The 288358-nt window shown below is 40.1% G+C and overlaps 4 protein-coding genes, 1 long non-coding RNA gene and 1 other non-coding gene across 12 annotated transcripts; 3 read left to right on the top strand and 3 right to left on the bottom strand.

Annotated features, from left to right (window-relative positions):
* Nucleotides 1–4890: 4890 nt before the first annotated feature.
* FAM181B (family with sequence similarity 181 member B) lies at nucleotides 4891–6682 on the bottom strand. Its single transcript, XM_042958511.1, has one exon. It carries the CDS (start codon nucleotides 6567–6569, stop codon nucleotides 5289–5291), a length of 1281 nt encoding a protein of 426 aa, XP_042814445.1. The 5' UTR covers nucleotides 6570–6682; the 3' UTR covers nucleotides 4891–5288.
* A 66528-nt stretch (nucleotides 6683–73210) lies between these two features.
* Nucleotides 73211–151137, bottom strand: LOC102970112 (prolylcarboxypeptidase). Of its 5 annotated transcripts, none has more exons than XM_015536119.2 (10): nucleotides 151096–151137; nucleotides 149865–150046; nucleotides 106660–106800; nucleotides 103331–103432; nucleotides 96959–97140; nucleotides 95751–95908; nucleotides 95009–95181; nucleotides 84250–84414; nucleotides 83372–83559; nucleotides 73211–75422 (listed from the first exon to the last, which is right to left on the bottom strand). In XM_015536119.2, the coding sequence occupies exons 2-10, from the start codon at nucleotides 150030–150032 to the stop codon at nucleotides 75206–75208; spliced, it is 1494 nt and encodes a 497-aa protein (XP_015391605.1). In that variant the 5' UTR covers nucleotides 150033–150046; nucleotides 151096–151137; the 3' UTR covers nucleotides 73211–75205. The 5 variants fall into 5 exon arrangements, with proteins under 5 accessions (XP_015391605.1, XP_007079027.1, XP_042814175.1 ...); XM_007078965.3 differs by lacking the exon at nucleotides 151096–151137 and adding an exon at nucleotides 150517–151079; XM_042958241.1 differs by lacking the exon at nucleotides 151096–151137 and adding an exon at nucleotides 150317–150417.
* On the top strand, nucleotides 81805–81911 carry LOC122231656. The gene has a single exon (XR_006208900.1). It is a non-coding gene; the product is annotated as a U6 spliceosomal RNA (small nuclear RNA).
* Nucleotides 151138–151204: 67 nt separating the features above from the next.
* Nucleotides 151205–173155, top strand: DDIAS (DNA damage induced apoptosis suppressor). 2 transcript variants are annotated; one of them, XM_007078966.3, is made up of 5 exons: nucleotides 151205–151297; nucleotides 161973–162101; nucleotides 167824–167985; nucleotides 168880–168997; nucleotides 170330–173155. In XM_007078966.3, exons 2-5 carry the CDS (start codon nucleotides 161989–161991, stop codon nucleotides 172907–172909), a joined length of 2973 nt encoding a protein of 990 aa, XP_007079028.2. In that variant the 5' UTR covers nucleotides 151205–151297; nucleotides 161973–161988; the 3' UTR covers nucleotides 172910–173155. The 2 variants fall into 2 exon arrangements, with proteins under 2 accessions (XP_007079028.2, XP_042814174.1); XM_042958240.1 differs by lacking the exon at nucleotides 151205–151297 and adding an exon at nucleotides 160155–160394.
* Nucleotides 173156–186691: 13536 nt separating this feature from the next.
* On the bottom strand, nucleotides 186692–262954 carry RAB30 (RAB30, member RAS oncogene family). 2 transcript variants are annotated; one of them, XM_007078967.3, is made up of 5 exons: nucleotides 262661–262954; nucleotides 203949–204049; nucleotides 200531–200614; nucleotides 193136–193319; nucleotides 186692–188689 (listed from the first exon to the last, which is right to left on the bottom strand). In XM_007078967.3, the coding sequence occupies exons 2-5, from the start codon at nucleotides 204039–204041 to the stop codon at nucleotides 188439–188441; spliced, it is 612 nt and encodes a 203-aa protein (XP_007079029.1). In that variant the 5' UTR covers nucleotides 204042–204049; nucleotides 262661–262954; the 3' UTR covers nucleotides 186692–188438. The 2 variants fall into 2 exon arrangements, with proteins under 2 accessions (XP_007079029.1, XP_042813968.1); XM_042958034.1 differs by lacking the exon at nucleotides 262661–262954 and adding an exon at nucleotides 217004–217177.
* On the top strand, nucleotides 198695–204932 carry LOC122231067. The gene is made up of 3 exons (XR_006208185.1): nucleotides 198695–198811; nucleotides 199356–199567; nucleotides 204367–204932. It is a non-coding gene; the product is annotated as an uncharacterized LOC122231067 (long non-coding RNA).
* Nucleotides 262955–288358: the final 25404 nt, after the last annotated feature.

Here is a 288358-nt window from a genome sequence, read left to right as displayed (position 1 = left end):
GAGAGAGATGGTTAAGATGGATTAAATGATCATGACTTCATAGACAGGAAAGCCATTAGGAGATCATCACACTAGGTTAGGTGAGGGGTGATGAGTGCCCAAACTAGGGAAGTGACATTGGCAAAGGAGTGCCAAGGAGATACACAAGAGTACCTTAGAAGAGCATCTTTCAAACAGCAGGCCCAACTCATTAATGAGTCATAAAAGCCATAGAGTGGATAATAGACAGGTTTTAGTAAATAGAAAAGAAAGTATCAGTGTTTCACATAGCTCCTAAGAAGAATCTTGGCTTTGCAAAAAAAAAAAAAACAAAAAACAAAACGATTGTCTGTTGAATAGACAATAGACATTGAATATTAATATAGATTATAATCTAATAATATTTAAATTATCAAATATGAGTATGTTTATAAGGCTGTGAATTCACACGAATAGGGATATCGATATATTGTGACATAACATAAAATGAGGTTTTTCTGAAGGTCATGAATAAAAATATTTGAGACATACTGACTTAGAAGCTAGTATGGAATAGGCCAAGGTAACTGTTGGGTCAGGATACTACGAGAAAAGTGTGGCCAGGCTGACTGTGGGCTACTCCAGTTGTGTGTGTGTTTGATTTTGGACATAAAGCTTGAAAGCTTATGAGCCCACCCCTCCAAGAGAAGTCTAGGAAATAGGTGGGGAAATGAGTCTAAGAAGGAAGAAAGCCGAGCAGGCCTAAATTTGGGGGTCATCAGCACATTAAGTGATGGCTGAAGCCTCGGGAACAGCTACCATCACCAGGAAAGAATGTATAGAGTATGAAGAGCAAAGGACAGAAGTGAGAGGAGCCAGGGTCACACCAGTGTATGGGAGTTCCAGCAAGAAGTAGGCATGGCCAGAAAGTTAGGAGAAAACCAAAAGAAAATGAGATTCCACAAAACCCAAGGAGGAGAGCTTCAGGAAGGTGGAGCCCAGTTGTTCAAATGCAGCACAGAAGCCAAAAAAGGTGAAGGCTGAAGACCTCATGGTTGGTGACCACGGTTTCAGTGAGAGCAATTTTGGGGAAACAGTGGGCAGAAGTAGAGTGGTCATCTGTCCCAGTTTGCCCAGGACTGAGGGGCTTCTTGGAACTTTCAGTGCTAAAACTGAGATGCTCTCATGCAAACTGGGTGGTTAAGACCCCAGATAGGCAAGGTTTAAATAGTAGGTGAGGGGTGCCTGGGTGGCTCAGCTGGTTAAGCTACTGACTTTGGCTCAGGTCATGATCTCGCAGTTTGTGAGTTCGAGCCCCGCGTCGGGCTCTGTACTGACAGCTCAGAGCCTGGAGCCTACTTCAGATTCTATGTCTCCCCCTTTCTCTATGCCTCCCCTGCTCACACTCTGTGTCTCTCTGTCTCTCAATAATAAATAAACATTTAAAAACAAAAATAAATAAATAAATAAATAAATAGTAGGTGAGGTGGAGGCAAAAAAAACGTGGATTCTTTCCTTGAGAGACTCAACTCTAAAGAGAAGATAGATTAATATCTAGGAAAGAGTTTTTCACTTCTTTATTCTCCTTATTTCTTGTTTTTAATCCATACTAAAAGTTTATATCTAGGATGAGAGGAACCAATGAGGGTGAAGCTAAAGATATAAAAGACTAAAGATAATTGATGGAGAAACATCTTGTTCTCATGAGGTAGAAAGGGCAGGATGCTGAGCCTGGAGGGCAGGAGAAGTTCCTGCCTGCTGGAGAGAAACACTCCTGTGTGAAAGAGGGGATGAGAAATGGAGGGAGACTTACAACAGATGTTCTCCATCTTGTCAGGATGTGAGAGTGAGGTAAAGGGTAGGGCAGAGGCTTGAATGGAGATGAGCAATGGCTTGGGACAGCCACTTATAGGATGTAGGAAGACACTAAAACACATTCCAGGCACCAAGGCTGAGATGGGGAATCACGAATATGCAGCATACAGTGCAATTATTGTTACCAACTAGTTTAGAATCCCCAGCCTGTCCAAAGTCATACAACTACATATTATATTTCTGATCTTGAAAAATATCTACCATTGTACCTAAAAAGAAAACTCTACAAACAATTATGTGGCTAAACAAGAGACAAAAATACTTTCTGACACAGGCTGCAGTAGAAAATGACATGTGAGAGGAAGTAACAATACATTCAGCCCTTTGCAGGAGTATTATTAATGGCTGCTACTTACAGCAGGTGGCATGGTCAGACACACACGTGCTCAGACTGGAAGGCAATGTGGGGAGAAAAGGAATTAGACATGGGGCAATCTGGAGGCTACATAGTGACCCAGCACACATTCTTGGCATCCTGGATAACAGAATGGTTTGAAACCTTGATATAATGCCAAGCCTGCTAAGGACTACCTCTCTCTTGGTGGGTATGCATATAGTCCCTAAGCCAAATCCCCACGATAACTCTTTGTGAAGATTGTTGTCCACTTCTGCCAACAGGAAGACTGTGTCTCAATACAGCTAAGTAACTGGTCCATGACTCTTAAATTAGCACAGATAAGATACAGCTAAGTTAATTGATTTAACCCCCTCCCTTCAGCCTTTTCACCTGTAACAAATAACAAAGTACAGGCCTTTGTAAGAATTAAATGAGGTCACGTCTGTGAAAGTGCCAGGCACCCCATAGACACTATATATTTGTCTAGCATAATAGTTCTCAACTGGCAGCCATCTTGTCCCTCAGGGGACATGGGGTAATGGAGATATTTTCGACTGTCGCTACTAGAGGAGTTATATAGTGAGTGGAGGCCAGGGATGCCGCTAAACATTCTACTATGCACAGAACAACCTGCACAGCAATGAATTACCTCCTGCAAAATGTCAATAGTGGTTGAGGTTGAGAAACCCTGCTGGTAGCATAATGTAGGGGACTGGGAGCCATATAGACTAACAAAGCACAGCAGAGCCTTGCAAGTGGCGGGCAGGTCGTGGTGTTAGGACACTTATAGATCTGGATATTGGACTCATTGCTTGCTTTCAACAAGTTACTTAACCTGTCTGAGACTCTCTTTTCAAATGGGGATAATAAGAGCACCTACCTCATGCACTGTTCAGAAGCTCAGTGCTGACACATGGAAACACAGTGTTGGTATTATCGTTATTAATGAAAGGCATGGCAAAATACTGGGAGTCAGCCTGTTTCATTGAACTGGGTAAGAAGAAAGAAGAAATTAAGAAAGAAACATTGCAGTGACTACTATAGCCTTAGTCAGTGTCATGGGGTTAATGTTTTCCTATTATGCTATTCTGTCCTGGATTGTACTCATAGTACAGGTAGTTTAGATAAATTAAATGACAGTTGGAATATTACTCTGCTTACACAATGGAATTAATCCCTTTTTATCCCTTTGAAAGAAATCCAGCAGACAAGCTCTCTTGGTTAAGCTTGGTCAAGCTCTCTTGGAAAAGCTCTCTTCGTCATTAACAAGACTCATTGCTGTATTTCCTGTGGTGCTATCTAAAGAAAGATTTTAATCATAATAAAGAGACTTAGTAACAGCATTTAAAGTTGTCTGCCATGGCTTGATACCCATTTGTTTCTTGACAAATTCCTTTCTGAAAGTATCACAGCACTTTTGATTTGTACAAACATTAATCTGGATTTTAACATCTTTCTCAGTAACACTGGGGTTTCTACTTTCTCACATGTAGATATTCCTAGAATCTATCTTGGCTGCCTGGAACCGAGGCAGCTCTCTTTGCAATGTCATTAATCAGTAAATGACATCTCCTTACACTTCCTGAGTGTTGGTCTTCATGCATTTTCATGGCAGGTCTGCAGAACTAAAGGGCTCCCTCTTTTCTGCCCAGCTGCTTATTCCCCACCCAGTCTTTCGTCCTTTGCCCCTCAAAGAGGCATTACCGTCCTGGTAATGCCATGTGTCCTCTCTGCCACATCATGGCTGGTTAAAACATTCATCTGACTTTGCCCTAAATCTCAGTTAACAGATCTGACTCTTTGGGGTCCCTTCAGATTCCAATCATCAAATCTGCTATTCAGGGAATAGAGACTCCTTTGGAAACATCACACCTTCACCATTCGGTTCCATGGAGGGATGTGAGTACAGGAAATGAGGAAGCACAGGGAGGTAGAAACCAACCTAGGCGGGTGGGCTGGGCAATGAAACAGGAGGAGAAAGGGTAGAGAGCATGTACAGCTTGTAAGGGAAAGGGCAATCACCAGGCAGAGGCCAAAAAAGAGCATGGGACTCACAATCCTAATGGCTTCCATATGTATAAACCATGAATATATGTATATAAAATATGTATACCTGCAGAACCAATCAAGTAGCCCCAAGGAGTTTTATGTATTTCCCCTCTGCACTACCCACCAAGCTATGAAGAAGTGGTCAGTGAAGGCATATTATCCCCTGCCTGTCAGATAAGGAAACTTAAATAAGGTGCCTAGTGCCATCCTCGCAAAGTGGCTGAAGAATGGGAAAGGGAGAGAAATTGACCCCCTGTTTTGCCAAATTTAAGCCTCCTACGTCAGAGATTTTCGTGAAAAGCTGACAGAAATATATATATATGTATATTTCTGTGTATGTATATATGTATATATATGTATATATATATATACACATATATATATTTCTATTTATATATCTCGAAAGAGAGCAACAAGAGAGCAGAGAAAGAGAAGGAAGAGAAGCAACGGCACCGTTAAGAGTGGAAAAGAAATGGAAGACGAAGGGAGCAGAAAACACTGAGGGGCAGAGAGGAGTCCCACACACAGGCGGTCAGCAGTGGGCCACTGGCCTCCTGTCTTCAATAACACTCTCACCTAGCAAGGCCAAGAGACCGTAATGAGAACCATCCTCTAAGAAAACACCCAAATCAATAACATATCTTCGCTCCATTCTTTTCAATATAGGCTTTAATTCATAATGCACTCAAAGGAGAAGGAAAGGGAGGGACCAGCGCACCGCTTGGAAGGCGCAAGCACACTACACACACTGACCTTTTGCTGAAAAGTTGGAGAAGGGCTACAGGGGCCACCCTTGCCCCTTCCGCCAGCCCCACCCCAGTTCCCAAAGCCCGTCTCGTCTGGTCCAGTAAGAACCTACCAACGTTTTTTGTTTCTGTTTAAACACTTGAGGCTGTGATTAAAACCACCCCCAACTCCTCTTCAATTCTTTTTCGTAAGTTTATTAAGTGAATATTTTTAGATCGTTTCATCTCCACGTGCACTTTCCCAGCGTTCTTAGGCTTAGGAGAGACCCAGGGGCGGGAGCTCCCCACATTGGTCTCCAAGTGGAGGCTACGGTACCCCTCCATCAGTCCCGGTGCGCCCCCTCCTCCCCGGGCGCCCCTTCCCAAACCCCGTCCGGTCTCCAGAGGCTGGAGTAAGCCGTGCGGCTGTAGCCCGCGCTGTAATCGTAGGACACCTGGTGCGGCGGCGGTGGCGCGGGCAGGGCGCAGTCTGAAAAGAAGGGGGCGAAAGACGCCAAAAGGCCGGGCCCATCCTCCGCTCCCGGAGAGTCCGCGGCGGAGGGGTACAGGGGGCGCAAGGGCTCGTTCAAGGTCAAGCCGCCGCGGGGGGCAGCCAGGGGCGGCTTCTTGGTCTGGGGGCAGCCCGGGGCGCTCCAGGACTCGGAGTACAGTAGGCTCCCCACCATCGCAGGTGGCGGCTCAAAGAGACCGGGCTCCAACTCCGGGGGGCCCCGCAGGACGGCGGCTCCCGTAGGGAACACATCGAGAGGCTCTGCGGCGAGCAAGACGCTCGCCTCGGTGCCGGCGCCGTAGTCGGGCCCCAGCAGCTCGAAGAACTCCAGGGCCTCGGCGCCCTTCTCCAAGTCGCCCAGGCTCACGCCGGGCCCCGACGGGCCGCAGCCGCCGCCGCCCGCCCGGGACGGCTCGGTGAAGAAGGACGGGGGCAGGTTGCGGGCCCGCAGCGGGACCTTCCTGGCGCCGGGGACCGCCGTACCTCCCGCGGTGCCGGCCGCCTCCCCTCCCGAGCCCCCGGCGCCCGCTCCGCCGAGCCCGGCGGCGGGCGCAGCCAGCGAACCCCCGGCCCGCTCGGTGTCCCCAGGGACGTGGCGCAGCGAGTCGAAGAGCGCGGCCAGGCTCCGGCTCTGTAGGCTGGCGGCCGCCGCGGCCTGCGATGCCTCCCGCCGGGGGACAGCCTTGCCGTGGGGCGGGACCGCGACGGCCTGGGCGCTGGGGGCGGCGAGCGGCCGTTTGGCGGGCGTGTCGGCGGCGCCCGGAGAGGGCGGGCCGGGGGGCGCGGCGCCCATCAGGCCGCTGCAGCGCTTGATCTGCTTCTGCAGGTACTTGCGGTGGTTCACCTTCCGCTTCGACTTGCCTGGCTTGTCCAGTGCCAGCTTGATGTTGCTGGACGCCGAGTCGATGAAGCTGAGCAGGTCGCGGGTGGCCTCGCGCATGTCCCCGCCCTCGTTGCCCGCCAGCAGCTCGCCCGCTGGCGTCCCGGTCTCATCATCCTCGAAACAGCAGCCCTTGTCCAGGGCTCCGAAGGCGCCCCCCAGCCCGTCCGGGGAGCCCCCGAAGCCGAAGGGGACGAAGGGGTGCGTGCTAAGGAGGGCCGCCTGCACCGCCATCGCCGCGACTCCCAGGAGACCCGCAGCGCGGCGGGTGCGTCCCCGGCCGGTTCCCGCCCGCGACCCAGGCCCGGCTCCCGCCCTCGCGCGGCGCGCGCGGCGCAGCCTCCTCGCTCCGGGCCCGGCTCGCGGCTCGGCCTTGCGGGGGAGCTCATTAGGTCTTGTAAGCAAGGGGCGGAGGGAGGGAGAGCGCGGCTACCGCCCCGGTGGTGGAGGGGAGGGGCTTACTTAGCCTGGGTGGTGAGGTGGGGGGGGGGGGGGGGGTGCCGTTTTTCTAGCTTTCTGGGCTTTCTCAAGCTCGTCACTTTAACCCCTTCGTTTCCCTTCGCTCTGGGGCGCTTTTCTTGCCAAGCTGCAGCTGCACGAGGCGAGGATTAGATGGCCCGTCCACAAATTCTAGCTCCTCTACAACCACGCCCTGGCGCGTGAGACTCTCTGAGGTCGAGAAGGCAGGAGTCCAGAGAAGTGTGTTTCAGCCCAGCTTTGGTAACAATAATAGCCACCAGCTACTGGGCGCTCGCTTATTCCAGGCGCTATCCGTACATTATCTCATTTAATCTGTGAACAGTATCCCTGTGAAGTGCATATTGTAACCATATATTCATCTAACAAATGAAAAAACAGCCTCAGAGAGGTTCGTTGAGTTGGCCGCGTAAACTATATCCCCTCCAGTTCAACACCAAAGCCATTCCTAAGTTCTTGACAGACCTTGTGCTCCCTCTTGGCCTCCTCTTCTTCATCTATAAGATGGGAAAAGGAAACCAGGGTCTCTTTAAGATGTAGCCCCAGTCCTAAGACTCTAACTGGAGTGTCTGTAGAACTCTTAAGACCAATGCTCTTTCTTCTACCCTATTTCTATTATACCCTTGTTTCTATTGGTAAAAGTAACAACTAGCTTATAGTAAATTGAGGCAAGCGCTTGGTCCATCTTTTAGTATTGTAGATGGACGGCAGGAGGCAAAGGAGAAAGGAGTTGCTCCACTAAGCCAGCAGGTGCTTGAGAGAGAACCCTGTGTGTGTATAAAACTCTCAGCACCTTAGGACAAAATCTGGATCAGAACCTCTCCCCTACTTGTCATGCCATTTAAGTTGTCCAGCTGGAACTTCTGTTCAGGATCACTCTGAAGTTCACTTCGACCCAGTTTCACCTGGGCAATCCTCTTCAGATAGAGAAAATGAGCAATATGGTAGAGCATAGAAGATGATTCAGAAAAGACTGGTCTTTCCCCCATTCTGTCTTAGCTCCACCACTCAATAGCTCTGTGGTTTGGGTTAAAATCCAGATTCTGATGAGTACATGGCTTTGGTCAAACCAGTTAACCTCTTCCTGTCTTTTATTCACATTAAATGGAGGTAAGGTTGCCCACCTCATGCGTGTCTGTCATATTTAAAGGAAACATCCTGTGGAAAATCCTTATTTGTTGACTCCTGCATAGCCTGTGATGGGTATTTGCCCTTACTTTTCTAACACGCTACAAAGGTGGCTATATTCCCTTATGTGTCTTTTCTGTCACAGGGTGTTCCTGAGGATTCAATGAGATCACATATATGAAGACAGCATGATAGAAAAGACACATAAGATGTGTGATAAAGAGTTCTCTAAGTAAGTTATGATAATTTAGGTGCAGAGTCTGCCCCAGGGAAATGCAGACCATCTCTTGTAAAACTCTTTCCTTTGAGGGGCACCTGCGTGGCTCAGTTGGTTGAGCATCTTGATTTCAGCTCAGGTCACGATCCCAGGGTCCTGGGCCCTGCATCAGCCTCCCTGAGCACGGAGCCTGCTTGGGATTCTCTCTCTTTCAATCCCTCTGCCCTTCCCCCACTCACATGTTTGTGCTCTCTCTCTGTCTCTAAAATAAAAAAAAAAAATTAAAAAATTATTCTCTTTAAGCCTCCATTTTCCAGGATGTAGCAAAATTTTTGAGCACCCTGAAGGTACAGACTTAGCAAAGAAGAGAAGCCAGAGAGCATTCCCCATTGAAGTAGACACTATCCAAGCAAACATGGCTGAATCAAACTTTTTATTTTTTTAATTAAGGTGGCTCAGTTATAATATTCCTTTTATTAGAGTAACACAGGATTTTGTTCTTCATGATCGGACTGTTTTACTCTTGGTGACATTTGCATTGAGAAAATTGTGTGAGCCTGTTACCAATTTGTGTTTTTCACCTGTCAGATGTGGCTGTCAGCACTTACCTTCTCCTTTCTGACATGACCATTCCATAGGCCTTCAGGTCTGACAGCTAAGAACATCTTTTTTTCACCTTCTTTTAACTGAGCAACTCTTACAAATCCCCAGACACAGATTGCATATGGCTTTACATTTAATTGATATCTTTAGTCTGAAAAATCTCTTGTAATCTGCAGAGAGTTAACTAAGCCCTAACACAATCATATTCAAAATAAATGGAATGTGAAAAGTTTCATATGTAAAATCCCTTCACTTCCTTATCTTGGGAGTTTTAAGCTCAGAGATTGTTTGGAGTTAATAAGGCCGGGTTCAAATTCTGGCCTGCCACTTGCCAGGTGAATGTCCTTGGACAAGTCAGTTCATCTTCTAAGGCTCAGTTTCCTTATCTGAAAATTCGGATGGTCATAACTGTTCTCAGAGTATTTGTGAGAATTACACGACATAGCAGGCAAATAATACCTCTGAGTCTTACTTTTTTCTCTCTGTACAACAGAGATCATCTCAACTCCTCAAGGTTTTTGTGAGTTGGGGCATATGAAAGCTCCTGGCATGAAACAGCAGCTCCACAAATTTCCATGTTCTTGATTCCTTAGGTCTCACCAGTTTCTTAACAACACATCACTCTATAAAATCAGCATCATTTGTTCTTTCCCCCAACAAAGTGATTATTTTCAAATGCAAGAGAGCAGCTATACTTGCCGGCTATAGAAACTTACAATGTCGCAGAGGAAGAGCTGAAATTAGAGCCTGAGATTGGAGTCCAATCTTGCCTTTTATTATCCAACTGGTTATATAAAAGTCACTTAGCCATCTGAACCCCCAATATTCCCATGTATAAAATGGGAATAATAATGTGAACCAATTTGATAAGGCTATTGTGAAAATCCATGTGAGCAAGAGGAAGTTCTTTGTCAACATAAAGCTATATCAAGACATATAAGATACTCATGGCTTGGAAGTTCTATAGCCTGATTCACAAAATTGATCCTTAGACATAAAATATCCATCCAGTCACTTATTCATTCAGATATTATTGACACCAACAATGTTGGTATTAGTACTGGGGAATACAGATACCAGAAGCCATGATCTCTACCCTTTCTGATGGAAAGACATGCAAACAAGTCATTGTAATATAACGTAATACATGTCTCAATGGAAGTAAATTAAAGGTGTAATAGTTGATGGGATCAAAGGACCCACCAGTCGACTCAGAAAAGTCAGGGAAGCCTGCATAGACAGGTAGCATTTGAGCTAAGACTTAAATGATGCATTTGAGCATACCGAGAAAACAAGCAATATCTCTGGGAACAGCCCGAACAGAGATATGGTTATGTGAAAGTAAGGGTGTTTATGGAAAACTATAGAAAATAAGGCAATAAAGAATAACTTCTACTTGAAATAACTAACACCTGACGCCAAAATAAATCCTTAGAGCTTCCAATATCCAACTAAATTGCTCATGTAGACCCTACCTCATGGTCTCAGTTTCTTTCCCCCTTGATCTACGTTCCTTTGGGGAAGAGCTCTATCTGGGATGAAATTAGTTTCAGCAGTCAGTGGCCAGATCCTGCCAAGCCCATCAGCCCCTCCTCCTACACCCTGAGTGAGCACACTCACTTGAATGGCTTTGACATCAATACACTTCACTTCCTATGGGGCAAAGGGACCCAGCTCCAGCCTGCGCAAGGGCCTCACTGCAGAGCTCCAGACTAGAGCTCTTTTGCCCTAGTGATACCTAATGCTAAGCAAGTGGGATTAGTCTCCTTGGGAACCAAGCCCCCCAGGGGCTCAAGGGCTGAACTGCCCCAAACAGTTTGGGAGAATTGAGATTTCATATTGTTCTTTTACACTTGGATTTCAGGACATTACTTAAACAAAAGCCCACCTGAGAGCTGCCTCCTTTCTTGTGGGTAAATATAGCAGCAGGATCAAGAGCTGATTTACTTATTTTGTTTTCCTCTTTGTAACTTTAATCATACTCCCTGCAGGACGATCTTAGTCCTCAGAGATGTCAGGAATGCACATTCATAAAGGGAAAAATAATTATGCATCTTTTCTCCCCTCCCCCCAAACCAATTTCTCATAGCTATTTTTGAAACCTCAAATAAAATAAATCAATTCCTCAATTTCACCACACAATTTATTATCATTTTCATCATGAAATAACATTACCTCACAAATTGAACATACCCAAAAACATATCTCTTGGTTTGTTTTTGGTTTTTTTGTCATCCTTTCCTCCTGCAAACCACGTTCTACTAACACCACATCTTAATTTCCATCTTAAAATATTAGATGTTATTCTGTTTGTCTATAGTTGTATAGCAAACTACTCCAAAACTGAGTAGCTAAAAACAAACAACATTTTATTATATCTCACAGTATTATGGATTACTAATTGAGCAATGCTTGGCTGAGTCATCCTTCTGGTCCACTCCACATCGACTATAGCTGGTGTGGAGGATCCAAGATGGCATCATTCACATGACTGCACCTGTGCCTACAATGCTGGCCTCTCCAACATACTGGTCTAAGAGTACTCAGACTTCTTAGGCTCAGGTATCCCAGAGACAGTGCTGCAAGTGGCCTCATGTGGCACCTCCCAGGCTTCTTACAAACTAGCCCCAGAATTCCCAGAATGTCATTTTCACTACATCCTGTTGATTGAGCAAGTCACTAAGTCCAGATCAAATTCAAGGGGAGGGAAATTAGAATCCAACCCTCAATGGAAGAAATAGCAAAGAATTGTTTTGGTATGTCTCTTAAATCTCTGTTAATCTATATTGCCTCCACTTTCTATTTTCTTTGCAATTGGTTTATTGAAGAAACTGGTCTTTGCCTTGTCATCTTTCCCACATTCTAAACTTGGTTAGTTGCATCCAATCTGCATGGTGTCATTTCACATGTTTCTTTGGTCCCTGTTTCCTGTAAATGGGAAACAGAAGAAGAGGCTTGATCAGATTCATGTTCTTTTTTATGCTATAGTATACACACATGCACACACACACACACACACACACACTATAGAATATATGCTACAATATGTGTAATACTTTCATAATAACAATGCCAATGTTCTTAATAATATAATTACTACAAACAATTCTTTTTCTTTCCTTCTTTTTCCCCCATCCTTTTGTCCTTCAAACATATCCCACTGGTGAGGAACAGTCTAATTAGTATGTTTTAAATTTCACTTCAAAAAATCCTAGTGGTTATGTCACAAATTCAATAGACAGGTGGGTTCACTTGTTCTACTTTGTTTTATATAAAATTTGCTTTATACATGTTTAATTTTGTTTTATAATTTTTAAACATTTACATCATTTCAAACTCAAAACTACACCATAAGACATAGTCAGGAAGGGCTAGCTTTCATTGTAGCCCCTCTACCCTATTTTGTCCCCTCTTCCAATAGGTTATCATCGTTGTTGTTTTGTTTGGGTTCAGGCTTATTCTTTGCTAGATAATCATATATATGCTTCCCTCTATCTTTTTTTTTTTTACTTCACAATAACATATCTTCATTCCTTTTCTTTTATAGTTGTATAGTATTCCACTGGGTGGATCTACCACAGTTTATTCAACCAGTCCTGTTATGATTAACTTAGCTGGGTTTTTTTCCCAGACCTTTTGTATCACAAATAGTGCTGCAATTAATAGCTTCAATGTAAAACCAAGGTTTACTACCTACTCGTCTGGTTCTCCTTTCATGGTATCAGTGTAGTTATGAATTGCTTAGGATAAAAAGAAGAATCCTTGCTACTAGACCCAGTCAGATATTTCTTTCAAGGGTTCCCATCAAGAGGAAAGTATAAAATGGAGTGACCAATCTTCATAAATAACAGCTGTGGCTGATCATTATAAAAATGGCCCCAATAAATCACTGATCCCTGGGTCCAAGCCCCTTTACAATGTGACATTGAAACTTCCCATGCGGTTTATTTCTCCACACTTTTAAGTCTGTGTTGGAGATAGTACACAAGTTTCAAACCTTTGCAACTTCCAACTCAAGAGATTGTGCAGCTTCCACTTTCATATTGAGATCCCCACACTATGAACAATCCCAGGAGAATCCTGATGATGGGCAGCACCACTGCCAGGCATGCCAGTGAAGCCACTCAGCATCTTCCAAACCCACTCAACTCATCAGATAACTGAAGCCACATGAGTGGTTCCAGGAAAGACCTGCGAAATAACCACTCACATTGCCAACCTATACAACCATATGAGGTAATAAATTTAATTCTAAGCCAGTAAGTATTGTGATGGTTTGTCATGAAATAACTTTCATGGGCTATTTGTTAAATAATAGCCTTCTCTGCAGAAGAATATCCCCACACTTCAATAAATCTATCAAAAGCAACTAAACAGAAAGCTTTCATTCTAATGGAATACCTTGGAAATATCTCTTGAGCAAGATAACCCTTGCCCTACACAGGAAACAGGAGATGTTGGCGAGGATGCAAATAAAGGGGAACTCTTACACTGTTGGTGGGAATGCAAACTGGTGCAGCCACTCTGGAAAACAGTGTGGAGGTTCCTGAAAAAATTAAAAATAGAACTACCCAACCACCCAGCAATTGCACCACTAGGTATTTACCCAAAGGACACAAAAATACTGATTCAAAGGAGTACATACACCCCAAAGTTTATAGCAGCATTATCATCAATAGCCAAGTTATGGAAAGATCTCAGATGGCCACTGACTGATAAATGGCCCAAATGGCCATTACTCAGCCATCAAAAAGAATGAAATAAAAGAATGAAATCACTAAATTCTAAATTCTACACGTGAAACCAATTTTACCATATATGTTAACTAACCAGAATTTAAATAAAAACTTGAAATAAAAAAATAAAAGATGATCCCTTAATTTAAAAAAAAAAAAAAAAAAAGGCTAATCCCTGCCCTGCCTATTTCAACTGAGATAATGGATGTGAAAGCACTTTGCAAAGTGTAACGCATCCTACCAGTGTCTGTCCAATTTTTTTAAGGTTTATTTATTTTTGAGAGAGAAAGAGCACAAGTGGGGGAGGGGCAAAAAGAGAGGAGGATGGAGGATCCCAAGCAGTCTCTGCAGCAAGCCTGATGCAGGCTCAAACCCACGAACTCACGAACCATGGGAACTACCTGAGCCAAACCACCTGAGTCGAAGTTGGACGCTCAACAGACTGAGCCACCCAGGAGCCCTGTCCAATTTTTTTTTTAATGCTATGAGCTTTCCAGAATATTGCTAAACCAGGGCAGCAAGCAGTACCATAAAAGCAACATTAGACTCTCCTACCCTAGACAATCACTAAGTCAGTGTTTCCTATACTATGCCCTCCATCCCCTGCTTGTTATCAATGATTGATTGCTCAGGTGATCCCTAGTGATTTCAAAAGAAAAGAGAGCTGAAACAATTTTGTGGGAATATATTCCATAAATTTTAAATTAAAAATTAATTATGACTTTCACAGAAATCACAATTTAGTCTTTTTTTTGACAAAGGGATAGAGAGTGAGCACAAACAGGGGTGCAAGTGGGGGTGGGGAGGAGGGGGAGAGAGAGAATATTAAGTAGGCTCCATGTGGGGATTGGTCTCATGACCCTGAGATCATGACCTGAGCTGAAATCAAGAGTTGGCAGCTTAACTGACTGAGTCACCCAGGCACCCCTCAATTTATTCTTTATTATCACATCCTAGTTATTACACATGTATTATAATATGTTTGTTCTGAATATGTTTGTTCTAATTAAATTATGTGACCATTCAGTTAAGAGAGGTGCTTTTCACCTCATTTTTATATAATTTACACATTACAGTTTTTGTTGGTAACATTTTCACTCTCTTCATTATTAATACAGTACATCTGGATGTTAAATCTATGAAAGCAGATCAATAGCTTCAAAGCAGTTTTTGTAGTACTAAATTAGTGAGGAAATGTAAAAAACATTATAAATGTATGTTATATATAGTGAATAAGACAAATGAAAATATAAAATGTATATGCTGGCATAAATGTATATTTATGTATATGCTGTATATAAATGTATATGCTGGCATAAATCTATAAGCATAATAATTTATAAAAGCATGGCAAAAGAAAAGAAAAAGGAAGAAGAAATTTGGAAACTAGCTGATTTGGAAACTAGCTGACCAGGAAAGCTTCAGTATTTAAGAAAGCAAGAGTGAGGAGAGGTACTGAAAATAGGAGAATTGGTTGAAAGCCTGTGTAAGAAGCAGTTAGGTTCTAAGATCCCTTCCCCAACCCATGCAGCCACATAACAACATCTCTCCTAATTGGATTTGAAAACAAGATTTTTATTTCTATGAAACTGAACCATAATGGTTCTAGTCTAGGAGATTCCATGTGCAATGGAGAGGGAGCAATGAGACATTGTACTGAAAACAGAGGATTAAATGAGGTTCTGCATTATGAATTATGACCTTTAACCTTTTCAGTCAGTTTCTAGAATGTTTGCAGCAGGTTACCTGCTCCTCAATCAGGAAATTGGAGTTGTCTTCTCTGTGCAGTTACTAGCACAAGAGAAAAAATTGGGTGGCCTCCCAGTAAGCTTTTTAGTTATCCACTCTTGAACATAAATTGTCATGCAAGGTTCATCAAATATTTGGGAAATGTCCTCAACATGGATGGCAAAGACAAACAAAAACAAAACAAAACAAAAGCGAAAACATTGGGAGATGAGAACCCCAGAGGAAACTGACAATGCAAAAAACAAAAGAAAACTCCCATAAATTATAATTTAAAGAGATAAAATAAGATTAAAAAGATAAGAGAAAATATCGCCGTCATGAAACAAGAATTAGATGCTACCAAAAGAGGAAACGGTATCAAAAAAAAAAAAAAAAAGAGCTCTTAGAAACTTGTGGTAATACATTTTAAAAAGTCAAGAGAAGAATTGGAAGATAAAGTTGAGGAAATATCCTAGAAAAAACAAAAAGTCAAAGAGATGTTCAATATTTAGCCTAAAGAAATTTCAGAAAAGAGAATAGATAAATCAGAGAAGAAAATATTATGAAAGAAATTAAAGAAGGAAATTTTGTAGAATTATAAGATATGCATTTCCAGAATAAAACAACCCCCTAAATGCCTGGCAGACAATGAAAAAAGACTCACACCAAAGCATATTATAAATTTTTAGAATATCAAGGAATAAAGGACTCTGGAGAAAAATTACCATCATGAACAAAAAATGAAAATAAAAATGGAATCAGAATAACATCAGATTTCTCATTAACAATAGTTGGAAAACAATGGAGCAATGAACTTAAAAATCTGAAAGAAAATTATTTCCTACTTAGAATTCTATACCAAACCCAATGGCCACTCAAGCATAAGCAGAGCATACCCACATTTTCAGATACAATATCTTATAAAATTATCTCTCAAGAAACTTTTCTCAGGGAACCAAGAATAATGTACTCCATTAAGAAGTAGAAGAAAAGAGTATCCAGAAAACAGGAGATCCATCATGAGATAGAATCAAATAGAATTCCCTGGATGATGACCAAGAAAAATACCACAACAATAACCATATAGAGACTGAGGGATGACAATTAATCCAAATCTAAGCAGGAAAATGGAGAATTCCTGGAGAAGGAGGGGATGTCTCAAGACAAATAAATGGAAATGATAGATATACTTATGTGTTTGACCATAATGGTAGGAGGTGGCAGATACCCTTGCTGCTCTCAATATCCTACCCTTATTCTTATCCTTACCTGACAGGGCCCACCTACTTCTGTGGAGGCTGAATATGACAGACAATTGCACTTCCCTTTTAACTACAGCATGGGCTGGTGATCCAATCTTGGCCAATGAGACATTAAGAGAAATCTATTCTTGGTATTCAAGGAAAGTACCCCCTTACCTACATATCAAAAGAGAGATAAAAGGAGAGAAAAGAAAGAGGAGAAGAAATGTTCTCCTTCCTGCCTTTGTTCATATGTAAATGATATTTGGAGCTGTGGCAGCCATCTTATAACCATGAAGGGGCAAGCCAAAAAAACAAAAAAATCAACATGCTGAGGTTGGCAGACCAGAAATGTGAAAAGCACCTGAATCCTCAATGATATTATAATGTCACTGCATTAACTAACCCCAGAACTCTCTATCTGCAGACTTCTTGAAGGATGAAATAATAAACCTCTTTTGTTTAGGCTACTTTTAGCTGGGCATAATGCTACTTGCAATCAAAAGCATTCTAAATTCTATAAGAAGGTGTTACCATTTGAAAGGGTGGGCCTACGCCGGCCGACTCCATCTTGTTCTGTGTCCTTCACCTTGACCACACCTCCTCCCCTTGAGTAACCCCCCCTCACCTGCCTAACAGGACTCGGACCCTTCCCCAGGACCCTTCCCCAGCCAATCGGCTGAGGCCATAGCCATTACCTCACCAACTGCCCCTAGGCCCCAATAAAACCTTTGTCCTTTTGAAACTCGCTCTCTTTCCCTGGTATCTCACCGCTGCGTCGGTGCAGGTAGGGGATTGAGCTCGAGCTAGCTCGAATAAAGGCTCTTTGCTTTTGCATCGGACTCGGCTCCCTAGTGGTCTTTGGGGATCACGAATTCTGGGCATAACACATTCTGTTAACCTGTTTAGGGAAGAATTAGTGAAATGTATATAGAAAACTAAGTCCCCCTCCACCAAAATAAGGCAGTTATTAACATAGGGTAAAACAAAAGCTGTACAAGAAATTTCAATAAAATGTAAATGAGCTGTGAAGAATATTTACTAAGAATAATCATTGAATATTAATTAAACTAAACTTTGTGCTAGAACTATATCAAGGGAGGACTGGAAAACAGATGGAAAAGATATTAAGTGTTCTATAACCAATAGTTTCAGGGAAGGCAGCCTTTTGAGGGATAACACGGAAGATAAAAGGGAGAGAAATCAGAATTGGACAAGGAGAGCCTTCAGATTCCAATGCATATCTGAGACTTCTGAAAGGAAAGGAAAGAAGAGGCCAAATCCAGCAGGGAGGGCCTCAGACAGTTCCGTAGATCTGACAGAAGTCTCTGCAAGCCCAGAGATGTCTGCTGCAAAGAGGACTCATTAAAGGAGCACTGCACTAGGCAGAAGTAGCTAGGTTTTTGCATCACCACTTCAAGCAGTTGTCTGAAGGGGTCGCCTCAATGAGAGCATGATCTCAGCTTAGAAGAAGAAGCTTGGGGTGCCTGGGTGGCTCAGTCGGTTAAGTGGCCGGTCGACTTTGGCTCAGGTCTCATGGTTTGTGAGTTCAAGCCCAGTGTCAGGTTCTGTGCTGACAGCTCAGAGCCTGGAGCCTGCTTCAGATTCTGTGTGTCCCTCTCTCTCTGCCCTCCCCTGCTCACACTCTGTCTCTGTCTCTCTCAAAAAATAAAAATAAACATTAAAAAAAAAAAAAAGAACAAATGAGAAAAATTACACGTCCCTGCATGTGGAATCTTCTTTGGTTCAGACTTCATTCAAATACCTGATTGCATACCCTCTTAGAGACTTAAGTTGAATCAATGTGGAGCAATATCCATCAGGGCAGAGCATAAGGCTGCTCTGAGCCCACGGAGGTTTACACCAGAACGTGACAAGTGCCAACACTGGAGACACGCAGGGTCTCAGCAAGGCCGGGTAACTTGAGCAGCCCTCAGCCTAATATCCGGTACGCCAGACAGAAATGCTTAAAGACCTAGATCCTATTATATGAGGTTGAATTCATTCAATTAAACAGCTTAAGCAGCTCGGATCAGCCGCTGGAACCCTTCTCTGCGGAGTGCTAAAACAATGGCCTAAGGGGCAGCTGAAGTTTGTTTTCTCTTGTGTGAGGCCAGCTGGAGTTGCCTAGCACATGGCCAAACTGGGGAGGGCCAACACGACATAATTGCATTAAACCTGCCTGTTCTTTCCGGAAAGCATTTCCTGACAGCACCAAGGAGGAAATGAATAAAGGGGGAGGTTTTAAGTCTTAGGATACCACCCTATCTTTCAATCTCCCTCCCCCAACCCCTCAAAATCACTTTTATGAAAAGATAACCTGAATTTAGACTCCCCTACCTAAATACTTGTTTTGCTATATTATGCTTGGTCTTTCCTCATTATTATTACAGTGACTTTTGTTGGGCATAGCATTAGGGGCAGCTGAAAATAAACTAGGGTATAGGTCTATAAGGTAGAATAAGGTATCACTAATTCCACTGCACTTTCTGAGAATCCTATTCTGCTTTCAAATCCATATTAAATGTTAACCTTTCTCTCAAAAAGCCCTCCCAGGTCTTTGTTACCACCAACTCAGGCTGCCATATCTCCCTCCCTCCTGCTTTCCTGATGCTTTACCTCAATCTCTTTAATGACACTTTTTTATTCATCCACCCATTCACTCAACAAGCATTTACTGAGTTCCCACTGTACATCTGAAGTATACTGGGCACCTTCATTATTCATTTAACCCTCACAATAACGCTTTCAGGTAGTTAATATCATCCCCATTGTACTGAAGATACCTAAACTCACAGAGCTTAGGCACCTTGTTGATGGTCAAGGAGCTGGTACGGACAGCATTTAGCTTCAAATATAAGTCCAGTGTCTCCATGCCCAGTCTGCTGTATATCAGCTATTTGTGTACTTGTCTATCTCTGTCCCTTAAGAAATATCTATTGGGGGGCATGTGGGTGGCGCAGTCAGTGAAGCATCTGACGATTCATGGGTTCAAGCCCTGCATCAGGCTCCTTGCTGACAGTGCAGAGCCTACTTGGGATTTTCTGTCTCTTCCTCTCTCTCTCTCAAAATAAGTAAACTTAAAAAAAAAAAAAAGAAATATCTATTGGGACCTACTATGTGGTAGGCACCATCCTAAGCACCAAAGATACACATGTAATTAAGTCCTGGTCCTAAGAAGACAGATATATTCCCAATGATTTATTTTAGTCCAACAGTCATGTCAATTTATTCATTCAGCAGACATTTGCTGAGCACCTGCAATATCCTAGGTACACCATGCTCTAGACATGGAGAAATGCCAGACATGTTTTCTGTCCTCAGGACAGTGTTCGAATAGAGGCACATGGAGCACGGAAGGGGGAGAAGCCTTCATAAAGAACATGCCGTTGAGTTGTGCTGTAAAAGATAAGGAGAGTTTTGGTAAATAAAAGTTTTTAAAAAGGTGGTGGGAAGGGCATCCTACAGAGAGCCTCGTGAGCCAGGACACAGAGGTATAAAAGTGCAGGGCAGTGTCAGGGTAATTGCGGGAGTACCATGTCATTGGAATATAGGGTGTGAGACAGGGAGTAGAGAAAGACAAGACCAGAAAGGGTGCCTCAAATGCTATGCAGAGGAGCTTAGATTTGATCTTAGGAAAATGGAGAGAACCACCGGAGATTTCTGAGCAGAGGAGGTTATTTATCTTTGTGTTCCATGGCATGTGGCAAACCGCCTCATCCGTGGTAGCAGTTTTTAGCCTCTGTCACTTTCCTGGCACCAGAGAAGACTTTGGCCCCCAACCTGATGCCATGCTCTGTTTACAGAAGAAAAATAATGCCCATGCTCTTGCGTATAGCAATTTCCTTGCCAGCGCCTCTGCCAAGTCATCCCAGGTCTGAGAGCAATCTTTTTCTTTTATCCAAGGCCAAATTGCTGACTCCATGTTGTTGTCACTGCTACAGACTCTGCTAATTTCTCCTTGGCGAACTGAAGCTGGTCCAGTAGAAGCTCTAGACTGGGAGATTTAAGGAACCAGTGTCCTGATCCCTGCTTCACAACTACCTAGAGTGTTACCTTGGCCTGTCTCCCATCTATAAAATGGATAGATGATTTCGACATTCTCTTCCAGACTTGAGAATCTTGCCAACATACCTTCAGTGGGGCCAGATGGTAGCTATATCTACAACATTCTGCTTTACCATGCGGCAGAATAATTTTCTGTGGTTGTAATTTGTTTTATTCTCTCTGTACTTTGCCTTACATCTCCAACCACCACGAACTAACTCTGTGCCCTTTCTAGAAAGGTTGCTAGGGACATTTGCACCTATGCCTCAGGAGAGTTTTGTGTTGCCAAGCTAGAAGCAGAAGTCGCTAAAGAAAACCCTCTGCGTCAGTCTTTTTTTTTTTTTCTCTTTATTTGAGAGAGAGAGAGAGCATGAGTGGGGTAGAGGGGCAGAGGGAGAGAAAGAAAGAGAGAGACTCTTAAGCAGGACCCATGCTCAGCACAGAGCCCAATCTGGGGCTCGATCCCATGACTCTGGGATCATGACCCAACCAAGAGTTGGCTGCTCAACCAAATGAGCCACCCAGGCGTCCCTCTACCAGTCTGTTTTGAAAGCCTAAATGCACTGAGGATATTAGGTTATTTGTCCAAAATAGGGCCCAGACAGAAAGGAGCACTTTTCAGATGAGAGAGGCAGGAATGGCAAGGTTGAGAATTTCTGTCTTAGTATGACTGATTTTCCAAGGGAGTACATTTTTGAAAATAACTTTTTAAAATGTTTATTTTTGACAGAGAGACAGAGCATGAGTGGGGGAGGGGCAGAGCAAGAGGGAGACACAGAATCCGAAGCAGGCTCCAGGCCCTGAGCTGTCAGCAGCACAGAGCCCAACTCAGGGCTCGAACTCACAAACCACGAGATCATGACCTGAGCCAAAGTCGGAAGCTCAACCGACTGAGCCACCCAAGAGCCCCCACATTTTTGAGAATAAAAGGTAAAATTGCTTATCAGTAATTACACTGGAAGCAAGACATAAACCAGGATGGTCATAGGCAAACTTCATGGTGCAGTCACTCTATACCATCATTCAATCCAAGAATTGTGGCATCAAGACTCACTGTTCGAAAGACATCACTAATCAATCATTACATTCTTTCTACCTAGCCCAGATGAGCTTAGAACCCTTCTCAAAATAGTACTCCTGACACTACTAATCTATCAGTTTTGGCCCTTGAGTTGAAATCTTTTTATCACAGGTAACTTTGTAATAAAAATCATACCATGTGGAAATCATGGTACCCTGCCCAGATCCCTTCTGGGAGCTGATGAACCCATCCCCCAGCAGCTGACTCTATTGTCTACTAATGGCTGACAGCCCTAGCCCTTATCAAGCATTGCCCACTGCTGAGGGAATTGCCTTGCTCAAGGTCATATCCTTCCCCAGGTGCACCAGAGACCAATGACCGGCAGATGGAGGGCTACAAAGGCCACAAGCCCCACCTTGCTTCAATTTGAGTCAAGTGTGAAAGGCCATCCTAGGTCCAGAGCTTTCCACAAGATCAGCTGAGGCTGATAGCAGGTCACCTTCTTCTGCACAATCTTGACTTTCTCACTTCCTACAGGTGTATCTACTGAGAGCCCCCTCAATCAACCTTCTGAGCACAACTCTCCATCTCAAGGTCTGTTTCTAGGGATCCTTATCTGAGGAACCAAACTACCTTCTGTGCTGTTAGTGAGAAGTAAACCCCAAGGTTAACTTTTTAATTTGTATCTTAGTAAAATGGGTCAGTTAGCATTTATTTCTTATTTCCATATTTCATTGATCTTAATTTAAAAGCTGCCCTAGAAAATACATGCCCCTTCACTCTCTACAATCAGAAAAGTGTGAGTTCTCCTCTTCTCTGGTCTCTAGAGGAGGAAATAGGGTTGCTATGTGGTTCTATAACAAAGTGGAACAAACACTTTTAGGAAGACAGGAGACCAGGATTTTAGTTCTGGCTTTGCCAATAACTCACTATGATGTGGGAAAATCATTTCCTCTCTCTAGGTGCTTCCAAATTTACTTGTCGATAAAATATAAGGCTTGTCATAAAAGTTACACAAAACTTGGAAATGAAGTAGAAATGTGAGTCCTACATTCTTTCACTGTTATGCAGGCACAAAGACCACCCAGAGATTGTCTAGAATAATGAATTTAATTTTTCTCACAATTTGTTATTAGTTGAAGTTTCCAGATTTAGTAAAACTACTTATCACCTGGTAGAATTTTGCCCAGTAGATATGCAAATTTCTATCCATGGAACCACAGAGACCTATAGTCAGCTTTTATGCAAACTCACCCTAATATTGTAATAATATATACCTGGCTTTTTAAATGTTCTTTGAACCAACCATAACATCTTAATGGCTTCTTTACTAATTCATAAATTAAATAGACTCTCTTACCTGTGGTTCATTGATATTTGCCTGAGAATCATGATTTTACCTTTTTAAAAATTATACTTCAACAGGCTTGATCTGCTCCACGATGCTGAAAGAAAACGAATCTACTCACCATTTTGAGAATCAGGGGATCTCATAGTATCTACACAAAAGCATCCAGGACTTCTTTCTGCAGAAATCCTCTGGACTGTGTTACCCTTAGGAGAGTAGTCAGTAGCACCAGAGCCACCATCAGTTGACTACTGTGCAGCTAGGGTAGAGGCTGGGAAAAGAGCAGCCCAGCCAAGGCTTAGTGACAGGGACTTTCCCAAGGTTTCCCAAGGTCTGAAAGGTATGCAGGTTATATACACTCAGAGTTAGGACTTAAACCCAGGCCTGTCTAGCAGTATGGGAAGCCCATTACTACCACTGCTCATAATTTTCATGCCATAGCTCATCTGCCTGCAATCCCAATGTATACCACATATGCCTAGCACAAAGTAGGCAATCAATGTATATCCCATGCAATTAAAAATTTTTAACTCTTCCTAGTGACTAGAACTTGGATATTTCCAAAGGACAAAATCTATTGATGAGCCTCACTTCAGACCACTAGAAAAGACAGACACTTGGGAGCCAGACAGGCCTACATTCCACCTCCTCATTGCCACTTAGTGGCTAATTAGTACTGCCACCTTGAACCAGAAATAAAGCACCATGAGCCTTTGTTTCCTCTCTTGTTACATGTAAATAATTCTCATAGGCTTCTTATGAAGATTAAAGTAGAAAAAGGAATATGAGTGCACTTAGCACAAGACCTAGCCCAAAGGTGCCTCCACCCACAATGATCATCCCCTCTCAGAAGACCCTGGAAGGCTTTGAGGCCTTGGCTGGGCTGCCGTTTCTACCAGCCCCCACTCCAGGCACACAGTGATCAAGGGATGGGAAAATCTCTCTGTTCAAACAGGTGTCACTGTTCTAAACCTACAGTCTCATTTCCTGATCGTGTCTTAATCTGCTCGTCGGTGGTGAAAGTTGATTTCTTGCACATTCTTATATCAGTGGGAATTTCTGCCCTTGGCTGACAGGCATTATGGGCTGGCTTTGACATACAGCCCTACAGGGCCTGAACAGCCTCTATTCTTTCCCAGTCCTGAAAGGGAGCTTTGTGCCAAGGATTCATTAAACTGCACTGCACAGCCCCTTCATAAATGGGGCTCAATAATGAACAGTCGATTTAACTGGAAAAGCTGCTGGAGCTGTTAAATTAAAGGGAAATAAAGTGCATTTTAGACTCAGTCTGCCAGAAGAAATGGTGACCTAAAAGGAAAATCTTCATTTTTATTGAATTGAAGTTTTTAAAAGTTTAAAATGTCCAGGAAGCTTCCTTGTGACAGGCAATGAGACATAAAAGCTCAGAATGCAGGCTTGAGATAGTGGTGCTTTTTATTCACCATCCCTAAGTGAGTCTCAGGCTCTTAAATGGTGCAAAGGAATGATCTCATTTTGAGAAGAAAATATGAAAAGGCTCTGTAATATGCCACAAGAAGTGTTTTTGTTTTTGTTTTTAACTTTAAAAAGTATTTTAAGACCAGGCTGTCTCTTTCATTCTTGGAACATTCAAAGGACCAGGAGCCATTCTTTTCAATTTTTCTGCTCTCTTTCAGGGATAAGAAATTTCTCTGGGAGGAATCCAATTGTTTCTCCTCACACTACACCTCAGAGTTTTGTTTGGTTTAAGTATTGTGCTCTGACGTCTGACTGAGTAGTCTCTCTTTTAAATCTGAGATTTTCACAAGTATGCATAAGTGCTCCGAAGAACTTTCTTCTCTATTTATTTTTCTGAGTTATATAACTTCCTGGCATGGTGACAGAGAACATCTACTAACATACGCTGGAATGTTGTTTCCAATAACTCTCAGGTGCAAGAAGCAAAAGCCACTGTGCTTTGGCAGATAGAATAACCATATGGTGATCTTAGCTTTTCTCTGCCACGCTGTCGTGAGCTGGGAATTCTTCTTAACATGCTTCCCTATGCTTCGTGTTTTCAAATCTTTACATAGAATCTGCTCCTGGGCATGTTACAGGCTTCAGTACCCTAGTCAAGGCCTTTTCTGGTTTTCATCGTTAAGCATCATTTGACCATCAAAAACAACAGTCAGTCATCACAGGGAATTTAAAGAGAAATCTGAAAGGCAATGTGAAATAAATAAAGGCCAACTTCCAGCCTTACTGTTCAGGGTCACAGGAATCAAAACACAGATTTTCAGTTGCAAAGCTGTATAGAAAGGGCAAAACTTCCTTTTTAAGAAGTTATCTGCTCTTTTTCTGAAACCTACTTTTTCATTTAAATTCTAAGCCATAGATTTAATTTTTTAGGATTCTGCAATAGGCAATTCAAAGCCACCTTGAGAGAATATCCTGAAGTTGAAAAAATATATCTGCGCATGTTTTTATTTTAAATGGTAACTATGGTGACCCAATAAGTAGTATTTTTTTATTCTTTGTTCATCTACCACTAATGAGTCACAATCAACCAGTGTAAATCATAGGCTTTCCACACCATGAAATTCTGGATTCATAATAAAACTGCTGTTATTTTAACAAATTCTAGGATGAACTTTGTCCATTATGAGCCCTGATGGTTATTAGGGTCTACACCTGCATCAGGACAATTTCATTCACCTTCCACTAAAGATTACCGCACTCCAAAATGGCTATGCCATCCTGTGTGGATTGTGTGGCTTGATTGCATTTTGACAATTAGCATTGGGATAAATATTCATTATAAAATTCATATTAGACCAGTCCATATTTTACATATGGCATCAGTCATTCAAACACACTCTGCCAGTCATGACTTATTCCTACACAAGCAATCATTAACCTATTCAAAACATATTTAGCTTGAAGATGGGAGATAAGAGGATTTTCTGAATCTGCACAGATTTGACTACAGCCAGATTGCAAGTTAAGGAGAATGTTAATATATTACAGCTTATCTAAAGGAAAATGACTGGGAAGGCAATGGTGATCAAAACCAAAGCACAGGAGGAAGTATGCTTTTATAGGATTCAGAACACTTATTAATTCATTACTCTATTCATTTTAATGAATAAAATCTTACGTGTTTTTTTTTTTTCCTGCCAGTGCATACTTTTTCTGAGGAAAGGAAAGAAGTTATTTTCAGTGCCTAACAGAAAATGTGTTAGGTAGGGGTTTAATAAATATTTGACAAGGGAATAAAAGAAAGAGGAAAAGGAAGGGAAAGGAAGGTAAGAAAAGAGAAAAAAGGGAATGTAAGACAAGGAAAGGAGGATGTTAGTCCAGGGAAAACTAGAAACAACATGATAGCTTTCTTCACATATTTAAAGTACATCATTTGGGAAAAGGATTAGATTTATTCTTTTAGAAACCAAATAATTTAACCAAGAGCTATAAGTAGAAAGTTGGAGACTTCTGGGTCCTGGGTGTAAAGAGTCACTATTCCATTCAAACAACCAAAAAGCTGAAAAAACTGAGAAATCAACAACTCTTTTTAGATCCATAAGAGAAATAAGGCCACAAGGCAAACCCCCAGCCCCCAAATTGGAGGGAGAGAAAAATACAGAAAACCACATTTACTGGCACAGAAACATCCATGGGACAAGTGCTGGGGTAAGATAACCTGAACTGTTAATGCAAAATGCTGGGGGCTCAGTGTAGAAAATCCTGAGAAATAAAAACTTCAGAGGGACCCCGTCATCATGGGATTCCCCCAAATTTTATAAGTTCCTGGAGCTCCCCCAGTTCTCACAGTAAATAACTGAGGAAAAAATCCCCTTGTGCTTCTAGGAGAGGCAGAAGAAAAGAAACCACCTTGAATTATGCCAGACCATTCTGTCCTGAAGAAGGTCTGCCCTCAGGAAAAAATATTTAACTAGAGCCTGACCTACCTGGAAAAAAGGAAATACCTAATTCCAGCTCACACTTGCCATCCTGTCCCACCTAAGAGGAGGAAAACACACACACACACACACACACACACACACACACCTGCCAGGCACTTGTGAAATTCGTAGTTTGGGGCACAGACTCATAGAAAGACTGAGCCCTATTCATAGGTCTATAAAATGCTTCCCCTCCCCCCATACCTCACTATCACATTACTAAAGTCTTATTTACTTCCTTTTACCTAGTACACAATGTTCAACTATCAAGAAAAATTACAAGGCATACTAAAAGGCAAAAACACAGTTTGAAGAGACAGAGCAAGCATTAGAACCAGACTCATATTTGGCAGGGATATTGGAATTATCAGACCAGGAATTTAACTATGATTAATATGCTAAGAGATCTAATGAATGAAGTGGACAGCATGCAAGAAGAGATGGGTGATGCAAGCAGAGAGATGGAAATTCTAAGAACCAGAAAAAAATGCTAGAGATCCAAACACTGTAACAGAAATAAAGGATGTTTTTGATAGACTTATTAGTAGACTGGACAGGCTAAGGGAAGAATCTCTAAGTTTGAGAATATATCAACAGCAGCAACCAGAACTAAGACACAAAGAGAAAAAAGACTGGGGAAAAAACAGAACAGAATATCTAAGAACTGGGACAATCACCAAAGGTATAACACAATAATATGGAAAATACCAAGGAGAATAGAGAAAAAGGGACAGAAAAAATGTCGGAAACAATGCTGCTTGAAAATTTCTCTCAAATTAATGTTACACACCAAATCAGAGATCCAGGAAGAGCAGAGAACAGCAAGCAGGATAAATGCCAAAAAACAAACAAACCAAACACTCATTTTGGGATATCCTTTCCAAACTACAGAAAAGCAAAGATAAAGAAAAAGTCCAAAGAAGCCAGAGGAAAAAACACCTTACCTTTAGAGGAGCAATGATAAAAATACATCCAACTTCTCCTTATAAACAATGCAAGCAAGAAGACAGTAGAGGGAAATATTTAAAATGTTTGAGAAAAAAAACACCAACCTAAAATTCTGTACCCTATAAACTTATCCTTCAAGTGAGGAAGAAATATAAAGACTTCCTCATACAAACATTGAGGGAATTTGTTGCCAGTAGACCTACCCTGCAAAAAATGTTAAAAGAAGTTCTTTAAAGAGAAAGAAAATAGTATAGGTCAGAAACTTGGATCTGCATAAAGGAAGAGCATAAGAGAAAGAATAAATAAAGGTTTATAAATAAATAAAGGAAAAAAATATTTTCCTTTTTGTTTTTAAATTTTTATTTTTTATTATTCTTTTTTTAAATTTTAATGTTTATTTATTTTTGAGAGAGAGGCAGAGTGTGAGTAGGGAAGGAGCAGAGAGAAAGGGATACACAGAATCTGAAGCAGGCTCCAGGCTCTGGGCTGTCAGCGCAGGGCTCGAACTCATGCAGTGCGAGATCATGACCTGAGCCGAAGTTGGACACTCAACTGACTGAGCCACCAAGGTGCCCCTATTTTTTCTTATTCTTAACTGAACTAACAGACAACAATTTGTTCAAAATAATAATAGCAATAATGTATTTGATTATGTATGCTTATGTATATGTGTGTATATGTATATGTATGTATATATACACATATATATGTATATGTGTATATATATGTATATATACACACATATATACACATATACATATGTATATATAAACACACACACACACATATATATATATATATATATATATATGCTTATGTATAAATGGAATGAAGGGCAGCAATGACATAAGGGACAGGAAAGGGGAGCTAGGATTAGTTTGTTATTAGAAGGTATTTGCACTATGCACAATGCAGTGTAGTGTTATGTGGAAGCAGACTTGGATTAGTTGTAAATTTATGTTTCATACTCCAGGGAACCACTAAAAAAAAGTAAAAAAAAAAGTATAACTGATGAGCTAAGAAAAGAGAGAAAATGGAATCATATAAAACACTCAGTTAAAACCACAAAAAGGCAGAAAAAGAGTGGACCACAATAAAAAGGCCGGGGGGGGGGGGGGGGACAAAGACTAAGGGCAACAATTAGTAAACAGCAATAAATATGGTAGATAATCCAACTATATTAATAATCGTCAGAGTGGATTAAAAAACAAGACCCAACTATGTTTTGTCTACATAAAGCCCACTTTAAATATAAAGCACATATAGACTGGGGTGCTTGGGTGGTTCATTTGGTTGAGTGCCTGACTCTTGATTTCAGCTCAAGACATGATCCCAGGGTCATGGGATCCAGCCCTGCATCAGACTCCACGCTGAGTGTGGAGCCTGCTTGGGATTCTCTCCTCTCTCCCTCTGCTCCCACCCTGTTTGTGCTCTCTCTCTCAATCTCAAAATAATAAAATAAAATAAAATAAAATAAAATAAAATAAAATAAAATATTAAAGCACATATAGATTAAAAGTAAGCGGATGGAGAAAAATATATCATGCTAACACTAACATAAAAAAATGAAATTAGCTATATTAATTTCACACAGAGAAGACTGACAGGAAAGTTATGACAGGAAAGTTATCAGAGATAAATAGGGACAGTATATAATGATAAAGGGGTCAATACTCCAAGAATGCGTAAGTCCTTAACACATATGCACCTAACAACAGAGTGTCAAAATACATGAAGCAAAAACTGATAGAACTGCAAGGAGAAATGGATAAATCCCTTATTAAGTTTGGGACTTCAATACTCCATATCCAGCAGGCAGAAAATTAGTAAGAACATAGTTGAACTCAGCACCATCCATCAGTTGAATATAAATGGACATCTATAGACTACTTCATCCAACAACAGCAGAAAGTGCATTCTTCTCAAGTTTACATGGAACATTCACCAAAATAAGCTACATTCTGGGCCAAAAACAAACCTTAACAAATTTACAATAGAAATCATACAGTGTCTTCTCTCAGACCATAATGAAATTAAACTAGAAATCAGTAACAGAAAGAGAACTGGAAAATCCCTAAATCCCTGGAGGTTAAGCAATGCATTTCTAAATAATACATAGGCCAAAAAAGAAACCTCAAGAGAAATTAAAGGATATTTTGAACTGAAAATTAAAGCACAATCTTTCAAAATTTGTGGGAGGCAGCAAACCAATGCTACAAGGAAATCTATAGCATTGAATGTACTTATTAGAAAACAAGAAACAGCTTTTTAAAAATGTTTTTAATAAAAAGAAATAACAAGAAGACAAGGGACATCTAATATCAATCATCTAAGCTTCCACCTTAGGAAACTAGGGAAAGAAGAGGAAATTAAATCCAAATTCAGGGAACCACAGTGCAAGAAGAATATGAACATCAGCAGAAAGAGCTGGAGGAAGTCTACAACTCCATCACTACCAAACTGTACCAGAATGCAGGTGTGCGGGGAGGAATGCTTGAGGGCTCGCCCCATGGTGGAGCTCCTCCATCTGGCATTGCTTCCTCTGGGCCTACCACTGAAGAGGTTGATTAAGCCAACATGAGCATAGATTTAGCATTGCTACACACAGAACATCAAAGGACCCAAATCTGTAGTAAATTCCATGGAAGTTTTAAAGTTGAGCTGCTATAGTAAATAACTGGGCATTCTTGATACTTGAACATGGAATATGTGTATAGAGAAAGGAAATAACATTACACTTTATAAGTACTGTATGGTAAGTGGAAAATGCAATTTAAAATTGGCACCGGATAAAACAAACAAACAAAAAATCTACAATTCAACCACAAATTTTTACTGTATTCAGATGTAGTTGTCTTTTGTTTTAAGGATACAAGACAAAAATATGAAGGTGTGTTTCCCTGGGACCTGAATGGTGTTAATTATGAGAGCAGATGTTTGAGAGTACAAGCACCAATGACCAAATTACAGTGCTATCTACATGATTTAAGATATATATTTTTTTAACATTTTATTTATTTTTGTGAGACAGAGAGAGAGAGAGACAGAGCATAAGCAGGGGAGGAGGAGAGAGAGAAGACACAAAATCCAAAGCAGGCTCCAGGCTCTGAGCTGTCAGCACAGAGCCCGATGAGGGGCTCAAACCCACAAACCGTGAGATCATGACCTGAGCTGAAGACAGACACTTAACTGACTGAGCCACCCATGTGCCCCTACAGGATCTTTAATAAATGCATTTTTGTATGTGTTTGTGATATGTGAGGTCTCTAAAGTGTGGGACCCGGGCAAGGACCCATCTTTTCCAAATACAGTAGATCTTATACTCATTTAACAACTGAGAAAACTGGACTTCAATGTATCGGTCAGCATAAAATGCTATTTGAAATAGAAACATCTATAGACAGTTCAAACAGAAATTTCATACACAAATTATGAGTTTGCAAAATGATAGGAAGGGCTAGGGCATGGAAATAGAAGACTACTTTCTCTTACAACAAGAAGGGGAAAACTAGAAGCAGATACAGTTGGGCCTTGTTTTGGGGAGAGTGGGTATAGATATGTAGATTTGATGCACAGAAGATGAAAAAATCCCCAACCAATGGCTTCTTTTGGTCAATGGAAGGAGGAGGAGACAAGCTGAGGAGACAAGCAGAGTGAGGTAGGAGGTTTGAGGAGAGAGAAAAAGGTATGAAAAGCCATTATGGAAAGTGGGTAAAGGAGCACATTCCAGGAACCTGGTATGATTGCCAGACAGTGTTTCAGGTTCACCTGGGGCTGTTAATCATTAATTTATAGAAAATCTGTCTAATTACATGCTCTATTTTCACAACCTTTGCCAAGTTCCTTCTCTGGTTTCAGTTCCACATTCTAAAATAGTGATGATAAAAAGCTTATCTAGTAATATCATTTTGTGGAACTTAGAACTTGTTTTCCACCCTAAATATGTCACATATACAGTCCCAGCCCAAGCCCATAGCCCATCAGAAAATACCTCATTCTCCCAAAGTTCCCCTTCACTACCTCTTGACATCCCTCTTCTAAACCAGACTCCCTCAGAGCTCCCAGCCCCAAGGTCTAACCAGAGCTACCACAAGCCATGAGACCCAGGCCCACAGCAGAGGCAAAGGTAAGTCTCTCCTGCAGGCCCACCCATAAAGGAGGTCATCCCAAAGTTGAAAGAAGAGGACGTTTAAAGAAAGGGCCTGAGTCAGTGTCACATTAAAGGTTCTACCTCACAGAGGTGTGGATGGAGAGAGCTTGCTTCTTGACAGGAAGAAGGATAAGGAGGATGGGAGGAAAAAGGGAGTACAACAGTACAGGTTAAGTAAAGAAATTATGGTCATTAAAAGGTCTGGAGGCCTTTTTGTCAGGATTCTGAGGTGGGGAATGTCTTCCTAGGCATTTCCATTCCATTTAATGTGACCTCCTGCATCAATGTTCTTTAACTAGAGTGTATATACACCTGAGGGTATAAAAAGACTCTTCAAAACACTTGGATAGGGGTCTCATATGTACTCTTTCTTAAAATTGATTGGAGACGTTTATTTCCCATCCTGTCTCTCACAACTGTCTTTATCTTAAAAAGAGGAGGGAGGGGCACCTAGGTGGCTCAGTTGGTTAAGCAACTGACTTCAGGTCAGGTCATGACCTCCCGATTCACTCACGAGTTCAAGCCCTTCATCGGGCTCTGTGCTGACAGCTCAGAGCCTGGGCCTGCTTCAGATTCTGTGTCTACCTCTCTCTCCCCCCACCCCCCACTCACTCTCTCTCTCTCTTTCTCTCTCTCTGTCAAAAGTAAATGAACATTTAAAATAATTGAAAAGAAATTAAAAAGAGGAGAGAAAGTCATAACCATTCCTTTCTCTCCCATTCCTTTTCCCTTTTCCTTTCTTGCTCTACCTTTCTCTTCCTGAACAATCCAGTCCTAAAGCATTCAGGAAAGGCAGAGCAAAGCTAATCTCTGTGCTAGCAGTGAGATGGGTGGGGTGTAGGAGAACTGAAGTGGCCCACCGTAAGGTGTCAGAGCCCGAGCAACGAAGGGATATCAACCCATGTGCTAGTCTAATGTTGGGAAGGAGAGAATCCATGGAGGAGAGCTCCTTGTTCAGTGTCAGAGCCAAAGCACAGTGAGGAATGGGGTATGACATCTCAGAGCCCAAACAAGGGAAGGAGGCATCCTTGTGGAGGAAAGGCCCGGCACAGAATATTGGAGAGAGTTAAGGAGGGCATTTATGTGGAACAAGGGGTAGAGACAGATGAGAAATTGGCTTTATACAGGAGAATTGATCAAAAATTAAATATATTAAAGATCAAGAGCCAGGATTCTCCCTTTTAGAGAAGAGAGGTACAAATATTCAAAGAGCAGGGGGTCTAAAATAAGCCCTGGGGTATTTGATTAGAATTGGCAGCTTTGCTGTGAACTTATGATCTTTAATATATGTAGATAAATGTAGAAATAAATACAGGCATAAACGTGTGTTCCCTAGTCTTGTCTACTGGGAGAACCTAGGAGCAGCAACAGTCCAACAGCAATAAACATACTTTGCACTCAGATCTTGATTCCTTGAGTAATTAGCTGGTTCCAATCCTGAGGAGGGAAAGTATGAGGTGAGTCTGGAATATCTCTTTGTGTTGGAAGGGAAATGCTCAAATAAAGATGGAGATCTGCCAAAAGGACTCAGACACCAGCCTGAAGGGGTTCCCACTGACCAAATAGAAAACAATTTGAGCATCAGATAAATAATGATCATAACAGATTATAAACTATTGAATAAAACTGAAAAGTATGAGTCAAAACACATATACTTAGATAAATGAATAAATTAAAAGTTTGGTAAGAAACTATTTACATAGTTTTAAAGAATCTCCTAACAAAATATGTATTATATATAAAGTAGAAAAGAGTAGCTTCATATAGTAAAGAAGCCTGGAAGTTACCACATTAGTCAAGTGATCAAAGTAAATATTATTAGTAATGGGTCAAATTAAAATCACACACCACTGAGATAGAATACATCGAGAAGAATACAGAATTATTTCTGAGATACTCCTGCCTAAAATACATAATCTGAATCTAACATGAGAAAATATAAACCAAACCCAAGATAATGTGTGTTAGAACTGCCTCTGCCATGGAGTGGGAGCATAAAAGCCCATTTTAGGGGACACAGTGAGGGGAAAGAGAAAATTGACCTCCTGTGGACAATTGTTCTTCCTTTTCCTGATTCAGTACTAGGTTCCAGATAAAATATATTAGATTCTTCTGAGAAGTTTCTCTGAGTAGCAGTGATGTTGTTACATGGAACAGAGCACTTTTGTCCTGGGTCTGAGGCTTGGACACAGCTGGTATTTCCCCTCCATGCGAGTCTATTCACTAGACCTTTGGCTGAAGGAACCAGCCTACTGACTTAACATTCCAATTGGATTTCCCTGGACTTAGTGACCTCCAGATGGAAGCAAGGATCTAGGCCAAGCTGGGAAGAGGAAGATAAAGATGTCAGGTTCTAAGCTCATTTTCCTACACACATATTCCTGCCCTCCTCCTAAAGAGTTATTGCTATGGACTTGACGCCAATGTATGGATTAGGAAACTGGGGCTCTGACGAAGTCTTGGCAACAAAGGATAGGGATCTAGGGGCACCTGGATGGCTCAGTCAGTGGAGCGTCTGACTCGATTTTAGTTCAGGTCACGATTCCAGGGTGGTGGGATTGAGCCCCACATCAGGCTTTGCACTGAGCATGGAGCCTGCTTAAAATTCTCTCTCTCTCTCTCTCTCTCTCTCTCTCTCTCTCACTCTCTCTCCTCTCTCTCTCTCTCTCTCTCTCTTATTCTCTGCCTCTCTCCCCTGCTCATGCTCTCTCACTCTCTAAAACAAACAAACAAACAAACAAAGGCTAGGGATCTAGACTCCCAGGCTACATAGGAGCCTAACACAGTCCAGCACAAATAGTCTCTACCCATTTCTAATAGTCTCTACCATAAGTCTCTTTATGATTTATTATTTAGCCCCACATACTCCTTCATGGCTTCCTTAGGCTGGTCCCTTCCACATTTGTGGGAATACAGGGAGTAGGATCTGCTCACCTGCATGTTGGTAGTACTTTGGGCAAAAAGAAGCAGAGCAGATCTGCTTTACCACCAGGTTCATAGGGCTCTTGGATTTGGATGCTTCTGAAAAGAGAAAGAGAACAGAGATGGAATCTGGGAAGACTCAAGGTAAGTTTGGGCAGATAGAGGAGGCTTGACTACATATACATGGTTGGCTGTTTCTACCCTCCCAGAGCCCTGAGACAAGGTCTGAGAGGGGATAGCTACTGGATTCTGGGGGGTCTATTTTCTGACCTGAACATAGAACTAGGAAGGAGTTGGAGACGTTGGAGGTGGGAAGGGTAGGCCTGGACATGGGTGAGATAAGCAAGGCATTCAGGGCACTCACCCTGAGGTCATGAAAGTAATGGTGCGAGTGAGTGCCTCTTTAAATTTGTGTTCTAGGTGATTCACTTAGCTCACTGCAGATGAAAGGAGGAAGGCACATGAGAAAGTGTGACTGCAGAATCAGAGGAACAGAGGTTTATCTCCCTTAGGCCAGAATCTGCCTTTGTCTGTGGGAGGGTAGATTTCTATAGCAACTCTAATTGTGTTCTACCTTTGGATGGAAGATAGTTTACCCTTGCTGCTTATAATAAAATGGAAGAGGAAAGGATAAATTGAAAAAATAAACTTTTAAACACAAAGGAACCAGTACTTGATGATTTGGAAAATTTCCTGGCTATCAAGATAGCATGCTCTAGAAACAAGACTAGGGATATGGCCAGAAAACCATTTCCTAGAGATGGTTAAAGATGCTTATGGATACATGAATATGCATGTTAAACAACCATCTCAGCAGAAGCAAGGAGGAGAGATGTGGTTATCCAGAAAGACTGTGGAGGACCCTCTGATGGGATGGTTTGGACTCCCCATGTATTTCACAGATACTTGTTTTGTTTTTGAGAATGTCATACCAGCAGAAACACTGGACTGAAAGGGACAGAGATGTGACAGAATGAAGAAAGAATTATTCCTGTGGCTGAACCAAAAATGCAGAGTCCAGAAAGGGTAGGGCTGCCACCCCAGCATGCCCAGAGGACAGAGCACTGAGCCACAAAGGATTATTCTTAGGCATGGAATCCAGTGGAATTTCCTCTACTAAGTTTTGGTTTGCTTGGGATCTGTGACCCTTTTTGTCCTTCCAATTTCTCCTTGTTGGAATGCAATGTGCATTCCATCCTCTTCTATTTTTGAAGCAGGTAACTTGTTTTTTAGATTTTGTAAGTCCACAGGTGGAGAGGAATTTTCTCCTTAGATGGATCATGGTTGGAGTCTCACCCATACCTGATAGAAATGATTTAGAAGATGGAATTCAAGACTCTGAGTTAATTATAGTTAGACAAGATTTTAGATTTAGAGTTGATGCTGGAATAAGTTAAAAGTTTGGGTAACATTTAGACTGGGTGAATGTATTTTATATATGGGAAGGACATGTATTTGAGGGGGCAGTCAGAGGGCAGAATGATATGGATAGAATTCCATCCTCCAAAAAGATAGACTGAAGTCCTAATCCCCAGTACCTGCAAATGTGAATTTATTGGGAAATAGGGTCTTTACAGATGTCAATTAAGGCGAGGTCATACTGAATTAGGGAGAGTCCTAATCTAACAGGACTGGTGTCCTTATAAGGAGAGGAAAAGAGACACAGAGAAGAAAATGGCATTGGAGACCTGGAGAGAAAGAAGGAGAAAACAGCCATGTGAAGATAGAAGCAGACATTAAAGTTACACTACTCCAAGCCAAGAAATGTTTGAGGGGACCAGAAGCTAGGAGAATCTGTGGTACATCCAGGCAATGGAATATTATTCAGCACTAAAAGAAATTAGCTATCATGTCATGAAAAGACATGGAGGAATTTTAAATGAATGTTACTAAATAAAAGAAGTCAATCTGAAAGGCTACAGACTGCATGATTCCAGATATACAACATTCTCAAAAAGGCAAAATGATAGATGGTAAAAAGATCAGTGGTTGCCAGGGGTAGAGGAAAGGGAAGGATGAATAGGTGGGGCACAGATCATTTTTAAAGGGGTGAAACTACTCCAAATAGTACCATAATGGTGGAGACATATCATTACGCATTAGTTAAAAACCACTGAATGAACATCACCAAGAATGAACACTAATATCAACTATGGACTTTGGCTGATAATGAGGTATAAATGTAGATTCATCAGTTATAACAAATGTACTGCTCTGGTGTAGGATGTTAATAGTAAGAAGGCTAGGGAGAGAGGGAGTATATGGGAATGTCCTGTATTTTTTTAATGCTTATTTATTTATTTTGACATTTATTTATTTTGAGCATGTGAGTGGGGAAGTGCAGAGAGTGAGAATCCTAAGCAAGCTCCACACTGTCAGCACAGAACCCAACACGGGGCTCGATCCCACAAACCGTGAGATCATGACCTGAGCCAAAATCAAGAGTCAGACGCTTACCTGACTGAGCCATTCAGGTGCCCCTGTATTTTTTTTAATAAGCAAAGGATTTAAATAAACATTTCCCCAAAGAACATATGCAAATGGCCAATAATCATATAAAAAAATCTAAACATCATTAACCATTAAGGAAATACAAATCAAAACTATAATGAAATACTACTTCACACTCACAGAATGGCTATAATCCAAAAGACAGAAAATAAGTATTTTTGGTGATGATGTGGAAGTCCTGATATATAGCTGGTGGGAATGTTAAAAAGTGCAGCTACTTTGGAAAACAGTGTGTCAATTCCTCAAATTATTAACCTTAGAGTTACCATACATTCCAAAAAATCCAGCAGCTTTTTGGGTCACTTGGCAAACAGGCTGGAGTAGCACACCCAAATGAGAAATAGGCAGCCTCCAAAATCAAAAAAAGATCTACGAGGCATTGTGGCTCTATTTTTGTTATAGGAGTGGCCAGATGAAGCACTTAATCCTTCTTAGAAGGAATAGGCCAACATGCCCCACATCCCTGGACTCCTAGAAATTTCACTGAGGTAGAAGGCCTCTGAATTTTTGTTGGATTAATTTCCCACTCTCTGACACACAAATATCTGACCAGTAAGTCTAGAGTCATCACTACTTGGCTCACTATCAGCATAATGTCATCTCAATATAATGGACTCAGTGTGATATACTGCGGAAGGGAAAGATGATCAGAGTCCTTGCAAACTAAATTATGATATAGAGCTGGAGAGTTGATATACCCCTGAGGTAGGATAGTGAAGGTGTTGAAAGAAAACTGCTTCTTATTGTCTTAATTTGGAGATTAAGTATGGTTAAGAGATACATATGGGTGCCAAGATGACAAGGGGTGGCTGTTGATGGTTATAATATTATGTGTCAATTGGACTAGGTTATAGTACCCAGTTGCATGGTGAAAGTCCAGATGTTGCTGTGAAGGCATTTTTAAGATATGTTTAAAATTTAAATCAGTAGACTTTGATTAAAGCAGCTTACCCTCTTTAATGTAGGTGGGCCTCATCCAATCAACTGAAATTCCTAAGAGAAAACACTAAAGTCCCTTTCAAGGAACCCTGCCTACAGATTGCCTTTGAACTCAAGACTGCAACATTAGCTCCTGCAGAAATTTTCAGCTTGCAGCTCATCCCATCAAACTTCATCCCTCACAACTATGTGAGCCAATTTATTAAAATACACACACACACACACACACACACACACACACACACAGAGAGAGAGAGAGAGAGAGAGAGAGAGAAACCTTCTATTCATTCTGTTTATCTGGAGAAACCTTACTAATACAAGGCTAAGGCATGTGGGGTTTCTTTTTAAAGTAATGAAAAGATTCAAATTGATATGATTATATTTACTCTGTGAATATACTAAAAACCATTTAATTACACACTTTAAATGGATGAATTCTATGGTATGTGAATTATATCTCAATAAATCTGTTAAAAATATCTATAACCACAAAATGTTTTAAGCATATTAGCTAAAAATGTAAAGGCAACATCCAAGGAGATGTGGCTGTAAGAGTTGATGAACTTTTGATGAAGTCTTGATGTTACTTGATGAACAGAACTTAGAGGTGGAAATTTCTCAACCATTATCTCTTCAAATATTTCTTCTTGCCTAATTTCTTTCTCTCTCTCTTTTCCTTCTTGGACTCTAGTTACAAATATGTTAGACTTGTTTTTTATTGCCCCATATCTCCAGATGCTCTGTTTTGTTTTTGTCCCCTCTATTTAATTTGTGTTTCACTGTTGGTTTCTATTGATTTATGGTCAGGTTTAAGGATTTTATACTCTAGTGATTCCAGTGTACTATGAGTTAAATGTTTTATAAATCATTAAAGGGATTGAAGGGATGGCAGTCAAGGAGCCAGCACTACACGTTCAAGTCACATCACCACCAGGTTTCAAGGTCAGGAAATTATTTCTGCTACTGCAAGTTCAGAAAACTAGGAAACCACTGCAGTTGACACAACTGCCCAATATTCACAAAGCTGCTGGCTTAAGTTCACAATAGAATGTGGAATCTGGCCACTGCAAAAACTCTTGACAGCTGATGTCCATACATCAGCTGCCATCACCCCAATAAAAATGACTTCTACCTTCCTTCCATCTTCCAAATCTAACACAAATGTACCTCATTGGAGGAACCTAAATTGCACTTGGAATTCTAGTAACAAGTGAGTCTTGGAAATGAAGTTTTTACCTTTCCAAAATCTGTAATACAGGGAGAGGTTGAGAACACAGAAGAGGTAGAAACAACTACTAAGTGACAATAGATAATATATAGTACATTCCACCCCTTTGCTGACATAATACATAAGTTTCTATCTTATGTAAACTTCCAATCAACAAAGTAGAAAATATAATAATATAGTAATATAATATAATATAATACAATATAATATAATTACCCCTCATTTAAATGAAAATGCACTTACCCTCTGCCCAAAAGAGGGGCTTAACACCTAAAGCCCTATTACTCTCAGTTTTTGTCTATTGGTGATGTTCTTTTCTCTTCCAGCTCAGCCACAATCCCATCTTGATATCCTATAATCTAATGAACCAAATTATAAAGTTAAGCACCAACAACATACCTTATATAAAATAGGTATGGTAAGGGAAAGGAAGAGTGGAATAAAGGAAATCAGTTAATAAATACAAATATATACATGACAAAGCAAGAAAATATGCATAACTACCACAATTCTCATTTCTCTAAGGTTCACAACCTTGTCCAGATCTTCATTTTTAAAGGGTCTGAAGCTTTAGCAGTCCTACCTTTATTTGGTCACTGTAGTGCACCTGGAGAATCCCCTGGTTTCTAAACACAGATCTCTTTGCCCCATTGTGCAAACCCTGTTTTCTCTTGGAAATTAGAATCAATCACCTCAGCCACTGCAGTCACATCTTTCTTTGTATGTTCGATCAGTGACACGAGGAGCCCAACATTCCCAGGTGACAGTTCCAACTGCTAATTTGATGGAACTATTGCATGTCTCCTCATGAAAACATTCTTTCTTTGTGCATTAAGCCCTCTAAAATCAGCAGTGACCAAATATTTAAAGATGGAAAGAAAAAAATTTGCAATTGTGGGGGCAGTAAAAGGAGAAATTCCCACTTTAACTCCTAAATTTCTAGCTCTGTGCATTCTAGCTATGAGATAAACAGCATTGTATATTGGTTGTTAGATTAGCACATGTTTCACACTGTAGAATAGCATCCAACCTCCAAAAGTGTGGTTTCCCAGCTGGTGGAGCAGGACCATTCTACTGTCCTATAAAGCCAGCTGCTTATGGATAGTAGGAAACATGATTGCACAAGGAAAACAGTGAATACCATGAGCTAGAACCCATAGTTTCTTCCTTCTGCTGCCAATAATTATTTCCTTGAATAAAAGCAATGAAACGTGAGAGCTGTGAGGGTGAATAAGGCATTCTAAAAGTCTATAGATGATGGAGCTGGCAAAGCATCTGAGGAGGAAAGTTAATACATACCCAGAATGACTATTCTAGTGAGAAAATTTGTTCTGTCAGTAATTGAAAGGACATTGAAATCAATTTGTTATCAGGTGGCTGGTTGGTACTCTCAGGGTATAGCATTCATCTTTGATGTTGGCAAGTTGGGCTTCCAACTGTGATGATAGTTCAGTCATGGAGAGGGAGAGTCCCATGTTGTGAAACCCATGCACAACTTTGAGCAAGCATCAGAATGGCTGAATAAAAAGACAGATTGACTTCTACAAACCTTGGCTTTTCTGCTCCTCAAGAACACTTCTGGGGGCACCTGGGTGGCTCCATCAGTTAAGCGTCTCTTGATATTGGCTCAGATTTTGATTTCACGGTTGTGAGACTGAGCCCCACATTGGGATCCATTCAGAGATTCTCTCTTTTTCTCTCCCTCTGCCCTCCTCCTTTCATGCTCTCTCTCTCTAAAATAAAAATAAAATTTTTTAAAGTACATTTCTTTGTGTATATAAACCACAGTTTCTTCATCCATTCATCAGTTGATGGACATGGGGGATTTTTTTAAGAGTCTATTATGGTTATGGGGGGGAGGGAGGGGAAAGTGGGTGATGGGCATTGAGGAGGGCACCTTTTGGGATGAGCACTGGGTGTTGTATGGAAACCAATTTGACAATAAATTTCATATTAAAAAAATGAAAATAAATAAAAACATACAAAAGTTCCTATCAAAAAAAAAGTATATTTCTTGCTAGAAATACGTGGAACCGTATATAGACCAGGCTAGAATTTTCTTCCTTTGTCAAAGGATTACAGAGACTTCCCCATGAGGCCATGGGCTTAGGGAAAGTTTGCAAAACAACAGTAGATGGATGAAAGTCTGAATTATACACCTTATGTGTGCCATCAAGTCCTGCTCTCCATCTAAGTCACTTTTAATTGGTGGAATGTTTTTTCCAGTTTGCTTAGGGCAGTCTCAGTTTTAGCACTGAAAATCCCAAATCCTAGGAACTTTCTCAGTGCAGGTAAACTGGGAAAGCTAGTCACCTTGGTTACTGCACACACCCAACATCATGGCTTGGATTAAATGACATCCAGTTTATAATATGCATCTCCAGCAGCATGTTCTATTAGAGTCCCATGATCAGGTATTAAGTTTCTACCCACCCACCGAGGCCTAATAGCATTTCAGAAGTTTTCCCAAAAGGAAAGAGTAATTTTCTAGAGAAAATATAGCTTTGCTCCAAAATCCTAAGGGCCTACATTGTAAGTTCCTTCAGGAGCTTGCCAGAGCCTCTGTAGTATCCAAATATATATGTATATTATGTACAAAGAAAGTACAGGAAGCTCTGATATATCTCTTCCCTCTTCCCCTACACAATTTCTCCAATTTTTAATATGTTGCATTTGTGTGGTACATTTGTCACAACTGATGAACCAATATTTATACAAAAGTTCAAAGTTTACATTATACAGTTCTGTGAGATTCACTGCAGATCTGGATAGATGCATAATCCTACAGTCTGCCATCAGAATATCACACAGAATAGTTTCACTCTCCTAAAATGTCCTGTCCTCCATCCATTCATCTTTATTCCCTTCCCCTGGACCACTAGCAACCACTGATCTTTTTTACTGTTTTCATGTTTTACCTTTTCCAGAATGTCATATAGTTTGAATTATGCAGTATGCAGCTTTTTTCAGACTGGCTTCTTTCACTTAGCAATATACATTTAAGGTTCCTCCATGGTTTTTTTTTGCGTGTGTTTTTTTGGGTTTTTTTTGGTTTTTTTTTTTTTACAGCTTGATAGCTCATTTCTCTTCTTGCTGAATAATACTCAATAGTAATGAATGTACCACACTTTGTTTATCCATTCACCTATTAAAGGACAACTTAGTTGTTTCCAAGTCCTGGCAGATATGAAGAAAGCTTTTATAAACATTCCTATGCAGGTTTTTGTGTAAACATACATTTTTAACTCATTTGGGCAACTACCTAGTTGTGCAATCTTGACTCATATGCCAAGCCTATGTTTAGCTTTCTAAGCTGACACACTCTTCCAAAATGGCTGTACTATTTTGCATTCCCACCAGCAATGAATGAGAGTTCCTATTTCTCACATCTACTACACCTGCATTGCTTTACAACAAATTGATGATAACCATGTGAATCTCTTCCTCTCAAACTTCACTGTTGCAAACTGAGGTTTCTTTTAGGTCTAGCTCTTTGAAAGGCCCTAGGCTGAGGAAAGACCTATAAAAAGGTAAATGTTTATGAACATCAGAACCAATTTCACTATAGAATGTAAGCTTCCTAAAAGTTTCTCTTACACAGGCTGCAACCTGATTAACCCCAGATGAAGATCTTCTATATCATGAGAGGAAATTTTTGAAGGTCAGTTTGGGAAGTGGATGGCTTAGCTGAACATTTGCGCCTTTAAACCTCTTTAAAGCAAGCTCACTTACACATGGACTTGGGACTTTTTTCCAAAGCTGCTATATGTGATGATTCTCCCAAGATATATCCCAGTAAGAAATTAAGCCTTGTTAATGGGAAAGGAATATCGCCCACTTCTATTTTCATGCAAATGGTCCCAGCAGGATAAAAAGGGGGACAGTGAAAGTGATGACACTGATCTAATTATCTGCAGGCCAATATCACCAAGTTCTTGAAAGGAACCCACAGAATGGCCTGACACAGACACACAAAACACAGCCAGGAAACAATTGGGACCTTAGCAACAAGGCAAAAACTGGCTTCTCTGTGCATAAAGAGCTGTTTTATGAGCATTTCTTGTTACTTTCCATTAAGTCCCACTACCTCTTCCAAACAAGGGTGCAGTCTATTTTTAATTGATGCCCCCTTGCCTAGAATCACTGACATGTACCTTTCCAACCTCTGCTTTCCAGGACTATTGTCCACTCACACAGCTTCAAGCCCTGGTTTCATGGGAAATGTAACACAGAAGAATAGGACTTCAGTGGATACAAACCCTCAGCATCTAAACACAACCTCTCACATCATCCTATTAACCACAAAATGAAATTAGGTTAAAAATGTCACATTTTAAAATAAGGAAAATGAGGGGCGCCTGGGTGGGTCAGTCGGTTAAGCGTCCGACTTCGGCTCAGGTCATGATCTCACGGTCCGTAAGTTCGAGCCCCGCGTCGGGCTCTGTGCTGACAGCTCAGAGCCTGGAGCCTGTTTCAGATTCTGTGTCTCCCTCTCTCTGACCCTCCCCCATTCATGCTTTATCTCTCTCTGTCTCAAAAATAAACGTTAAAAAAATAAAATAAGGAAAATGAAATCCGAGGAGATGAGGCCACTTGACAAAACATTCAAAGCTAGCTAGCAAGTAGAAAGAGAGGAGTCCCAAGTCTCAGACTCTTTATACTGCACCACATTGCAGTTGTGTTAAGATGTCAACAAAATGAAGAAATGAGAGGTATGCTCCAAACAGCAACATTCAGTGCAATTCAGCAAACAGTTTCCTGGTTTGTGCTTTAGTTGCCTGCATCCAGCCTGCTTTACCTGGGTTCCAGAGCCCTCCCAACCTTTCCTGAGGAGCCTCTTCTCTGCCTGGGATGGGCTCTGGCGCACCTGGGTGGCTCAGTGAGTTCAAGCCCCTCATTGGGCTCACTGCTGTCAAGCCTGTCAGCACAGAGCCCACTTCAGATCCTCTGTCCGCCTCGCTCTTCCCCTCCCTTGCTTGCTCTGTCCCTAAAATAAAATAAAATAAAATAAAATAGGATGGGCTTCATCTCATCTCTCTCACCCATCTCTCTCTCAGTTAATCTGCTGTTAACTATGGTCCTATATCAAATCCTGGCTGCCTTATCCCCACCTTGTAGTTACCTAAGTACCATCACTGCCTGGGGCCAAGTCATGCCCTGTCCTGTTCCCAGATAAGTCTTTGCCTCCTAATACCAGCTCAGATAAAATCAAGTTCATTACAACCCCTTAGGGTCCTGGCCATCCCCCTTAGGGATCGGATTTACAGTTTACTTCCCCTGGCCCTACCTAAATCCAGCCCATCCACTTCTCTAGGGCCTCAGAGTAAGGTTCCACACACTCTAGCAGAGGCAGTGTTTAGTAGGCAATTATCAAAGACTTTGGAGTCAGGCATTCAGGCCTGGGTTTGAATCCCATTAAATGAGCTGGGCAAGGTATTTCAGAAGTTCTATAAACTTCTATTTTCTTACTTGTCTATGGAGAATGATACAATGTACCTTGTGAGGAATCAGCACACAGTGATTGTTCAGTAAAGGCTAGATGTGTCCAAGATCATTATCTTCATTTATATTTAGTCAAAATTCTTTTACTGTTATTGAAGAATAACTTTACATTCAAATTAAATGGTAATAAATTGCCTTACTACTTAAAAATAGCTAACATTATTTAAGGAGTGGATAAATGATTCAATGAATGATTAAATAATTGAATGAATCAATCAGACTATTGGATATACCTGGTACAAATGAATCAGTTCACTTAAACAAATGAATATTAAATACCATCATGTTCCAGCTACTATGCTGAGTTCTAGGTAAATAGCAGTGAATAAGACAGATGGGATCTTTGCTCTCAAAGAACTTATGGTCCAACAATTACTCTCTCCTTCCTTTGGTTTTTGATACAAAATCTACAATAACATTGCACAAAATGTATTGGAATTATTTGCTTTGGAAGCTGAGTCCCTTGTTGGCCTGTGAGAACCATGAAGGTAAAAGCTGGGTCTTCATTACTGCCTCAGGGCCTGGTAATGATTCACGACCTTAGGTACTAGCCTAACTTCCCATCCTTAACAGAGATTTTGCTCTGGATTTATGGATCCAGAGAGTGAATTTTAACTATATATATCTTAAAGGAAAGTGCCAATGTTGTAAAATGAGTCCAAGATAGTATGTAAACTGAAGAGAGCAAGGGGTCAGTGAGAGCCAGACTGCGCACAAAGGAGTAAGCCCATGGCAATGCCCAAATTAATTCTGGAGACCAGCATTGCCTGCTGCTCCCTGATGCTCCTGCTATGCATTTGGGTAAGCAGCCCAGCTTAAAGAAACAGAACTACATGGACACTGTTAACCTGTGGAGCTTTAAACCTACCCCAGTCCCAAACAAAATTTGGACCAAGACTGAGGAAATTTGAGAGTGGTCACCCTTTCCCTTGTCAGGAAAACCAGCTGTGCCTGTAGAGGCTCAGGCCTGATGAGAAAAATGAATTCAGTCAGCAACTGGACACTTGTACCAACAAGATGGGCCAAGGTTTCTTCACCTGCTTTCTGGTGCCACAGATATGGGGGAGGACAGAAAATATGGACGAACAATAATTCGCCTCACTTATACAACGGATGAAGAACGGGAAGCCTCAATGCAACTACCTCACTCCCGTCAGAGCTTGTAGCTGGACATCATGAACATCGGACAGCATGTGGTTTTCAACTGTCTCACAGAGGAACCCTTTGGAGTAAATGGTATCCAGGAAGTCATTTCATAAGGCAGATGATGGCAGAGTTCTTGTGGTTGGAGTGAGGACACGAGGATACAAGGCCTGCTCAGCCTCCTCCTTGTCCGCCGCAGTTGGCAGGGGTGGGAGGAAGACAGCAGGAAGGGAGAGAGCTGGGGAGAGGATGAGGAGGTTGTGGTTCATAAAAAGAAACCACCACACTGCAGAGCGTTGGGATTTCATATTCTTTCAGGGTATTATATACCAAAACAATGGTGAACGGGAATGGTCAGGAATGAGTAATAATGGGCTGCCAGGATCCTTGTTAACCATGGTGATTATCTCCCAGCTAAAGTCAACAGGCAGCAGACCGATAAAAGACACATCAGTTCTTCTGTTCACAATTCAATTAAACCTTTTTTAAAAAAAAATATGGAAGCCAATTTATTCAGATATGCAAGCTAGGTCTCTACTCAGCAGAGGGGCATTTGTTCCTTATCCCTCATCTTCTCTGACTCTTCAAAACCAGAGAGGAAAAGGTGCCAAACCAGCTGATCAGAAAGGTCTGCACTCATGCAGGACCTTCTTTCAAAGGCCCTATGGAACCAGAAGCCTGCATCCCTGCATCCGCCTGTGGCCAAGCATCTTCGGACTTCCCCTCGCCCACCACACCCCAGCTTTGGGCAGCTGCTCCCCAGCTGCAGCGGCTGCCAGCCCACAGACTGGAGAAAGAGGAATAAACTGTTGCCATTTATCACCTGTCAAAAATTCAGACTCTGCTTGTCCTGAACAGCATAGCCAGACACAAAAAGGAGACCACCAGTCAGAGGATAAGAAGGAGGGGTGAGAGGCCTGTATCCCACTTGCAGGGAAGAAGAAAGAAAGGTAACAATGGTTTGCCAATGTCCTTCTTCTTTTTTTTTTTTAATTTTTATTTATTTATTTTCAGAGAGAGAAGGGGAGGGGAAGAGAGAGAGGGAGAGAGAGAATCCCAAACAGGCTTTGTGCTGTCAGCAATGGCACCCCATTTCTATTGTCTTTCTGTCTAAGTAGGAAGGCAGAGTCTTCCAATGTGTGTCTCTTTAGAAATAAAAAGATCAGGCTGAGGGTCTCTATTCTACCCCTTAACTGTGTGCCTTCCAGGGGCACCTGGGTGGTTAAGTTGGTTAAATGTCCAACTTTGGCTCAGGCCATGATCTCACAGTTTGTGGGTTCAAGCTTCACATTATGCTCTGTGCTGGAGCCTGCCTCGGATTCTGTGTCTCCTTCTCTCTCTCTCTCTCTCTCTCTCTCTCTCTCTCTCTCTCTCAAAAATAAATGAACATTAAAAAAAAAAAACAAAAAACTGTGTGCCTTTCAGAAACTTACTTGATCTAAGACCTGGTTCCTTCATCTGTAGAAGGAGGACAATATGAACACCTGCTTCAAGGTTTTTGCAGAGATCAGCTAAAAAATATGATGAGGCTTATGAACTGTAAAGCACCGTATGTGTGATTATTGAGTATCTAAAGACTCCCTGGAAGCCATCTGGGTCTGAGTGTTACCGTCCCCTTGTTTCTGTTTTTTCCTGTGTAGAACTGTGTGCCCAGAGGGACTGAAGGAATTAGCGACTTCAGCGCTGCCTGGGACAGCAGTCTAATTATACCACCACAGCAGCTGCAAGGTAACACAAGGCTTTGAACACTGACAGGCTGGGGATCCAGTGTTGCTTCTTACCACTTATGTGACATCTGACACAATATTTTCTCTGTGTCCCATAGGGCTAATAGCATACACCTTCAAGGTTAAGTTTAAGTGTCATACTGTCTAAAGTGCCCATGGGCGTCTGGGTGGCTCAATCGGTTAAGCGACCAACTGTGGCTCAGGTCATGATCTCAGGGTTTGTGGATTCAAGCCCCACATTGGGCTCTGTGCTGACAGCTCAGAGCCTGGAGCCTGCTTTGGATTCTGTGTCTCCCTCTGTCTTTGTCCCTCCTCTGCTCACACGCTGTCTCTCTCTCTCAAAAATAAATAAACAATTAAAAAAAATTTTTAAGTGCCCAGATCATTAAGACAAAACAACTGGAAATTGGTACTTTTGTAATGGAGATGTGAATTTCACAAACTACCATTTCATATTTTCTTTAATTTTTCCAATCTTCCTCAAAAGTTGCAGGAGCAAGAGGATTGAAAATTTTCAATTAAATGGTATCTCTTTCTCTTCTGGTTTAACAGTCTCTTTTCTGTATCCTGGTATCTCGGAATAAACGCTGAGGATTTATGTTTTTCCTCCTTCCTCTGATCCACCCCAGGAATGGCATTTGGATCTGTGAGGAGGAGTAAGATAGGTTACCAACATAGGTTGGTGGCAGCTGGGGAGGAGGTCCTCACATCTCTTCAGGAAACTCCTTATACCTGGTCCCTAGACTGGTACACACGGAGGTGTTACTGATCCTACCAGATCTCTGGGGATGTCCTACACCAGTCTTCTCAGCACATTGGAGCCCCAGCACCGAGCTGAGCAGAAACTTCTGAACACCTTGTGTGTTCTTCACACATCAGGGGAAGAGGCACTACCTATGCCACCTAGCTAGACTGCTTCTTGGCCACAGCTCCCTAGTCTGGCTGGACTCAGTGCTAACCCACAGGCACAACTTCCTCTAGAGGTGGACAGCATCCCTGGGCCCTGGGCCCAGGCCACTAGTTTCAGTGCTTTCACTTTCCTCACACTCATCTCAGGACTTCCATGGTACAGACACACAGACAGGCAGACAGACACACACACACACACACAACTCAAGGTCATACCCTCAAAGGGGACTGAGGGGCCGGGGGAATGAGGACTCCAGTGTCTATCTTATCCTACTTCTTCCATGCTCTGTCTTCTCCTCCCAACATTAACCATGCTAGGAGAGGTGGGATGTCTTCCTGAAGGGCAATACTATTTCTTGAAATTTTTGTTTCACTTTTACATGAATATATGTGTATGTGTGCATGTGCGTGTGCGTGTGTGTGTGTGTGTGTGTGTGTTAGGTGAGGATAAAAAAATGTATTTCTTACCAGTAATTGTGGTCAAAAGGTATGAAAATCGCTGGCTAAATTTAAATTCTTGTTAAAAATTTAAGCTTTGCTTTTGATATATAAGGGTAGCTTAAGACCTCTAGAAATCCATCTTTTTTGTCAAAAATGCCTGACTCTGAAAACTATTGTCTTTCTAAGGATTCGGCAAAGAATTCAGGTCTGAAACTGAAAGCTGAATGATGAATACTTTGCTCTAGGTGGTATCTGCCCTTCCAGTGAAAGATAATGACATTGAGTCATTGAATAAGAAGCCACAGGGCGCCTGGGTGGCTCAGTTGGTTGGGCGTCCAACTTCAGTTCAGGTCATGATCTCAAAACTCATGAGTTCAAGCCCCGCATTGGGCTCTCTGCTGTCAGTGAGGATCCTCTGTCTCCTTCTCTCTGCCCCTCCCCTGCTCATTCTCTCTCTCTCAAAAATAAATAAACATTAAAAAAAAAAAAGGTGCCAAAGATAATAAAATTTATATTAAGATTCATCTGACTAGTCTAAAATGTATGATCCTCAATATAGCTTGTAGAAAAGCATGTATGCCCCTGGCAGCCATGGCCCAAGGAACACAATTTATTACCCCCTGATGTCTTGCCAGACATCTCAGAACCAAAGACATTCTGACTGACTTATATCCTATTACAAACAGTCCATTAATAATCCAGTGATTATCTTCAGCAAAATTGGGTTATTCATTATTCCTAGAGTCAAATTTAGGGGTAGGCCACCCAGGCCATTTCCCAAGATCCCAATTTATAAGGAGAGTGAAAGCAGGTCTGGATCATATCATATCCACACTTTTAAACAGTGACAGCTGCCCAGTTTCACTAGGAAAAAAAATCCACCAACAGAGTCAGGAGAAAGCCTCAGAGTACCTTGCGTGATATGAGAAGAATGCCTTGGAGTTTGGGTTAATCAATGTAAGACCACCTCCCTCAGAATTCCATGCTCCTGATGGGGCCCTCACCTCTCTCTCCTTCCCTGGCTCAACACCCATAGCCTCACACTACTACCGTCTGCCTCAAGACCATCAGAATTAATCTCATATGCCCTTTATGCTAAAGTCGGACATCAAAAGGAGTCTGGACATCCTCATCCTCTGGGCTTTCATCCCCAGTTGGTTCTCTATATCCTCTTTTCTGATGCCACTGACCTCAGGAGATACCTTAGGAAACCCTTCCACTGTATCCACCTGGAAATCAAAGCCAGTCATCAGTAAACCCTTATATCCTCAATCTTTACTTTGCCTTCTTGTTCTAATGGAAACCTGATCCTTCTGGGAGGACACTGCTTCCCCAGAAACCCTCTCAAGTGGTTGTTTTTTAATCTCCAAACTCCCTGGTCTATGGAGTCCAGGTGGAGTAAATGTTCTCCTTGCCCATTATAATGCCTCTGCGTGTCCCCAAAACTCCTAGTTTTTATTTTTTAATGTTTATTTTTTGAGAGAGAGAGAGACAGAGTGCCAGCAGGAGGAGGGGCAGCTCTGAGCTGTCAGCACAGAGCCAGATGTGGGATCGAACTCGTGAACAGTGAGATCGTGATCATGAAGTCAGTACTTAACCAACTGAGACACGCAGGCACCCCTAAACCTCCTAGTTTTAAATCATGTCACCAGACCATACTGCCCACTACCCTCTCTTGGTTGCTGTCATCTACTGACCTCTAGGTCATGCCTCCTCATTTCTTGGAAACTGTATTTCACTTTTATTCTTACTTAGTTATAATGTAATAATTTCATTGAGACATAATTTCAGTAATCATATAGATGTTCCCTCCTGTATCCTGGTTTCTGTTTTCCTTGCTCTCATCTCCTCCGATGATATTACCCTACAGCTCAACCCAGCCACTCATTCCCATAGTCTTATCCAACACCTTACTGTGAATCAATAATAGCGTTTATCTCATCTCAGTTTCAAACATGCCACATTCTGATCAACACCATCTCGTATCTTTCCAGTCTTAGTATCCCAGTTCCAACAAATCTTGGACCACACAGTAACCTGCAATCCATGGACTCCACTCCTTTTCACTACCACCCACTCAGGCACCCTGCTGCAGTTTCACTTCTCACTTGACCCAGCTTACAGTCCACGCTCTGTCATTATAATTTCTCCGCTACATGCACCTTCAACTTTCTTTTCCCTTTCTTGCTTCACTGTACTCATCTTGAAAAACCCCAGCCTCAGTGCGATGCACCTCTTCACTTCTCCCAGCCTGCTTCTGAGCAGCTGAACCTGGCTGGAGGTAAATACACAGCCGTGCTGACTGGTCTGACTTTGGGTTCCTGACTCCTAAACTAGAGCAGGCTCTTGGAGCTGCTCAGGAATCAGGTCCATGGTCTAGTCTCTCTCCTGCTTTCTTAAGGAAGTAGTTCACCCATTTTCCTCTCTTTAAACCTCCATCTTTTCTTCCATCATTGCTTCTTCTTTCTCAGAGAAAGTAGAAACAGTCTACAGAACTTCCTGCAGCTGCATCAGCCCATTTTCCCTTAGACATGTGTCTGTGCCCACATTCTCTACGTTCTCCCCTGTTCCTGTGAATGAAAAGGCTTTGCTCCTACCTAGGGCCAGTTCTGTTGGTTGTATTTTGAAAGCATCTAAAATCCAACCTCTTCTCCTTACCCATATCATTACCTCTTTGGTCCAAGATACTAAACCTGGTTTACTGCAATAAATCTCCTGACCAATGTCCCTACTTCCTCCCTTGATTCCTAAATCTATCTTCTCAACTTTTTAAAATGTGTCAGTTTGTGTCACTCCTCTGCTCAAAACCCTTCAGTGGTTCCTATCTCCTTCAGAATAAGAGCCAAGAAGCTCCATAGAGTAAACCATTCTCTATTCTCTGAGTCCTGTATGTACCACGGTGATAACACTTCTCACACTGAATACTAATGAGCTTATTCACTGGTCTGTTATTGCCTACTCTATTAATTCCTTGAGGACATGGGGTGGGGGCATTTTCTTTTTCTTTTCAATTTTGGTATTCTCAGCTTCTAACACAGTGCTTAATACCTAGAAGGAGATCTATAAATATTCATTGAATTTTAATTGCACATAACCACAGTGAGTCTGCCTAAACTTAATTTTTCTTGCAGGAAAGTCCCGGTATATTCCCAACTAGACTATAAACTCCATGAGGATTAAGATTGCATCTGCTTCATTCACAGCGTCTAGCATGACATTTACTACGTAGTGGGTGCTGGGAAAATGGCTACTGAATGAATGAGTGATGAATAAGTAATGAAATAAAGGTCCTACACCTCAGGCTGACCCAACCCCCCCTCCCGCCCCCTGCCATGAAATGCCACTGTCATGTCCAGAACAGCAACTTGTACTTTTCTGAGAGAAGGCTTAGAGCTGTTAACTTCTTTCAGCAGTGCCGAGCTGGCAAAGGGGAACTGCTAGCCTCGTTTCCCGGGCTCAGCTGGCTGGGCTCCGAGCTCCATGCCTGGCTCTGGGGTAGGGGGAGAAAGGGAAGGCAACTATAGATCACTGCTTTGGTGAAGTGAGCAACACTTGCTTCCGTAAAGAAAATATCTTCTCTATTTACCTTCACCTCAAGTCAGAAGAGCTCCTGACCAGCCAGCTTTGTCCCCAAACTCTTTCTTCTCAGTCTCAGGAAGCTAGGAGCCAGAGCTCACTCCTTCTGTTCTGGTGTGTGGTCTGAGTTTCAATTCTGTCTGGCAGACAGTATGGAGGACCCCAGGTCAGCAGGGTCATCAGAATGCTAAGAGGAAATCTGATTGATGAGCAAGTGTCAGCAGGAATGAATGGGAGCCTTAATTAATGACTTCTGCCCTATTTCAAAGAAAGGTTCCCTTACACCCAGTTCTCTCTTTTCTCTGAAAAAAAAAAAAAATTGGGGTGGGTGAGGAACTGAGGAAGAAAAGGAGGAAAAAACACCCCTATAATCCAAAGTTTTCTAAACGACATAAAGGAGACTTCAAAGACAGACATGGTCAGTTTTTTATGTGCAAGACTGGTTCAGTGATTCTCTCCTCTCTTTGTTTCCATGGACAGCTAGGCTCCATTCCAAAGCTAAAAAATAAAAGGCCACATTGTTCTGAGGGGAGCTTGCTTTTACAAGAAATTTCCTCCTCACCACTGGGGCAAATTAACTGCCTCGAGCCCTGGGTGCTCTGGGAGTATTTCTTCCAGAGCTGGCTCAGCAGGCCAGCCCTCCATTCCTGCCCTGCTTACTCCCACCAGAGGAGAAGTATAATCCGCCTAGTCCATTCAACAGACTTTGCAAACTGACCAGCCTGGTGAAAGATCACAAGTCAGAGATAAGCCTGGTAACAGATCTGATACGGGTTCGTGTGCAACAGGGGCAACATTAGATTCCAGGATTCCTAGAATGGGTAGTGTCTAAACTGAGGCTTACGTTCAGGAATTTTAGTTGATAACCCAGTATTGAACATCTGCCACATGCCTGGCCATGTAGATGGATGACGTAACAGAAGGTAAAGAGGAAAGTTCCAAATCACAGCTCAGGAAACCACTTAAACTCTCTGTTCTTGGAATCCTCACCTCTAATGTAGATTTCATCAATATCTATTTCCAGAGGTTGCTGAGGGAGTGATGAAATGAGACAATATAGGTAAAATTCTTATGTGGTATGTGCTTGGGACATAGAAGCTAATCAATCCATGATAGTTTAGAAAGGGGAAGGGGAACCCTCCCAGTCTAGTGAGAACAACATGAAACATAAGTAGTCACATTGTGTCCTAGTAAGTTCTAGCTGCTGTAACAAATTAACATAGACCTGTGGCTTATAAACAACAGAAATTTATTTCTCACAGCTCTACAGGCTGGAAGTCCAAAACCTGGGGGTCCCACAGTCAGATTCTGGTGAGACCCCTCTTCTGGGTTGCAGACTGCCTCCTTCTTGCTGTGTTCCCATTCACGAGGGCTTCATTCTCATGACAAAATTACCTCCCAAAGCCCCCCCACTACTCCTAATACCATAGCATTGGAGGTTAGGGTTTCGTTAATTTGGTGAGGGGGGGCACATTCAGTCCATTGTGCTTTGTGATATTACGAAGGCTACAAAAGGTGTACACAAATATAAGTATGAAGTAGAGTGTACACAGAATAGTAACCGTGAAGGTAAAGTTTCATCATAGATTTAACAAAGAGCCAAACTCGGTCTGAGTGTTGAAAATCAAGTAATTCACCAAGTTAAGGAAACTGGGAGACCATCTGAAGAGGAGGACCAGTAAAACTACATCAAGCGTCATACTCATCAAGGATGAGGGGAGATTCAGTAACAGATGGCACAGTGGGATGACAGAAGCCACCAAACCTATCAATGGATTGGACATGGGTTGAGGGCAGTGGGAGAAGTCAAAGATGGCTGAGGATGGGCTTGGTGGCAGGAAGATGGTGATGCCCCAAATTAATCTCCCAAGAAACGAGGCAGAGTTGCTCATTCAGGGCAAAGAGGAAAGAGCAGATTGAGTGGATCCACCAATCCCAACCAGTGGGGAAAATTCAGATGCTTTTATGCTTCTGGAAGCGGTGAGCAGGAGAGAGGACACTTAGCTAACTTTGGCCCAACATCCTCAAATTGTAACAGACCCCACTTCTGCAACTCCATCACCTCTATGAATTACTGCTGAAACCCTCATCAGATATTCCTCTGGCAGCCCTGTCAAGCAAGTGAGGACACTTGTCCTCACTTTAAAGAGATGAAAAAGCTGGACCAATGAGTAGCCCTTACCTGAAAAAACTGTAGGTCTGTTAATGAATTATCTTAAGTGATGTCGCTGATTGTGTTTGAGTTAAAATCCAGGGATCCAGTTTGCTGAGTTTTGTAAAAACACCTGAAACTAGTAAGTCAAATTGTTTTCCAATGAAAAACTAGGTCTATATGAAGTTAATATACAAACATTACTTTTTACAGATAGTTTTTTTTTCTTACCACTGTACATTTTTTTTTTTTTTGCTAGAAAATACATGCACGTGGTAAAGAAATTCTAAAGGTAGGAAAGGTTACAATGAAAAGGAAATCGACCTGTCTCTAGCCACTTCCATTTATCCCTTCCAAAGATAACTTACCAATTTCCTGTGTATCTATATTCTTCTTATATAAATAAAAATATATTCTACATTAATAAAACCTTGTTTATAGTATACTTCCTTTTATTTACACAAATGCTATTATACTATGCTAACAGTTCGGTACCTGTATTTTTCCACTTAGCAATTCATCTTGGACATTGTTCCACCTCATTATAGATACAATTGTTCTGACTTTTTCACGATTTTCGCATTACCAAAAGAAAAAAAAAAGCCTTTATTAAATATTCTGGTATTTATTTATATAAATATTTTGGTACCTTAATTTACAGTTTTTAGAATAAAGTCCAAGAAGTAGATTGCAGAAAAAGAGGATATGTTAATTTTAACTTTTTTTACTTATTGCCAAGTTGCTCTCTTGTTAACATTTCCATTAGCAAACTATGAAAATGTCTGATTTCCTTTACCCCCACCAATGCAATGTGTTATTAAACATTTCCATTTTTGCCAACCTGGTAGGAAAAAAGTGGTTTTATTGTGAATGAAGTTGACTATTTTTTCACATACTTAGCAGCAACTTGTATTTCCTTATTTATAAATTGTATATCCTAATTGTTGAGCTTTCTCTTAGTGAGTTATGGATATTTTTGATACACTACGTGTCAGGCACTGACATAAATCAACTCTTTGGGTCCTCATAATAACACCATAAACTAAGTTCTATGCCGCATCCCCATTTTCTTAAATGAGGAAACGGAAGCTCAGAGAGACTTCATAATTTGCCCAATGTCACGCAACCACAAAGTGGCGGAGTCTGTATTTGAACAGAGCCATTCTGGCTCCAGAACCCAAGAGTTAGCTAACTGTTATACAAGATAGCTTCTTAGCATTGTAACCCTCTTCTTCATCTCCTGTCCTCCATGTACTGTATGGCACTGGATGAAGCAGGGCACAAATGAATACTTGACCCAGTAAGAACACCAAAGGCGGAAGAATAAGGCTATTCAGAACAAAAAAGGGCCTCCCCTCCGTGCTCTGTCAAAAAGGGAAAGAAAGTGGGAAACTGGTTTTGAGGAGATCAACTTGTGGCCACCTCACGGTCAGTGAGCCCTTAGGACCAGGGTAATATGCATGAGTCTTAGGGCCCCTTGAAGAATGCTAATACAAGGTGCTTCATTTATCCAGATATTTCAATAGAGGTCTGGAGGCAACTTGAGCTGCTGTCCTTCAGAGAATGTGCTCCCGTAGACTGCTCTTGCTCTGGTCCTTCCCCTCCCCCACTCCCCCTAAACCACTGTCACCAACGCATTTCATAAAAAAAGAATTGAGAAATTTTATTTCCAGAGGATGTAGAATTTGAAGAAATCACTGGAATCCCAAGTGAAAACAGCCTTCCACTTGCACATCAAGATTGGGAAACCAAGTTCCCAAACAGGAAGTGATTCATGCAGCTCTTTCTATAGGGGCCAGATCTCAAACTTCTGACCCTGGTTCCCACCTCAGTACTTTTTATACTGTTGGGGAAATGCAATTATAAACAAACTCTCTTCCCGATCCAGAAAACTTCTCCACAAAGGTTGCAGAGAAAGAAAATAATTTTATTATTAAATAAGCATTAAACCAGAATATGATGCATATCATGGGCAATCAATCCACAGAGATTACAAAGACAGAAAGAAACCTCACCCTTTTATATGGTTTCCATGAGCTGAATTTTTTTCCCTTTAAAATTCATATGTTGGAGCATCTGGGTGGCTCAGTCGGTTAAGTGTCCGACTTCGGCTCAGGTCGTGATCTAGCGGTCCGTGAGTTCGAGCCCCGTGTCAGGCTCTGTGCCGACAGCTCAGAGCCTGGAGCCTGCTTTGGATTCTGTGTCTCCCTCTCTCTCTGCCCTCCCCAGCCCACACTCTCTCTGTCTCTTAAAAATAAATAGACATTAAAAAAATTAAAAAAAAAATCATATAGTGAAGTCATAACCCCCAGCCCCTCAGAATATAACTATATTTGGAGATAAGGCCTTTAAAGAGGTAGTTAAAGGGAAGGCCCTAATGCAATCTGACTGGTATCCTTCTAAGAAGACTAAATTGGGACACACAAAAAGCCACCAGGGGTGTGCGCGCAGTGGAAAAGTCATGTAAGGACACAGTGAGAAGGCAGCCATCTGCAAGCCAAGGAGATGCCTCAGAAGAAAGTAAACCTGCGGACACCTCCAGTCTCCAGAAGTGTGAGAAAATCAATTTCTGTTGTTTAAGCCACTCCCCCACCCCATCTGTAGTACTTTCTTATGGCAGCCCAAGCAAATCAAGAGCCAAGCAGATGCAACCAATTTTGTTCATGTTCTCAAGATAAATGATAATATGGGGTGCCTGGGTGGCTCAGTTAAGTGTCCGACTTTGGCTCAGGTCATGATCTCATGGTTCATGAGTTTGAGCCCTGCGTCCGGCTTTGTGGTGACAGCTCAGTCTGGAGCCTGCTTTGGATTCTGTGTCTCCCTCTCTGCCCCTCCTCCACTCATGCTCTGTCTCTCAAAAATAAGAAAAGGTTGAAAAAAATTTTTAAAAAAGATAAACTAGTCCTCAGTTAAGAGGACATGGCAGCACCATTTGTCACACTCAATACATCCTAGATTCACCTGGTAATTGAGGTGGCCAATTGTGTTGGCTAATTGGCTTTATAAAAAATATTAAAATTGGGGCACGTGGGTGGCTCAGTTGGTTAGGCATCTGATTTCGGCCCATGTCATGATCTCGCAGTTTGTGAGTTTGAGCCCCACATCAGGCTCTGTGCTGTCGGCATGGAACAGCCTCTCTCTGCTCCTCCCCTGCCTGCTCTCTTCTCTCTCAAAAATAAATGAACATTTAAAATATATTTTCTGTATCTTTATGAAAGGAAGTATTTTCACAAGTTGAAGCTGGGCACCCACAGAAGTTAGGCTCCTACCTTTCCACAGAACTGGGAGATGGGGGTACCATCTGTTGCAAGATCAATTGTGGTGTCATTGCACAACAATGTGAGCGTACTTAACTCCACTGAACCATTTGCTTTAAAATGGCCAACACGTGGGGCGCCTGGGTGGCTCAGTTGGTTAAGCATCCGACTTCAGCTCAGGTCATGATCTCGTGGTTTGTGAGTTCAAGCCCTACACTGGGCTCTGTGCTGACAGCTCAGAGCCTGGAGCCTGCTTCAGATTCTGTGTCTCCCTCTCTCTCTGCCCCTCCCTGCTCTTGCTCTGTCTCTCTCTGTCTCTTAAAAATCAATAAATAATTAAAAAAAATAAAATGGCCAACATGATAAATTTTATGTTATATATATTTTACCACAATACAAAAAGGAGAAATGGTTCCCAAGTCCTTGAGAAAGACATTCCTGGGTTGTAAAACTGGCGGGATGCTTTTAAAAGGATTTATATACGTCTCAAAGGGACGGAGAAAGAATTTATAAGTTACCTAAAGAAAATACTCCAAGAAAAAAGAGAAGTCTTTTCCTTACTCTCAACAGGGAGAATTAAGTCTTTTATTTTTAGCTTGTATTTACCCTTATATTCTAAATCTTACCCCCTAATCACACTTAAGGAAAGTATGGCCCAGAACTATCAAAGAGCTTGCCCAAGGTCACATAGCTGGTGAATGTCAAAGCTTGGCCTTGAATTCAGGTGTCCTTACACCCAGGCTAGTGCTCATTCCTGAAATCCCCCCAGAGACAATAAAGTCACTCTACCTGTTTGTGGAGAAGCCACATCTTATCTTGCAGCTCACTGCGGGGCTATCATGCATATTAAGCAGGCAATGTCCTTTGGCAGCATCTGTGTGGCTACAGCCAACATGATGTCTCCTCTCAGCTTGGGCCAAACAAACTACCAAGAAGCCTCCCTAGGGTCCTCACTCCCTGCTGCAAGGGGAAGGAGAATGAGACCATGAACAGTACCTCTGCCACAGTGCTTAGGGAAGTTCTTCTGCCTCCCTTTCTAATCTGTCTTGACTTGGACAAGTGGTATAATTTCTGTATTTCTAAACCACGAAAAGCCCTGTGAAGGCAGTAAAGAGGAAACAAAGAGGAGAAAATCCTGGTGCTTGGCCCAATGTGGTGCCATCACCAAGAGCCTGGATTATATGTTCCAAGCACTAACAATAACAGCAACCACATTTCAACAGCGCTTAATGGTTTCCAAAGTATGGTAAAACCATTATTATCATCACAACAACACTCTGAGTAAAAAGGAAATCTTTTATACACACCCACCACCTTCCTCTTCCCCTTCCCCTAACACACACACACACACACACACACACACACACACACCCCACTTCACCTTCCAGTCAAAATACATACATACATACATCTTTCCTCTCATATCCTATCCAGTTTTTTTAAACTGTTAAGACATGCAGGAGATTGACCAAGATGGCAACACAGGGGCCTCTGAACTCCCCTCCTTTCACGGACACACTGAATAAACAGCTACAGTCAGAGCAATTTCCTCTGAAAGAAACCCAGAAACTAGCTGAGCAACTCTTACACATCAGGCAAATGAGAAAATGCCCACATTGAAACAGGTAGGAAAGGCTGAGACACCCTCTTATTAGAGAGTCTACCTCCTGGGCAGTGCCATGCATTTGGGAAGAACTCAAGTCCTGAAGTGCACAGAGTTTGGACCCCATTTTTAGTGCTCTACCTTTTTTTTTGAAGTATATTAATATATTTTAAGAGAGAGAGAGTGAGCGAATGGGGGAGGGGCAGAGAGTGGAAGAGACTATCCCAAACAGGCTCTGCACTGACAGAATAGGGCTCAAACTCACGAAACCATGAGATCATGACCTGAGCCGATATCAAGAGTCAAGAGGCTTAACCAACTGAGCCACCCACGTGCCCCAAGTGCTCTAATTTTGAATACCCCTAAGTGATGGACCCCCCAAAGCACCCAGCTCTGAAAGCCAACAGGGATGGCATTCATGAGTCCCACAGAACTATAGTAAACAAAGAAGCAGTTCTTAATGGGTGCACAAACACTCTCTCCCAGGGCTCAGTGCAGAAGGAGCAGGCAAAAATGACCATTTTCCAGTCTTTCCCTGAAAGGACTCTCCATCTGTATACTTTTGAAAGCTGCTGTCTGTGGGTCAGGTTTCTAATTTACTACAATGGATACCTTCCCTACTTTCTCCCTCTAGTCTGTTTCAATTCACCAGTATCAACCTGGAAGGAGATGTACACATTTCTGCACCCAGTTTTTGCAGCCACCACCCAAGAGATGGGTCCCTGTATTATCTGGCTTTGATAGCCAACAGGGCTTGCGTCCACAAGTCCCATGGGACGGTAGCAAATAAAGACGCAGTTCTTAACAAGAGCAGCAGTGCACCCACCCTGTGGCTATACACTTGGGCCAAGCACAGAGGAAACAATCAAAAACATGAAAGGGGTTAATTACATACTTTTCTAACAGCTGCCTGAGGGTCCAGCTTCCAATCAGCCTTCATCTAAGTGCTGAATTTGATCTTCCCCTTTGGGACACTGCTGGGTCTTGGCACACCTACAACCAGGTAGTACTTCAGAATCGAAGGAAGCATCGATTTTTCAAGAAAAGCAGAAGCCGAAGGAATTCATCACCACTAGACCTGAAACAGTAAAACTCCTAGAAGAAAATACTGGGAAAAAATTCCTTGAGACTGGCCTTGGCAATGAGTTTTTGGATATGACACCAACAGCATAAGCAATAAAAGCAAAATGGAACTCTATCAAACAAAAAATGCTTCTGCACAACAATAGAAACAATCAACAAATGAAAAAGTAACCTATGGAATGGGAGAAGATATTTGCAAACCATATATTTGATTAGGGGTTAATATCCAAAATATACAAGAAATTCTCACAAATCAGTAGGAAAAAACCAAATAACCTGATTAACAATGGACAAAAAACAAAAACAAACCAACCAACAAACCCAATCTAGACATTTCTCCAAAGAAAAAACTATTTAAAGAACATGAGACTAAGAGTTCAATTAAAACACAAGCCAGAGAGACATGATGCTTGGCAAACTTTCTCAGTGAAAATCCCCTGAGAAAATTAAATCTTACAGAAAATATTTTGAATAAATTCTCTTAAAGATGGTGCATAGCTAGAGTCATTTCCAGATGCAATGGAGAAAAGTGAGTTCATTACCCACAATGGATACTTTAAATAGTGGGGCATAATTCGTTCATGAAATACATGAGAAAGACTTTAATAGCCTGAGGAAGAGGGAAAGGTCAAGAAGGAAGCCTGGGTTTCAGGCTTGGGACTTGAGAAGGTGGGAGTTCTATTTACTGAAACAAGAAAAAATACCCCACATCCACCCCTCTGGTTGTAGAACATTCTGCTCCATCTACATTAATAGTGCCTGTCCTTTCTCCCTGATTTCCCTAGATGTCTCACAAGCAGTAGCTTCATGTCCCAAAACCAAGTTGTCATTTTCTATTTGCCTACATCCTCTCTCTAGCCTCAGTTGATTGGACTGTATCCTGGAGATGACACAAAGTCAGTGTTTTGGAATCATCAATTCAAGAGCAGGGTCTCTACAGATGTGTGTTTGCTGCCTCACACAGTGCCTGACACACAACAGAACTCCACGCGTACTGAGTGAATAATTAGGAAAGCGTGTATGATGACTAAACCGTTTGGGACTTCTTAAGCAAGAAAGTGACTTAAGATTCGTGTTTAAAAGGATTACTCTGGCTACAGTGTGCAGAATCTCCTAAAACAGGTTTTCTCAACCTTGGCACTGCTGGTATTTGAACTAGATAATTCTTTGCTGTGGGAGGCTGTCCAGGGCATTGTAGATATTTAACAACGTCCCTAGCCTCTAGCCACTAAGTAGCATTCAATTCAATTATGAAAGCCAAAAATGTCTCTCCAGACATTGGCAATTTCTCTGGGAAGCAAAATGACCCCTGATGAGAACCACTGTCCTAAAGGGAAAAGATAAACGATCCTTCAGGTGACCGTTCACCAAATAATGTTATAGAAGGAAGAAGGAAGTGCAGTCACGTTGGTTGAGAATGTCTACTAAGTGCTGGGCACTTTACATGTTATATGTTAAAGAAGGGTATGGGACATGAGAGCCCTACCCCACACCACCTGCTCCCTGAAATCCCTTCAGGATTACCTGACATCAAGCTCCCAAATGATTAAGTCCTAGGACAGATGCCATCACTTTCCCTAGCCCCACTTGAGCACAGTGAAGACTAATTCCCACGCCATGTCAAAGAGGACTATTTGACATTGCTCCATGGGTATTAATTTGTTATTCTGGGGAGGACTCAAGATCACTTTTCAGCCAGCTCCAAGGGGAAACAGAGCAGAATTTCTTTGGCACAAGTTGGTCAAATTTCAGGACTTGGTTATCTTCTTCCTTTGCCCAAGCCCTCATCCAAACTTGGGGAGCCGATCCTGGGGACCACGCAACAGCTGAGCTAAGAGCTAAATGCTGGAGCTGGCCAGCATTCTTGGGGAGGTCCAGCTCAGAGGGTCCTGACAGGTGACTGTGTTCACTTAGCAGCCTGGGGGCTCAGTTCGCTCCTCTCTGCTCCCACCATCACCCGCTGGCTGCTGCTGGTATTAATAACCTAAGCAGCAGGAGGCTTTGCACCAGAATCGGGGCTGTCTGGATAATTATCTAGTGGCCTAGGACCAGTCAGTAAATTACTCTGTGACCTGGGAATTCAGCAGGTTACCACCATCACTCAGGCCTACTCACTTTATTGCTCTCCCCTCCTGCTGCCCTGGCATTTATTTGTCTAGTTTACATTCTGAGCATCGATTTCATGCCTTTTGTTTTCCATCTTAGAGGTAAGAAGTAGACCCCTTGGAGAGACTAGTTCTCAGGTCAGTGTAGTGACACAGGGAGGGAGAATATTGGAGGTTTTGTTTTGTGCAATCACTTAGTATGCGCCCAGCACACCAGCACCTGCTCTCTGTGGCACCCCCAAACGTATTTCAATCTTTTTTGTCAGAGCCATGACACATTCCGGTAAATTACCTGTTTATGTAATCTTGCTTATTGGGGGAAGGAAAGTCAGAGAAAAAACATCTCGTGTCACTCCCACCTCACACACTACACTTCAGCTATACCAAACGGGAACAGCACATTTGAGCTACAGTTCCCAAATGCAGGAGTCTCTCCTTGGAGCATTTGTTCCCTTTATCTAGAGCACACATTGCCCTCACCTTCACCACAGGCTTACTCACCTTCCAGGTCTTTCTTAAATGTCACTTCCTCCACCCAGAAAGCTTTTCCCCACCCATCTGTAACACTGTCCGGTTACTCGTACCCCTTTGGGACTGCATAGCCATCCTAAGCCGCCTTATAGGACTAACTCCAGCTGGTTGCAATTACCTGTTTTCTTGCCTAGCCTGTCTTTCAGACTGTGAGCTCGGTAAGAACAAGAAGTGTCCTACATCGCTTCCAGGCCCCCATTTAAAGTAGCCAAAGAAAATTCATAAATAGACATAGGAAGATATCCCCCTAACTCTACCTTCCCGGCAAACCTGATTCCCAGCTTCAGTTCAGCCAAGACACTCATTTATGCGACACCATTCTCTAAAGACGGCTGTTTCCCAGTGGAGAAACTATAGCTCCAGCTAAGGACCTTATTCCCATTCCCTGGAATTATCTACTACAAATCTCTCCCTCTTTTCAACGTACCAATTTCTATAGATGCACCTGAAGATACTCCTGTAACTCTCATTAAATGTTTACTTTCACCTCATAATCCATCTAAAAAACACAGATATTCCTGGATCAGCTGATTAAACTGCTTTATGGCCTCGATGAAGACATTTGTATGCAGTCACTCTTGATTTCTTCTTGCACAGAAGGAGTTCATGATCTCTTATGTGCCCTCTTTTCTGAAAGTTTTCTCATCCTAAAATTTGAAGTGTACTTTGTACTTCTGCAGCATAAAGGGGGCAACAGTTCCCATTTTGCTGCAAACCCCTGACAGACAGAATAGAAATCAAGAAATTAATTAAAATAAAGAATTTACCTACTTTCTTCACAAAGGTGCAGTGTGAGAGATCATAACCTGGCTCCTATGTACTCCTCCAACCTGTCACACTCCACTGCTGATCACAGTTCCTCTCTGCACAAATGCTTTTCTAGCCAATGTACCTTTATACCTATGCTATTCCAACTGCTTAGAATGCCCTGTTCCTCTGTACACCTGGAAAACTTCTAAATATGTTTGGAAGCCCAGCTATGGTTAACGCCTCTGGGAAGTCTTTCTTGATCTCAAGTGTAGCCCACCCAGCACAATGAGTAAGAGTTTAGACTGTAAAGTCAGACAGATCTGGGACTTTAATTTGGCCCACCACTTACCACTGTGGAAAAGTAACTTAGCTGATCTGACCAAGCCTCAGCCTCATGATAGTTTCTACCTCACAGGGCTATAAGGATTGAATGAAGTAACTTAGGTGAAGCAGTTGGCTAAGCTCCTGGCAAATAATAAGCACTGTATAAGAGTTAGCTATTATTATTGATCTCAAGTTAGAATTAAGCAATTCTGATGCACACTTATCAAGCTGAATTTACATGCCTGCCTCCCCTACCAGACTGCGACTTCCTTAAAGGCTACACTTATTCAGAACTAGGCATAATGCCCAGCATATAGTAAGTAGTCAACAAATGTTCTGCTGAGTTAAAATGAATTAAACACTTAGAAGAGAATTCTTAAAAGAACAAATATTAAAAATAATACTTTAGGGGCGCTTGGGTGGCTCAGTTGGTTAAGTGTCTGACTTTGGCTCAGGTCATGATCTCACTGTTGGTGAATTCAAGCCCCGTATCAGGCTCTGTGCTGACAACTCAGAGGCTGGAGCCTGCTTCGTGCTCTGTGTCTCCCTCTCTCTCTGCCCCTCTCCTACTTGCACTCTCTCTCTCTTTCTTTCAAAAATAAATAAACATAAAAAATTTAAAAAAATACTTTAAACAAAGTAAGGTAAAATAAAAGTGAGCATGTTATTTGAAAATGTTCTAGATTGGCTGTGACACTTTCATATTTATGTTCACATTTTCAGTATGGTTCTCACAGTGGCTTTAAGTGGCAGGCTTTATTATCCTGAGCTCACGAATTAGAGAAACAGACTCCGAGGGATCTAATTTTGGCCCAAAGTCAACAGAGCAATTTGCAGAATACAAACGTATATCACTTTTCTCCCCTCTTATGCTTCTCTTTCCTGCCCATCCCTTGCCCCGCCCCAAAAAGGAGTAGTGAAGCCACGCTTTAACTCAGGTGTAAGATGTTAAGCTTCCACAAGTGATCCTTCAGCCAGCACTCAACGAAAGCGAGCGCTGATGAGACCTGGGCCCTTCTCAGAGAAACCATTCCCACTGGTGACCATGGCCCCGGGTGTCTCCACACGCTGTGGGGAAAGCAGGCATGTGCTGTACATTTTGCCCTCAGCATTCAGAGGAAACACTTGCTTTCTGCCAGTCCTTTGGGTTCCTCCAGACTTTTCCTGTGCTTTTTGTGCAGCTGAGAAGGTGAAGCGTACGGGTATCAAAAGTGGCAAACAGTCCCTACCTCTGGAGACAGGCATTTACTAGAAGAAAGAACGGACCAATGGCTTCCCAGAGCATTGTTCAGCCACATTAGAGAAAGGATTAAGCAGATACATTCAGCTATTCTAACAGATTTTCTTTAAGCCTTGAATACGCCTCTCACACTCACTCAGATAATCACATTAGTTTTGTCATTAAAAGCTCCCTTTTATAGAAAGTACCTAAACCGCTTAAACCACCCAGAGAGGTTGCATACATTATCAAACACCAAGACAAACAAAAGGGATTTTCTGTTCCACATCTCAGTTTTCCTTATTCCACAAAAAAAAAAAAAAAAAAGGCGGGTGGGCGGGGAATAGAGGTAGCGATGATTTTTCAAATAGGCAGTGGTTGGACAGCAATTCTCATTCCCCCCTTCCCTTGGCAGTTGCAACTGGGAGGACTGGAAAACCCCTTCAGCACTGAGGCCAGCAGAAAACAAAAGTTAAAACAGACATGGAGACAGCAGGGCAAGGAGAGGGTAGAAAGGAGAGGGTAGAAAGAAGTGTGCTTGCTTCTCTGCACAGGAAATTGCGTTTGGAACCAAGGGAGGATAGAAAAGCACAGGATCTGGGATCAGAGAATTCAAGAAGAGAGGGGGGATGGAAGGGAGTCACTTCATTTCTCTTGGCTTCATGATCTTCCTGTATAAAATGGAGGTAATATCTGCCAGGCATGTTGAGGAGCTCACATGAGCAAAGGCAGGTGGCAGCGTTCTGCGATCTATAAAGTATGATACCAGCCTTACAGGGGAGGTTTCCCTTGGCTTTCTTTTTAGGAACCCTAGGAAAATGGAAACTATGTCCTTCCGTCTTTTTTTCACAGTAACATGATCGGTGCCTAACCCTTGGTACATAATGTGTACTTAATAATTTTCCTTTAAAGCCTTCCTCAAACCTTCAGGGCTAATCCATCACTTCTGTTTTCATGCTCCCACAGCATCCTGAGTGCAACACAAATTCTTAGCCCCATCATCGGACATTGTGACCATCTCTCCCTATTAATTAACACTGAGCTTCTTGAAAACAACTGGGCTTTGCCTTTGAATTCTTACTACCTAACACTATACTGCATAGTCAATTAATGTTTGAATGAACAAATGATAAACAAAGGGACAATCCAAAGAATTACAGTTATTTGGTCCAGGAAAAGTAAATTCAAGGACTAACTTGAGAATCCGTCTCCAAAATACATACAGGTTATTAAATTTTAGAGAGGAGTGTGTCTGTATTAAACATTGTGCTATTGCATGGTTTACAGCATAAGGCTATTGGATGAATTGAATTAACAATAAGTTTTTCATCTTCTTTGTAGGGTAAAACTTGAGGAAAGGGCCTTAGATTACAACAGCGATTTAGGTTGGACTAGAGTTTTTCAACATCAGCATTATTGGCATTTTGAGTCAGATGACTCTGCTGTGGCAGGCTGTCCTCTGCATTGTAGGATGTCAAATCACACTAGACACCAGCCCACCTCAAATTGTGACAACCAATAATAACCCCAGACATTGCCAAATGTCCCCTGGGGGGCAAAACTGACACCAGTTGAAAACCAGTTGCTTAGGTCTAAAGACTAAATTCCTGCCCGTGAGGGTTATGTGGCATCAGAAAAAGAGACAAGGGTTGCTTGGGTGGCTCAGTCAGTTAAGCATCTCACTCTTGATGTTGGTTCAGGTCATGATCTTGCAGTTCATGAGATGGAGCCCAGCATGGGGCTCTGCACTGACAGCATGGAGCCTGCTTGAGATTCTCTTTCACCCTCTATCTCTTTGCCCCTCCCCTGCTCTCTCTCAAAATAAATAAATAAGCATTTAATATGAGACAAAGAAGATGGTGGAACTCTGACCATGAGTTTCTTTAAGACATAGCAGATGGTTTGTTTTACTGATTTACATTGTACCTTCCATTCTGAAGGCAGGTATTAAACAAATGAACTGATATCATGGTAACATATAAAACGTCTTCTGTCAGCTGCAAGGGATATTTCTGAAACAGGAAAAATCCGACAGCCTTTGCTGATGAGAGAAGGAAGCCATTTATCATCTAGTTACTTCCACTGTATTGCACTTATTCAAGGTCACTGATTTTACACCCTCAGTGTCATAGCTCTTTACATATCACCTGAGCAAAAAGTTTTCATTTAGAGTTTAATATCTTAGAGTTACTGACTGGATGGTTTTCTGTAAATCTTTATTTGGCTATTTACCTCTGGGCTTCAGGAGCTACAAAATAGAAAGAACAGTTAAAATCATCCCCCAAAGCCACAGAGGAAGTTTGATGACAGATGCGAACATCTCTGCAGTGGAAGAAGCACGTGATTCCTTGTCTCGCTCTGCATCCACATGGCTGGTGAGCTACCGTTGGTCCCATAGTAAGTTAACAGTATATTCAGGTGTCCGAGCTTGTTTTTTTTTTCAAACTACTTCATTTGTGTTATAAAACAGCATTCCTTCTCCCTGTTCAACTACCTACTGAGGCATTCAAACTGGCCAAGACACATCTATCTGGTGAAATTTTGGCTGAGAGTGTTCCTCCAAACACTGTAAAATCTATTTTCAGATGAAGCCAGATCAGCAAAATATATACACACCAGTAGTAAATTTCATTAGCTCATTATAGAATAATTGCTGTACTTTGGTGTTAAGACTTTCCTCTGTACTAAAGGATCACATATGGATGAATACAATGAAACCTAGCCATATATGTAAAGAAGTTGAAGATCTCATTACATTTTTCCCTTTTCTGAGGCTCCTTTAGAACATTCCTGCCTGGGCTTCTCCAAGTTGATTGGTCTGGTTTATCTTACACACTGTGTGAACTGTTTAACTGACTTTGTTGTCTTCTTTGAAGATGGCTGCTAGAAAAGTTAGCCAACTTTTCTTGGCCCCTGTCTTCTGAAAATATATAGAATTCTGTAACAGTATTTCTCAATGGCTTCCTCAAATGCTGTTGAAAAGGGGATTCTGGATCAAACAAGTTTGGAAAATGTTGCATTCTTGGTGATTCACAATGCACATGGCATATCAAAGTTTTGAGAGATTCTGTAATAAAGATAAGCTGTTTACATTTATTTCAAGCATTTGCATCACGTATAGCTTTTTAATGACCTACCCACTAACATCTGGCAATATTAGCATTCTGTGGAACCTAGCTGATAAATGCCACTTTATGGTTTGCATACTTAGATCCATTTTACATCTCTTTCCCTTTTAAATCTCTTCTGTCCCATATGCTGTGTTTAATCTATATCTTTAGAACATCTGAAATCCTTTCAGAATGAGGTGTGACAAAAATTTAAAAACAATAAACTGTCAGCTATATGACCTTGGGCAAGTAACTTTCACACTCCAGGCCTGAATTTATTAAAGGTGTTAGCCATGTTAAACACACATGCAGAACTAAGACTGAATTTACACTTTGCTACTGTAAGCATCCATCCTCCGATCTTCATTAGTAGGTAACAAAATCTATTGAAACCAGCCTCTTCTTTCACTCTTTGCATTGAAAAATGGCTTCAGAGAAATCCATCCACCTGCATGTCTCCGTTTCTAGTGTTCTAGTTCCCATCTAACCTCAAGAGAGGTTCATCCCCTTGATAAAGACTGCCAGGCTGATAGAGTGGGAGAGGGAGCCAGGAACACACTCAGTTGAAGAGAGGGTAAATCGGGAAGTCTGTGTTCTAGAGGTATTGAGTACTAGGAGATCCCCTTTCCAAAATCTAGGGAAGCCTGGGGCAGGAGGTCACATGATCACATCAGAGCTGTGAAAGGTACTTGGCTATAGAGACAGAGGGATAGAAAGTTTGGCTTTTCCACCCCGCAATGTATCTATTCATATAAATTTACAGAGGGCCTACCAAGACCTGGCTGCCAGGCTCCATCCTAGATGCTGGTTATGAGAAAGAAGGAGGCATAGTTCCTGTTCTCAGAGAGCTTGGTCTTCCTAAGAGGGTGAGAACACTTAGCAAAACATTACAATTTGGGATATGTGTGTTAAATTAGAGGAAGTCGGGCACTGTTTAAGGTACTAGAGATGCAGAGATGAATAAAACAGATAATCCTTACCTTGGTGGAGCCTACATTAGAGCTGACATACTAGGTGTGAACCTTGTTCTTTGAGAGCGTAAATAAGGAAACCATTCCCTTTAGGAAAGCTGAGAAAGAACTTCACACTGCAAGTAATCAAGTTGATCTGGGCTTTGAAAGATGCACACAAGTTTGCCAGTGAACACATATTGGAAAAACATATTGGGAGGTAATGCTAGGAAAGGAATTTCAGAGGAATTTTAGTGTGACTGAATGGCAGGGCATAAGGAAAGTAATAGGAGGCAAGTAAGAATGGGAAATGAGTGCAGAGAGGTAGATCCCAATTTAAGCCATGGTTGTACCACAGCACAAGTGGTGGGTTGGCTAAGTGGGGTCATATGTCCTACAGTTGTAGTACAAGATGTTTGGGGCTTACTTAATGTATCATGGTAAGTACAATACATTAGTGGCTCCTTAAGTTTCCTGAACACTAGTTCGGTGAACTAACATCCCAGGCTTTGATTACTATCCATTCACCATGGCTTTCCAGCCCAGACTGGATTCCAGACCTTTACATCCAACAGCCCTACTTGACCGCTAGCTCTACTTGGTTATTTCAAAAGTACATAAAACTCAGCCTGACAAAACTGAACTGAACCCATAATCTTCCTGCCAAACCTGGTCACCCTCTGTCCTCTGATGCTCCTTGCCAGTGCATGGCACCACAATCTATCCAAGTGCATAAGCCAGAATTCATCATCCTTGACACCTGCCCAACTCATATCTCATAGAACACGTCACCAAATCCCATTGACATTCCTTACTAAAACTCTCAAATTCCTCCACTTCTCGCTGTCACCTCTACCACCCTAGTCAGTGCCACCCTCTTCTCTAACATGCACAAATGCAACAGTGGTCTCTACACCACATGCTTGCCTCCTACAATGCATATTCCACTCTATAGCCAGCATGACCTATTTATTTATTTATTTTTTAATATATGAAATTTATTGTCAAATTGGTTTCCATACAACACCCAGTGCTCATCCCAAAAGATGCCCTCTTCAATACCCATCACCCACCCTCCCCTCACTCCCACCCCCCATCAACGCTCAGTTTGTTCTGTTTTTAAGAGTCTCTTATGCTTTGGCTCTCTCCCACTCTAACCTCTTTTTTTTTTTTCCTTCCCCTCCCCCATGGGTTTCTGTTAAGTTTCTCAGGATCCACATGACAGTGAAAACATATGGTTATTTATTTATTTTTTAAATGTTTGTTTATTTTTGAGAGAGAGACAGAGAGGCAGAGTGTGAGTGGGGGAGGGGCAGAGAGAGAGGGAGACACAGAATCTGAAGCAGCCTCCAGGCTCCGAGCTGTCAGCACAGAGCCTGACACAGTGCTCAAACTCATGGACTGCAAGATCATAACCTGACCAAAGTAAGACGCTTAGCCGACTGAGCCATCCAGGCACTCCCAGGATGACCTTTTGAAATGAAAATCTGTTCATGTCATTCCCAACTAAGGACTGTCAATGATTTCTCATTCCCTGTAATGATTCCTTATCATGGTCTACTTGAATGAGCTTTCTCCCTGCCCAAGCCTGAAGATTTATCTTATATCATTTCCCCTATGGTCTGCTATCCTACTACAGTGGCCTTCTTTCAGTTCCTGGAATATGCAACACTCAGGACTTTCACACATGCCATTTTCTCCACTCCGCTTCCTATACAGCTCCCATTCATCATTTAGATCACAGCTAAAACATCACATCTCAAAAAAGCATTCTCATATTCCTGTAGACTAGCTCAGATTCCCTGCCAAAATAGCCCCCACTCTTCATGGCACTTATACCAACTCATTATAGACTTGACATTTCGTGTCTTTCTTCCACTAGACCATAAACCTTATTAGAACAGATACTATATTTTCTTTTCACCATCGTTTTCTCCAGGTCCCAGAATGCCTTAAGCCTTGTAGATGGCCTTAAGCCATCATTTTCCAAACTTGCGTAACTATGGATCTTTCTCGTACCTAAGCATTGGCATTTTGTTGGACATTTATGTTCTGAAAAACACTGTGTGATAGATAGATGATAGATAGATAGAGTTGTCTGAACTGCTCTCTCTCCATCCTAAATAGTGTATCTCTGAAGCCACGGTTTTATAACCTCATCCCTTTCTAAACACCTGTGGGCTTGTTAGGTGGTGCAGCCACAGGTGCCTGAGGATACCATGCTGGGATGTCATCATGGTCCTTGTGCCAGCAGAAAAGAAGCTGGTCGGCAGAGAAAGAACAAAGCAACCATGGGAAGGGAAGCCTTAGGCAGGGCTCCCACACTCAGATGGAATTAGGCAGGACAACAGGAGTGAGGCAAATTGACAGGGCATGTCTTGTCTCAAGATATTCAAACTCAGAATTCTTTCAACTGCTGGTTCTCAAAATATGATCCCCCAGTATCCTCTAGAAACTTGTTAGAAAGGTAACTTCCCAGGGTCGACCACCAAGACATATTACAAACTCTGGGGTGAAGCTCAGCAATCAGTGTTTTCAGTAATTCTAATCAGTAATTACTGATGCTCATTTGCATTTTATACTGCTGGCCAAACTATAAAAATCTGAGGAACAAATCTCACCCACAGGCTGGTGACCTCTGTTGAAAGCAAGACAAAACAGAAAGTAGCAGTCTTTTTTTCATGACTTTCTAGACACTGGCTCCCCCCCCCCCCAAAATTCCTGGTTTTATTCAAATCCTGGAGCTATGCCTGCATAGTTTCAATAAATTTCCTCTTTTGCTTAAACTAGTTTGTTGAGGTTTTGTTACTTATCCAAATAGAGATTTAGCTACATCAATTTAAAAAACAACAGCAGAACAAAACAAAACAAACCTGGATTTAAGGCCTGGTTCTACCAAAAATGAGCTATGACAAGTCCCGTCTCTCTGAGCCACAATGCCATCACCTACAAATGATGGGGTTGGACTGGATGATATCTAATTTCCCTCACCTTCTAATACACTAGACACTGATTCCTCTGGATAATCTCTTGATCCTCCAGATCCCTTAAGAAAGTTTCCTAAGTTTCTTTAGTTCTATCCATTGACTGAGGTAGTTAAAATACCAAAAATAGAAAATAGAAATACTCCAATTCTTTTTTTTTTTTTAATGTTTATTTTTTTGAGAGAGACATAGTGCAAGCGGGGGAGGGGCAGAGAGGGAGGCACAGAATCTAAAGCAGGATCCAGGCCCTGAGCCATCAGCACAAAGCCCGACGCAGGGTTCAAACCCACGAACCGTGAGATCATGACCTGAACTGAAGTTGGACGCTTAACCAACTGAGTCATCCAGGCACCCCAGAAATACCACAATTCTTTACGTCTCTCTTTCCTTGTCTTTCAAAAGCATCATCTATTAATGAGAGAGATGCTTTAAATAATAACTTATTTCATGTTCTAAGTCTTTTTCAATGTAAATTAAATTCTAGCATTGTAATTAGGCTAACCTAAGGTTGTTGTCTGTAATGAAATGTACATTGAAAAATGTGTACATAATACCAAATTATAATTGCATACAAATATAGTAATTTTGGCAGTTTTTCTCTTCACAAAAATGTAACTTACCCAAACAATGTTAAATTAAATGGCAAAATATTTTAAAGACTTTAAACAAGTATAAGGTTTCAAGGAAAATACCATAAAATCAATAGTACCTAAAATAAATAGTACGAATATCCTCTACTAAGCCCATAAACCCTGCTTATATAAAGAATAAAAACTAGTATTGTTTTGACCCTTAAATTCTCACTCCAGCAGACTTTTCTCTGATGCTGAAACGAAAATAGTGACCAAATGCTTTGATGGACAACTCATTACAATGAGAACTGAAGGCTTCCGAAACCAGACAAAGATTTTTTTTCTGTATCTCCCAGATGCTGGGAAAGTAAGGGAAATATTTCAGTTTCCCACCCAAGAATGAACTCTATGTCTGCACTTAAAAAACAAAAATAACTGCTTTAGAAATGACTGAACTCAAGGTACAGTTTTTGAAAAGCAGAAAATGTTCCCAAGGCAGGGTGAAGAAAAAAAAAAATTATTGAGAGAAAATAAAAAGAAGGGGGAAGAAATCTTTCAACAGAGTAGAAACTGTTAGTCTCTCTGTGTGTCCCTGAAAGGTTTTGATCCAACCCTATTTGTTATCCTAGAAAAGCTCCTCTGAAGAAAGGTCTCAGTGTAAGAACTGCTTGAAAGAAGCCAACCCCTTGGAAATAGGAACGGCTCGGCCATTTATTAATGTCAAATATGCTGCCTGCACGAATCAGTCAGCTTGTCTCTTGGAAGCCATACAGAAAAGTTCTCGCACACCTGCCTCTTGGTGCCTGGACACTTGTGACTTTAATGACAGCAGTAACAACCACCAGAAAATAAAATCTAAAAAACAAAATGCTGAACATGACTATATTCTACTTGCCAAGTAGTTGATTCATCAATTTTTAAAGGCTTCTTGCTGAAGTATCATCAGTAACCACAGCATATAAAAGCTTGCTCAGATGTAAAAGCAAAAGCAAAACAGAGTCATTCTCCTAAACTGGCAAAATGTAACCAAATTACCACAAAACTGACCTTAGAAACAAAGAGAAATGGAGCAGAAAAAGGCCAGATTTCTTACTGGCAGTACCACAGTGGCAAGTATCCCAGAACTGAGAAAAGCTGCCAAGTAGAAGAGAGAAAATTAAAGGATTTTCCAAAAGCAGCCAAGCCCAGTGCACACAGCATTCCCAACAGCTGGAGTGAGCTTCAGAAGGAACACACAGGTATAAGGTCCAGCCTTATTCTTTATTTACGGCACAGTCAAAATCATTAAATCAAGTACAAAAGAAATGGCTTCCATTTCCTGGATTGGCATCGGAAATCCTTCCTACCAGCTGCAATTACATCATTTTTGTCTATCTTCTGCTGTTCTTTTTTGAGGGAAGGGATAGGGAGTGACAAACGGACCAAAGAGACTTTTACCCTCAAACCCAAGAGGAAGCTCTGCTTGCAGAGAAACAAAGGAAGTGACCCTCCCTCTTGTGAAAGGCAGTCAGGAACTCTGCTCCGGTTATGAGGGCCACTGATGGTGTAGGAAAGCTGTCACAAAGAGATTCTTCCCAGGGGTGGTGTGAAGAGGGCGACGATTCAGGGTGTGCGATGGCTGCTGTCACCATCATCACCCTCTCTTCTATCTCAACCTTTGCCTCATCAAATCTAATGACAAACAAGGGAAAGTAATTACATGTAGAAAAGCAAAGTGAATGGGAACGTGGGTAGAATGAACATAAAAGAAACTGAAAGTGATCAAAATTTCTCAGTGCTTCTTTCTCTGACTGGCATAGAAATCTCTGATCCACTGCTTCATGTGTCTAACTTCCAAGGAGCGGGCTAATAGCACGGTCGTGGGGTCAAAGGCATTTCTGGCTCGAAGATCTAGATGATGGGCCCCTTCTGGGATGGTGATCGCAACCAAGGTGTCTGTGATATCCTTGGTTACTCCACCTCCTGACCAGGGGTCTAGTTCACCATTGCTAAGTGAGGGAAAAAAGAAAAAATAAGATTGTTAGTTTTTCATATCTACACCCAGATAAGATAGGAGAAACCTATTTATGTGCATAACATCAAAAATTACAAATTTATAACCTGGGGGATTTGATCTGAGATCTAATCTGTCATATAAAAAGGTGCTTCGTGCTGGAATTTTACTTAATTTCTGTAACTAGGTGCAAGAAATAGAATCAGAGAAGACTGAAGGTGGTACCATATGAATCAACCCAGCTTCTACTAGGACATGGAATATAGAAGCCTGAATTTTAATCCCAGCTTCATCACTCAAAAGCTGGATACCTCACACAAGTTACTGACTCAGTTTCTTCATCTGTAAAATAGAGGTAACAAGGCTGACCTCATAAGGTTGTTAATAAGGGCTAAACCAGATGGCACATGTGGATGTACTGAATAAGCCCAGTGTCAGGCACAGAGGACTCCTTCAGTTAATGCTGGTTTCCTTACTACCTAGGACCCCAACTCAGAAAATTTGGGCATTACTCAAAGATATTCATTTTATATTAGCTTTAAACTTAAAGAAATGGTATTTTATTAGTCTTGGCTGTTTCACACAACACATTTCAGAATGATGTAAACAGGATCAGTCATTAAAATAGGCTATTTAGTTTAGCTGAGTAAAAAACCAATATACCACTGACAGTATTCCTAAGAATATTATCAACAGCTCTTATTGAGCCATAATTCACCTATCACAAAAGTCACCCACTTAAAATGCACAATTCAATGGCTTTTGGTATATTCAGAGTTTGCAACCATCACCACAATCAATTTTAAAAAAGTTCATCACCCCCAAAATGAAATCGATACTCATGGCAGTCAATCCCTATTCCCTTCCCCATACCTCCTCACTCTCAGCCCCAAGCAACCACTAATCAATTTTCTGCCTCTATAAGTTTGCGTTTACATTTCACATAAATGGAATTATACAATACGTGGTCTTTTGTGATTGGCTTAATTCACTTTGGCATAATGTTTTCAAGTTTCATCCATATTGTAGCGTGTATCAGTACATTATTCCTTTTAATTGCCAAATAATATTCCATTGTATGGGTATATTATATTTTATTTATCCAGTCATTAGATGCACATTTGTGTTGTTTCCACTTTTTGGCTATAATGAACATTGTTCCTATAAACATTCATATACAAGTTTTTGCTTGGGTGCAGGCTTTCATTTCTCTTGGGTATATACCTAAGAATGGAATTTCTGGGATGTATGGTGACTTAACCTTTTGATGCACTGCCAAACTTTTTCCAAGGTGGCTACACTATTTTATATTCCCACTAGCAATATATGAGGGTTGCAATTTCTCTATATCCTTGCCAATACTTATTATCTGTCTTCTTGATTATAGCCATCCTCTGTGGGTATAAAATGGAATCTCATTGTGGTTTTGATTTTAATTTCCCAAATGACTGAAGGTATTGAGCATTTTTTCATGTGCTAACTGGCCATGCGTATGTCTTCTCTGCAAAAAAATGTCTCTTCAGATCCTTGACTGTTTTTAAATTGAGTTATCAACTAATATCATTTGATCCATTTTAAGTTACTTTTTTGTATGGTTATGAAATAGGGATCCAACTTCATTTTTTGCTTGTGAATATCCAGGTTTCTCAGCATCATTTCTTGAAAAAAAATACTCTTTCCCCAATAATTTGTCTTGGCCCTTGTCGAAAATCAATTGACCATATATATACCAAGGGATGACTTCCAGACGGTCAATTCTCTTTGACTGATCTGTAGGTCCTTATGGTAGTATCCTAATATATTGGTTATGGTAGCTTTATAATAATAAATTTGAAAACAGGAAGTATGAGATATGAGTTCTTTAAATTTGTTCTTTTTTTTCATAATGTTTATTGAGAGACAGACAGAGAGAGAGAGAGAGAGAGAGAGAGAGAGGAGTGGGGGAGGGGCAGAGAGCTAAGGGGACAGAGGATCTGAAGCAGGCTCTGCACTGACAGCAGAGAGCCCAGCCCCATGCAGGGCTCAAACTCACAAAGTGCGAGATCATGACTTGAGCCAAAGTCGGACACTTAACCAACTGAACCACCCAGGTGCCCCTGTCCTCCCTTTTCAAGATTATTCTGGCTATTCTGGGTCCCTTACACTTTTAAGATCAGCTTGTCAATTTATGTGAAAAAGCGAGCTGAGATTTTCATAGAGATTGCATTGAATTTGTAGATCAATTTATAGACTATTAACACCTTACCAATATTATCTCTTTGACAAGAACATGAGATGTCTTTCCATTTATTTAGATTTTAATTTCTTCCAACAATGTTTTGTAGTTGTGTAAGTCTTACACTTCTTTTGTTAAACTTATTCCTAAGTATTTTATTCTAGATGCTATTAGAAATCAAATTCCTTCCTAACATTTATTAACTCCATATGTGCATAGAGTAGTTTAGAATTTACAAAGCCTTGACTATTATAACAACTCTGTGAGGTAGGTTTAATAACAACTCTTTATAGACAAGAAAACTAGTACCCAGAGAAACTAAAAGATTTGTCCATATCACTCATCTAGCAGTGGCAAATCTGAGATACAAATTCAGACCTTGTAGCCCCAGTCTAATGTTCAATCTTTCATGCACACATCGTAAATCAACAGCACTCTTGACTTGTATGGTGCAGAATAAGAACATGAGCTTTGGGATCAGACACACCTGGGTTCCAGTGCCAAGTCTGCGCCTCACCTTCCTAATCTTATGGAAGTTTAGATTCCTCAAAATAAAATAAAGACTGAAATACCTGGATTAAGAACCTGGTAGCTATTAGATTACTTTCCCCTGGTACTGCACTTTTTGGTATATCTTTATCTACATATCACTTATGGAACATTTCTATATGCTTTCTGACATTTGTTTCATGTACATTCCATTTTGCTGATATTGTTACAAAGCCTGAAATAACAAATATTCAAGGTCACATTATCAGATATATGAAATTGTTCCCATAATTTGCATAATCATTTTTAAAAGTCTCATCTATAAGTACAATCTATACAGATGCCTATCCAATAATATCTTTTTTAAAAATGCTTATTTATTTTGAGAGAGAGAGAGAGAGCATGAGCAGGGGCCAGGCAGAGAGAGAGAGGAAGACAGAATCCCAAGCAGGCTCTGCACTTTCAGCTCTCCAACTACAACTCCATGAGGGCAGGGATTTTTGTCTCTTTTGTTTATTACTGCCCACAGTGCCTAGACCAGACCTGGCACATGGTAGGAGCCAGGTGTTTATTGTGTGAATGAAAAAAAATTTTTTAAGTGTTTAGATGTCTGCGGCCTTGTACCAAATGCCCTACAAAGAGATATATAAATATATGTAGGCAAGTTCAGGCATATGAAATCACTTCAGTACTTTTTATGTGGGAAACCAAAGTTAATATAAATGATCAATACAAATATAGAGAGACTAACCTTCAGCTGTGTATAGTAGTGAGAAGAACCACTAACTAAGAAGATGTAAGTTTTATTGCCCTACCAGCCCATGACTTTAAGTAAGTCACCTAACATATGTGAACCTTAATTCCCACATATATAACAAAAAATAAATTTTTTTAAAAGATAATGCCCCTCCATCACAGAGATCTTGTGAGGCTCAAGTTAAATAATATATGTGGTAGTAAGATATAAACTATAAAATACTACACAAATGTGCAGTATTATTACAATAATTATCATATTCTGTAAGTATGAGAAGTGTTAATACTTCTGAGAGGTAAATGAATCATGAAAAGGGATGTGAAATCATGAAAAGGGATGTCTCACAGACATTTGGCCAGAAAAGTAATGTGGTCAACATTTTCCAGTTAATGTACAAGCTAAATGAGAAAATAAGCATTTAGGTACATTAAATATATGTGTGTTTGAGATACAATTTTAAATTCCTTTTACAATTCCCACCACATTTCTCTTTTAAAAAAAATTAATTCAACTTCAACTTAATAACATCATTCTTGGAAAGAAATCACTCCAAAAATGTACATTTTTGGTTTCATTAAAAATGAAAAGGAAAACTCACGTGCAAAATAACAGTCTTAGTTTTCAACTACCAGATAAATTCTTAAAGTAAACTACACAAGGGGTTAGATTTTCTTAAGTGAACAAATCGCCTTTATCATTATTCCAATTTAACAGGACCAACACAGATAGGAAACTCTCCATTATTTGCAAAACAAAAAAGCCATCCCAACAGCCACATAATAAGCAAACTGCATTTGATTTAAAAGGTCATCTGAATCAGCCCAGTGGCTTAGCAACAGTGTTTGGAGTTGCTGAGAGACCCAAGATGCACATGGACTTGAATTTCTTGGTCCTAGACACGTGAAAGCTTAACCAGCCACTGGGACATTTACCAAAAAAATACTGGCTTTCATGAGAGAGTCTAGATGCCTGGATAAAATTCCCAACAGTGAGCTTCTAATCACTAGCAACAATTAATTTGCCTGAGAAATGATATTAAACTAACCAGCTCCTCAGGGACTCCCTTTTGGATTTATATTTAAATTACTGAGCATGACCATTGGTAAAATAGTTTCTTACCAGTTGGGGTTGGGGAAAAAAAGAAATCCTTCTAACAAAACAACCGTACAATAAAAAAATTGTTGAAATGGAATGATTAATGGCTCCTAGTTATTAACTCCTCATTCATTCAACAAACGTTTACTGAGTACCTACTATGTGTTCAACAGTGAACAGATAAAATGTCCTCATGATGCTTCCACGATAATCTATTTACTCATTAAAGTAACCTTGTTTGGTAGTCATTATTTCTAACTTTTATATATTGGCAATTTGCCTGAGTCTATACAGCTAACTTGGTCTCCCTCACTTCAAAGCCCAAGGTTTTAATTGCACTGACAAATTTCCTGTCTGATACGGACTAAACTTTCCATTCAGGAAAGCAGTCACAGTTGGACTTGTGTGAGATGACCTAAGGAGAGAAGCATGGACATAAAGATACTTTCCACCTGGCTCCTTGGACATTTTCTTACTCATCAACCAAAACCGTTTTCTAGTTGGTAGCCACTAAGTAGAGACAAAAGAGGCACACCTAAGGCTGTTTCTTTACTTTGGGAATGTGTTTACTTTAGAAAAGCAGGACAATTTTGAATTTTTAAATATACTGGGGACGTCTAGGTGGCTCAGTCGGTTAACCTTCTAACTCTTGATATCGTTTCAGGTCATGATCTCATTCACGGTTCTGACATCGAGCCCCACATTGGGCTCTGTGCTAACAGAGAGGAGCCTGCTTGGGATTCTCACTCTCTCGGCTCCTCCCCCACTTGTGCATGTGCATGTGCATACACATGCACACACACATGTACACACACACTCTCTCTCTCAAAATAAGTAAACATTAAAAAAAATAATAATAATAAAAAATAAAACTTCTATACTGGATTTTCTCACACCTAGCAGCATAAAGATTTCTTTTTAAAAGTACTTGCCACTGTAAAAAGATAAACCAGTACCTTCACATAGTCCTGCCTTTACACTCTCATATGCCTCTACAGACTTCCTAAACTTTGTATTTTGTTCCTTGTTTTTATCAACACACATATTTCTTGGGCATCCAGTATGTGCCAGGTACTGGATGCAAATGCTGAAAGCACAGATACAATTAAGTCAAAGTCTCTGCCATTAAGAAGTTTTCAATCTCATGGGGCAGACAGAAACATAAATAGATCATGTCCAGAATGCTAAGTGATATTCACAGGCCTAGGGGAGCTAAGGGGATGGGGTAAATCTCACTTCCCTGGAGGAGTCAGGGAAGGTTTCTGGGAAGGTGCCTGAGTTTTAGGAAAAGGAGAAAAAGATGAAGGGGAAGGACATGCAAAGACGAATAACTCCCTATGTCTAGGACATGAGTACAAGGTAGAGTGTCCTTCCATTTATTCATTCAACAAATCTTTTTTGAGCACATATATTTGCCAAATCTGGGCCAAATATTTTCTTGGGTTAACTCTTAAGCATTACACAACTCTGTAGGGTGAGTTATTATTATCATTTTATAGAAAAGAAGTCTGAGGATCTAAGAGCTTAAGTAATTTTTCTTAAAATAGCTCAGTTTACCTTTGCAAAGTTCTATTGGAAAGTCCTCTCTTAACACTGAGTTAAAAGTTTCTAACACTGAGCTAGAATTTCCATTTCTTGCTTCAGTTCTATTCCCAAAACTTTTCTCACCAAATCTGCCCCCTCCCCCAATGATGATGATGATGATGAGTTTGATAGCCTAAGGAAAATAATACAAAAGGGCAAATAGATTACTAAGATACTCATCTATGGTTGAATCCCATAACTCATACATTAAACTCATACATTAAACAAACTCATACAGTGCTCGCTTCGGCAGCACATATACTGAAATTGGAATGATACAGAGAAGATTAGCATGGCCCCTGCACAAGGATGACATGCAAATTTGTGAAGCTTTCCATATTTTTTTTACCCAAGGAATACAGGAGTGCTGATGCATAGGGCCACTTGTACCCCAATGTTTATAGCAGCACTTTCAACAATAGCCAGATTATGGAAAGAGCCTAAATGTCCATCAACTGATGAATGGATAAAGAAATTGTGATTTATATACAGAATGGAATACTACTTGGCAATGAGAAAGAATGAAATATGGCCTTTTGTAGCAACGTGGATGGAACTGGAGAGTGTTATGCTAAGTGAAATAAGTCATACAGAGAAAGACAGATACCACATATTTTCACTCTTATATGGATCCTGAGAAACTTAACAGAAGACCATGGGGAAGGGGAAGGAAAAAAAAAGTTAGAGAGGGAGGGAGGCAAACCATAAGAGACTCTTAAAAACTGAGAACAAACTGAGGGTTGATGGGGAGTGGGAGGGAGGGGAGGGTGGGTGATGGGCATTGAGGAGGGCACCTGTTGGGATGAGCACTGGGTGTTGAATGGAAACCAATTTGACAATAAATTTCATATTAAAAAATACATACTAAAATAAAAAACAAAAACAAAAACAAAAACAAAAACAAAAAAACTATTGGCCATGTCCAGAAGGTCAAATTTGACTCTCATTTTAAAGAGATTGTAAAAGAATGACATTTACAGTTTAAACAATGGCTCCAGGTTAAGAGGCCTATATGCTATCTCTCTACTATTTCCATGTAGATTTGGGGAAATAATTTTTAAGTAACTTGTTTTTCTCTTAATAGCTGATAGCCTAAGGTTCAAACCAAAATATGGAAATTTTAAAATCACAATCACATACACATAGAGTCTACTCAATTAACCCTGATGTGAGCCAATACCAAATACATCCCTTCTAAAGAAGCAATGTAACATAGAGGAGCAAACACAGGTTTTGTAGTCAGGCAGGCCAAGGTTGAGATCTGGTTTACCACTTAGTAACCATTACAAAGCTGGATGAGGTTTGGCAAGAGACTGAACTCAGCGACCTTCGCTTTCCTCCTAAGTAAAACAGAGACTATAACAACTACTTCAGAGGGCTGCTGGGAGGATTCAATTAGGCAATTTATTTAAAGTGCCTCATATAGTGCCTGAAACAGAACAGAGTAGGCACCTCAAAAGTGTTTGCTGAAAAAATAGTGAAAAATATTTACTATCAATTAATAATAACAGTAACAAGGGCAGTACAAATTGAGAACAGCAAATGATACTTCATTTTGTGCTAGTTTTTTAAAATAAAATATTTAAGTTTTGTTACTGTTTTTAAGCCTTTAAGCATGTTTGTAATAGAGTATAAAAGTGTATCTCTTGCTCAGCATCCTCTGTCTTTCAAAGAAAGACATGATGGATACCACTCCTGTATTCTATATTGTTTTACTATCAGCATTTTTCTGGTTCTACCTTCTCAGCTATTCTACAAATGTCTTCATCAACCAAAGTTTTTCTCTGCACCAGTAAAAACTCACCTAAAAACAATGTTGCTGTGTGAACTGATGTTTCTGCCTCCATACACAGTAGTGATCCAGGCGGGCCTTGGTCTCACACCCCACTGTTTAAAACAGTCATCAGAATATTCCCTGAAGTTCCATGAGTGAGGCTCAAACATGTCATCGATACCATTAGTACAAAAAGGCATGACCATTTCTGTGCAAGCCTAAAAAAGGAAAACAAAAGAGAATCCAATGACAAAATAAAGCACAAAGAGTTAAATAACTTGTCCAAAGTTATTCTGCTGGTAGCAGCAAAGCTAGGGTTTGACCTCAGGCGGTCTGGTTTCAGAGCTCCTACTCTTTACCTACGTCATACCACCTCTCATTATTCCTGGAAAGGCTCAGCTGAGAAGTAACAAAAGTTAGGGCTATATATTCTTCATCGGTAAATTGCTTTCTTCCACATCTATTATCATATTTAACCCTCAGGAGGGAAAGTATTAGTATTAGTATTATTAGTCTCATGCAGGTGAAGGGATGGAGGCTCAGAGAGTCAAGTCAGACTCCCCTTCTTTTCTTCATCCATAAAATGCTTCCTTTTGATAGGAAGCATTGCTTTGGATAGGACTTACCAAGAGATATTGTAATATTAGTATCTTTTTCAACGAACTATATTTAAAGGTGAGATCATGTCGTATTTATCTTTGCATCTTTGGAGTCTAGCAGGTTGCCTGGCACATGGGTACCCAGAAAATACTTGGTGATGATTAAATACATGAAGGAAGGAAGGAAGGAAGAAAAAAAGATAATGGAGCCCAGATTTGGACCCAGGTTAGTGACAAAATCTTGTGAACTATCTTACAGTACAACCATATCAGCGGGAAATTCCACTTGAAGAAATTATGCAAGCTTACCTGATAGCTCCAACCCTGGGTTCCCAGATTGCTAGTTGTTGTCTCTGACATATTCAGGCATCTCGCCTGGCCTGAGTAATTGTAATATATATTCAGAGCTTGGAAAATATTCTGCAGCAGCTGTGCATCAGATAAACTGGGATTGTTCAAATACTTGCACACTACCTGTCATTTTAAAGAGACATAAAAGAAGAAGAATCAGAATATATTTATAAAATCATAATTTTAATGAAATAAAGAAGAAATATGACTGTGATTTGCCTATAAAATAATCTTAAACATCTAACAGCATTGCTTGACAATTTCTATCTCTTGAGTATAATCCTGTTCATAAATGAATAAACCATTACTCTCCAAGTGTAAAATTTAAATTACTCTCCAAGCTATAGAAATAAACCAAGGGCATTTGCATTTGTATGGTATGCAAAGTATTCCACACCTACCACTGTAGCCTCATCTTTTTTGCACGCTGTGTTCCAGCCTAGCAAAACCATTCTCAACACACCAGGGTCTTTTTCTTCTCTTTGCCTTTGCTCACCCTAAAATACCCTTTTCTCACTCTCGCACTCCAGTAACGTCTGGCAAACACCAATATAAACACCTTCTATAATACTTAGCTCAAGTATCACTTCCTCTATGAGGCCATCATTAGCTATGCCCTCAAGTTGGGGAGAACTAAATCACTACTCCCTTTGTGCTTCTACTTATACCCTGTACTTGCTTCTATCAAAACCCCTGTAACACTGTACTGTACTCATTTGATTCCACAACATCCCCCTCAGCACTCAGCAAGGTATCTGACAACTAAATGCTAGCTGAATGAATAAATACATTTTTGTGAAAATGTAAAATTTATAAAATTTCTTATGGAAAAACTATACCAAGCTCCAGTATCTGTGGTGTGATAAGAAATATATCAGGCAGCAACCCAGTTTCCAAATATTCCTGTCACTAGACTATCATCAGCATCTGAAATCTAGTACCTAAAAATCACAGAGAATGCTTGGGGTCAGAAGTGAGGGCAGGAATGACTAGATAGAGGCATGGGGAACTTTCAGGGGTAGGGAAATAGTCCTGATCTTCATGGAAGTCTGGGTTACACAACAAACAGTTCACTTGCGATTTGTGCAATTCACTGTATATAAATTTTATCTCAAAAAAAAAAAAAAGAAATACTGAACTTTAATTAATGATGATAAAGGTGAAGTATCCCTGAGAAGTATACTGATGTCTGCAACTTATTCTGAAATGCATTTTAAAAATAAGATGGAATGAAGGATAGAGGGATGGCTAGCCAAAAATATCTGTGCTAAATCAAATCTAACAAAATACTTTTATAGAATTTAGGTGGTATTTTTAATGGGTGTTCACTGTCCAATTATTTCAGTATTTCTGTGTTTGAAATCTTATTGAAAACAATAAAATACTGGGGAAAAATCACAGGCAATGGTTTCACAGCTGCATAATACCACCACTTACTGATTACTGAGCTCTGGGTTTACAACCATTGTATTATATAATCCTCAAACAATCTTATCAGATATATTATTGTCCATTATTTTACAAAAAGAAACTGAGTCTTATGTTAAATCACTTTACTCGAGGTCATCCACCTAGTAAATGTTAAGATCTAGATATAACCCAGATCTCTCTAGCTATGAAATATGCATCTTATCCATTATGCTACACGGCTTAGGGAGCATCCTTTGTAAAACTGCAAATAGCCTCCCGATGGCAAGGGAAACACACTCAGCTTGCATCATGAAGTCAGTGATTTGGTCCTTTCTCATTTTATATGGAAAAGATGTATACAACAGGCAAGTCTGATTTTAAAAAAAGAGACAGGAAGAGAGAGGGACAAGCTGAGAGAAAAAGGAGCCAGGAAAGAAAGAGCCTAGTTACCCTACTTCAGGGAGAGACTCCACGCAACAGGAGCAACAAGGCCCAGGCTGGGGACATGCCCAAAAAGGAGGCACTGAGAAAGGAAGTGAACAGCAGAAAGCAAACCCAGCCTCTCCTCCTAGTTCTGTTTAGGACCAGTTTCCAGCAACACCTTTCTGAAAAAAGAGGAAATATGAAAAGACTGCAGAAATGAATCATAAGGAAAATTCGAAGTCTCTCTCCAAATGCATTCAGCACAAAAATATTTCTGTGAAATGTTGAATGGTACTTTGTGAAAAAAAGGTTTCAGAGTCAAATAATTTTAAGAAATATTGTGTCAGCAAATGGGAACAGTTTACTTGACTGCGGGAATCCTCAGAGCCTTTAACATGCTCAACTACAACATGACTTTCCAAAAGGGATAGAGAGTGTGCACTACTTCCAGTAAGTTTTTGGAAATAACAAATGTAAGAAAAGTCAGAAATTGGGGTGCCTGGGTGGCTCGGTCGGTTAAGCGTCTGACTTCGGCTCAGGTCATGATCTCAGGTTTGTGAGTTTGAGCCCGCATTGGGCTCTGTGCTGACAGCTCAGAGCCTGGAGCATGCTTTAGATTCTGTATCTCCCTCTCTCTCTCTGATCCTCCCCTGCTTGTGTTCTTTCTCTCATTCTCTCAAAGACAAACATTTTAAAACATTAAAAAAAGAAACAGAGCCTGGGACCAAAACATACATGCTTGTAGTTTATTTGGGAATGTGATCCCAAAGAAGACAAATGACAGGGACAGAAAAAGGTAAGGAAAAAAAGGTGATATGGAAATGTGTACCAGGTGGTCACCACCACGGCCTTCATAAGGTGCCTATAAGGGATCTTCATGGAATTCCTCAGAACCCTTGTGCACTATGGGTGAGAGTATAAATTGGTACATTGTGGAAAACATTATGGAAGTTCCTCAAAAAATTAAAAATAAAACTACCATAAAATCCAGCAATTCCACTTCTAGGCAAATATTCAAATGAAAGGAAATTAGGATCTAAAAGAAATATCTACACCCCCATGTTCACTGCACCATTATTCACAATAGCCAAGATAAGGAAACTTAAGTGTCCATTGATGGATGAATGAATAAGGAAAATGTGAGATGTATATAAATGAAATGGAATATTAATCACTCTTTAAAAAGAAGCCTTGCCATTTGTGAGAATATGGATGAAACTGGAAGACATTACACAAGCCAGATACAGAAAGACAAACATTGTATGATCTCAGTTATGTGTAGAATCTAAAAAAGTCAAACTCATAGAACCAAGGTAGAATGGCAGTTGGTAAGGGCTGGGGGAAGGGCGATGGGTAAATGCAGAAATGTTGGTCAAAGGATATAAACTTTCAGTTATAAGATGAATAAGTTCTGGAGATCTAATGAAGATATTGGTGACTAAGATTAATAATACTTGAAATCTTCCAGGAGAGCCCCGCGTCGGGCTCTGCGCTGACTGCTCAGAGCCTGGAGCCTGTTTCAGATTCTGTGTCTCCCTCTCTCTCTGCCTCTTCCCTGTTCATGCTCTGTCTCTCTCTGTCTCAAAAATAAATAAACGTTAAAAAAAAAAAATTAAAAAAAAAAAAAAAGAAAAGTCAGAAATTAAGATGTCCAAATAACCTGGATATACCTTTAAAAAGTAACAGCGAGGTCATAAGAGTAAGATAAATCTGAAAAGGTGTACATGAAGAAACAGTACTGAGCTAAACTCAGAGCTTCGCAAACCTTAAGCCTAAAGCAATAAGAAAATGAAAACTGAAGAAAAAAGGCAAAACAGTGTTTTACTTTTCCACAACTTTCATTTATTCAGGGTAAGTCAAAAAATACCTAACAGTTGTTGGAAAATGTCCCTAAGAAATACGCCAATCAGAAACACTCAAGAAAATATGGAAATCAAGAACCAATCACAGAATCTGTTAAACTACTTATTGCCAACAGTTGGTCAGCATTCCTTCCTGACTGTGGACACTAACGGTGGATTCAGCTGTTTCCAAACGCAGCATAAAGCTATGGAATGGACCCGCGGAATGCATAGGAGAGCATTATGTCCAAGCACAGCACAGTAGATGAGGCAGGGTGACAATGTAAGCCAGGCAGGAGGAAAAGGGAGCGCTGATGAGCAACAACAAACAAGTGGCCTAAAACTCTGTTAAAGAACAGTAGCAAGTAAGTGTGACTCACATGCTGGCATCAGATCCCCTCTCAGAGCTAGAACACTGGGCCTCTGTCAGGCAAAGAAAAGGAGTCCCCATGAATAGCCATCTCTGCAAACAGCAGTTACTGTCACTCCTTAAAAGACACAGGCATGGCTGGGGACCGGCACCGGCTGACAATACTTGGGTTTCGGCAGTGCCAGTTACTCAGAGAGAACATCGTGGTCAGAAACTTGGCGTCTACTAATAGAAATTCCATATCCAGATTAAGGGCACTCCTGGGCCCACTGTCCTCTGTAAGGTCAGGGCTCCCTTGGAGCACTGGGTCCAGTTCCGAGCACCACACTTTAAAAAGGACACTGACCAACATGAGAAAATGTAGAGGGGAGCAATCAGGATGGGGAGTTGAGGAAAAGTTGAAGCAATCCTACAATTGTTTGTTTGTATCATTTTTCCAATCTTTCATTACTACAAATAAGGCTACAATAAATAACCTTGGGCCTAAATCTTTACGTACACCCTGAACTGTTTTCTTGAGATAAATTCTTAGAGGAGTTATTAGTTCAAAGGAAATAACCATTTTTAAGGCTTTTGCTACATCAAGCTGCCTTATAGAAAGAAAGTACCAATTTATAATCCTACTGGCACATTAGATAGAAGGCCTAAAAAAACTTCTTTTTGTAAAATATTTACAAATTTTTTTTGGTAAAATATTTACAAATTTACTAAGGGAATTTTATTATTTTAGGTGCTTCTAAAGTTCCTTTCTAAGTGAAAAATTCTGTGAGTACAAGCATCATTCTCTAGTGTAAACAACACAATCTCTACACATCTCTGTACACTACCTTAACAATTATGGTAGCAAAGAGTGAATAAAGTTTTCAAAAAATTACTGGAGTTATACTAGCAAAACCTCAGCACTATTCCCATGTTTATTCAAAAAAAGATAATCACGTACTTTTATAAAAGATCCATAGGATGCACAAAACTTATCTAAATGTTAAGTTGAACCATATGAAGTTGCCATGTTTATAAGTCAAACACAGTCAGATATCAGCATCTTTGGTTCAACTTCATCTAATACTCCCTTCACCTTAAGCCTGATAATGTGCAGTTATTAGCCAATTGAGGAGTACAAGTACTTGGCCTGTTGATTGTTTATTGAGGGCCTATAATAACAAGGAAAGAGTCCCTGACAACCACTTCCATTCAGAATACTCAACACTCATGTAGCCCCTGTACTATATTTCCTATTTATCTTGTGGACACTATCAAATTAGCTTCTTCCAAACACTTTCTATATAAGGTATAGCATTTCTATTTAGGTCATAAATTCAGTGATATGAGAGCAACTGGGACTGAGGCTGCTAGTCCAACTTGTGGTTCCTCGTGGTCAGGTACTTTCCCTATGATGACCCAGGGGAAAACATATAACGACCATCCCCATATCACAGAGGAGAAAACAAGCTCAGAGAGATCTGGCTAAAGATATACAATTTTAAAACTATGAATATAAGTTCTGAACCCACACTTTGGCCACAAAGTCCTAGTACAACACTGCCTCTCTGTTACTATATACAACAATAATACCTCTTGTTATTATTATATAACTAGTATCAATTTAGTGCTTACTAAGCACTGGGTCCTATTAAATTCTCATAATGACCCTAATAAGCATTACAATTACTATTACCCCCACTTTGCAGATGAGGAAACTAAAGAACAGAGAGGTTAAGAAACCTGTCCCAGTCACACAGCCAGAAAGTGGCAGAGCTGGCATTCAAATGCAAGATTTGCTGTGGAGCTTCCATTTGTAACTGCCAATACTACACATACTCAACTTCAAAACTGTAGTGTAAGAGAAAAATAACAACACAAACAGGGCCTAAATATACCTGTAGTCTCACGCTTAATTTTTTAAGCAAAAACATTGTTTTAATGTTTATTCATCTTTGAGAGACAGAGAGAGACAGAGCATGAGTGAGGAAGGGGCAGAGAGAGGGAGACACAGAATCTGAAGCAGGCTCCAGGCTCTGAGCTGTCAGTACAGAGCCTGATGCGGGGCTCGAACTCACAAACTACAAGATCATGACCTGAGCTGAAGTCGGACGCTCAACCGACTGAGCCACCCAGACGCCCCGCAAATTTTTTTATTCTTAGATTATCTTTATATTTTTCTAAGTTTGTTTTACATAAAAACTTAAATAAAAGGGATTCTGTGGCAATGTAAAAACCAAACAACTTTTTTTTATCATGCAACAAAAAAGAAAACTGTAAAACAGTAGAGTAATTCATATGAGGCTCAAAAATCAACGTATGAAATAGATTTAATTCACTTTCTATTTCCTAGAACAAAGGTGAACATTCAGGAAAAACTTAAAAAGAGCATTAGAAGTCCATTTTAATAATTCTTGTTTTAAAGAGTCTAGAAATCATGGTAAAAGAACATTTCAATCTTAGTACCAAACTAATTAGCTCTACACCCAGATATTTAGAATCTCCCCTTTGATCCCACATACACTAGACAGTGTAAAGATAATGATTTGTTTAAAAGCTTTATGTGTCCCCTTACCTATAAGGATAAACGTCTGAATAAGAGAAATAAAAAAGGGGCAAAGAAAATTTTTTAAAAGAAGGAAAGAAGATGGGTTAAAAAAAAAAAAAAAGACCAACCTCCTCTCGGAAAGTATGGCCCATCCACATTAGAGAAAGGATTAAGCAGATACATTCAGCTTTTCTAACAGATTTTCTTTCTCTATGGCTTCAATACCCCTCTCACACTCACAGATAATCACATTAGTTTTGTCATTAAAAGCTCCCTTTTCATAGAATGCACCTAAACCGCTTAAACCACCCAGAGAGGTCGCATACATTATCAAACACCAAGACAAACGGAAGAGATTTTCCATTTTATGTCTTATTATTTCACTACATCTAACTGCATGCTCAGAAGGCCAAGCCAAAAGATTTGGTGAGTTATCAGCTAAAAAATTATTCCAAAATCAATAACCGCTATAGTATCCTTAAAAACTGTTCTTTAAGCTGAGAAGAGACCTAGTAGTTTCTATGCTGACAGAGCAGTCAAATGACAGAGAGGTTTTCTATTTCCCTTTTCTCTTCTTCCTTGTGCTCTCTCAGCCAAGTCCATGATTATTTCTGCATGAATGTTGCAGCTTCTGTTAACAGTAAACAAAAGCAAATGGAGTCTGAGTGTGCAAAGCCCACAAACAAATTAAAAAGAACGATACTTGAGTTGACACGGAAAAGGCATTCAATCACTGCCTCTGGATCTTTCAGAACCATACAGGGTCCAGGCAGAATTGGAAATCACCTACTTTTTTTCATAACCCAACTGTTACACATTATCTCACTATCCTAAGCCTAAATTACAGACTTAGAAAAGGACGGCTGTTTGTCAGCCTTTTAAAAAGGAGGAAGTGTATCAGAGGGAGGAGGAGTTATGGTTAAATGGAACTATCCAAGTGAAAGAGCGGTCCCCAACTGGGTAGTGTTCCTGGGATTAGTGGGTTGGGAGAACAGAGAGGAGGTTAAGAAAGGAGAAATAGAATGAACAGTGAAAGAAAGTGATCTGAAGCTAAAAGTTTGGGAGGGAGACATGTAGTAGAAAAACTCTGAAATCATATAGGACAAAACTGGAAATAGAGGCAATGGAAAGTTCTCAAGCAGGGGGCAATGAGAGATTTCTTTTGGTTGGGTGCAGGCAAGAAACAGAAACATAAATATATTATAAGCAACCAAGAATTCCTTAATATGCCAAAAGAAAGGATAAAACCAGTAAGAAATGACTGAAGAGAATAACAAGAAGTAGTCCTGGAGAAAAGAAGTAAAACCTGATTGTCGGGCAAAGACACAAATTACCTTGCCTTAAAAATAAACTTTTATAATGCATATATACAGAAGATAAAAGAAGGACTGTGCTAAATCAAAAATAAATGGCAGAATATTTGAGATATACTCTACTAATTTTGAATGAATTAATTTTTAATGAATACTTAGGAGAGAGGAAGGATAGGATATTTATTTACATGTGAGATGCATCAGCAAATTTTTCAAAAGGAACATTAAAGAAATGGGGAGAAAAGCAAAGTTAGTGTTCCTTGTTCCAAATCATAATACAAACGAACACAAAAAAGCTGTATTCCTCTGGCTTTTTTATAAATCAGGGGTCGGCACACCCCCAGGCCAAATCCAGGCTACTGCTTATTTTATAAATAAAGTATTATTGCATAGTCTTCCTCATTTACTTGTATTTGCCTATGGCTACTTCCCTGCCACACCTGCAGAACAGAGCAACTGTGACAGAGACCAAATGGCCCACAAAACCTAAAATTTTTATTATTAGCTCTTTACAAATAAAGTTTGCCAACTTCTGTTCCAAATACCAAGGGAATTCCCTGTATGTTTTTGATTTATGTATTTATTTTGAGAGAGTGACAGAGTGCAAGCAGGATAGGGGCAGAGTGGGAGACAACAAGAATCCCAAGCAGGCTCCGCACTGACAGCACAGAGCCCAGCGAGGGGCTTGAACTCATAAACTGTGAGATCATGACCTGAGCCGAAATCAAGAGCTGGGACACTCAACTGACTGAGCCACCCAGGCGCCCCATTCCCATATGCTTATCATGTGACAACTCATCTGTTCTTCAAATGGGCATAAAAATGCAAACTTAATTTTCACTTTGTAAACAGACTATAGTTAAATTTGATAGTTGGCACAATGTGACTAGAGATCCACCCCAAAATCCAGCCAAATCCTCTCCTAATCCAGTGCGATATGGTAAAAGATCGGAGGCTCTGAACAATGGTAGACCCAAGTTCAAATTGTGCTTTCCCCATTTCTTGACTGAGCTTAAATTTCCACTCCATTGTACCTCTTTTTCCCAGAGTATTTTTGTGGGGATTAAATGGGACAGCATATATGAAAGTGTTCTGTAAATAGTAAAATAAGAGAGATAAGGCATTATTAGCACAAAGACATGTATGGAGGCTAACTGGCTCAAATTTAGTTTTTTTCTCATTATTTTGATCCAGGTTTTCTTACCATGAGAGAGATCTGATCTTTTAAATAACTCTGTATTGTCTAAATTCAATTGAATTCAATACAAATTTACCTCTGGCCTGCTATGTGCAAGACATCCACTTCTCATTCTAGCTTTTAGATGAAGAATAGGATCTCTAATAGCAAATGACCTTGTTCTATGTGGGTTACAAAGTTTTAAGCAAAATGTTCATTTAATAGTTCAAAGGGACTGATGGGGCACCTGGGTGGCTCAGTCAGTTAAGCGTCTTGACTTCAGCTCAAGGTTCATGAGTTCGAGCCCCACGTTGGGCTCAGAGCCCAACAGAGCTGACAGCTCAGAGCCTGGAGCCTGCTATGGACTCTGTCTCCCTCTCTCTCTGCCCCTCCCCTGCTCACACTCTCTCTCTGTCTCTCTCTCTCTCTGTCTCTCTCTCTTTCTCTAAAATATAAACATTAAGAAAAAAAATTTTTTAAATAGTTCAAAGGGACTGTTAAGTTCAAAGTGCTTTTGAAAACTGGTTTTCATCTGACCAAGTCTATTTATATTTCCAGCACTCATTCTACCTGTAGAATCAATTATATTCTCTAAACTTAACCATCAAGTTAGCCAAACTTTAATTTTAAAACTAATAAGAATATTCTTTACAAAGAAATGCTTAAAAGAGGATGAATACACAATAAAGAATTTTGTCATGAAAAGAACTTTAAAATTTATGGTGCGATGTATCTTTACAGTTTCCACAGTACTTTCATGTCTAATATTTTATTTGATCCTCAGCACAACCCTATGGAGAATGTAAGTATCATTACCTCATTTTGCAGAGGAAGACAGGGAGGCTCAGGAAGAAGACAGCCTCGCTCAAGATCACACAGCTGGTATATGGTGGTTCTGGATCAAAGATCCAGAGTCAGTACTCCTTCCACTCCACCCTGCTGATGGGGATCACTCCTTTATGATATGTCGAGCACTTAGAACACATTAGCAGTTGACTGAGTCATAGCACTATGATAGCAGTTGCCTTTTATTAAGCACTAACCATATATGACATAGGTCTATGTGTCTCAGATGTATGACAAAGATGGAGTAAATTGTGCATGCAAAGTGTACAGCACAGGACTTGGCACACAGTAATCGTTCCATTAGCAGCAACTACCGGTCTTAGCTCTAAATCATACAACTCTATAATCTATACATTTATCTCCTTTATTCAAATCAGAGGAAACTGATGTTTACAAACATTAGGTAAGGTGTCCAAGGTTGAGTAACCAGAAAGTGACAGAAGCCAGAATTTCTGCCCAGGTTGGTCATACTCAGAGCCCCTTTGTCATTGGAAATTCCTCTGATGCTAAAAGTCACAGAAAGCACCAGTTTAAAAAACAAAACAAAAAGAGAGAGAGAGAAAAGTTCATATTAAAAGTGACGAAGGAGAGGGGCCTGATGGCTCAAGTCCCTTAAGCATCTGACTTTTGATTTTGGCTCAGGTCATGATCTCACGGTTCATGAGTTCAAGCCCCATGTTGGGCTCAATGCTGACAGCATGGAGCCTGCTTGGGATTCTCTCTCACCCTATCTCTCTGCCCCTCTCCCCTCTCAAAATAAATAAGTAAACTTAAGTAAAAAAAAGTAATGAAAGGATATTTTCCTATTACCTTGATAGGCCAAGCAGGCAAAGGCTGTAAAAAGTTAGACTCATAAGGGTAGTCCACCATTGCCAGATTTATCCAGGTTTCAGAGATCCAGCCTTTCAAATGCTGAACATCCTGCGAATTTCTTAATGGGGTACATAAGTGAAGGGCTTCAGAAAGCCAATGCAAGCCACTGCCTGAAAACAGAATCACACTGTTGGAATATAAAAAGCACTACTTGACAGAAAGCTTTACTGATCACTTGGTATTTTAGAAAATTCAATCTTCTATACCATTTCTCCAAGTATGCTTTTTCAACATTCAATAAAATATTTTTAAAGTAACTGGAAAATCCCATGATAAACAAGTTGTCTATCTTCATGGGGTGTGCCAGAATTTATTTGAATTATTTCCTGTTTCAAAGATACTTTTGAAATAAGTAGATAAATAAACAAATGGAACATCAGAGAGCAATCAAAATGCATAAACCACAGTAAAGTAAAACAAACAAGTATCTGACAAACATAGTGTTGATCAAAAGACAGCAGATACAAAACATAGTACTATGTTCTTGATTACAGTGGATGATTATTATACAAATATACCATATTGGTTATGTTTCACTCCATGAAAATTCATCAAGTGATGTATTTTGATTTGTGTACTTTTCTGTATGTTATACTTAAAAATAAAAACAAGCAAGTGTTGAATTTAACAAGTGAAAGGTAAAACACTCCATGATTTTATTCTATTAATTAAAGCTTACCCGTTCTTGCGAGTCGAGTAATAGCACCCCAGGAATCGTGGATGGTCTCTGAACAATTTGGGCCACTTTTCCTAAAATCTTCAGTTACGATCTTCATAAATACACCACAAGGTACCAGATTACCAAAATGCCAGATGGGGGCAGAGGCTGCAAGAGCTCTAAATTGGAAGGAAAATAATAAAGGCAAACATAAGAAAAATGTAACTCATCAAATTCAAGTTTTAAAATTGAAACGGACATTGAACAAAAATGGTGAGAAAAATAAAAGCTGTTAATGAGATAAAAACCAGAAATCTCAGTACAACAGAAACAAATATCTAAGTATGCTGTGACAGTATTAAGAAGTGCTCATGTCCAATGAATAGCCACTTCTCCAAAGAAGACATCCAGATGGCCAACCAACACATGAAAAAATGCTCCACATCACTCATCATCAGGGAAATACAAATCAAAACCACAATGAGATACCACCTCACACCTCTCAGAATGGCTAACATTAACAACTCAGGCAACAACAGATGTTGGCGAGGATGTGGAGAAAAAGGATCTCTTTTGCACTGCTGGTGGGAATGCAAACTGGTGCAGCCACTCTGGAAAACAGTGTGGAGGTTCCTCAAAAAATTAAAAATAGGACTATACTACGACACAGCAATTGCACTACTAGATATTTATCCAAGGGATACAGGTGTGCTGTTTCGAAGGAGCACATGCACCCCCATGTTTATAGCAGCACTATCGACAATAGCCAAAGTATGGAAAGAGCCCAAATGTCCATCGATGGATGAATGGATAAAGATGTGATATATAATACAATGGAGAATTACTCAGCAATCATAAGGAATGAAATCTTGCCATTTCTAACTATGTGGATGGAACTAGAGCGAAATTAGTCAGAGAAAGACAAATATCATATGACTTCACTCATTTGAGGACTTTAAGATACAAAACAGGTGAACATAAGGGAAGGGAAGCAAAAATAATATAAAAACAGGGAGGGGGACAAAACATAAGAGACTCTTAAATGTGGAGAACAAACAGAGGGTTACTGGAGGGTTGTGGGAGGAGGGATGGGCTAAATAGGTAAGGGGCATTAAGGAATCTACTCCTGAAATCATTGTTGTACTACATGCTAAGTTGGATGTAAATTTAAAAATTAAAAAAATAAAAATATAAAAAGAAGTGCTCATGTCCAACATAAATGCATTTACCCAACCACCATATGAGGGTATTTCATCCTGAACCAGGCTGCAAGCATGCCACCATAAGAGCCCCCTAGGGCAATGACAGGTTGATTTTTAGCTCCTGGGATTGTTCTTTTCAAGTATTTGATTAACACTGCAAAATCTGCCAGAGCTTGTTCTGATGTCAGATAATTCAAGTATCTGGAATCCTAAAGAAAAGTAACAAAGAACAAGTATAAATGTGCACATAATAGCAGCTTAGGCATAGCATAGATCCAGGGAAAAAGCCAGTTAGATAAGTTTTTCTCCAAACAGAATTTCTAGGCAATTGAGTTAAAATGCCCAGTCAACGCAATAACGATGCTGATTTAAATAAATCATTAAAAAATTATTTTAAGTTTGTGCGAAGAACATAATGTATTTTGCATTCAAATGTTATTTCTATTAAATGCTATTTACCAAAGACCTTGTTGAGGTTGTAGAAACAATAGAAACAAACTGTAATATTTAATAGTAAATGTGATGGAATACAATTCTCAGCTTAACAAACAACTGCTGTATTACAATTTTTATTACTTTTTTTAATGTTTATTTGTTTTTGAGAGAGAGAGAGAGACAGAGAGACAGAGCACAAGCAGGGGAGGCACAGAGAGAGAGGGAGACACAGAATCCCAAGCTGGCTCCAGGCTCTGAGCTGTCAGCTCAGAGCCCGAGGCCAGGCTCGAACTCATGAACCGCGAGATCATGATCTGAGCTAAAGTTGGATACTTAGCCAATCGAGCCACCCAAGGTGCCCCTAAAATTTTTATTTTAAATTTTGAAACGTAAAATGGCTACTGGGGCACCTGGGTGGCTCTGTTAAACATCCGACTTCGGCTCAGGTCATGATCTCGTAGTTCATGAGTTCGAGTCCAGCCTCAGGCTCTGGGCTGCAGCTCAGAGCCTAGAGCCTGCTTTGGATTCTGTCTCTCTCTCTCTCTCTCTCAGTCTCAAAAATAAACATTAAAAAAAATTTAAAAAATAAAATGGCTACTATACAGGCAAAGGTAGACTGAATCTTGTGAAAAACTGAAGAATCATCAATAAAAATCAAACTCATCCTTCCTTATCAGAAAGATTATCATTATATCTGCATACCAACAACTGGAAATTACCCTGTTGTAAACAACTATAAAATTGGAGTTACAAAATGGAATACAGCAACTACATCCAGGCATTAGAAAACAGGCAACACAAGACGTTGATCCCTGAGAGAAGGATATTCATAAAGTAAGTCCCATGATCACAGTCTCTCTGCCTAGAGACAATTTCCTCAGTGCAACGTAGCGGGGTAAAGCTCAGAGTCCTGCTAAACTAAGGGAGCTAGTAAAGTATATGATTGGACTCATAGGTGGAATTTGAGAAACTCAACAAATGAACATAGGAGAAGAGAAGGAAAAACAAGATAAAAAGAGAGGGGGAGGCAAACCATAAGAAACTCTTAAATACAGAGAACAAACTGAGGGTTGCTGGAGAGGGTGAGGGCGGATGGGTTAAATGGGTGATGGGCATTAAGGAGGGCACTTCTCAGGGTGACCACTGGGTGTCATATGTAAGAGATGAATCACCGGATTCTACTCCTGAAGCCAAGACTACACTGTGTGTTAACTAACTTGAAAATTAAAAAAAAAAAGTATCTCTCCTTTAAAAGAAAAAGTCTTATTCCTCTCTCTTTGAGCTTGGGCTGTGCTTAGTGACTTGGTTCTAATTAATGTGTCAGAAGTGACGTATAACTTCCAATGTTAAGTCACAATAAGCACTGCAGTTTTCACCTTGCTCTCTCTTGAGCCACCCAGGTACCCCAAGATACATACCCCAAGATACATACCTCTTAACTCCTCTTTCATTATCTATCACTAGTCTTTACTTCCAATTTTCTATGTATAATTGAGTGTAATTTTTTTCTAATCCTTGCATAATATTTGTAATATTAACCCCCATGCTACTGACAAATTCTGTTAGCACATGAAGGGAAAGAAGCATATCAAAAAGAGCCCTTAGTTCCATTTTGCTAACAAAGTATGAACCATGGGGATCTAGGTGGCATTATGTTTCTATCTGCAACAAGCTGACTTCTTCCAATGGTTTCAAGATCTATCAACTCTCCTAATCAGATAATTATGCAGAATAATAAGCTAAAGAATAGAGTTTCCCCCGATAGCCCAACAAATATCAGCAAATAGTTCTGTTCTTCATTCACAACACAAGAAATTTTCATTTATTTTATTTACTTATAATATGAGCTAATAAAACCTCTGAGAATGAAAATTAAAACTCTTTTCAGGGGTGCCTGGGTGGCTCAGTTAGTTAAGCATCTGACTTCAGCTCAGGTCATGACCTCATGGTTTGTGGGTTTGAGCCCCGCGTTGGGCTCTGTGCTGACAGCTCAGAGCCTGGAGCCTGCTTTGGATTCTGTGTCTCCCTCTCTCTGCTTCTCTCTCTCTCTCTCAAAAATAAACAAACACAAATATACATATATAAACTCCTTTCAAAATAGGCAGCCTAGAAAATTACTGGCCCCAAGTTCTTCTAAAAAGATGGTATATGCATACTGGTAGTATGCATAATGATCTTAGGTAATCTTTTTTATTTTAATACTTGTTTTAATGTAATTTAGAAATAAAAACTAGTACATAAAACCCTTGTTAAGATAATGCAAAATTTGAAAAGTTAGTTGTTTAAAGAAAAGTATTGTGTAAATAATAGCACAGATAGCAAATTCATATACACAGAATCACAAAGTACATGAGTGACTCAGTTGAGGAAATAGTATCCTTTTTATTGGGTGTACAGTCTGTGGCCAAGGCCAAAACTCCTTGTGAGATTAGGAAAGGTCAGAAGGGAATCCAAGTGGCCATTTGGACTCACTGAGACAGAGATAATTTGTCCTTATTTTATTGAAAAATACCTTTTTAAACATTTGAGTGCTCATTATACTTTTTCCTGTGGTAGACCCAGTATATATTATTAATATAATATATAAGTGTATAATTTATAAAGTAGAATAATTTACTGATATTTCTGAAACAATGAGAAGTTCCCCTCACATTCTCTGCAGCCATATCTTAAGATTTCCCACTGAGTTAAAAAATGATCAACATTAGAAATGATAATATTATAGTTTAAAAAGGGCTTAAACTTTTAAGTTTAAGGCACCTGGGTGGCTCAGTTGGTTAAGCATCCGACTTTAGCTCAGGTCATGATCTCATGGTTCATGAGTTTGAGCCCTGCATCGGGCTCTGTGTGGACTGCTCTGAGCCTGGAGCCTGCTTCAGATTCCGTGTTCCCCTCTTTCTCTGCTTCTCCCCCTCTCATGCTCTGTCTCTCTCTGTCTCTCAAAAATAAATAAAATGTTAAAAAAATAAAAATAATAAAAAGCACCCAATCTGTTCAACTGCATATAAAAAAGGAAAGATTAAATACAAATCATTGAAATTTCAGGCTATTCAAGCTACAGCTATCATTTCTTTCTTAAAGTGGAACATGTAATTAGAACATGTAATATCCTAAACTTCAAAAAAACCTTTTAAACTTAAAATTAAAAACTATACAGGCATACCTCAGAGATATTGCAGGTCTGGTTCCAGACCACTACAATAAAGTTAATATCTTAATAAAGCAAGTCCAATGACTATTTTGGCTTCCTAGTGCATATAAAAGTTATGTTTACACCATACTGTAGTCTATTAAGTGTGAATTAGTATTATTTCCAAAAAGATGTATACACTTTTTTTATTTAAAAAAATTTTTTTTTTAATGTTTTTATTTATTTTTGAGACACAGAGAGACAGAGCATGAGCAGGGGAGGGGCAGAAAGAGAAGGAGACACAGAATCAGAAGCAGGCTCCAGGCTCTGAGCTGTCAGCCCAAAGCCCGATGCAGGGCTCGAATTCACAGACTACGAGATCATGACCTAAGCCAAAGTCCGACACCCAACCGACTGAGCCACCCAGGCGCCCCAAAAGATGTATACACTTTAATTTAAAAATACTTCATTGATAAAAAATGCTAACCATCATCTGAGCTTTCAGTGAGTTTTTCTGAGCTTTCATCTTTTTTACCAGTGGAGGGTCTTGCCTAAATGTTGATGGCTGTTGACCAGTCAGGGTGGTGATTGCTGAAGGATGGGATGGCTTTGGCAATGTCTTAAAACAAAACAACAATAAAATTTGCCATATCAATTGACTCTTCTTTTCATGAATGATTTCTTTGTAGCATGTGACGCTGTTCAATAGCATTTTTCCCCTCAGAATTTTTTTCAGAATTGGAGTCAATCTTCTCAAACCCTGTAGCTGCTTTAAAGTTTGTTTAATTCTCTACATTCATTGTTGACATTTCAACAATATTCACAGTATTTTCACCAGCAGCAGTTTCCATCTCAAGAAACCAATTTCTTTGCTCATCCATAAGAAATAACTCCTCATCCATGAGAAACAACTCTTCATCCATTCAAGTTTTATCACAAGATTTCAGCAATTTAGCACATCTTCAAGGTCCACTTCTAATTCTGATTCTCTTATTTCCACGACATCTGCAGTTACCTCCTCCACTAAAGTCTTTCTTGAAACCCTCACAGTCATCCACAGGGTTGAAATCAGCTTCTTCCAAACTCCTGTTCATGTTGATATTTTGACCTCTTCCCATGAATCCTGAATATTCTTCATAGCATATAGAATGGTGAATCCTTTAGAAGGTTTTCAATTGACTTTGCCAAGATCCATCAGAGAGGAATCGCTCTCTGTGGCAGCTATACCTTACAAAATGTTTTTTGTTTGTTTGTTTGTTTGTTTTTTCAGAGAGAGAATGAGCAGAGGAGAGGCACCAGAGGATCCAAAGCAGGCTCCGTGCTGACAGCAGAGAGCCCGATGTGGGGCTCAAACCCAAGAACTGCGAGATCATGACCTGAGCCAAAGTCAGATGCCTAACCAACTAAGCCACCCAGGTGCCCCACAAATGTATTTCTTAAATAAGATTTGAAAATCAAAGTGACTCTTTGATCCATGAGTTGCAGAATGGATGTTGTGTTAGCAGAAATGAAAATAATATTCATCTCGTTGTACATCTCCATCAGAGCTCTTGGGTGACCAGATGCATCGTCAGTGAATGATAATATTTTGAAAGGAACTTTTTTCTTCCCAAGCAGTAGGTCTCAACAGTGGTCTTAAAGTATTCAGTGAACCATGTTGTGAACAGATGTATAGTCATCCAGGCTCTCTGTTCTTTCATTTATAGAGCACACACAGAGTAGATTTAGCATAATTTTTTAGGGCCCTAGGATTTTCAGGATGGTAAATGTGCATTGGCTTTAATTTAATGTACCAGTTACATTAGCTCCTAACAAGAGAGTCAGGCTGTCCTGAAGACTTCAAGCCAGGCATTGACTTCTCTTTGTGAAAGTCCTCAATGGCATCTTCTTTCAATAAAAAGCTGTTTTGTCTATATTGAAAATCTGTTGTTTACTGTAGCCACCTTCATGATTTATCTCAGCTAGGTCTTCTGGATAACTTACTGTAGCTTCTACATCAGTACTTGCTGCTTCACCTCGTACTTTTATGTTATGGAGACAGCTTCTTTCCTTAAACCTCATGAACTCTGCTAGCTTCAGATTTTTCTTCTACAGCTTCCTCACCTCTCTCAGCCTTCATCACATTGAAGAGAATTAGGGCCTTGCTCTGGATTAGGCTTTGGCTTGAGGGAATGTTGTGGCTGGTTTGATCTACCCAGACCTCTCAAACTTTCTCCTTACCAGCAGTAAGACTGTTTCACTTTCTTGTCATTTGTATGTTCACTGGAAGAGCATTTTAATTTCCTTCAAGAACTTTTCCTTTGCATTCACAACCTGGTTAAATGTTTGTTACAAGAGGCCTAGCTTCCAGCCTCTCTCAGCTTTCAACATGCCTTGCTCACTATATTTAATCATTTCTAGTTTTTTATTTAAAGTGAGAGACATGCAACTCTTCTTTTCATTGGAACACTCAGAGGCCAGCTGGCCTCATTTCAACATTTTTATGTCTCAGGGAATAAGGAGGCCTGAGGAGAGAGACAGAGATGGGGGAATGGCCAGTTGGTGGGACAGTCACAACACACACATTATTTATCAATTAAGTTTGCCATCTTATGTGAGCATCTTCCAGATCACTGATTGCAGATCACCATAATAAATGTAATAATAATGAAAAAGTTTGACATGTTACAATAATTACCATAATGCAACACAGAGAAACAAAGTAAGCAAATGCTGTTGGAAAAATGGCACTGATAGACTTGCTCAACACAGGGTTGCTACAAACCTTCAATTTGCAAATAACACATGATCTGTGAAGTCCAGTAAAGTGAAGTTCAATAAAACAAGGTACTTACCTTGAATGAATTGTTACCAAAAGGTAGGGATTCTCCATAGTATCGATGTTCAGCAAACACCAACATAGCTTTCAGTTCCTCAGCCACATCCCACATGAACCCCTAGGGAGAATTTACAAATTCACAGGATAAAAATCATTTTTTTATGCGAAACAGTCATTGAACCTTTTGCCAAGTCATATGAGATGAATGTTAAACCAGACCAAAAAGAGCTCTGAGAAGTTGCACAATTTATATTTGTTCTACAAATAACTGTTGTTTCGTTGTTGCATGTTAATCTCATACTATAGTACAGTGAGATAATTAAAAATAAGCCCAAGTCACTCAACCACCAATCATTCCAACTCTCCTTATTCTGACACTGGAGCTGCATAATCAATATTTTGTCAAAAACAGTCTTCAAATTGCACTGTGTATAAAATAGTCTAGGAAAAACTGTAGATATGTAAGTTAGCTGCCTACCCATAAACATTTACAACATAAAAGAAAAAAGAAATACAAATAAGCATACTGGGCTCCCTTGGGTTTTATATTAATCTTATTTTCTCAAAAATAAGTAGTAGCTAACAATAGCTAATAATAATTGAGTACTTACAATGTGTCGGGCTGCTCTAAATACTCCATATATATTACTTCATTTGATTATCACAACAATCTAAGAGATAGGTACTTTTAGTAACCCCATTTTACAGACAAGGACACTGAGGCACAGTAGTTTAAATATCCTGTAACAGTCACACAGCTAGAAAGCAGAAGAGCCAAGATTCAAGCACAGGCTAGCTTCACAGTACAATCATCAAATGCTTTCAGATCTTATTTCCATACTTAATGCTGGTCATTAATCAATCACTGAATTTTTTCACTTACCTCAAGTGGTGCCCTCAGAATCCTTCTCAACAAAGCACTCTAGACAGCCAACATCAATCGATTAGATTTAAATTTAGCACAGATTAAAAACTATTTGTCATTCCTAGGGCACACTGCTGTTTTTTAATGAACTGCTGCTTCCTAACAAGGGCTAAGAACCTCTAAAAGTTTTTATTCATCTTGATCAATAAATGAACAATTTAGAGAGCTACATGCAGGTGACGATGGAGAATTTAACCTGTTATCTGTGATGGTTTCAATAACCCTCACTTTCTCTCTTAACACCTTGCCCATTTCCTGCCATTTATCTGCAGACCCTGTAACAACCAGCTCAAGCATGCCCTCCTCTGCCTGCCCCATTTTGGCATTGCTAATCAGTCCTGCCTCTCAACACCACCGTGCTAGGTATAGATCTCTATTACTACGCTGAAATATTTGTTTATATGTATCTTACCCTACCAGACTATGAACTTCTTTTTTTAAAGTTTATTTATTTATTTTGAGAGAGAGAAAGCACGAGCAGGGGAGAAGTAAAGAGAGAGGGAGAGAGAGAATCCCAAGCAGGCTCTGAGACACCAGCCTGGAGCCCGACTAGGGGCTTGACACAAGGCTTGAACTCACAAACCATGATATCATGACCTGAGGTGAAACCAAGAGCTCAACCCAGAGTCACCCAGGTGCCCCCAGACTGTGAGCTTCTTAAAGGTAAGGATCATCTATCAAAATAGCCAGGCCTCTGGGGAGCTGAACTCAGGCTTTCAAAGGAAGCAGTTTAATTGAACATTGATTGTGGTCAGTAATTTTTGCCTGCGTCTATTTCAGGGTGTTTTTATTTTTCAGAAGAGGTCCATGTAATATATTAACAATTTAATAACACTATGTGCCAGCACTGTCCTAAATTCCTAACTCTTATTTAGTCCTCACAGCAACTGTATGAACTAGATTATTATCACTACACCCATTTAACAGGTAAAAAAAAACCAAGGCACAGAAGAAGAGACTGCCCAAAGTCACACGGCATAATGGCAAAACCAGAATTCAATCCTAACCAGTCTATCACTCTTGACCATTCTGCTACAGTCTCTTAATAAATGAACATCCAGAATATGTGATAGTGCAACCAGGACATTTTAGTATAAAGGGAGGTGTCTAGGGCTGGGAAAGGGCCAGGACCCTTCTAAGGATCTACATCTAGTCACTTCCCTGGAACTGTTCCTACACTGTGTAGCTCTTCCTTTCTGTCACTTCTAAGGTAAGCCTTAAATTATGCTGCCTGTCAGAGCAGTGGAGGCAAGAACATCTGCCTTTCTATAAGAGGAAAAAGAGCTGGGAAAAATAACTGGACACGAGAAGCTGCCCCATGGCCGTGGCATAAATGGGAAATCACACATGAGAAAGAGAAAAAGACAAAGCAGCCTCAGGTGTTTCACAGAATAACTAAGCAGGAATCTGATGGAAAATAAATCCTGATTTCACTTGTCACTGATGTAAGAGAAATAGACATCCTAGGACCTGAATTATTTGATTTCAACTAACATATTTAGACTCAACAGTCTTAAGGAAATATTGAAAAATGAGAAATGCAATAACATTATAATTGGGTCGATATCTTTGCTTTCAATTCAGTTTAGTTCAACAAACATTTACTAAGACCTCTTGAATACCAGGCACCGCGGCGGACATTGGCAATGGAGAAAATGTGATTCAGTCTTCAGTTTAAGGTAATTCACAGACTAGCTTTTTGGTAGAAAATTGACATTTTCTAGTCATAGCGCTAGAACATAAAAAAAGGAAAATATCTTCCTTTCAAGTGTCCTTCTAAAGTAAATTTTGTTAATGGATTTAAGTGTTATTATAAAAGACAATAGAATGTATGGTCAGGAAAGCAAGCTAACATCTATACTATTTTTTTATTCACAAATATAAGAAAAATAGTAGAACAGGAAAGCTAAACTAAAATATAGCTACAACTTTACCTCTGTCCATTCCTATTTGACAATCAAACTTGCATTTTGTTTTTCTTATTTGCACTGGCATTGTTTAGATTTTATTCATTCATTTAACAAATATTTATTGAGCACATACTGTATGTCTAGCACAGTTCTTAGACTGAAAATACAATACTAAACAAAAAAACAAAAATTCATGCCCTCATGTTTATATCCTGGAGACCATAATCAAAACAAACAAAAACCAAAAAAATCTATATGCAATAATATTCCTATTCCCATGTCCCTCATATCCTTATTCACTCTAGAAATAAATTGGGATTAAAAAAAAAATCTAAGATTCAATTGTCCAAAAATAGTATTTCACTCTTTTCATGAGTAATTCTTTAAGCTCTAAAGAGCTTCTTGATTAAGTACAGTAATATTTGGTCATATATACCGCAAAACATTTTTTTCTAGTTTGTCATAATAAAAGGCAAAGTGAGCATAGGAATTTCACAAATTTGCACATACCGTATTATTGCAAAACCAGACAATGTCCCCTTCATTACCAGTGTAGAAAAGTATTGATCCATCATCTTTCTTCCAGTGTTCATCAGCTAGTAAGTACCGCTGTTTAAAAGTTTTATCTGTAGTAAATCCAAAATGATCAACCTATGACAAAAACAAAGCAGACAAATTTCAGAGGAAAGTAAATGAGATCAACAAAAAAGTAATTAAACTTATTCTTCCGTTAAAACCGAACTAAGCTACAAAAATATTCACAAAACTTTTTAAACTTCATTTGATTTTAATTACAAGGGCACGTGGGTAGCTTAGTAGGTTAAACATCTGATTTTGGCTCATGTCATGATCTCACAGTACATGAGTTCAAGCCCTGTGTCAGGCTCTGTGCAAACAGCTCGGAGCCTGGAGCCTACAGCCTGCTTCAGATTCTGTGTCTCCCTCTCTCTCTGCCCCTCCCCTATTCGTGCATTGTCTCTCTCAAAAATAAATAAATGTTAAAAAATTTTTTTAATTGATTTTAATTGCAGTAGTAATATTGGCACTGTTATTTTGAAGTTACTTTCTTTATATTGTAAAATAAAACAATGTTTGGGGTGTCTGGCTGGCTCAGCTGGTAGACAGCATGTGACTCTTAATTCCAGGGTTGTGAGTTCAAGACCCACGCTGGGTGTGGAGCCTACCTAAACACAACAACAACAATAAAACAATGTTATTGGTACTCAAGATTCTCAGTGATAACAGAAAAGATAAAAGATAACAATTATAAAATCAAGGAGTTACTTAAAAACACAATATGGTAAAACTGAAGTGGAAATAGAGATATAAATTCATTAAATTTTTAAAATACAGATATCCCTTATGTTTTGAATTTTCATTATCCAAACTTCAATATCAAAATTCAAGGATTAAACAGACCACTGAAAAGGTCTATAAACACTGTCACCCCAGTAACAATTGACATTCCAAGAACTAGGATTTTGGTGTTTAATACCATTCCACACTAAAAGGAACTAGGGCTTGTCAGTGAAGTGGCTGACTAACATTTTGGGACAAGGAAGCTAAATGATAAACCTATATATCTTGCTGTGCATGGAAGCAAGGAAGTGCTCAAAAATTAATGCAGCGATGTCTAACAGATATAGGAACCAACTACAAGGGACTATATTACTGGCTTGTTTTAACAAACTGAACATAAAACAAATTGAACATATAAAAAATAATGATTGTAGCTGATTGAAGCATTCAATTCACAAAAATCTACTAGTTCAGATGGATATCAAAAAGGAAACAAATATATATGGTCATATGCCACCATTTAAGGTATTTATTAAACCAACTCCTAATTTAGAAATTGGGAATACAAAAAAGAACTCAATATTTAACCTGAGTTTCCAACAGAATTGTGTTTCAAGGTACCAAATAGTCCCAGTTAATGAAAAAGACCTCTGTTTAATTAAATGTCAGCTAATGCAGAAGGAATGACAGAATTAGAAAAATGACAGTTTTGCAAACCCTTATGAAGTTACTGATTCAGGCAAGTATTACCACATGGTGTTAAAAACATTAGGAGAATAAATGACAGGGAAATGAAGATTCATCTTAGTGCCAGAGTAATATCATGGAGAGTGCTCTCTTGTCACCAGGGCAAAATGGAACTTTACAATGGAAGAATCAGGCTGCCATCACCTCAATCTAGTGATGAAAATTAGCATCACTAACAGTGGGGCAGGCATAGAGTATGCACCTCCTCACATGGTACAACACAAAGCAAACTTCACCTATGATAAAATCGTGCCCAAAATGTTCAACTTGTATCTTTTTCCAGCCTTTAGATCTAATTTCTTATGGATCTAATTTCCTGTTTCCAGGAAATACACAGTGTAGAACAACAAGCTAAAGGCACTCTGAATAAGCAGTTGGACAAATCCAAATGTGCGATAAGACAATGGTAAGGCAATGTCATGATAAATAAAATAGATTAAACAAAATTTAAGGAACAAAATAACCAGATGCAATGCATGATTCCAGATTGTATCCTAGTTTGAACAAATGATACAAATGATAATTAGGACAATTAGGTTAATGTGAATATGGACTAGGTATTAGAAGAATCTGATAACTTGTTAATTTTGTTAGGGGTGATCATATTGTTGTGGCTGCATAAGTAAATGTTTTTACTTTTTACACCTGTATATCGAAGGATTTAGAGATAGAATGTCATGCTGTCTGCAATTTACTTGAAAATATTTCAACGCAAAAAAAGATGAATTTAAGGGAAGAAATTTTAATCTATACTGAAAGAGACAAAATACACACTGAGACTTTAAAACGTGTATAAAACGTGTCAAAAATGATAAAAATGACATAATAATTTCAAGCTTAAAATGAACTTTAGGGGCGCCTGGGTGGCTCAGTCGGCTCAGGTCATGATCTCACGGTTCATGAATTCAAGCCCTGCATTGGGCTCTGTGCTGACAGCACAGCCTGGAGCCTGCTTCAGGTTCTGTGTATCTCTCTCTCTCTATTCTTCCCCCACTTGCACTCTCTCTTTCTCTCAAAAATAAATAAACATTAAAAAAAATGAACTTTAGGGGGTGCCTGAGTGGCTCAGTCGGTTGAGCTCCCGACTTCGGCTCAGGTCATGATCTCACAGTTTGTGGCTTCGAGCCCCGCATCAGGCTCTGTGCTGACAGCTCAGAGCCTGGAGCCTGCTTCAGATTCTGTGTCTCCCTCTCTCTCTGCCCCTCCCCTGCTTGCAGTCTGTCTCTCTCTCTCTCTCAAAAATAAATAAAACTTTTTAAAAAAAGGTTTTTTTTAAGTGAACTTTAAATTTTGGGGATTTTTTTAACCTTTCACTTACTAAACTCACCATTTAAAATATAATTATCAAATCCTACAACATGGTAAGATTCATGCGCAATCTACCTGAATTTACAGTGTTATCCCACAGTACAGAGGCCCACTGAGCCTTTAGGATCATAGGGCCAGAGGCAACTGGGTAGCTCAGTGGGTTAAGCATTCGACTTTTGATTTGAGCTCAGGTCATGATCTCATGACTCATGAGTTCGAGCCCTATGGGCTCTGCGTTGACAGTGTGGAGCTGGCTCGGGATTCTCAATCTCTCCCTCTCTGCCCCCCCTCCATGCACATGCACTCTCTCTCTCTCTCTAAATAAATAAATTAATTAATTAATTAACTTTAAAAAAAAGGATCACGGAGATGAATTTCTCTAGTACTTGGGAGACACAGAAGTGAAAATGCTGCATCTGGTCTGAGGCAGACCCAGTGATCCAGAGCTGCTCCAGCCTGTCCAGCCTAAACCAGGCTCTGCAAGACTTCCGTAGGTCATTCTGAAACAGATGGGACTCCATAACCCAGCTCCATCTACACACACATACCTACTTCACATTCATACCAGAGGTCCCAAAAGGCAAGTTTCTCAAAACTGCACTAAATTGCATACCTCCTGATGTCCATGATCATTGCTATATATAGTCCTAATACATAAGCTATTCTAATCTAAAGATGGCCTCCCTCAGGAAAATAAACAGTTTGTATAGAACAGGTTTATAATAATGATGTCCATGTGCTAAAAACCAGTAGCATTATATATGTTAATTCAACATATATAATCAATCACTCATTCAACCAGCATCTATTGAATGGCCAAGTTCTCATTCTGGACCAAGAAGTAAGTTAAGCAATGGGATAAAGTGTTGGCTGAGCCACAACTTAAACTGAGGCTTAAACTTAAAATTAGGCTGAGCCCTAATTTAAACTAGGGGCACCTGGATGGCTCAGTCGGTTAAGTGTCCGACTTCGGCTCAGGTCATGAGCTCACAGCCTGTGGGTTCAAGCCCCGCATCGGGTTCTGTGCTGACAGCACAGCCTGGAGCCTGCTTCAGATTCTGTGTCTCCCTCTCTCTCCCCCTCTTCCACTTGTCCTCTGTCTCTCTCTTTCTCTCAAAAAAAATAAACATTAAGAAAATTAAAAACAAATAAACTAATTCAACTATACCCACTCAGCCTAAAAATAAAAGAGAGCAAGAGAAACAGACAATGGAGGGAAGATAGACAAGTGATTCCACTTGCCTCCATTCAGTAAGTATAGCGCTCCTCCATGTGAGGTCCCTACAAGTCAGCATCAGCATCACCTGGGAATCTGTTAAAAATGCAAATGCTCTGGCTAAATCCCAGAACTACTGAATCAGAAATTGTGGATGGTAGAACCCAGTAGTCTGTGTTTTAACAAGCCCTCCAAGTGATTCAGGTGTACAGCTGAAGTTTTAACAACGACTAAGTTAGCCTAAGCCACAAAATGGAACATGAATCTGCTATTCCTTCTCTTGACCTAGGTTTCAGAATACCTCTAATACTGTAAACATCTCACCATTCTGAATGAGATTCTGGTGTTTAAAGATGTGCATTACCACCCAACATGGTCCCCAAATACAAGCCAACGTCATCATTTGAAGCTCAAAAGGAAAAACCATCATCTGTTTCACCAAAGAAGAAAAGACTGGCTGTGCTGGACTTAAAGAAAGTAGGTACATGTCTCTCTAACAAGACACCTTACCATGGGATTCTCAAAGATTATTCTGCTTCTTGTAAAATGAGATATTGTTGTACCCTTAAAAAGTAGCCCACAAAAAACCGTATTTCAATAATCCGGTCTAAAGGTTTCAAATTTGAAACCATGTAGAATTACAAGGGCCACAAAAACTTGAGAACCAGAGAAAGCCAACTTCCATGTGTGACCACTGTCTGGCCACTACTGCTGTGAGCAATTCATCCCTAACCATTTAGATTAGGAAGAAAAGGGAAGAACTCAGGTAGAGAAAGCAGCTTTGCAAATTAATAGACCTAAACTTGAATCTCTACTGTGAGGCCTCAGGCAAGTCACTTAACCTTTCTGAGCCCAGTATCTTCCTATATAAAATAAGGATAACACAATTTAAAGGATTGCTGGAGTGCCTGGGTAGCTCGGTCAGTTAAGTGTCCAACTTTGGCTTATGTCATAATCTCACGGTTCATGGATCCGAGCCTTTGTTTTGGGCACTGTGCTGACAGCTCAGAGCCTGGAGCTGCTTCGAGTTCTGTGTCTCCCTCTCTCACTGTTCCTCCCCCCGTTCACACTCTGTCTGTCTCTCAAATAAAGATTAAAAAAAAAATTATTTTAGGGGCACCTGGGTGGCTCAGTCGGTTAAGTGCCCAACTTCACTCAGGTCATGATCTCATGGTTCGTGGGTTCGAGCCCCACATCAGGCTCTGTGCCAACAGCTCAGAGCCTGGAGCCTGCTTCGGATTCTGTGTCTCCCTCTCTCTACCCCTCACTGGCTCACATTCTGTCTGTCTGTCTGTCTGTCTCTCAAAAGTAAATAAACATTAAAAAATTTAAAAACATAAAAATAAAATAAAATAAATTATTTTAATTAAAAAAAATAAATAAAATAAAATAAAGGATTGCTGTGATGATTAGAGAAAGTGTATCTAAAGTACCAGGTATAGTTTCTAATGTATAATAAGTACTTAATAATTGTTAGTTCTCCTCTCCATCCCATTTGGAAACCAATCCTAAGCATGGGGTACTTAGATGGGGTAAATAAGGGGGAGGGAAAGGATAAAGCTCTTCAGAAACAAAACAAAACAAAACTCTAAAGCTCTTCACTTAATTATAGGAAGTACCCTTGGAATGTTGAAATCTCCTATTTTTTTAGTGTTTCACCTAAATATTAAATAGCTAGAAACAGGCTATGAAATCCTGTTTGCAAAATATTAGTTTACACTTTTCTTGGCTTTTCCTAGCTTCAAGAATATCAACTTCAGGCTACAAAACTGTAGAATGTTTCCAATACCTAACAGCCCAGCACACTAGGGGCCGTGTGCCCTCTGCCGTTGAGAACTAGGATCCACATGCCACTTTGAGCTCTGCTCCTGAATAAAGAGATTTCATAAATCACAGCATGAAAGGGAACAAGGGCTTTAGAAATCATTTGATCTGTGTTCAACTGAAGAAACTGGGCTCAAAGAGGTCAAGTGACTTGACCAAGGTCACAAGTTGGAGGCAGAACTAGAGGTTTTAATTATTTTTGCAATTTGGTTTACTGAAATAACTAAAATAGATAATAGTGCTGTAAAAGCAACAAAGCATGAACTCAAAAAGCAAACACACCTCTAGTCACATACAGCAGTTCTTTCTAAAATGTGGTCCCAACAGTTTTCAAGAGATACTTCCCTCCACCTTGTAGATAAGAAAGAAATCCATAAGAATGTGGTGGCAAGAAGGAACAAAGAGAATATCCTTTAAGTAAAATTTATTGTGGCAAAAATAACTATTGGACTTTAAAACTGTTCAAAGAATAAAGTTCACATCCAGAAAAGCCTATTAGAACATTATACCTGTCACCAACAATTTGGGTGGCAATTTGGGGATGCAGGGGAGAAAGGAAAGTAAATCACACAGAGCACCAACTACGTCTCTGGCACCATGCTGGGGCTTTCTTTATACAGATCATATCACCATCTTCCCAATGGAGCTCTAGGGGCACTTTCATTACACCAGTCTTACAAAAAGGTCGCCGACACTCAGAGAGGTCAGAATACTCGCCCACGATAACATAACTAAAAAATAAAAATCAAATACAATTTTTTCATGTGTTTTTATCCCCTACCCAATCCTACCTCCAAAGAAACCCAGTCTGAATTTTTCACTGTAACATACTACTGCAGAGAGAGCTGACTACCAATGTCAACCTTAAGCAGGAGACACTATACTAGCTTTCTCCAAATTTGTAAAATGAAGGACATATCCTCCAGCCATTTACTAATGGTTAAAGTGAAGAATATGTGGAATATTGGTCTTTTCACCAGCCTGACTCAAAAATTGTTACTATTACTGTTTTTAACCCATTTAATTAGTCACTAATAAAAAACAAAATCACAGAGGTGCCTGGGTGGCTCAGTCAGTTAAGCATCAGACTCTTGATTTCAGCTCAGGTCATGATCTCATGATCGTGAGATCAAGCCTGGAGTCAGGCTCCGTGTGGAGCGTGAAGCCTGCTTGGGATTCTCTCTCTCCCTCTCCCTCTGCCTCTCTCTCTCTTTTTCAAAAAAATAAAATAAAAAAATTTTTTTAAATTACACTAACTCTTATACAATAGCCTTTCATTTTAGAAAACATAGTACACAGTTTTATTTATGCATCCAGATATATGATCACAGCTAATTGAAATTTTACTAAAGGTATGAAAAGTATACTCAGAGATATACAGGACAAAAAAAAAAAAAATGGACTCATACCTCCAATAAACAAAAGTACCTTAAAAGAGGGCTCTCTGGTTTCCAATTCTAATCCAAAGATGCTAAAATGAAATAAGACCCCCTTTCTTCCACTTGATGTGTATGTCCTGTATTAATTTTGGAACTGTGGCATTATATTGTTAGAGTTCCTAAATAGAGACACATTGTTTCTAGGCAAGGTTGATCTCCCCTGAAAGGGTAGACACCTTCATGTTGGAAGGACACAGGTTTTCAAAGAAGGAACCAAAATCTGGAAGGTAAGGCTTAGGCAGGCCATGGGTCTGTACCCGAAGAAGGCTGGATATCTACGAGAGGAATCCTACTAAGTTGTTATCCCTCATACAGCAGGTAGCCCAAGCTAAAACAAGATCAATATTCCGTGAGGATATTGTGGTGATGACAAAGGAAATGGTCCAAGTCCCTCCAAGAGGAAGGTGAGTCTAAGAGACAGGATTGTCCTTCCCTTCCCACAGGGATGTTCTCTTCATTGCCATCCTTTGCAGGTCTAGTTTCCATTTTAAGAAGGAAAGTGGAAGTTTCCTCAGACATACCCTTCAAATGAAATCATCATTCTGTATAATAAGACACTGTTCTGCACACATCCTTCTGTGCATATTAACCAGGAGAGAGAATTGTATTCCCCCCTTCCATACTTTTTTGGTAACCTACTCCTAATCTTAAAAAGGAAACAATTAGAAATAAATTATTTAAAGAGAAAATGACATGGGGAGAAGTACAGAAAAGGGGTGATATGGGAGAGTCCACTGTACAAAAAAGACCATCCAGTCTCCTATATTCATAAATGGATAGTTAGAAAGGCAAGAACACAATAGCTACCACAGTGTACCTGTATAAGACAGATGCTTTAGTGACACCTGGGTGGCCCAGTTGGTTAAGCATCTGACTCTCAGTTTTGGCTGAGGTAATGATCTTTCAGTTCATGAGATCAAGCCCCACATCAGGCTCTTCACCGAGAGTGCAGAGTCTGCTTGGGATTCTCTCTCTTCCTCTCTCTCTCTCTCTCTCTCTCTCTCTCTCTCTCTCTCTCTCTCTCCCTCCCTCCCTCCCTCCCTCCCCAGCTCATGCATCTCCTCCTCTCTCTCAAAATAAATAAATAAATATTTTTTAAAAAGACCAATACTTTAGGGGCACCTGAGTGGCTCAATTGGTTAAGTGTCTGACTTCAGTTCAGATCATAAACTCATGGTTCATGAGTTTTAGTCCTGCATTGGACTCTGTGCTGTCAGTGCAGAGCCCCCTTTGGATCCTCAGTCTATCTTTCTCTCTGCCACTCCCTGCATGTGTGCTCTCATTCTCTCTCTCTCTCAAAAATAAACATTAAAAAAGATATTTCATAAATTTTTTAATGTTTATTTTTGAGAGAGAGAGAGAGAGAGAGAGAGAGAGAGACAGAGTGTGAGCAGGGCAGGGGCATAGAAAGAGGGAGACACAGAATCCAAAGCAAGTTCCAGGCTCCGAGCTGTCAGCACAGAGCCCGACGCAGGGCTCAAACTCATGAACTGTGAGATCATGACCTGAGCCAAATTAGGACACTTAACTGACTGAGCCACCCAGGGGCCCCACTTAAAAAATATTTTTTTTAATAAATAATCATTAAATGAATATAGTTCAATTCTTCTAATCAGTGGTTCCTCACATTTTTATGTATGAAGCCCCCTTGTTAATGTTAGAATTTTCTTTTTTTTTTTTCAACGTTTTTTATTTTTGGGACAGAGAGAGACAGAGCATGAACGGGGGAGGGTCAGAGAGAGAGGGAGGCACAGAATCGGAAACAGGCTCCAGGCTCTGAGCCATCAGCCCAGAGCCTGACGCGGGGCTCGAACTCACGGACCGCGAGATCGTGACCTGGCTGAAGTCGGACGCTTAACCGACTGCGCCACCCAGGTGCCCCTAATGTTAGAATTTTCATACATGCTCTATTTAATAGTCACTGCTTGAGAAAATACACAGGAGAAGCTAATATAAATTTAATACTGGTATAAATGAATACACAACAGCATCTAATTACATTTGAAAAAACAGTATATGCTTGGCAAGAAAATGGATTCATGCACCCTCTCCAATAACTGCACGGTGCTCAGTTACTCCCTTTTCCTCTGACCAAGTACTGTATGCCTCAAGGGGGAAACACATTCTAAATTACCAAAATTCTACAAAAACAAAATACTCTCTGCTCTACTACTAAAACAGAGGTGGAGATATCCTGCCCTTGAAACACCTAAAACATTACAGTAAATCAAGAAACAACATGTTTTTGAAAATATGCTCCACATCACTCATCATCAGGGAAATACAAATCAAAACCACAATGAGATACCACCTCACACCAGTCAGGATGGCTAAAATTAACAACTCAGTCAACAACAGATGTTGGCGAGGATGTGGAGAAAGAGGATCTCTTTTGCACTGCTGGTGGGAATGCAAGCTGGTGCAGCCACTCTGGAAAACAGTGTGGAGGTCCCTCAAAAATTAAAAATAAAATTACCCTACATCCTAGCAATTGCACTACTAGGTATTTTTTTAAATTTTTTTAATGTTTATTTATTTTTGAGAGAGAGCACAAGCATGAGCAAAAGAGTGGCAGAGAGAGAGGGAGACAGCGAATCCAAAGCAGGCTCCAGGGCTGTCAGCACAGAGCCCAACACGGGGCTTGAACTCACGAACCACGAGATCATGACCTGAGCCAAAGTCGGATGCTTAATGGACTGAGCCACCCAGGCACCCCTGCACTACTAGATGTTTATCTAAAGGATACAGGAGTGCTGATTCAAAGGGCCATATGCATCCCAATGTTTATAGCAGTGCTATTGACAAAAGCCAAAATATGGAAAGAGCTCCAATGTCCATCAGCTGACAAATGAATAAAGAAGATGTGGTACACACACACACACACACACACACACACACACACACACTGGAATATTACTCAGCGATCAAAAAGAATGAAATCCTGCCATTTGCAACAACATGGATGGAACTAGAGTGTATTATGCTAAGCAAAATAAGTCACTGAGAGAAAGACAAATATCATATGATATCACTCATAGGAATTTAAGAAACAAAACAGATGAACATAAGGAAGGGAAGCAAAAATAATATAAAAACAGAGAGGGAGACAAACCATAAAAGACTATTAAATATAGAGAACAAACTGAGGGTTGCTGGCGGGGTGTTGGGTGCAGGAATGGGCTAAATGGGCAATGGGCATTTAAGGAGAGCACAAGCCTGGGTCTTATATGGAAGTGCTGAATCACTAAATTCTATCCCTGAAATCTTTATTACACTATATGTTAACTAACTTGGATTTAAATTTTATTATTAAAAAATAATTTAAAAAAAATACTACTTACCTAAAAAGAACTCTAAGACTTTGAGGGGAAAAAAAAAGAAACATGTTTTGTCAAAAAACAGTTAAGTGTTGGATCAGACAACGATTCTGGCATCATCTGTTGACTAACTTTGTGCAAGCACCAGATGATCAGTAATCACATGATCAACTCCCAATGGCTTCAGGAAGCTTTGTACCACTAGAGTTACCTGGCCACAGCTTAAGCTCTCAAATTAGAAAGTATTACTATGATTACTAAATACATACATTTTAGGAAATATTACACAGTCAGAGGGCGCTGTTGTATAAGTAGTGGGAGAGCCTATTAAGTTTTATGCACTAGATTCATAACATTTCAGATTAGATTTCAAGTCCAAACTCTTAAATGAGATATAGTGATGCCAATTATTTTAAAACTGTCTTTTTATTTTATTTTTTTTAATGTTTATTTTTGAGAGAGACAGAGCATAAGAGGGGGAGGGGCAGAGAGAGAGGCAGACACGGAATCCAAAGCAGGCTCCAGGCTCCAAGCTATCAGTGCAGAGCCCAACGTGGGGCTCGAACCCACGAACCATGAGATCATGAACTGAGACGAAGTCAGATGCTTAACTGACTGAGCCACTGAGGCACCCGAAATCTATCTTTTCAAAATAAAGATATAGTCACATAATTTAAATATGGCATTCATCATCCTTTTTAAAGTAAGGATTCAAAAATTCATGCTTTTAAAAATCAGAATAGTGGTTACTCTTGTAGGGGGAAAGTGACTCTAAAAGAGAATAAGGGGATTCTAGAATTAGGATGGTGCGTTTTTCTATATGTATAAGATAATCAACAAAATAGGCTTGTAAACATTTAAGATTTCCTCCAAGATACATGTATATGTATATATGTTTATATTTCTATTTCACTATAATCATAAGGAAATTATACTGTACTAAATCACATCTGTATTAGATTTTCTTTCATTCAAAAATATGTACTGAAGGGCACCTGGGTAGGTCAGTTGGTTGAGCGTCCAACTCTTGATTTCAGCTCAGGTCAGGATCACAAGATCATGAGATCGAGTCCTGTGTCAGGCTCTATGCTGAGCAGGGAGCCTGCTTAGATTCTCTCTCCCTCTACCCCTTTCCACCACTTGTGCTTTTTCTCCCTCTGTAAAATAAAAAATAAATATATGTATTGAGTACTCACTAAATGATAGGCATTAAGGAAAGAGAACTAAGATACAATTCCATCTGTCAAGTTTTGAATCTAACAAAAGTGGTGAACATGCTAAGAAACAATCACAGGATGGTGTAGTTAAGTTCTACAAAGGGCTATGGGAGCTCACAAGAGGTAGTCACCATCCTGCCTGAGGCAATCATGCAAGGCTTTACGAAAGAGGTAATATCCAAGCTTAACTCTGAAGAGTAACAAGATTTTTTCAGGTACAGAAGAAACAGAAGAGCATTTCAAGTAAAGCGAACAAGATAAGCTGTGCAGAACAAGCTTATTCAAGAACTGTTGTTGTTTTATGGCAGGAGGTATACAGTTTATGAGGGGAAGAAATGAGAGATCAGATTATATTCATCAGGCTGCTTCCAGATATAGCAATGAAAATCTTCCTATAAAGAGAAACTTACCTGAAATCTGAGCTTGCATCTCTAAACCAACATTGAATGAAACTGGTTCACTGGAAACAGCCTTAATTGAGGCAGAGACTTTTGTCTGGTTTGTCCACTAAATATCCAGGGACTTGTATAATGTCTAGCACATAAAAGAACATCAGTGAATATACAGAGAATGAATGATTGCATGCATACATCCTAGCTCTGCTATTGGTGTAAAATTAGACCCAACGGGGCTTCAGAGAACAGCATGGTTCAAAGCAAAGAGAATGGAGATCAAAGTGCCCAAGAGTGAAGTTTGTGCAGGCTCATTTACTGCATGAGTCTACTATTGGCTTTGGAAGAGTTGCAGAACACTGTAAGTGGCTGTGCCTTTTGACCCAAGCATAAAATCTAAAACCAATTCACAATAGTTAGCCTTATCCAGGATGCTGAGGACACAGGAACTGCATGCCCTCTGCTGAGAGTACAAACAGGAAGATAAAGAAGTATGAAATTAATATAGACAATAGACCAACATCTGGGTGTAGGGGCAGGGGGAAAACTAATAAGCATTCTTCTGAAGTATACAACCTAAAATATACCTGACCTTGTGACAGCGTTATAGCCACAATTTTCAGGACTGGAAAGAATTTAAAGGTGTGGTTCTCAGCCAGTGCACAGTTACATAACCTGAATGACAGTTTCCTGTAAAATGCATATCATAACAGCTCATTCAGCAGCATACTGGTATTTGGTAAACCCAAATGTGCTACAAAATGTTGATCTGATCAATGGGTAAGATACACTTATTCAACAACAGAGTTTTGTAAAGAAGGAAGAAACACATAAGAGGTATCATGGCCAAGAGCACATGATTAGACAAAACAGTTGAAAATATATATAAGGAGGCATATCATGATGCAGGGGGATTCTGAGGAGGCAAGACAGAATGCGGTCAACAGCACAGATGGAGGGATTTGACTTGGACAGGAGGAAGAACCTCTCCTTCACTGAGAAACAGATGGCTGCAGGAGGAGTTACATTTCTAGGTGGAAAGGGAAGAAACTGAAGGGGTTCTAGCTAAAATGCCTGTTACACAGCAACTTAGTTTCTTAATCAGTGAAGTAGGGGACAGGGCATAGTGTTTCAATGATTTGAAGACAGAGGTAAAAGTGTGACATGGAAGAAGGAACTGATGCTTAGGCCTCCTGAGGGTCCCTGAGGTGGAGGCTGAATTTGCAGGCATAGATAGCAATCTGCCTAGTTGTAGGTTTGCTTCAGCAGAGATCCACAACCCAGGAGCAGGAGTAGAGACATTTAACAGCTATATAAAACTAGGATGGGAATTCCATAAAGAAGCTGACAGAAGGACAGGGGTAAAAAGACCAGAGATCATCCCTGATCTCTACACAAACATGAATACCTAGTGTAAGGGTTAAATTGTAGTGTAGGGCTAATGCTTAGCTTGAAAAATAACAGCTTTGTGTTGACATTGAAGGTTAAGAGATAACAGCCTTGCTTTACTTTTATAAATTACGCCTCATACTCTTGTAAATTAGGCTTCACCAATTAAGGAAGCAAAAGTTCAAAGAAAAGAGCATCCGAGGCAGGGTCAAGGAGATCCACTGGTTGCAACTTAGAGGCAGAAAGTCTAAAGTAAACACCTCATTAGGCAACTGTTTCTAACTCATCTGGAAACTGTTTCTTTGTTCTGTTCCCAGGTGATGATAAAACGATGTGATCGGTTATAAAAACTCTGTACCCCGGCTGTTCAGGGCCGCACTCTTATCAAGAGTGTTGGTCCCGATCGGTCGGCCTTGCCTCTCATTGTAATAAACTTTGTTGTGACTGTCACTGGTGCCTGTAGCATTCTGTTTCAGGAGTCGTGTGGATGCAACACTAGAACCACGAGGTCCTCTACACCATAGACAAATGCTATCGAAATCCACTTGCTGACTTGAAAGGGAACCTAAACTCTGTTATATTTATTCCATTTCATGGAGTAAAAAATCTTGACAGAACTCATATATGCAATATGTATTTCAATGATAATCTTATAAAAGTTATATAATGCTGTATATTACCAAAGCTTTACATGTTAATATTCTCCTGCTTTGTTAAATATAATATGATGTATTACCATCATTTTTCTTCCTTTATACTCTAGTGTTCTTTAAAAAATTTTTCTAATGTTTATTCATTTTTGAGAGACAGCGCAAGCAGGGTTGGGGCAGAGAGAGAGGGAGACGCAGAATCCAAAGCAGGCTCCAGGCTCTGAGCTGTCAGCACAGAGCCTGAAGTGGGGCTCGAACCCACGAACCACCAGATCATGACCTGAGCCATAGTCAGACACTTAATTGACTGAGCCACCCAGGTGCCCCTATACTCTAGTGTTCTGAATGTTTCTGTACACACAAAATATTCTTCTGGTAGCACTGTTATAATCGTATACCATGCTAGAACTTCTGAAAGATGCAGGCTGGTATCTGCTATAGTGTAAAAAAATAAATATCCCAGCCCTACCCCTAAAAAGGCAAAACCATGCTTTCCACATACAGGACCACAGTCCTGAGGTATAAGTAACACCATTCAATCTTCTGTACTTCCCTTCCTCTGAAGGGACAGTCCTCCTGCAGAGGGCTGTGATGACTTCTCAGATCTTCTCCAACAGAGCAACCCTGTTTCTTACCCATATAACATTTTCTGAAATGTTCATAACCCCATTCACATCCTAGTTCAATTATGTTCCTCTCATGCATGGCGTGCCCAGAATTGAGTAAAATGCATGAAATGCGGTCTAATGAAGTGCCTTCCTCACTACCCGCCAGAAATAAATAATTTGTGAGTATGTTCATAGACATTGCTCCACTGCTACAGCCTACTTTAAATTAAGAGTTCAGGAAAGGTGTGTTGGGTTGAATAGGGTTTCCCTCAACCCCCCAAAATTCATATCCTTCCTGGAACCTCAGAATATGAATTTATATGGAAATAGAGTCATTGTAGATGTAAATAGTTAAGATGAGGTCATACTGGAGCAAGATGACCCTTAATCTAATATACTAATGTCCTAATGAGAAGAGACACAGAGACAAAGACAGAGAGGAGAATGCCATGTAAAGGTACAGATGAACAAAAGAAAGACAGCCATGTGACAACAGAAGGACACAGTGAAATTACACAGCTACAAACCAAGGAACACCAAGGACTGCCAGCAACCAGCAGAAACTAGCAAAGGCATGAAACAGATTCTCCCTTTGGTCCCCCTAAACAAACCAATTCTGGCAACAACAGAATTGTTACAACAGCTCTAAGAAACTAACACAAACAGCTGTTTGTTACAATAGCTCTAAGAAACTAACACAGAAGTATTCTCCACAGAGTGGCATTGAAGGTAAAGCCTAAAGGAGCCAGCCAGGGGAAGAATTCCAGAAAGAAGGAATGGAAAATATAAAGGCTCAGAGGCCAGAAAGGGCTTACTTAGCATGTTGTAGAAACAGAAAGGTGTCAAGAGTGTCTGGAGCATGGTGAATAAGGGGGAGAAGAATATGGGATGAGGCTTAGGGTAGGGAGTTTAAATTTAACATTAACGGCAATGGGAAGCCCTAAGAGCTTTTTTGTTTGTTTGTTTGTTTGTTTGTTTGTTTTTGAGAGACGGGGGGGGGGGGGGGGGGGGAGAGAGAGAGAGAGAGAGAGAGAAAGCCCACAAACAGAGAAGGGGCAGAGAGAGAGAGAGGGAGACACAGAATCTGAAACAGCTCCAGGCTCTGAGCGGTCAGCACAGAGCCCCAAGCAGGGTTCAAAACCATAAACCATGAGATCATGATCTGATCTGACCTCAGACACTTAACCAACTGAGCCATCCAGGCACCGTCCCCTCCCCTTTCCCTAAGAGCTTTAAGACTTGTTCTGACCCATGTCTTAAAGAGATCACTCCAGCTATTCTGCGGAGGCGGGCCTAGAGAAGACGATTTTTATTTTTATTTTTTTTTAATTTTTTTAACGTTTTATTTATGAGACAGGGAGAGACAGAGCATGAATGGGGGAGGGTCAGAGAGAGAGGGAGACACAGATTCTGAAACAGGCTCCAGGCTCTGAGCAGTAAGCACAGAGCCCGACGCGGGGCTCGAACTCACGTACAGTGAGATCGTGACCTGAGCCGAAGTCAGACGCTTAACCGACTGAGCCACCCAGGCGCCCCGAGAAGACGATTTTTAAAAAGGGAGAAAGAATAAACAGAAGGTTACTACTGAAAGGGCCAGATGAGATATCACTGCAAGACTGATAAATAAGCTAAGTTTTAATCCAGATCTCTCTTTTTTTTTTTTAAGTTTATTTATTTCAAGAGAGAGAAACAAGCAGGGTAGGGGCAGGGAGAGAGGGGAGAGAGAGAATCCCAAGCAGGCTCTGTGCTGCCAGCACTGAGCCCAACACAGGGCTTGAACTGGCGAACCATGAGATCATGACCTGAGTCAGACTGAAGAGTCAGGAGCCTAACTGACTGAGCCACTAGCCGCCCAAGCCCAGATCTCTTTTAAATTGTTATATATATCACATATAACAATGTTCACTTTCCAAAATCATAATACACCCAGGAAAGATCACAATGAAAAAGGGCCCAGTGTATAGTAGCAGCAGTATATGCACAACAGCCATCAACAAAATGAAGTCTTCCGAACCAATGTAACCACCATTGCTGCTCTTTAATAACTGATTCTGCACTGAACCTGACTGTGGGCATTCTAAATAGTAAGAGCCCCACTAAACTAATACAAGACTTCCAAGGCCATCAGGCTCCTCCTAGTAAATAGTGGAAGTTAATAAAGTAGATTCTATTTCCACCTTTTTCCTCCAAAATCTAATTAAAGAAATTGTACAAAGTGAGACCCCGAAGTTCTCAAACTTTACGGCCTCTGTTCCCCTCTGATGAGACAAAAGCCATCAGGGACCACAATCTTTACCTTGTTACCTCTGTCAAATGTTACCACATGCTAAAATGCATCTCCTCCTCCACCATGGAGGATCTTCTGTGAATCACACTGTGAGAACCATTGAAACAAAAATCTACAGCATTCATTTTTAGAGATTGCTTTAAAATGAATTATTTTTAATACATTGAATAATACAAGATTTTAAAAGCTTTTAGCATTCCAAAATATTAAACTTTACGAAATCCTCACATGAAAATCATCCACAAAAGGAAGCAACTGAAGAAAAGTAGCTGCCTAAGCTTCTTCCTGGGGAACTCCAGCGTCAAAGTTCTCAGTCCCGATTTCACTATAAAATGGTCTCTAGAGACCTTTAATCATCAACTTAAAAATACACTCTATAGACTACTCATTGTTTTCAGCATTCATCCGGTCTGAGTGATAAGGACACTGTAAAAAAGATAAAGGAAAGGGAAAAGGATATCCTCAGCTGAAACCAAAAAACTCAGAACAATGACAAGTTCAAACACGACCAAGTTGCTTCTTTGATTACTTTCAGGTGCTTTTGCCATTGTGTCACCATCTTGTATAACAACTTCCCAGAGTTAATAGGATGTACAGAGAAGTGACAGTGAGTAGTTACAGTCATTTATTCATTTAAAAGCATTTCTTGAGTGCCTACCATGGGTAAGTACTACAGACAACAGTGGACAAGCTAGATATGGTGGTCACTGCCTTTACAGTGCTTATAGTCTAATGATAGAAACAGACAACAAATAAGCAAAGACACAAATAAACACTCAGAAACCATAACAGAATACAGAGATACACCTAATTTTAGTACAATGGTCAGAGAAGGGGTCTCAGAGCAGATAACAGTTAATTAAGCCTTTAATCTCCATAGCCTTCTATCAGTTATGTCACTGTGTGAAGAGGTCCAGGGGATTCTATTCAATGCCATTTTCTATGCAAAGCAGTCCTTGGCCTTCCTGACTTCTTTGTGCTTCTCTAGTAATTTTAGTTCTCTTATAACATTTTTCAAATGTACTCTTTAATGGTAGTTATTTATAGACACATATCCTATCCCCGCTGTATACTATTATTAACCCAAAACTAAAGTAACCCTAAATAAGATGTTAGAATCTGTTGATCAAATGATTGTGTATTAATCCCACTTGTACCTGTGAATAGTGCAAAGGCTGCACCTAAGGCCTAAATGTACATTCTCTCACTTGTTCTTTATAGAAATTCTAATGAAAGTGACTTTTCCCACCACATCATACTGCCTTCTCTTTTTTGTTGTTATTGTTTTTTTTTTAATTTTATTTTTTATTTTTTAAAATTTACATCCAAATTAGTTAGTATATAGTGAAACAATGATTTCAGGAGTAGATTCCTTAATGCCCCTTACCCATTTAGCCCATCCCCCCTCCCACAACCCCTCCAGCAACACTCAGTTTGTTCTCCATATTTATGAGTCTCTTCTGTTTTGTCCCCCTCCCTGTTTTTATATTATTTTTGTTTCCCTTCCCTTATGTTCATCTGTTTTGTCTCTTAAAGTCCTCATATGAGTGAAGTCATATGATTTTTGTCTTTCTCTCACTGACTAATTTCACTTAGCATAATACCCTCCAGTTCCATCCACGTAGTTGCAAATGGCAAGATTTCATTCTTTTTGATTGCTGAGTAATATATAATATTATACACACACACACACACATACACACACACACACATATATACATATACATACATACCACATCTTCTTTAGCCATCCATCCATTGAGGGACCTTTGGGCTCTTTCCATACTTTGGCTCTTGTCGATAGTGCTGCTATAAACATGGGGATGCATGTGTCCCTTCAAAACAGCACACCTGTATCCCATGGATAAATGCCTAGAAGTGCAATTGCTGGGTCGTAGGGTAGTTCTATTTTTAGTTTTTTGAGGAACCTCCATACTGTTTTCCAGAGTGTCTGCTGCACCAGCTTGCATTCCCACCAATGCAAAAGAGATCCTTTTTCTCCGCATCCTTGCCAACATCTGTTGTTGCCTGAGTTGTTAATGCTAGCCATTCTGACAGGTGTGAGGTGGTATCTCATTGTGGTTTTGATTTGTATTTCCCTGATGATGAGTGATACGGAGCATGTTTTCATGTGTTGGTTGGCCATCTGGATGTCTTCCTTGGAGAAGTGTCTATTCATGTTTTTTGCCCATTTCTTCACTGGATTCTTTGTTTTTTGGGTGTTGAGTTTGATAAGTTCTATAGAGTTTGGATACTAACCCTTTATCTGATATGTCATTTGCAAATATCTTCTCCCATTCTGTCGGTTGCCTTGTAGTTTTGCTGATTGTTTCCTTCGCTGTGCAGAAGCTTTTTATTTTGATGAGGTCCCAGTTCACTTTTGCTTTTGTTTCCCTTGCCTCCAGGGACGTATTGAGTAAGAAGTCGCTGCGGGCAAGATCAAAGAGGTTTTTGCCTGCTTTCTCCTCAAGGATTTTGATGGCTTCCTGTCTTACATTGAGGTCTTTCATCCATTTTGAGTTTATTTTTGTGTATGGTGTAAGAAGCTGGTCCAGGTTCATTCTTCTGCATGTCACTGTCGTTTTCGAGCACCACTTGCTGAAGAGACTGTCCTTATTCCATTGGATATTCTTTCCTGCTTTCTCAAAGATTAGTTAGTCATACGTTTGTGGGTCCATTTCTGGGTTCTCTATTTTGTTCCATTAATCTGAGTGTCTGTTCTTGTGCCAGTACCATACTGTCTTGATGATTACATCTTTGGAGTATAGCTTGAAGTCTGGGATTGTGATGCCTCCTGCTTTGGTTTTCTTTTTCAAGATTGCTTTGGCTATTCGGGGTCTTTTCTGGTTCCATGCAAATTTTAGGATTATTTGTTCTAGCTCTGTGAAGAATGCTGGTGTTACTTTGATAGGGATTGCATTGAATATGTAGATTGCTTTGGGGAGTATTGACATTTTAACAATATTTGTTCTTCCTATGCCAGAGCATGGAATCTTTTTCCTTTTTTTTTTTTTTTTTTGTGTCTTCTTCAATTTCTTTCAAAAGCTTTCTATAGTTTTCAGTGTATAGATTTTTCACCTCTTTGGTTAGATTATTCCTAGGTATTTTATGGTTTTTTGTGCAACTTTAATGGGATCAATTTCTTGATTTCTCTTTCTGTCGCTTCATTGTTGGTGTATAGGGATGCAACTGATTTCTGTGCATTGATTTTATATCCTGCAACTTTGCTGAATTCATGAATCAATTCTAGCAGTTTTTTTGTGGAATCTTTTGGGTTTTCTATATATAATATCATGTCATCTGCCAAGAGTGAAAGTTTGACCTCCTCCTGGCTGATTTGGATGCCTTTTATTTCTTTGTGTTGTCTGATTGCAGAGGCTAAAACTTCCACTACTATGTTCAATAACAGTCTGCCTCCTCTCTCTTATTCACATCTGAACCCCCACAGCACAAAGCACAATGGGTATAGCACTGTTTCATCAATAACTGTTGAGTTGAATTGGAAAGAAAAAGTGAGAAGTGTAATGTGACACCAGAGAACCAAGAAGCCTACCTGAACCAATTAACTCTGCTCTCACCCCTTTTGTCTACCAGTGACACTATGTTATCTTTCTATCAGGTATGTTAGCATCAGGAAATATGGACAGATCCAAAAATTATCATGTTAAAATCCAACTCAATACTGACTCTCTTCAGCAAGGACAAGGCCCTTTCATACTCCCACTACTTCCTGACTGCCTACTGCATGTGCCTGGCTACACCAGACACAAGGATAAAAGGCACAGTCTTTGCTCTAAAAGAGGTCATAGCCCAGTTGAGACAAGCAAGTAAAGAAACTATTTCTACACAATGGATGCTATCATGAATCCAGGTAGCACAAGATGTTTGTTATAGCAGCAAAGAGGAAACACAATCTAACTAACTGCTGGTATAGGAGGCTGCAATGAAGGCAAACTCAGAGGACATGATAATGCCTCTACTGGGACCCTGCCCACCTCTTTTCCAACCTCATCTTCCATTGCCTGTCCCTCTCTTATTTCATAATTCAGAAACCCACTGGACATAATATGCTTTCTCAAGTCTCCAGGCTACTGCATGTGAATTTTCCCCTGCTTGGAATATTTTCCTACCCACGTCATTACAGAAAACTCCCTACTTCATCCTCCATCCATCCAAGTATTCATTTAAGAAGTGTCCCCTCCATAAAGTTTTCCAGGGCAACCCCAGGCCTACAGAGTGGCTGCTTCTCCAGTGGAAAGAGCCCAGCTTTGCTGCCTGACACGTCCTGAGTTGAAAAGCCAATTGTGCCACTTTCCAAGCTAGGTGAATTTCAGTACATTTTTTCACATCTCTGAACCTTAGTTGCCTCATCTTTAAAAGGAGTATTAATATCTTCCCTAGAAGGTAGTGTTTGTATAAATCCCTGACCACAGTAGAGGCTCAAAATTTATTGAATTATACCAAATACTCCCTGATGATTGATAGCCATCAGTAATTACACATTGTGGTATATTTTTTTAATGTTTACTTGTTTTTGAGACAGAAAGAAAGAGTGCGAGTAGGGGAGGGGCAGAGGGAGAGGGAGACAGAATCCGGAGCAGGCTCTAGGCTTCAAGCTGTCAGCACAGAGCCCAATGTAGAGCTCAAAGCCATGAACCATGAGATCATGACTTGAGCCAACATCAGACACTTAATCAACTGAGCCACCCAGGAAGCCCACACTTTGTGGTATTAAACACACACACACACACATACACACACACACACACACACACGCACGCATAAAAGTACATTACAACCATAGCAATGTTTTCACAACAGTTGGCATGTGACCCCTGGGAAACCTTAAAAAGCAGTTTGATAGTACATTTTCCCCAGGAGCAATTCTGTTCTCATTAAGGCAGTAAAAATAATGGAAGATAGAATTTACATAAAGGATCTTCTATAAGAGAAGAGAGCTGCCATAAAGAGTATAACCAAGGAAATCTTCACCTCAAAAGTTTATTTCATTTAAAAAGCAAAGTTCGTGGAAAACAAACAGCACATTCTGAAGGAAATTATTCAAGAGTAATAATTATAATCTCCCAAAACTACTTACAATAGGACATTGTCTCCCTTTAAAACTATAACCAAGCAGCCTACAATGAGAAGGTAAACTATTCACAAGTAGTATTTTCATCCCACAGCCTAGTACCTCTTAGAGCTCCCCGTTTTTAAAAGAGTCATTTTTGTTTGGCCCCAAAATGCATGACTATTAAAAAAGAAATAAATTTTCTCCCTTATAGTATTCTGCTTTGCTCATTAATGTTTAGAAATACAGTCCAAGTCAGGAAACCTCAATTATAAGCTCTGCTACTTTGCAAACACATCAACACTGAGAAGAAAAACAACATGGTGAATAAAGAAGAAATGAATGTTAAGTTCAGAACCAGATGGCTTCAAAGGTGAATTCTATCAAACATTTAGAGTTAAATACCTAGTCTCCTCAAAATATTCCAAAAAATAGAGGAGGAAGGAAAGCTTCCAAATTCTTTCTACAAGACCAACATTACCCTGATACCAAAACCTGATAAAGACACTACAAATAAAGAGAACTGTAGGCCAATATCTCTTGATGAACTTGGATACAAAAATCCTCAACAAAATATTAGCAAACCAAATCCAACAACACACTTAAAAAATCATTCACTACAATCAAGTGGGATTTATTCCCAGAGGCAACAATGATTCAATATTCACAAATCAATCAACGTGAAACAAGAAAAAGGATAAAAGCCACATGATCATTTCAAAGATCATACAGAAAATGCAGAAAAAGTTTGACAAAGTACAACATCCATTCATGATAAATATCCTCAACAAAGTAGGTTTAGAGTGAACATACAAAATAAAAGCCATATAAGAAAAACCCACAATTAACATCATACTTAAGGGAGAAAAACTGAAAACTTTTCCCCTAAGGTAAGAAACAAGACAAGCACGTTGACTCTCACCACTTTTATTCAACATAGTACTAGAAGCCCTAGCCACAGCAATCAGGCAACAAAAAGAAATAAGAGGCATCCAAATTGGTAAGAAGTAAAACTTTCACTATTTGCAGATGACATGATACTACATATAGAAAACCCTAAAGACCACCAAAACAACTACAAAAACTGATAAATGAATTCAGTAAGGTCACAGGATACAAAATCAATATACAGAAATCTGTCATATTTCAATATACTAATAGTGAAGTTGCAGAAAGAGAAATTAAGAAAACAGTCCCATTTAAAATTGTATCAAAAATAATTAAAAAAAAAAACTAGTAATAAACTTAAGATGGTGACATGGTGCTTGGGTGGCTCAGTCAGTTAAACGTCCAACTCTTGATTTCAGCTCAGGTCATGATCTCATGCTTCTGAGATCACTTCTGAGAGAAAGATCTCACTCTCTCTCAAAAACAAAACAAAACACCTTAAACAAAGAGGTGAAATGCCTGTACTCTGAAAACTATAAAACACTGATGAAAGAAATTTGAAGATGACACAAATGGAAATATATTCCATGCTTGTGAACTGGGAGAACAAATATTGTTAAAATGTCCACAGTACCTAAAAAGCAATCTATAGATTTACTACAATCCCTATCAAAATACCAACAGCATTTTTCATAGAACTAGACTAGAGTAATCCCAAAATTCATATGGAACCACAAAAAGACTCTGAATAGCCAAAGCAATCTTGAAAAAGAGTAACAAAACTGGAAGTATCACAATCCCAGATTTCAAGATATACTACAAAGCTGTAATAATCAAAACAGTATGGTACTGGCACAAAAAAACAGACACATAGATCCATGAAACAGAACAGAGAGCCCAGAAGTAAACCCATGATTATATGGCCAATTAATCTTCAACAAAGGCAGAAAGAATACCCAATGGGATACAGTCTCTTCAACAAATGGTATTGGGAAAAGTGGACAGCGACATGCTAAATAATGAAACTGGACCACTTTCTTACACCATACACAAAAACAAACTCAAAATGAACTAAGAACCTAAATGTGATACCTGAAACCATAAAAATCCTAGATGAGAGCACAGGCAGTAATTTCTCTGACATCAATCATACGAACATCCTTCTAGATTTGTCTCCCATGGCAAAGGAAACAAAAGCAAAAATAAACTATTGGGACTACATCAAAATAAAAAGCTTCTGCACACTGAAGGAAAAAATCAACAAATCTAAAAGGCAACCTACTGAATGGGAGAAGATATTTGCAAATGATACATCTGATAAAGGGTTAGTATCCAACATATACAACTCAACACCCAAAAAAATGAATAATTCAAATAAAAAATGGGCAGAAGACATGAGCAGCAGACATTTCTCCAAAAAAGACATCCAATGGCCAAAAGACACATGAAAAGATGCTCAACACCACTCATCACCAGGGAAATGCAAATCAAGACCACAAAATCACCTTATTCTTATCAGAATGACTAAAATCAAAAACGGAGGAAACAAGTGATAGTGAGCATGTGGAGAAAAGGGAAACTTTTTGCACTACTGGCAGGAATGCAAACTGGTGCAGCCACTGTACAAAACAGTAGAGATTTCTAAAAAAATTAACAACAGAATAACCATCTAATCCAGTAATTCCCTGAGTATTTACCCAAAGAGTAAGAAAACACTAATTCAAAAGATGTATGCACCCCTACATTTACTGCAGTACTATTTATAATAGCCAAATTATGGAAGCAACCCAAATGCCCATGGATAGATGAATGGATAAAGAAGATGTGGTGTGTGTATATGTGTGTGTGTGTGTGTGTGTGTGTGTGTATGTATATATATATATGTACATGTATATGTACATATATATATATACATACACACACACACACACACACACACACACATACATTCTTAGCCATAAAAAAAATCTTGCCATTTGTAACAAAACGGATAGATCTTGAAAATATAATGCTAAGAGAAATAAGTCAGTCAGAGAAAGACAAATACCATTAAATTTCACTCATATGCAGAATTTAAGAAACAAAACAACAAAGAAGAAAAGAAGCAGTCAAAAAGTAGACTCTTGGGGCACTTGGGTGGCTCAGTTAGTTAAGCTTTTGACTCTTGGTTTCAGCTCAGATCATGATCTCATGGTTTGTGGGCACGAGCCCCATGTCAGGCTCCATGCTGACAGTGCAGAACCTGCTTGGGATTTTCTCTCTCTCCCTTCTTTGTCTCTCTCCCTATACTCTCTCTCTCTCTCTCTCTGTCTCTCCCTTACTCTCAAAATAAATAAATAAACTTAAAAAAAAGGAGACTCTTAGAGAACAAACTGATGGTAACAAGAGGGGAGGTAAGTGGGCAACGGGTGAATAGGTGAAGGGGATTAAGAGTAAACTTATCATAATGGCTGCTGAGTAATGTGTAGAATTGTGGTACCATCTAAAAAATAAATTGTACACCTGAAACTAATATAACACTGTACATTAATAATACTGGAAATGAAATAAAAATTTAAAGAAAGCCTGGGGGCTCAGTTGGTTAAGCATCCAACTTTGGCTCAGGTCATGATCTCAAGGTTTGTGAGTTTGAGCCCTGCGTCGGGCTCTGTGCTGACAGCTCAGAGCCTGGAGCCTGCTTTGGATTCTGTCTCCCTCTCTCTCTGCCCCTCCACTGCTCAAGCTCTGTCTCTCTGTCTCTCTCTCACACAAAATAAACATTAAAAATATTTTTAAAGAAAGAAGAAATGGATGTATATTATTCCTACATGCCCTTGGGGGGAAAAAAAAAAAACAACTCTGAAAAGAATGGTTTAACTATCAAGGGAAAATCTCTAAGAAATACCAAGTCCCTTTTCTCCCAAACAGACTCTTCCTACAATACGAAGTAGTTATCACCATGCAATTCTTCCTCCAAAATCTTGTGCTATATATCTCTCTTGCAATAATTTACATACAACCTAGTAAAGATTTTTGCTTCCAGGCCTTACCTCTCCATTATAGGAGAAACATCCATCTTTGTAGAGCCCATATAGTCTACATTAGTGTTTCATAAAAAGGAGGTTGTGATCCATTCGTGGGTTATAAACTGAAGTTAGCAGGTCACAGTCAGCATTTCTTTTAAACAGAATTGCATGCTATTCAGCAGCCTGGCTACAGAATTTGAAATTATGTCAATCAGGAAATTTTAAAACTCTAAATGTTCTGAACCATTATGCCCCTGTGGGGATATTAATTCTAGGGCAAGTATGCTTTCTACCTGAGAGATAACTACCTGTTAAATCACATTCCAAGATATAATTACAGTTCAGGCAACAAGAGCCATTTCAGAAAGTTAATGTATAGTTAATGAATGCTACAGACAATAAGCATTCTGGGAGCCCAGGGAAAGATAGCTGATACTAAGCTGAGTCAATTGAAGAAGGTTTCCCTGAGGAGGTGGGGTTTAAGCAGGGCCCAGTAAAGACCTAGATTAGAAAAGAGGAGGGGAGAAAAAAACACAGTGCCAGCTGGCCTGGACTGAGGCTGATAGAACAAAGGGACTGAGGAGGCTACTGTAATAGTTTAGCTTGGAGTTGTGTGGGTAGAAAAAAGCTAATAACCCTGAACATGCAAAGTAAGTGGCATGAACTAAGAAGGAATCATGGAAGAGTCTTGATGGTTAAGTGGCTCTGGTCTGGTGTAGAGGTGAAAGTGAAGGAATCAGATGATTCCAAAATACTCTAATCCTGGATGACCAGGAGATTAGTGCCATTAATAGTAATGTGAAAAAAATCAAAGGAATTTTAGAAGGGAATGTTATATAATGACATTAATACTTGTTATTAAAGTTTAACTTGCTTTGAACACCCATATCTCTCAATTGCACTTAGGTATCCATATAAGGGATACTATCCAGTATAAGCAGCATGCTATTCTTGAGGCACTTACTACTTGGAAGAACCAAGGCTGATACTCAGCCAGTTATTATAATATTGAAATCATTCTATACCAGTTGGCAAATAATTATCTTAGTAACTTGAGTGATGTCTGCCCCCATTCTATGCCCACCAATCCTGCTGTCCCAGTTTCTTCTCTAGACCTCAGGTCTAAAGAACCAACCCACAGCACTGCAAGAACCCTCAGTTCTATGATCAGTTTCTGTTCTGACTGGACAGTGTCTATACCATATTGGTAGTACTAGACAAAATATAAAATAAAAGCAAGTGTTAACAGCATTCAGAAAAGGGAGAAATCACCTCAGGTTGGGTCAGTTACTCATTTAAACCATTGTTGAGGGCATACACTGTGGATACACTGATAGGTGTGGTCCCAGCACTCAGGCTACTCACATCCTTATACGGAGACCAACATATAAACAAATCACTGCAATCCAGAGTAACTGAGTACAAAAGAAGCATTTATAAAGTACAATGGAAGGCACAAAGGGAACAGTAGTCAATACCCAGCCTGAGAAGAGAAATAAAGAGAAATAAAGTTTCACAGATAAGGTGATATAGAAGACCTGAGCCAGGAAAGATGTACAAGAATGCCAGGCAGAGAAAGGAGGAAGACAAACCATTCCAAGTAGAGAGATACCAGTACTGTGTGAGTCACATCCCAGCATAGTGTGTACAAAACAATGAAGTGACCGATGTGTAATACTTGGCACACAGTGTCAATAATAAATAACTATAGAATAAATATTAGAGATTCTTTTCTAGCAGATTTACTTCTCTGATTATGTTTTTAAAGGCTGATCCTAAAACTCATTTGTTTTGTCTAAGCCTACACTAGCTGAGCAAGGAATGGGGAAATCAACATATCCTGGGAGGCATGAGGTCAGTCAGTTTGGAATTTAAAAATAAAGCACATTATGGGGTCGTATGTGGCTCACTCGGTTAAGCGTCCGATTTCGGCTCAGGTCATGATCTTACAGCTCCTGAGTTCAAGCCCTGCGTCAGGCTCTGTGCTAATAGCTGAGAGCCTGGAGCGTGCTTTGGATTCTGTGTCTCCTTCTCTGTCTGCCCCTCCCCTGCTCACACTGTGTCTCTCAAAAATGAATAAACATTAAAAAAAATTAAAATGAATAAAATAAATGAAAAAAAATAAAGCACATTGGGGTACATGGGTGACTCAGTGGGTTGAGCATCCGACTTCAGCTCAGGTCATGATCTCGTGGTTTGTGAGTTCAAGCCCCGCATTGAGTTCTGTGCTGACAGCTAAGAGCCTGGGGCCTGCTTCAGATTCTGTGTCTCCCTCTCTCTCTATGCCCCTCCCCCTGCCTCATGCATGCTCTCTCTCTCTCTCTCTCAAAAATAAACATTAAAAAAATTAAAAATAAATAAATAAAAACAAAGCACATGGAATTCACAAATCAACTAGAGTTGCCTGCACTTGTTAGATGTGTGTAAGCAAAGATGAGCAAAGGGCAGTGAATGAATTGGAGTGTGAAACAGAAGCAAAAAAAACAGCAGAAGACTTCACTCCTTTTCCAATTAACAAAGAAGGGCTTCCTGGAGGGGAATATTTTATAACAGAAGGGAACAAGCAAGTGCTAAACAAGCCAGATGTCTTGAAGATCAAAGAAGTATTTAAAGAATAGATCTTCAGAGGAATACCAACAGGAAAGAGTAAATGTATGTATATGCTTGGCTGGAGTATGAAATGGAGAAAGATCATCTGGAGAACAGAGACTATAGATAAATGACTATAAATTCAAACCAAGAAAAGGGTTTGGCAATGTTACGGAATTTAACTGCAAAAAGCCCTTTTGGAAATCTTTGAAAACCGTGATCCATATTTTTTGGAGAGTAAGTCCCCAAGCATCTTAGCCAATATTCATTTCATCATGTTACACTCAAATTCTTCAGAGATGAACCAAAGCACTGGGTGTATGTAAGTGGGTGTATGTAAGTAACAGCAATAGGCTCTTCTATACCTTGCCTAATGTTTATCTGCAATTAACGTTTTCAATAACAGAGAACATGACATGCAGTGTCATTCTATCAGCTCAGCTCCACATGTACAGAGCTTGGTACTGCACCCTCCCAGATCCACAGATGAATGAGACCCAAGGTTGCTGCCCTTGAAGAGATCATGGAGAAGTGGTCAGCAAATATTAATTCTCTTCTCTTTTAAACTGTGGTCATTTTCTAGAAATCACACTATATAAAAAGGCAAACAAAAAGCCTGTTTGGGTCTGCACTACCCTCACCAGTCATTGTCATTTAAAGCTAATTGTTTAAGAGAAAGGAAGCATCGTAGGCAGAGGAGAAGGGAGTCATCATCACTGCTTTCTGAAATTGTTACATGAGCAGCTCCCTCGAAGGAAGAGGCCATCAGTGCTCAGGAAATGACAAAGGTTTCCGACAGTCTTAAAGGATAGTGTCTGCAGTGTGACCCATGGTTCAAACTGCATAAAAATAAGAATTCACTGACAAATGATAACAAGTACTTCCTCACTTTCTTCTGAGCTGAATCAGAGCCATTGTTTGGGTTGTAGTTCCTTGTTTAAATTAGGTTATTAAATCACAATGATGCTGGCCAAACCTGCAGTCATACACCACCAGGAAAACTTAATAAAAAATACCAGTGTGTGGCAAGGTTTAAATGCACACACAAACGCAGACACTTGCTTTTGCACTAATAAAATCTGACCAGCACCAAGCATATCTTTCAAAAACTGTTTCCCGCCCACCCCGCCCCCGCCACCTCCAGAAAACCATAAATGAATGTCCTGTGACGTTGCAGAAAGAGAAAGGAATTTGCAGACAGATCTGGGTTTGAGTACCGGTTCTGCCAACTACTAGAGCTATTTGAATTTGAACTAGTTACTTCATGTCTTTGGGCTTGTTTTCTTGTACGTAAAATGAAAAAACACTGCCTATCTTAGAGAGGTCTTATGTTGATTAAGTTGGGTAATGCATGCATGCGAGTGCCTAGCAAAGAGCTGCATGAAGTCAGAGCTTGATGTATTACTAGGACATTTTGTAGAGTATATTTTATTAGCATGCACCTCCCCAATCTGAAACCACTGCCAAATACACACACAAACATCTACAATGGTATGTTATGTGTTTAATAGTACTACATATGAGAAAGAAATTGTGACATTAAAACTCTAGCAATTTGTTCTGACTATTCACTTAAAACAGTATTTTTTTCTTTTCAATTTTTTATTTAAATCCTAGTTAGTTAACATACAGAGTGCAACATTGGTTTCACCACTTAAAACAATATGACCTTGCAAAGTGAAATTAAGAAAAAAACTTGCAGTTATCATGGAACTGAAGACAGCAAAAAAGCAATGACTTGATGACAGTAAGAGCCTCTTACACACCAAATATCATGTGGCCTGATATGTGATATGTTTCTGCTTTTGACTTTCAATCCAGTCCTGTGACAGTACAATATACCTTTAGTACACATTCATCACTGTATGAATTGTATAGCTCTGAGGAAAAGTATATATCACAGAAATAAAACATGACTGAATATCCACTTCTAAAGAATTTTAAAATAATCTGTGACATCACTTTCATCACCTCATATGCTGAAGATTATAAATCCACATCTCAAAGCACTACTTATTTCCTCTAAGGTATCAGAATAATAGAATTACAATCATGATTCAAACAGCCAGGTTTCTCATAAAAGTTGTTAAAGATATTAGCTTAAATTTTCAGTCTAATATCCTTTAAAATAATAACACTTTATTAAACAGAAGAATAACACTATCATTCTAAGCACCATGTTTAAAGATGAGACTACTATCCAGGCTTTTATAGAAAACAAAATACCTAGGTCTGGTTAACTGAACTTTTTTTTTTTTAATTTCTTTTATTTTATTATTTTTTTTACCCCTCCCCCTTAAAATTTTTTAATCTTTATTCACTTTTGAAAGACAGGAAGAGACAAAGCATGAGCAGGGGAGGGGCAGAGAGAGAGGGGGGACACAGAATCCAAAGCAGGCTCTAGGCTCTGAACTGTCAGCACAGAGTTCGATGCAGGGCTTGAACCCACAAACCATGAGATCATGACCTAAGCCAGAGTCGGACACTCAAACGACTGAGCTACCCAGGTGCCCTCTTTTATTTAAGAGAGAGAAAGCACAGCAGAGGAGAGGGGCAAAGTGAGAGGGAGACAGAGAGAGACAGAGAGAGAACTCCAAGCAGGCTCTAAGCTCAGCATAGAGCCCAAAGCGGGATTCAATCCCACAACCCTGGGATGAAATGACCCCAGACTAAATCAAGAGTCAGATGCTCAATCAACCCAGGCACCCCTGAATTTGACTTTCTAATCAAGGAAGACTTTCGAAAACCAAGTGCCAAAGGGTGACCTCTGTTCCTTTGAGTTACTGGAAAAGAGAGGAACATTCAAGTGGAGTAGAAGATGAATATATAGCAGTGACCAGTCCATGCGGCATAGATGAGGAACATTTACGTGAACTTCAACATACTCCAAGGCCAATTTTGTACACAGACTGTTGGGAAAGCTTAAAAAGGAGGCTTCCTTAACGGAATTAGGGTAAACTATACTGAGCACCAAATTTATAGGGACAATTTCTAAAGCAGTGACCTCACTCCTGACCTACCACTTTAGTCTCCTCCTTTATTTCCTTGGATAGTACCTTTTTTGGGATCATCAGTGGAGGTCTCTTAACATCCTTTAGTCTAGAATGTATAGAGCCACCCACAAATACCTCACAGTCTATATCTTAGAAGGTTTCATACTTCCCTTCTCCTGTTAACATGGTTCATTTATTTAAAGCCCATTCATGTAAAAGTATTCTTTCTGTAACACAAAAGCCAAGTCAGAAGAAAGTTCTGTATTATTAAAACCTCCATTATGATTTTTTTTCTCTCCAAAATTAACCAACCTAGTGCTAGAGAATTAAGATTCCTTTTATTCTACTTTATTACTGTTTAATCTAGATTTCCTTAACAAATGTGACTGCCAGGGCACCTGGGTGGCTCAGTTAGTTATCATATCCGCTCAGGTCATGATCTCTGTGCTGTGAGCTCAGAGCCTGCTTCAGATCCTCTGTCTCCCTCTCTCTCTCTGCCCCTCCCGCACTCACACTGTCTCTCTCAAAAATAAATAAACATTAAAAAAAATTTTTTTAATGTGACTTCCACACTATCTCTAATTAAGGCCATGAGTTACACAAACTTCTGTCTATTCCAGAAATACAGTTAGTACAGAAGCAACATCGATCAAGAGCTCTGATTTCAACAGAGCTCAGTTTAAATCCTGGTACTACCATTTATTAGCTATGTGATCACAGACATATTACTTTACCTCTGAGCCCTTTATTTCTCTATAAAAAGAAAGGTAGTACCTCCTTGCAAGGTGGAAGATAAATATATTAAGAACACTTATGTTTCTTTTGGGATGAGCACTGGGTGTTGTATGGAAACTAATTTGACAATAAATTTCATATAATAAATAAATAAATAAATAAATGACAACAACAAAAAAAGAACACTTATGCAGTATCTGTCACAAGGTGAATGCATTTGCTCTGGTCAGCAAAGCAGTGCTTTGCCCCTTACCACTTCAACACCAAGTTATATTCTTAAAGTCAATGACAGATTCAGAGAAGGAATACCCATACCATGCATGTGCAAATGGAAATAGTGACAATACTGACCTCACACTGTTGAGGGCCAACTTCTTGCCTCTCCCAGTCTTATTGAACTTTTGGTTCCTCCAACATAGACTGCTCTTTTCTATCTTAGGATCTTATACATGATACACCCTCTACCTGGACAGAAATCTCAATCATCTCCCTTCTCCTGGCTAACTCCTGCTCAGCTTCCCAGTCTCTGCTTTGATACTATAGCTGCCTATAGGTTTCTCTAATACCCAAGACTCAGGACTCAGGACTCCATCGTAGATCCCACAGCAAATTACTTCCTTAAAGCATGTGTTGTCCCACTTGCAATTACTTGTTATTGTGTTTTTTCCCACTAAACTGTAAACTTCATGAGGTCTGTCTTTGCTTTCCACTTATCCCCATTTATTAACACAACGTGTGGCACATAGGAAGAGCCAGTAAATGTTTCTGAATGAACATACAACTGTGCTGTTTTACTATATAAATGTTAGATATCCTGTCTGCTATAACAGAATGATATTTCCCTGTATCATACAACCAACTTGAAGAGCTGCTCAGGGAAAGCTTCTAAGGAAACTGTACTTTAATAAATCTGCCTTTTCCTAACCCATGTGGGCAGACCCCACAACATGAGCAACAGGAAAGAGAACATTGTGAGCTTGACAGAGACACAACAGCTGATCCTCTTCAGGTACAGCACTGAGTGGCAACCTAGAACTGACACGTATGTAATAGAAAGTATGGATTTACAAATACACATAGCTAACTGGCTTCTTTTTGCAAATGCAAACCCAAATCATAAAAAGTACTGCCTTTTACCTTAGCTCTCTAATAAATATGGGCAGTATAGAATTGCCACAAAAGTAGGCTTTAGGGGGACATTTTTCCTAATGTCTTCATCCTTTACCCTTTCCCTGGCCCTCACCCATACACAACGGAAAGAGCAAACAGAAATTGCTGCACTCCCTCCCACTATTCTTTCTCTGTACATATATGAGAAGGGTCAGTACAGATAACTAGCTACAGCTTCCAGATCATGAAAATAAGAGAATGTGAAGAAGTGGGCCTGTTTTTATTTGCCTGGCATTCTATAATGTTTCCCAAAAGGATTTAGACAGTTGAGAATCAAGTTTCTATACTGTTTCCCTCCCTGCACACACACACACACACACACACCCCTCCCTTACCTCAATAGGTAGAGAAGCAGGAAAAGGGAGAGGGAGAAAGATACAGATTCAACAAGCATTTGTAAAAATGATACTCTATAAAACTATAAAAACTATGTAAAACTATGGGCAGCATTCTATAGAGGACTATGGATACAAGACAGTTTCTGCTTTAAAAACGGAGTAAGACAAGGGTACAAAAGATTTTAAAGCAAGGCTAGAATAAGACACATGCCATGAGAGAAGTACAAACAAAGATTTGACTTTCACACACTTTCCAGGATATTAAGAAATGTCTCATGGAGGAAGCAGACAGTATCTGAGATGGGGCTTAAAAAATGAATGGGATTGGTAAAGCAGGGACAGCATTGGGAAAGGTACTCCAGGCCAAAGGAACAATATGGGCTAAAGCAAGGAAACAGGAAAAGAATGAGCGTGTGTGAAGAATAGATTAACACACTGGAAAGGTGGGTTGGGGTCACAAGGTGGAAGGCCTTGAATGCTACAGGATTTTATTCTAAATAAAGCAAACAATAAGGAATCATTGCAGGCTCTGAGCAGAAAAGGGGCTTGATGGGAGGAGATGTGATTAATGTGACCCATAGGGACTACAGTAGAGGGAGCACTGCAGGAAGCAAGGAGGGCCTTCAACCTCATATAATCTACCTTTTACTGTCCCTCACCCCATCCTCACTCCCTTTCTGACTTGGCTTAAATTTCATGGTCAATGAGTAAATTACTCCCTTGCATATGCCCCTCAGTCCCCATGTCTCTCTCTGACTTTCTTTTATTGATTTGGCAAAAGGATAATCCTGGCTAAAAAGAACTTTCCACCAACTTCTCACTCATACCCAAGAAAGTAAATGTAGCTAGAGAAACACACAGCTTGTCAAATGGTCTAATATGTATGAGGCTTCAAAGCTGCCTGCATCACACTGCATTTTCCTAGTCCATTTACTTTCCTTCTCTGCTAGTGAAGTATTTATGTTCTCTTTCCTCTTCACTATCTTCATCCCCTACTATTCTCTCCTTGGGTACATCTTTCCAGCCATACTGGCCTCCTTGTAGTTGTTCCCACCAGGCACATACCTTAGGGTTTTTGTACTTACTCTTTTCTACGCCTTGAATGCTCTTCCCCCAGTGCCTAGAAGAGCCTTGCAAAAAGTAGGAACTTAACAAAAATTGAGTAAATGAATTTGGAAACACATTGTACATTCAAGTTTTCTATTTTGCTTTTTTCACTTATCATTAATTGATGAACATCTCCCCACACTACCAGATATACTTCAAGGCCACCATTTTCAAGAGACAATAATATTCCCTTTTATGGATATATAATAAATCATTTACAATTTGGGATTGAGAAACCAGCAAATTGACAAGTGGGATATTTTGAATATTTCTTCTTTTGATTTTTCTGAACCTTCTTAGTTTCACCTCTAAAATTGAGCATGATATCTACCTCACAGGGTTGTTGTAAAGATTGAATGATCTCATGGTTCATGAGACTGAGTCCGACTGTGCTGTTAGCAGAGCCAGCTTGGGATTCTCTCCCCCCATCTCTCTGCCCCTCCTCTGCATGTTCTCTCTTTCTCTCTCTCTCAAAATAAATAAATAACTTTAAAAAAGTATTTATTTTTAAAAGTGATTGTAATAATTAAAAGTAGGATATAAAAGAGTTTATAATAATACCTGGCCCAGATAAGACAATCAATAAATGTTTATTCATTCACCGCTCATAAACAACTATGACTCTTCTTAAATTGTGAATCATAATAAAAAATATTAAAAAAAAACAAATTTTATAAACATCCCAATCACATACACACTGTCAATGCAAAATTGTCCCTTTGATGAACACTTACAAAGCATACATCAGATTTTTTACATAAATCTCTATGTCAATTTTGTTTCCTTTATTATGAAAAAAACAGCCAAAACAATCTTTTTCAATTACTGAATGACAGTATGAATAAATAAATTCCTTTATTTACCACATGCTCCAATGTATATATACATCAGGTCAGTGAACTATCATGATAAGGGTAAGTTGAGCAAGAAAATATTAAGTAGACCAGCCTTACTTCAGGGACTTTTTGAAGTAATCTACATTACAAATATATTAGTCCTTTTCCATATTTTTCAGATACAAGCTTAAGTATGTATGACTGCAGTGGCCAACAAGTATGTGAGGTCTTCCAGGATATAATCATCTCTGCCTTCCTGGGACCTAGTCCAGTGCCTGACATATAAAAGGAATTAGATGAACAGTGAGTAGGTGGATGGGTGGGTGGGTAAGAGACTGAATGAGTATGGTAGTCATTAGTGCTGTTTCTCCTTCTAGGCACTCCAGAATCAGTATTTTTTGTCTCCCCACCCTGTCCTCAGATGCAGCAACGTAGTCTGTTTGGGCCAATGAATTATGAAATGAATGTGCCATTTCCAGACTGGAACATTTATTATCATTTCATGTTCTTTTTCCACTGCTATGGTGATCATGAAAGTATATGTTGAGAGGAAGCTTCCGTAAATCCTTTAGTCTTGAAGTGAATGTAATAAGGGAACCCTCTGCTCACCCCAATGGAAATACAATTTGAGTAATAAATTTTCGGGGGGTTAAGTCACTAAATTTTTGGGGTTCTGCTACAGCAGCATAACCTATCCTATCCCAACTAGTATAACAAGCAAGGTTATAACATTTATTTTAGAACTAGAAACTCGTTAGAGTTTATTTTCAGAAAGACAAAATGGGACAGTGCATCTTGAACATGTAACTCAACATTTCTGTATGATCATTCTCTCACCTATAAAGTGGAATAATAATAGCATCTACCTCATAGGACTGCTACAGAAATTAAATAAATGAATGTCTATTAAGTACTCAAAACCTAGGGCATATAAGGGGCACCTGGGTGGCTCAGTTGGTTGAGTGTCCAACTCATGATTTCTGCTTAAGTCATGATCTCACAGTTCATGAGTTAGAGCCCCATATTGGGTTCTGTGTTGACAGTGTGGACCCTGCTTGGGATTCTCTCTCCCTCTCTTTCTGCCCCTCCCCTGCTTACACTCTCTCTTTCTCTCTCAAAATAAATAAATAAACTCTAAAAAATCAAAAACAAAAAACCAAGGGCATATAAAGTTTTCAATCAACAGTAGCAGATTACTAGTATTATCAGTGCATTAGACATTTATATACTGCACATTTCATTTTATTCTCCCTCCTCTTACTCCTTATTCATTTTAATTTTTAGCCAATTTTTTCCATTCAAAGAAAATCTTTATTAAGAACTATTATGTAGGCACACCTGGGTGGCTCATCAGTTAAGCATCCAACTCTTGATTTCGACTCAGGTCATGATCTCATGACTTGTGGGTTCAAGCCCCACATTGGGATCCATGGTGATAGCATGGAGCCTGCTTGGGATTCTCTCTCTACTTCCCCCTGCTGTTGCCCTCCCCCCAAAAACAAATAAACAAATAAACATTAAAAAAAAAAAAGAACTATTATGTAGATGGCACTGTGCAATGCACTAGGAATATGAAGACAAATAAGACATATCATCAAAGTATTCTTCTTCCCTATGATTCTTCTTTCTTCTCCAATCCACCCATAACCAAGCAAACTTCAAAATCATAAATATAGTGTTCTATGTTATAAATACTGTAGAGCTAAGTAATTAAAAAAAAATTTTTTTTAAGGTTTGTTCATTTTTCAGAGACAGAGAGTGAGTGGGGGAGGGCCAGAGAGAGAGGGAGACACAGAATCTAAAACAGGCTCCAGGCTCTGAGCTGTCGGCACAGAGCCTGATGTGGGGCCCAAATTCACAGACAGCGAGATCATGACCTGAGCTGAAGTCCAGACGCTCAACCGACTGAGCCACCCAGGTGCCCCATAGAGCTAAGTAATTTTAATTTAAAAAAACCCTTTATATGAGTCTGTGTCTAATTCAAAGTTCAGATGGAAAAATCGTTTATGTCTGCTGTGCCAAATGCAATTAACAGCAAGGGTAAAAAACACAACTTGTATTCAAATCCCCACTGATCCTGATATAGGGCCATACAGACAGGAGGCACTCAGTGAACAGAATTACAAATGTATCACAGATTGCATATGGAATCCTCTTATCTTACATAAGAGACCTTACACTGAGATCTAGAGGTAAGCAACTTGTCCCAGGTCATTATATGAGTTAGTAACAAGTCTGGTTGATACTAGAACCCAAACTTTGAAAATGTTTAAGTACTTAAAGTCCTTGTAATATGCTGCAGAGGGACATAAATATGACAGAGCAAAACCTTAAAATTAATTTTTACTGAAATTACATTTTAGCATTAACTAGTAAAACATTGAGAGCTATTAGAAAGATAGTGTTAGATTTAGTATTAGTATCAAAAAGAGAAGATACTTGAAAAACCTAAAATAATGCATTCACTGTCATATTGTCCCCTCCACAATTTACCTAAACACAAAATAGAACAGGAAAAAATAATAGAAATAGCTTATATGCTTTCTGTTATGTATCAGTCTTACGTAAAAGAAAATTGTTTCAAACAAGGAAAGAGTTAATTTCTTTGCCTTATTTCTAAGTGTATTAAATTATATCCCACGGATAAAAAGGCATATATTACTATTGTGTAACTGAAAAGTTCATACAGATTTTCATATTTTACAAAATAACTATTTTAAGTATGCTAAGTGATGATTTAAATATTCTGTGTGGAGAGGGGGTAGATTAAAGCCACATGCATTAAGAAACCACAAGATAAAATAAAAATATTTACCATTTATTGAGTGAAGTGATATAAACTGTGCTATTTAAGCCCTTTACACATACTAGCTCATTTCACAACAAATCTGTGAGATGAATAATATAATTATCCCCATCTTGCTGATTATAAAAATAGATGCTCAGAGAAACAGAATTTGTTCTCAAACTTGTATGGTATTCGATCTCTATCAAGTTCCTGACTCTCCATAATTTAGATCAAGGTTACTTCATCATATCTAAGGGATGGACGACATGATCTTTAAGACCCCTTCTGGCATTGATTCCATGATTAAAAACAGAAATCAGTTCATATAATATTTGTGACATGTGCTCCAGGCCATAAGGGGAAAACCATCAACAGATGAACCAATTAATAATAAGAAGAGAAGAGGGCAAAAACTAAAAAGGAGGAAAAGAGCAATATTTTACTAGACATTAGGGCCACCGTGACATGAGTGGGAAAGGAAAACCTGGAGTAGGAACTGAAAGTAAAGCTGTAACACAAATAAAAATAGTTCAGCCCACTGATGGGATTACCTCACAGCAGGCAAGGAAGGAGCTGTGTGAAGGCCTTGCAGAAGTCAGTGGCCATGAGTTTAATGCTGCATGAAGATGCAGAATTCTAACATAAACACTGGTCAGTAAATAGGAATAGTTGAGTATAGATGACTGACCACTAAATTTCTAGAAGAGGCATTACCACAATGGTCATGCATTTGGATCACTCTGAAATGATAACACTATGGGAGTGTGGTTTTAGGACAGAGTGGGGAAGAAACCAGCACTTCTCTATTACTTTCCTTAAGTTCCTACCATGTTCTAGGCACTGTGCATGTGCTTTCATGGGTTACCATATCTGGCCCTCAAAACAACCTTGGTAGAAGTGATGGTTAATTTTACATGTCAACTTGGCTGGGCTATAGGGTCCAGATATTTGGTCAAACATTCTGGATGTTTCTATGATGGTATATTTTTGGACAGGATTAACATTTAAATCACTGGGCTTTGAATAAAGCAGATTTACCCTCCATAATGTCGGTGGACCTTATCCAACCAGGTGAGGGCCTGAATAGCAAAAAAAAAAAAAAAAAAAGACTGACCTCTCCTGAGCAAGAAGGAATTATACAGGTAGGCTCTCTTTGGTCTCAAATTGCAACTCTTCTCTGGGTGTCCAGCCTGCCAGCCTCCCCTGTAGATTTTGAACTTACCAGGCCTCCATAATCACATGAGCTAATTCCTTAAAATAAATCAATCTCTGTGAAAAGAGAGACACACAGACACACACAGACACATTCTATTGGTTCTGTTTCTGTAGAGAAGTCTGATTAATACAATGAATACTGTTTCCTAAGTCACCACTGAGGAAAATGAGAGCCTCAAAGGACCCATTCCCTTTTCCCAGTACATCACATAGTAAAATGCTCTCAGTACTCAAATTCTACTGTGACAGGCTTGGGTGAGAGGTGAAGAGTAATGAGAAGTAGGGAAACATTGTAACCACAAGCCATGGATTCCAAGGAGTCCCTTACAACACTGGCATCACACATGTGCCCAAAGCCTGGATGTGACCAAGTGAGGTACTATCCTTTCTCTGGTCTCCCGATTCAGTTACTTCGGATAAAAGAAATCAAATATTCCTACTAAATCAACAACATTTGAAGACTCTGAAAGAAGAGAAAAAATAATTAGTAAAGAATAGAAGTAAAAGATGAAAATAAAAATAAGTGATTTGTGTCAATTAAATGATGACAGACTTTGCCTTGCTTAGGCTTTTTTGGATAGTCATTCATTCACTCCCTCCACAAATATGTATTTTGTACTTTATAATTTTTATGGGTACTCTGGGTACTAGAGTGTGCTATCTAGGTATGGGGGACACACCAAAATAGTAAGTCTGCAGAGCAAAAAAAGATCAACTAAGTTGCCCTAAAGTCAAGAACACTTCACAGAAGAGGGGACATTTCAGTTGGGATACAGGTATGAGTTTAACTTTAGGAGAAGAGACATGGTATGCCAGATAGAATTTTTAACCACTGTAAAATTCAATTGAGTCTACATTCTATGTTGCTAAAAGTATATGTGTGTGTTGGGGGGCAAAGGAGAGGAAAAGGCCTCCCCTAAGGCATTTTTACCCAGACCATAAATGGAGCTTATGTTCATATAAGGATAGCTGGGAATAGCTTTGTCAACTGGACAGATATAACTACAGATAAAGAAAATCATTACAAGGTTTTATAAAAATTAAGCCTTGAATAAAAACTGAGGCTTACAGTTATAATAATAACATTTATTTTTAAAAGGCATAAAAGCACACTGAAACTAAAATTACTCTGTATGTTAACCATCTGGAATTTAAATAAAAACTTGAAAAAAGAAAAAAATAAAAGGCATAAAAATATTTCACGTGCTCTAACTAAAAAAAAAAAAATCAAGTTGAGTTTATACAGACATGGTAAGTCCCAACTAAAAATCTACAGTCCAGAATTGGTAACTACTGTAACTATTATTATGCAATAAATACATATGTGGAAGTTTTCTCCAAAAAATGAAATAAAATTCAATTGGAACTGATGTAATGGATATTATTATTATAGTAATAAATAAATACGTGGGATCTGTGTCCTAAAATATAAGCTAAGCCAGAGGGCAAAGGTAGCTGAGTAAAGCCAAACAGATTTTGCAAGCCACCAAGAATGGGAAAAGAACTGATCTTAAATTATGTTTCTAAACAGTAAAGTGGTCAAAAAAGTAATCTATAATGAAGGAATATAAATTAAGTGCTCACAGATCATTTGGTCTCTCCCACTTTTGTTCCTTTTCAGCTGCTAGTTCTCTTTTTCATCATTTTTAAAGAGATTTCAGACACCCTCATTCCAATAGTTTCCCTTCAATTTTACTTTACCAATGAAACTCTGCAAATAGTCGTATACAAAATACAAATATATAAAACACACCAAAGCATAAAGTTCAGGCTCAAAGAGTTCAGGGAGAGAGAGGTTACTGGAGCACTCTCACTTGGGCCTTCACTTACCACCTCTCTGAGATAGCTTCCCAAAGAGCCCTAAATTTTCCTCAGTACAGTGTGTAACATGTCATTCCTTGTTCAAACCGCTCAATTTGTAAATGAGGAAGTCATAGCCTAGAGAGTGAATTTAAGTGAGCTGCTTGAGAAAAAGGCCCGTTTCCTGGTGTCACTGCTGAAATTAAAATGCTTTCTCTTCCTCAGAAACTCTAATGTAAATTTCCGGGTTAAAAATCATTTCTTATCAGTTACAAATTCATGCACCCCCTCTATCCCAAATTCCTATTAAAATTCACATAGGTCAATAAACCGAACTTTAATAAGTGTCTACTCATGGTCAGATATTCTGCTAGGGACATGTTATCTGTTTTCATTCAACCATCACCAAAGCCCCAGATCAAGAAACTGGGTTCAGAGAGGTACTGTATCCTTCCCAAGGTCACGGAGCTAGCAGAGTGGAATGCTGATCTATGCTACTCCAAAAGCCAAACCTCAGACTCTTGCATTCTTTCTAATCTAAAACTTTCCCAAATCTTTGCCTACCTTTACACAGGCCCCCAGAAATACAGAATTGTAAGGGATTCTGTCATTTCACACAGGATGTACTTTTCCATCCAGACTTGTAGAGTGCCTCATGCTTCAGCCAACACAAAGGCATCAAGCCTACTTTAAACTCAATCTTCAGAACCATATAAATGCTAACCCCCAGCCCCATGCTGACCGTCAAATCCTGACATACCTCTACAACTTCCTTTACAAGTATGGGTTACATAAATGTTCAGTCTTATGGAAAATAGGAAAAGTTAAAAACCTTTTTTTTTTAAGTTTATTTATTTTGAGAGTGGGGGAGGAGCAGAAAGAGAAAGAATGAAACAGAGAATCCCAAGCAGGCTCACGCTGTCAGCACAGTGCCCGATGTGGGGCTCCATCTCAAACCTGAGGTCATGACCTGAGCTGAAATCAAGAGTCAGATACTTAAAGGACTGTGCCACCTAGGAAAGGTTAACAAGTCTCAACAAAAGGGCTACAAAATCAACTTTGAGCTGAGCATGAGATGACAGACTGGTGTTTTAGGCTGAATACTAAATATTATCTAATAAGATATTGGAAGTGTGTACTTAACGGCGGCTTTGGGACAAAGGATGGTTGTCACTACCAGAAGGAGCCAGAGTTGGCATTAAATAATTTTAATTTGATGGGAAGTCAAATTACGGAAGAGAGTGTGGAGCCAGAGCTGATATTAAAGTACTGGTAATGGGAGAAGAGATTTTAAAAAGAACTGGGGCTTGGTGCCACCCTCTGGAAACTGTGAGCCCAAGATTAGACAAGTCCTAGGCACCAGGGGTCTGAAACTCCGGGTGGGCTCCGGTGCCTCAGCTGGAGTGGGTTAGGCCCGGTGACCTGGGAAGCCCCAGGGGGACTGGGAAGCCCCAGTCTTCTCCCACGCCCGCCCCGCCTCGCCTTACCTTCTGTTGGAGGTAGTGAACCGTGTACTTCGTGGGTACAGCGGGGCGGGATGTGAAGCTGGCTGACCTGTGCAGATTGCTGAGGGCCCTCAGGGCCAGCGGTACGGAGATGCCCTCCCGAAGTGTCAGGAAAGCCAGGAGCAGGAGCAGGACAGTGTGGCGCCCCATAGCCAGGGTGGAAGCTGCAGAGTGAGTGGGAGCGAGACCAGCAAATGCGGGGAGCTAGAGTCCTAAGCTCCACCCACCGCAGATGGGCTCCTCCCCCGTGAAACCCAAAGCCACTCTGCCCTACAGCAACACAGCCCAAACCTGGTAACCCAAACCACACCGCCCGCGTCCCAGAAGGCGCCGCAACTTTTCTATTTTCCTCCCGTGCAGTCTCTCTCTATAGAGTCCACCTTAATTGCGATCACACTCCAAGTCTGCCCTTACCATCTCAGGACCCCTCCTACCTGACTGCCGGAATCCCATCCTTTCCTTGAGCGCTCCCCAAGCCTACCTTTCCCTGCCATGCCCTGTCTGCCTCAATCCCACTGCCACACCCCTTGCCCTCAGCAAACCCCATATAATGGTAATAATAATAGCTACCATGACAATTTATTGAGCGTTCTTTACATGTCACTATTATCGCTAGGCATAATGGCACACATACCAACTCATTTAACTCAAGCAGCGCAGCAATCTTGTGTGTCCTGTATGATTACTACTCCCATTTACAGATGAAGAAACTGAAACTCCGAGAAGTGTGGGGACTTGCACTAGGTGACTCAGGAGGCAATGGAGCACAGCGTCGCAGACCACTCGGTCTTGGCTCCTTGCACCCACTTCCAGTATGTTAGCCAACCACCTCCTGTGGTACTCTCTGTTCATGAATCACCCCAAACTTCTATGTTGCCTACATAACTCATCCCATAACGGGAGTCGCCCAGGTAGCCCCCGAATCCCGCTTGGTCCTGGGCCCTTCTCCCAGGATACGCCCCCCTTTCTTCTCCCGGCTCCGGGTAGCCTCCCTTCCGTCTTCACCGCGCCGCCAACCCCTTTCGCCCAGCTACCACTCCTCCTTCCAGTCACCCTGCTGAACCCCGATTGGAGAGGCGCTACCACCCTTTCCTGAGATTCCTATGCTACCCCCCAAACCAGCTTTATAGACTGTGCCACTACCCCACCAGTCAGGGAAGAACACTCGCCAAACCCTGTCTCTCTACCCCCAATTCGATGAAAATGGTCGTACCCGAATGCTCACAGAACGCAGTGTTCAATCTCCACCCTCTGCGGCGCCTTCTTCTGATTGGCTCTGAGGGACCAAGGCCGAAGCGTCACTTCCTGCGGAAAAGGACGCGGGAGATTCGATTCAAGGCGCTTGGCTGGTCGCTGAGTCCTGGTGGCCTGCGCCAACGAGCGTTGCCCGGGCAGGTCTCGGTTCTGTGTCTCAGGTGAGGAGCTGTGGGGAGAGAGTCACGGGGCGCGCAAAGGATGAGGCCCCTAACGAAGTCTTCATTGTCGTTATAAATGAGACTTACAGCATTCTATTTTGTTTCTTCGGGAGTTAGTCTTTTCCGTAAAACAGTGGTCGGGAGGGTAAAGAGTAAAAAGGTCGGTCATTTACATTTTAGTGCTGTTGATAACCGCTCAGCGAACGTTTACTCAACATTTACTGGGCCATCGAGCTAGTTACGGGGGAGTGTCTGGAACCGGTAATACGAAGAGGAAAAGTACTACTCCAGCTTTTGAGGTGCTCAGAGATATGGTTTTAGCAGGCTGCTATGACGAGTAATACGTACGGAAAGGGAGTCTTTTCCAAACCTCTTTGACGACCTGGAGGGAAAAGTGCTTCGCTTAAGTGACCAGTGTGCTCAAACCAGAAACTGGCAATTTTCTAGACTCCTTCCTTATCTCCTATCCAGCCACTCATTACCAGCCTCTTAAATATCTCAAATCCTTAAAGTTCTCGCCACTTAAGTCATCAGCCTCCCAGCGAGTCTTCTTTCAATCATGTTACTTTCCAATCCAGTCTCCATATTGCCAGGCTATATGTAAATCAGATCTGATCAGGGCACCCCCCCCCCCCCCCTTAAAGCCTTTCCTTGCTTCCTATTTGCCCTCAGGTTTAAGTCTAAACTCCTTCACATGTTTTACAGGGCCCTTCTCACCTAGCCTTTGCCTACCTCTCTTTGTTTTTCACCACTCTAGGCTCCAGTCCTACGAAATGCCTTTTTTGAGTTCCTCAAATGCACATTCCCATCTCACCTGCAGACCTCTTCTAACCCCATCCCCAACGTAGCCAATTCTTACCTCTTCTTTAAGTCTCAGTTTATTAAGCCTTTTCAGTCAGGAAGGCTTTACTGCCCTGCAAGATTGGGTCACAAGATACCCAGTAGTTATTCCATAGATAGTTGTAAGTGCCTCCCTCTGCCAAGAATTGGTAGGCCCTGAGATTACAATGGTAAAGAAGTTAGATTCTTCACCTAATGGAACTTAAACCTTTTATGCAGGGAGTTAAGGATAACAGGGGAATCTGATGGAGTTAGGTTGGTCTGGGAAGGCCTCCCTGAGGTCTTAAAAAACAATTCAGCCAAGTAAATTTGAAAATGAATTAGCTTTATTAAATGATTCAGGCAGCATCTTATCTAGCAAGTAGAAGGGAGCTCTGAAGAGTTGTACAAAATGGAAGGTTTTTATAGGAAGGAGAGTGAGGCAAGAAAATTATTACAAAAAAAAAAAAAAAAAAAAGGATTGTTCCAGGCAAGGTCACTTTCCCTCAGGGGGGAGAGCGAGGAATCTTATACAGATTACCTTTGTAGGAGGGAGAGAGCCCGATGTCGGCACAGATCGGAAAATTCCTTACTGACTAGTTAAGACTACATTTCTGGGGAAGGTTGAAACTACAATTAGATTTAGATATTAAGCCCTGGTTTGGGGACTCTGCCTAAGTGACTCCATTTGGGATCTGTGATTTTCTTTTAACAGAGGAGTGGACAGTTTACAAGGCTTAAAAGGTGAGAATGATCCACCCACGCAATAGAGAAAAGGAAGAAAATTCCAGAGTGAATAGGTTGTGCAAAGGCCTAGAGGCAGGAAAGAGCTTGGCATTTGAGTGTTCAAGAACCTAAGAAAAGACCAGTGTTGCTGGAATATATTCAGAAAGAACAGGTGATGAGTCTGGAGAGATGGGCAGGGACCAGATCACGTGGTTAGGTTAATGCAGCAGCAGAAGCAGGTGATGGTGGTTTGGATTAAGTTGGTGGCAGAATATAAGGGAGGGAAAGTAGATGATGGTTTTTAGATATGGAAATAGATCCAAGGACACACTGATGGGTATAATGTGGGATTTGAGGGAAAAATAAATGAAAGATGACTCGTAGGTATTTGACCTGACTTAACTGGTTGGAGAGTAGTATCATTTGGTGAGATGAAGAAAATTGTAAGAAAAGAATGTGATGTCTGTCAGATCGGATGGCGGCCCCCAAATGTGGGGAGATAATCGCATAGAAGCCGGTGGTGCAGTGCAGGTGGCGAAAGGATTCATCCAAGGCAGAACAAAGGAGATAGAAGTTTATTGAATACACCACAAGGGAGCAGTGGGCAGGACAGCAAAGGAGAGACCATCTGCCTCAAGGCAGTGGGGGTTGGGGGGCCATTTTTAAAGGGAGAAGATGAGGAGGTGTGGCTTCGAATGGAATTGTCCCTTTTTTGGTAACTGGTCCATTGGTCTGTTAGGGCCTACGGATATTTTGAGGTGGGTCACCTGACGGGCCTGTCTGTATTCAGCCAGGTGGTCACTGTGCGCCTTTTTGCCTTGCTCCATTGCTCAAGACTGTTGTCTAAAAGCAGCTTCTACAAAGCAGTTTGAGAGGAAACTAAGAATTCAACTTTTTTACCTTTTTTACTTGAGATGTCTATGAAATATCAAAATAGTTGGCTCTCTGGTAAGCTGTTGAGATGTGGAAATCTGGATCTTGCAGATATTATATGTACCTTATAAATTTCTTGAACACTAGAGCCTGTGTTTTCTATCTGTAACTGTCCCCTTTCCCATCCCTAGAATAGTACTGCATGTATCATAAATTCATTAGACAGACTGTGTTGTCCTAAGATATTCTTGGATAGTGTTTTGAGTTTTTTGTTGTTGTTTTGGGTTTTTTCTTTTAAGTAGGCCCCATACCCAGTGTGGAACTTGAACTTGGGTGTCCTGAGATTAAGAGTTGCATGCTGGGGCGCCTGGGTGGCTCAGTCGGTTAAGCGTCCGACTTCGGCTCAGGTCACGATCTCACGGTCCGTGAGTTCGAGCCCCGTGTCGGGCTCTGGGCTGATGGCTCAGAGCCTGGAGCCTGCTTCCGATTCTGTGTCTCCCTCTCTCTCTGCCCCTCCCCTGTTCATGCTCTGTCTCTCTGTGTCTCAAAAATAAATAAACGTTAAAAAAAAAAAAAAAGAGTTGCATGCTTGGGGTGCCTGAGTGGCTCGTCGGTGAGCGTTGGCTCAGATCATAATCTCACAGTTGGTGAATTCGAGACCTGCATCGGGCTCGCTGCTGTCAGCACAGAGCCTGCTTCAGATCCTGTCTCCCTTGTTCTCTGTCCCTCCCCAACTCAAGCGTGCTATCAAAAATAAACATTAAAAAAAAAAAGTTGTATGCTCTATGGACTGAGCCAACCAGCCGCCCCTCTTGGGTAGTATTTTAAAAGTATTTTGGGGGCGCCTGGGTGGCTCAGTCAGTTGAGCGTCCGACTTCGGCTCAGGTCATGATCTCACGGTTTGTGGGTTCGAGCCCTGTGTCAGGCTCTGTGCTGACAGCCTCGGAGCCTGGAGCCTGCTTCTGATTCTGTGTCTCCCTCTCTCTTTGCCCCTCCCCTGCTCACACTCTGCCTGTCTCTCAAAAATAAATAAATGTTAAAAAAAAAATTAAAAGTATTTTTCACTGGGGCTCCTGAGTGGCCCAGTTAGGTAAGCAGCCAACCAGCCAACTCTTGATTTTGGCTCAGGTCCTGATCTCACAGTTCCTGAGCTCAAGCCCCATATCAGGCTCTATACTGATAGCACTGAACCTGCTTGGCATTCTCTCTTTCTCTTTCTCTCTCTCTCTCTCTCTCTCTCTCTCTCTCTCTCTCAAAATAAATAAATCAACTTAAAAAAATTAATAAAAGTATTTTTCACCAATACTTCTCCAAACAAAAGAGGTTTTCTTTCTTTGTTTTTTGTTTAATTTTCCGTCTCCTGCCTTCTCTTATCCCTTTCTAGAATTTTCATGTTACTGTCAGTAAATCATTTCTCAAGGATTTGTTATGACAACTTTTAGAAAAATTAGACAATGTGCCCTTGGGGGTGACCTTTAGATAGTTTTAAGTAAACAGCTCAAAATAGCCACCCTTCCATAGGTGAGGCCTCTTGGCCTATATAGTATGAAACAGGAAATCTGAGAGCAGCAAAGTGACAGGTTTTCTTGCAAAGCAAGAACAGTTTGGGGAGTATGGAAGCTGCCCCATGATGGGCCTCTTTGACATGAAGATTCTTTTGAGTTAAAAAACAATCAAAATCCAGCAGATTCAGGAAAAGCTTTGTACTTCCTCTACCCACTTCTCCTTAGTTCAGGATGACATATACAGTATACCTCATTTTGCTTGACTGTCTTTGGAATTTCCATGTCTGTGTGGATTCCTGTACGTATGCATGTATTAAATTTGATTTCTTGTTAACCAGTCTCATGTCAATTTGATTCTTAGTCTAGGTAAAAGGACCTTGAATGAGACAGGAATTTGTGTCCCCAGCAATATTAAACACTTAATTAAATTTTTCTCCAAGATCTAACGTTTAATAAGAATTACTGTAGGGGCACCTGGGTGACTCAGTCAGTTAAGCATCTGACTTCGGCTGAGGTCATGATCTTGAGGTTTGTGAGCATGAACCCTGCTTTGGGCTCTGCTCTCAGCGCAGAGCCCACTTCGGATCCTCTGTCTCCCTCTCTCTCTGCCCCTACCCTGCTTGTGTGCTCTTTCTCTCTCAAAAATACATAAACATGTTTAAAAAAATGATTCTGATTTTCTAGGTTAGCCCAGAGGAGAAAAAAAGTATGTTAGTGTGTGTGTGTATGTAGGGGCTAGGGGCATGGTTTTTCATATTAAGCTGCTTTCTAGGAAATTGATAGTGAAGGAGGTAAGCTGAAGGGTCCCCAGATAATAAATTAGAGCAAAGATTTACAAAGTAATATGAAAGATACTGTAATGCTCTCAGGCTTTACGATTTAACTATAACCATGTTAATCACAAGTGTTGTTCACTATCCGATGGCCTCAGTGGCTAGCCAGTGATTTTCAAGCCTAGGCAGCATAAACATTATCTGAGAACTTGTGAGACATACAAATTCTCTGGTCCTCCTCCCAGATTTACTGAGTCAAACTCAAATTGGGTCCCAGAAGTCCATTTTATTAGGCCTTCTAGGTGATTTTGAGGCACACTAAAGTTTGAGAACCACTTGGCTAGTATGAAAATGGATGGTAATCAATGATTTATGTATCTGGGCCCATTGTCAAAACCATCTCTCGTGTGAAAAAGATTCATCAGCTGTATTAGCCTGATTCCATTAAAATATTTGATTCACGTAATGCCCCCTCTTCAAGCAACTTTCTCTTTATAATTTGGCTTGACCTACAGTTATACCCAAAAGAAAATATGGGCTTAAGATGTGTCCCCTGTGATTATAATTTTTCATGGCAAATTAGTAAAGCACGTTTGGATATGGTTTATATTCTCATATAGCTTGACTAGAAAGAAAGAAAGCAGGTATTCCAGAGCATTTTTATAAAGTTTCTTTATTTATTTTGAGAGAGAGAGAGCGCAAGCACACATGCACACGCAAGGGGGAGGGGCAGAGAGAGGGAGAGAGAGGGGATCCAAGCAGGCTCTGAATTGCCAGCACGGGAGCCCAACTCAGGGCTCAAGGCAACGAACCACAAGATCATGACCTGAGCTGAAACCGGGAGTCGGATTCTCAATAGATGAACCACCCAGGCACCCCTCCTTGTTTCTACTTTTATGTATGAGAGATTGAGAGGACCCAAGATTTGCTTTATATGTTATTGCTGAGTTCCCTACCTAGTGTTTTTTTATATTTATTGGGTTTTATATTTATTGGTTTTTAAAAGTATAAATGTAATGCATTTTCAAAATACCTTTTCTTTTTTTTTTTTTTAAGTTTATTTTCAGAGAGAGAGCATGCAAGTGCACATGAGTGGCAGAGGGGCAAGTGAGAATCCCAAGCAGGTTCTACACTGTTACTGTGGACCCAGTGTGGGGCTTGATCCCACTAACCATGTCATGACCTGAGCCAAAATCAAGAGTCGGCCACTTTACTGATTGATGCACCCAGGTGCCCCCAAAATACTTTTCAAACAAAGATTATGTGTTTGCTTATTTTCCTGTCTCCCCACTCCAAGCTAAGACTAGAAAAGTCTCCTCATTATATTTTCTCATAGCATTATGTCCTTTTTTTTTTTTTTTTTTTTTTTTAAGAGAGGGAGCATGTGAGCAGGGGAGAGAGAGAGAGAGAGTGAGAAAATCCCAAGCAGGCTTCATGTTCAGTGAGGAGGACAATGCAGGGCTTGAACCTACAACCCTGGGATAATGACTTGAGCCGACATCAAGAGTCAGATGCTTAACGAAGTGACCCAGGAGCCCCTAGTTTTTTTTTATAGAGTTTACTATGTTAAAATTCAGTTAAGTTTTTTATGTGATTATTGTCTGTTTTGCCCATCACTTATATTATCCCCAGTACCTGGTATTTAGCAGCTGCACAATAAAAAATTGACAAGTTGTATTGGAATATGGTTTTCTGGCTGTTCTGGAGCTGAAAGAACTGTAACGCTATATCACCATCCTTATCAAAAGCAAGAGGTACTAAATATGAAATTGTTCCCAAGTCTATCATAAGGTTTCATAACTTTAGTATATATTTATTCCTGATGCTTCATTCAGTTCTCCGTCAAACATGAATTTACCACAATACAAGCCAAACAGTAGAGAGATAAAACCAACTAGATAATAAGTGTCCTGAAGGAAATACTATAAAAACAGCAAAAGGAATAACTAACAGTGACTGCCTGAAAGGATCTTAATGCATTTTTGTCCACCAGACAATTAATGAGAAGCCTTCTTTCCATTTCTGAAGTTTACCAGGTGAAACATAAATAGTAAAAATAGTTTAATGACCTTTTTCATTTTGCCAGTAATTTGTAAATACTGTAGTTTTTTAGACATACTTATTTGATCCACTAGAGGGCAATAAACCCTTACATAAATATAATTTAATCAATTTTACTTTTAAAATCTAGCAATTAGTGCTTGCACAGTGAATTTAGAAATAACCCAAATATTTCTGCTTGTGTTTCTCATTTGTTGGTGAGCTGTCTGCCCAATTAGACAGTAAACATCTTTTCATTGTTTTCCCTATAACAGCACAGCGTCCTAGTTAGTTATCTTTTAAGGTTTATTCTATTTCCTAAGGTTTGAATTTGATAACAGTTTGTCTAAGAATATAATCTGATGAATGCCCATATAGTTGTGGTACAATATTTTGTTTTATTTTTTTGTGAGAGAAAGAATCTTTTTCTTTTTTTTTTTTTTTTTAAGTTTATTTATTTTGAGAAAGAGCAAGCATGAGCAGGGGAGGGGCAGAGAAAGAGGTAGACAAAATCCCAAGCAGGCCCTGCACTATCAGCACTGAGTCCAATGTGGGGCTTGAACTCATGAATCATGAGGTCATGACCTGAGCTGAAGTTGGACACTTCACCCACTGACCCACCCAGTGAACCCAGAGAATCTTTTTTTATGTCTAGAATTTTTTTGAGAGAGAGCGTGAGCGAGGGAGGGGCAAAGGAAGAGGGAGAGAATCTTAATCAAGCCCCACACCCATTGCAGAGCTCGATCTTACCATGAGGTAGTGACCTGAACCAAAATCGAGTCAGACCCTTAATTGACTGAGCCACCTAATGCCCCTAAAATTCTGTTTTAGAGCCCTAAAGAAGATAGTCTCTGCTCATAACTTGACCACAATTAAGGGGAACAATGGAAATGAGGATATAATGTGGATGATTAAAATAAGTTTTAAATAAGATATTATATGTGAAACTATTCTGTGTACTCTCTATATAAATATAAGATTATTTTGTGATTTGGTAAAATTGTGTATTTAGTGGTATATGGCAAAACTGGCGTAGGTAAAGGAAAGCTAAACATCAAGAAGAAAGTTAACAGCTGAAGTTCAGATTGACAGTTTTTGAGCTTGGCCCTGGGGGTATAATGAGATGGTCCCTCTAAGATCTTACACTGGTTTCCAGCAAAAAACATTAAACAGGTAAGTTTACTATGATGTGGAAAAAAGTAGGGTCCTTAACCTGAGAAGCTTCCTGGAGATGAAAGCCCCTGAGAAGACTCTTAAAGAAGAATAAGCATTAGCCAGGAAAATGAAAGAACGTTTTAGAGGGAAGAATGAAAAGAAGCAAAGGCAGAGAAATGTAAAACATATTGTAATAGGGAAATGTTGGAGGGTTGAGAAGAGAACAAGGGATGTGTTCTCTTTAGCATAGATTACTGACACATAAATAACGAGAGAGAATCAAGAGAAAAGGTATTTGGGAGAATAAAACCAAATGGAAATGATTAGAGTAGACAAAGAAAACAGACGGTAGGACTATAGAAGTACAGTAGTATAAGATGCATAAAAAAAAGAAAAGCCATCATCTTTTTGTTAAAAGAGGAAGCCTTTTGTATTTTTTAAGTTTATTTATTTGGAGGGTAGTGGGGCAGAGAGATAATCCCAAGCAGGCTCCATGCTGTCAGCACAGAGCCTGACATGGGGCTTTATCCCACCAAACCAAGAGATAATGACCTGAGCTGAAATCAATAGTCAGAAGCTTAACCGGCTCAGACACCTAGGTGCCCCAGAGGAAGGCTTTTTAAATGGAGCTTTAAATGAAAAAGGAAATTCTGTTATATTGCATATACCTACTATCATGAAATTTTTTCTTAAATTGCAAAATTCTGCTGATAGTTTTCTATTCAGTGAATATTGAGAGTATAATATATTCTGAGCACTGGAGATATATAGTAGAACACAAGTTAGACTACATCCCTTTCTTCAAGGAACTTTCAGACTAGTAGGGGTAGAACAAACAAAAATAAGTAAGATAATATATGCATTTTCATGGTTGGATATATCACAAGCAACATTAGTTCTATGAAGGAATAAAATGGGTGATGTCATAGAAGCTAAGAGGAAAGCTGGTGAGTCTACTTGAAATAATGTGGGGCTCTCTCAGGGGTAACATTAGAGTTACAGATTACTCTTCTCAGAAGCTTCCAGGAAGAGAAATTGTTTGGTGTGTTTGAGGAGCAGAAAAAAGGCTAGCATGGACTGAAGTGCAGAGATTAAGAGGGAGTGTGGTACAGGGTGAGGTCAAGGAGGTAAGGCTAAATGACCAAGAGCCTCATAGACCATTGTAAGGAACTGTGGCTTCAATCTAAATAGCATCATTTTAAGCAGGTAAGAGACAACATTTTTCAGGAGGGAGCTGTGCCTTTATCTCCCATAGCTCACAGATAGGTGTACCACCGTGTTACACTCTACCCCAAACTGGATTTTAGAGGAGATTTAGAGGGAAGATGCCTTTGCTGACTTATATTCTATCATTTGTTGTGTTGGAAAGGAACTTGAGGTTAAGAGCACTAATTCAGTATTCTGTGACCTTTCTGCCTTCCCCTCGTAGCCCATTCACCTACTCTACTTTGCCCTTAGAGATTGCCTTGTGACCTAAGAGGACGACCAAATCTGGGACTACATATCTGCTTATGATAAAACCTTACTGCTCACGTTATCCTAAGGGTCCCAAAACAAGGATTAACAACGAAGAATTAGGATTAGATTTTTTCTTTTTTCTATGCTCCCTTTAATAACATAGGTCAGTGATTTATATAAATCCCTTTATGTTTCATCTTTTTATTTTTAAGTAGGCTCCATGCCCGATATGGGGCTCAAACTCATGACCCTGAGATCAAGAGTTGCATGCTCTACTGACTGAGCCGCCAGGCGCCCCTTTATGTTTCATCTTTGCAGGTTTTCATCTTACTGCCTAGATGGCAAGATTTTATTTTCACAGAAATATTTGATTGATAGAATCAGTATCACTTTGTTTGAATTTGCTGATGCCAGTCACAGAAACAGTTCCACCCATTTTCAGAAATTGAAACCTTTTGCCATATGTTTACAAATGAAAATGTATTGATGCAGCTCTATCTTAAACATGCTTTGAATAAGCTAATCCGTTTAAAATTTTTTTTTTAAGTTTATTTATTTTGAGAGAGAATCCCAAGCAGGCTCTGTGCTGTCAGTGCGGAGCCCGACACAGGGCTTGATCCCACAAACCACGAGAGCATGACTTGAGCCAAAATCAAGAGGCAGTCGCTCAACCGGCTGAGCCACCCAGGGGCCCCAAGCTAATCAATTTTTAAATTTTTGATAAACCAACATTTGAATTTTTAAAAAGAGGAGACCATTGCTATTTTACTGTTCTGCTTCTCTGAGTGTTTTATACAAGGATCTTAAAGTACTTTGTACTCTCTTGACCATGTAACATTTTTATTTTTCTGTTTGCAGAATCAGAATTATCTTTTTTTTTTCATTAGGCTGTGTAAAATATATACACCGAAATCTAATAAGGCGATTTTTTTTCAGCCAAAAGAACCATTTACCAATTTAGATTCTTTAAAAGAATCATGTAAGTTTCTTTAAGTTCCTTCCTATTAATTGAAGAAACAAGCTCTTATAGCTCTTTTAAATATGTGAAAAGGTCTAAATGATATCTTTCCTGGTTACTGGGATGCAGCATTTATTAAAAAACAGAATATTTGTTTGAGCTACTTTGTTTTAAATCTTGTTTTCTTACTATTAATAGTTTTAATTAGGCAGAAAAATAAAATGAGTTTTCCAATACATTGGCACTTAACCACAAAAGCCATCTGTCTATTCGCTTTACAGTAGAGGCTAAGTTGTTTTCCTAAGAGATGAATTATGTACATACAGTTAAAGATTTGCCAATTATCCCATGGCTATTTTGTTTTGTAGGACACAGTAAGAACACATGAATGGAGGGAGAAGATTTCTTCTTGCCTCAGTTCTTGCTCTCCAGAATTCCAGTTTTATCTATCCATCATGTCAGAAGTGCTTCTCTCGACTAATCCTGGTCTCCAAAAGGTAAAAATAAAGCCTGTGGCAGCGCCCTGGGTGGTTCAGTCTGTTAAGCGTCGACTCTTGACTTTGGCTCAGGTAATGATCTCACGGTTCATGATTTCAACCCCTGTGTCAGGCTCTGCACTGATAGCACGGAGCTTGCTTAGGATCCTCTCTTTTGCCCCCACCTCTGTCCCTTCCCTTCTGCTCTCTCTCTCTGTCTCAAAATAAATAAATAAACTTAAAAAAAAAAAAAAAGTAAAGTCTGTAAGCATGAGAGGAAATACATGTGTACACTATAGATTTCCTACGACTCAAGGGCACGTAAGGTTTACATCCATCATACCAGAAACCATCCCAAAAGTGGAAAGGAAACTAACTGTGCTAGAGCATTTACAGAAAGGACTTGGTGAACCAGGACTATAGGTGAGAAGGGGACATGTGATCCGTTAGGGGAGCCAGAGCATTGGTCTTTAGGCTGGACAGAGAAGCAACAGTAGAGGGGGAGTTGCCAAGTTCAGATCTCTCTCAGGCCAGGTGGAGCAGTTAGTGTGTGTTTCTGTGTGTCTTTTCTGCCTTCAAAGCCCTGAACAAGATTCAAGCTACTCTTCCTTCCCCTCGGGCTTACTCTGAGGATGGTCTCTTGGAAGTTTTGGTTCCACGCAAACCAGGTGGTGCCTGATCACCTCCAGATCCTAGGCCCTACACATGGACCTGTACAAGAAGAGCCATGGGAGGAGAAGGCACCTCTGGGAGCAGCCCAGGAGGCACCAAGCATCCAACTCCAGTCTAAGGAGACCCAGTTCCAGTGTGAATCTCAGGAGACTCGGCCTTTCCCAATGAGTGAAGATGACACACAGTCCAGGGACAATGGATCACTGCCACAACCACTCATTACAAAGTAGAATCACAGGTGTTCTCAGAAAAACTCACCACTGGCACCTCTACTTTTGAAGCTACCTCTGAAGTTGAGAGCACTTTAGAGCAGCAACAGAGAAATCCCGAAGTGGAGAGAGCGAGGCGGTCCCCTGTCCAGGAGAAATGCTTCAGGCAGATGATTTTCACTTATAAGAAAACTCCCACAGGGAAGACTGTAAATGTAGTGAATGTGGTAAAGTCTTCATTTATCACTCACACCATATATCCATGAGACCATTCATTCTGGAGAAAAATGCTGTAAGTGTAGCAACTGTGGGAAAACCTTCAACCAGAAGTCAAACCTCATTCAACATCAGAGAATTCATACAAGAGGAAACCCTACAAATGTAATGAGTGTAGGAAGTCCTTCTGGTGGAGTGCTCATCTTCTTTGGCATCGGAGGTTTCATTCAGGGGAGATGTCCTATGAGTGTAATGAGTGTAGGAAGACCGTCAGTTAGAATTCATATCTAAGTCAGTATCTGAGACTTCACAGTGGAAAGAAACCTTTTTTATGTAAAAAATGTGGGAAAGCTTATAGGTGGAGTTCAGAGCTCCTTAATCGTCGGAGAATTCATTCCAGAGAAAAGCCTGCCCAATGTACTAAAGGTGAAAGTGCCTACAGACAGAATTGTACTTTTGTTTAATAAATTGTGGGACTATGGGGCGTCTGGGTGGCTCAGTGAGTTGAGTGTCTGATTCTTGATCTCGGCTTAGGTCACAATCTCACAGTTTGTGAGATCGAGCCCTGCATCAGGCTCTGAGCTGACAGCTGCCCCTCCCCAGCTCACTAGCTCTCATTCTCTCTCTCTCTCAAAATAAGTAAATAAACATTAAAAATAAGTTATAGGACTAGATTACATAAAAGTTAGTTATAATAAGTTCTTTTAAAAAAATTCACCGTACCAGGACATAAGATTTTCTTGGATTGGTTCTACTTTAGAGGAGAAAAATAACTTCTTGAGAGCACATCTCAATCCTGATGTAAATTTAGTCCCCTTCTGGGATATCCCTAGAAATAGGGTTTTTTTCTTTGTTTCCTTATTGTTTGTTTATTTTTGCATTATACCTAGATTATTTTTTTAAATAAATTCCTTGAGAACAGAGACTGTTAGAAATCTCTACCTTTCAGCAGCTTGAATGGTGCTTGACACATAATACTTTATTGTGGTCCTGTGATACAGGCCAATTATACCTGAGAGTCTAAGATTCTTTGATTTTTTAAAGTACAAGTAAGGGTTAGGGTTGGAGTTTTTTAAGAACACTTTCTTTTCTGCATAGAGGATATATAGTAAGTACTTAGTAGTATGGAAGAATAGTATGCCAGCAATATTCTTTTTTTTAATTTTTTTTTAATGATTATTTATTTTTGAGAGAGAGAGCGTGAGTAGGGGAGGGGCAGAGAGAGAGGGAGATATAGAATCCGAAGCAAGCTCCAGGCTCAGCAGTCAGCACAGAGCCGGACAGGGGCCCTGAATCATAAGATCATGACCTTAGCGGAAGTCCGATGCTCCTGCTCAATCGACTGAGCCCCCAAGCGCCACCCCCCCTCCGCCCCCAGCAATATTCTTAAATAGTCTGTCTAGTTAGCATTCAATGGGGAAGGATTAGCAGTTCCAACACCCATCTAGACTTTAAGGGATCTTTCCAGAAGATCCCCTTATCACTTGTTCTTTTATTGAGCCATTCTCTCAGGTATGCATTTATAAACTCAGAACAACCCCACTTGTGGTATTCATCATTAAATCCTCAGCATCCAGGCCAAGGTCTAGTTTATAACAAAAGCACAAAAACGTTTGTTGAATGAATGAATGACAATATGATAGTTTCTATAGGTACACTTTACGTATTGCAGTATGTTATGGTGATTAAAAAGCATAATTCTCTGGAGCCAAACTGCCTTTTCAGGAGCCAAACTCCCAACCCTGCCAGTTGAAACTGTAGCCTTGGGCAAGTCACTTGAATTATCTGGGCCTCAAAATGGGGAAGGTAATATCTGCCTCATTGGGTTGTTATAAAGGATATAATGAGTTAAGATACATGAAATGCTTATTAGGACATCGTGTGCTACATAATCAGTAGTCTATACATGTGAAATATTTTTAAAACTGGTATTGGGGTGTGTTTTTTTACCAAGTCATTTATTTTAAAGATAATCTGCCTCAGGGCACCTGGGTGGTTCAGTCAACTTTAGCTCAGGTCGTGATCTCACGGTTCACAAGTTTGAGCCCCATGGTGGGCTCTGTGCTAACAGCTTGGCCTGGAGCCTGCTTTCGGTTCTTTGTCTCCCTCTCTCTCTGCCCCTCCCCTGTTTGCACTCTTTCTCAAAAGTAAACAGTAAAAAAAAATTTTTTTTAAGATAATCTGCCTCAAAAATTTAGGTTGAACAGTAGTGCCATTGTTCCCTCTTGAGTCTGGTAATAATAATAGATAACATTAACAAACATTTACCATACGTGTAAGTACTTTGCTAGGAGCTTTGTAAGCATTATATTTTTTAATACACCAGCCCTATGAGGTGATGCTATTGTTAATGCCAGCCTTCAGAGGAGAAAAATTAAAGCTTAGAAAAGTTAAATAACTTGCTCCAAATAACACAGCTATCTAGTTAGTGGCAGAAACATATTCAAGCCTAAACAACATGACTACTGGCTACATTCCTAATTACCAAGTTACCTTCAAATTAGCAGTGGAATATGTATCCAGAATGACATCACTGACCCCCTTCCAGAGCTTAAGATGCCCTAGTAAGGGAGCTCTGACTGAACTGTTTAGGTACATAAAACCCACAGCAATTGGTCCTTGCATGTAGAACTATAGTCCACAGAAATATAACCTATTGTCTCTATATATTATATTGACATTATATAAAAAATACATCCCTGTGATTTCCAGTGTGTATCTTTTCTACTGTTACTTCTGTTTCCCTTTTTTCTTACTTGGAATCATTTGTAAGCCAACACAGGAAACAAATTCCTCACTCTCTTGGGGCACCTGGATGGCTGAGTTGGTTGAGCATCCAACTCTTGATTTTGGCTCAGGTCATGATCCCAGGGTCATGGGACCCTGCCCCGTGATTGGCTCCATGCTGAACATGGAGCCTGCTTAAGATTCTTTCTCTCCCTCTGCCCTGCTTCCACATTCAGAAAGAAAGAGAGAGAAAGGAAGAAGGGAGGGAGGGAGGGAGGGAGGGAGGGAGGAAGGAAGGAAGGAAGGAAGGAAGGAAGGAAGGAAGGAAGGAAGGAAGGAAGGAAGGATTTCTCTCATTTCCCCTCACTCTCATTTCCCCACGGTTACAGAAGAGCAAATTTATGACAGAAGAATTCTATACTCTAGACTTTACACATTTTAGAGACAATGAAGAGCAAAAGGTCTGCTCCCTAAGAATTTTATTGAACCTCAAATCTTTGGCAACAGCAAACAAAATAGGTGTTTGTGTCCTATGGAGTTAACTTTTTTCTTTTTTTAACCTCCAAAATTAGAGCAGTGATGATTTTCAAATTGCATTCTCCATGTAGGAGGTGCTTCTAGAGGGAAGTAGGAATTAGAGAAGCAGTAGTGGCCAGGGTTGACTAGTAGGTAGGCTCTAGGGCCCCCACTCTACTTTGCAAAATGCTGATGCATATTTTTCTAAGATTTGCTAATAGTTTTACATTAGACCCAAATGCATTATTAATACATAAGGGTAAGGTTAGATGAATGGATTGGCACAGAGCCATTTTCAGTGTGGCAAAAAGATAATAATTAGCACAGATCTAGTGATTATGAATCAGTAACTTGTAGAAAGGATTAACCTCTGTTCAAAATAGTCACCTTGTGAACTATGTATTTTAAGCTCCCCCTAGTGGCTATCTGGCAACCATCAATTATACAACCATCTCTAACATTATTTTCTGTTTGCATTTTACCACTCATTTTGAAGCCAGATCATTAGGGACACGAGACAAAAATAAAGTCCTAGGATTAACAATTACCATAAGATGTACTAAGGGGTTATTTTGCTAAACTTAAGAACCTGAAAGATGGCTATCACAGTTGTAAGACCTTGCAAACAACTAGAAAGGAGGGAAACACTAAGTAGAGTTGACAGTAATCATCACAGTATTTAATATAACTATGAGGAAGAAGCAGACCAATAGTTATTAATTTGGCAAGATCTGCACTAGATCCTTTCTTTACTTTCTTTTCTTTGATTTTGTCTCATTTTATTCTTCAACCCCATTTTTACAGATTAGAAAATCAAGGTTTTAAGGGAGTTAGTAACTATCCCAAGACCTGACTGCTAGTACATAATAGTAGAGTTACAGTTGACCATGGAATTAGGTACTTTGTGTATCAAGATTTTTTAAATATTTCAAGATTATTCATTATTCTCTTCACAGATACTGTTTTCTTAATAAAAGATAGACATTAAACATTAGGTATTCTGTTGGTGTGGTGTTCGCTTCATTAATGTTTACTTTGTCTCCCAATTCTAGACTATTTATTATATGCCTCGATTTGTTAATGGTAATTTACCCAATAAGAAAATCTCTCTGTTCCTCCCTTCCTCCTTTCCCTCTCACTCTCTCTCCCTCTTTTTCCACTTTCTCCTCTCACACAGTTTTTCTTCAGGTTTCTATCAATTTGGTGCTACTTAAATCGTAAAAGTAGTTGTTATGAATAGAGATTCAAAAGATGTTGGTTGAAATTGTTTAAGAAGGATATAAGTTATATAAGTACATTTGTACACACAATATTATTTTTAATCTTTTCCAGATTTGTTTCCTGTAATATAAAAAAAAATTAATGAACATCTCTATCCTTTTTTATTTCCTCCACTCTTTCAGGTCTAATTGTCCAAAATGTGGCTCCACTGGTAAAGCTGAAAATGCCAGTTACAGATATAAACTTTCCTTAAAAGTTGCAGAATCAAGCAAATTGTTTGGCATTACTGTATTTGGGAGCTGCTTAGATGCATTTTTTGGTCTTACAGCCACTGCTTTGCACAGGTAAGAATATTTAAAGCATTTTTTTTTTTTCCTAGCTACTCATTTAGTATACCAATAGAATTTGAAGATACATGTTTTTAAGATAGTATGCATTTAGTTAAAATATGATAGCTTGACCTCAGATCATGAGTTCCTTTAAAAGATAATCAAAGAAATAGAAAGGTATTTATTTTCTGATTACACATTGTGATGTTAAACTAGGCTCCTTTTAGTTAGACCAACTGAACTGTAGTTAAAATATTAATTTACAATAGTCCAATCCAGATTGGAGAAATACAGAATAAGAAAGTAAAATTGTTTCAAACCATTTCAAACTATTGAAGTGGCTAAAGTCCCTTGAGGTTGAAGAAGCTATTGAGGGAATATTTGCATATCAGAGGTAGAAATGTTGTCGTTCCTCTCACTTACCTTGTGTCTTCATCTGCATAGTTTGACCTAATAAGATGTCCTGAGACATATGAAAGATATATATAAGCAATTAAAACTTTTTCTTCCCTTCAGTCTTCCACCCTCCTCCCCCAATCCCCTGGCAGAAGAAATCTCTATTTCCTTATAGTTGAGAGCAAACTGCATTGCCAGGGAAGAGAAAAGAATTGCCTCTGCTTTGAGGACAAGGGCTAGAGATTCCATTACTACTCCTACAGCCACTTTTGGAATAAATACTGGGCCTGATTACTAGGAAGGCATCTACTTTATAATACACTTGATAGTTTTTGGCTTTCTAGGCTATGGGACACTAGAGAGGGAGCAAAATGCCTTATTTTTAAAGACACTTTTTTCCTACATGTAACTGAAAAGGTTATACTGCATTTTCAAACTAATTGTATTTTCTTTATGGCAAGTTAAAATTTCAAATTTTTTCTCTTCACGTTTTTAATTTTCTTTCCAATCAAGGTACATTCAGGACCATAATGAAATTTCAGAAACACTGGACAGTGATGCAATTCAGAACCTATTAACTAAAGCAGTTGAAATTTGCTTCATTGGACAAAGCTTTATTTTTGGAGTGACGGTAATTGAAACTAGCTTTCTTTTTAGTATTCCTTTAACATTTCCATTGTAATAAAATGATTTGACTTTTCTGAGTAGTTTTTAGGAGTCATAAATGTGAGAGTCTGTAACATTTTAAATATATAAAAAATAGGTTATACATGATCTGTTAAAACACCAATGTGACAACTCCCTCTTTCAAAAGTCAGAAGAGCCCAGTTCAAAGATTTCAGAGCTTTAAAAATCCAAATTTATTTTAGATGCAGAATACATAATTTTGTTTTGATATTCAGTGTTTATTTCATCTCCAAATTTTGTTTAAATTCTGTAGTAAAATTTGTATCAACTCTTTAGCTTTTTGATTCTATCAGCTGTAAAAGAAGGAGGGAACGAACATGGAAAGCAAAGCGTCTGAGTATTGGTTACTTTAAGGATAAGTGGGAAGAATGGCCTTAAAGAATTACAAAAGTGATGTAGAAGTTACAAGAATATACTGACTCTAAAGGAATAATCATTTTCTGTCTCCTCTATGCTAAAGGAAACAAATGGAAATTTTGCCCACACTGGATTCAGGGTTTCACAAGTGGGAATAGAGCATTCCATAGCTGAACAGTGAGAAAAACTCAAAGCAGTAAATTAGGAGCTACAGAGCTTTTTTTTCTGTTAAAGTCTTAGATGGTTCTTGTTCTTTTTCTTATTTTTTTTTATTAAAGTTTATTTATCTTGGTGGGGTTGGGGGCAGGGAGGAAGGGACATAAGTGAGGGAGGGGCAGAGAAAGAGAATCCCACGCAGGCTCTGCATTGTCAGTGCAGAGATGATGTGGGGCTCAAATTCACGAACTGTGAGATTGTTAACCAAAATGAAAAGTCAGGCTCTAAACCAACTGCACCACCAAGTGCCTCTCTTCTTCTTCCTTTTTTTTTTTTTTTTTTTCCTTCTTTATGTGTGGGAACACTTCCTTAAACATTCAAAGTTTATGGACACTAATGAGAAATATAATAGTAGGCACTATTTATTGAGCAACTACTATTTGCTAAGCACTATAGTTTTCCAAGTATTATTGATAATACAGTAGTCCTGCATATTTATCCTTAATTTATACATGAGAAAACTAAGATTCAGAGAAGTTAAATAATTTGTCCTAAGCCCCAACACTAGTAAATGTTAGAACCAGTCTCTTTACTGCAAGGTTTATTTCTATTACTTATGCTTCTCTACCTATAACACTACAGAAATTAAAACTATAGGAGTAGGAGATGTAATTGTGTCTGTTTTAATCTGTTAAGTCCCTGTTTCACCTTTGAGTCAAAGGAAAAAATGTGTATTCTCATTTAACTTCATTTACTTTGACAGAATTTTGGAAACCAATATGGACGAGGTTCAGATTCCAATAACTTCTTAAAGCAACATTCTGACCACAAGAGAGAAGTAAGAGCACTAATAGCTTGCCAGATTGTTCTACCAGACCCAGGTGTTGCAGGCTTCACTGTCATTGACTACTTCCATCAGCTTTTGCAGCTTTCTCATTTCAGGAAACTTCATGATGGCTCCCAGGCACCAAATAGCCACTTACTTGCTTCAGAACACACAAATAGTGATCTGAGCAGCATATGTGGCCCTGACAGCAGTTCTGGTTTCTTCAAGTCCCGTGGCAGAGATAGTTTTTCAAGATTCTGGCAGGCATCACTTGAACTCACTTACACACTTTCACACCTAACAGGTGATGATTTTTCAGCTTCAGAACAAAGCAAGGCCATTGGTACTCTTCACCAGAACAGAAAGTGCATCTCTTTTTCCGAGGCCACTGGTTCCCATAGCTGCCATGATGCCTTTCAGGGTTCTTGGAACCTTGTTTCATACATGGATAAAAAGAGTACAGCCCAGAAGTTGGATGAAGAACTTGTCTTGCAAGCTGATCAGCCCAGTGTAGTCCATAGCAGTCATGAAATCGGAATTGTTGACTCTAATTTTTTCCCTTTGAAAATGCGAGAGCTCCTGGAGTCAAATAATAAAAAATCCTTCCACAGCACAGTGGAAATTAAAAATCAATATTCCCAGCATGAGCTAACCTGTGACCAGTATCTTGATTTAGATAACCCCCCTAGCCTTCAGAAGAGATCTACATGTTTTACACCTTCATCACTCAGACTTGAAGAAATAGCTAGTGGTTCCCAGGACTGTGACACTGAGATTTGGGATGATCTGCCATTCTCTGAAAGCCTGAACGAGTTCCTGGCAGTTATCGAAAGTGAAATTGCTACAACTCAGACACATGCCAGTAATAGGAAATGTCATCTAGATAATATCGATAGATTACAGGCAGACCACGTCAGGTTATCTGTGGCTTCCCAGAGAACTACTGGAGCCTTGCATACACCACCTGTAGCTTTAAGATCATCACAAGCAACAGTCAAAGCAAGCTGTAGCAAAGATAACTTCTTTTCCAACTGTGAAGCAAATTCAAGTCCTTGTGTTCAAAAGGAGTCACAGTTAAATAACACAGCAGAGGTTGTCTCTATAAATAGTAATGGAAGTGATGTTTCTGAATATTTTCCATCAAATGCTTATCTCTCAGCTCTGTTTCCATCTTCAAAAAGTTTAGGAACAACAGTTACTCTGAAGTCTACCAGAATTCCACTACATAGGGCTGAAATTTCACTTAAGCTCACTACTTCAGAGAGTGACCATTCTTGTCTCAGTAGCAAATACTTCAATAGATGCGGAGAAAAATCACTTTCAGAAATGAGTGAAAAGTTGGTAGCTTTGGGTTCTAGGAGATATAATGATGTTTCTGACCTTTGTAACTTAGAAAATAAACAACATTGTAGATGGCCAAAGAACCAAGATGACAGTTTTACAATTTGCAGGAAACTTACATATCCTTCAGAAGCTCTTGGCTGTAGTCTGGATACAACTACAATTACACTGAAAGAAATGCCTTGTAGACATATCAATAATAACTTAACACAGAACTATTCTACTGGTCACGAAGGTAGCTACGATGCTTCTGCTGATCTCTTTGATGATAGTGCTAAAGAAATGGACATCACAACAGAAATTATGAAAAAGTCACAGCATATTTTGTTACAGTGGGGAAAATCTTTGGCAGAAAGTCATCATATAGAATCTGATTTTCTAATGAGAACACTCCCTGAGAATTCCAGCCAGTTTTCACAAAAATTGTCTTTGCAAAGTATGTCTGCCACTCTATGTCCAAGAACATGCTCTTCTCCACCTCATTGTCAGTCAGATTCAGAATATGATTTTGTAGATAGCCAAGACTTTGTTCCATGTTCACAGTCAACTCCAGTTGCAGGATTCCACCAAACAAGAATTCATGGGATGAAAGGAGCTTTCAAAAACTTACCTGACCTTTATTTGGATCTTGATGGTAACTATAAAAAAAGAAAGATTTCCTCTGAAAATGATGCACAGCAAGCCACCCCTAGCTGTCCAAACAATGTAAGGACACCGAGCCAGAAATCCAGAAGCGCTGTTCTATCTGGTATTCCACAACCAGAGGTTTTCAACAATAGTCCTTTTGCTGAGTGTCTTGAAACTGAAGATGAATGGGTCCCTCCTACCACTAAAAAAGTATTTCCTTCAGAAATGCTTGGATTCCAAGCCTTGAGTCTAAGGAAATGCTCTGCTGCCTGTGATTCTCCTGATCAAAAAGAACCACCGAGAAAAAAACTGAAATGTGTCAAACGAAGAATTGAAAAATGTTTGATTAAAAAGGAGTTAAAGAACATGTTTACAGCAGGAGTAACAAAACAGAAAACTCTTAACACAAGTTCAGACTGGTTTTGCAAAGAGTCCGTTTTGGGACTTGATTCTTGTTCAGAAGTCAAATGTTGCCTTCCGTTTTCAAAAAATTGGCCACCTTCTGTGCCTGAGACTAAAAGCAGTTGGTCTCCTGAATTATTTTCATAAGTCACCTGAACCTAATTGCTAAACTTTTAAAAGTAAATCTGTTTGGAAACTTGGCTCCCGTGGTATGGAAGGCAATCTTGCCATTTTGAGAACTTGAACAGAGGCAAATAGTAAATAGGTATCGTCGTGCTTTTTAAAACATAAACCCTTTGTTTGGGTACGTGGGTGTTGCAGTCGGTTAAATGTCTGACTCTCTTGATTTCGACCAGGGTCATGGTCTCATGTTTTGTGAGTTCCAGCCCCACACTGGGCTCTTTGCTGAGGGTGCAGAGCCTGCTTGGGATTCTCTGTCTCCCTCTCTCCCTGCCCCTCCTGTGCACACGTGTGCTCTCTTTGTCAAAAATAAATAAACTTAAAAAAATAAAAATAAAAAATAAAGCCATTGTTTTTTCCAGCATACATTTGTTCAAACACTTTGGCACTTTATCTTATATTGTTGATTGTCCTTTAGTAACACTGTTAATTTTGCTTATTAAAAGTATTTGTTAAAATCACATGTATATTTAGAAATAAAGCTTTTGCAAACCAAAACTTAAAGTCTTAATTGGTCTGTTCATCTCAGAAAATGCCTGCTATATGTTAGGGCCAACTACTGTGCTGAGTTAGTGATACAAAGCTACCAGATCAGTAATCTCAAAAGATTTTAGTCTGCTGGATAAGACAGACATATAACACAATTTCAGGGCAATGCAGTAAATGCAGTGATAGAGGTTTTTAATGGGTACTAAAAACATTTATGTTGCTATGGGAGTGTGGTACAGAATTAATTTAACCCAGCAACATTTATGGGCTGGGGATAAGAAAGGTCAATAAAAACCTACTATTTACAGTTAAATGTGAAACTGTCATTATTTTATTTAGTAACTATTTATTGAATGGTCACTACATATCAGGCACTGGGCTAGGTGCTAGGAACTCAAAAATGAAAGTCAAGCCTGTTCCCTCAAGAAACTCAAGGTCTAGTAAAATAAACAATTAGTAAGCATCTGGTAAGTCCTATGATAGGAGATAAGCTTGAAAAGCTTAGAGGAGCAAAAATGAGTAGTTTCTAGACTATCCTTAGCAGCACCTCAGCTGCACCCTGTGAAATCTTTTACATATGTCCGGTCAGCTTCCTTTGCTGTTTGTCACAGTGGCCATTCCAAATCTTCACTCTTAATACCTCCAACCCACACTACTCTCCTCACCTCATACATCATGGGGAAGATTGAGCTCATTTGGTATTCCCTCAACTTCCCACACCCATAGCTACCCACCTGTCCGTATCTGTACTCTTCCACAGCTTCTTTAATCTCAGAAAATGATAACACACCTTCCGTTTAGTGCTCATCTTTCTAGTTGGGCTGTTGATTATTATACCCATTGTTGCCTTGTCACTACTGGCTTTTTGGATCTCCCCCCACCCAACTTTTATTTTGAAAATATATAAACAGAATTTGGAAGAATAGTAAAATCATTTTTAAGATTTTGCCTTTTGTGTATGCATATTTGTTTTTATTGTGTCTGAATGGATACATATAGTTGTTTTTGCTGAACCATTTGAAGATAAGCTGCAGATAGGACATTTCACTCCCAAATACTTCAACCTGAGTTTCCTTAGAGTAAGTGTTTTTCTTCTACAGAATTGCAGTATCATTATCATGCCAAAGAAAAATAACAGCAATTGTCCAAATATCATGTAATATTCAGTGCATAATCAAATTTTTCTACTTGTCCCTAAATTACCTTATAATTGTTGATGATGTTTAACCAGGAATTCATTAAGTTTCATTCATGGTGTTTCATTATGTTTCTTGTCTCTTCTAGAACTTTTACCTCTTATTTTTCAACACTGGCTCTTTGAAGAAATCAGACCATTGTTTTGTAGAACATCCCACAGTTAAGATTTGTATGTTTGCTTCTTTATACTAACGGTACCTTGTTTCTATGTCCCCCACTATTTCCTGTAAAAAAGTCCTGAAGACTTGATTAGATTCAGGGTTTTGGCAGAGACACTTCATGGGTTATATTATGTACTTCATGTTGAATTCTCATTAAGAGACAATGTCAAGCTGTCTATTGGTGATGCTAAATTAGATTGCTTGGTTCAGTTGTGCCTACCAGATCTCACTTTTGTAAAAGTACCTTTATTACTCAATTGCACTCATTTTTCTTTTTGATATTCTTGCTATAATAGTCCTTGCTACCTCCCTGCTAAGTACTGTTGTTCATAGCCAGGGTCCTTTAAAAAATAGTCACGGTCAGGGCGCCTGGGTTGGTTAAGCGTCCGACGGGCTCAGGTTATGCATCTTGCGGTCCGAGAGTTCAAGACCTGTGTTGGGCCCTGTGCTGACAGTTCAGTCTGGAGCCTGCTTCGGATTCTGTGTCTCCAACTCTCTCTGCCCCTCTCCTGCTCATGCTCTGTCTCTGTCACTCTCAAAAATGAATATATGTTAAAAAAAAAAAAATGGTCACGGTCAACTTTCTCACCACTCACTGTTCAACCTGCTGCAATCTGTCTCTTCCAAATCCAATGGATTTGTCTTTTTTTTTTTTTTTTTTTTTTTTTGAGAATCCCAAAGCAGTGAGTGTCAGACACTCAACCGTCAGAGCCACCCAGGTGCCCCAGACTTGTCATTTCTTATTTTATGTGATCTCTGCATTTCCCCCTTTTCCAAGTTACCATTCTCATCATTTCTGGTTTTGCCTAGTTTCTGCTCCTCTTTGATTGGGGCTACCTCCAGGGCAGATCTTTTTTTGCAGGGCCCTTGTCTATAAACAGTTTGATTTTAAAATGTATTATGAAATTCATGGGCCCACATAAGGTAATGTGGTTTGTCAATAAAGATTTAGAACACTGAATAGAAAAGGTATACACTTATTGTTCAATCGGTGCACATAAAGATTCTTTATAGTATATCTCCCAACTGCAATAAAAGAATGGTAGTGCAGTTACAATGCTATGGCTCTTAAGAACCTGTTTGTATTGAACTATATGGATCTTCCCTCTAGAGTTCCCTAATACCATCTTTTTAACGCTCATTACATCATTACTTAGGATGCTGCACCCATTGTGCCACTGAATACTGGCTTCCAGTGACTATCAAAGGTTGCTGTGTTTCATTGATGATTACCAAAAATGCAAGCCTTACCCAGAATATGCAGGAAAATGAATAATATTTCATTTTATGGTCATATTTATCATTTGGACTTTTGTAGCATAAACACAGAACACATTCTCACGTCTTTTCTTGAACTTTTTAGGCTGTAATTGCATTCCTAGACTGTGATCTCTGGCCACACCCAGGAAGAATAGACAAGAGGCCCAGAGATGGAACAGGAAGAGGGGTTTCATTTGTACAAGGAATGTCCGTTTCTCCATCGGCATGGCTTAAGTCCAAACTTATTGACACCACAATGTCAATAACAATTGAAAGGAGGACATTGGTTAGAAGGGACAATTGGCATTGTGGAGCAATAGTCATAAAAGGCCTCAGATGAGAAGGGCCTGGCCTGGCACAAGGTGCAAAACCTGCAAAAGGGTAGGGGACCTCCTTAGTGCCAGTGGCAGGAGGTAAACAGTAAAGAACAACTGCCACCACCTCACAAGCCTGGGGTCTACAGACCAGAGGCAGCACCATAGCTAAAACAATGAGAGCCCATCCACAAGCCCACACACACAATTCAATCCCACAGGTCAGTGGTGACATTTGGTAGCCCCGAACCTGGAATTTGTTCAATAGGAGAGTCACCTAAACAAAGCACCATTCCTGCAGCCCGATCACATACTGCCATGTGAATGAAATATTTCTTCAGACCCAGGGCGATGCCATAGGTGCAAGACCCAGAGCTCCTTCGAGCATTTACTGCACACCCAGCATGAGTTAGGGGGTTGGAGAGTACCTGAAAGGGGAGAAATGGTACTTATCCCCGGCACCAAAGTGAAACTTAGAAAATTTCAAGGGAGGTACTTCCAGCAACCAGATCCCTTGTGGGACCAGATCCAGACTCAGGGTGCCTTGCTTAGTCCCAGTAACTGGAGAACTTAGAAAATCTTGAAGGCACTCTAAAGTACCAGTCTCCCAGAAGCATGTGTGCTGGAGCAGGATCCCTGCATACTCAAGTCTCAGAAGTATTGTCTGATCATCTCCCCTCATGTCTTTGACTACCCTTTTATTTGCCTGCGTTTTAAAAAAGATGGTGCCTGTCAGTGTTCTATTATTGGCCCTTTTTAAAAAAAATGTGTATTTTCTTCACAGTGATTATCACCATCTTATATTACTATGTATTTCTTTTCTATTCTTCCTATGCTATGATATAATTTCCATTAGAGTAAGTTTTTATAGTTCACTGCTATAGTTTCAGTGACTAGAACACTTTTTGGCACCCAGTAGGTGCTTGACAGATAACTGAAGGCTATCAACATTGAGATCCTCATTTTATAATGAGGAAAGCAAGATTAAAAAAGGCTAATTGGCCCAAAGTAATACAGATATCTTGACCTAAAGCCTTTGTACTCTTCATTCCTTTTGTTTGGAATGCTTTCCATGTTCAAAGCATGTCTTAATCTTTGTCTTCCATCAAAACTTGTGTACTTTCTACTTCAACTGCTGAAAGCACTTCACAAGGTTACAATGAGGATTAAATGTGAATGTAAACATCAACAAACTTTGTAGAATGTTAGGCCACATACAGTTGTTAGTTCTTGTGGTTTCATCTCTTAAGATCAAAGTCAGAAAGACCAGCCTGTTTCTTCAAGCTTATTTTTATCTAAATGTGAAAATGTAACTCTTCTCTAAGAAACCTGAATAAATTTCCAGGTATGAAAATTTAGATATGATGTCTTAATGTTACTAACATGTGGTTTCCTGCAAGGAATGGAAATAAGATATTTTAGTTCTTGAAATATTCCGAGGTGAGCACCTGGACAAAAGCACAGGCACATGACTGTGGTTTAAACATAGCTCCCAGTTTCATCTCAGCTGCAGATGTGTTTTGGGGCATATAGATAGCTTATATGAAGTATAGTCTGCCGGTTAGCAGATGTGGAATAATTGAGTCAACTGAGGATAGTTATCCTCAAAGTTTTTAAAACACTGATTTCCAGCTTGCCAAGGAATTGTGTATCTGAAGCATTACATTGCCCAAATGAGAAGTACAGTGATCTAAACATTAGCTATTTGGGGAATAAATCACATTCATACTTTTCTTCCAATGATCTGTAAATATTTGTACATGCATAAGTATTCAAAAATTCTATTCAAGTTTGCAATTTATCCCATTTAACTAATGGAAAAATCAATGTTCAAGGTGAAATAACTTGTCCAAATTCCCTTAGTGGGGAAAAAAAAAATAGAATGAAAATACGTAAGAAACCATTTCTTCACTGGCTAGTGGTATTTGCATCTCAGTCTTTGCAGCTTACAGCATACTGGGTCATATTAGAATAAAATTATCTGACTGGTTTTGACCTACAAAAACAAAATTTTTGTGGTGCAAGTTAATATTAATAATAGAACACTTAAAACCACAGAATGTATAAATTCAGAAGAGAAATTCAACAAAACACATCCTTTTAATGAAGGTGCTAAAATAGCAAAAATGAGTTTCATACCAACTGTAGAAAAGCTATAATTAGACAATAACATAAATTTATAGTAAATGATTTTTTAAAACCCAATACTTTATAAATGCTAAATAATCATGTCAAATAATCATACTGCCTATGATCTAGTAACTAAAGAACACCATGTCAGGGAGCCCAAATGTTTGATTCTTTTATCATTCCGTTAACCCTACCTAGCATGATCCATGACCCATGTACTCACTCTTAATCCAAGACACTGATTTCTCAAGTGCATGTCCCAATGCAGAGGATAAGAGGAAAGGATTGGAAAGGGGATGAATTTCAAGAAAAAGAACAAATCCGACTCTTGGAGTAGAGGTAGGGGAGGGATTCCTGCACCTGCCTTATAGCATATGCTAGTAAATTGTGAATAAATGAATGGGTGAATAAATGAATGCCTTTCTAGTGATGAGTATGTAGTTTCATTCCTAATTGTGAAGGATAAGATCTTAAGTGATATGTCTAAAGAATACAGAACCATATAGTGTGTTTTAGATGGAAGGGAACTTAAAGATATCTAATCTAGTGTGTAGTTAGTATTTGAGAAAATCAAGGCTTGAAATTAAATGATTAGTCCAAAGTCACACAGCTCATCAGTGTCAGAGTTGGGACTAGAATTTATGTCTTCTGATTCTCAGTGTAATACTCTTTCCAGGATACCATCCAATAAAGCATCTTTCTCACCATTAGAAACAATTAGCAAATAATTTTCATACCCTGAATATAGTCTTATTTAGTATTATAATTGGAAGGACTTAAAGATTATTTAATCTAGCCCCTTATTTTACAGAGGAGAAATCTATGGTGCAAAATGTTAAATAATTTGTCCAAGGTTAGGCAGTTAGAGAATAAACAAACTCAAGTGCCCAAATCCAGAGCAGTTTCCATGTCATGCTGAAGGACACTGGTATACTTAAAAAGCTTATTAGCTTCTACATGCTTTGATGGCATATTATACTCCACATATGGGCAACAGGAAATGTTTATTTATATACAAGTACATGAGAAAGCAATTTCCATTCATCTTTTAAAAAAATTTATACAAATAAAAAGTTATTAATACATTCATTCTTTGCACACAAAATACATTCTTTTTACTTTTACTCTCAGTATGAATTATTTCTTAATAATAAAAACTTAAGCTACAATGGACAGTCAGGTGGTTTGGCGATTTGACAATCTTTTTTCAAGAAGGAAAATCCAAACTTTAAAGACACTCAATATGTAAAGGAAATTGTACATTAAAAGTGCTCCTTCATTGAATCCTAGAAGATTGAATGAGTACTCCTCTTCAACATGGTTTGTAGCTCTCCCTTAAAACAATGCAGAGGACTTTATAAATTCATTCTGTGCAATGACAACTCAATTTCTACAAGACTGAAACAGTCTTCATGAAATTGATTACCGTATATAAATGGTAGGCTCACTGAAAGATTCCTATGGACATATTGGGAAGTTAGCCATTATTCAGGGATCTCCTAATTGACCAATTGACCTAAGATTGTAAGTTGCATCTCCAAGTGGGATTTTAAGAGGTTCTGCTTAAGGAACACAAATGACTTGATTTGCTAGACTACTGCTTTTAAGAGAGACATGAAAATGTATACCCACATGGAAAACTTGTGCACAAATGTTCATAGCAGCATTGTTTATAATAATCCCAAATGGAAACAACCCAAATGCTCAGCAACTGATGAATGGACAAATAAATTGAGGAATATACATATGATAGAGTATTATTGAATCATAAAAAGAATGTATTGATTCATGTTACATGAAACTTGAAAACATTATGTTAAGTGAAAGAAGTCAGACACAAAAAAACCACATATTGTGTAATTATATTTATATGAAATGTCCAAGACAGGCAAATCTAGAGAAACAGAAAGTAGATTAGTGGTTACCAGATTCTGGGAGGGGTGGTAGGTACAGGGAAAAGATTGATTGCTAATGAGTACAGAGTTTTTCATTTGGGATGATGTAAATAGTCAAGAGTTAGATAGTGGTGAGCGTTGTACAACTTTGTGAAAATACTAAAAAATACCAAAGTGAACACTTTTAAAGGCATGAATTGTATGTGGATTATATTTTAATTTTAAAAAGAGGGATGCAACTTCATTAAAATTTTTTGTTCACATTCCTGTTCCCTATCCCCTCTTTTTAATGCTAATTGAAGTTTTCATGCAATCACCTTTCTACAGAGGTGCACTTCAGCTAAGTGCACTCAGGTCATTGTGGGCTTATATTTCTAACAGACTTTTTATTAAACAAAATACATGTACACATAGGACAATACAGTGTACTGTTATTATCTGCATATTAACATTTAAAATCAAGTATTATGCCTGTATAGAAGCAGATGGTTAGATTTTATATACTGGTGTATTCAGATATTACTGAAAGCCTATGCTTAAAACCAACAGCCAAATATTAATAACTGAGTTCATAAGATTTGATAATTAACATGTTTGTTAAAATTATGTGTATGTTAAAGATCCATGTTTTAATGGAAAGAGATAGGAAAAGAGGGGAAATCAGGGGTTCTCTAAGTCTTCATAAAACAGCTTCTCTAAATATTTTAACTAGCTGCTGAGAAGACCTCCATAATGATATATTTTGCATTTTATTTCATCCCTACACTAAAAGTCATGCATTAAGGTATATGTAACAATATATATGGGGCACAACTTTTTCCCTTTAGATGATCAGAAATCTCTTCTTAATCCTTTATTATTTGAAATTTTAAGCAGAGGTGTTTCTGGAGGGGTGTGTGTGTGTGTGTGTGTGTTTTGCTGAAAACAGCAACTTTACTCACACACATTTATGTAAGTGTATTTACATAAATACATTTATGTAGCTCCCTTACATATCATCAAAGGAGCTCCAGCCATCTGGTATGTCTAGAGGACACTTCAGTGAGCAGAAATTAGAAGCCAGCATTCCAGTCATTTGAAATTTTCAACAAAGGAACATGAAAGCCCCAACATGCCTTAAAGGAATAAGGGGATTAAAAAAATTTTTTTAATAAATCAATTGACATTCATTGTCAAACAGCCTACAAGAAAGTTCCACTAGCATTCTGCAATTGTATAGGATAAGAGAATATTCCTAATAATTACATTCCAGAAAGCAATATGGTTAGCAGCTGTTTTTCAGAGGGCTTATCAAGTTTTGCTATTGTTCTTTAATCCAGGCATAACTGTGTAACTTTAAACAAAGCTGTGGACCATTCAACTAACTAGTGATAAATTATCTTACAGACCAGATTCTTATCTTTTATTATTCTATACATGAATTTTTGCTTTATTAGGCATTTGGTACTCCAATTTTTATTTCAGAGTACAGTGCACATGTAGAAAGGTTAAGAAACCCTGCTAAATTTGGGTGTTGGTAATTCTGTCCACCAAATACATGTCATCTATGAAATTAAATTCTAAAAGTAGATGACAAACTAGGATTGATAACTCCATTTTTACCAAGACAAGGAAATAAGAGTCACACAACCAGAATAATTCTTCAGAAGCACACTTTGTTATCAAGTATATAAGGAAGAAAACTACGTGGATAATTGAAGAGTTAATCAACACTAAGATTACGATCTAAATCTGATACTAATAAGAAACTAAGAGAGTATAAATACCTAGCCTGACATTCCCCAAGGGAATGATTATCACCTTAATGAGCTTTTTCTGACTGTCATTAAAGGAAAAAAAAAAAAAAAATGACGCAAAGGGCAATAACGCATGGCAAACACAGTCCCTTAAAAAGATGATAGGATAAACCCATTTTTCTTCCCATGGAGAATGGGATCAAGAAGAAAGAGGTTCAAATTGCACTGTGAGGTATTTCAGTAATAATGTTAAGTTTCCTGATTATGAGGAGTTTGCAACCTTGGAACTGCCTGTTGGAAAAGAGAGAGAGAATACCTTTCCTGAAGTGTGTAAAGAAATAAAGAGACTCTTAGGTAACAGTAATGCCCAAAGGCAGAAAGATAGATCAAATAAGTGACTTCCTTTTAATGCCCTTTCAGAAATGATGCTCTTTTCTTTGAAGTTAAAAAGGGTTCTTTGTTTTCCCGTAGGGATTTATACTTTTATCAGACCATCCAAGTCTGCCTTTAATCAAGGAGAAAAGAATTTATGAGTGCTTACTGTTTACTGAGCATTGTCCTTTCAATTTATCTTATCTAATTTTCACAATAATCCTGACAGGTATTATGAGTCTTCTCATAGATGACGAAACTGATGCTCAAGAGATTGTGCTTTGCATTAAGTTACAGCTAATTCATGGCAGTACTAGGACTCCTCATACCTAACCCGGAGTTCCCCCTTCTACACACCTCTCTACATCATTCTCTGAAATGTTAAAATTACAACCTACCAAAGAATCCATCAGGAACTAGAACACAAAATCTCTAAAAATTCTGCTCTAATTCAGTAGGAAAGAAAAAATTTGTCTCAGGTACCTCAGTAAGTCAATTAAAGAGGTAGCTAGCTTTTGGGCTCTGACCTCTTATTTAAAGGAGTCAAGGAAAGTCTCACCCAAATTCATGTGTTTCTCACCATACTGATGCAAGACCAGTGACTTTATAAACACTAATGAAAAGCTATCTATCAACCTAACAGGGATGCAAGTTATTTTGCAGGTGGAATCATTTGGTCATAGGCTTTATTAGCAAATGTTGCTTATGGTTATCTCTGATTTTTGAAAACCCATGTTTTGTTACTTTTCCTACCTGAAGTAATTTGGCCTTGGTTCTATTAAAATAAAATAATTTGCAGATCATGCTTTTTCAAGAAAATCAAGCCAACTAACCAAATGTCATCTGAGATTTTGCCAAAATAGATCTTAGGGTCTGCTTTATGCCAGTAACATACCAGCCCATCTCTAATGGAAGCTGCAAAACTTCACTTTGGTATGTTTATGGGATCTTTAACTGAAGATTCTGTTCTGCTTTAAAAAGGACTGGCTTTTTATCCTGGATACCAGTTATTCACTAAATTGAGCATGGCCTATGTTTGGCAAGTGACAAAAACTTAATTTTCCTGATTTCATGTAACTTCTATTAAAAAAATACCTTTTCTTCTTTTTAACTCAAGAACCAGTTTGTGATTTCAACTGAACATGAGTGAATGGACTGACAAAGCAATCCCTCGGGCACAATGACAAGCCAGTCTTTTAGCTTAACAACATGTAACCAACCTCCTTCCCGGACTGGCAGAACAGCAAAGCCTTTAAAAAAAAATCATTAGCTGTGGGTCAAAAGATACTTAACTGAACATGATATGAAAGACAAAGTGCTAGAACATAGAATTATGTTAATAAGTTAATAAGTCATCTAGTCCAACCTCCAACTAATGCTGAGATCCTTTCCACATCATCTTTACCAAGTTCTTATCTAGCCTCTGCTTGACAGATACTATTACCTAAGGCAGTGCCTTTCATGGTCAACCATCTTTTTGAGAAAGTACTCCCTGACATAGAGCCCAAATCTGTGGTCCTATGGCTCTTAATCAGTAGGCCTCATTCTACCCCTCTGAACCAGAGTCTTGCTCTAATTCACTAACCGTATTCCTCTCTTTTCCAGGCTAAATTTCCAAAAATCCTTCAAATATTCTTCAAATGTCTTAAATTTTAAATTCCTTCACCATCTTTGTTATGCCTCAATTTGTTTTTAATTTCAAAGTATAGCTCTCAAAAATGATTGTAGCATTCCAATGTAATAAATAGACTTAGGAAAGATGAACCGTCATCTCTCTTGTTCTAACATCACTGTATTAATTAAGTGTTTGAAGGGATGATAATTTCTTAATTCAGTGTGCTTTCTACATAGTGTGACGAATGTAAGGGAAGGCAGCTTTCCTTTTAAACACAAATACACTCATGGGACAGAAATTAAATTTGGAAAGAAAAAAGAAAAGAAAGCACATCTTTCTCTTATCCCAAAATTAGTGTTCAACCTGATTGCTTATGTGGAGTACTGTTTGTCTGAACGATGAGATAAACATGTCTTTTTACTCTTTTTGAATTTTTAGTTAAGTCTCAAAAGTATTATAGTTGCATTAAAACACATCTGTCAGGACCATGGTTGAGGAGAGTAAGGAATCAGTTGCAGTTAAAAAAAAAAAAATTCTAAAGAAAACAAAGGGCAAACCCTAGAAGAGCTCTTCCAGAAGCTAATAGAGCAGTATTCCCTAAATTACTAACAGCTATGAAAGGTAACAAGTTTTGCAGGATTAAGAAACAGAAAATGTCTATCTTTAAAGCCATTGGTTTGATATGTGGGGGGAGAAAATGAAAGGGTTTTTTTTCTGGTTACAAGATGATATCTTATGTGGCTTAGTTTATTAAAAAAGATGTTTTCACTTTAGTCAGAAGAGCAATTCAAACTCACTTGCAACTGGTATCTATTCAGAATGATTCATTAGCTGAAATTTGATGCTTAATCTGGAAGGCTTGTGGAATAGCCAAGAAGGTAAATGAGACAAATCATTGACCTAACCCTGGAAGTCACCAGTGTCCTCCAAAGGTATACATTCACAAATAGAATCCAGTCCTTTGTCAGATTCTGCCTCCTCTCTCCAGCAAATCTAAATTGCTTAAAATAAATAACCCTAACTCAGATATATTATTTTGGCCAGTGGTTTTCATGTGTCTTTCAGAAATTGACACACTGTCAAATCAATCCATTTGACTTTCATTTCTAGTTCTATTCTTGCTGCTTTACTCAGGAAGAGATGGTAACATGACATGACTAGAAAAGACAGGAAAAAAGAAAGGCCAGGAGAGCTAATGGCCTACTCTAATCCAGAGAACGGATAAGTGGCCCCGCAAAATCAATATTAAATATTAATACATTAGAAATAATAAAAGCATATAAAGAAATAAAAAGCCTTATGTAGGTAAAGGAAAAAACACAAAATCCTTTGAGGATACAGTCTATAGAAAGCCATAATAAAATATCATTAGTATCAGCAAGCTTTTAGATTTCAGATTCTCCCAAACCTGACTCCATAACATGAATATGATGTGTTTTCACTGGAAATTGAAAAAAAGTTTTGCCATATATTTAGTAACTTTATTAAAAGAAGAAAAAGATTACAGCAAAAATGCAAGTGGACACGGACTCTGGCAGTGTGAGTCAGACCAAGCCAAACTAAATTAATGAGAAAGCACTCTTTCTTTCATCCACCATTAAGTAAGAATTCATTTTTATTTAAGAAGGCTCATCTTAGCAAATGTTGCCATGGCAATAACAACTAGTAAGCTAACCAGTAAGTTTAGGTCTTGGTCTAGGTTAAGATAACCACGTTTCATTACGATCCTTTCTCAAGATCTATTTGAGAAATTTCTATTTCACTGGCAAAGCTCCACTTGGCACAAAGTCTTCATTCAGCTTTTATTGAGCACCTACAGTATTGTCAGGGATTGTTCTCAAACTTGAAATGTGTCAGTGAGCAAGTGTCCATAAGGCCTTCACACAACTAGGGGTCGGGGCATGGAGAAAACCTTCAAATTCTCATGTATCTCCACTATGGGCCATGGATGGGTGACTATAAGATACGGAAAGGCTGGGAGGAGTAACAGGGAAGGAAAGGCCCAAGAGCAGAACTTTCTAATCCCCTTATTTATGAGTATGGCCACGGGTGGACAGAGAATACTGAGCCCTAAGGAATAAGAATTTCAGATGCAAAAGTAGCCCTAGAAACTGTTGTTTTATGACCAAATGTGCCCCATCTAACAAAGTCCTATCTGAGTTCTCAAAGCAGCTTCAGTTTCAACACACTTGCTGCTAAGGTGGGGTCATGATGTGGGATATTTAGATTTTTGCCCTAAATGAAAGACTATAAATCTACACTTAGGGATACTTCCTCACAGTTTAAAAAGAGAAGTTCTTCTGCCCACTTTGATCAGCTTGTTTTCTGAATACTTTTATTGTTGCTGGCTTAGTGGAGAAATGGGGAGGGAAAAGCAACAATTATCACTGATTTTGGTTGGTGTTTATTAAAATGATTTTTCTTTCCTGTAGACACAGATTCAAAATAAAAGCAATTTGAACTTCTGAGATCTCCTTCTGTCATGCAGAGGACCAGGACAAACACAGTGAGGCCAACCAAAGGTATTAACCCCTTAAACAATGTGTATAATCTCTATACAAAAGATGAGTCACCCTGAAATCTGCTGGAGAAATGCTGGAAATGCTTTATCAACATCATGTCTCCACATGTCTCATTTCTTTAAAATTAAATAGCTTTCAAATATCAACATATCAGGACCGAGATTGCCACCATCGACAACAACAGCAGAATTGCATATCATATCCTTATCCCATTCCTCAGCCCTCAGTGATGCTAAGCAGCAAGCTACAGAAACATCTGACAGCATCAACAGCATACAGGTTTAATTATTTCCCCAATTTGCATTTATATCGGTGAACAAATTGGAAGGCATCAAAGTATGGCACTAAAGAAATTAGTAACACATATTCAGCAGCACATCTTCCATTTTGAGTCTTGTTTTAAAATTGGCTAAGTAAAGGCATATACACCTCCATTTGAATTGGAGATTTGCAGTAACACATGCATATGAAGGGAGAGAGGAAAAGAGGAAAGGAGGAGAAGACCAGGAAAGAAAGGCAGAGGAAAGGAAATAAGATAGAACGTATGGTCGTGAGTCTGAGAGTAACATCACTACATGAAGGAGGTGACAAATGACAGCTCCACCTGCTTCCACAAGCAGAATCTGTCGAAGGTTCTTGACAATACAAAAATGGTTCATGAGACTTTTCATCTGTTGCTATTGTCACTTATCATACTAAAAACATGTACAAAATTCTAAGCCTTGGTCTGTCCAAGATGGATAGTACCAGGAAGTAAAAGATGTCACCTGCTATCAAGGACTGTGCTCTGCTCAGAACTCTGCATTGCAGTCCATTAATCCACAGTATTTTGGTCAGATCTGGTCTGTTTTCTCATACTACTCATAATGTCTTAGAGATAGTCTTTTTTATTAGAATATCATCAACCATTTTTTTTTCATTTTTCTAGTGTTTTCATTTACTTAAAGGGCAGGAAAGATGGGAGAAGAGAAGAATAAAATGGTAGAGATTTCGAGGGGAAAGAACATGAAAGGAATAGTATTTTATTTTCCAACAAATCTACCCTAGAAAAGGTAGTAAGGAGACTTTGAGAAAGAGTGCTGATTCATGGACTTCCCTTATTATTATTATTTTTTTATTTCAATATAATACATTTAAGGACATCAATGTACTAAAATGTTTGGTCTGTGAAAGAGCAGAATCATTAGCACCAGAAGGAGTCATGGGGCTTGTATATATTATTAAACCAATGATTGTTACTGTTGGTCATGGGGTAAAGGTTTCATTTCATTTTTACATCCCAAAGTTCTTGAAAGTGCCTGTGGACAAGAGAAATAACACTTTTCAAAGTCTCCGTGGAGTCATCAACACGCACCACAAAGACAGTACTTGGCCTTCCCAGTTTTGGTTTTTCTGGTAGACAAGAAAACCAGGGCCCCCAGAAGCCCTAAAGAACAGCCCCCACATGCACCCACTGACGTGCAGGAGGGGTCCCTACAGTACATTTCCCCCTGGACTGTGTTCAGGAATGCGCTTTTACTTGCTTTTTGAAAAGAACAAAAGCAACATGCTCTGCAGATCATGGAGCGTCTAGCACAATTTTCTCCTTGCTCCAACTCCTGACTGCGAAAGGGTGAAACCATTGTATGTTCTGCTAATGCTGGCCTGCGGACAAAGCCTTTGGCCTGCCATGCTGTGTAAGCCCTGGATCCCACAGGAGTCAGAGGGTCTAAGAGCGGGAGCCACAGTCATCACCAGATCTGCCCAGCAATTCAGGGCCCATCAGGGCAGCTGCTGATTCCTTTCGCTTCTCCTTGCATCAGCCTTCAGTTGAAATTACAACAAGTCAAATAGCTGATGCTTTTCCCTTCTCCAGGTAAGGGCGAGGATACATTGTTTACAAGCGTGTTCTGCCTGGCTTCACTGATGAGGCGGCACGCTAAGTCAAGGAATAGTTTCTCCACGTTATCTGATTCCTTGGCCGAGGTCTCCAGGTAATACATGTCCTGAGCTTCTGAGAATTCTTCAGCTCTCTGCTGGGAGACCTCTCTCCTTTCAGCCAGATCAATCTTATTGCCTGGAACAGGGATAAATCAGAGAAGGAACCATCACTTGACTTTTTACAGGCTCAGAGGCATCAAAATGCAGTTTCAAATCTGAAGTCAAATCAGACAGATGGGCAGAGCAGAGCAAATGTGGCTGTGATTACCGGAATGTTTATTTTAAAATATCAGTGTCGTGTGTAACGGCAAATAACTGGAAACGCAAATGACCACCAGTTGGCCACTGGCTTGATGAAGTATGGCACATGCACACAATGCAGTTATTTGCCACTGTAGAAAGCAATGAGGAATATCTCTATATACTGCCATGGAATGAGACATTAGGATATACTGTTAAGCGTATACCTGCTATACTGTTCTACTTTTTCCTAAGTATAAAAAAGGTATATAATATACAACTGCCTAAGCAAAAGGGATGAAAAAAAAATACACACGGGCACTCTTACAGACTTACTTTATTTTTTTAATGTTAGAATAAGCCAACATTTTAATTTTAAAGATAATGGTTATTCATGAAAGAAGCAAGGTTGGGGAGATAGGAAAGGATAGAAACTAGATGTCTCTACACTTTGTCTAATAGATTTGACTTCAGAATCTTAGAAATGTTTCACATAACTGTACAATTAAAACTATATAATTAATACAAAATTAAATTTAAAAAGCAATCCCTAAGAATGCAAAGCAATATGAAACAAATGAACCTGTTTATCATGAAATGGTGTAACCACACAGAGAGGAACTATTTCTCTGGTATTTTAACCATGCATCCTCAGTGGTATATACCCTAAGGACAAAAAGGGTTGAAGGAAAAAACCTTGAACTCTTGTAGTAATCGTCCTGTCGGTGGTAGTGTGAGTATTGTTATTCTGTGGCTGCTATACGGGTATTAGAGGATAAAGCAAATAAGTAATTGTGTTGGTGTCATGGTCCTGTGATTTGGGCATGGGAAAAAGGAAAAAGAGATATAAGATTAATGAGGTTAAAGGGGCACCTGGATGGCTCAGTTAAGCATCCAACTTCAGCTCATGTCATGATCTCATGGTTTGGGAGTTTGAGCCCCGCATCAGGCTCTGTGCTGATAGCTCAGAGCCTGGAGCCTGCTTCAGATTCTGTGTCTCCCTCTCTCTCTGTCCCTCTCCTGTTTGCACTCTGTCTCTCTCTCAAAAATAAATATTAAATTTTTTTAATTAAAAAAAGATTAATGAGGTTAAAGTAAAATTTGTACAGTCCTGCATTATAAATGCAAGTATCAGTGTGAATAATTCATGATGGATTTTATCATTAAAAAATGTTCTACCTCTGTTCTCCTTCCACCTGACAAAAGTGATATGTCAACCGTGTTACCTGGCAACACAGCTTATGATAAAAGTGACCTTTTATCATCAGGTCAAATTCCATCTGGCCTGGGAATTCTACATATGAATTATAAAATATCTAGTGGAAAACCACAACTTTGGGCTTCCCGTAGTGTGGTGATTCCTCACTTGAAGAGACTCTGAAAGCCAGGTTTGTAGAGTTGTTACAAGAGAGACTGGCTCCTGTTGAGGCTTCTAGGCCAGGGCAGGTCCATCATGTGCCTGACATGAGTCTTTTTCCTCACCTGAACTGTCCGGAAGGCCCTGGACAGCTATGTGGACTGCTATTGAGGATTACTTCCACTGAAGAGTAGTGCCTGATGCTGACTTACTATTAAGCTGTTATTTCCTGTTCTGAATCCTTCTAAGTGAATGTCCTGCCAAGTATGGCCTATAGTAGTCTTGTGAATAAAAGTGCTTAGTGGAGCCTAAGAGACAACCCCCTGTGAGTGCTACAGAATTCAACACACACACACACACACACACACACACACACACACACACACACACACGAGTTCTGTCCACTGAAAAGCCTAAAAACAATGACCAGCTACTAGTACAGAAGATTCTTGTCACTTTGGTTGTGGCCTCTAAATATAATTTGCCATTAATAATAAATGTGTGTCTTGAAAAAATGGCTAATTCCAGGTCCGGGGAAGGAAATGCGCTGGTTGTGCCTGGAACCCTTAAACCAGAAAGCAAGTGAGGTCATGTCAAAAGGACTCAGGAGACCATCTGAAGCAGCTCCACCGTTGGAACATTTGGACCTTCAATAATTACAATTGCAAGAGCCTAGAAAATACTGCATATATTTAAATCTCTAATAATACTAAAAATATAAAATTTCCGTAGTGACTTTTGGAAGATAATAGGGAACCAACTCACTATTTTAAAAATTGGGAAATAAAAAAGAGACAATCAAGTATTTTTCTTAGCTGTCCTATGAGAACTGTACCTCAGAATATCAAATAGGAAGTATATTCACTAAGAAAAAAAAAACAAAAAAACTTGAATCTGATCAGGCCTCTAAATTTACCTACAGATCTGCAGGAAATACAGGTGATGGAGGAACATGTTAAATGACACTATAGTGGTGAAATAGCAGAATTCAGACTTGGAAACTCTGGAGGATTAACATATGCTTTAACAAATAAATTCCAAGGCAGAAAAATGGAGGGATAACTAACATATAAAAGGAGAATTAAAAGACACAAAAATCGGGGCGCCAGGGTGGCTCAGTTGGTTGAGCGTCTGACTTCGGTTCAGGTCATGACCTTGCGGTTCGTGAGTTCGAACCCCGCATCAGGCTCTGTGCTGACAGCTCATAGCCTGGAGCCTGCTTCAGATTCTGTGTCTCCCTCTCTCTCTACCCCACCCCTACTTATGCTCTGTCTCTCTCTCTTTCAAAACTTAATGAACATAAAAAAATTTTTTTTAAAAGACACAAAAATCAATTAGAACATATGAGCCTTATTGGGATCTTTGATTTGGACAATTTTTTTTAAAATGTAGGAGTCAATCAAGGAAATCTGAACATTGTCTAAATTTCTGATGCTATTCAAGAACTGTTAATATGTTTTAGGTGTGAAAATAGCATTATGGGTAGGTTCTCTTTCTCAAAAAATCTTTTAAAGATATTCATTGAACTAATGAAAGATAAATTAATAGAAGATCTGGGATTTGCTTCAAAATAATCTGAAGGGAAGGGCAGACAGAAAAGAGGGGGAACAGATAAAATAAGATTGACCATAAGTTGATAATCATTGAAGCTGAGATGTGTTCATGGGAGTTCATTATACTGTTTTCTCTACTTTTGCTTATGTTTGAAATTTTCAAGAAAAAAAAGGGTTTTTGTTTGTTTTTTTAAGCCAGTGCCTCTTTCGTACTGAGTGGGCTAATTATTTCCCATCAAACTTCCATTTAATTTCTTTAGACAGAATCCCAAGGAATAATGCTTTGGCTCAAGTTCTCAAGGGCTTTCTGTCAAATAGAAAGAAAGCCCAAGTCCTGAGACGGGTGCTTTCAAGTGCTTCATGACAGACATTCTCCAATGTGCAAGAGGGTTTTCAGGAATGGGCATAGAGTACTAGCTCATAGACAGGTGGATACTTAACCCAGCAGCCTGAAAGAAAAGTCCAGCAATTTGTTATAAAGCAGAACATTACAGCTGGACAAATACAGGGTTTGAAGTTGATCCTACATGCTGTGCAACCCTAGGCAAAGAGCTTCACCTTTCTGAGCCTTGGTTTCCTCGTATATAAATAATGAATCATCACACATAAATTTTCTGATATGATTCCTGGCACATGTATGCTAGCTATAATGCTTACAGAAGTATTTACTTAGCTTATTGTTAACCATAATTTGTAATTTAACAATGTTTCTGAGATTCTCTACGCTGATTTCCAAAATTCAAGTCTTGCTAGAATATATAGTGATGTTCCTTTTTAGGAAGTAAACATTTTAACAGCCATATATTATTAACATTTTTCATCACCACAAGAGGAGTTTTTAACCATCAATTCCTTTTCTAATGGGTGTATTTGTGACAAAAGAAAATCATGGGTTGTTTTCTGCTTTTCCCTCATGCTAAACAGGTTCTACCCTCCTACAAGATGAAACAAAGTGCAGAATTTCCTTTAGTGGATTCTTCCTGAAATTAGAATTTTTCAAGTCAGCATGAATGTAAGAAGAGAAAAAATTACCCAAAGTCCATTTTTTAGGCAATAAACAATTGCTTCAAAAACAAATTCTTTGTCAAGACATGTTTTACTTCTAGACCAGCAGTTTCCACAATCTTGTAACTAGATTTTTTTTAATGTTTAGCAGCCCACATAAATCTCATGGCAGTCCACCTTCTTCCCTAGAGCCTTCGTTGACAGAAAAATCAATCAGCAATATTTTCTACTTTACTTTTCTAAACCATCACCTTGGGATATGACCTATTTCATTTTCTCTTCAACTTCAGGAGAAACTGAATGTTGACTGCATGAATTATATAGCTGTAGACTATATTACTGGAAGATACCAGGGCATAGGTATTATGTGATTATAAATTCTCTGATGGCCACAAACCAATTTCCCTCTTCATTAGTCCTTACTTACCCACTAGCACAGTGATGACCTTGTTGCTGGCATATTGTTCTATCTCCCGCAGCCACTCAGGAAGGCAACGGAAGGATTCCTCACAGGTTATGTCATAGGTGAGGATCAAGGCATTGGCGCTTCGGTAGTAACTCTGGGTAATGGACCGAAATCTCTCTTGACCTGCTGTGTCCCAGATCTGAAGCTGTAAAAACGTAAGAGAAAGATCAGGCTGGAGAAGTAGAAAAGAAAGTATTGCCTTGCTTTAGTTTAGAAATGGAAACACCTCACTCAACTTCATGGTTGCTTTCTGCCCTTAAAAAAAAAAATGCACATTTTTTTTTTTTAATGTGTTGGGTATGCCTGGTTAGGGAGAGGGGCTTGCTTTGCTTTTTGTTTTCTGCTTTTTATTTGTTTTGTTTCCCAAGAATTTCTTTTATCCTTTTAAAAAAACTTACTGAGCATTTATTATGTGTCAAGCTCTAGGCATTTTACATGTAACAACTCGATGAAGTAGGTACTATTACTATATCCATTTCTCACATGAAGAAACTGAGGCACAGAGAGATTAAATAACTTGCTCAGGGTCTCACAGCCAGTATATTCCAGAGCCAATTTAAGCAGGCTCTGTGGTCCCAGAGTTCATGTTCTTGACCACAACAACATATTACAAACATCAGGATTCAGGGCAGACTGTCATTCTATGATAGTTGGCACTTCAGTCAGCAACTGAAGCAGGAGAACATCCAACCTCAACCACCTTTCCCAGTTCAAAATTCAATGCATCTATTAAGATATTATCTTTGTTAATGAAAACAGAAACAGTGCCATGGCGGATAGAGAAAATAATTTCCCTCCACCCCTTTTAAGCGCTGAGATCTTGGACAAGTCACTTAATCTCTGGGTTTCAGTAGTTTCTTTAGAAAAAGGAGTCAGTAATATGCAAGCCTACTGAAAGTTCACATTTTCTAATAACAAAGAAGAGAGTAAACATCACTTCTCCCTGAATTTCTCTGCACAGAGCAGAAGGCTGCCAAGAGAACAGCTCTCTAGAACAATGCACAAGGCCTTGAGGAATAACATCAGCAATAGTAAGAATGTTCCCTTCTAAATGCATAAACCTTGTCTCACAAAAGGCATTCACTCCCATAAAGAGAACATCATTTCCTCAGGGAACACCTTCTGGAATGTTCAGATTAGGTCAGGTTGCCCATACCCACCTCCAATCCCCACATATTTCCTCCCGCACCCCACCCTGTAATTCATGACGCCTGACACACTCAAATCATTTATTTGTAATAATAGGTTTTTAAAAAATGTTTATTTTTTGAGAGAGAGAGAGAGAGAGAGAGAGAGCATGATCAGGGAAGGGGCAGAGATAGAGGGAGAGGGAATCCCAAGCAGACTCCATGTCATCAGTGCAGAGCCCAATGAGGGGCTGGAACTCACAAACCATGACATCATGATCTGAGCTGAAATCAAGAATCAAACGCTTAACTGACTGAGCCACCCAGGCACCCCAAACATTCAAATATTTATTACAGGTCTCCTTTAATCTTTACAACAACCCAGTGAGGTAGGCAAGTTTATGCCTGTCCTCTACCTTTTAACTGGTTACTCACAAAGCTGGGGCTCGGACTCCAGACCTTCTCATTCCCAGGTGCGGACACATTCCACCACCATGCTGCCTTTGCCCCCAGAGACTGATTTAAATATACATCTGCATCCAGAGAGGATGAGTCAGTTGGTGTCACCCTCTGTTCATACCAGTTTCCCTCAGGAGACTAATGAGGGACTGGCGGTCCCTGCCCCCAAACAGGGGCACAAGGCTCTCCTTTGATCTGAAGTCGCAGCTGCTTTTCATGATGTACATGAAAGTCTGTGTGCTGAAGGCAACCATACAGATGTTATGGCTTTTGCTGGGACAAAAGCTATTTCTCTGCTCTGCTTCAAACCTAGGGACATGGTTCCCCTCTGCCAGGATGTGTCTTAGAACAACAGACTATTATTTTAATGCTACAATGAGCCTTGAGAAACACTTGTTATTGAATTTAATACTGCCAATCATTAGATATCAGTATGTTCTCATGATTGGCACATCTTGAGAACAGCTTTGAGAGTTAAAAACCACTGAAATATTTTCTAGAATAGTGATTGTATGGCCTTGCCAAGATAATATGCTGCTTTCTCATAGGGGGCTGTCTGTTTCTAGCTTCAGAGTTGATTCTTAAGGATATCCATATTCCACTGCCTTCATCTTCAGTTCGGTTTCACTATTTTCTCTACAACTCATTTGTTCCTTTTCAGCATTTCTACGTCATTAATATATGCCCGCTGCTATGTTAGGTACAGGGAGGATCCCAAGACAAATAAAACATAATGCCCAATCTCAAAGAGCATACAGTCTACAGGGAGGACAAACCTAGAAAAGTAACCATAATAAAATAGGAGATGTCCTATTACAGAGGTGTCAGCAGGAGAGAGTGCCTCCTAGTTTTTGTCTCATGCTGTCAGTATGTTCTCAACAGTTCAGTCATGGGCTTTCTAACCACCTTCATGTCCAGCATGGGGCTACACTGTTCGTCTCCACTCTTCTTTGCACTACTACTCATCTCTATTGTCTCACTGTTTCAGTAATGTATTGTAGTCATAGGTGTGCCTCTTTGCTAGACTCAGTACTTTAAGGGCAAGGGCCGTCTCTTATTGAACCTTATACTCCAGTGTGCTTTCCTAACAGGGTACAAGGTACATGGTAGACACAATTAAATAATGGCTACCTGGATGAACAAAGGATTATGGAATCAAAAGAAAGGACTGATTAATACTGCTTAAATGATTAGTAGGATATTAAGGAAGGTTTCACACATAAAATGTTTGAGCTAGCTGACTGCGAGTTCCTACAGGGCAAAAATGCTTTACCTATTCTTGGTGCATATCATCTACTATACTACAGGATGGATATATGGATGAATGGATATTCATTGGCTACTGACAATAGCCAAATTATGGAAAGAGTCCAAATGTCCATTGATGGATGAATGGATAAAGAAGATGTGGGGTGTGTGTGTGTGTGTGTGTGTGTGTGTGTGTGTGCAATGGAATATTACTTGGTGATCAAAAAGAATGAAATCTTCAGGCCTCTGGGTGGCTCAGTCGGTTGAGTGTCCGACTTTGGCTCAGGTCATGATCTAGCAGTTCACACGTCAGGCTGTGTCCTGACAGCTCAGAGCCTGGAGCCTGCTTCGGATTCTGTCTCCCTCTCTCTCTGCCCCTTCCCCACTTGCACTCTGTCTCTCTCTCAAAAATAAATAAACATTAAAAAAAAATGAAAACTTGCCATTTGCAACAATGTGGATGGAACTAGAGTGTATTATTCTAAGCAAAGTAAGTCAGTCAGAGAAAGACAAATATCATATGATTTCACTCATATGTTGAATTTAAGAAACAAAACAGATGAACATAGGGGAAGGGAAGCAAAAATAAGATGAAAACAGAGAGGGAGACAAACCATAAGAGACTCTTAAATATAGAGAACAAACTGAGGGTTGCTGGTGAGGTGTTAGGTTGGGGGATGGGCTAAATGGGCGATGGGCATTAAGGAGGGCATTTGTTGGGATGAGCACTGGGGGTCATATGTAAGTGATGAATCACTAAATTCTACTCCAGAAATCATTATTATACTATATGTTAACTAAGTTGGACTTAAATAAAATTAAAAAACAAAAGACTTTCTTATCTATGTAATATATACCTGACACAAAGATAGTCAGTAACTCTTCTATTTATATTATAATTAATCTCCTAAAGTTAAAATGTTGTAGTCTGAGCTTAAAGCTTTGTTTGTTACTCATTTATTTATGATAGACTGAAAAAAAAATGGATACGAGAAAATTCTACATCTGTTTTCATCCCATTTTCTACTCAAGGTCATTTTCAAAATGCAGACCTCTTTTTCTTTCTTTCTTTCTTTCTTTCTTTCTTTCTTTCTTTCTTTCTTTCTTTCTCTTTCTCTTTCTCTTTCTCTCTCTCTTTCTTCTTTCTTTCTTTCTTTCTTTCTTTCTTTCTTTCTTTCTTTCAGTGTATTTGTTTTTGAGGGAGAACATGTGTGCATGCTAGCAGGGAATGAGCTTAAAGCTTTGTTTGTTACTCATTTATTTATGATAGACTGAAAAAAAAATGGATATGAGAAAATTCTACATCTGTTTTCATCCCATTTTCTACTCAAGGTCATTTTCAAAATGTAGACCTCTCTTTCTTTCTTTCTTTCTTTCTCTCTCTCTCTTTTCTTTCTTTCTTTCTTTCCTTCTTTCTTTCTTTCTTTCTTTCTTTCTTTCTTTCTTTCTCTCTCTCTCTTTTCTTTCTTTCTTTCTTTCTTTCTTTCTTTCTTTCTTTCTTTCTTTCTTTCTGTGTATTTGTTTTTGAGGGAGAACATGTGTGCATGCTAGTAGGGAAAGGGCAGAGAGGATCCAAAGAGGGCTCTGCACTGATAGTAGCAAGCCTGATGTGGGGCTTGAACTCACAAACCGTGAGATCATGACCTGAGCCGAAATGAGATGCTCAACCAAGTTACCCAGGTGCAGACCACTTTAAGGAAGGGCCTCAACTTTGCCTTTACTGACTTGGCACTAAGGCTTAACAGCCACAAGAATTTTTCTAATACCTTTGATTTCCTGCCTTCAATCCTGGAGGCTATCCTAGAAGGAATGAGCCTTAATAGGGGAGGCTGAGGCGGGGTGATGGAAAGTCATGAAAGAGACCTAGGTTGTGGTGCTGCCCTGGCACTCACCAGGCAGGTGATCCTGCACAAACCACCCGTAGATTCTCTTTTCCACTGACTTACGAGGTTCTAAGAAAGCCTGCACACTACCTGCGAAACGACACTTAAACATCACCAAGAAGAGGTATTCGGTAAACATTAAAGAACAAGGATGACAATAAGACAAAAACTCTTTCCCTAGGGAAGTTTGGGCAGCTCCTCCTTCTTCTACTGAATGACTGAAGAAGTTGCTCCTCATGTATCCCCATGTTATTTTTTTTTTTGTATCCACGTGTTAATGAGGCCCTTGGATTAATGTGGTTGAAGAAGGTCATTTATTTTATTATTTTTATTTTTGTTTTGAGAGTGTGGACGCACACACCAGCAAGTGAAAGAAGGGAAAGATGAAGGGAGAGGGAGAGAAGGAATCTTAAGCAGGCTCCATGCCCAGTGCAGAGCCCAATACAGGGCCCAATGTCACTACTGTGAGCTGAAATCAACAGTTGAATACCCAACCAACTGAGCCACCAGGCACCACTCTCAGAGCGTCATTTTAGATCTTGATTCTATATAAATGGCTAGAAAAAAACTCAAACAAATTAATTAGGACTGCATTTGGAAGATTAATCATCTCTTACTGTTTATTTTTTTATTTTGATGTTTATTTTTGAGAGACAGAGAAAGACAGAGTGCAAGTTGGGGAGGGGCAGGAGAGAGAAACACACACACAGATTCTGAAGCAGGCTCTAGGCTCTGAGCTGTCAGCACAGAGCCTGATGCGTGAGTCAAACTCACCAATGGTGAGATCACAAACTGAGCTGAAGTCAGATGCTTAACCAACCGAGCCACCCAGGCGCCCCCAACTCTTACTGTTTAAAGGTGAAGGTCTAGGGGCCAGGAGAGGTAACAGGATAGGAACTATGCCGTGGATACAGATATGAGTAAGACACAAACCTTGTTCTTGGGGAGCCTGTGGTCTCATGGCAGAGTTAGATGTTATGAAAAGATGGATTTTAGCTGAGTATAATAAGCACGTAACAATGAGCTTATGGTTTGTAGAAAATGGAATAAATGCAATACCTAAACCTGGGGATTTAGAAAAAAAAAAGCCTGTTCTTTAACAGTGGGGATCACAGTGGGGAAATGAATATTCACCCCTATTCATTCCCAGGGCTTGGCACATAGCATTTGTGGTCAAAGGAATGAACTCACACATATATGTGTATATGAATAGGAAACCCAAACATCTGGAAGTAAAATGCTTGTAACACTAGTTATCCTTACTCAACTCCTAGGGGTGGCCATCACCTCCATTCGGCTGGAACAGTACTTACAATTGGCTCTTCTGCCAATGCTCCCTGGACGCACACTCTTGTCTCCTTCCTACTCCCACACCCTAGCTCCTTCTCCCCACCCCAATGCACTGTTTTTCTGAGCTTTCTGGTTGGCATTTACATGGGTTTCACACCCTGCTTTGTTTTCCAGCGCCCCCAGTTCTCCATTCACTATTGTATTTGATGTGGACGCCTCTGCCTAAGGAACCACTTTGAGGAGCCAGGGCTGGAAGAGAAGTGGGATAGCTTCTGTCCCCCCTCAGGAACCTCACCCTAAACACTTCACTGTATATCTCTGAAATGCTGCAAGAGCACCCTGGAGCTTCTCTGCCCTTCCCGAGGCATTTGAAGGCAGGATTGCAGGTATATATGGGAGAAGGATGCAAGAGACATGGATTCAAAGTTGGGATGCTTAGGTGAGATCTAGTTGGAACTCTGATGCCGCAGTTTTCATTTGGCTGTTTATGGGTCACTGCTTCTCACCATGGGACTCAGCTCTGAAAGATGTGACAGTGGAATTTCACTAACTCTGAGGGGCAGGTAGAGCACAGAGCCAACCATCAGCCTCTCTACCCTCTTTCCATATAATTCAGTGTTATTCCATATTTCTTCCCATCACCTTCCTCCTTTCCTTGCTTCAAGGTGACAGGCCTATTGTGCCTTCATCCCCCTCTTTTTGCATAGCAGAGGAGACCCCAGGGAGGCAGTGGATCACCGGCTTGCAAAAGTAGTTCAGATCGCGCCTACCTCCCTTCCTTCCTGTGTAGCCATGGATAAGTTGCTCAATCTCTCTGAAACCTATAAAAGGAAGGTAATTTGCCACTTACCTCACAGGGGTTATGGTAAGAACTAAGTTAAATATGAATGTTAGGTCAATAATATGACTGACATATTAGGTCAATAAACACTATCTCCCTTCTCCTGTTACCAGACATACCATGGTTCTTACAGGTACCCAACAGTCCGAAGGCCACAGAGAGGAAAAGGGAGATAGTGGATCCTTCCTGGACCCCTCACTTAGAATTTCTCCCCTGTTACAAATAGGGTTATGGTGGGAGACACAATAACTCCAATAAGTGATGCATATGACCGAATGACCCATAACCAAAGTGGGAATCAGCAGGCTCTTTCATGGGGCTGCTGTTCTTAAGAGTAAACACAACATCTACTAAGGAAATAGAAGAACTCTGTTTAGAAATAAATTTCCATGGCTGAGTATATTATTTTCAATGAGGGATTTGATTAGGAGATTTAATAAATGTTATGAAAACACTACTTCCTCTCACATAGCACAATGAAAGCCTGATTGAACACTTAGCATCTTACCTTTACTTTTTCACCATTAATCTCCACTGTCTTAATCATAAAATCAACTCCAATCGTGGCTCCTTGCCCTGGAGGGAAAAGACCCTAAAGAGGAAATAAAGGAAAATAATTAAGCAAATCTTTCAACTAAATGAAATGTTCTCCCCTCTCTCCGCTCGCTATCCATCACCAGCCCCTTCCTTTGGCTGAGTTAACTGGAAGAAAAGAGAACTCTGGTTAGTGTCAGGGGAGCCTTGTTTAATTTGATTTTGTATGTATGTATGAGGGGAGGAGGAAGGAGGGAGAAGGTGGAGAGAGGAATGCTAAAAGAACAAAGAAACTGAAAGGGGGATGAAAAAGGGGGAGAAAGAGGGGTGAAGGGAGAGAATGGAGAAGTGGTGGGGGCCCTGATTTCAAAGACTGAAACAAAAGTCAGACACAAGGGTAAGACCGAGGAGCATGAAGCCATCAGGATGAGATCAGGATTGTTAGAAGAGGGGAAAAAAGGATAGTGCTCCCAAAGAGGTAAATTCCAGGAAGATTAAAACTGGTTATTGGTCTAGGGCATGGACAGTCATGGGGGTGGACAAGCAACATGAAAAAGCAAACAGGAACTCACTACAAGAAACATGAACGAGATAGTGAAGCTTTTGGATTTCCCTCTGCCCTGAGGGTGATAACAATTTCCCTTAGTGCATTGTACCACACATATAGAATTCCATGAGATCAGGGCCCATGCCACTTGGAAGATAATCACAGAAAATAAAATTCAGGGAGAAAGTGTAGTAGGAAGAACATTAAACTGGGAGCCCGGAGGTTCTCTGTGTGGTCCTAGGCAAACGAGTCCCCTTCTCTGGGTCTTAAATTAGTGGGTTTGAGGCTGATGCAACCATTTCAAAAGAAAACAAAGCAAAAAAAAAAAAAAAAAAAAAAAAAAAAAGCAGTACCTCAAACTGAAAGGTGAACTAGAAAGATACCATTTTAGCAAAATTACACGTACAATGTGCGTTACTGGTATACAATATTTCCTAGAGGCTCAGGGAGGGACCTGGAGGTGGGAAGGAATTCTATTAAGGAAGAGCTCTGCACCTAGTCCCATTCCCTCTTCACTTGTATTCCAGAATTGCCAGAAATTAAAGTAAAATGGACTTTATTAGCTCTGGCAGCTAAGATTGGGGCATCTTTAATTAAGTCTATTCCCTAACAGGAGAGTTCTTTAATTAAAGTTTGAACTTAGAAGACTGAGCTTCAAACCCATAGAAAATATTCCATTGCATGTCTGCAAAAGATGTAAATATAAACATTCATAACTTTACTTACAAATATTGAATCAATTTTCTTCTATTTTAGTTTGGCTCAAACACAAGGCTGCCAAGCTTCGAGTTTATCACTCCAGCTGTTTTGCTATCTAATAAATGCCAAAAAAATAAAGCGGATCCTTCCCAGCATCTCCCCCATCATTTTGTTCCCCAATTCCTCATGCCTCAAAAACAGCTGAATCCAATTCATTTTAACTGCCTACCAAATAACAAAACCAAACATAATCCTCTCTAGGGAATGTTACTTTTGGGAAGAGTTAAGGGTCTGGGGCTGGGGTGGGTGTAAAAAGTAGAGAGAAAAGAAAGGGGTAGTTGTGCTTATTGGTAAAAATTAATGTTCAAAAATGGAAGCATTTTACCTTTAATGACAAAGTTTAAAGACAAAAGCCATATTCCTATGGTCTCAGAGGTTAGGACACAGAAAATAAAAATGACCAGGTTAAGAAGCAGGAGACCTGGGTTCTAATCCTATCATTGCCACTAACATGACATATGATGCTAAGAGGTCCTTTGTCCCTGTAGACATCAGTTTTTCATCTGTGTTATGAGAGGAGTAGGCTGAATAATCTCTAAGGGATATTTCAGTAATAAAACAAGGTCAAAGGAAATTTTGATAAAGGTACTAAAAACTCCTCTACAACTCTGCAGTCTTGTCCTCCTGCCAAAAGCAGAAAAGATTACCGTTAGGCGGAAGTAAAACCAGTTGGAGTTTCCAGTATAACGCCACAGCGGCTGACTAAGCCCAGATGCCTGGTAGCTTCTTACTTTTGATTTCACCGGGCCCAGGCTTAGTAAAAAGCATGAGTTCTATTCCGTGTTCATTTACCATGGGAAAATCCCTGGCATTTCCAAAGGTGATTATGCCCTAAAGCCGTCTGTGTTATCCAATCTGCCTTTCCAGTTCTGCAGAGAACCACAGACTGTCAGAGCTGCAAGTGGCCTCAGAGATCACCAGGTCCCTTACGTGTGGCAGGGAGGCCCAGCAGGGGAGGTAACTTATCCAGGCCCACAGGATGGGCCAGTGCAGAGTGGGGACTAGGACCCGAGTCTCCACACTCAAGCTGGTGCTCTTTCCAGGGCATCCAGCTGTCCTATGCCTTAGCACAGCTAGTCTCAGCTTTCCCAACTGGCATTTTATGAAAAAATGCAAGATGCCTGCATCATAATCCTGAAAAGGATGCCGTTCATATTTTTTCAAGGAAAATACAAAAGAAGGCCAACTTCAGAATGATTTCTCACTCATTTCTGTACAAAAACAGGCATATAATCTCTGGCAGTAATTCTCAAAAGGGCAGCAGCCCTGATGGGAACTTGTACTTAGATCATACGATAAGGACTCAATCCAGAGGGAACATTTAATTTCGTTCAAATAGTCCTTCATTGTTCTCATTTCATTCCCATTTAATAGACTTAAAAACATCAGCATATTTGGTTCTAAACCAAAATGACTCACTCACTTGCCTAGGAGGATGTGAGAGGGCATAGGCAAGGGATTGATTGGCTTAATTTGTATTTGAGTTTTTAAAAAATTAATATTTAGGGGCTCCTGGGTGGCACAGTCAGTTAAACATCCGACTCTTGATCACGGTTCAGGTCATGATCTCAGTTTGTAAGTTCAAGCCCTGCATCGGGCTCTGCACTGATGGTGTGGAGCCTGCTTGGGATCCTGTCTCTCCTTCTCTCTGCCCCTCCCCTGCTCATGCGTGCACACTCTCTCTCAAAAAAAAAAAAATAATAAAATAAATAAATAAATATAAAGAAAAAAATGTTTAATTAGTATTTAGGTTTAGTCTGAGGTCCAGATTCATTTGGTTAACACGTTTAGATTGTTAAGTGATAATCTATTTTTAATCTAATAATCTGTTTTGAATAGCACACCAAAAGCAAAACCACTTGCCCCTTTCACAAAGGAAGCAACAAGAGCTGTGGGAGGACTGATTGGTGCACCCAGAGAGCCATGCTCCCCTGAGATGGTTTTCAAAACTCTGACCTAGGCTACAAGAGCTGGTGCGCAAAGGTCACATTAAGAACCAGCAGCCAAGAAGCCGGCACTGGGACCGCTCACCCATCCTCTTAGGCTGGGCTGAGAAACCCAACTCTGGACTTCCAAGTTCTCTTACCTGAGTGAATCGTCGGACTAGGCACGTCTTCCCCACACCAGCATTGCCAATTAAAACAATTTTAAACAGGAAATCATAATCTTCCATACTCATTTACACAGCTGCAAGGCAAACACAGGCAAGAGTGAGATGGGGCCTGGTCAGACTTGCCCACAGAGCTCAAGCTGCGCCAGGCTCGTCTCCTCGGGAACAAGGGATCTGACTCATTCAAAGAGCAATTTAATGCTCTTCAGTTTAACGGTGATCTTGCCAGTGAGACAGGAACACAGGTGTCTGGTCACAGATGAACTTTGTTCCTTTGCGGTTACCTCATGCCACAGAGTGGAAATGATACCAATGGCCTTTCACCTGGTAACCTTTATTCTGCTAAGTCGTCAGGTCGCAGGTCACTCATGTGGCAAGATCTGTTTTCTTTCAGCATGGAAAGGAGATTACAAACCCATGTGCAGATGAGCTGGGAGTGCAAGGAAGCAGGGACAAAGGAGAGCCCATCCAAAGCTTCTAGGTGGTTTATGCACATGCGGTATGTGCCTCCGGGAAGAATGCCAAGTGACTGGGAGACTGAATGAAGGGATGGAACTAGGAACAAACCTCTCAGTCCCTGGTAAGTCCTGGATGTCTTGGAGTCTTAACTGAGGGAGTTATCGCCATCTTCCCCTGCCACCACTGCAGAACCTCCTGCCAGCCAGGCTGACACCGCAGTACCTCCCAAGGTGCCTGGCTCCTCATTCCTATGGGCTGTGGCATGTGTCACTCCCTCTGCCCAGAATTCCCTCCCTCCTGCCCTTTCTGTGCCACCAAGTCAATCCTGTAAAGCCCAGTGCAAGCATCTCTTTCTCTCTGAATTTTTTGCTGCTCTCCTCCAAATAAATTGAAACACTTTCATCATCCCTCTGTCCTAAAACTAAGTGTCTGCTTCATCCTTGAGGGAAGGGATTATATCTTTTGGCTCTATTTCCTAGCCCATGCATGGGACAGTTATATTTAGTAAATGTCTACTCTGTAGAATTAAAAAGTTAATTAGTAGGCCTAATGCTTGAGTGTAGGCCTTAATTTCTCCAACTGTGCTGAAAAGAATACTACATGCTGTGTCTACTTCAGAGGACAGTTGTAAAGATTTTTTTTTTTTTTTTAACTGTACAGAAGAGTCTTGGTATCCACAAAGCTCTATCCTGGTGAAAACCATTATAATCTATTGGGTACCTACTATAGCACTGGGCTAATCATGGTAGGAAACAGAGATGAGACAGGCTCTGCCCTGGAGACTAATGTGAGAAAAGTCAAACAACAACCACAAAGTCAAATATATTTCAAACCAGCAGTGAAGCTCATTTCATAAGGTCTGGTGGACTCCGGAAGAAGAGGAAAAGGACACCCATCGAGCCCATGAGGGGAAGGGTGCTTGGGAGAGCTGAAGGAAGCCTCAGGATCACGCCTACCAGCAGAGCTGAAGCTCAAATGGCTACGGGGCTGCAGGGTCAAAAGAGAGGCCACTCCACTGAGACTTGTCAAGTAGCTAGGGGGAGGAGATTCCCTATGTGCAGAGATGATTTCTATGTGGGTCTTAACTCATCCTTGGAAAGATGACCGACAACCAGGCCAACATGCATATGGCAGCTCATGGGGTTTTCTCTCAGTTCACCGGGCCTGTGAAGGAAAAATGCTTCTCTGTCAAGGGTCCCCCGTTGTGGAATTCGCTAATATGCCAGGCACTATTCTTGGCATTTTAGATGTATTTTCATTTGTCTTTACAAGTCTCTGAGGCTGGCATTTATTAATGTTACCTATTTTACAGGTGAGTAAACTGAGGGTAGTCTGAAGTCATAAAGCTAATAGCCAGAGTTCAAGTTCAGAAGGCATAGGTTGCCATCAAAAGAACTCTAGCTTTGGAGACAGAGAGAACTAGGTTCAAATCCTGGCTCTACTATCTTCTAAGTCTATGCCTCTGGATAAGTGAAAAATTTTTGGAGCCTCAACTTCCCCATTAACAAAATGGGGCTAATAACACCTATATCACAGGGTTGTAATGCTTGAAGGAATTCATGGAAATCCCTGAGGATAGTATTTGGCTCTTTAGTCATCCAAACTCTTCAATAAAACAACTGTTTTCCATGGTCTGGCTTCTGCCTTCATTGCCAACTGACTTCTCACCACTCTGCTCACACTCCGAGCTCTAGGCTCACTGGATTTCTTCAGTTCCTTAGACATGTGGAGCTGCTTTCCTCTTCAGACTTTCACGTATACTGTTCCTCTGCCAAGAACATAGAACACAACCTCCCCTCACCACTCCCAGCCCAGCTAACTTTTATTTCTCCTTTCAATTTCACTGAAAAGTCACTGTCTAGTATGCTTCTCTGACCTGTTAGGAGGCTGACCCCCTGCTGGACACTCGCATGATACCCTTCCCTGTCCTAGAGTCATACTCACCAAACTTCATTGTATTGATGTATTTATATCTGTCTTAGGCTCCAAGTGCATCCCTCAGCACCTCCACCCTATACACACACGTGCACACACATGACTATAAGCAACATGAAAGAAATGATGTGTCTATCTGGTTGAGTCCCAATCCTAACCCCTCCCCATCAAGGTCACTGTCATCCTTGCTGCCATCACCATCATCATCATCATCATCATCGTCTCATTCTATACTACTAACTCATTTACTCCTCACAGCACTCCTAACAGGTGGACACTATTAGCATCCTAACTTGACAGATGGGGATACTGAGGCACAAGAGAAGTTAAATAAGAAGTTGTTAAGGTCCCACCTAACTGGTGGAGCTGAAATTCAAACCCAGGTAGGCTGGGTCCAGTCCCCCATGGACATCTTTAACACATTACCTACAGTGCCTTTCCCAATGCCTGGCTTGTGGCAAGAGTTTAAGAAAGATATGATGAATTGAATGATAAGGGGCAAGCACTCAATAAAATGTGATTTCCTTTTTCTCTTCCCTCTGGCTTCACATCCAAAACTCTTGCCACCACACTGTAGTAGTTTAATTAAGAATCAAGGACAGACTCCAGATAAAAATTCAGGGATGCAGTATGTTCATTAAAATTCAATAAAGCTTTAATAGTGAGAAGAAAAAAAAACTCAGAGATAGGGACAAAGACAGCAGGAAGACGTGGGGCTCTCTGGGTCCCACACGGACCACAACTCACTGCTTTCGTAAGCCAGTGAACAGGGAGCACAGGACCAGACAGCATCCTTCTGTGCTTGGATTGTTTGCCACACATTTACTCCTCCATCTTTGGCAGAGGCCAAAGACATAAGGCAGAGAATTCAGAGAATGTCCAAATTTAAAGGCCCAAGAAACAGGGCTCCTAAGAGGTTTGCAGTGTCCAAATTCTGCACCTTCAGGGAAAGAAGGGGAAGAATTACTTGGTCAGAGTCAATGCTGACAGTCAAATCTCATGTGGCCAGCACCTGGAGAGAGCCACAGAAGATAAAGTAAGGCCCTTCTCCTTTCTATAAGAGGTCAATTTAATGCTCTGTTGAATGTTGTTGTTGTTGTTGTTGTTGTTAAATAAAGCTCTGGGGAAAAAGTGTTTGGTCTTTTTAAAAACACAGGGCTGTCTGTGGCTAAGGCTGGACTGTATACTATGGGTTACCTGCTGTGGTCACCGTGCTGTCTCTAATAGAAAACACATTGCTGACTGAAAAGATCACAGGATTCTCTGAAAACTATGTCTGAGGAAGCCCTTCTGACTGGTAAGTAAGGCAACAGCTCAGGCATTGCCAATCACCCTGGGATAAGAAAGCATTCCAGGAGAGGGAAACCCATTCAATATCAGTTAGTGACACACAGCCCTAAATTGACAACAAAAGTCACACCTACTCTGGGGAGCAAACATGTCAAAAGGTATGCTACTGACTATTCTAGGGATTTTTTTTTTTTTTAGATTTTTTTATCTAAAGAGAGAGAGCAGGAGACAGGGGGGAAGGGCAGAGAGAGAGGGAGAGAGAGAATCCCAAGCAGGCTCTGCACTGTCAATGCGGAGCCCAATGCGGGGCTCGAACTCACAAACCATGAGATCATGACCTGAGCTGAAGTCAGACGCTTAACCGACTGAGCCACCTAGGCGTCCTTATTCTTGGGATTTTATATTGTATCATTGTTAATGATAATAGTCATTGACACTTATTTGCACTTATGATGTGCCAGGTACTCTTCCATGTGTACGTACTCATTTAATCCCCACAACAATCCTATGAGGTGTTTTTATTATCATCCCCAGCTTACAGAGGAGGGAACAGAGGCATAGAGAGGTTATCCTGAAGTCACACAACTAGTGGGTCTTAGGACCAGGATTCATACCCTGATCCATCTGACTCCAAACCCTGGCTCCTCCTGAAGTAGATGCTGCTGTCCCCTGCCCTGTGGTAGACAGCACTGCTGGACCTGTCCTAATGGCTGGAGGCTCAGCTGAATGGAACCCCTCAATGCCTGTGAGCTGCAATATTCTAGAATCTCCCTCCTCTCAAAGCAGCACAGCCACATTGATAGGGCCACACACTGATTCTGGATCACACAAGCACAACTCTTCACAGTGTCCTCTGACCCCAGGTCTCTTTGAGGAGCTGGACCCTGACTTTCCCCCAAATACCACTCCCACAATTCATTCATCCATGTAACTAAGTATTGGGCATGGGGCAATAAACAGGAACACTACTCAGATGAACCCGCAAAACCCCAAACATCATAATCACCACGGTAGCTCTACATAAATGGATATGTGAATAAGATTCACAGGAAAAATAGATGAGGAAAAGAAAAAATGCATTTTAAAAAGACACAGTTAAATGAGGTGTACTATGAAAAGAAAAAAAAAACATTCTAAAGCAATGTGATCTTGGCAACATAAACCATTTATCAAAGTGACCTTAAAAAAAAACAAAAACACACTGTATTCTCCATTGCACATCAGTACATTTTTCCCCTCGCCCTTCTGGGCTCAGTATAACAGATAAAGTCAAGGCTTCTGGTAAACAGTGGCTTGATTCCCTCTCCCAGCCCTGCTCCAGAAAATGATAGTTTGGGGGACTTGTCCTTGTTCAAAAACCACATGTCTCATTCAAGTCCTTTTCGCTTTCAGGGTCTCAACCTTGAACTGTAAACCGAGGGGGTTGGGTGAGGAGCCACCACAGCTCTTCTCAGGACAGTGTGTGCTGCCATTCTCTCATACCAAAGAGGCAGCATGGCTAATGACATCAAGAGACGTGGGTCTGCTAAAGAGCTGTGTAAAGTCTCCTCATCCATAAAATGGGGATAACAGAATCTATTATCACTGAGTTGCTTGAGAGGCAAATAAGATAATGCATGGAAAGTGACATTTAAAAAAATATAATAATCAAATGTCATATGACTAGAGCTATATATATCAAGCATTACATATACTGATTGCAGAAAATACAGCCAAACAAAAAGGAAAAGAAAATCACTTATAATCTCTTTCCCTAACCACATCCCTTCCTGGGGATAATTATAGTTAACATTTTGGTATACATCCTTCTAGTTTTTCTGTTTATATACACTGACCTATACATGTATAGATTTTTAAATGTATAGATTTTAAAAACAAAAGCAATTATAACATTAGGCAGAATTTTTTGTTTTCTATAGAGTGGTATTTTCCCCAAACCCAAAATCAGAACACATGGTCTACAAACAAAACTGATTACCAAAGACTCTCAGCATTCATTCAACATTTATTCCCATGACCCTAAATACTCAAGTAAGGAGTGGCAGGAGGATAGCTTCACAGTGACAAAACTTTGAGAAATACTAAATACTATGACTCAATCTTGAAGATTTAAAAGATTCTAGGGGTGCCTGGGTGGCTCAGTCGGTTAAGTGTCCAACTCTTGGTTTCAGCTCAGGTCATGATCTCATGGTTCATGACTTCAAGCCCCACATTGGGCTCTGCACTGACAGCATGGGATCTGCTTGGGATTCTCTCTCTCCCTCTCTTTGCCCCTCACCCATCCCTCCCTCTCTCTCTTTTTCTCCCACAAATAAACTTAAAACAAATTATTTAAAAGGTTCTAAAAATTCCCATAATGACCCAGGATTTACCATATGTGAATGTAGCTGAGAGTTCTTTTCTCATCCAACACCTTTTAACAAAAAAATTCCACACTACTAGGGCTCCATGAAGCATCAGTGAAGTAAATGTTATTTTATAGCACCTGAAATCAGGGCTGCCACCCAGGTAGGGCTGCTACATGAAAAAATAAATAAATAAAGGGAAAGGGAAAGGGAAAGGGAAAGGGAAAGGGAAAGGGAAAGGGAAAGGGAAAGGGAAAGAGAAAGGAGGGGAGGGGAGGGGAGGGGAGGGGAGGGGAGGGGAGGGGAGGGGAGGGGAGGGGAGGGAAGGGAAGGGAAGGGAAGGGAAAGGAAGGGAAGGGAAGGGAAGGGCAGGGCAGGGCAGGGCAGGGCAGGGCAGGCCCAGATAAATTTCAATTTCAGATAGCAACAAATAAATTTTAACACAAGTTTGTTCCAAATATTGCATGGGACATACTTCTACTAAAAAGTTATTAGATGTTTATCTGAAATTCAAATTTACTGGGCAATAGTACCCAGAGAAAACTTGAGTAGTCAGATCTAGTAAAAACAGAGGCCCCAAACATAATATCATGTGTACCCAGAAGCTGTGGAGGGCGATTGGCAAGGCATGAGAAACAAGATAAGCCTGATGAATCCAAAACAACAAACGGAGGAATAAAAAAGGGCAACAAGTAACATTTGAAGGTATTACTGAGCTTGGGTATTTTATAATCTGAGTCGGACTCCAGGGACCAGGTTCAGACTGGCACACAGAGCTCTGCAGGTGAGTCTCCCCCTTCTGGACAATCCCAGGGCACAGTGGACCTTCTTCTAAGTACATTTCCATATGTACGCCTGCCTGGTGCAGGGGGCTGTGCTCTACACATCTACTGCCCCTAGTATCCTTAAGGACAAGGACCATGCTTCAATAAGACACTCATGTCAGCATATCCCAGTGCCATGTTCAAGTAGACACTGGGTTGCAAGCATTTGATCTTTCACTCTGACAAGGTTCTGTCTCAGGAAGCTCATTAGTGCTTAATTACTAGAAGGCAATTACTAAACATTACTATAATCAACTGCTGCAAGCCTACTTGCTTTACATAAGCTGCTAATTTCATGTTATTGCAAGTTATCATTCTCCTTGGCCAGAGATGTCAAACACCCACCTGTGCCATGGCTGCTCCTCACGCACCCGGCCATAATCTCCAGTGTTCTGACGTGGCCCTTTACAGTTTACAACATGCTTTCACAGACATGATCTAATCTGCACCTGCCAACAATCTCATGAGCTGGTTCTTATCATTCGTTATACAAGTGAGGAAACTGATGGTTTAGGTAATGAAGTGTCACCCTAAGTCACACACTAGTGACTTGCAAGGTGGCCTCTATATCCTAGACACCTAGGATATAAGGATTTTACATTCTATCATTGTTAATAATAATAGCTGAAACTTAATTCAATGCTTATTATGTGCCAAATACTCTTCTACATGTACATACTCATTTAATCCTCACAACAACCCTAGGAGGTAGGTACTATTATCATTACCCCCAGCTTACAGAAGAGGAAATTCTAAGCCTCCACCAAAATTACACAGCTAATGAGTAAAACTGCCAGGACTCAAAACCCACGTCTTTCTGGGAAAAAATTAAGTTGGAACTCTATCTCATTCCTTATACTAAAATAAATTCCAGATGGATTAAAGATTTAGATTTTGAAAAATGAAAACATAAGAGTACTAAAAGAAAGCATGATCTATATAAAATCTTAGAGTGGGGAAGGCTTTCTAAGAATTACTCAAAATCAAGGCCATAAAATAAATAGATTGACCAATTTGACTAAATTAAAAAAAAAAAAATTCTGCATGGCATGGGGTGCCTGGGTGTCTCAGTTGGTTAAGCATTGACTCTTGATTTCAGCTCAGGTCATGATCCCTGGGTTGTGGGACTGAGCCCTGCTTCCAGCCCCGTGCTGAATATGGGGCTTGCTCTGTGATTGTCTCTCTCTCTCCCTTTGCTCCTCTCCCCCAACTTGTGCACACATACTCTCTATAAAAAAAAAAAAATGCTGCATGGCAGAATAAAAGATGAACTGATTAAGATATCTGAAATACATATAACTAAGGGCTAATTTCCTTAAATGCTTAAAGCGATCCTATGAATCAATAAGAAAAATTGAATAAATCAATAGAAAAAATGGACAGGGGCGCCTGGGTGGCTCAGTCGGTTGAGCGTCCGACTTCGGCTCAGGTCACGATCTCGCGGTCTGTGAGTTCGAGCCCCGCGTCAGGCTCTGGGCTGATGGCTCAGAGCCTGGAGCCTGCTTCCGATTCTGTGTCTCCCTCTCTCTCTGCCCCTCCCCCGTTCATGCTCTGTCTCTCTCTGTCTCAAAAATAAATAAATGTTAAAAAAAAAAAAATTTAAAAAAAATGGACAAAGGACATGAGCAGATAGTTTACAAGCAGGGGAATAAAAATGACACATTTTTTTTGAAATGATCAGCTTTACTCCTAAGAGTAAATTCAAACTCTAATTAATTTATAATTCTAAATTATAATTCTAGATAATTAAGATTATAATTTATAATGAAAACTACAATAAATTCATAATCAGAAGCCGTTTTTCATTTCAGACTGGCAAAGTTCACTCTATATAGGAAAGAGTGCGGAGAAATTGGGCATGGGTATACCACTGGTAGGAAGTAAATCAATGCAACCTCTACGGAGGGCAATATTGATTTAAAACTAAAAAGGCTATTACAAACCCTCAGACCCAGCAGTTCTACCTCTCCGAATCTATCCTACTTATGTAATACATGTGTACAAGGATACATGTAGTAGGGTATTCATTACAACATTTGTACTAACAAATATGAAAAACAACCTGAAAGTCCATCAGCAGGAAAATGGTTGTAAGATTATGAAAACCATACATCAATATACCATGAAGCCTGCTGTGGACATCTGCAAGATGCACTAAGTGAAAGAGGCAAGGTAGAAAATGGTGTGTATAGTATGAAAAGGGCACATTCAATTATTTAATCTGTATAAGCATAAAAAATCTCCGGAAAGATACAAAAGAAAACTACTAATAGTGTTTGCCTCTGGAGAGGCTCTAGTATCCAGCTCTAGGAAAGAGGATAACCTCCAGCTCTTAACAAATTGTGTTCGACCTTCCATTTGGTCTGCAGTAGTGCTGGAAGGGCAAGATGATTTTCCTAAAACAGCGAGAGAAGTCCTTTTAAAAAAAAAAAATCTGTTTGGGGTGCTCTGTTTCTATCTTTCTGTCTTTGTCTGTCTGCCGCATCCCTTCATGTGACAGGGAAGGAATGCCCCCCCCCCCAGCCCCACCCAGCCTCAGGGGTTGTCCTTTCCAGGCCCTTGTGTGTGCCATGGTTTTCTCTCCAGGTCCCAGCACTCAGTTCCTACATGGTGGATTCATTCTTTCATATCAACTGCCTTCAAAACCAAGCATCCATCCCATCACAGCCAAACAGATAGAACAACAGTCTGTTTATTTCACTAGTAAAAACAAAACTCTCACACATCTGTATCGTGTATTACAGCTCAGAAATTACTCACTGCACTCTGATACAGAATCCTCCTGAGGAGGGGGGAGGAGCCTATCTTGTTCTCCCCATTTTACAGAAATGGGACTTGGAATCTAAAGAGTGACTTGCCTCAGGCCATACAGCATGTGATCAAGAGAGCCAGAAAAGCATGCACGACGGGTCCCCTGACTCTAAATCAGAGCTATCTCCAGGACAAACAAGGCCTGCAAATATAAATCCCTCCTGGGCAAGACCACAGGTGTTAAGCACCAGGGGAGGCTGACATGAACCCACGGATGAGAAAGAGCTCAAAAGCAGCCTTTGGGAATATTTTTTAATACATGTGAAAAATAAAAATAAAAATAAGGCAGGCCTGAGACTGCCACAATATCATTTTCAAAAAGAAAGACAATGAAATATTTTATTTTATTCTTTGTATATATTACCTTTCATATTTTCCTATTTCCTAGAAATACACAATAGATCTGGGAAGCCAGGCATGTAAGGGAAATGAAAGTGAATCCATGAAACAGCACTTCATCAGCACTAACCAAAGCAAATGTCTGAATTCTCTTGCTGAAGTAAGTGCACTCTTTCACTTTCCATAATAAGAAAGCATCGCTGTACTGAGCACAGATTTGATTTTCCTCAGAGGTGAGAGGAGGAGAGAGGACCACTGCGACAGAGCCACTTGGGCCCCCAGTCAGTTAGCTCCCCAGGCAGCTCTAGGTTGTTTGGTACCAAAGCACTGGGGCGCAGGTGCTTGGCAAAGAGTCTTGGACGCGCCAGTAAATACTGGCACCTTGTTTCCTGGGGAAATGAACGATACCTTTCCCACTCATTAATCCCTTTCCAAGGTGGGGAGTTTCTATATGCAAAACATGTTTGTGGAACTGATCTAAAAAAAGGCCTTTCCAGACCCAACTTGCAGCTTCCGCCATCTGCACAAGCAGGCCGGGCTCCCTCCGTCGTCCTTCTCCAACAGTAAACAATATCACCCTCAAAGAGCTCTGGGGGTTTGTCCCAATGCCCTCCCTTCTGTGTTCTCTAAGTTGGGGGCTGTGTCTAATCTTTCCTCTGCAGAAGCTTTCCTGCGCCTGTTTGGCTGGACCGGAAGGGCCTCCTTATCGGCATCTTCAGTCTCCTCCCCCAGGCTGAGCACACAATACCCATGCCGCCAGGCAGCCAGGGCGCAGGGCTGCAGCCCACAAGTGGGCCTAAGCACTTCCCCCAGCCTTAGGGACCCAAGGCCTTTCAAGGACAGAGGTGTCTCCTTCTCTGCCAGAAGACTGTCATTCCAGGCTGGACCCTTCCTGCAGCTGTTTAAACAGATTCTCTCCTCACTGGAAGCATGAGAAAAAGTGAAGGGGAAGCAAGTGTCCCCATGCTCTGGAACTCAGACGGGTGAGAATAAAATAGAGGAATTCTCCCAGGTTGGTCTCTCAAGTTTGTCCTAGTTCCTGTGTCACTCAAGAGAATGACTATTTGTCTAGAGCCTATGTACATGACACACACCAGCCATTTTATCCTTGAAACAACCCTGTTCCAAGGGCACGGGGGGTAGATTTCTTAGTTACCAATACTAACAATAATCTTTTACATCTATAGAGCACCTCAACTTTGCTAAGTGCTTTCCTGTAAATTATCTTATTATTTGCATCCTGGAAAATTCCTATGCAAAAAGATAGAGTAGAAACTCTCGTTCAACATGGCTCCCCAAGACATACAGACACACACAGCATGCCATAAGCCATCTGTCACCAGTGCCTACAGATGTTCTGTCAGAAATGTAGCTCGAATTCCCCCTTGGCACCACCTTTGTCCCTACCACAGCAACCTGGCTCAGAACCAGCCCAAGGCTTAGCTGTTACCCAATCAGCCTGCCATGGACTTCTAAACAGGTGAAGTATATAAACTGGCACAACTTTCCTCAACAGCAAGTTTTCAATATTCTTCAAAAGCCTTAACAATCATATTCTTTGATCCAACAATTCTGCTTCTGGGAATTTCTTAAGGAATGATTCCAAGATGTGTACAAAGATTTATTCACAAGAAAGTTCATTCCAATATTACTTAGAATTGACCTCAGAATGGAGAGAGAAGTAAAGCCTCTATCCAAAAATAGAAAAGAGGTTACAGTTTTGTATTTTTTGAGCCACATGATGTAACATTATGAAATATATACTTTGAAGTACATTTTAAAATGCTTCCCTCTGAGTAATGGGATTATGGATAGTTTGTTTTCTTCTTTATATGTATCTTTTTTAAAGTTTTCTTCAATAAACATGACAGAAATAATACACCTTATTAAAATACCATAGAGGCTCAATACTAGCGAAGGGAACATGGGACAGACACACATGTACACAGCTAGCGACCATCCACATTCAATTGGCTCTTCTTCGAAAACAGGCTCTAACTAGGTACAAACCAAAAGCCGTAACAGAGTTCAAACCTTTCATGCTGTGAGCTCACTGCTGGGAATTCACTTTAAGGAAAGAACTGAACAAACTCAAAATGCTAAATGTGAAAAAATGTTGATTACATCTTATCTAAAAGAACTGGAAACAATCCAAATGTCCAACAAGGGATAGTTCAGTATGGAACATCAACACCATGGAATGTGGGGCAGCCATTAGAAATGCCAATTATGAAAACTATGTGGAAATATGAAATAATGTTGACAATAGGCTATAAAATAAGAAGAATACACAAAACTGCGTTTGTCAGGACTGCAGCTATGAAGAATAAGCATGTATGTGAACAAGGACATTTTAAAAGTAAGAGCATGTCATGTTAGGATTATGGGATTAAAGGGAGCTTTTTATTTTTTAAGTTTTGTCCATTTTTTTTTTTTAGGTTTTTTGCATGCACCATAGACACATATTTTGAAAAGTTGGAAAACACAGAAAAGAGGAAAATCAATTACCAAAAACAGCACAATCCCTGTCAGCATTTTGACACATTCCTCTTCCCTGTCTCTTTTTCCTATGCACTGGGTGATTTGGTTTGGTTTTTACCACTATAATCATGCCAATGTTTTCTTTAAAGCAGTTATAAAATCAGTTCAATTTTTTAAAAATAATCAGTGAACTTCACAAAAGTCCTGCCAGAGAACATAGTAGTGGGTTTTTCAAGTGTTTTCAAGAGAACTTACCTAACACAATGTCTGTTTGTCAGCAAAAAACAGACGTATCGCACCATTGTCACAATAGATGGATTGATCAAAGTTCCATAAACACCTGCAGAAGACTCTTAAGCTTATTTCAGTAGTCACAGGTCAGGAGCAGAGAGAATACTGTGTTACCGAGGCTGACATAGTGGGAAATTTAGAAGGAATTTTACCAAACTTGGAAGACAAAAAATACAACGATGTACCAAGTTTTCAGATCAGAAAAAAAGCTTGAAGGGAACAAATCCAATTGGTCATTAGGTCTGAAATATTTTACCTCCTTTTTATCTCTCACATCATCTCCAGTCCAGCTGTCCTGACTTCAGTGGGGCCAACCTCTAATACCTTGGCAGCAGCCGCCCTGTTCTTCCTCCATGCCACGTGGACTCCTCCGGGGAGAGACACGGAGACAGGGACAATCACTAAGCAGCGCATGGGCTCTGCTGCCCATGATGTGAGAGTGGGCCCTGGCAAGAGTGAGAGGGGAGGCTGAGCTGGCAGTCGCTACGGAGGGGCTCAGTTTCTGCAGGAGTGTGATGCTTTTGTGCTTTTTGAACAACAGGGCCTCTCCACACAAACCAACTATTCATCTCTTACATGCATTCTACCAGAGACCACCCTCTGTCCCAAGGCTAGGGGAAAAGCTGCGGCCTTGGGCAAAGTGTGACATGAGACGCCACTGCTTACATGGCAAACCTCGATCAAATACTCCTCACTTCAAGGAGAAAGGTAGCTGTATTTTTTTGCCTTAGAGGCTTTTAGCAACTAACCCATGTACAAGATGCAGTGTAATTCCACTGCAACAACATGACCATGTCAATCCCACACTTAAATCTCCTCGGGGGCTCCCGGCTGCCCACACAAAGCTGTCTGTGAGAGGAAGTAAAGTGCCCTGTTGAAGAGGGCAAACTTTGGAGCCAAACTGCCTGACCGAGTCCTGCCTCTGCCCTTTATGTATTGAGCGGCCTTGGGCAGGATCCCTATCCTCTTGGTACCTGTGTTTCTTTATTTGTAAACAGGGGTAATAACAGTACCTACCTCATAGGATTATGGTGCATATTAAAATAATTAATAAAGAACAAAGAATAAAGTCTGGCAGATAGGAAGCACTCAGTAAATGTTAAGTGCTGTTCCTGTTACTGCTATTGTTGGAGAAAGTTCAACTTCTCTAGCAGGGCATACAGAGCCATCCATGACCTAGGCCCTGCCCCTCTTTCTAGCTATTTCCTGTGACCTTTGAGTTACCACTGCCACTGTGATCACACAGCCATGCCAGGCTCCCAGAGGGCAGACCCCAAGGCAGGTTCATCCCTCCACACCTTTGCTCACCTTTCCTCTACAGCCATTCTCTCCTTGTTGGCTGATGAGCAACTATAGATTTCTGAAACCTTCCTTCCTCCTCCATGTGGATTAGCCACTCCTTCCTCTGTGCCTCCACTATGTTCTATTCAGACTCTCTTCATAGATACTTTATTATCCTCATTGATTTATGAATCCTGTTTCCCCCACTAGACTTTAAAGACAGAGGCCCCTATGAATTCTTAACTGTATCCCCATTTCCTGGCACTCAGTTGACCCTAAATACTTATTAAATAAATGCAAAAGAAATATTGATCAGAACACACAAAAGTCGGGAAAGCTTTTCAGAGAACCTAAACACCAGGATTTGGAAGTCAAATCCCAAAACACTGACTCGAAGGAAAGTTAATTGGAAAAGATCATATAACCAAAGAGAAGAAGAAAATTATGATCTCCCAAGAGAAACCCAAACCTTGTTGTAATGCAGTTGTCTCTGTGTATATTAGGGGATGGGGACAGAAGTGACATTGATAATGGTTCTAAACTAGCTGATGTCAACTGTTCATTGAACAGTACTTTTTAAACCTTTTCTTCAGAAAAAAAAAAAAAGTGGAGTTATAGCTGATTAGGAAGTACCTTTCACCTTGTCCAGAGTGTAAACTGTCTCAATATAAAAATACTACGGGGATCCAGACTGTAAGAAAGAGAATGAATCTTTGTTGAAAATCTAGAATAAGCCAGATGCTTAAAAAATAATATATTTTAGGGGCATCTGGGTGGCTCAGTCAGTTTAGCATCTGACTTCAACTCAGGTCATGATCTCACGGTTCCTGCTGACAGTGCAGAGCCTGCTTGGGATTCTTTCTCTCTCTCTCTCTGTCCCTCCCCCACTCACACTTTCTCTCTCTCTCTCTCTCTCAGAATAAATAAATAAACTTAAAAAAATATATATTTTCTATTCATTAAATATAATATGCTGGGCACAGAACTATTTACTTCACATGCATTATCAAGTTTGATAGTGTAAGTCCTTAACAACTGTGAGACATAAGTATTAGGCTCTCCATTCTACAGATGAGGAAAACATGCTCACCCATCCCATTCATTGGTAGTGGGCATCTACCATGTGCAAGTAGCGATCCAGGACTACAGGATACAGCAATAAACAGACAGAGCTGCCCCACTTCATAGAATATGCACTCCAGTTGGGCAGCAGAGCAATGAATGAATGGAGAAATGAGCATATATATTAATGAACAAGAAAAATATCAGATATCAACAAGTACAGGTAGAGAATTAAAATAAGAAGTGACAGAGTGACTAGACAGTAATTTTATTATTTTTTTAATTTTTTAATGTTTATTTTTGAGAGAGAGAGAGAGAGAGAGAAAACAAGCAGGGGATGGACAAAGAGAGAGGGAGACACAGAATCTGAAGCAGGCTCCAGGCTCTGAACTGTCAGCACAGAGCCCGACATCGTGTTTGAACCCATGAACTGTGAGATCATGACCTGAGCCAAAGTCGGACACTTAATGGACTGAACCACCCAGGCGCCCCTAGGCGGCAATTTTAGAGTGGGATGTCAGAGAAATCCTCTCTGATGTGGCTATATTTACAATGAGATTTGCGCAAGAAAGAACCAAACACATGCAGATTGGAAGAAGAGCATTTTAGGCTGAAGAAGAGCTAGGGCAAAGGCCCTAAAATGAGAATGGACTTGGCAAGTTCAAGGAACCAAACCAGCACAGTAAGGCTGAGTCCACGAGGAGAGGGCTGAGTGAGTGACATGGGGCAGGTCCAGAGACCTTGGTCCACCAAGGCATGGAGTGTGGATTTCATTCTGAGTGCAATGGGAGGCCAGCTACAAGGGGGTGGGTAGGGAGTGTGGCACAAACTAATGAACAGTTTTAAAGATTTCTCTGATCTCTGTAATGGAGGGTATAATGAGTGGTGTGGATATAAGCAGAAGCAAGGAGTCTAGTTAGGGGGTCACTGCACATGGTCTAGGTGGAGGATGATATGACTTGGACTAAGGTGCTGATGGTGGAGATGTGGGAAGCAGATACATTTGGGAATGTTTCTGAAGCCAGAGAAGATAAGACTTGCTGAAGGAATGGATGATGATGGGGAAGAAAAAAAGAAATCAAAAGCAATGCCTAGATATTTTGGCTTCAGCACTGAGGGGGGACAGTAGCACCACTTACTGGGGTCAGGAAGATTGAAGGAAGAACAAGTTTCAGGTGGAGACAAAGTCAAGAGTTCACTTTCGGCCATGTTAAATGTGCAATGCCTCTTAGGCATCTATTTGGACGTGAGTCTGGAGCTCTAGAGGAAGTTTGAGGATAAAGATACAAATTTGAAGGTCATAGGCAAATGGATGTTATTGAAAGTCATTGGATTAGAAGAGGATATCTATTCTCTCTATCTCGGAGAAGGGAAGGAGACCATTGCAGAACATGGAGCGTGTTACCACTTAGAGGTGGAGGACATAAGGAGGAGAGCCTAGGGAGGTAGGAAGAGACCCAGGAAAGTAGAGTCCAAGAAAACAGTGAAATCAGTCTTGTCGAATGCTGCTGAGAAAATGAATAAGATTAAAAGAAAGCAGTGGCCTTCAACTTGGTCACATGAAGGTCATTCATTGAATGACATTGGCAATAGTCCTGGTGGGACAATGGAAAAAGATTAGAGGGAGGGAAAGGTATCAAAGCCCAAACTGTGGACAACCTGAAAGTTTTACTGAGAAAAGGAACAAAGAAACTTGAAGACAGTTAGAGGGGGATATAATGTCAACAGAGGTGTAAATTACATAATGAATTTATTTGGCAATAGTTAAGGGACAAAATTAGAAAACATTTTGGGATTTTGGATGGGGGGGTTGTTTATTTTCAGATAAGAAATACTGGAGCATGGTTATTTGCTACTGAGAATTACCTAGTGATGAGGGTAAATCTGATGAGGGCAGAGAGAAGGGGCATAATTACAAGATCAAAAATCTATAAGACTTATTCTTAACAAAATTCATAATGTGCCCAAGGTAGAAGAATTGGTAGTCTGGGAAGCTGGGATACTAACCCAGATCTATTCTGACTCATAAATGCATCCTTTTTTTCATACCATTCACTGTAATAAATACAGTAGCATTTACAAAAGATCCCAATTCCAGGCTCTGAAGATAATCAGTATCTAGTTAGAAGGACTCTTACGAGAACTTGGGAGAGCCAACACAAACAAACACCCCCTTCTATATAAGCAAGCTCAGTTCAACACACAGACTGTCGAATGTCATTTCCACTTACACATCTGGTTGTCGTTCTACTATCTATAGGAACTTCAGTTGTTTCCCTTATATATTTGGAGTGCTTCTGAGGAGAGGACGGGGATACTGAGACAAATTACAGTGCAGTGTAAGGGAACACTGTTGAATAAACTCTCTAGTGACGATAAAAAAGCAATAAAAATATGTTTTCAATGCCAGTTGTGTGTTTTGCAAAAGTAAAGATGGGAACTGAGGTATGTGATCATTTGTTTCTCTCTTCTTTACACAGCCATCTCAGGAAGCAAGTGACCGTGATTATATCAGGAAGTGGCCTCTCCTCAACTGTTTCCCAGGCCCACTCCTGCCCTCCCACATGGTGCACAGCCTCACTTTTCTCTCACCTGGCTTCCTGTTATCTGTTCTAGTTTATCTCTCAGGGCAATATAAATGCCATCTCCCCCATGAATTCCTCCCTAATCTCTCCTTCTCTGAACTTTTATAGCACTAAGGACCAGTACCACATAAATTTGGCTCTTCATAATATGAAGTCTTAAAACTATTCTCTGATTCAAATATCAGAGTGAGAGTAAATACTTTTCAGTCTGTTGGCCATTGTTACTTTGAGAGGTAGCTCAGTAGTGTAAACATTCAGATGGATCTGAGTTGAAATTGTGGCTCTGTTCCAACTCTAACAAGCTAAGTGATCTTGGGTGAGTCACTTTCTGAACCTTGGCTCCCCTACCTAGGATGAGAATAATACTACCACTGCCCACCACCTGGGTATGTGTCTAAAATATGCTGGGAGGCACCTGGGTGTCTCAGTCGGTTAAGTGTCTGGCTCAGGTCATGATTTCATGGTTTCATGAGTTCAAGTTCCAAGTCAGGCTCTGCACTGTTAGTGCAGAGCCTGCTTGGGATTCTCTCTCTCCCTCCCTCTTTGCCACTCCCCCACTCATACTGTCTCTGTCTCACTCAAAATACATAGACTTTAAAAAATTTAATAACCTTAAATAAAAATAAAATAAAACATGCTGGGCAGTTTGCTCTTTGGCTGAAAACTACAAACCCATGGTTTTCAAAATCAAGTCTGAAATGCTTCAACCTGTTCACAACATCCTGTCAGCTTCTCCTCATTCCTAGCCTACCTCACATTTCCTACGCTGGTGACAACGAATTCATCCCGATATCTCTCACCCCATGCTTTGCCTTTGGTCCCTTCAGTCCCTGCACCTTCATGCCACCTTGCTCAGGTGTCACTCTCCCCCTGCAAACTGGGCTTGTCACCTCCCACCCCTTCCCCCACACAGGTTAGGTTCTCCTGTTTGGTTCTCCCATATTACCCCAATCATAGCTTCATTCCTGCACTTACCCCCATTGCTTATATATTTACAGGACTATTTACTCCATGAAACCAGGGTTCCCTGAAGGAAAGGACTGAACTTTATTCATTTTGTATCCCCAGGAGCACAGCACCTGCTGCATAAAGGTACTTATTTCTACTCCACCATTCTGATGCCTGTCTCTTCATCTATGAAATAGGAATAATATCACCTACTTGAAGGGATGGAATTAAGTTTAAATATTCATTTTACCACAGGGTGTCTGGCATACAGCCAGCCATCGGTACATTTGATTTATATTCTCAGCATCTCCTGATTTGGCCTTCTTATTCTGTCCTTTAGGAACAGGCTCTTCAACTGGCCTTGTGTCCTTCCTGTGAGCCCTCTCCCCCATCCATATGAGGGTCCCAAGCTCCAGATCTGTCTGGAGTTCGCACCCCTGCCAGTGCCCTCTGAACTCCGAGGATGACTTAGCTAAGGCACCAGTGCAGTAATGCATACATTTCTCGAGCACCTGTGTGCAAGGCAATGTCTCAGATGCAGCAGAAGTGACACAACATGTACAGGGCGCCTGGGTGGCTCAGTCAGTTAAGCGTCCGACTCTTGATTTCGGCTCAGGTCATGATCTCACAGTTCATGAGTTCGAGCCCTGCATCGGGGTCCCCAAGTTGGGCTCCCGGTGTCGGGCTCCATGCTGCTTTGGGATTCTCTCTCTGCCTCCCTTGTGTCTGTCTCTCCTTCTTTCTCTCCCTCTCTCTCTCTCTCTCTCTCTCTCTCTCAAAATAAATAAATAAACATTAAGAAAAAAACAAGTGATACAACATATACAAGGAATTTATGATCTACTAGGGGGTAAGGGAAGAGGTAGGGAGACAATAAGACACATGAAGGCAGTACAATTCAAAGAAGAAAAAAGTTATGTATCTCTGGGGGAATTCAGGAAAGCCTTAGGGGAAGTGGCATTTCAACTGGAGCTCAACGAGCTTAAGGGGCTGTTTCCAGAGTTGTGTGTTTCCCACAAAACATAACACTGAAATGCTCCTCCTCTGATGAAAAGTAAGGTATATTTAGGAAATGCTGCCTACTGAATGCCCCTCTGTGACATTCACAATGCATAGTAGCAAGGCTCTGACAAGTCCTGAAGTACGGAACCCTATTTAAGTGTGTTTAATCCAGCATCCCAAATTTGTTTGACCTATAGTTCTCCATTTCTTTCCTCCCAGAGGCTATATATAGCATTTTGAGTAACATACTTGAAAAAACTACAGGTTAAATGTTACGCTTTTAAAGTTACGTATTTGCATTTTAACAGGACCTCTGCTAGATCATATTTTAACGTCAGATTTTTAAAAACAATGTAATCAGCAATTTAAAAAATTCTGCTGGCATTTCATCCAAAAGGAAAAAAGCAATGAAAGACCTTGCAGAACTAAGTTGCTGTCAAGACAGAACAAATGGACTCCTCTAGGGTAAAGTGATGTGCAGACCACAAGCCTTTCTATCGAGGGAGGGAAGGAAGGCATTTCTGCTGGAGTCCATTCCTTCTTTGGTAGGATGTTTACACTCCTATGGGGGGAGGACTCTGGGGCGGGAGTGGGCTCCCCCTTCCCCTCCCCTTCCCCTCCCTCTCCCCGCTCGACCTGCTGACTGGGTAAAAAACACCAGACTTGAAAGCAAAGGGAACAACATTGCAAAACAACAAGCCGACTAGGCCTGTTTCCCTCCTTAATATTTAGCAAACAGCAGTGCCCGCAAAGGGGCAGTTGGAAAGGGGCATTGTATGCTTCTCTGTCCTTACCCTGGAGGCGACGTGCTCAATTATCCAGTCTGTGAGTTAACAAATGTTTACTGGGAGTCAGGCACGGTGCTCATGATACAGAGAGAAACAACACGTAGCCCTACTCCCAAGTCCTGCCCACAGGCCAACAGGGAAGGCAGGCAGGTAACCACACTGCAATGCAGCAAAGTGCAAGCAAACAATTCTATAATAAGAGGTGAGTGCAAAATGCCAGTGAGGCACAAAGGCAGGCAGGCGCTCCTTCCCTCTGCCTGGGCTTAGGGTCAGAAGAGAGGTGTGTTATAAGAAGATTTCTCTCAGTTCTTAGAAGATTGGAAAGGACCTTTCCTGGCAAATCTATCTATCTATCTATCTATCTATCTATCTATCTATCTATCTACCTATCTATCTACTTACCTACCTATCTACCTACCTATCTGTCCAGGGTCGAGGTTTGAGTAGAATCAGAAAGGATAGGGGTGTCTGGATGTCTCTTGTCAGTTAAGTGTCTGACTTTGGCTCAGATCATGATCTCATCATTAGTGAGTTCGAGCCCCACGTTGGGCTCTGTGCTGACAGCTCAGAGCCTGGAGCCTGCTTCGGATTCTGTGTCTCCCTCTCTCTCTGCCCCTCCCCTGCTTGTACCCAGTCTCTCTCTCTCTCTCTCTCTCTCTCTCTCTCTCTCTCTCTCTCTCTCCCTCAAAATAAGTAAACATTAAACAATTTTTTTTTAATTAAAAAAAAATCAGGTGGTAGGATGAAAGCAAAATGGAAAAGAAAAAAGTGGGGGAGCAGCTGATCTTCCTAAGAAGGTGTATGCTGAACAGCTGCATCTAATTTCACTTACTCCTGAAACCCGACAAAAATTCAGCAGAGACTTTTTTTTTTTTCCTAATAACAAAACTGTTCAAGTACAGGGAAAGAGGAGAGAAGATAATGGTGTCAAATTTTGGAATCTTGGGAAACAGATGAGCAAGTAACTGACAGCAGACTCAAGAAATCTGAATCTAAACCAGATGCAGGAAAAGCTGAGTGTGCGGCTGACTGAAACCACAGAGTCCTCGCCAGGCCCGGGACTGGCAGTAACGCTCACTCCTGGAGCAGGGGGACAGGATGTAAAAATAAAGAAAACAGTGAAAGCTGCTTGAAAAGAAGTTAAATCCCTAGATCCTTCTCCTCACTGACAGGATTCTGGAGGCTTAGACACTAGACAGCATAAAACAGAAATATCTAGTATTTGTTTTAAAATAATCTAGGGGAAAGGGTTGACGGGGACACGGATGAAACAAAAATGTCTGTGAAGCGATCATTGGTGAACCGGGGTGATAGGAACATGAGGATTCATTACACTATCCTCTCTACTTTGTAGTCTTTGGAATTTTCCATAATAAAAAGTAAGAGTGGCTCTGGTCCAGGAATACCCAGCGTGGTTAAAAGGGAACATAAAAAAGACAAGGGCACTATGTCTGGTGAAGGTGAAATACAATAGATTTTCCTAGTTCCTCTCCTCTAGAGATTTCTCTCTTCCCTCTTCAGCCAAAGAAATGAGGAAGACTCTCCTCCCTGGTAAATGCAACCAAGGAAAAACCTCAGATTGCAGCCTTAGGGGCTCTGAACAAACAGCCCACCCAGATCACACTATAGTGAAGCCCACAGTTAATGATCTCCATCCCATACTCAGTCTGACAGCTTTTTTGTTTTGTGACAGCTTTATATAACTCACATACTCCATTTGCCCTTTTAAATGTAGCGTACAATTCAAATGATTTTTAGCATATTCACAGAGTTGTACAACCATCACCACTGGGATGGTTTATTAAGATATAATATTAAGTTTTATTAAAATATAACTTACTTGATTCACTCTTTTAAAGTGTACAATTCAGTGGTGTTTAGTATAGTCACAGAGTTGTACAACCACCACCATGATCAATTTTAGAACATTTTATTACCCCCAAAGAAAGCCTTAAACCGATTAGCAGTCACTCCATCCATATCCCCCACCCGCCTCTAGCCGCAGGCAACTACTAATCTATTTTCTGTCTTTATAGATTTGCCCATTTTGGACATTTCATATAAATGAAATCATACACTATGTGGTCTTTTGTGAGTGGTTTCCTTCACTTACCATGTCAAGGTCTCGACAGATTTTTTTTTTTTTATCACTCCCTCTCCTTGCCCCCAACCTTAATGAGACCACACAGCCAAGGATCACATTCAGAGTGGTATCTTGGAAAAGTCTCTGATGAAGATACAGACCACAGAAAATACACAAAAGCAACTGGAAGGAAATACATACTCTGTGAGGCAAGGAACAAGGTGGGAGGGACCTACCATTAATATTCTCACAAAAATGATATAAAATTGCAGCCATGAAATGAAAATAGGACGCCATATAAAGGAAGCACCAAGAGGACAAAAAAGAGCTCTTGGAAATTGACAACTTAATAGCAGAAATAAAAAAAAAATTCGATAAAAGGATTGAAAGATTAAGTTCACAAAATCTTCTGGAGAGGAGAATCACAAGGCAAAAGTATGGAAAATAGGAGAAGCTAAGAATATTCTAGAGGTTCAGTACAGGAGGTCCAATATCTGACTAAGAGAAATTCCCAAGAAAGAACAGAAAAAAAAAAAAGAAGAAGAAAAATTATAACAACATAATTCAATAAAACTTTGAAGAACTAAGGGGTGCAGGTTGCCAAATTCAAAGGGCCCAGCACACAAAACACAGTGTGAAATTTCAGAAAACTACAGACAGAAGATTGTAAAAGCCATCAGTAAGAAGAAAAGCAAACAAACAGGCTATATACAAAGAATAAGAAATTCAAATGCTTCCAACTTCTCAGCAGCATCAATAAAAACAAGTCAATGAAGCAATACTCTCCAAATTCTGAAGAAAAATGATTTCCAACCAAACTATCAACTGTGAGAATAGAACAAAAGTATTTTCAGGTATACAAGATCTCAGAAATTCACATTCCATTTACCTAAGAAGTTCCTGAAGGATGTCCTTCACCAAGGACTGAGTAGAGGCAGTCAGCACAGAACCCCAAAATGACTACCACATGAAGAAGCCAACCAGAATAGAAGTAAAACTCAAGGGACAGACATTGAAGATGGCCATCATCAAATTTCCCACTGCCATTAAGCCCTCTTTGGAATTGCTGATCTAAATATTTTTAATATTTGATTATAAAATTTTCAAACATGCCAAAAAGTAAGCCCATGATACTTATCACTGACTTCATATATGAACACTTTGGCCTTTTTCTATTTTTTCTTTGTTTAAATGTTTTAAAACAAATTCCACATCATATCATTTCATCTCTATATACTTCAGAACTCACCTCTACATTACCCATTCTCTAACATCACAGTACTATTATCATACTTAGAAAAATTAACAGTGACCCCCTGGTATCAGTCCATAATAAAATTTCCCCAACATTTCAACAATGCTCTTTTACAATTAGACTGTTATGGGCTGAATCATGTCACCCCTGACCCCCAAATTTATATGTTATAGCCCTAAGTGTCAGTACCTCAGAATGTGACTGTAATTGGGCCTTTAAAGAGGTAACTTTGTTAAAATGAGGCCTTTACGGTGGTCCCTCAACCAATATGACTGATGTTCTTATAAGAAAAAAAAAAAAAACAGATTATGACATATAGAGAGACACTGGGGCCATGTGTGTGCAGAGGGATAACTATGTGAAGAGGGAGGAAGAGGGTAACATCTCTAAGCCAAAGAGAGAGGCCTCAGGGAAAATCAGCCTGCCAGCACCTTAATCATTGCCTCCAGCAATGTGAAAAAAAATAAATTTCTGTTGTTTAAGCTACGCAGTATGTGGTATTTTGTTATGGCAGCTGTAGCAAACTAATACATAGACTATCTGAATCAAAAAAAAAGATTCATTTATTACATTGATTATAATTTTTAAGTCACATTATTATTTTTTCATGCCATTGACTTGTTGCAAATGTCGAATCAGTTGTCCAACACTCTGCATTTATCTATCTACTTCCTTAGAATATAACTTAATTTTTTCCATCTTTCTGATAAATCAAAGTTAGCTTTAGAGGGTTGATTAGATTTAGGGGTCAATTTTTAGGTAAGAAAATTCCATAGATGGTACTGCATATTCTCTTTTTAATCAGGCAAAGAACGATGGGTAAAAGAGTTGGTCCCAACTCTTTTCTGATTCCATTTGCCTTGACCTTGTGCTAGTGAAGTGCCTGCTCATCTCCCCTATGCTGTCCATGTGGGTTAACTGATGGCATTCACTTCATCCCACAGACAAGTTTTGCTCTGACCTAACCCCTAGAGCTGGAGGTAGGTCACAGAGAAATAAGAGATAGAAAAGATAGACTAGTCCACTCTGTGACCATATCCTACTAGATGTCCAGTGCCTGACCCACAGTATAGCCTCATCAGATGTCCTGATAATGGTGGGCTTTAAATTTCCTAGGATCCACTTATAATCTTGCCCACCAACTTCCCCATCAGGACCTTTTGTAACCCCTAGGAAAGCTAAAGTCAAACTATGAACCCAAATCAGCTCATTTTTAGACCTAATAGTGGCACTATTGCCCTTTTCTTACAAAGCTTGCTAGATTTGTACTTGCTCCTTGTTTTAAAAAACTAACCAATATACAGTTTAGTAATACAAACATGTGTGGTTAACCATTTTAAAAGTAAGGGAAAGATCAACACAAAAGTCAAGATAACCACTGCCTGTGGTGAAGAGAAAAGGGGACATGATTTGGGGGCAGAAGGTATACAAGCAGCCACTAAGGTCAATAACATTCAATTTTATAAGCTGAATGATGGATGTACAATTTTCATTTTATTGTTCTTATTTGAGCTGTAAATCCATATTTGGAACACTTTTTGGTATATAGGATATGTTCCATATTAATTTTTTGTGAGCAGTCCACTGTGGCTAGAACACAGAGGTTTGAGAGTAAATGGAGAAAAGACTGGAAATGGGGTTTTACTGTGAAGGCAAATGGCAGCCTCAGTGCTGCTCTCTTGGGAGTCAGGGGACATTTATACCCAAGATCAATTAAATGGCCTTCTCATGATCTATCCATCAAGAATGACAGGAAAACCCCTTTTTTTTCTTCCTACTAAGTTACCAAGCAATGAAGTATCTGACGTTGTGAGCATCTCACTGGGAAACATAATAATATGGTTTTGATGTATTTTTCCAGTGAAAGAAGATACAGCTTGCCCTAGGGAACACATTCGCCTCAACTTCTTAAATGACACAAAGCTGGGAGGGATGTAGAACAAATGTTTTAGATGACAGAATTGGGATATATCTTGGTGAGCTGGAGTGACAGGTCAAACCTAGCGCACTTTAGAACAACATCTACCACTTACTGAGAACATATGATATGCCACAAGCTTTACATAATTTATCCCCCGGAAGCAAGTTGCCTGAGATCACAGAACAAGTCAATAGCAGAGTCATCATTTGAACCTAGACTTTCAGATTCAAATTCTAATCTTAAGTGAGATTTCTTTAACTACTAGAAATTAACTCTTAAAGAAGTGAGTCTTCTCTACTTCAGTCTGTCACCCTCAGAGAACTGCCACCCAACCTCCACCCCCTTGGGCATGTAAGGGTATAAGCACTTCAGAAAAATGATTAGATCAGACTGACTTCATTCATTGATGTAACATTTGGGGACCCTCTGACAGCTGCCAGGAAACCTCTACCTATCTGCCCTGAAAAGCAAGCCTGTCATCAAGGGTCATCTGTAAGAGGATTCTCTCTGCTACCCATTCCCAGCTGGGCTATGTCTGCTCCCCCATCTGTATTTAAGAGTTTCTAACACTCAAGCTCTGTAGTTGTAGACAGAGGGCTCCTATCACAAAGACTGCTGAGCAAGACCCCTTAGCCAGCCTGTTCTCCACCTTCAATTTTCTCTCATCCTCAGAGCCGCTGTGACTTGATGGGTGTGGGTAGCCGAGAGAACAGCATAACCACCTCCAGCTCACAGTCATATCCAATGAGCAATCCCGAAAGACAGCCAGAGAATTTTAATGAAAACCAGAAAAGTCTTGGCCACTATGTCCAACTGCAGTTCAGGCCCAATAGCCCCTCCCCCTTCAGCTAAGAATCCCTGAACCAGTTTCACCCCCAAGAGCAGGGAGGAAAATCCATTCCGCATTCAGCAACATATTCCAAGGTAGCCACTTTCCAGGGTCATTTAGGAGAGAGGCAAGGCACATGCTGATTGCAGGAGGACCCAGGGACCCTGAGGAGCACAGGGTACAGCAGCAGCAGATCTGAGCCAAAAGATTATGAAACAGTCTATTTAAAAAAAAAAAAAAAAAAGCTTTTCCTTCTGCCAAAGCTGTCTGAACACAGCTGCATACAAGGCTAGTGAGGAATCTTAACAAGCTTAAAGGGACCGTATTTCAGATACTCAAGAACCAAAGGTGGAAGGAATGAGTATTTTGAGCACTTACTACGTGTCAGGCACTCTGATCTCATTCGACCTTCACTATGAGGTGGGAATTATAAACTGCATGTGACAGATAAAAATACTGACTGAGAGGCTAGATAAGTTGTCCCAGGCACATAGCTGGCAAAGGGAGAACCAAGGCCCAAAGTTCAATATGGGTGAGGCTCATCTGGAACAAACTCAAAATTCCAACCTGTCCCACCTCATAAAGAGAAAGATCATTTATTGAACATCAGCTATGTGCCTGGAACTAAACTAAGATTTTGCATGTACTGTATCATCTGATCCTCACAATGACCAGATAAGATAGGGAGTCCTTATTATCCCCATTTTATTTATTTTTTTAGTGTTTTATTTATTTTTGAGACAGAGAGAGACACAGCATGAGCGGGGGAGGGGCAGAGAGAGAGGGAGACACAGAATCCGAAGCAGGCTCCAGGCTCTGAGCTGTCAGCTCAGAGCCCGACGCAGGGCTCAAACCCACAAACCGTGAGATCATGACCTGAGTCGAAGCTGGACACTTAACCAACTGAGCCACCCAGGTGCCCCAATCCCCATTTTAGATGAGAGCCTAATCCAAGATGTTAAGTAACTCAGCCAAGGTCATGATGTGAATCTAGGGATGTGAATCTAGGTCTAACTAATTCTAGAGCCTCATGTTAAAATACTCACTCTTACCAACCTACAGGAGAAACCAACCAAACACGTTGCATAAAGACTTCAGCCCTCCTTCCCAGCAGGTTATCCATGTTACAGGGTTACCTTTCAATTCCTCTAGCACTCCTCGGTGGGGGCACAGAATCACTGCCTCTGGGAAGGCTGACAGTGATATCTGCACCTTCCCATGGACTGAGAGCTCTGTTGGCACTGCATGTGTGAAGAAGACGGCTCCCAGCATGATTCGGAGAGGCCTGTGAGTAGAGAAGCTGACAGCTCCTTTTTGCAGGCTCCGCGGCACAGGCCCACCCACCTCACAGCAACTCCTCCCCCCCCCAACAGCTCACAGGCCTATTTGGTATTCTTAACAGTAGACCATGTGCCTCCTCTCAGAGCAACTGTGATTTCCCAAAGGAGACAACTGTCTAGACAGAGCATCCCAATCCATCTTGACAAGAGATGGGCCACACAATGTCAGGTTTGATCATTTAGGTTTCTGGGGTGGAATGTTCAGCACCCCAGTGAAGGCTCTGGGCCTGGCACTTCTGGGTTATCAGACTGAGTGTCATGCAGCACAACTGCGGATAACCAGAGTTAGCACTTCACAGCCAGGCAAGTGTAACCTGAGGGGAGTCACAGGCATCTCATGGGTCATGCACTCCCAGGCACACCACAGAAACAGTTCCGTAAATCAGGTTCAAACTTGATAGAACACTTCCACACATCGCAATTAAGCACCAGGCTTTGTGGGAGACTGAACACCTAATATGTGCCAGGTACCATGGCAGGTACATCCATGGCCAATATCTTAATTAATATTCACAACATTCTGTGAGGTAGATAGGATTGCTTTTTTTTTTTTTTTTTTTTTTTGGATAGGATTGCTTTTATACAGATAAGGCAACTGAAACCCAGAAAGGTAACATGATTTGTCCCAAATCTCACAGGAAGTGGCAACTTCAGAATCAAATCCATTTTTTTTTTAAATTTGTAAGTGTTTATTATTTATTTTTTGAGAGAAAGAGACAGAGCACAAGCAAGGGAGGGGCAGAGAGAGAGGGAGACACAGAATCAGAGGCAGTCTCCAGGCTCTGAGCTGTCAGCACAGAGCCTGATGTGGGGGTCGAACTCACAAACTGCAAGACAATGACCTGAGACAAAGTCAGATGTTAAACCTACTGAGCCATCCAGGCACCCCAAATCCTTTCTTAATATGACTCCAACACCCTTACATCCAGTCAATCATGAGGCTACTTATTTATCCTGCAGATATTTATTGAGTACCTTCTAAGGGCAGCAACTATGCCGCTTGTAGAAGCTGTGGCTGCTAACACGACATCCTATGTCCAGTCACTGAAGAACTTATGTTCTCAAGAGAAGCAGTACAGATCTTTAAGGCAGGTACAAACTAATGAGATTAGGGCCTCTGATGAGTGATTAGAGCAGGCCTCTCTGAGGAAGTGGTATCTGAGCTGAAACCTGAAAGATGAAAATGAGCCAGCCATTTGCAAAGCTCGGCAAAGGGCACAGGCAGAAGTACCAAGAAGTGCAAAGGCTGGCTGCAGGAAAAGGCTTGGCATGTCTAGAGAACATAAAGGCCACCAGGGACCAATGCTGAATGAACAACAGGGAAGAAAGAATGTTTCAGATGACGCAGGGCCTGTTGACCACAGAAAAGAGTCTGGATTTTGTTGTAAGGGCAATGAGAAGCCAAAGAAGAGTTTTGACTGGGGGGGGGGGGGGGGGGGGGGGGGGGGGGGGGGGGGGGGGGAGGGGGGGGTGGAGCAGGTGGCACGATCTGATTTGTGCTTTAAAGAGATAATTCTGTTTGCTTTGTGCAAGGACGGGTCAAGAGTTAGGAATCAGGGGAGAGGGGCGCCTGGGTGGCTCAGTTGGTTAAGGAGCCAACTTCACTTCAGGTCATGATCTTGTTGTTCGTGGGTTCGAGTCCCACATCAGACTCCGTGCTGACAGCTTGGAGGCTGGAGCCTGCTTCAGATTCTCTGTCTCCCTCTCTCTTCTGTTCCTCCCCCACTCGCACTCTGTCTCTCTCTCTCTCTCTCTCTCTCTCTCTGAAAAATAAATAAAACATTAAAAAATTTTAAAAAAAAAGGAATGAGGGTAGAAATGATGGTGGCTTAGACCAGGGTGATGGTAGTAGAGATGGATTTTATATTTGGAGATAGGATTGAAAAGAGTAGCTGATGGACTATATGAAAATAGTGAAGGGAGCAAACTCCTAGGTACCTAGCTTGACCAACTGGGTGGATGGTGGTACCATATATAATGAGAAAGACTGAAGGAAAAGCAAAATGCTCATGAGATAGCCATGGTTTTTATTCTCTGTCACACCAAGAAGAAAAAAAAGAGTATACCCAGTTGTGTTTGTTCTGGGGAAGCTGTAAATGAAAGGCTTGAAGCTGCTCAACCTGGTGAGGAGGTATTGGGAATGAAAACGGAGAGTAAACAGCAAGAATCTGAAAGGCTGCCTTAGGAAATAGGGGTTCTGCTTACTTCACGTGGCTATCCACTACCACGCTGGGACCCACGGGCAGAAGGCACACGTAGGGGAAGCTCAGTTGGATGTTGGATGGAGAAGGACAGTCTCATGGTGAGAGTTATGAAAGGGGAATGAGCTGCCTCAGAGTGATGATGACTTCCCTGTCAATGGAAGCGTTAAAGAATAAACCAATGACTTCTTGGCTGGATGGTTAGAGAGAAAATTCAATAATTGGGTGGGCAAATCCTTCTAAGCCCTAGAATTCTGTGGTTTTAAGATAAAATCGTTATTAATCTGCCCTTCAGGACTGGAGCTTCCCCGACAAGGAAGAACTTCCTTAGTATGTCCTACCTTTTAGAAGGCAAATGAGAAGAATATTAGTTGATTTCAGCCACTAAAAAGAGACTCCTAGTTTACTTCTAAGTATCCTACAAGATGCTGAAAGGCTTTCCGTGTAGTTCTGTAAAAGGCACAAGTTATGAATCAGATATCCCAGATATGCAATTTATTAGCTCTGTGACCTGTGGCAAGTTATTTAAGTCCTCTGAGTCTCAGTTTCTCTCTTTGAAAAGTTGGAAGACTAATGCCTAGTTCAGGATGTTCGCTGTGAGGACCAAAGTCCAGTACTGACCCATCACAGCAAGTAATAACGATAACCAACATTTATCGAGTCATTGCTATATCCTAGCATATGCTCTGTGCTCTCTGTGCATTGTTTTGCATCTAATCTTTACAACATTACAGAAGGCAGATATTATTATTATCCTTATTTTAAAGAGTAAAGAGTTCTAGAGATAAAATAACTTACCCAACAGTCAGATAAGTAGTAATTGCTCAAATTAGGAAGAAACAAGCAAACTTCAACAAAAATGAAAAGAAAAAGAAAGGATATGTATTTCAATAGATGTTTAGATATTTAAAAAATGTAATAATCTACTGTGGAATTTAATTCACTTACTAGACATTTAGTAAGTACTTATTCAACATATAAATGAATAACTGAATGATTAAATGATCCCAGAAAACATATATTGAGTTATTAGCAGGCACAGCATCAAAAAACTAGGGTTACACAGAATTTACATTAATTTAATTGAGAGGTTGCTGTGAAAACCACAATCTTCAAATCACAGATAAATTCTAAGATATTTATCCATACTCCATGGAAAAAGGTCCTAAGAAATGCCATTCTCAGACCAAAAGAAGCCAGAATTAGTTGTTCTTTCTTTGGGAAGTCCAACTGTAGCTGAAAATTAAGACCACACAAATAGAAGCCAATGGGGGAGATAGTCTCAAAGGTAAGATGAATAAAACTTCAATAGGAAGCAGAAATCTAACAGAACAAGGCTTTTAAAAAGGCTGACTTAACACCTAGGAATTTGCTTATGAACTTCACTAGAATTGTGGGGAAAGAAACCAAATCTCAAAGAGCATTTGGATGAAAGGACTAAAGAGGAAGAGGAGGTGGCAGGGGGAGCTGGGTGGCTCAGTCAGTTAAGCATCTGACTCTTGTTTTCAGCTCAGGTCATGATCTCATGGTTTGTGAGTTCAAGCCCCACATCTGGCTCTTCACCGACAGTGGGGAGCCTGCTTGGGATTCTCTCTCTCCCTTTCTTTCTGCCCCTCCCTCCACTCACTCTCTTTGTCTCTCTCTCTCAAAATAAATAAATAAACTTAAAAAAAAAAAAAGAGGAAGAGGAGTCAATCTTTTAAGAAGTTTGGTGATGAGGCACCTGGGTGGCTCAGTGGGCTCAGCATTCTACTCTTGGTTTCAGCTCAGGTCATGATCTCACGGTTTCATGAGTTCAAGTCCATGTCAGGCTCTGCACTAGCAGCATGGAGCTTGTTTGGGATTCTCTCTCTCTCTCTCTCTCTCTCTCTCTCTCTCTCTCTCTCCCCCCACCCTCCCTCCCCCACTCATACTGTCTCTGTTCTCTCAAATAAATACGCTTTAAAAATTAAAAAAAAAAAAAAGTTTGGTGATAAAAAGGAGAGAGAGAGAATAGCAGCCTGGTGAGGAGAAGCAGAAGAACTACTGCTAAGTATAGAAGGTAAGGGGCAGGAACCAAAGGAAAGGAGAAGCTGAAAAGTGATGATACATGGAAGAGAGGCAAGGAAGAAAAAGAAGGACCAAACCCAGGGAAGTCCAGAGGGGTGGGATGGAATGCACAGGACGGCTACCCTTGGCAAAGGAGAGGTCACCTTCTGTTCTGAGATAGGAATGAAGAAGGAAAGACTACCACAAATGGACACTGTGAAAGTTACTCTGCCTTTTTTTTTTTCTTTAAGAGAGAGAGAAAGAAAGAGAGTGTGTGTAGGGGAGAGGGGCAGAGGAGAAGAGGGAGAGAGAGAGGGGATCTTAAGCAGACTCCACACTGAATGTGGCCTGTCACAGGGCTCGATCCTATGACCCTGGGATCATGACCTGAGCTGAAATCAAGAGTCAGACACTCAACTGACTGAGCTAACCAGGTTCCCCATTTGAAAGTTACTCTGAATCAAGATGGATGGATCCTGAGACTGATCAAGTTAGGGAACACCATTTTAAGCTTCAAATGATATTGATTTCCTTGGGCCACTCATAAATTACTTGGTATGGAAAAAGACAACCATTATTTGGATATAAGTTTCACACAGTTAAAAATCAGACTTATTGAGATGTGTTTATTATATCTTATGTCTGTTTTCTAATCTGGGTGCTGGGTCCACTGGTGTGTTCAGTTTGAAAATCTCATTAAGCTATTACACTTATATGTGCACTTTTCTCTAGGTACATTATACAACAATAAAAAGTTTTCATAAACTAGTTATTAACTTAGAATCACCACTCCTGAAGCATCAGGCTCTGCACTGGGCATGGAGCCTGCTTAAGATTCACTCTTTCCCTCTGCCCCACTCCCCTGCTTGCACTCTTACTCTCTTACTCTCCCTCAAAAAAAAAAAAAAAAAAATCACCATTCCTATACTCTGTCAGTTTTTAAAAGAGTAACTTAACCGCAATAAAATTGCATATTCCTTCAGATGGGCAACATTCCTTGCAATGTTTTTAGATTCACCACAGTACTAAATGCAAGACTACATGAACAGTAGGTATCTAATAAATATATCTTGATATATTGGAAGAACTTCAGCACCAAATGTTCAGACTTAGTGCACATCTATCTACAGAAAATGGCATCTTTATGATTGCAAAATCTGGCAGACCCTACTTATCCAAGTGACTGTACTGAGCACTGCCAATAATGGGATAAATTAACATTCTGGGCTTTTCCTTGTAAAGCAATGGGAGGTATACAACATCAGCTATTTAGAATTCTTGCCAGAAGTATTTAACCTCCATTTAATCATGAAGAAATAACTGGACAAATTAAATTGTGAGATATTTTTAAGAATCTTAAAAATATCAATTTCACAAAATACAAAAAAATAAGAAGAAAATCATAGATTAAAATTTGACTAAAAAACAGAGAGAGACTAAAGATACATAACAACTAAATTTAATGTGTAATCTTTGATTGGATCTTTGAAAACAAATCAACAATTAAATTATTAACATTATTATTATTTGGACAATAGGGGTACAACAGATTACAAAAGAGGCTGCAATTGTTCACTCCCCTGTATCTACGCCTCTGAGTAATACGATTTTGCAGTTCCTCCTGTCAAGAACTTCTGGTTTGGGGCGCCTGGGTGGCTCAGTCGGTTGAGCGTCTGACTTCGGCTCAGGTCATGATCTCACGGTTCCTGAGTTTGAGCCCCACGTCAGGCTCTGTGCTAACAGCTCAGAGCCTGGAGCCTGCTTCGGATTCTGTGTCTCCCTCTCTCTGCTCCTTCCTTGCTCACACTCTGTCTTTCAAAAATAAATAAAGATTAAAAAAAATTTTTTTTTTAATTAAAAAAAAAAAAAAGAACTTGTGGTTTGCTTTGGTCAAAAGACCGCAACAAAAGTTATGCCATACTAGCTCCAAGCCTAGGCCTCAAAACATTTTGCACACTCCCACTCTTTCTTGGAATCTGCCTACATGCCATGGAAGCAAGTGTGGACTATCCTGCTGGAGGATGAGAGGCCCTCTAGGGCAGAGACAAGCCATCCAAACTGAGGCCAGCTTAGAGCAGCCAAGCCCCTAGTGGATCCAGCAGCTGACTGCAGATATTGAAGAGGCCCCACCAAAGATCAGCTGAGCCTGGTCCCCATTACAAGAAACAACCAGTTGACCCACAGAATCACAAGCATTAACAAATGGTGGTTGTTTCAAACCACAAAGTTTTGGCACCGTTTGTTACACAGCAAAAAGGCAAGTGATTGAAGGCGAGATTTAAATATAGACTGCGTGTTAGACAACATTATGGAATCGATGTTAAGTTTCCAGGGCATGATAATGCTATTGTGGTTATGGAGAAGAAGGTCCTTACACTTTGGAGAGAAATAGGAAGGTATTTAGAAACAAAGTATCATGATGTCTTGCCTCCCAACCCACCCCCCAAAAAATCTAAATCTGCATAGGAAAAAAATAAAGCCTACGTGGCAAAATGTTAACAACTGGTAGATTTAAGAGCTTTTGAATGTTCTTTTCACTAATCTGCTTGTTTGAAATTCTTCAAAATAAAAAGTTAGAAAGAAAAAACACACGCCTATCTCCAGAACATGATAGTGCTGAATGTTTATCTGGTAACACAGCATACTACCACGGAGTGAAAATAAATCCTTCTCATTCTTTAAGCCATCCTCTACCTCCTACCCCTTTTTCTGAAGGTGACCACTAAAGGTGGAAGTAGAGTAGATATAAGCTGCAGTAAACGAGGGATATGCCCTGAGATAGTTAAAAGAATAAATCATTAACGGATAAGAAATGTTTAAAAGTAGGTATTAATGGCAAGCAATTGCTAAGTGAGGTTTCTCCCTGACATAATCAGAAAAAACTTCTGGCGGGTTGGCTGAAGCTTGAAAAGAAAAAAGCTTTGGCAAGAAAACATGGGCAGGTCTTTGAATTATTTTCTGTTAGAAAACAAATATTCATGTGTTTCTCTATTTTAAGGGATTTCTCAAACGCCCACAAATGAGAAGAAAATCTTGCATTACATCTCTTCCCCCTGCAAAATCCCTCAAGATTCTTACCAAGAGAGCCTAAATCTGTCTTTTCACAACCTAATGAAATCCTTCTTTATTTAATTTGGATCTTCCTCCAAGTGACGTGCAGCAATTATTAATGCTGTGTATTGACTTATACATACCAACCCAGGGGCCCAGGTTCAAAGGATATAGCTTCCTGAGCTGAAATCTAAGAACCTTGCCATATAGAGAAACTCCGCTTACAATGAATGGATGGCAAACAAAGCCCACAATATTCCTTATGTAAAAAACAATAATCTAGGTAGAGAGGGTTTTTTTTTTTAAAGAATAACCTCTACAAATCTGTTAAAATGTCTTTGACTTCAAACAAAACAAAACAAAACAAACAAACAAAAAACCTCCAATCAAGCAAACCCATGTATTACCATTGTCAGGTGAGAAAAACATTCAAGTTACATAAGAAGGAAAAGAAAACATCACAAGGTATACCGTACATCTAATGAATAGGTTGTTCCCATCCGTCAGAACTAAAAACTTAATGCAGCGAAGATACTAGTTTTAGGCATCATTTGGTTCAAAGTGAAACCTATGCCAAATTTTTCTTACAGAATCCCTCAATTCTCTAGCATGAACCCCAGGATGCCTCAGACTATAGTTTGAAACTACAATTTTAAATCTAAATGGTTGTGCAAAAAGAAGAGGGTAACACATGCAGACAGAATCTTCTAGTTGCCTCTGCAAACATCATCAGATTCAGGGAAACCAACCAGGCTCTCACATCTTCAAGGGAAATTTGACGTCCAAACAGAATTCTACTGTGCACATTCTCAAAACTCTTCTGTGACACCGTAAAGACAGCTGCAGAGCAATAGGCTTTCCTGGTCCACATCTGCATATTAGCATATACATCTGGTGGAAGGATGAGACATCAGCAGACCTGGCATGGGTCTGCTTAGCCAATGAGTTCCCATTTAGTTGTCACAGTCAAGTGGGAATAAAGGGCTCTGAGCGGCTTAAGCACTCGAGCTTGGACTTGAATCCTGCTTCTACTGCTTAATGACTGGGTAATTTTGGGCAAATTTTACTTAATCTCTTCAAGCTGTTTCCTCAAGTTTCCTCAGCTGTAAAATGGGGATGGTAATCTTATCTATTACACGGAGTTATTGTCAGAATTAATGAGGTAATATGTATTACTATTTATGTCAATAAACTTTGAATAATGTTGGCTCTGATTCTTATTCTTTATCATTATTTGGGTGGTTATACTAAATATCTGTTAAGAGCCTTTACAGCTCTAAGATTCTATGAATTAATTAGCTGTGTGATCCACAGTAAGAAATCTGGCATCTCTGGGCCTCATGCTCTTTATCTGTTAAATCAAAGGGTATATATAGCCCAGTGATCTCTAAAATCCCCTCCAGCTCAAAAATATTAAATGGTTCTATGATTGATCTTCTATGTTTTCATATGTGTGTCAGTGCCCTTGCCTAGATAAATTGGTACAAAGCAACTGCCAGATAAGCAGTCTTTATCTTTTTTCACGTTAATTCCTTTAATCTCATAACCCACCCATGCATATATAGCATGTGCATAGTATCAGTACCCACAGAAAAAAAATAAGCAAGTATGGAGGAAGCCAAGCTTCCGTCCCCTTCCTTTAGGCCGGTTAGTGGCTTCCAAAACACAAGTGTGGGAGGTGCAATGAATGAATGCATTCATTTATACGCCCACTGAAGCACCCCACATACTGAGGGAGGAGTGCTTTCCTGTGCTCCAAAGACACCCACTCTTTGTCTCCACATGCTACCTTCCACACTGCCATCTTACCTGCCCACACCAACAACTGGCCTGATGGAGTGCTGGGATCTTGCCATGCTAATTTTACCACAGCAGTGCCTAGAATGTGGTAGGTACCTAACTTACTTAATTAAATTCCAGGGCACCTGGGTGGCTCAGTCAGTCAAGTGTCTGACTTTGGCTCAGGTCATGATCTCACGGCTCGTGAGTTCAAGCCCCATGTAGGGCTCTGTGCTGACAGCTCAGAGCCCGGATCCTGCTTCATATTCTGTGTCTCCCTCTCTCTCTCTGCCCCTCCGCTGCTTGTTCTCTGTCTCTCAAAAATAAAGAAACATTAAAAATATAATAATTAAATTCCTACTTCCTTCAGGACCAAAACTATACATTTGAAAAGTAACTAGGCAGTTTGAGGTGTGGGCCTGAACCTCTAAGGATCCTTTATTAAGGGTCAGCAATCCAACAGTGTCAGGAACTAGTTTTGTTCTTGGTGTGCAGGCGAAGCGGGGGTGGTGGTGTACAGAGGGGGATTATTTTACCCTCTGGCTCTTAGTTTCCTCTTTGATTAAAAAAAAGGGGGAGGTAGTACTGGGAACACTGGCTTGCTCAGTGGTTAGAGCATGCAACTCTTAATCTCCAGGTCATGAGTTTGAGCCCCATGTTAGGTGTAGAGACTACTTTAAAAAATAATAATAATAATTTTTTTTAATTTTTTTTTTAACGTTTATTTATTTTTGAGACAGAGAGAGACAGAGCATGAACAGGGGAGGAGCAGAGAGAGAGGGAGACACAGAATCTGAAACAGGCTCCAGGCTCTGAGCTGTCAGCACAGAGGCCGACATGGGGCTCGAACTCACGGACCGTGAGATCATGACCTGAGCCGAAGTCAGACGCTTAACCGACCAAGCCACCCAGGCGCCCCAATAATAATAATTTTTAAAGGGGTGGGGAATGGGTTAGATCAGGAGTTGGTAAATTATGGCTCATGGGCCAAATCCAGCCTATGCCCTTCATCCCCAGTTTAGGATGATCTTTACATTTTTAAATGGTTGTAAAAGCAAACAAAGAACAATATGCATCAGAGATGGTATGTGGCCCCCTAAACCAAATACATTCACTTTTTGGCCCTTTACAGAAAAAGTTTGCTGACCCTGGATGAGATTATCTCTAAGGTCCCTTCAAATCCAGAAATTTTTGCATTCTAACTCTACTGGGTTTCCTTGAACAGTCAGATTCTGGCTCTACATACCAAGTATTCCCAAGACTGAAACAATACCTGAGGCACAGCAGGACCTTAATTGTTGTTTGTTTAATTGAATAAATGGATCTGTTGCAGTAACCCTAAGAACCGAATCCTACACCAGGAGGGTAAGTTGGGTCAATGTGGATCAAATGACCACCTAATAAATGCCCCCAGGATTGACTGGCCACAACAAGGAGAACACGTAGTTCCATTGGCCCTTTGGATAACACCTGTGATGGCCCGGAGCTCGGATAACCCGGATCACAACTCACCTTGTTCCACCAAGTAAAAAATACATTTAGCTATCCCCTGAACAAACCACTTCAAACAAACAAGTTATAAAGCTGTCAAGATGTAGCTATCAGAAACACAGATCATCTGATCAGATAATCTTAATAGTGGTGGACCTACGAGAATAAATCCCACCCACAGTAAGGCATATAGGGTAATTTAGCTTTCAACATTCTGTTCTTCTTTCCCTTTTGTTGTTCATATATAATAGCAAAACAAGGAATTCAAACATTTATGTCAGGGCAGGAAGCCAAGTAAAGTCTAGAATATATGATCCTATTAACACTAATGGAAGTTGGAGCAAGGTGAAAGAGAAAATAAAGCTCCCTGCTTCCACTCTCAGTACACATACTTTTCCAAAATAAACAGCCAACAATTATTCTTTTAATGTTCCTTCTCTGTACACCCATAAATCACTCCTAGGCATATACCTTGTGCTTTCAAAGGATGGGTTTCTGCTTTTGTGGAGTTTTTTTTTTAAACCTTCCCTTTGCTCTTTGGAGCTCTCTCTTCTCTCAGCTGACCAGAGAAGTCTGAAGTTCCCCCAACCCATGACCAAGGATGAGGTGGATTCCACTTCTCACCCCCACCCCCACCCCCAGGCACTATGCTCTAGACATACTGGCCTGGAAAGTTCAAAAAAAAAAAAAAAAAATCCTGTATATCTCAGTGCTCATTTCCAGGCTGTTCATAAACCAGAGGAGCGAAGAATAGTTTAAATTTGGATTCTTTTCCGGACTCATTAAGTAAGCTTTTCCTAATAGCCAGAACAGTCGGAAAGACACTGACCCTCTGCTGACCTCTGCATGAACCTCAAAACAAACAAACCAAAAAACTCTTTACTTCTGAGAGCCTTGTTGTTTTCATGTTTTTCAACCAATAAAAATGGCCTTAACCTTAGCTGGCATCCTTGCTTGAGAGACAAGGATCCAGCACTCAGGTTATATTGTCAGAGCTTTGGGACCCTCTCAGGAAAAGTCCTGCAATGGCTGTTCTCTGAGCCCAGGACCAAACAGCCTCATCTACATTTTCTCCAAATCCCATCACTGTGAACCCTGCTCTGGGGACCCAGTCCCGCCCTGAGCCTGCATCAAGCCCTTCTTGGATGTTCCCACTCTTCTCCCTCTGGATGTGATCCAGAGCATCCACTAGGGAGAGAAAAATCATCACACAGTTAAAAACAATCCCTGGAAGGAGGCTTGGTAACTAATGCACAAAAAAAGCTGACTGCCTCCACCATAGGGTAAATCTGGTATTTACTCACTTTATCTCTAAAAAAGCTTTTGCAGACTATTCATTAATGTTTGCATAAAGAAAAGAGACCCACATGTGCCTTTTGATTGGGATGTTTCTTTTTTTAGAGTTTATTTATTTATGGGGGGGGGGAGGGGCAGAGAGAGACAAAGAGAATCCCAAGCAGGCTCCTTGCTCTCAGGGTGTCACCCAGTGTGGGGCTCAAACTCACCAACTGTGAGATCATGACCTGAGCCAAAATCAAGAGTCAGACGCTTAATTGCCTGAGCCACCCAGGCACCCCTTGATTGTGAAATTTAATAGGAAGTTTGCATTGACTCAAATAGGCATTGGAGAACATGTTGGCCTACTTAGTTATAATTAGGTATGTATGCAAAAATTGCATATTAGTACTCAAAATAGCCATTGCTTACTCTTTCAACAGTGCACAGTTATCTTAATAAACACAGTACATCCATTCTCGTTCCTCAAAGCAGAATTGACCATTCCCTCTACTTTGGGGGCCTAATGTACCTTGTAAGGACCTTAATAATGGAACCTGTGATCCTTTAGTTAGTCTTTTGTTTGTATGACTGTCTTCCTACACTCCACTGTTTCTATTCCCCCAGGCTATAAGCCTCTTGAGGATAAAGACTTCCTATTCCTTCTTGAGCCCTCAATGCTCAATAGACTGCCTAGCACACAGCAGGTGCTTCATAACGCGAGGGTGGAAAAGGGGGTGAGGCAGTAAGCATTAAGAAGGCAGAAACTTAATCTTTTATTCCTTGTTGCCTGGCCTATAAATATTTTTGAAATTAATGGATGGACTGAAGAAACAAAAGAACAGCAGTACTAAGGCATGAAAGTACAGAGCTTGGCTGTAATGAATGTCATCTTTCATCAATTCTAAAACATCTTTTCTTATATTTTGACAGGACATTAGGATGCATTTTATAATGAATGGCATCTTTGCATGGTGTCATAGTTTATTTGGAACCTTATTTTCTCTTTCTTTCTCAGTGGTGAATAGGATAGCTGTTCACGTTAGAAACAATAGTGTCTCAGGCACCTGGCTGGCTCAGCCAGAAAAGCATGTGATTCTTGATCACAGGGTTGTGAGTTTGAGCCCTACACTGGGTGAACAGATTACTTAAAAATAAAATCTTAAAAAGAAAAAGAAATGATGGTGTCACTGATTCAGTGAAATACAATCTTTTGATGTGACTGAGGTAAGAAGGGCTGGAAAGATGACTATAAAATTGTACTGAATTTTCCACAAGAGTAGAAACAAAAAGAGAGGCTGGGCCTTTTTAGTAAATAGAGTGGCTTTGGGTCTCACAATGACTCCCCCTGGAGGAGAAGTGGCCCAAGTGGGGCTCCCACTATGCTAAGTGACCTTACCTTTCTGGGGCACTGATTGGTTCAGGGATGGTCACATGATCCAAACTGAGCCAATCATTACTCTGAAATTTTTTACTTAGAGCCAGTAAGAATGTAGGTCACTTCTCTGCTTTGACAACAGTGAGATTCAAAGTTTAGGAGCATTTGGTGACCATGCTCCCTACCATGTAGGAAGAAAATCAAAGGCAACAGGCAGAATTTTGACATTGAGTACCTGTTTGGCTCAAACTAGCTACATGCTCACCAAACCTATTTCTTTTTCTTCCTGGGCAAACAGTCCATATTTCTCAGCCTCCTTTACCATTAGGTGGAGTCATGTACTCATGTACTGAGTAATAATTGATAGAATGAGGACAGAAGTAATATAAGCCACTTCCAGACCTGGCCCATGAAAACCTCTCACATGAGATCCTTGAATCTACCTCTCCATCTGCAGGTTAAAAGGAGAGAATTCTAACACAGAGGAGAAGGGAACCAAAAAATGGAAGAAGTGTGTCCCTGAAACACAGAAACTGGCTTAACCAGGAGAAACTATGTTGAACTGCTGTCTGAACAAGAAAAACACTTCGTTTGTGTTAAGCACCAAAATTTGGGGGTTGTTAGGGCAGTTACCTACTCTAAAACCTCTCAGCTCCAGCTGTACCCCTCCTTCCAATGGTTATATGAAATACCTCAGCATTCTTCTCATCAAGTGCCTCTTCGCCCAAGCTAGTTTGAGTTGGGTTTCTTTCATTTACAACCCAAAGAGTTCTGAGAAATGTAGCCAAGAAGAATGAATTACAATAATTTGAAATGGCATAAAGATAGTGCTAAGCAACAATCCCCAAGTGTCTAAGGAACACACCTAGAAGATTTCTCAGAACAGAGAAATAATCCCAACACACTTAATGACAACACACAGAAGACTCTTCAGTTTCCCAGGGCTTTCTGGCTCTAAACTCATAAACCACTTACAGTGAGATACTCTCTCCCCATTCTCATTTCATTACCAGAAGCATATGCAAAGTTGTAATAGTGTTGCCTTAGGGTCCACCTACTATCAAATATCCTTAGGAGTTCCCAACCATCCAGAGCCCTAGCAAGCAAGATAAACCTCATTTATCATACACAGCCAGCTTTGCTGTCCCTGGATTTCTTGGGAAATGGATCCACATACAGCTCTAAGAATCCAAGTAATTACTCTGGGGTGACTAGCTCTGGGTATGAGTGTATAACCCTGACCAGAGTTTTTGAAGAAAATATTAAGAATCACCAAAGGTTCTGGGAGTATTATAAGACTATAAATGAAAAAGATTACAAAAATAAACATGAGAATGATACCATGCATGCCTACTTGAGCAATGAAAAGATTTGCCAGGAACTGGGGCCAGAGATGACAGAGCATGCATCCTGCTCAGTTTCCAGAAATGTCTCTCATTGAGCCAAATTTGTTTTATAACAACAAGCACTGACATCTGTTATACATTCTACGGGCTTGTTATACAGCACTTCAATACTATACATTGAGTTATTTGCCTCTCACAATGGTATGAAGTTAGGATTGTCATCGGTCCTTCATTTAGAGCTAAGAACACATGCTCAGACAGGTCAAGTCTCACAGCCCCAGGATTTGTGACTTGGGCCAAGACTTGAACTCCAATCCCCTTACCCTACATCCTCTGTCCATTTCACTGTAGCCCAAACTGGAATACCAGGGCAGAGAAACGGCCCACTGGCGTCATTTCACCACTGCTATAATTCATTAGCTCATTTGGAGGTCAGTTTGCTACTTTGTGCAACCATATGTAGGAGCTTTTTGGGGGGTTAAAGGGCCCAGGATAAATGCCTGGCCTGCTTCCAAAACAAGCTGGGAAAACACTCCCTGACAAGACACAATAGCTTATGTGCACAGGAAGACTTGAGTGAGGAGGAAGGAGCCTGAAATAAGGGGTTAAAAGTGGAAACTTCTATGTGATCCCGTCAAAACCTCAGAGATGGAGGCCTCTGAGAGCCAGGCAAAAAGCTAAGCTCTATCAGGACCCCAAAGAGGGGATCTGGGGCAAGGGAAGTAAAGTTACCCTTTTTGGGGGAAGGAGAGGGGATCAAATACATTAAACTGAGCTGGTCTCAATCAGCATTCTCTTACATGACTTTTTTTTTTTTAAGTTTTTAAAATGTATTTATTTTGAGAGAGAGAGAGAGAGAGAGAGAGAGAGAGGCGCAGACAGAGAGGAACAGAGAGAATCCCAAGCAGGCTCCACATTGTCAGTGCAAAGCCAAAGGTGGGGTTCAGGCTCACAAACTGAGATCATGACCTGACCTGAAATCAAGAGTCTGATGCTTAGCCAACTGAGCCACCCAGGTGCCCCTCTCAGATGACTTTTATGAGCCACTTCTAAGAGACAAACTGCCAATATCAAACATTCATATACTATAAGGAAAGGCAAAAAAGGCATAGGGAGAATTAACATTTTAGTAAGAGTCATTTATCTGTGGGAGCCAGTGACCCACCAGTTCAGAAGGAAGACAGAAAATTGGGGGAGCTGCCCTTTGGCATGTTGGAAAATTTCAAGAGCAAGCCACCCCTAAATATCGCTACTTTCTAGGCTCCAAGGATGAGAGGGAAGCCCTGTTGTCTGGTGTGGATTTTGTATCCAGAAACAGAAAATCAAGGAACCTGAAGAAGCATGGGGTAGTAGAAAGGGCAAAGGCCTTGATTTTAACAAACTTGGGCTTGAGTCCCGGCTCAGTCTCCTGTTAGCTGTTACCTTAAGCATGTTAAACCTCCTTGAGGCTTAATGTCCATATCTGTGAAGGATAAGACTTGGGGAGAATAAAACAAAATTATAAATGTAAAGGACATAGTACAATGCTTGATATGTATTAGCTGCTCAATACATTTAGTTCTTTTAACTTTTCCCCCCTCAAACCTCACTTCAATTCCTTAGCATTGGAATTCTAATACTGAGTCATTCTCATTCTTAGTAATTCACTGGTCCTTAATAGTATTGAAAGAATATATTGGCCATTTCACTTGCCTCTTTGAAACATAATCATCTGTGACTTTAGATGTGAACACCTTAAATAACTCTGGGTCCTTGGGCCTCTCACTAGTCTACTCCATGCTTTCTAAATTTCCTTAAAAAAAATTAACCCCTAGGTCTCTCTTCAACTTTATCATCTTTCTCCAATCTGAAAGAGAATTCAAACTATATCAATATTTGGCTGCACTCACTTGTCAAAATCAACTACACTTTCCACAAGACTTAAAATAAAAAGGAGTTCTAAGGTCAACGAAGCTTAACTGAATTTAATAAATATGCAGTGTTCTTATAACCAGAGGAACAACAGGAAGGATAAAGTTCTCATGGTCTTCCTCATTACCTTCCTAGCCTTTGGGATAATTTCCTCTTGACATCCACTCATCCAAGACAGGGACAGGTGTCCCTCCTCTATGTTCCAGTCTTCTTGTCTGCACCACTACGAATGCTATGGCCATACTGTACAATAATCATCCATTTCATCTCTTCACAATCTCCCTTCAGGCAAGAACTGTGTTATGCTAAATCTCAATAACCAGTCCCAGTACCCACCCGCTCAATACCTGGTATATAATAGATACCAAATTAGTGTTGCATGGATGGGTAGATGGGTAGATGGATAGATGAAAAAATAAATAGGGTTTTTTTGATCTGGGAGAAACCTTAGAAATAATCTAGTCCAATACCAGGTCTTCATTTCACAGACACGGAAGCAGGGCCTCAGAGCTGTCAGGTAACTCCACCAAGGTAGTCTCAAAGCAGCAAGAAGATGACAAGTGGTGGAAGTCACATGCCATTTTTACCATGAGTTCAAAGGCAGACATCACTTCACACTCATCCCCAAGAGGAGATAGCGTAGCTTTGTGGATACGGAGAGCATGGGCTCCACAGGCAAAGTCTTGCTTCGGCTACCTATTGGTCATGTGACTTTGGGCAAGTTACTTCATCTCTCTGAGTCACAATCCCGGCCTTTGTTAATTAGGGATATTAATAACTTCAGAGTTGCTGGGGGTGTTGCATCTGCCAACATACATAAAGTGCCTAGCATAGCACAGGCACTATGTGCTAAATATATGTTTACTGAATGAATCATGAATGAGTCCCTGTCCGGCATACCACAACTGCATGAACCTGGTTTAGACTTTGCATTTAAGTCTCTGCCCACATGGAAGGTGGCTGGGACACCCATAATTATAGAGTCACTTCGAGATTTGTTCCTTGCTAAAACTGGATCTTTAAGCAGCCTCAAGCCTCTATAACATTGCTCACTATTCCCTTTACCCGGGCTGCCCTTCCCACCTTCCTCATTGCCACATAAATCTGACCCATCTTCCATTGCCTAGTCAGAGCTACCCTGTCTAGAAAGCCTCTCTAATTCCTATGACTTCATCAGTCTTTCTTGTCTCACTAATTACTTTCTACCACATAGTAGGGGAGAGTATATCTGTTTGGGTTTTTAAAATTGTGATAAAATATACATAATATAAAATGTATAATCTTAACCATTTGTAAGTGTACAGTTCAGTGGTGTTAGGTATATTCACAGTGTTGTAAAACCAATATCCAGAACTTTTTCATTTTTTAAAACTGAAACTCTATACACATTAAACAACAACTCCCCAATTTTTCCCTCCCTCTAGCCCCTGGCAACCACTATTCTACTTTCTGTTTCTATAAGTGTTACTATTCTAGGTACCTCATATAAGTGTAATTGTATAATATTCATCCACTTGTGTTTGGTTTATTTCTCTTAGCATAATGTCCTTAAAATTCAGCCATGTTGTAGCATGTGTTAGAATTTCCTTCCTTTTTAAGGCTGAATAATATTCTACTATATGTACATCTACATTCGGCTTATCCATGCATCTGTTGATGGACACTTGGGTTGCTTCTACCCTTTGGCCATTGTGAATAATGCTGTTATGAACATGGACATATAGGGATATATCTGTTTTATCTCCTCTACTTGAGTGTGAGCTTCTTAATGACAAAGCCTGGGTCTCAATCTTCTCTAGGTGCCTAACATGTGATAGGCACTCAGTAAATATCCATTAAGTAAATAAGACAGGAATCTGCTCCAAAAATGAAGTGAAAAAGTAATCATCTTCCCCACAAATCTGCAAAATGGTAGTATCACACAGCATAAAAGCACGGGCTTTGCAGTAAGACAGTCCTGATTTCTGGTCCTGGATCTGATTTTATTAGTCTTATAATCTTAGGCATGTTACTTAAGCTCTCACAGCTGCAGTTCCTCATGTGGTTTTTGCCACAACTAAAAGCTATAACTTATGTAAAGCAGTTAACATAGCACTTGACACATCATAAACTCAAAAAATGTTTAGCAATATTATTATAAAGTCCTATAATAAAAGTAACTTGGGGAGGCTCGAGCCTGGCTGGCTCAATCAATAGAGCATGCGACTCCTGATTCGGGGTCATGCATTCAAGCCCCCACGGAGATTACTCAAAACAACAACAACAACAACAACAACAACAACAACAACAACAGCAAAAACAATCTTCTTATTGCACATACAAACATGCCATTTAGCTTCCTAGCCATGGTAACCTTAAAGGCAAAGAACATAAAAAAATTCTCAGACCAAACCATTTACAGCAGGTAATAGTCAAAACAGAAAGACACTACCACAGCAGCAACAATGATTCTGGACTGATATCACTGAATGTGGAATCTTGAGCTATACAGTTGCAGCACATGAGCTGGAAATTTTGTCACTTCAAAGGGACAGACTTACATCTTATACTAAAGATCATCTCATTTAGAAAAGCAGCCTGTCCAAGTTCTCATGAATGTTTTTTTTTTAAACATTTATTTATTTTTGAGACAGAGAGAGACAGAGCATGAGCAGGGGAGGGGCAGAGAGAGAGGGAGACACAGAATCTGAAACAGGCTCCAGGCTCTGAGCCGTCAGCCCAGAGCCCGACGCGGGGCTCGAACTCACGGACCGCGAGATCATGACCTGAGCTGAAGTCGGCCGCTTAACCGACTGAGCCACCCAGGTGCCCCAATCTCATCAATGTTTTAAAATCAGGATTACTTGAGGTTTTTTGGGTGCTTGGGCTAAATCTATTTTGAATTTAATCATAATTCATGTTTTGAAGCTTTTAGTAAAAGATGAAAGAAATAAATAGATCTTGATCTTTAGTACTGTTTCAGACAGAAGTATTTATTTCAATCTGTCTCAAAGGAAATTGAGCTCCCCACCCCACTCCGGTTCCTCTAGGACATGAATTCCTTTTGAGGTTGCTATCCGAATTTTCCAGACCAGAAACATTCCTTCCAACGTTAGCTCTTAGAAAGGCAAGTTTTTGAGTCTTAGAAGGAAAAGCTTATTCAAGCTTCTTTTTGTCTGCCAAAACAATTAACATTTGCCATGGCTAATTCAAATGGCTCTCCCAGACAAAATCAGAAACTTGACCATGTAGCTGGGGGAAGAGGGAAGAGAAAAAAAAAGAGAAGGTAAGAGGAAGTTGCCCAAATGCTAATACTGGCCCCAAAATGGCCCCAAGTGATCATAACCCCTAACCTTCTTAAGATAATCATGACTCCTTGTAAATTTAACACTATACTGAGATAATTTATTAAATGGATAACTAAATATGATTTTATGTCTCTCCCAATTTTGTTTTTTTTAAGTTTACTTTTATTTATTTTTTTTAGTGGGGGGGGGGTGGAGAGGGAACAAGTGGGAGAGGGGCAGAGAGAGAGGAAGACGGAATCCCAAGCAGGCTCCATGCTATGGATACAGAACCCAATGCAGGACTCAAACTCACAAACCGTGACATCATGACCTGATCTGAAATCAAGAGTTGGGTGCTTAACCGACTGAGCCAGCCAGGTGCCCCCCAAATAAAGCTATTTTAAAAGTCAACTTTATAATAAAATAGTAAATGTTAAGAAATCTCACAACGCACACATGCATGCACATACACATACCACTCATTTTTACAGCCCTGTACCAGTAACCACTTCGTTATTTAAGATCCTTCCAGGGTTTCTTTGTGCAAGTTCAAATGTATTTTCTTATCCCTGCTTCTTTCACAAAATATGCACTCTTCTGCACATTCCTTCTTTCATATAATATATCCTTTGAGATTTTTCTATATTAGTACTTACAGAATACCCTAATTCTTGTTTGTGGTTTAATAGTTTCCCTTGTGTGAACATACTCATTTATTTAACCTGTTTCCCACTGACCCACACTTAGGGTTGTTTCCAATCATTTGCTATAAGCAACAATGAGGCAATGCTTGTTCATTCTTTTTTTTTAAATTTTTTTAATGTTTATTTATTTTTGAGAGAGAGAGAGAGAGATAGAGTATGAGTGGGCGAGGTGTAGAGCGAGAGGGAAACACAGAATCCAAAGCAGGCTCCAAGCTCCAAGCTGTCAGCACAGAGCCTGATGCGAGGCTCGAACTCATGAGCTGTGAGATCATGACCTGAGCCAAAGTCAGATGCCCAACTGACTGAGCCACCCAGGCGTCCCTCCTTGTTCATTCTTTTTAACTTGATTTCATCAGGTGATGTTTTGTTCCTGGACTGCCAGTGAGGCAACAGAGTTGTCAAAACTGGGTGTGCGTCTGGCCTCTTCTGCTAACTGGCTGTGACTCTCAGAAAGTTACTTGTATTTTCTGACTCTTAATTTCCTCACTTGTAAATGGGCAGAAGGTTGGTAATGGATTACAACACACTGGGAGAAAAAAAGAATTGAGGAGTCCAGGAAAAAAAAAAAAATAGGAGGAGGAGGAAGAGGAAGAGTTGAAAGCTGATCTATCAAAAAAACACATGGTTCATAAATATAGAAGTAAATCATCCTTTAATAGACACCGTTTGACTTAGGCCATGATTATCAGTAGATATTAAAATCATTGGATAGAAGTTGTTGAGGAACAGGATATTCAAACAATCTCAAAGTATCACCCCACAATTTTGCTTATTACAAAGAGAAACAGGTACCTTTACAATGAAGAGATCAAGGCAATATCACTTCATCCACATGATCAAATCTCACATCACCAGTGATGTTACAAACTGATACTATGTGTCACCTAATGTGATGCAAAGAAAAGGATGCAACATTGTCTATGTGGAATTCCTACTACAAGCATTTAACTGGAGTTTGTTACAGAAAAAACAATCAGACTAATCCAATTTATGGTCTACCAGGCAATAGACTTGAAATCTTCAAAATTTCAATGTCATAAAAGACAAAAAAAGGCTGAGATACTACACTACATTAAAGGAAACTAAACAGAATTACTTTGTGTTAAAGGGCAGAGGGGGGCGAGAGAGAGACAAAGAGACAGAGAGAGAGGGAGAAAGGAACAGAGACTGATTATAGAAACATTAGAACTGTGGAAATCTGAAAAATATTGTTTCAATGTAATGATATTGTGGTAAATGGGAGAATTCCCTGTGTCTTAAGAGATACATGCTCCAGAGCTTAGAGATAAAGTGTTGTAACATCTGCAACTCACTCTTAAATGATTTTTTGGGGAAAAGAAGTGTACATGCGCACACATTTCAACTAAGTCCGAAGATCTAAGGAAACCTCCTCCCCATGTGCCTGAAGGTAAAAGGAACCATATCAAAGTAAATGCCACCAGCCAGTCCTACCTTCATGAAGCTTATACTTTTGATCAGAAGGCAAGGCAAAAACAGGAAGCAGCTGGAGATGCTTTTGGTTTTGGTTCCAGAAAATCTACCTAGGGCCTACATCTGCAAATTATTTTTAAGCTAGGTAACTTTTTAAACAAAACAAAACAAAACAAGTTACTTAACCTCACTAAGAATTGTTTCCTCATTTATATGGGAAAAAATGGAAGTAAAATCTACCACCTAACTTTGAGATTATAGATTTTTTTATTTTTATTTTTTAATGTTGATTCATTTTTGAGAGACAGTGCATGGCCAGGGGAGGGGCAAAGAGAGAAGGAGACACAGAATCCGAAGCAGGCTCCAGGCTCTGAGCTGTCAGCACAGAGCCCGATGCGGGGCTCAAACCCACGGATCGTGAGATCATGACCTGAGCTGAAGTCAGACACTTAACCAACTGAGCCACCCAGGCAACCCCTAAGTTTGAGATTATAAAACAGCATACAAAATACACCTTTGTAAAGCATCTTTCATTGAACACTCTCATTAAACGATATTAGTCTCGGGGCACCTGGGTGGCTCAGTCAGTTAAGCGTCCAACTCTTGATCACAGCTCAGGTCATGATCTCACTGTGTGTGAGATGGAGCCCTGCATCTGGCTCTGCACTGACCGTGTGGACCCTGCTTGGGATTCTCTCCCTCCCTCTCTCAATGCCCTTCCCTTGCTCATGCCCTCTTCTCAAAATAAATAAATAAATAAATAAATAAATAAATAAATAAATAAACAAACAAACAAACTCTCAAACTCTCAAAATAAATAAACTTTATACACACACACACACACACACACACACACACACACACACACACATACATATATACATAAAAGGAAGGCTCCTGATGTTTCCACCTTGTTTCCTTCTCAGAAAACCCAGCACAGAATCTCCCATTTAGCTTATGCTCACAAATATTGGCCAAAGAGGTAACAATAAGACATTACAGGACAGAATGCCTTAAAAAAGTCCTTTGGAATACAAATGGCATTGGAATTAAATGAAAGAATAATATGAGCTGCCCCAGTGAGAGACAGCAGCCCCTTAACAATAGCACATATTTATGTACATATAAATTTGCCAAAGTCTTTTTAGACACATTATCTCATTTTGACCTCAAAATAACCCCCAATTAATAGAAGAAGAAACTGAGACTTTAAGAGATAAATTTCCACATAGCACAGAGCTCAAATCTGTGTGCTCCACCCAGCCACATAAGAATGGAAATAATTCATAGCTTGTGAACCTTGCAATCTTTTCCCCAGGGTCTCTGCTGGAACAGAGTGAGTCACTCACTGATGGCCACTCCTAAATTCATACCTTTTCTCCAAAAAAAATGCCAAAAATCTGGCCTGGGATTGCTCCTATTGATCTTCAGAAAGATGAACGGTGGGGCCTTTCAACTACCTGATTCAGCTGTTTTAAAAGTGGAGCTTAAATTCCCCTTTCTAGCGTGGTTGTGTGACTGCAATAGAGAGGAAGTGAGCAGTAGAGGTTATTTTCATCTCAAGGTGATGCTGTCTACATTTTAGTGAAATTAACCATAACTCAAAAATTTTCTGAAAAATTTTCTGGGGAAAACTCTTGGCTGTTTTATTGTTTCAGTTCACTTTTTAAACATCACACTGTGTTGTAGGCAGAGATAATGTATTTTATTTCTTTCTTCCAGAGATTTTCACATTTACATACTCACCTGTATTATCACAGCCATTACAAAAGCAGCAGGAGCTCCGTGATTCCATTTTTGCCCACTTTCTGTCCACCCATCACAACTTCCTTCCCTTTAATAAGAGTTTACCCCAAGTGACTATTGGACTTGGCAAAGGTAAGTAGAAATGGCACTGTCACAGACTGTTGGTAAAAATTTAAACCGGGGAGCAATTAACGGGGAACTGTTTATGCCCTCTGACCAAGCATGTCCACCCCCAGAAATGTACCCGACAGAAATAATCCCACAAGTTGATCACAAAAGGATGCATACTCAAATGCGCACTGCAGTGGTATCCCACAGCCTTTAAGACAGGTAAGTTAGAACAACGTGCAAATGTGTGGGACAAATACTCAAAATATATTAAGAGGCAGCAAATAGAATTATATATATTATAATAGTATCATTAGTATATATGTGTGTGGGGGGGGGAATGACAGAGGGATACACATCAAAATCTCAAAGTGAGGTGGAATCAAATCTATGTGAGGTGTAATTAAAGGGAATCTCCTGTATCCAGTTCATTATCTATTTCTGTAATAAATTTTGATTAATCTTATGTCTAGACTCAAAAAAAAAAATGTAGGATATATATTTAACTTGCCACTTGCCATCGTTTCCTCTTCGTTGGGAGCAGCTAGTGCTCCAGCTACCTCACTACCTCTAGTAATATCAAAGATAGCGTGCCAGCTCCAGAAGTTTGCATTCTTTTTTTTTTTATGTTTTATTTATTTTTGAGAGAGAGAGAGAGAGAGAGAGAGAGAGAGAGAGAAAGAACGGGTGCGAGCGGGGGAGGGGTAACAGAAAGGGGACAGAGGATCCACAGTGGGCTCTGTGCTGACAGCATGAGCCCAATGTGGGGCTCAAACCCACGAACTGTGAGATCATGACCTGAGCTGAAGTCAGATACTCAACTGATGGAGTCACCCAGGCACCCCTAGAAGTTTGCATTCTTACAGAATGACAGGATTGTGTTTAGAAAGGACAGTTAAAAACCCCTTACAATATCCCCAATAATTGGTATCACAGCCCATACATAGGCTGATTAAATACTTGCAGTAACCAAGAAAATCACTGTCTTCTGAAGCAACCCTTGATGTCTTCTAGCTTTGGTGTGACATTCCTAATGATGACATTCAGGAACAGCAACTGATCTAGACACCAATATCCACAATATGTCAGGCTAAGCAGATGGAAGAATTATTGCATCCAAGAAAACTAACATTGTTACTGATTATCTAATATGCAGCTCCCATTCAAATTTCCTCAATTGCCCCCAAAATGTCCTTTATAGATTTTTTTTTTTTTTAAAGTCCAGGATCCAATCAAGAGTTACATGTTGCATTTGGTTGTCATAGCTCTTCAGTCTCCTTTAATCTAGGTCAGTCCCCTATGTATTTTGTTTTATTTTGTTTTGTTTCTCTTTCACGACATTGACATTTTCAAAGATTGCAGGCCAGCTGTTTTGCAGTATGTCCCACAATCTGGATGTGCCTGATTATTTCCTCATGATTAGATTTAGGTTAAACATTTTTGGCAAGAATTCTGCGTCAGTGATATTGTGTACTTCTCACTGCATCAGGTTGTCCAGTTTTACTGTTATCTTTTTTTCTTTGTGTTATCATTGTGGTTATTAAGCAAGTATCAGCCAATAAATAAAATATTTAAACCAAGAAATAAATATAACGTTAAAAACAGTTACTATGACCACCAGGTATACAAGGCATAGTGCCAGACATTTAAAAAAATATATTATCTCATTTAAACCTCACAACAATCTTGCAAAAAACCTGAGTTCCAGAGACGTTAAATAACTTGCCTAAAGACACACATATAGTGACAGAAAAATATGTGCATGCACACGTGAACTCTCTCTCTCTCACTCACTCACACACACACACACACACACACACACTTTAACATATGATCCTGGCGTCATGGTCTCTGCAAGGACCCTCCAGAGACAACTAAAGACCACTACCTTAGACACATCTTGCGGAGACCAATCTAGTTTTCAATGGTTGGATTCCTATGGAGAAGGAATTGAAAACAAATTATCTATGGTCTATATAAAATTCTTCCATACTTGGAAGTGTTCTTATTTGGAGATGAGCCACATTTCCATCATAGCCAAGAAAATAAGGCAATGGTTCCATAAACTATTATAACATTCTGGTGTTTTGTTCATCTTTTTTTTTTTTTTTACTCTTCTGCAACAAAGTGAGAAAAATAAAGACAATGTAGAGAATTTTTCATAAAGCTCAATATATTTTTAATTTTAAAAGTATGGTCTCCCTCAACTTTTGGTATTAAATGTCCTTTATTTTATGAGATAAAAGTGAAGAGGTCATTTTTTTAAAAATATATCTTTACTATAGAAAAATAACCATTGTCAATAGCTCAGCCAATTTTATCTTATTTTTTGTAATTCTGCTTGTTATAAAATTCAAAAGTTTGAGACCCACTAATTTAGGGAACACTATACAATTTTAAAATTATTTTTGAGAAACTAACTTGAATAAAGGAAGTTCAGCCCAAAAAGAAACCAGATCTGAAATATTTCTGAATTTCCCTAAAAGTCATCTACAAAATATCTCAAAGGCTGCAGGTCTCAGGAACACATTTTAAAGGATTTGTTAAAAGCATTTCACATTTGCCACTTGGCATTACTAAATGTCCTCTTCCAATGCATTGGTACTTCCTGCTTTTGAATGGACCCTCAGTGACTTAAGTTAATTTACTCAGTCAACAAACTTTCAGAGTTTGTTTGTGCAAGATAATCTGTGCAAGATACTCTATTTGGAGCCCTTTCTTGTTTCATGTCTCAGGTCAAAAGTCTCCTGCCCCTCTCACCAATAAGAAAGAATGAAAGCCTTCCTTGGGGCTGTGCTCTCCTACAGTGGCCTACATAACTCTCTTTATGTGACTATGTTTGTTTCTCTCACCAAGTGAATTCTGCCAAAGCAAACACTATCTCATTCAATACTGTATTCTTAGCATGGTGCATATACAGCTAGGGGGAATCACCATAAATTAATAGAATAAATATATTTTACAGATGAGGAAACTAAAGTTCAGAAATAGAATATAACATGTCCAACATCATACAGCTAATAAATAAGCAGCACCTGATCTTAGAAAGCTTCACAGAGCTGTCTTCAAGTCCACTATGCCACATCCTACACTTGGACAGGCTGAAGAAGAGAAAGATCTTGATGTCTGTCTGGAGCTTCAGAGTCAACCTGCCCAAAAGTCCCTCCTTGAACAAACAAACAAAAATCTGGACTCTGTCGAGTGTTCTTTTTTTCTAAAAATGGCATTCCCAGTTGCTCAAGGAAAAACTCTCTTGACTCCTCTCTATCCTCACATCTACTCAATCAACAATCTTATCAGTTATCATCTTCAAGTTGAGCATCTCTCCAATCTCTTTCCTTCTCTCCAAGCCATCTGCCACCACCCTAGACCCAAGCCACCATCATCCTTCATGCAGACTACAAGAATGACTTGCTACTTGTCATCCACACATTCACTTTGGCCAGTCCTTTCCTCCAATCTCTTCTTCACATAACAGCTAAGGTGATGTTTTCCATATCATTCTACATATATAATTCATCTAGCTAACCCTTTATCTAGCTAGCCCTTTATTAGGTTCCTATTACTGTTAGAGTAAAGACCAAAATTCACATAAGGCTCAGAAAACTCTCTACACTCTGCCCACCTCTCCAGCCTGCTCTGGTCTCGCTCCCCTTTGCTCTGCTTCCATATACTGACTGACGTCCTTTCAAACCCTCATATTCACTGCTCTTTCTTTTGTACTTTGAACATGCAGTTTCCCTTGTCAGAAGCCTTCTTTGTGTCCCTGTAAGCACCTCTCATTGACAACCTAAGTTACTTTCACTCACTCTTCAAGTTTCCTGAAGTGTTGTCTCCTATAGGAATCCTTCTCTGATTCCCCTAGACAGGGTGAAAGCACCAGTGAGGCACTCCTATTCGACCTTATAGCACATCTCCTTTTTGTCAGTAACATTCATCACACTGTGATTACTTGTCCAATGATTATCTCCCTGGTAGAATAGAAACGCCATGAGGGCAGGGGAAACCTCTCTTCCCACTGATATATCCTCAGTCCTGAAGACACAGTAGTTGCTCAATTAATATTTGCTGTCAGAATGATGAACTGGGACCAAATGGTAGCAGGCTATGATGATATGAGGCTAAGTAAGCCAAGGGGCAAGGATCGTTATCTATTTGCAAATATGTAAACAGAGGCAGAAAGAAATGCATAGTTATTCAAGGTCACAGAGAGAGTGATGGCGCTAAATCTAACCCATCAGTCAGCTCATTTGTCCCTTTAAAACACTACAAAGCATCAGTAGGAGGGGGAGGATCTTAAAATAAGAAAATTAGTACTGAGGGGAGCCTAGGAAGCTCAGTTGGTTGAGCGTCTGACTTTGGCTCAGGTGATCTCGTGGTTTGTGAGTTCAAGCCCCAAGTTGGGCTCTGTGCCAACAGCTCAGAGCCTGGAAGCTGCTTCAGATTCTGTGATTCCCTCTCTCTGTCCCTCTCCTGCTCATGTTCTCTCTCTTTCAAAGAATAAACATTAAAAAAAATTTTTTTAAGAAAATGAGTAATGAGAAGGTGGTGAGAGACATGTCTAGAAGACCTTCTGAATCTGCCTGTCACACTGGTTGCCCCCATACTACCAACAGTCAGACTCAATGCCTAGAAAAGCACTAATGTTAAACAAACACACATAACCACCACCACTCCCTTCTCCTTAAGGGGCGATATAAAATAACAAATGTTTTCATCCAAAAGAAGACACCACAGGAGGGAACACTGTTGCCACTCCAACTGTCTTTAAAAAAAAAAAAGGGGGGGGGCAGTTTGGCCACCTGGATTGCTCCTCAGCAGTCAACAGAGAAGATGGCCTTCCCACCACTTACTGGAGCAGGAATCAGAAGAAAAAAAAAAAAAAGTATTAAATGACGCAGAAGCCATTTGAAGGCTTCTTATCCTTGGGAATTAAGAGAACATTTCATGTAAAGCAATTTTTTTTAAGTTTTTATTTATTTAAGTAATCTCTACACCCAATGTGGGGCTCAAACCATGACCCCAAGGTAAAGAGTCTCTTGCTCTTCCAACTGAGCCAGCCAGGTGCCCCTCAGGTAAAGCATTTAAAAACCTTGCTAACACACTGGCAGTTCTTAATACAGGTGCCAAGGGAAAGAACAGTGACATGCGCTCAGTGGCAACATGCACTGTCCACAAGCTGCTGAGGCCAAATTATGTCTGTCACAGAAGCCACAAAGGCCACAAGGTCAGGCTCATTGCTGCTCATCTTGCTTGGCACCCACTGAAAGAAAGAGAAAAGTCCAAGAGGACTCTGTGGAATAAATACTCACCAAGTCTACATCCACCATTGAGTTTCTGAGTGAGGTAAAGAAGGGGTGAGGAGGGTATTCAGAGATTGGAAAAAGGCTTAGACGTGATATATTGGTAATAAGAGGAAAATTTTGACATGGAGAGGAAAAATGGGAATTGTAAATGGAGAAACAGGGAAAGAAACTGAAAGAATTTCAAGAGACAGAGGGGTGGGGCAAGGAAGTTACAGGCGAAAAGGGGAGGCTGGCCAGGAGAATACACAGTAAGCACCAGAGAAACGTAGAGAGAGGCAAAGCCAGGCAGTCTTTTCCCAAATCCCAAAGCTGCTAATTGCATCCCAATAAATCACTCTACTACAAAGCCCATATAATAGACTGTCCTTTGCATTCAGTAACAAGCAGCATTTAACGAAGCATCACCCAGCTGCAACTTTGGAGACCTAAGGTCTGAATCAAAAATGAACAAAATTTGTTCAGCAGCCGAAGACAACCAGTAATGACTTTCACAATGCCTGACCTGGCTAAAAAAAGGTTTGGCAGTTTGGAGTAAGCATAAAATGCTCTGGCATTTCTCCTTCTTTTGACATTCCAGGAGGGGGTGTGGTTGACCCCAAGTCCATTCATTTCCAAGGTTGTAGATCTCTCAGCTAAGACTGGCCCCATCTGTTCTGGAGTCAGCCAGCTGTTTATCTCCAAGTAACATTTACTGCACTAATCATCCTAATAACTCTTACAAGAAAAAAGCCAAAATCATACAAGCCAGAATGCTTACTGTCCTATTAAGTGCGTCAGTTGGCTTAAAAACAAAACCCAAAAAACAAAAAAACACTACTATGCTCCTGAGTTTCCCTAGCCAGGATCACTCTTCCTTTCAGAAGGTATCTTGTGAGTACCTTTCAGTAATGGTAAATGAAGGTTAGCAGTGCTTCTAACTTTCCCTTTCCCCAATGCGTTAAAATGAACCAGGGTTTCCCTAATGATCCCTTCTCCAAACCATTAGTTGTGACTGGTGACTGTGCCACACGAAAAGGCAGCTCATTATGGTACCATTGTCAGTGGCAAGGAGCCTACTGCAACATAATTTAAAACACTCACACGAGCACAAATCTGTCGGCTCCACTTCCAAACAATCCTGCAGTAGGGAGAAGAAAAACACTTAACAAAAATGCTGCTTCCAGCAGCCTAAGAGAAGCTTCCTCAGACACGTGAAATGTTTCTGACTGGCAGGGAGTGCACCATTAAAGGACACTGTCACCTCAAATCATCAGAAAAGGCGAGACAAACGACATAGGCACACACACATAAAATAGAGCCCCACAAAACTTAACCTACTCAGGAGAAGCACGCTCATCTTAAAAATAAATAGTGTGTGCTTGCTCGAGCGACATAGAAATGTTCTAAAGTAGTGCAACCACAGTAAATCACTGTCTCCATTTCTCCCCACGCATCACCCCTTCCCACTCAAAACCTCAGCACTCGGGGCCGTCTGTGACAGGACTGCAGTCCGCCACCTCTGCCTTCTTCTGATTTTCCAAGAGCACTTCCCAACATCCTCCCCAGCCCAGCCCCCTCTTCCACCCTCAAAAAGGTTGAGGGGAGTTGCGACTAGGGAATTGGCAGGAATCGGTCCTCCGGCGGGGGAAGGTTGCTAGAGTTGTTCTTTGCAGTGACCCAAATTGCAGAGCTTTTCGCTTAGCAGCACTTGCGAGCACCTCTCCAGCCCTCCCGCCCCCATCTTCCCAAAAGAAAGCCTTGAGAATTAAGCGGGAGGAATAACTTGGTAGAACCATTTGAATAAATCACTTCAACTCACCTGGTTTGGGATATTTCTCCCCACCCCAGGCATAAACAAAAATGATGTGCGAATGAGTCACGCAGGCAAGGGAACGTGTTGCGATGTCCTAAGTCCAAGGGCTGGAGTGAGTCCCTGCCCTGGTGCTGCTGCTACTCTTAGCTCAGCTGGAGCAAGCGGCAATCGCAAGCCCAGCAGCAGCAGGGGGGTGGATAGACCGTAGCACAATGAATGCAGTGGGGTTTTTGCAATGACATCATCCCTCTGTCCAAAAGGCCCCAATAGCCATGCTCAGGAGCGGTGCATTCTGGGAATCGTAGTCTTCTAAAGGCCTGGCAGGACACCGAGGCTATCGCGGGAACTACAATGCCCAAAATGCGCCAAGGTCGGACGTGCCCGGAGTGGGCGAAAGGAGCGAAGGGGACTCGGCCGCCATGTTAGGAGTGCTGGGACGAATCTGCGGATCCCGGCTGAGGTTTTAGGGAGCTTGCGAGCCGAGTGGTGGTGCAGTGGGGACGGTGAGGTGGAGGATAAACCGGTTGGAGAGCCTAAGGCCCGAACCTGGGGACCTGGGGTGGAGGCGGCATCTGGGGACAGATTGTAGGGCGGGTCCGGCTGGAGGCAGAATCAAGAGGCCGACTGGGCCTCGGCCTTACGGTCCAGCAGGTTGTATATAGGCCCCCTACACCTCCTGCTCCTTTTTCTTATTAAGAGATTGAGGGAGTGGGTTTACTTCTGAGCTCGGAGCATCATTTCGGCCCGCTAACAGGACACTCGGAGCGGTTAGTGTCTTTGTTGGGCTGCGGGGACGCCGGACGGTTACCCGTTTCACTTCGGAGGAGCCCGCTTCTACCCACGGAGTTGGGTTATTTCTCCCAATTTTATTTTTATGTTTTTGTCATTGATACTCCAACCTTAGTTAACCCTCCGCAAAGTTTCGGACCCTCTTTGCTTTTTCATAAAGGAATGATTTGCAGAAGGGTCCAAAGAAATCGATGTCGAAAAATCGATGTTGGCTCTGGTAGCTAAAGCTGGAAAGGGACGGTGCTTTGGCGCCGCAATTAAGAAAAGACTAAGAGAGGTCTAAAGGAGTAACACCCGGTTTAAAATGCCCAGGATATTTTTGACAGGCCCATTGACGGCTGGCTATCGGTTTCGGAGTAACGTGGGTTCTTGAATAAACTAGAGTGTATGCTAAAATACTGAGAAGACAGGGTGTTCATTAGCATTAATCACGAACTTATTTTAAAAATACATTTAGTGTTTCACCTTTGGTATTCCATATATACTATTACTTTAAGAACTAATTTTTTAAAAATGAAACGAAAGTCACTGGTCTTAAGTTATCTTGCTCAGTATCTCAAATGAACTGTATTTTTTCCTAATTGTGTTACTGAAACAATGCTGTGTATTTGTTCTTTTTCAGAGTCTGTCTACACTGTGAAAGATGGAAAATTTCTTTTCCTCCTGAGCGTGTCTGAAGGGTTAAAAATGCAATAATACTTTATGCTGTTTTTCTCCCTTTTGCACAATTATTCTGAAAACAAAACTTGTTACTTTGGGTCAGTAAGGGTATGCATTTCACCTCTCTGTTAGTAATACTACAGGTGATGAATGTATTCTATCGGGAAAGGCTAAGCAGAGTGATTAGAAATGATAAAAACATGGTAGAAACAGTCTTTCAGATGTATGCAGATGACAACTTCAAAAACATAAAAGAATGGTCTGCCATGTTTCTGAGAACAAGTCACAAGATGAAAGGCTTTATTTCATTTTTAACAAAATATGTGTTGGTTTCATTTATCCATGCAGTACAATGGGAAATACTCATACAGATATTTCTATTCAGAAATACTGTCTTTGCAAGTAATGGTAAGTATAGGAAAGGGAGCAAAATGTTTGCTGTTTTCTTTCTGACCTTCAGTATAACTGTAGAAGTGTTTCACTTTTTTTTTTTAATGTTTACTTATTTTTGAGAGAGAGAATATGAGCAGGGGAGGGGCAGAGAGAATGGGAGACAGGATCGAAAGCACTGACAGCAGAGAGCCCTGCCGCTTAACCGACTGAGTCAGGTGCCCCTAAGTGTTTTACATTTAACAGAGAGAAAATTGGACAGGTTTGCATTTAGGCTTAGTTTCAAACTCTTAAATTATTTTTAGGGGTTGGTGGTTCACTGGTGTGTCTTATTTTACAAACCTTTAGTGAATCTTGTTCGTTGTAGAAGATATTTCTTTATATAAGCAATAACATCCTCAATCTGAGTTACTATGGAAGACAAATTTGCAGGGGCAGGGGGCAGATTGCTTACAAATCTTGTATGTGAGAAACTAGACCTATATGATGCAGTGATTTCTATAGTGTATAATTTGTCATATGTTTAGGTAGTTTGAAGTTTTCCAGGCTTACATCCAGTGGACATCTAACCATAAAGAAATGAAACATCTATTTAATATCTTTAAAAAGACTCTGATTTAACCTTTAACTTTTAGGGGGAAAAAGTCTGCATCCTTCTTTAGAAATTTTATTTACAAAGTTAATATTTGAGGAATTGGACACCAGCTTCTGAAAGATTAGCCTCAGTGATCCAGAGAAAGCACTGGGTTAGGTGAACGTTGAAAAGTGGGATTAGGAATGCTTGAGGTGGGTAAAGCAACTTAAGTTCTTTTCATCTCAGAAAAGAATTAGGATATTGATTTGTGTTATAATTATAGGTAGCTTATTAAAGAGTATGGAGTCATTTGCTCTTATGGCAGGGTTTTTTTTCAACAGCTTCAAGTGTCAGGATCACATAGAGAACTCTAAAAATATATAGCTGAGAACTCTAAAATAAAATAAAAATATATAGAGAACTCTAAAATTATAAAATAAAACAGATAGTTGTCCACTCATCTGTTGAATTATTGTTGAATTATTCTGCTAGGTTGGAACCCATTGTGTATTTTTAAAACTATGAGTGAGTGGACAGTGGTAGGGTAGAGTAGTTCTCTACATCCCATATTTGTGTTTATTGTGGTGCATTACACTAGCAATAATAAAAGTTTTGGCAAAGATTACAGGCTTATTAGTAATTATACCCATAAATGAATTCTGAAAATGTGTAGATGAGGAAATGATCTGGGGATCAGTCTATACATTGGTGAGGGGAGTGGGTTGGGGGAGATTTAGTTTAGCCTTATGAGTACCATGATATCTTGAATTATCTGGATATTTCTTAGAGTTGAGTGTAATACTAAGAAAGTAAGGATAAGAGACACTTATTGAATAAGAGCTCATGCTATCACAAGGTTATGGTAAAGCTATTCAGATTTTTTTTTTTTTTTTTTTTTTAAATTTTAGAGAACAGGAGTCTGGAAAAAGGGCAGAGAGAGAGAATCCCAAGCAGGCTCCATGCTGAGCATGGAACCCAATGTGGGGCTTGATCCCACAACCCTAGGATCATGACTGGAGCTAAAATCAAGTCAGGTACTCAACCTGTTGAGCCACCCAGGTGTCCCAAGCTATTCAAATATTTAAAAGAAGTATCTAAAAAAAAGGCAACAAGATACTAGAATTTTTTGAAAATAACTTTTCTCTTCAATAACTCCTTTCCTTGCTGTGAATCCTAAGTTTTTAAAATTGGTGATGTCAGGGTGCCTGAGTGGCACAATCAGTTGAGTATCTGACTCGGTTTCAGCCTAGGTCATGATCTCACAGGTTCATGAGTTTGAGCCCTGTGTTGGGCTTTGTGGTGGAAGCGTGGAGCCTGCTTGGGACTCTGACTCACACTCTCTCCCCTCCCTCCCTCCCTCCCTCCCTCCCTCTCTCCCTCCCTCCCTCTCTCTCTCTCTCTCCCTCTCCCCCTCCCCCCCTCCCTCCCTCCTCACCCCCCCCCATCCTGTGCTCATGCTCTCTGTTTCAAAAATAAATAAACTTTTAAAAATAAATAAAGATGTTATGTAGAGAGATGAGTCCTAAAGGTGCAGTGACGAGAATTGGAAAGCAGGGGGCTAAGATTCCAGGAGCCGAAGCATCAGTCCCCTGGCTCAAGCCTCTTTTATTTTTGCAAATTGTCTGATGACAGCAAGCACATACAACATAGTATTTGGCATCTTGACAGGTCACGCACCTTCAGTGTATTCCATACTGGGTCATGGCACCAGACAAAACATTCTTATCCCCAGGCCTTGCGCCTGTATGATGTCCTTCTGGAGAGAACGAGCAGTCCCAGCAGCTTTCCGTCCTGAGAATGAAACTGCTTTTGGTTTCTTGCTGTTCTGTCCCTTTCCTTCAGGACATTCTTCCAGTGCCTCCAGCTTCTTATTCTCCAACAATCTTAGTATTCTTGGTATTTAGGTGAATGGTATACAATAGAGTATCTTTTTTTTTTTTGTAAGTTCCAAATTCTTTGATTCATTACTGAATTTGTCTGGGGTCTTTGCATTCAAAATCCTGTAACATTCTGTCATCTGTGTCTGCTAAGGAATGAATACAACATTCAAGAGGAAAAGCGTTTCAAATTATGAAAGCAGTCCTAGAATTCAGGCACTTAATGGGTCCATCTTTAGTTGAGGGAAGTCCTATTGGATATGGAATGTGAAGACTGACTTCAGTATTTTGAGGAATATTGGCTTCCATTCCTGCTGCTTCGATGTGAAATCTACATTGAATAGCTTGCTCAGTATCACAGAAATTAGTAACATTCTAAGCCTCATTGATAATTAGCAGCCTCTAGGGATGTTGATGAAGATTAAACAAAAATAATTGTGTAAAACATTTAGGAAAGGATTTTGGAATATGTAAATTTGCTGTGGATCTTTTTTTTTTAATTTTTAACAGTTGGGTAAATGGTAATTTTTTTATTGGATGCTTTTAAAAATTAGCCACAGAGTAGTTTAGAGTCATAAGGACAGAGGTTACCTTAGATGTACTCATTCAACAATTTGGTCAAATTTATATGACCAAGTTCCTAGCAAAATAGTTCCATTTCTTCCTTTGATACAGTGATATGGGGCAACAATCTTTTTCAGCCCATACTGCATAAAAGAAGTGTTTTATATCTTAAAAAGTTCTAAAATAATACTTTTCTATGCCAACCTATAAAATTTGAGAGAACAACTATCTCTTTTGCTATCTTTATCTCTTTTCCAAAATAGAAATAATTTTCTTAACCTTTCTCAGAAATGAAATGCCAGCAACCCAAAGGTGATATAGACCCAACAAGTACATTAAAAGTTATTCTAACCTGATCACAGAGTTGAGACAAGTAAACTTAAAGGGGGAAAAAACATTTTATGAAAACATCTTTACAGACCTCACCTTAGATTAAGTTAGATGTTTTCTAGTGTACATTTCTATGCGTGAACACAGCATGTGCCATACAGAGTTTAGCAGTTGGACTTTCTCTAGGGAAGACCTTAACACATTCTGGAAACTTTAATATTTCATATTTTAAATACTACTTTGAGTTAATATTCAGGAAACTAAAATGTATGTTTTCTAGTCTTAGATGACGCATGGTGTTTGAAACAAATTGGCATAATTTTAGCTGCTGGAGTTTATAGGCCACTGAAGGTAAATGCAGTAAATATCCCAAGGTCAAGATTTAAAATCCAAACGTACATAGTTCATGATTAACCAGAAAAGTGAGCCCTATTTATCTTGTGATTTGATTTCTCAGTTTTTAATAGGTTTGGATAATTTTAACACTAGAAAATATTTCTTTGCAGAAGTATATGAAGATGAATTTAATCAAACATAAATGTTTATGAATATAAAGCCTTTTCAGGAAACTGCAGAAATATGCAGTTGTAAGCAATTATGCAAGTATGCACATACTTAAAATTCTTAACTTGATACATAGACATTAAGGGTGCTATATGGATTTGAACTTGCTGTGAAGGTCAATCCTCAGTCATACATTAACCCTTTTAGGAAGTGTTCATCAGTTACCCTCTTAACACCTAACTCATGAGTTGATGAATTAAGCACATAGATGTTTATCAAATTGAATAGCTTTTTTAAGTTTTTAAACATGATCAAGTAAAGCAGTTGCAGAAGTGGTAATATAAGAGTAAACTGCAAATAACATTGACATACTAGAGCATTTACTTTACAAATGACATATTGATACTAAAGAGCAACTTATATAAGTATAGTAATAAATGACCTTTACCACTCTCGTCCTATTTCAGTGAAATACTTTACTAACAATAGTGTGGTACATCTCCTTTGTCTCAGTTATGAATGTGGTGAAAGTTAAGTGTTACTTTTGGTGATGAACTTTACATTTATTACCTTCTTTAGCTTTTTTTTTTTTTTTTAATTTTTTTTTTTAATGTTTATTTATTTTTGAGACAGAGAGAGACACAGCATGAGCGGGGGAGGGGCCGAGAGAGAGGGAGACACAGAATCGGAAGCTGGCTCCAGGCTCTGAGCCATCAGCCCAGAGCCCGACGCGGGGCTCGAACTCGCGGACCGCGAGATCGTGACCTGAGCTGAAGTCGGACGCTCAACCGACTGAGCCACCCAGGCGCCCCCCTTCTTTAGCTTTTGACAGTCTCAGTGCAAGAATCTCCATTTCAATGCCACTTTGTTTACTTTGTGTATTTAATGCTGGGTTTTATGCCTGTTTTGAGTTTCAGTCCCCTGACCCATTTTCAATATTCATTTTTGTGTGTCTTTTCAAAATTGTTTGCTTCTCTGTTTCCTGCTTGTCTTGAGGTAATTTATGAGCAATTTTTGTTGCTTTTCATGTTACTGTGTATTTGCTTGAGATGGGTTGCTGGATTTTCTCATTTTGCAGATAAACTCTGCTCTTTCACATTCCTGGGACCTGTTTGGCATTTGTTGGAGTACTGGGTTGCTAATAATGGAAAAGCTGAAGAATCGAGTACTGAGAAGAAGCCAGAATTGAGGGGTTTGGGGAGTGAATGAATGGGAGTAGGGTAAGAAGTAGGTACTTAATGTAGATAATTTGTTTTATGAAATTTGGCTCCGAAAGAGGCAAGAAGTAATAGGATATAAAAAGAGGGCATGTGGGATTGAAAGAGGGTTTATATTTACATCTTCCTACTTAGAGGCCAAAATCACACTACTTCAGGGCACTCTGATCATTTCTCAAAGCAATCAGGATTTAGGATTCTACACTGCTCTGAATGGGGCCAGGAGAGGAGGGGAAGAGCTCTGAAGTACTTTTGTAATTTTTTTCTACATTATACTCCGTACTTTCCATTTGATTTGATTATTTTTCCTTTCCAGTTCCTTCAAGGGTTTTCATGGTTACCATTTGACCGAACTTCTGCTTGAAGAATAGTGCATTTTTATGACAATTCCAAAAAAGAGTAGCAATGACCAAGGCTTCTTTCGAGAACTTATTGGTCCTAAAAAGGTGGTGTTTGCCCTTTATACCTATATCATTAATACTTACCAAGCAAACCTGACTGAGATCCTCACAATCACTGTTAGAGAAAACAGTGCTCATTTGAACCAGGAGATTAAACTTGAACAAAATTTGTCCTTGTCTAGCTGTGGTTTTCAAGATACATTACCTAGAGGAGGAGAAATCTGAAATAGATTCTTTAAGTTATTTACATAAGGAAGGTAGGATTGTGGAAATAGAGAAAAATGCACGAGAGAAAAGCATCTAACATCTTAGGACAACAAAGCCCTCAACAAAAAATCCGTTTCTGGCAGTTATGAACTAAATTCTCCATTGCTTGAACTCACTATCATTACCCAATAATTTAACTGAGCTGCTGCTTCCCTTCAGAGGTTTAACTAGCAGAATAAATAGGTGTCAGCAAGAGAACAGCTAAGACAGGTAAGGATTCTGTATAATCAAAAATCTCAAAACAAGTTGGTTACTACTAGATCCTGACACTCTGTATGTCCAAATATGTTTCATTTCCTTTGATGAAATAGGTACCAGAAGAAATAACTGGAAGTATTTCTGAGAAAAGACTTGTGGCTACCAATTGAATTGCTGTTACCAAGTTACATTTTGAACACCAAGGCATTGTGCAAAGCCCCATACATCCAACATGACTCCCAAATTAGCTAACACTTGACTTTGTGTCCAGGCTAATACCTGTTTCTGGCAAATTTAAGGCTGTCTAGCGCTCTTACCACATCAACTGTCTGGAAGGAGGAAAAAACATGAAAATAAATGTTAACTATGTAATTGTTTATTGTCATGGGCCCAAAGTTAGACCCAGATTTGGAAGCCTATCAAATACTCCTGCTTACTACTGTTAATGTGGGTAATTATCTTAATTGTTAATATTAAGTATTAATACTTACCTACTCAGTAGTCTAAGATAAGAAATAAACTTCATACAGGTTCATTTGTGTGCCTGAGCCCATTCTGGTTTTCAGTAGAGACTGGAAAGTTATTTATGGCCCATTGTAACTTAACCCTAAATTTACGGAATATATCTTGGTGTTGTATAGAATTCACTTCAAGTTCACTTAATAGTTCACAGGAAACTGAAAAATAATTTTTCTTATAGTGCTGGTAAGAACATCCTGTTAAAATACTTGTGAACTAGTTGAGGTCAAAATAGAACTACAGCCTACTTATCACGTATTTGCCAATAGTATTATAAATTATGATGGATAAATCCTTTTAAGATCACAACTTGATTGTGGAAATTTGCTTTAGTAAAAAGTAAGGACTTCAACAAATCCTAAGTTTGAATCTCAATACTTAAGTGACTGCGCTTATTCATCATTCTGAGACTTTAAATCTTACAAAAATAACAGTTGCTGAATTCATTGAGTTTTCCTAAGAAGAAGGAAATAAATGAAAAAGCCCTCAAAAAGCAGTATGCTATGGTGGCTTACAGCAGTCTCAGCCAGTCTACCTGGGTTGAAATCACACTTCTGCCAATTTCTATGTGGACTTTGAACAAGTTTTTAAACTACCTCACTTCATCCGTGCAGTGGGAATGATACCTTTCTCACTGGGTTAGTTCTACAGTATGATCTACAGGCTTCTGGCATCCAAATCTGGGATACATGCTAAAAATGCAGATTCTGATGTCCCACCTAGATACGCTAAAAAATCTAAGGTTGACATCTAGGGATCTGCATTTTTAATAAATTCATCGGGTGATTGCTCTCTACCTATTCTTGAAAGCACCATGGTGAAATAGCTTGCCAAAGTTACTTCTAAATATTCTAAAGATAGGCCCTCTATTTTTCATGTTCCTCAGTCTTCTTTCCTTTGTGCTCAATAGCTCTTATTGCTGTAACTCTAAGATACAGATGCCAAAATTTAAAAAGCATTTCTGCACACATATATTCAGTGAAAAATAAAGCCCAACCACATGAATTGCTTAATTAAGGTGTATAATATAGGGTTTTTTAAGGGAAATGAACAAATTATATCTTAATCTAAAGCATCTGATTGAAAAATGAGCAAAATGCCCTATACTACTTTCATTAAAATTTTTGAATAATAAGCCGTACATAAAGTATTATAGACATACAAAATATCAATATTTGGGGCACAGTTTCAATCCATTCTAAATTGATTTCTTTGATTCTGTAAGAATGTATGGAGTAATTGCCAAGCTAAAGGCCCTGGAGATATAAAGAAGACTATGGCCCTCTAGACTTAACATTTTTAGTGTCCTGGACCCCTTTGTCAATCGAGTACAGTCTATGGGTCACTTTTCCAAAAATACAAAATGTTTTTAAATGTATAGAGAACAGTATATTGGATTACAAAGGAAGCAAATGATTGGGGAACCTCGGTGACTTTGTTGGCTGAGCGTCAGATTCTTGATTTCTTAAGTTATGATCTCACACTTTGTGATATCAGAGCCCCACCTCAGGCCCTGTACTGAAAGCACAGAGTCTGCTTGGGATTTTCTCTTTCTGTCTCAAATTTTAAAAAACAAAGGGAGTAGGGCACCTGAGTGGTTCAGTGGGTTAAGCGTCTGACTTCGGCTCAGGTCATGATCTCTCTGTTTTTAAGTTCGAGCCCCGCATAGGGCTCTGTGCTGACAGCTCAGAACCTGGAGCCTGCTTCGTATTGTGTCTCCCTCTCTGCCCCTCCCCCGCTCGCGCTCTTTCTCTGTCAAAAATAAACATTAAAAAAAAAAAAAGGAAGCCAATGATAATGAAATAGTTACCAAAAGCTTTTACATAAAAATAAATATGCTTTATTAACAAGACCTAGCAGTAGCTCTAATAATTTACAACTTCAGCAGTGGTGAGTATAAATGGTATTTCAAATTGTGCACAATTGTAATATATGAAAATATAGTTCATCTGTGAACTATTAAAAATTATGTTTTGGGGCACCTGGGTGGCTCACTCGGTTGGGCATCGAACTCTTGATTTCAGCTCAGGTTATGATCTCCTGGTTCTTGAGTTCAAGCCCTGCATCATGTTTTGCGCTGACTGTGTGGAGCCTCTTTCTCTCTGCCCCCTCCTGCTCGCTCACTCGCTCTCTCAAAAATAAATGGCTAAACATTTTTTAAAATTATGTTTTACTGCTAGCACTACTATGATGCTTACATTCAAATTTTATTAGAAGTTATTGCACAAAGAGATGTAATTTTTCCCCTTCCAAATCATGGACCCACTAAATTCTATGAACCCCTGATTAAGAATATTCGTTAAACTTTTTAATGATAAGAATTTTCTCTTTTTCACTGTTGTATCCAAGGCTTAATTAGTTAATCTTTAGATACCTAAGCACTTGTGATACCTTACCTCATATAATTCAAAATCAAAATACACCATAAAGTAGATTTAAAGGACGTTCTGTTATTTCTCATGGTGAAAACTCTGATGCTTCTTTAAAAAGTACTAAATTATCCCTGAAAACAAATACTAAGTATTTGTTTCATTGTGGATGAGCAGGGGAAGAGGCTGCTATTGTCTGAAAGTATAGGTAAAATTGTATCTACTACACTTGGTATATAGTAAGAGCGCAATAACAGAATAAATTAACTTTTCCATAAGAGGTTCACAATGTCAGAGAACGTTAAATTCATCAAGGTACACCAATTATGGAATACTATAGTAGACACTAAATGTTCTTTGCTCTATAAATGAACAGAGGAGAGGTTGTTTGTAACCCAAGTGGTCTCTTATAAATAAAGGGTAGTGCTAACGTCCTCAAGTGGTCCAACTGGTGTGTAAGCTCCATGAGGGAAGGATTTTTGTCTAGTTTGCTCATTATATCTAATGTATTCCAAAAACTTAGGAAAGTGCCTGCCACACTCAACTAATCTGTCCTCACCTGATAGCCCTCAGATCTGTGTGCCTCTGTTAATCTAGATGCTGCTGAAATATTTGAGCATTAACCTACCCAAAGTAGAAATAACTCTTTTTCCTTAGCAGACATTCAATAGGTGAATAAAGAGGGATACTTTCTCTTTAACAGAAAGCTAATAAATGCTGTCATAAATATGTGTGTAGCTACGATTTTCACTCAACAGTAGTGAGGGTAAGAATTGTCATTATTTTTAAATTAAGGCACAAATCTGCCCAGAATCAATCATTAACTAGTAGAGGAATTGGGGGGAGGGGGCGGCGGGAAATGAAGTGGATGTCCCAGACCTAGGTATCTCTCCCATTTGGCCAAGACTACAAATATGGTCTTTCCCTCCTATTTCCCAGAAGTACAATCATGCGAAACAGACTGGGTCACAAAACATAAGTTTCATAGCTAAGCACATCTTTAAAAATTCGTATTTAAAAAAATATTTTTAAACTTTATAGATAAGCTATAGTTTATGCTGTAGTAATTTTCTCTGCTTTGCCTTCACAACATACTTGGTATCTTTTCATCATTTATATTTTACCCTCCAAGAAAAATGTTTCAAGATTTCAGGGGTTTGTGTTGGTGATTTACAGCTAATAGGTGTCTTTAATGCCCATTCTTCCCCACCCTCCCATTGATGGGTATATTTTCACATAGCTTTTTTAAAAGGCAGTAAAGCAGTTTGGGCAAAAGCATCATTAACGAAACTGAAGAGTGGTTTCAAAGTCCTTTTGATCCACACAGGAAGAACCAGACCAATATCTCTAAATTAGTGCATGATACCAATACAGACAATTTCAGTTCTGACTCAGACATACTCATGTTGATCAATCCATAACTTGAAGTTAAACAGGACTTCATGTTATAGATGAGGAAATTGAATAGCTGGGATACAAAACCTAGCCTGATGTATATTAATGTGAAACCATTTGTAGGCTTTACCTATGCTACTAGGTGTGAGCATTCTGTCTTAGACCCAGCTGGGGCCATTTCATAATTCATGGTGTATGGACCTTATTGCCATTCTAAACTACAAGGATTTCTGAATTCTGCATCAAACCTGGTCCCAATTTGTTTAGGGTAAGGGATTGTCGACCTATAGTTAATTTCCTTTCCAGAGCAGTCATCTAGGTGATCTGGTACCTAGAAATAAACACATTGACAATGTGTTACGAGATTTTACAGAACAATTTTTAGTTCAAGCATTCTTTTTGACTTGTAGTTTTCTTGTGCAGGTCACATTGCAGTTTTATATTTTGAAAATAATTATAAATCAACTGCATCCTTTATTGACTTGGAAAAGGTAGAACCAGTGACTAATTGTAGGCCAATGGGGGCTTAGAAAATTATTCACAGTGTTCCTTCAAAGCTAATTACAATGTCTAGGACACAACTTGATTCTATCTTCTAACTCTCCTTCCCTTTTAGCACAAAGATACAAAATCACTGGCTCATAAGCCAGCCAGATGTTATTGCTATCAGTAGGTAATATGCTATTTTCTTTTGCCTGGCACCTACACAGTTGGCATGCAACAATTGTTTGATGGATAAGTAAGTTGTTAAGTTATAAAACTTTGATGGATTGCTTAGTCCTGTAGGTAAACATTGACTTATATCACCATTTATCACCTGAATCTTTTGTGACAGGGTTTCTTAATTTTTTTTAATATGAAATTTATTGGCAAATTTGTTTCCATACAACATCCAGTGCTCATCCCAACAGGTGCCCTCCTCAATACCCATCACCCACCCTCCCCTCCCTCCCACCCCCCATCAACCCTCAGCTTATTCTCAGTTTTTAAGAGTCTCTTATGGTTTGCCTCCCTCCCTCTCTAACCTTTTTTTTCCCCTTCCCCTCCCCCATGGTCTTCTGTTAAGTTTCTCAGAACCCACATAAGAGTGAAAACATATGGTATCTGTCTTTCTCTGTATGGCTTATTTCACTTAGCATAACAATCTCCAGTTCCATCCACATTGCTACAAAAGGCCATATTTCATTCTTTCTTATTGCCACGTAGTATTCCATTGTGTATATAAACCATAATTTCTTTATCCATTCATCAGTTGATGGACATTTAGGCTCTTTCCATAATTTGGCTGTTGTTCAAAGTGCTGCTATAAGCATTGGGGTACAAGTGCCCCTATGCATCAGTACTCTTGTATCCCTTGGGTAAATTCCTAGCAGTGCTATTGCTGGGTCATAGGGTAGATCTATTTTTAATTTTTTGAGGAACCTCCACACTGTTTTCCAGAGTGGCTGCTCCAGTTTGCATTCCTGCCAACAGTGCAAGAGGGTTCCTGTTTCTCCACATCCTCTCCAGCATCTATAGTCTGATCTGTTCATTTTAACCACTCTGACTGGCGTGAGGTGATATCTGAGTGTGGTTTTGGTTTGTATTTCCCTGATGAGGAGTGACGTTGAGCATCTTTTCATGTGCCTGTTGGCCATCTGTATGTCTTCTTTAGAGAAGTGTCTATTCATGTTTTCTGCCCATTTCTTCACTGGATTATTTGTTTTTTGGGTGTGGAGTTTGGTGAGTTCTTTATAGATTTTGGATACTAGCCCTTTGATATGTCATTTGCAAATATCTTTTCCCATTCTGTCGTTTGCCTTTTAGTTTTGTTGATTGTTTCCTTTGTAGTGCAGAAGCTTTTTATCTTCATGAGGTCCCAATAGTTCATTTCTTAAAAAAAAAAATTTTTAATGTTTTTGAGAAAGACAGAGTGTGAGTGGGGGAGGGGCAGAGGGAGGGAGACAGAATACGAAGCAGGCTCCAGGCTCCAAGCTGTCAGCACAGAGCCCAATGCAGGGCATGAACTCACAAACTGTGAGATCCTGACCTGAGCCAAAGTCAAACACTTAACCAACTGAGCCACCCAGGCCAGGTGCCCTGTAACATTCTTTCCTAGTGAAGTGGACTCTTTCAGACAATAAAGGAAATAGAACATTAATTGATGATTCCCAACCCTTGTCCTGGACAGGAGACTGAATTGAGCCCTTGATTTCCAGTGTGTCATAGCTAGTCTAAGAAAGGGAGAGGTAGAGAGGGCCATGATATTTGAGAATAAAATCTTTATTTATAGCTGAGCTTAATGTCATGTTTAATGCTATAACCATTAAGCCATTCCTGTAATACTTACGTTCATTTTCTCAAGGAAGCTTGTGAAATGTCTCCAAAATGACTTGGTATGTATGTGTGTTTAAATAAGCTCTAGGCCAGGGCACCTGGGTGACTCAGTTAAGCATCCAACTTCGGCTCAGGCCATGATCTCGAGGTTTGTGGGTTGGAGCCCCGCATCAGGCTCTGTGCTGACAGCTTGGAGCCTGGAACCTACTTCAGATTCTGTGTCTCTGCCCCTCCCCCACTCACACTCTGTCTCTCTCTCTCTCTCAAAAAAGAAACATTAAATAAACTCTAGGCCCAATGTGGGGCTTGAACTCATGACTCTGAGATCAAGAGTCACATACTCGGGGCGCCTGGGTGGCGCAGTCGGTTAAGCGTCCGGCTTCAGCCAGGTCACGATCTCACGGTCCGTGAGTTTGAGCCCCGCGTCGGGCTCTGGGCTGATGGCTCGGAGCCTGGAGCCTGTTTCCGATTCTGTGTCTCCCTCTCTCTCTGTGCCTCCCCCGTTCATGCTCTGTCTCTCTCTGTCCCAAAAATAAAATAAATGTTGAAAAAAAAAAAAATTAAAAAAAAAAAAAAAAAAAAAAAAGAGTCACATACTCTACTAACTGTACTAGCCAGGTACCACAGAATGACTTGGGGTGTGTGTGTGTGTGTGTGTGTGTGTGTGTGTGTGTGTGTATTTAAGCTCTAGGCCCAACAGGGGGCTTGAATTCATGACCCTGAGATGAAGAGTCACACATTCTACTAACTGAGCCAGCCAGGTACCCCAGAATGACTTGTTTTTTAGTGACATTAGTTATTTTCTTTTGGGACTTGATTCTAGTAACAAACGATGCAGTTTGTCAAAGACTGTTTCATCCTCAGTATCTTTAAAAAAATACAATAGCCAGGTAAAGCATTTTGAGATAGATTACATCCATCTGGGCTATTTTCCTGTTACCCAGTAATGTTTCAACATCAGCCACAGCTGTATGAAAGGACATTAAAGGGTCTCCTGTTAAACAGTATAGCACTAATGTTCATAATAGAACATTAAGATAGGTTGAAGCCTTCCATAATCAATTTTTCCCTACCTTCTGCCCTCTTATTTCCCACTTATATTTTATTTTATTTTTTTTATTATTTTTTTTAATATATGAAATTTATTGTCAAATTGGTTTCCATACAACACCCAGTGCTCATCCCAAAAGGTGCCCTCCTCAATATCCATCACCCACCCTCCCCTCCCTCCCACACCCCATCAACCCTCAGTTTGTTCTCAGTTTTTAACAGTCTCTTATGCTTTGGCTCTCTCCCACTCTAACCTCTTTTTTTTTTTTTTCCTTCCCCTCCCTCATGGGTTTCTATTAAGTTTCTCAGGATCCACATAAGAGTGAAACCATATGGTATCTGTCTTTCTCTGTATGGCTTATTTCACTTAGCATCACACTCTCCAATTCCATCCACGTTGCTACAAAAGGCCATATTTCATTCTTTCTCATTGCCACGTAGTATTCCATTGTGTATATAAACCACAATTTCTTTATCCATTCATCAGTTGATGGACATTTAGGCTCTTTCCATAATTTGGCTATTGTTGAGAGTGCTGCTATAAACATTGGGGTACAAGTGCCCCTATGCATCAGTACTCCTGTATCCCTTGGATAAATTCCTAGCAGTGCTATTGCTGGGTCATAGGGTAGGTCTATTTTTAATTTTCTGAGGAACCTCCACACTGCTTTCCAGAGCGGCTGCACCAATTTGCATTCCCACCAACAGTGCAAGAGGGTTCCTGTTTCTCCCCATCCTCTCCAGCATCTATAGTCTCCTGATTTCTTCATTTTGGCCACTCTGACTGGCGTGAGGTGATATCTGAGTGTGGTTTTGATTTGTATTTCCCTGATAAGGAGCGACGTTGAACATCTTTTCATGTGCCTGTTGGCCATCCGGATGTCTTCTTTAGAGAAGTGTCTATTCATGTTTTCTGCCCATTTCTCCCACTTATATTTTAGTAGTAACTATATTGAGGATACATGACCACTAAATTGTAAGTTTCTTTGAGAGCAGGAGCTATAACATTTATTTTCAAATTTCCTTATGTGCATAAAACAGGACTTTTATTTCTTGAGCAAATATTCACTGAGCATCCACTAGGTGTCAGATATACTAGGTAGATTGTAGAGACACCAAGATAAATACAGACATGCCCTTGGAAATCTAACAGTTTTGTAGGGGAGAGGTAGAAAAAGGTATTTGTGAGCCCAAAACAAAACAAAAAACAAACCTGCAGTATAATATGATGTAGTGGAGTAAGAGATTTTCTGGTTTAAGAGGACTGAAAAATCATTTCCAAAAATATCTCCCCAATAAGTCTGCTTCAGTGACTGAATTTCCACCATTAGAATGTCTTTCTTTAGGGGCGCCTGGCTGTCTCAGTTAAGCCTCCAACTTTGGCCCAGGTCATGATGTCATGGTCCATGAGTTCAAGAGTGGTGTCAGGCTCTATGCTGACAGCTCAGAGCCTGGAGTCTGCTTTGGATTCTGCGTCTCTCTCTCTCTCTCTCTGCCCATCCCCTGCTCACACCCTGTCTCTGTCTCTTTCTCTCAAAAATAATGAAACATTAAAAAAAATAAAACTAAAAAAAAAATAATGTATTTCTTTATAAGACCGTTACTGCATTATGGTTGCCTCTGGGCAGAAGAGCTAAGGGACATCAATGGGCTGTGGGATTACTTTTTCCCTCTTTTTAAAAATCTTTTAACTTTATATAAAGATCCAATTCTTTTTGATATATAATTTCATGAGTTTTGACAAATGCATAGACAACCTCTAATCACTACCACAACTGAAATACATAACAGTTCCATCATTCCACAGAGTTATTTTATGCTGCCCTGTTTATAATTTTATAATATATTTTTTATAATTTTTGGTAAAATATTTTTCAAAAAGTAAGGTTTGATTGTTCCATTGTATGTCTTTTCCTTATCAAAAAAAGTATGTTTGGGGGTTAAGACAGTACCTTTTCTACTAAGCTTCTGGAGAAATATAGATATCCAAGGAAGGGCTGAATAATTATACCATTGTAAATCATCCACACTTGGTAGATTAAACTGCCGAATAGAATGAGGATTCAAAAAAGGTAAAGGGAGGGGAGCCCGGGTGGCTCAGTTGGTTAAACATCTGACTTTGGCTCAGGTCATGATCTCACCCTTTGTGGGTTTGAGCCCCACATCGGGTTCTGTGATGATGGCTCGGAGCCTGGAGCCTGCTTCAGATTCTGTGTCTCCCCCTCTCTCTGCTCCTCCCTTGCTTGTGGTCTGTCTCTCAAAAATAAACATTAAAAAAAAATTATTTTTTAAAAGGTAAAGGGTGAGTGTGGTGTGTATATGCTAGGTTAGAAAGAGAATAGGAGTCGGGGTGGAGGAGGAGATTAGGGCCTGACAGTGGAATACTGTGCAATAGAAGAATAGATAAGAGTAGCATGTTTTGAGTAGTATAAGGTCCCTGCATTGTCAAAGATACAGGGGACAACAAAAAAGAGATGAGTCCTAAAGAGGGGTGGCTTTCATGTGTAGATTGGTCTATAATTATCTGGAGCTATAGTCCTGGGAGTCTAGAACTGATTCTGACAGTAACTAATTCTTGAAAAGTCACTTCCCCTCTCTGGGCCTAAATTTCATCAGTTAATCAATCAATAGGGTTGGATTAAAGTATATTCAAAAATCTATTTCAGTGTTCTCCCACTAGAGGCAAAACTTGTGGATAGAGGAAATGGGCTGGTTCTGAGTTTCTGGGCTGGTTCCAATTTTAACTGGAGAGGCACATCTGTAGATAAGAATAACCCAGCTCTAGCAAGTGTTAAGGACTCTTGAAATGTGTAGTTGGATGTCAGAAGCTGCAGAGCAAAGTTAATGCTGATCTGAATTGAGCTCCAGTGATACAGCTCTCTGGCCCTCTGCGTTCGCATTTATAGAATGATTACATATACTTTAAGGTTCCTTACAGTTTCACATTTTATGAATGTGAAACCTATTAAAACTTACCAGTGTTATTTCTATTCTCACTTCCTCTGGGTCTATACCAATTCTGATTTTCATTTCTTAAGTTTTTATTAGTCACTATTCATTCAGTACTTTTTGTGTGCCAGAACTTTTAACGTAGGATATTTAAGAAATACCTATGTTTATTTAAGAAAATTTACAGTGCTGCTGTCCTTTATAGGTGTGCAAGTATGGGAAAATCACACCATGCCTCCCACTCCTATCCTGGATAACATATTTCTACAGCAAGATATCATTTCAGTGAATATTAAAAGTAGCTCTGGAGAGGGGAAGAAGAGGAAGAAGATGTGTGTGGCTTTCAGTTGATAAGTGAAGGGAAATGAACTAACAGTTGAGGGCCTACCACGTGCCATGCACCACCTTACACACACCTATCTTCTCTAAGTCATTGATATAAGCAGACAGGTAGGAGCCTGTTTATCTTGATAAGGAAAAGGAAAAAATTCTTTCATTCCTTAAATCGTTAGAATTATTCAGAGTATTTTTTTTCATGTCATTCTCTCCTATGAGGGCACAAACAGCAGAGTGCTTCTGCATAGTGTTTGGTGAATGTTTATTGAATGAATAGGGATTTTTCTCCTGTCCTTAGAATAGTGGTTCTTTGGGTCCATGGACCTCTAAGAATTTTATAAAAGCTATGGACCCATCTAGGATGTCACCTCTCCCACTACACAAACACCACAAAATTAAAAAAAACAAACAAACAGCTAACTCCCTCTCCTTGCCTTAACTACCTCCACATCTGTATTTGAGCAAAATCCATAATTTTGGAATGTTTTCTGCCTTTCTGCAATTTATTCATGTGCCCCAGGTTAAGAACTCAGCCCTGGAAACATCTCTGGATGTCTAGGCAGCCTAGAAGCATAATTCCATTAACTTGTAATGCTTATAGAGCTATCATCCTTGATTGGTCCTTTATACGTTCGAGAAAATGACACCATGCCTCCTGACTATCGGGTTTGTCTGTTTGTTTGTTTTTATGTTTCATGTTTTATGTTTTATGATGTTTTATCATATTTTTTATCTTTTTAAGGTTTTTGAAGTAGGTATTGTTTGATTTTATAGATGAAGAAATTAAGGTTTGTCCCAAAGCTTATTTTATGTGAGTAACATATCTCTGGCTTTCTATAATTTTTTTTAACTTAAAAAAAAATACACTTAAAAAATACACTTATTTATAACAGGATGTAGTTTTTTTAATGTTTATTTTTGAGAGGGGGGGTAGGAGCAAAAAGAGAGGGAGACAGGATCTAAGCGGTCTCCACACTGATAGCAGAGAGCCCGATGTGGGGCTTGAACCCACAAAATGTGAGATCATAACCTGAGCCGAACTCAGACAGCCAACCAGCTGAGCCACCCACGTGCCCCTAATTTTTTTTTTCAATGTTTATTTATTTTTGAGAGAGAGAGAGAGACAGACAGAATGCAAGCCAGGGAGCACAGAGAGAGAGGGAGACACAGAATCCAAAGCAGGCTCCAGGCTCTGAGCTGTTAGTAGAGTCGGACACAGGGCTTGAACCCACAAACCGTGAGATCACGACCTGAGACTGACGCTTAACCAACTGAGCTACCCAGGCACCCCATCTCTGGCTTTCTAAGTGGAATGATTCCTATTTGTTTCTTCTTTTTTGTACTTCTTCCCATTCGGAAACCCACTTCAAACACTGTTAGGCCAGTGTCCTCATCTGTGAAATTTTATCTGGGTAGAGAAAGAGGTTGAAAAAAAATGTCATCTCATAGTGGTGGAGAATGACATATAAAGCAAATATTCTAAATAATGCCAAATATGGTATAAGAACTACCCCATAAAGTGAGGATCAAATTGGTTAAAGGAAAACTGAATGTTGTATAAACTGTATAATTTTCTAAACACAACTGGCTCTTATCTTTATATAAAATCCAAGGCCTAGTACAGTCATAACTAGGGAAATTATTTGGATGCTTATCTAATCTCCAATATCTCCTTTCTGTTTAATACTTGACAGCAAGACTGTATCTCATCCAGGCTTGTGATGGAAGAAACTTGAGTTGTTTATTATTTATTATTATTATTATTATTATTAAAATGAAAAATAGGGGTTTGTTGATCAAATGGATCAATATTTTGAGCACTTATTATGTGCGCAGAGTTTTTAATTGACACAAACTTTCTGGGTGAAGAGTAACAGAGTCTTCATTGTTCAGTTACCCCAGGCTACATAGTTACAGCTATCCTTTGAGAGTTTACTGTAAACAAAAGCATTGTTCCAAGTGCATTTACACTTATTTCATTCACATGTTTCTCAATGTTTGTAATAACTCAGTAAGATATTGTTGATACTGTCATCACTAATATATCAACAATAAATCTGAAATTTAAAGAGATTAGACAATTTGCCCAACAATATTGCAAAGCTGAGACTTTGAACCCTGGCTGAAGTCTGTACTTCATTCTGGCACATTTACAAAGCTTCCAAGGTTAATAACCACTAATCACCACTGTCATTTACAAAGTATGGCTGTAGAGGAGTCTGTAAAGGGGGACTTAAGGAGGAGTTACTGGGCCATTTCTGAGAGAAATGGTCCCTTACCTCGCAAACAAGTTTCTTGTGGTGAAATCAGGTTGGACAGATAAAAAAGGTTGGAGAAGGTGGAGGTGGCGTGGTTGAACCTGTTCAGGAACTGATTACATCTGAGCCTCTGGCCCTTTTGCCTGCCAGCTGACTCAGAGTTGGCGGATGGGCCAAAGCCCAGGCAGGTTAATTTCATGGGCTGTATACTTCAAAGGATCTGATTCCTGGCACTGCTATGCACGTTGCTTTTCAGAGGGCACAACCTTGTGGGGGAGGGAACAGGATGGCCTCCAGGAAGTGTTTGCAAAAGGCCAAGGCACTGTTTGCTCTAAATCCCAATATATACAGCTTGTTCTAGGTTTGGCAATAAAAACCACAGGACCAGCCCTAAGCATGGCTTAAAACTGGCTATCTAAACCTTAAGTATTCCTCTGCAGTAAATGCAGCCGTTAAGAATATGAGTCCTAGGGGCAACCAGGTGGCTCAGTTGGTTAAGTGTCCAACTTCAGTTTAGGTCATGATATCACAGTTTGTGAGTTTGTGTTCTGCATCAGGCTATCTATTGTCACACAAAGTCTGCTTCATATCCTCTGTCCCCCTTCTCTGCCCCTCCACCCAACCCCCCGTGCACATGCACACACACACACACACACACACACACGCACGCTCTTTCTCAAAAATAAACAAACATTTAAAAAAAAGAATATGAGTCTTAGAGTTAGACCTGCATTCCAATCTTGGTTCTACCACTCAACTGTGGATTTTCTCATGTGTGAAATGGGAGATTAAGTACCTACTTCATATGATTGTTGTTAAGATTAAAGTGAGTATAAAGTATTAAGTGAATAAAAAGCAGTACCTGAGACATGGTAAAATCTCTTGAAATGTTAGTCATTATTATTCAGAGAAAACTCATATTTTATAAGAGAATCTTGGAGCTTAAACAAATCAATTGATTCATTATTCCTTCATTTAACGTACATTCAAAAAACATTTATTATTGTGTTAGGTGGCAAGGATGATGAACACTGACAACTTTTGTTGAGCACTTAAAATAAGCCAACTATCCTAAAAACATATTGTCTCATTTAATGTTCACAGCAGCCCTAGGAAGTATTTTACTACTTTATTAATGTGACCCTGGGCTGAGAGGGGTTTAGTAACATGCCTAAGATTGTATAGTCAGCATTCTGTAACTCCAAAACCTGTGAATACGATAGCCTTTCTCCCCACTGGAACATGCTATTTCAGCTGGCAGTCAAACACATGAACAAATTTCTACACTCAAAGTGATGTTGTTGAGGGTTACACTGGGTGATTGGGAGCACTGGGGAGGGAAGGTGAACCGGAGCATGGTGTGTCCAGGTAGAGTGAAGCTCATCTTAACAGAATAAATGCTAATAGTGGGGCTTTGGGCAGGAATGAGTAGGGGGCTTTTGCTAGTAGTAGAGGAGTTAAGAGAGATCTTTCTGGGTTTCCTCAAGTGACATTCAAAGAGGGGTTGGCACTATGACAAGCATTATAATTGCAGCAAATGTTATTATTACAGGTGAAGTAATGGTCTCCAGAGAGATGAGATTATGTTTTCTTGAACAGAAATGGTGGGGGTTATGTACAAATAATGTCTATTTGCATCAGAAGTATCTGTACCTCCTTGGGCTTTGTAACTGAACTAACAATAGCAACTAACTCCTGTTGTATGACTGTTAGGTACCAGTCACTACTGTGATCACAGGCCACAACTCTTAACTAGAGAAAGGTAGAAAGGCTTTGCCTCAACCAGTAATCTCAAATTAAGTATTCTTAATTTAGGCAAATATCCATGATATATGTGTATTACTTCCTACATACAAGAAATGTAGAGATAGACAATAAAAAATTGTAAGGGAGGAAATGAAGTTGAAACCAACTATTTTATCCCAGGGCAAAATATATACTTGGGATTCTGTACCTTTGTATTAATAGTGGATATAAATTGATATTTCAAATAGGCTACTTAGTAACTTTTTTTGGTCAACTTGTCGGATTTGATCAGATGATCATTGTATTGAACCTCATAATATGAATGGTACCAAGTAGAAGTGTCAGTTCTACCCATTTTTTTTTTGTCTTCTTATGTATCATCTTCAGAGTTTTCTAAAGCAATTCTTCTTTAACCAATTGCTCATTTTGTGAGATTTAGATTAGTGAACATTAGACTTAAAAAAATCCATAAGTCCTCTTTTGAACTACAATATGTCACTAAATTCTGAAAGTGAAAGAACTTCATGTGAAATGTGAGTATTAAACATGGGGACCGTGTGAAGGTGCCAAACTCAATCTGTATTAATAGAGGTTAATGTTTTTGTGAATAACAAACATATGTACAAGTAAGAAGAATTCTTGTCACACCTCAGTAGATTGTGTTGTATACCTACCTCGAGGGTGAGCACACTCCGTTTTGCAGATCAGTGATCTAAGCAACAGGACCTGCGGCCGTGAAGTGGGAATATCCAGTCTCATCTTCAGCAATAACCGGTCCAGATTCACTTATGAATGACAGATATGAAGGGCACAATATGACTTCCCAGGAAATCTGAAGAGCTGAGCACAGCTGGACCTTTGAGAATGTGGCCTGTCTGCACAAAGGCAGAACCTACATTCGTTGAGTGCCTCAAAGAAATGCATTCTAGTTTTTAAGAAAACGGACTTTGTCCTACCTACTTAGATTTAATCCCAGTTCTGCTACTTGCTAGCCATGCAGTTCTGGGAAAGCAACAACCTCTTTGTCGTTTGTTTCTCATCTCTGAGAGAAGAAAGATTAATGCCAGTACCTACCTCACTGAGACGTTTAATGTGATACTGTTGAACCCTCACTACGTGTGCACAGAGATGCTGAGCTAAACTCTTTACAAGAATTCCTTTAATCTTCATGATATCCTAGGGTGGTAAAGGCTAACTAATTTGTCACTGAGACATTTCACTAAGACACAAAAGGACTACATTTCCTGGCCTTCCCTGTGGCCACATTACTTTGTTCTGGCCAATGAAATATGAGCAGAAGTGATCAACGTCACCTTCAGGACTGACTCATGAACTTTCCCTTGAGATGCTCCATGCTCTCTTCCCTCTTCTGTCAGAAGATCCAGCAAAACCAGTAGTGCAAGGGCCTCTCTTGTCCTCTCCCTACCTCTAACCTGCATTGGATTGTGATAGGAGCCAGAAATAAACTCTTATTGTGTTAAGTCATTGAACTGTGGGGATAGTGTGTTACAGCAGTTAGTATAACCTAACTAATACAACATGGCCTGACAAGAACCCAGAGAAGGAAGAGATAAATTGTTTACAGTGTCTGGCATATGATGTACAATAAAAAAGGGTGATTACCCTCATTAATTTAAGAAAGGTGAAGAAGGTTATTTAATGAGAGAGCTTATGAGCAAATATCTAAAAGTCCTTTGGGTAAAGTGAGAAAATGTCAGGAATCACAGGCATACAGTCTGGTTTCCAAAACTTTTCATAGATACCACTGGGATGCCTCAAGGAATGGATATACCACCCCTGCAGTACCTCACACTCTACAGCCTGCTAAATCAGCTCAGCACATTCCTCTAAGGTTCATAACAATATGTAACCAGTATGAATACATTTTTTGCCCTGTGCTAGGAACCGTTCCTCTTTTTTTTTTTTAAACATTTATTTAATCTTGAGAGACAGAGCACAAGCAGGGGAAGGGAAGGGCAGAGAGAGAGGGAGACACAGAATCCGAAACAGGCTCCAGGCTCTGAGCTGTGGGCACAGAGCCCGATGCGGGGCTCGAACTTGTGAACTGTGAAATCATGACCTGAGCTGAAGTTGGATGCTTAACCAACTGAGACACCCAGGTGCCCCAGAACCCTTCCTCTATTTTAATGAGGTTTTCTTCATTTATTCAAATCCAAGAGCTAGAATATATGTTTTAGATTTCTCTCTGAAGTTATTTCTCTCTCACTAGTTTCCTGTAACACATTTTCTAGACACTACAGTGCTTAGCTGGAGCCATATTTTTATCTTCAGAAATTGAATTCCTGTAATTTGGCCTTGGTCTCTGAATAATCTCATGTCACATTTTTGATGTAGAACTGCTACTGTATTTTCCTCTTTTTCTGTCATGCTTATTTGCAGAGTTGATTGTGTGGAATTGTGTAAATGGGTACTTAGACTCCTGGCTTCACATTTTGTCCTCAAAATTATTATTTCTCGATAAATTATTTCTCCTTGATTTTGGTGAATCAGAATATTAGCACAGCCTTCCAAAACTTTTTATTGCTATTACCTTTGTCATGTTCCTTCCCTCAGTCTTATATTTTCAAAACATTCATGAGCTAGGCAATTGGTTTTAAGGCCTTGATACATGCTCACAGAAGCTATGTAGCTTAAAGGAAGCAAATAGACTTTGTGTGAGGACAGACTTGATTTCCAGCCCTGACATAGCCCCCAACTAGCTATATATGACATTGGTCAGTTATTCAACTTTTAAAGAGTCACAACTAAAATGGAGACGGTAAAACCCACTTGTAAGATTGGTGAGAAAACCCACTTTGCAAAGGTAAGTGGGTTATATAGGCTAATTTCACTTTTGAATATGGAAGCAAAAATCTTAAATAAAATACTAGCAAACCAAATCCCAAATATACATCATAACCATTTATTTATATCAAGAGTATAAGTTTGGTTTAATATTTTTAAAAATAAAAATGTAAATTATGCCTTAACTGAT

This window comes from Panthera tigris, chromosome D1 (assembly GCF_018350195.1).
Source record: "Panthera tigris isolate Pti1 chromosome D1, P.tigris_Pti1_mat1.1, whole genome shotgun sequence".
In the NCBI taxonomy this organism is placed as follows: domain Eukaryota; kingdom Metazoa; phylum Chordata; class Mammalia; order Carnivora; family Felidae; genus Panthera; species Panthera tigris.
Note: the sequence above shows the minus strand (reverse complement) of the source record. Positions and strands in the feature narration are given on the sequence as shown.

Bases quoted from the DNA above. Each gene is read 5' to 3' on its own strand.
- FAM181B (XM_042958511.1), bottom strand. From the start codon at position 6,569: ATGGCGGTGCAGGCGGCCCTCCTTAGCACGCACCCCTTCGTCCCCTTC.
- LOC102970112 (XM_042958241.1), bottom strand. The intron at 103,433-106,659 runs GTATGTGCAAAT...AATTCTCCCTAG, and splicing joins TCTGGTTTTGCAATAATACG to GGGTTCATGTGGGATGTGGC. The intron at 83,560-84,249 runs GTAAGCTTGCAT...TTCCTTTTTTAG, and splicing joins CCCAGGGTTGGAGCTATCAG to GCTTGCACAGAAATGGTCAT.
- DDIAS (XM_007078966.3), top strand. From the start codon at position 161,989: ATGAATGGAGGGAGAAGATTTCTTCTTGCCTCAGTTCTTGCTCTCCAG. The intron at 162,102-167,823 runs GTAAAAATAAAG...CCACTCTTTCAG, and splicing joins CTAATCCTGGTCTCCAAAAG to GTCTAATTGTCCAAAATGTG. The intron at 167,986-168,879 runs GTAAGAATATTT...TTTCCAATCAAG, and splicing joins ACAGCCACTGCTTTGCACAG to GTACATTCAGGACCATAATG.
- RAB30 (XM_007078967.3), bottom strand. From the start codon at position 204,041: ATGAGTATGGAAGATTATGATTTCCTGTTTAAAATTGTTTTAATTGGC. The intron at 200,615-203,948 runs GTAAGAGAACTT...TTTCCTCTTTAG, and splicing joins TAGTCCGACGATTCACTCAG to GGTCTTTTCCCTCCAGGGCA. The intron at 188,690-193,135 runs GTAAGTAAGGAC...TCCCTGTTCCAG, and splicing joins GGTCATCACTGTGCTAGTGG to GCAATAAGATTGATCTGGCT.